We start from the raw sequence: 280,200 nt of genomic DNA, 5'->3' as shown, positions 1-280,200 counted from the left end.
TGTCATCTGTAATTGGATTGCATATCTTTCTCTAAGGTTTTAAGAACCTAAGAAGACATATTTGATAGAAGTCACCCCACTGTCAAATGAGAGAGATGGTTCACGAAGTGAGCACTGAGACCCATACAAGGCAATATGATTAACTGACTGTGCAGATCAGAGAATATCTACATCTGCAGTCAGCATGTGAAATTTGAAGAGCATAGAATAATTCTGTGCCCTGTCTATAAGTGGTTAAACAGCAGGGGAGACCTGTCTGGCTCAACTTGAAGGGCCCAGCATACACCATGAGGGGAACACCCTGTTGTAACCATGTTGTAAGAACCAAGGCACATCTCTTATGCCCTGAGGGCATTGTTGCACAGAGCATGAGCAAAAGAAAATGTAATTTGAAATGCACAGTTAGTATGTTGTCAACCCAAAATGTGGTGGAACGGAAGAATGACCCACAGCATGTCCCACAGTAAAAATACATTCCGAGGAATAAAATCTGCGTTTTTGGCAGGGTTCCCCTGGTAAAATTTGCATTGCAGGGGCTAAATATCATGTTATTTGGGGTCACTTCAACCCGCAGACATGAAAAACAACAAAGGCAACAGTGTAAAAGTAGCCCAATTCCACAGGAAAACTGCTGAATTTACACTGAAGGTACATGTCTTTGGAAATAGCCCGTCACCAGACATGCTCCTCACATGTCAAGGAGTCTTGTCAACCATCAATAGTCTTTTTGACCCATTATTGTTCTCAGCTCAAGTAACCATCCAAGGCAAATTTATTCTGCAAGAGTTAAGCTAGGGGCACACTAATTGGGACTCTCCACTTCCACAAAAAATGAAAGCGGTATGGGACACATGGCACAATTCTCTGCAGGAGCTAAGACATCTTCAAATACCTAGAACCTACTCAGAATGATCACCCTCAGAGGCTGCATGCAGAGAAGTGTACATGATTTCAGATGCTTCCACCAAAGCTGTTGCTGCCGTTGCTTACTTTAAGTAAAGCTCTCTTATGCCCAAGGAAACAATTGCACAAGCTTTGTTATGGGTAAAGTGAAACTTGCTCCACTTCCTGAACATACTATCCCAGGCTGGAACTGAGCACCACAGTCTTGGCAGTAAAATTGGTTGATCTCATCTCATTTGAGATTGACATTGACACTTTCTTTACTGACAGCAAGGTGGTATTGGCATATATACAAAATCAGATCAAATGCTTCTATGTTTATGTCAACAAGTTTTCAGGATAAGCAGATCTAGTTGGCCGAACAGTGGTATTATGTATGCACTGAACAAAAAGCAGCAGATATGGCCACAAGGTTCATTCCCACAGTTTGCCTTGCAAACAGCCCATGGCTTTTGGGCCCCACGTTCTGAAACTGGATCAGGATGAAAGGAACCCCTTGATCGTTCCTTGCAATCGCCATGTTGGATCCTTATTGGTAAGGCATTATTACCAACAATCCTAGAATCAAGAACGCTTGCTCAATAAAGGAGCTATCCATGCAGCCGGTCTTTAGATCATTGGGGGCAAGAGGCTTGTGAATATCATCATATTTCAATGTGTCCTTTGCCAAAAACTTTGTGTCCACCTCCAAATTCAGTAGATAGCTTAGGGTTCAGACCGGATATGTACAGGCCTAGATGTCTACTGATCCAAATAACCAGTTTCTCCTCATACCTTCTATTATCCTGACACAGAAATTGTGTACCCCTGTCACTCCTGCTATTGACTTTTGAACCAAGGATCTTTTCCAGTGTCAATGGTGAGAAGTCCAACATCTAGTTAACATATTCTTGGATACATGGAGGAAACAGTATCTGTTTTTACTACTGACATGTAGAAAGTGGCAATCTGACCAACCCAATGTGGGTTCAAGTAGCACTCAAAGATAGCCAAGCTAAAAGAAATGAACGGCCAATGGGAATTATTAAGCAGGTCTTTCCAAGCAAAGATGGAAAAGTTTGTGAGATGGAAATAAGGGTTCCTAGATAAGATGGCACCAAGCTCTTCCATAGACTAGTAACAAAGATTGTCATACTCCTTTCTCCTGAAACCAAGTTAAAGTAATGTGTCAACAAGCAGTTATTTAATGGCAGTGATTCTGTTACAGTAATTGTCAAAGTTAATAATAATTAAAAAGGAATTGTTTGGTTGGTCATTTGTCTACCCCTACTGGCTGTTCTGAGGATAATGCATTATAGTGCTGAAATCATTATGTGACTGATCAGGGGCCTCATTTATAAACCGTGCGTACGCTCAAAACGGGGCTGAAAACATGCGTACGCCAGTTCCTGCGAAAAAGGTGGGATTTATTAAGAAAAAATGTGCGCACCTACACGCAAAGTTTGACCCATGCATACGCACATTTTTAAGACAAAGCAATTTGGTGACACCGATGGTGAGCTGAGGGACTGACGGCAGATAAAGGAAAACCACTTTAAATCCTCATCACGAGTCATAATCATAAATACAGTGTATGTTCACAATAACAGTTTAAATAAATAAAAGAATGATTTAAACTCGCGTGAAAATCACAATTTAATTTGATACACATTTACATTAATATTACACTTTCACTAATGGCGATAAGCACTGAAATTACACGCAGTCATTACAAAGAAGTTAAACAAAAATTATATGAATTTAGATGTGCTACTTTCGATCACTTTTCCTGTGACACGCTGTTTAATGACAGCTAGGAGCACTGGGAGCACAAAAATTCCTCTTTAAACTAAACTGCAGATGTTATGACAAAATATTTTAGCGAGAATGATGATCAGTGATGCACACTTAACTTCGATATTATGGAAGACACTGCTGCATTCGGTGGTCGAACGGTCCGTTGTCCAGTTTGAATAGGTCCAATGATAATATCTTACTGTATAACCGCAGCTGCAGGAGGTGTTGATGTCATGTGAATGATCTTCAAACTATTACCACTGTATTTGAAGGATATAATTTGAGGAAAAGATTTGCACGTTTCCTTTTTCAGTGACGCACCGAGTCAGACAATTGTATATTTACACTGCAATAAATAAGTAGGCCTATCTGTTTCCACTAAAAATAGCCTATACACATCCTAAAAGATACGTTCACCTTATCAGCAAAACTGCATAAATTTGATTCAACTGTTTAAAACTATTAAAATACTATTTGGCCAGTGGAAATAAATGAATCAGCTCTTTATCTTTTATATTCTTAAACCTTTATCTTAAGTATTTTATACAATTTTGTTTTTATGGATATTTTGATATATTTATTTTAAAGCATAAAGAGGATATTGGATGATTTTTATCACTGTAGTTTATTGCACAAATGGCATTTATAGTCCGTATCTAATATTTTCCAATGTCTTGTACCTTTGACGGTGTTAACCATGGTGTCACGTGGATGGGAACATGTATGGAAATGATATGCAGATGAGGTTATGCATAGTAAAACTAGGCATCATAAGCTCAATATATGGTGATTTCGGGGAGAAGACAGGGTGGAGATGCACGTATGCACAATCTTCCGCTGACTGGGATTTATAAAGGGATTTGTGCGCAGGTTCTGGCGTACGCATGGTTTTATAAATCTGAAATCTTTTGCGCGTACGTACACTTTTAGGATGAAATCTACGCAAAGTTTTATAAATGAGGCCCCTGATGACCAAAAAGGAACTAAATTTGTTTTAACTACAATTTCAAGCTCAACCCTTTTACCCAAACTACTGCAAAAGGCAAGTTAGCAATAACTACAAACCATTATCTGGTCAAAAACTAGCTGAGTGACAGCTTCATTTAAGGTTTTTATTTCAATCCTGCAACCAATTTTGACATTTTATTTTCTAAATTTTGTCTATCTTGATGTTTAGTGCTAGAAAATATTAATGAAACATTTAAGTGTTAAAATTTTAACAGAGCTAAAAATTGCAAACCTCAGAAAATAGTAGGGTTTATTAGCTGCTGATGCAGCAATCATTATTGAATAGCTTAGTTAAGCATGAATCAATGCATATTAGTGTACCCGTATTGTAAAGTGATACCAAAATAATACCTTAATATATTTACCAAAATGTAATAACATTTTTTGAAGGTTAAGCAGCTCCATTCAATGACAATTTGTTAAAAAAACAACAATAATAATAATAATAATGTTTTAATGAAGGTACACTATGTAACTTTTTTGTTTTAAATTTACAAAATGTATATAATGAGCGAGTACAACATTAATCCATCTTCGAAACTGTGTTTTTGTCTTTTGTCTAAATCACTATGGTATGTACGTAACAAGTGTTTATGTTCTGACTATTTTAGACTGAGCGGGCCGCCAAACGCTGCGGAGTAGCCCAGTACCTGCATGACTTGTCATATGCATAAACAGAGAGAAGTAGCTCCTGCTCAATGTTCTTCCACAAGACATATGCAGTTTTGTTTATTAACAAAAATTACATAGTGTACCTTTAAAGGTTTCAAGCCCTGTTATGTGGAAAATGCCAGTTACTCTTAGCACAGGCAGAGAGAGTGTGACTAACAACATTACTCTGTAATAAAAGACCAATTCTGTTCTTTAGATCAAGCAGAAGCTGAAGGAATGGGGGCTAGAAAAGGAAACAAGAGTGGCATGGAGACTTCAGCCAAATGGAAATGTGTTTTCACGTGCTTGAAAAAAAAATACAAGTTATACAATTGTAAGTTGATTTATCAATTTATTGGGATTTGCAAGAAATTATGGACTTTCTTCTCTCTTTAATTTAAAACACTCTCCTCTAATGCACTTAGTTTGAGGGGGCAACAGAGGTGGTCCTGGCTCACTTTGACTCCAGCTGTGTTCTCAGAAGATTGACATTTTCAGCTTTAGTACACATTACAATTTTTATAATTCTGTGAATTCTGCAGTACACATAAAGCATATATTGGTGTATGATAATGATATATTATAAACTCTTTGAACAATCTTAAGATATGGCTTAATCCCTTTTATTTTAATTACTCAATTTAAGTTTAATTTCAGTACAGCTTTGATTTAATTGAACAGTAGGGGGTGTCATTCTGTTTCCTAATAAAAATCACTTTGATATGCTAGTAACAAAACACTTTTTAGTTTGAAAATTTACTGTACAGATATATTAATAAAAATTTTGTTTATTTTTTTCTTTATTATCTGTTCTAATAAAATGGCTAGTAATGTTGTTAAAGATAATTTTCTGTATGCATAAATAAATCAAATAAAAATGCATAAATCACTAAAGCATCTTTAATACCAAGTCCCTTATGCATACTACACACAAAGAAACACATATATAATAATGTATCACTAAATTAAAGGTGCCATAGAATTGAAAATTGAATTTACCTTGGCATAGTTGAATAACAAGAGTTCAGTACATGGAAATGACATACAGTAAGTCTCAAACTCCATTGTTTCCTCCTTCTTATGTAAATCTCATTTGTTTAAAAGACCTCCGAAGAACAGGCGAATCTCAACATAACATCATTAATATGTACGCCCCCAATATTTGCATATGCCAGCCCATGTTCAAGGCATTAGACAAGCCAGTATTAACGTCTGGAGCAGCACAGCTGATTCATCAGATGTTATGCAGGTAAGCAAGCAAGGACAATAGCGAAAAATGGCAGATGGTGCAATAATAACTGACATGATCCATGATATCATGATATTTTTAGTAATATTTGTAAATTGTCTTTCTAAAGAATTCTAAGTTTCGTTAGCATGTTGCTAATGTACTGTTAAATGTGGTTAAAGTTACCATCGTTTCTTACTGTATTCACGGAGACCAGAGCCGTCGTTATTTTCATTATTAAACACTTGCAGTCTGTATAATTCATAAACACAACTTCATTCTTTATAAATCTCTCCAACAGTGTGTAATGTTAGCTTTTTTAGCCCGTTAGCCATACATAGGCTACTATGAAACTCATTCAGAATCAAACGTAAACATCCAAATAAATACTATACTTACATATCGGGTACACTTTGGTATCCATTTTGAGGGTTATATTAGCTGTGTGAACTTTGTTTATGCAATGTATTATAGAGTCGCAAGCTTGGGGGCAGGGATTGCGAGCATTTAAAGGGGACGCGCGCTGAATCGGAGCATATTTAATGATGCCCCAAAATAGGCAGTTAAAAAAATGAATAAAAAAATCTATGTGGTATTTTGAGCTGAAACTTCACAGACACATTCAAGGGACACCTTAGACTTATATTACATCTTGTGAAAAAGCGTTCTATGGCAGCTAGTGCAAGTTTGGGTAAATTAAGTGCAAGCACTGCAAGTTGCTGTTGTGATGTCACAATTGTGTTGTATTGTGGTCTATGGAGCTGCCTGAAGTGTACATATGAGTAGACTCGCTTCCTCAATCAAAAACGAGGGGTTGAGGGTCTGTCCAAATAAATTTCCCTCGTCCACTTAAAATGAACGCACCTTAAAATGACAAGACATGGCAGAAGGCAGTGACAGCACTCGGGAGATTTTTCAGCCATCTAAGAGGACCAAATCTGAGGTCTGGTCATATTTTGGATATTACCCTGTCTGCAGATCTTGCAAAAAAGAAAGTCACTGCAAAAGGGGGAAACACATCAAATCTGCGGAGTCATCTTTGTGACCACCACCTGTTGTATAGCAAATCCAAGGTAAGTTAACTTTTACCTAAATACCAAAACTAAGTCAGGGAAATAATTGGACACAAAAGTTGCATTTGAAGGAAACAAGAGATACAATGATACAAGAGACATGGATGTGTGCTGTTGCGTTCCTATTGACAAAGGTCATTATAAGGAAAGAAATGCTGCAGAACAGAATCAAGTATTCTTTTAGTTTATTCACCTGTTACACCATGCCTGTCCCGGACTCCGATTCCCATGATCCTCCTTGTTTGCACACCTGAACTCACTTCCCTCATCAAAAGCTGGGAAAACGTCTCTCTCTCTCTCTCTCTCTCTACACCTACTTATATACAAATATATTGTTTTATTTTTGGATAAGTTCAAGTTCATGTTCATAAACACAGAAGGGTTGACTGGGAATTGTTTGTTCTACTTGGTAAGCGAGTTTATAGCAGTTGTTCAAGTTATCTCTAATCCTGTCTTTTTCATTAGTTAATGAAATGTTAGAGGCATCCGCAATATAATTAAAAGAAAGGCTGTGTTTTTGTTTTTGAAAGATAAAAGGGCTGATTTTTATGTATTACAAGAAACGCATAGTTCAAGGGATGATTATAATTTTTGGAAAAATCAATGGGATCAGGACATTTGGTTGTGTTATGGTACAAATAGATCAGCAGAGGTCGCTATTCTCAAAGGAAAGTTCAGGGGCAAAATTCTTCATAATGAAAGTAATAATAATGGAAGGTGGCTAATACTCATATTAGAGGACTCTCATAAACAATATATGGTACTAATTGCAAATCTACAACTTTGCTTTTACTTCATGAATTAGAAGAACGAATTTCAGACCTATCTACTAAATATGTGGATGCAAAAATTATACTTGGGGGTGATTTTAATGTAGTCCCAGATAATAACTTAGATAGATGGCCTCCCAAAGGAGTAAAAGATGATGTTAATAACAAGATTATCCCTGGGTTATGCAATAATTTAGGACTTGTTGATATCTGGTGAAAAATGAACCTCCCAAAACTCATGTATACATAAATAATAGTGATTTGTCTTTGCAGTCTCGTATAGATCTATGGTTAATATCAGAGGAGTTGACATCATTAATTGACAACGTTACTATTGATCCTACAGTTTTTACAGACCATAAATTTATTCAAATTTTCATTACCATTAATGACAGTAGAAAGAACATAATCAGAAGTGGATACTGGATTTTAAACAATTCTTTATTATTAAATTATGATTTAAACGGGAAGTCTTAAGAATAATTAATAAATACTATAAACAGAGTTTAATTACTAACCAATATGTACACATACAACTTGCCAGTACATTGAGCAGTGCACTTCAACTATATTTTAAAGATATTACGAAGGTAAATATAAAGTTGTATTAAAGTCCCACTTAAGTGGTTCAAAAAATCATTCAAAAGTTCAAGTAATTGCATTTAATATGAACTTAATCTGTGATTCATTTGAAACTAATTACAAATAGAATGCACTTAAGTGGCAAAAACATTACATTTAATTCACACTTAAGTGCATTGATAACTGATATTAAAATATATTTGAGATCACATTAATTGCTTGTCAGTACATTGAGCAGTGCACTTCAACTATATTTTAAAGATATTAGAAGAAATTACCAAGGTAAATATAAAGTTGTATTAAAATCCCACTTAAATGGTTCAAAAAAATCATTCAAAAGTTCAAGTAATTGCATTTAATATGAACTAAATCTGTGATACATTTGAAATTAATTCCAAATAGAATGCACTTAAGCGATGAAAACATTACATTTAATTCACACTTAAGTGTGTTCTTTTAAAGTATATTATTTGTGCAATAAGTACACTTTATAAAAGTACACTAAAGTGCACTTTTTTCACAAGGGCAGGCGACAAGGGACGGGCATTATTTTAAATTTGTGAATACATCTGAATTTACAGATTTTGGTAACTTTTAGGATAATGCAAGTAAACAATTTACTCAAAGTATACAACTAAAAAATGGATCACAGAGCGGTTTTGTATATTTTAATCTTACATATTGTCTCTAAAGCTGCAAAGTGATTTCCTCTTTGTATTTTGTTGTTCGTTAACATTCATGACACAGAAAGCAGCAATCCTGCTGTAACTTTAAGATCGAATGCGCGGATCCCCTATAATGATACACATCAATTTTTTTTTTTCACGTTACCTAAGCAATATGCACTGCGTGTACAAGGACATTTTGATATAAATCTACATGTATGCGTCCGTCCAAGCACAAGACGTGAAAGTGAACGCAATTCGGTGTTCACGTGTACGACGCGCACAACTGACAGGACCCAAACATGTGCAACTTTGGTTTAAGCTCTGCAATTCTAATGCTGTGACTATTGCGGATGCACATACATTGCAGGAGACATTTTCAAAGTGGGGGGGGGGGGGGGGGGTTGTTATGACAACGTACATATGCGTACTACGCACATATGTGTTGCACCCCTGAAAAGACAAGACTCCGTCTTCTCCTTTTTACAACTTTATTCTTCTCAGTTCAATGTTGGAGTTCGTATTTACACGCAAGGATTTCTTTATACATAGCCTATACATACAACAGTGCACGTTCGCTCTCTCTCTCTCTCTTGTTTTTCGAGGACTCCGGTGGATGACGTCACTCCTCTGCTCACCTCTGACGCATCGGCAGCAAAACCAGTCATCATAATTTAACACAATAGAACTAGAATGTAATTTTGACATAGTCCCCCTTTCAAAATTAAAATTCACATCCAATTAAAAAAATATATATATATATTATAACACATTCCTAGCGTGCAACACCCTCCCCCACTAAAAAAAAATGTTGTCAAACATTTCCTACTTAATTAGATTTAACAATGTCAACAATCTAATTTTCGATGAAGGGTGAGTTAACAAATAAGTTTTACTTTTCCACACTATACATTGTAGAGTAATTGGGCTCTATTATTTCTCCGCACTTTTTTATTTCTTTAGCATCAACATCACATAGCATCAACACACGACTAAGAGTCCATAGTCCATTGGTATTAAAGGGTGCATAATCCATAGAAGTGTTGGTGGGCCCCCCAAATCTTCACACAGGGACAAGGAAAATACCATTTACACCCGTTTCTTGTATGTCTACATATTTTTAGCTATGAGTTTAACCCCTTTTATATGGTAAGTGCATACGTAACCATTATTACACTACTGTTTTTTCCAATATACTCAAATAATAGCCCATTTCTGTACTTATTATTTTCTAATAATTGCACAGATAACTTATTTTGTAACTTCTGCCATGAACTATAATTTGTGAAATGTTAAACTAAATTAATTATGAATTATGAACTAAAACTTATGAATTTGTAACTCTGTGTTCCTTTTCTTTTAACCATTAGCAATGATAGAAAGGATACATAAATGATGAGCCAGCAGAGGGGTCACAGCTGGTTCCTGTAGACCACTTCACTCCGACAGGACAGATCGTTCACCTGGTGAAACGTTGGCTCACCTAAATGGTCATAGGTATAGACACGTCAGGGGCTTTCTAACTCTCTTGGGCCTGTTGTTTATTGTCCCAGCCTCACTCTGCTCATCTTCAGATTCAATGATCGGCGCTTCCATTTCTCTTTCAATGTTCTGTCCCTTCTCAATGTTCTCCTCTTCAAGGGGTTCTTCTGGTACCACCGTCTCCTTGGTCACATGTTCAGGTGTTTCCATTCTTGGGTGGAACTCCTCTGCTCCGACATTGAGGGGTAGATTGGCCCGTTTAGCCTTTGTCCACAGGGGGTACTCTTCTTCGCTGGAACTATCTGGATCTGACAGGTAAGTACCACGACTGTGTTTATTATTTGTTCTCGCTGTCCCGTTCTACTTTACTTTCATTGCTTTTTTTCTTCAGATTGGGTTCATGAACGGTGGGTTCTTCAACCAGGTAAGGACATGGCAGTAATAAGTTACGATGTAACACACGCCTTCTTCCTGCTCCTTGGAAGGGTTCTACCACATACACAGGGCTCTCATCGCCTTTTCGTTCTTTGACCACATGAATTACGTCCTCCCAGTAGCTACGCAGTTTACCCGGACCGCCTCTGGGTGTGAGGTTTCTCACCAGGACGTGGTCACCTGGCTCAAGAGTGGAACTCCATGCCTGTCGATTGTAATTTTTCTGCCCTCTCTTTGCACTTTTCTTTAGATTTTGCATGGCGATAGCATAAGCCTCTTGCATGACATCCCTCCACTTTTCTGCATAGTCTGTGGGTGACTGGCTCCGTTTATTTCCTTTCTTAGGGAACATCAGATCCACAGGTAGAGTTGGCTCACGACCAAAAAGAAGGAAGAATGGGGAAAATCCCGTAGCTTCATGCACAGTTGAGTTATATGCATGTACTACTTTATTCAAGTGTTCTTTCCATCTTGACTTCTGAGATTCCCCCAATGTACGCAACATACCCAACAGCGTTCTGTTAAAGCGCTTCTGCAGGATTGGCTTGTGGGTGATATGGGGAGGTGCGTGAATGGTGGATACCCACAGTAGTCTTCGAGCTTGTGGAAGAGGGTATTTTCAAACTCCTTCCCTTGATCGTGGTGGATCTTGGATGGGAAGCCAAAGCGCATGATAAAGTCATCAAAGAGCTTCCTGGCCGCCATTTTCCTGGACTTATTTTTCGTCGCATATGCTTGTGCATATTTTGTAAAGTGATCCACGACCACTAGTATGTACTCTTCCCCTCCCTGACACTTGTCCAAGTGTAAGTAGTCAATAGAGACCATTTCAAGTGGTGCAGAGGTCTCAATACTTTGGATTGGAGTGCGGGTTATCCTATTAGGTTTTTTCCTTTTCATGCAGTGACACACCTGAGTAACATAGTGTTCCATCTCGTCTCATTTTAGGCCAGAAAAAGCGTTCCCTGGCAAGAGCAACCATCCTTTCTGCACCTAAATGCCCCATTTCCTCATGTAAGTGCTTATGGACAAGAGGCTTTAAGGATTCAGGAACAACCAAACTGATTTCTTGTTGCTGGTCTCCCTTCTGAGGATGCCATCTTCATCGATCTGCAGACGACGGCCACTCCCTGAGAAGCCGTCTAACAGCTCCATCCTCTGCCACTTTGTCTCTATGTTTCAGGTACCCACACGTTTTTTTCAGGGTCAGGACTCTACTAATGGCTACATCTGCATTTTGAGCGATCCTGATGTCTTCTGGTACAAGAGGCTGAATAGTTTCTGAGATGTTATACTCCTCTGGTAGTGTGTCTACATTACAGGTGAGGGCAGAGATCCAATTTACTTCTCCCTTGTGATTTTTCTCCAGAGCCTTCCCAATACATGCAATAGCTTCCTGTTGGCATTCCTCAGTGCATTCTTGCATGATCTCATCAATGGGCTTTGACCTTCGTGACAAGAAATCCGCATCTCGGTTTGCTGTCCCAGGTCTGTATTTTAGGGTGAATCGATAATCCGCTAACTCTGACACCCAGCGGTGTCCGGTAGCATTAAGCTTCGCTGACTTAGTGACATATGTCAGAGGATTATTGTCACTATATACTGTAAAGTGAGGTGCGTGAAACAGATAATCTCGGAAGCGTTCCGTTACGGCCCACTTTAGCGCCAGGAATTCTAATTTCCCCGAAGTGTAGCTTATAGTTGCGCTCTGCTGCTGTCAATGTCCGCGACCCATAAGCTATCACCCTTAGAACACCTTTCTGACGCTGGTACAGAACTGCGCCAAGGCCCTCTTCCGATGCATCTACATGCAAGATGAATGGTTCCTCCAGGTCGGGGTATGCCATCACCGGGGGATTTGTCAACTGATCCACGATTTGGTTCACTATCTCCTGATGGATCACTGTCCACTGGATTGGGTGGGACGGCGGCAGCTGAACAGACTTTCTGCCAGCTCCCTTTTTCTTCCGGCTCTGTTTCAGTTCAGTCTTGGGCTTGGCCAAGAGTTCATAAAGGGGTCTAGCGACCCTAGAGAAGTCTGGTATATAAGCTCTGTAATAACTGAGGAAACCCATCAGCTTTCTCACTCCTCGTACAGTGGTTGGAGCCTCTTGTTTCAATTTTTGGACCACTTCCACCTCTTTGGGATTCATTTTGTATCCCTCTGCAGAGACTACCCGGCCAACATAGCAGACTTCACCCTTGAAGAAATCACATTTCTTTGGCCTTAGTTTTATTCCACACTGTTGTTGCCGTTGGAGAACTTGACGCACATCCTGAACATGCTGTTCAAAGCTGGGGCTAAACACCAGGACATCATCCAAATAAGGCACACAGATTTCATCTCGGAGATCTCCCAGGCATCCCTCCATGTAGCGTTGAAAAGACGCTGGGGCATTAGTCAGCCCAAACGGGATCCTCAACCATTCGTATAACCCCCAGGGTGTAATGAATGCAGGTGCAGGGTCTGCTCTTCTTGCTCATGAAGCCCTGGTGGTAAGCCTTCCCCTGGTCCAGCACCGTGAACCAAGAGTTACCTCCTAAGTTTTCCAGGATCTCCTGTATCCTCGGGATTGGATGACGGTCAGACAGCGTCTTCCCATTTAACAGTCTATAGTCTATACATAGACGAAGACCCCCATCTCTCTTCCTGACACATACAACAGGTGAGGAATACGAGGAACAGGACTTCTGGATCCACCCACGGTTGAGCAGATCCTGAATGTGTGTCTTAACTTCCTTGGTAGAGATGCCTAGGGGATTGCATTGTATGTTTTCTGTACAGGTACATTGTCTTTTAACTGTATGTCCATCTCCAACTCTTTAATGCATCCTGTATCCCACTCATCCTTTGCAAAGACATCACATTCCTCTCTGAGCATCTGCCGTACCTTTTCTTGTTGTTCATCTTGCAAATGGCTCAGATCCACAGGTGGATCCCAGGGCTCAGCTGGTGGATCAGGACCGGGCTGCTGCACTGGTAAGGTGACATTGTCATCCAATACCCCTGAGCTCTGCTCCTCAGTAGGCTTTGTCTGCAGCGGGTAGACAACATCCACGTTGTGCAACCAGCCAAGTATAGTGCGACTGCCTAGTGTGATATCATTTTCCTTTACATTTTCCACAGATATCTCAATTTTACCCTCATCATCTGCAGGTAGATAGACCAACTGTTCTCTGATCACTATCCCTGTTGGCCAGGGTGCTTCATAGCTTGGCTCTAACACTGCAGGTGATGCACTTAACACTCTCTTATTCGGCCAACTGCAATGCACCGGCCATCACTTTATTCTTGGGTATGGTCACTGGCCGTCTGCCTACTCTCACTGTATGGGGTTGAACTTTAGGCTTCTGTTTCTTTAAAACGGACAAAACAGCCCTTGCAGTTTTACGACCCCACCTCCATTGCTGAGCACAGCCTCTTCACCATGTCACCCGATCGTGTGCCGTCTCCAGATGGATCATTCATCAGCGCTAATTCTTCAACCACATTGAATCCGATTATAGGTCGATCAATGTTAGTGCTAGCAACCAGGATCGGAACCAGTACAGGTTTGTCACTCATTCCAGCTACTGTATCCTTACACAATGTGAATTCAATCTCCATCCACCCTTCATATGGAATATCTGTTCCATTCGCAGCTGAAAGTTCCAACACTCCTTCTTCAAGCGACTCCTTCACCGGTCGCACCTCAATGTCTGGCAGGTACTTTTTCTTCCAGTTCGTTCCCACTATTGATACCTGTGAACCTGTGTCCCACAGTATTGTAGTGTCGACTCCTCCCAGAGAGGCTCTAACTAGACACCTTTTCCCTACCAGCTTGGCCGTCTGTCGCTGCTTGCCAGTGAGTGGAGTATTTGTACTAAACAGATCCGCTTTTTCCATGTCTTCTGTGTGATGAAGTCGAATATCAATTTTGTTTGTACTGACGGAGGCATTTTTCTTTCGACAACCCGAAGCCCAATGTTCGGTGCTACCGCACTTATAACAGTGATCACACCTTCCCTCCGCCTTAGACAGCTGACACATCTGACAATGTTTACTATTTGGGGTCTTTGGCTGTGGTCTGTACTTCCTGTCTGGCTGTTCACTCATCCTCACTGGTTGAAGACTAGGTGTTTGCTGAAGACTTGCTATTTGAGTGGTGAGATTTTGAATGGCCTCGCATATGGCTTTATTGCCCTGATCAACCTTCTCCATCAGTGTGTCACGTTTGTTCTTACTGTCTGCTTTGTGCGCTTGGAGTTCTTTATCCACCTTCTCACTTTCCTCAGCAATCACAGCAACTCTGATCATTTTTTGCCTTTGATGTAGATGATAACTTATTCTTTCTTTCTGTCTCCAGGCTGTATGCCATCGTCACCTTCTCCAGAAGAACCTCATCCTTGACTCCTGGATCTTGTAAGTATTGCTTCACATCAGCTCGGATGGTGTCGTCATGGAGACCACTTAATACTGTTTGAAGAAACTGATTTTGAATTAGTTCTGCACTGTACTTCAATCCAGATTTAACTCGTTCTGAAGCGAGAACAATTTGTTGTCTCAGGTCCATAGCACGCACCACAAACTGTATGGGGGTTTCTTTTGGCTCCTGAACAGCACGCGTGAGGGAGTGGTACAACTCAGTAGCATCCTTTTCAATGTAATGAGTTCGTAGTATCTGTCTGAGCCCTTGTAATGTTAAATCAACCCTGCTTTCCAGATAACTCTTCAGTTTTGTTCCTGGGGCTATGGCTTGAATCACAGCTTCAACTACTTCTCCTTCATCATATCCTTTTTTCAACGCCCTCTGAATTTGTCTTTCCAAACTAGTGTACGCTAATTTATCCTTTTGATTTGGTTCTCCAATTTGTCCTATTATTTTAAGGTCTCTTCTGTACATTGGATGAACAAAGGCTACGCTCTGATTCGCAACAGATGCGGCTTCTATTGCGTTTGCAGCAGCAACATTCTCCTTTTTTCCATTTAAGTTACTGGGCGTCATACTAATTTCATCCACAGGGGGGCACTGTTGCTCTACTTGTTGAAGTGGGGCTTCATCATCGTCATTTTTCTCTTTTAGTTCGTAAATTTTTCCATTTAGTTGCAATAACACTGATAAACCCTCATCCTCTCGTGACGTGATGTCTTCTCCTTCCACATACTGAAGAATTCGCCTTCTCAGCTTACGTGGTAAGTCTTTTTCACTCCTCTCCACTTTTAAGCTTAGTGCTGCGCAAATATCGTTCAGCTCCGATGCGGACAGTGTTAGTAACTTTTCTTCTATCTCCGTCACGACATTTTCCCACTCAGATGACATCGATGATGTTATAGACATGGCAGAAAGTTTTTGTACCTTCACAGCTTGTGTAGCGCTGCAGTGTTGACCCAGTCGGTCTCCCTCGCTAGCCGCCAGCTCTCGCTGCGTCACTGCCCGTAACCGACGCCACACCCAGCCTCCTTGCGGTCCAAACTCCAAAACCGAGCAGAAACACCAAGTTTATGTTGCACCCCTGAAAAGACAAGACTCCGTCTTCTCCTTTTTACAACTTTATTCTTCTCAGTTCAATGTTGGAGTTCGTATTTACACGCAAGGATTTCTTTATACATAGCCTACACATACAACGTTCGCTCTCTCTCTCTCTCTCTTGTTTTTCGAGGACTCCGGTGGATGACGTCACTCCTCTGCTCACCTCTGACGCATCGGCAGCAAAACCAGTCAGCATAATTTAACACAATAGAACTAGAATGTAATTTTGACATAGTCCCCCTTTCAAAATTAAAATTCACATCCAATTAAAAAAAAATATATATATATTATAACACATTCCTAGCGTGCAACATATGCATGCGCCGAACGCGTCTTTCCCATGGTCTTTCGGCGCTCATGGGCAAAGGAGTTTCTCTGAAAGGCTCGCACGAGACTGAACGGAACGCGGGAAATGAAGTATACCCGGGCCTTAACGGTCCGTGTACGTTTTGATACTTTGTTTTCCCATTTGAAATGAAATACGCAGAAACGAGAAAACGGTCGTTTTCCGTTTTTTCGTTTGTTAAAAAAAACGGGAAAACGAGATTTTGACTCGATTTTCTTTTTTTTTTGGGTCACGGATAGAAAACGGAAACACGACTTCAAAACTCATTTTCCACATGTGGGCAGTCATTACACGCCCCTTTCAACCGATTGGTCAATCAAATCTGAGCCAGTGACGTCATCTTCAGTTCGTTCAACAAAATAATAGTCCTCTGCTGCTATATCAGTAGATGTCATAAATCGGCTTTCTTCTGTGCAACCTAACGCGTATTTCACAGAAATATGTTTGCACAGATAAAAAGTTTAAAAAACCTACAGTAAATTTAATTAAGTCTGTTTTTAAGCTGTCATTGTGTTTTTAGAATGTAAAATGTAAATGCCTCTACATCTGTTACCAAGCGCATGACATCCTTTGGGCTACTACCACCGATCAATAGGCTATACATAATGATAGACTATTCTCTATTATAGATCAGTGGCTACCGCACTCATTTTTTTGTCTTATTTTAATGTTTTGTTTACATTTTATACATTTAAATTCAATCATTTTTCAATCATTTAGCAGACGCATTCCTTGCAGTAGACTATGCAGTCATATTAGAAAATAGGCTATCCACTAGGTGGCAACACCTAATAACGTTATCACCATCGGGGGGCTTTTTAGTTTTCCTTAGCTTATAAATGGCCATACAGATTTTATCTCTTAAATTAAACACTTTTATGAACACAGTGAACATTATTATATGTCACAGTTTACTTGCTATCCTCACTTTTTCTGTCTTTCCTTCGCTTTTGAATGAATTAGCTATAAATGGCCCTGAACATTTTACTTTCAATTTCGATTTAACGGCTATTGGCGATTCTGCGTCAATTGCTTTAGTGGACACCAGCAAAACAAAAACTCTATTAAACATAGAACTTTTATTATCTTCGTAATTAACTAAAATTTAACGGAAAATTTACTGTATGCAGTTCTGTGGATGTTTTGAAAAACTTAAACTAAACGAAAAGTATTGTTGCCTTGTCAATATAATTTCTGTTTTTTCCCCCTGACTTTCAACTGACGCGATCATCGTTTCATTAACCAACAAGATTATATTAAATTATAATTAAACGAAATTTGATAAATGTCTGTGAATCATTAAACAAATCCCAGGGGTTTAGTTTTAGCCTACATGAACAAATAGCAGAATAAACAACAGAACATGAGGATTCATCATCATCACGCACCTGCAGCGCTTCTGTGAACGGAGAACAAAGGATTCAATTATATAAAAGAAATAAATAGCCTATGTCTATGCGCGAAATTTATTTCACTTAAGTAATTAACATATTACCAAAATGAAAGGGGAAAAAATGCGACAATATGAGTGTCGGTTCATGTTTGAGAAGTTCACAGAAAGGAAACCGAGACGGCAGAAAATTTCTTTGTTTATTTTACGAGCAATGTTTTGTTTTTATTGTGAGTGTACAAAAATAATAGGCCTATTTAACCCTTCACAGATTCGAATGGTGTTACATATATTTGACCATAAATGTCTGAGTATTTTAAGTTGTTTCCGCTTTTATAAGAAAATTCAAGTGAACGCGTCGGCGCCTCACGCACACACAACATCAGTTTTAGTAACTTGACATCACAGCCTGTTAACTGTCAAAATAACATACATTCAACCAAATATATAAAAAGTTATACTGCTCATTTTAAGTAGTCTGTGTACAATAAAAACGTTTAAATAATAAATATAGTTTAGCCTCCAAATCGTGAATATTGAAACATTTGGATTTGTGTCAAATTAGAGAGGTAGGCCTAGTTATAACGCCGGTTTCTGTTTCAGTTCAGCTTTAAATTAATTCGTTTTGGCTTAACATTTATATATTATTTTTGTCATAACTAAAATAGCTATGTAGCTGTAATTTTGATCTTTAATGTTTGATCTTTACATATTCCCTCAATCTTTTAACCAAAGGGTTATTAACATTAGCCTATATTCAGCAGGCAATGTTAGGCTATATAAAATAAATAAATAAATAAAGAGAGATGAGCTATTGTTCGTCTTTCAAAATTGCTTACACTACTTATTTATTGTGATTTATTCTATTTATTCAAAATAGAATAAAATAATAACTGTAGTATTTTTTTTTTTTTTAATCTGTGCTTTTCATCCGCTCCTCTGTGTGGGTAGTGCAGTTTCACTATGCATATTAAACTACAAACAGCATTACAACAGTCTGTGTGCTGATTAACATTTCTGAAATAAATATTTCTGTGAAATAGGCTATGCATTAGGTTGCACAGAAGAAAGCCGATTTATGACATCTACTGATATAGCGGCAGAGGACTGTTATTTTGTTGAACGAACTGAAGATGACGTCACTGGCTCAGATTTGATTGACCAATCGGCTGAAAGGGGCGTGTAATGACCGCCCACATGTGGAAAACGAGTTTTGAAGTCGTGTTTCCGTTTTCTATCCGTGACCCGAAAAAAACTAAAATCGAGTCAAAATCTCGTTTTCCCGTTTTCTCGTTTCTGCCTATTTCATTTCAAATTGGAAAACAAACTATCAAAACGTACACGGACCCTTAATCGCTCTATATTGTAATGGACTGGAGCTCACGTTCACATTGGGAACACGGGAGCACCGCGAAGCGACCGCAAAAGGCACTTTCACTTTCACGATCAAAGTGCATGCCACTGATAAGTGTTATGTCTGAAAATGTTCAGTATTGGGTCCTGTTGGACTCTGTTATGTTATACACTGCATGTGACAGGTTACGGTGCCTTTAAGGCTTACAGCAGTGGTTTACGGCAAAAGTCGGAAAACGCGAGAGGTTGATGGCAGTTGATAAATGTGATATGAACGAAGTTACACGGTGTGGTTATTGAGTCCTACACAAACACAACAATTGGCGAACGAGGATGTCTGAACTCGTCTTACCACCACCGCCTCCTTTTCTACCTGTTCCTGGTGATCCAGCTGTTCCATGGGATCGCTGGCTGACATCGTTTGAGGATTATTTGCTGGCTTTGGGACACTCGGACCTAGCGGAGGCGAGGAAGTGCGCGCTCCTGCGCCATTGTCTCGGGCAGGAGGGCCAGCGAATCTTCGCCACGCTCACCTTATCAGATGATAAGTACGTCACAGCCACGGCCGCTTTAAAGGCTCATTTCAGCTGCGGAAGAAGCCGGCGGATACATCGTTTTGAGTTTCGTCAGAGGACCCAAAAGCCGGGTGAGACCGTTGCCCACTATGTATCAGCATTGCGTGAGCTGGCTAGACTTTGTGATTTTGGGGTTTTGGAGGATGGACTTATTGTTGACCAGTTAATAGAGAAAACGTCATGTAACCAACTGAGAGAGAGACTTTTACTAGAGCCAGACTCCACAACACTGGCGGATACTTTAGTAATTGGAAAGCAGTTGGAAACGGCTCTAGCGGAGGCACGTAAGTTCGTTCGCGCTGTGCACAAGCCTGTGACGTCATCACCACCGTTAGTTCAGCACACAGCGACTGCAGAGGCAGCTGACAGGGTGAGTGACAGTTTGGATGTACAGAGAGTGGACAGGGGGCCCAGGGAGAGTGGGCTCAAGAGCTGTAGCAACTGTGGCTCTCCTAAACATGCAACCAGAGATCAGTCATGCCCTGCCCAGGGAAAACATTGTCGAAACTGCCATAAGTTGAACCATTTCGCACGCTGCTGTCACTCCTCTCCTGCTTGCCATGATACTGCAGCTGTCCCCATAAACACTGTACAGACCCCACAGCCTTCATTCAAGCTTTGCACATGTCGCGTGGGCACAGCTCTCATTCCACTCCTCGTGGACACAGGGGCTAAAGTGTCAATCCTGAACAAATGCACATATGACCGCTTTTTCAGTCACATGCCTCTGGAAGCAGCAGCTAAACCCCTGTTAGGCTACGGCCATTTTCCCATCTCCACTCTGGGTGTGGCCCGCCTCCCCGTCAGATATGATCAACAATGTGCGCCTGCCACTAAGTTCTGCATCACCCGGAAGGGAGCTAACATTATGGGCCTAGACTTGTTCCTTGCCCTGGGTTTTACTGTGAGTGATGCTAGGGGCCTGCATGTCCTGCAGGTCGCCACCTCCTGGCCTGACCGTTACCCACAACTATTCAACGGGCTGGGCCGTATGACTGGATTTGTACACCAGCCTACTGTTGACCTGTCGGTCCGCCCTATTATCCAGCCCCTTCGGCGTATTCCCCTGGCTCTCCGTGACGTGGTGGAGGCCGAGCTTCATCGCCTGGTGGAGGCGGACGTCATAGAGCCTGTTGACGCATCACCGTGGGTGTCTAACCTGGTAATAGCCAAGAAACTCACAGATGTAAACAAAGCCATCATCCCTGATAAGTACCCCGTACCTACGGCTGAGGAGCTCACTAGCCATTTCCACGGCTCCACTGTTTTTAGTAAGATGGACTTACGTAACAGCTACCTGCAGGTCCCTCTGGCACCGGCCAGCATGGACCTTACAGCGTTTGTCACGCACGTGGGGGTTTTCAGATTTAAACGCATGGCATTTGGACTTTCATCAGCCCTGAGCTGTTTTCAGAAGATAATGTCACTCATACTGGCCGGTATCCAGGGTGTCTCCATCTATCTGGATGATGTGGTGGTGCATGCGCCCTCCACCGCACTGCATGATGATCGCCTGGAGCAGGTTTTTCAGCGTTTCGAACAGAATGGCGTCACACTGAACTCTGAGAAATGCATGTTTGGGGTTGAGGAGGTCGAGTTCCTGGGCTTCAGACTCTCGAAGGAGGGCATCGCCCCAATTGTGTCCCATACTGAGGCGATTCTTTCCCTGCCAGACCCACAGACACCATCCCAGCTGTCGTCCTTCCTGGGGATGGCCGCCTACTACCTCAGATTCATGCCACACTACTCTGACTCAACGGCCCCCCTGCGCCGGCTGCTCAGGAAGGATGTTCCGTGGGACTGGACCCCAGCCTGCCACAAAGCCGTGCGCATCATCAAACAGCAGCTCACATCCCCACCCACACTGACCCATTTCAGCTTGACCGCACCCACCATGGTCACCTGCGACGCCTCCGGGGCGGCGCTAGGCGCTGTGCTCTCACAGACTCAGGAGGGGGTGGAACGCCCAGTAGCTTTCGCCTCACGGGCACTTACCCCTGCAGAGCAGAAGTATTCAGTAGGGGAGAGGGAGGCCCTGGCCTGCCTGTGGGCATGTGAACGCTGGCATGTTTACCTATACGGGAGGCCTTTCACCATCCACACAGACCACCAAGCGCTGACGGCACTGCTGGCGACTCAAGGCTCGGGGCACAGGCCCATGAGACTTCTGAGGTGGGCTGACAGGCTTAACCAGTACAACTTCAGCCTGGAGTTTGTGCCTGGGTGGGCCAACACGGTAGCTGACCTCCTGTCTAGAGCGGTGTCGGTGACGAAGGAGACGGGCGGGGTGACAGCAGACACAGAGAGCGACGAAGACTGGGTCCACATCCTGCACGGGCCCCTCAGTTCAGTAGTCACTCTGGTGGAGCTGCAGCAGGCCTCAGCTGCTGATGAGGCCCTCACGACGCTCCGTACCTATGTCCAGGACGGCTGGCCTGCCAAAGTGGATGACAGGCTGCTCCCCTATTACCGTTTCCGTAATGAGCTCTGCTGCTGGGGAGCGGTGTGCCTGGCCCGTGGCCACCGTGCAGTCGTTCCGGAGATTCTCAGGTCCAGAGTACTACACATGGCGCATGAGGGACACCTGGGGGTGGTCAAGGTGAAGCAGCGCTGCCGTGACACAGTGTGGTGGCCCAACATAGACCCTGATGTTGAGGAGATGGTACGTAACTGCACTTGCTGCCTCCTGAGCGGGTAAACTGGTCAGCCCACCACAGCCCCTCTCACCCCGACCCCTTGGCCCTCTTCACCCTGGGAGCATATTCAGGTTGACCTCTGTGGCGAACTTCATGGGGCACCTGCTCACGCTCGCTACCTGCTGGTTGTGCATGATCTTCATTCGAAGTGGCCAGAGGTTTTTCAGCTGAGCTCCATCTCTGCACACACCATCATCGACCGCCTAGACAACCTGTTTGGGCGGTGGGGCCTCCCCAGTGTCGTCACAACGGATAACGGGCCCCAATTTGCATCTGCGGAGTTCACAGAGTTTCTCACGATACGGTCCATCAAGCACATCAGGACGGCAGTGTATCACCCAGAGAGTAATGGGGGGGTGGAAAGACTGAATAAAACTCTCAAAAATGGAATCCGAGCCTGTCTGGAGGAAGGGAAAATCTTCAGCGACGCGCTCAACCAAACTCTCCTAACCATCCAGGCATCCAAGCACTCCACCACAGGAGTTTCACCTGCTTTGCTCATGATTGGGCGTGAACTAAAACAACCACTGGACTGTTTGAGAGCTGAGCTAGCTCCGGCACGTGGGAGCCCAGGGCTCCAGAAAGCAAGAGCTCAGGTGAAAAGTTCGCAGGCTCAGATGAAAGAGAGGTTGGATGCCACGCACAGGGTGAAAACCCCATCACTTTCTCCAGGGGTTTGGGTCAGGGTCAAACGCCTTCACCGCCAAAATAAGTTGCAGTCATACTGGTCAGAGCCCCTGCGGGTGACTAAGCAGTTGGGGCCGGCTACTTACAGACTGGAGAATGGGACTTGCTGGCACTCAAACCGCCTGCACAGAGTTGCAGCCCCCACCGCACCTGCATCACCTCTGTCCCCAGCAGCGGCTCTAAGTTGGCAGCCAGAGCCAAGAGATAATTGGGGGGGGGTAATCCACCAGCAGCGCCCGTTGCAGTTTCACGGCCAGCACGCCCTCAGAGACTGAGGGTCCCGCCCATCTGGCATGGGGACTATGTGACAGGGTGATAGTGACACTGGGGAAATGGGGGCTAAATGTTATGTTGCAGTTTCCAGGGGGGTGGGGGGAAAAATGTTATGTCTGAAAATGTTCAGTATTGGGTCCTGTTGGACTCTGTTATGTTATACACTGCATGTGACAGGTTACGGTGCCTTTAAGGCTTACAGCAGTGGTTTACGGCAAAGGTCGGAAAACGCGAGAGGTTGATGGCAGTTGATAAATGTGATATGAACGAAGTTACACGGTGTGGTTATTGAGTCCTACACAAACACAACAATAAGCATTGTAAATTAAGTATTACAGAATAAACATACCAATTAAATGCACAGATCTCCTCTCGTGCATCCTCCACTGGATGAGGCAATATCACTTTAGTTTCTATTTCATATATCTCTTTTATAGATGCCATCAATGCTTTTGCCTTTCAAGATGTAATTACCGAAATCAAAACAGTCCATAAACTATAAATCCTCACGAAAACTTCAGTCAAGCCAGCTCGCGCGTCAACTTGAGAGATCAGCCTCCTTACCTTAAAAAGTGTCAAATTTCTCGGTTTCTGAATGGATGGTTTGGCTTGATTGACAAACACTAACATTCGGGCATGATTTATATACCATCGACCTATCCTAAAACGTTAGCACGCTTTGATCGATGGTTTGGAGATCATGTTTCTCCGTTCGAGAGCGCATTTCCTGTTCACATCCGCGACAAAACAGCTGATTATTTACGAACGGAAGCTCACAGAAACGTGAAAATGGTCTCATTTGAAAGAAAATATCCTAAGCTAAAAGATGATATAGTGTGACTAATTGAAGCAGCCCTTATCAAAAGTGCGGGGGTCAACTTCTATCTTTTCAAAACTGCGGGGGTTCTGACCCCCCTGTCCCCCGTGCCAACGGCGCCCCTGCTAAAGTGATACATTGTGCTGCACTGCACATCAAACGTCAGAGTTGCTCTGTGCTTGCCTAGGTCATAAGCACGTCGCTCATGCTTATCGTGCCCCCATCTCCTGTGCAGGGCACTTTCGAACAAGCTTTATCTTTTCACTAAGGTATTGAACAACGATGCTTGCGTTATCCTCTTGCAAATTTTTGCTAGCTTTTGCAGGGTTCAATATCTAGCTAAGGTTACCTAGTTAAGCATTATCAAGTAAAGCATCAAAGCTGCGACAGTTGAGTGTATGAAGTGTCCAACATTCCACACTTCGTTTTTCCGTTAATTTAGTGCATCATCCGATTATTTAAAGTGTACTTTTTCTTTTTGGAATTTTCTGTGTGAACGCACTACTCGCACTATTTGTACTTAAAAACGTCATAGAATAGTGCATAAGTACGCGAATTGGGACACACCTTCTGTCTTATCTGTGTCTATGTATTTTGAGTATTCTTGTACTTATCTGTCATGCTATCTGGTTAATTTTCTTTTGGGGGTTCTCTTAGCAGGTTTTGACGGTTAGATGGAGTCCTGTTGGCTAAATTCTATCAAGCCATTAGCGGGAGAATTTCAGTTCTTGTGCTCTTTATGAGTCTTTACTTTAGAAACCATATACCTTCTATCTATTTACCAAAAATATCTGCCTTCAAATCACAATGCAGTGGTTTAGAATTCTCCTAACAGCAGATAGAGAGGACCGCTGTGTTCCAACTCATTTCTACTTAGGACATTCTTCTTGGACTGGCACTGCTACGAAAGCAGCTGAATGTGGTGTCGGCCTCCTCTGTCTAGATGAAGTGTAAATGTTCTTTCTCATCTTTTAAGTTCCAAGCAAGATCAGACTCCATAAATGACTCAAATGCTTCTTACTCAAATAATAATCAAGGTATGTTTCTTATCGCGAGCTACTGGTGGTGGTGATTTTTCTACAATATCTTCGGCTTTGGTCTTTACAAATGTTCCTTTACATCATTGGCTTATTGTGACCTGTCATCGTTTATTTATAATGAGCCTATCATGGCCCTTCACATATAACAGCCTATCGTGGCTTTTGCATAACATAGCATATCGTTTCCTTTGCCTAAATGGCTATCATGACTCTTGCATTACATGGCATATTGTTGCTGTCGGCAGGGATGAGTATTTTGTAATTTGTATTTGATAGGGTTGATGAAAATGGCTTTGCATTTTGTATCAAAATACTTTAGTGTTTTGTATTTTTGTAGTTTTAAAATACTGTAAAATACTTTGTAAGAAGTCTACATGATGACATAAAAGTGCGGCCTCTGATTGGTGCTTACACAGTATTATGCCCAGACTTGTTGTTCAGAACAGATGTTAAAGGGTTACTTCACCCAAAAATGAAAATTCTGTCATTTATTACTCACCCTCATGCCGTTCCACACCTGTAAAACCTTCGTTAATCTTCGAAACACAAATTAAGATATTTTAGTTGAAATCCGATGGCTCCGAATCTTCCTGAAGCAGCGTTTTGAAATTGGCCATCACTAAATAAGTCGTTATTTTGTTTTTTTTGGTGCTCCAAAAATATTCTCGTCGCTTTATAATATTAATATTGAACCACTGTACTCACATGAACCAATTTAAATTTATTTTTAGTACCTTTATGGATCTTGAGAGAGGAGGTGTCATTGCTCCCTATGGAGGCCTCATGGCCGATTTCAAAACGCTGCTTCAGGAAGATTCGGAGACATCGGATTTCAACTAAAATATCTTAATTTGTGTTCTGAAGATTAACGAAGGTCTTACTGGTGTGGAACAGCATGAGGGTAAGTAATAAATAACAGAATTTTCATTTTTGGGTGAACTAACCCTTTAAGTTTTGGTGTTCGTTTTGGTAGCCTAGGCTAAATAGCTTACGAATTTACATAATGTTCTTTAAAACTATTATACCGAGCAGCAGCCCCCTATATTTATGATTAACAATCAAATGATTAATTAGTTAGAAACTAGTTGCTATGCATACAGGTGCCAAAATCAGTTGTCTTCTTATGAATGAGTTGTTTGTCATTGAGTCAGTGTTGCTGATGCAAAGTAGGCCCTTCGTTACCAAACACCAAGTAACTAAATTAGGATACATTTATGAGTCATTCGCAAACATTATACTGTTAGTTACTTTGAAACTAACCTTCTTCTGGGAGATCACAGGGATATGTGAATATTTGATCTGTTAAAGCCACAATATGTACATTTTCGCTGCTAGAGGTCGCTTATTCAGTCGCTTATCCTTGATTTTGTGGAGTCATGGGATGTGTTGTCTTCACGTCTACAGCCGATGGAAAAGAATCAGGACGGGACTAAGACAGAAATAATGTTCATGGATGAGATTATTAACTTTACTGAGTGATGTTGGAGCTGAATGAGACCGCTGGAGCGAATGTTAATGAGAGACGAGCGCGACACATGCCTCAAAAGCAGCTGAACTTTTATTATGCCACAGTTGCCGCTTCCACTTTTTTTGGTCTAGCGTATGTGGGGTAACGCAGTGCTGTTTATCATATTAGATACATTTGAAAACAGTTGAATGTTGTTATAATGCTACTCTGTGGCTGCTACGAGACACTTGTTGCACACTGCAGTGTAGGCAGATCAATATTAGTCATTTTAAAACAAGGTGCTCGCAGTAAATCAAGAAAATGAGATTTAAACAAGAAGCTATATAACATAGTTTTCTGTCGATAAATGAATCCAAACAGTTCCTCATCTCTCTAATAAAACATATATGTTTTATTAGACAGATGATGAATATAATGCGTCTTTGATGTTTCCATGGTTTCTACAAAATAAAACTGGAAATCGAGGGTAATAATGTCATTGATAGGCGACACACGGACACGGTCTGTGTCCTGGTTAAAATTGCTTATTTCTCTGGATTTAAACATTCTTGGAAACATTTGGGATAATGTAAGTACACAAGTCAACAAAATATATTAAACTGTTCTAGTGGTTTTTGTATATTTTAATCCAAAAATCCTACATATTTATTGCATGACTCGGGCAGAGAAAAGCTGTTGCTATCAAACATTGTTTACTTAATCAACTGAGTCAGTGTAATGGTGAAGGGATCGATCAAATGGGCCCATTGATGGAAGGTTTGCAAAGAAATTTCACACTCCCTTGTAAAAGTATCTTTTAGTATTTTTAAAATACAAAAATACAGTAGTTTATTTTGATACATGGTGTGGCTACTGTATTTTGTAGTTTATTTTGATACACTTAAAATTACGGTATTTGGTATTTTATTTTAAAATACATTTTGATGTATTTTTGCCCAACCCTGGCCGTCGGGCATATCGTTGCCATCACATTAATGGCCTATCATAGCTCTTCATATAACTCTGCTTATTATGGCTTCAAAGGGCTTTAAACGATACCAGACGAGGAATAAGGGTCTTATCTAGCGAAACAATCGGTCATTTTCATGTAAAAAATGTAAATGTATATGCTTTATATAAACAAATGATATCCTTTCAAGTTCTTCTGCCAAAACAGCACTTTTGTATTCTTCAAAAAGCTTAGATTTTTTTAGAAAATGACCAATCATTTCGCTAGATAAGACCCTTATTCCTCGTCTGGTATCGTTTAAAGCCCTTTGAAGCTGCACTGAAACTGTCATTTTGACCTTTAACTGTTTGGAGGCCATTGAAGTCCACTATAAGGAGAATAATCCTGGAATGTTTTCATCAAAAACCTTTATTTCTTTTCGAGTGAAGAAAGAAAGACATGAACATCTTGGATGACATGGGGGTGAGTAAATTATCAGGAACATTTTATTTGAAAGTGAACTAATCCTTTAAATCTCCTGCGGTAAGTATAAGTATACTTCTTCCACGGCCTACGTGGCCTTCTATGCCTTATATGTCAGTCTACATTCTACGTGGCTTTCATGCTCGGCCTAACGTAGCAATGTTACGGCCTACGTGGCATTCTTCACATAATTTAAGCTATGGCATAACGATAAGCTATGGAATAACGATCCTTTCTGTTAATGATTTAACATTTATTTAAATGTCTGTGTATGCATTATCTCTTTCTTTTGGTTAATACTTTAGGAACGTCATCTAAAGAATCCTCCAACTGGTGCGTATTTTCTTTCCAATCTCAGTTCACCTTAAGGCAGGATCTGCAAACGTCTGCTACGATGATATTTGCATACAAACTGTTTAATAAATCTTATCCAAATGTTTCTTGGCCTTCCGAGTCTTTCTGGTAGAGCTGATGTGTACCATGCATGCATCATTTGCTTTTTCTCTCAATCTCTGATTCAAAATAGATGTAAATGTTCTTATATCACTTACACTTTGACCCTCAGAAATACAACAAAACTCTAAATACAACAAAACTCAACAAAAAATAGGAGACCCATGTTTTTCTACCTGTGTCATCTAAATGAAAAAGCATATTATAATATTTTCTTGGATATCGATGATTAGACATAGACACTAATTTTATCCAAAACATGATACATCTTTTCATATAAGTAATGGATAATACAAATCTACCCAGACCTCCCAAGACAGCTACATTGCTCACACTTGTGCTGATATTGAAGAGTTTTTAAAAAAAGATAACTGAACATTTTCAATACACTCTACTGGTTCAAAGCCCCATATCTCAGCTCCATAATATACTGTAATATGGGTGCTACCATGTGGTCGAACAAATTAAAGGCTTGGTTACATCTAATTTTATGCTTACGAACAAACCTTAGTAAAGAAAGCATTAGCTTCTTACCTTGGCTTGCTAAGTGTTGTCGGGCTTTCCACCATGACAGTTTGGGTGTAAGCCACATACGCAAATATTTGTAACAATTAACCACTTCAATCTGTTGACCAGCGAAATACCATTTTTCATCCTTATTTAAAGAGCCCCCTCTTCTAAATACCATAATTTTTGTTTTACTCAGATTCACTCTCATACTGTAAAGGCTACAAAATATTTCCAGCTGTTCAGCTTCTTTCTGTAACCCTCCAACTGTATCTAATACATTAGCCATATCATCAGCATATAACAAGGTCTGTACTTCTGTGATACTTTCAATCTGAATACCTTTACAATTTTCCTTTAACATTGTTATATATTCATTTAGGAAAAGATTAAACAAAAGTGGACTCACCATGCGGCCCTGTCGTACACCAATGCTACAGACAAAATAATTTGTTAAACCATCAGTTCCTTTCACACATGATTTTAGAATAAATAGTAAAATACAAGAGACTATGCTGGATACTATCAAAAGCTTTGGAAAAATCAATAAATATACAGTACATCCTTCCTTTTCGCTTCGTAATATATTTCTGAAGTGACTGTAAAATAAAAATATTATCCATTGTGGAATAACCTAACCTATAACCTGCTTGTTCTTCATAAAATATCTTGTTTGCCTCTACATAAGATACTAATCTCCTGTTCAAAATCTTACCAAGTACATCAAGCAAAGAAATTCCTCTATAATTTTTGACATTATTTCTATCACCACTCTTATATAATGGGCAAATCACAGCCTCATACCAAGCCTTGGGAAAGTCACCGGTGTCCAAATATTTTGTTATATAAAGAAAGCATAAAAGGGCATAGCATATGTGGTGCTGCTTTCAGCATCTCAATAATAATGCCATCTGGACCAGGGGCTTTCCATTGCTCAGTGACAATAGATTTGAGGATCTCATAATAGGTAATATTGCTATCTAGGACTAAAAACGGCAACTTCATGAGTGTTCACAAAATTTGTAACATAATTCTCAAAGTCAGCATCTACAAACCCGATTCCAAAAAAGTTGGGACACTGTACAAATTGTGAATAAAAAAGGAATGCAATAATTTACAAATCTCATAAACTTTTTGCTATTTTTGCTATTTTATTCACAATAAAATATAGATAACATATCAAAAGTTGAAAGTGAGACATTTTGAAATGTCATGCCAAATATTGGCTCATTTTGGATTTCATGAGAGCCACACATTCCAAAAAAGTTGGGACAGGTAGCAATAAGAGGCCAGAAAAGTTAAATGTACTTATAAGGAACAGCTGGAGGACCAATTTGCATCTTATTAGGTCAATTGGCAACATGATTGGGTATAAAAAGAGCCTCTCAGAGTGGCAGTGTCTCACAGAAGTCAAGATGGGCAGAGGATCACCAATTCCCCCAATGCTGCGGCGAAAAATAGTGGAGCAATATCAGAAAGGAGTTTCTCAGAGAAAAATTGCAAAGAGTTTGAAGTTATCATCATCTACAGTGCATAATGTCATCCAAAGATTCAGAGAATCTGGAACAATCTCTGTGCGTAAGGGTCAAGGCCGGAAAACCATACTGGATGCCTGTGATCTTCGGGCCCTTAGACGGCACTGCATCACATACAGGAATGCTACTGTAATGGAAATCACAACATGGGCTCAGGAATACTTCCAGAAAACATTGTCGGTGAACACAATCCACCGTGCCATTCGCCGTTGCCGGCTAAAACTTTATAGGTCAAAAAAGAAGCCATATCTAAACATGATCCAGAAGCGCAGCCGTTTTCTCTGGGCCAAGACTCATTTAAAATAGACTGTGGCAAAGTGGAAAACTATTCTGTGGTCAGACAAATCAAAATTTGAAGTTCTTTTTGGAAAACTGGGACGCCATGTCATCCGGACTAAAGAGGACAAGGACAACCCAAGTTTTTATCAGCGCTCAGTTCAGAAGCCTGCATCTCTGATGGTATGGGGTTGCATGAGTGCGTGTGGCATGGGCAGCTTACACATCTGGAAAGGCACCATCAATGCTGAAAGGTATATCCAAGTTCTAGAACAACATATGCTCCCATTCAGACGTTGTCTCTTTCAGGGAAGACCTTGCATTTTTTCAACATGACAATGCCAGACCACATGCTGCATCAATTACAACATCATGGCTGCGTAGAAGAAGGATCCGGGTACTGAAATGGCCAGCCTGCAGTCCATATCTTTCACCCATAGAAAACATTTGGTGCATCATAAAGAGGAAGATGCGACAAAGAAGACCTAAGACAGTTGAGCAACTAGATGCCTGTATTAGACAAGAATGGGACAACATTCCTATTCCTAAACTTGAGCAACTTGTCTCCTCAGTCCCCAGATGTTTGCAGACTGTTATAAAAAGAAGAGGGGATGCCACACAGTGGTAAACATGGCCTTGTCCTTGTATTCTGAATAAAATATTGAAATGTGAAACTTCCACATCATTGCATTCTGTTTTTATTCACAATTTGTACAGTGTCCCAACTTTTTTGGAATCGGGTTTGTATATTAAATTTGGAATCAGACAATAGTTTTGTAAAATATTGCAGCCACTTATGCATTATTATTAGATGGTATTCGACTTTCCATAACTTTTCATTTTCTTCCACAGCTGTTGTGTTTTAATGTTATTCTGTAACACATTACCTAAAATGTTTGTGTTATACTGCTTTTTCTTACTACTACATAACTTTTTACATTTTTGCTTCTCAAGCATATAACTATTGAACATTACCTGATTTTCTGAGTTGGTTTAAAGCACCATATTTTACAGCTTTTTGAAATGAATAATCTTCATCCCACCACCTTGGTTATTTACTTTTAGATGTAAATTTATTAATCAGAAATCTGCCTGCTTCATGTACGCAATCTGTCAAAATCATAGCTGTTACATTAGTTTTTTCTACCTTTGCAGTAAAAAAGTTACTAAAAAAAATTCCATTCAATAAATAAGATTTAAAAATTGCCTTTCACCATCAGTTCCCCATCTAAATCTTATTCAGGATCTAGCAAGACTGACTTTCTTAATTTTAATGCTTGATTCAACTCTATTTGCTCTCATAGTATATAATAACGGGAAGTGATTGGAAATATCTACCTGTAAGATCTCAAAATCTCTAACATATTCAAAGAGTTCACTGGATATAATAAAATAATCAATCACACTGCATCCAACTGCAGACACAAATGTAAAGTCACCATCAATATCTTTTCCAACTCTTCCATTTACAAAATGAATCTGTGACATGTCTAAACGACAGCGACCAAAACCTTATCTTTTGATTTTCTATACCGTTCAAAAAGATAATTTGTGTAATATCTACCACATGCTATATATTTAGAACCATCACACTCAATATAATACATTACCAGTTCTATCATTAAAATCTTCTGTAATAATTAACTGTGCATCTTCTCTTACTTGATCTAACACATTTAAAATTTCATTTTCTAAAGAATCAATACCATTTTTTTCTTCTTTATTTCTATACGCACTGGAACCCTCAGGAAAAACATATGTAAAAGCAAAAACAATGTTAACACCAAATAATCCACTCTCTTTGTCAGAGTATAAAAATATCCAATCAGTTGCTTGTTTACAAATTCTAGTAAAATATTTCACAATAGAATCATGTACATATACACAGATACCTCCAATATTAAGTCTACAGGTGCATCTCAATAAATTAGAATATCATGAGAAAGTTTTTTTTTCTTCTTCTTCTATAATTTAATTCAAAAAGTAAAACTTAAATGTATTCTAGATTTATTAGACATAAAGTAAAATATTTCCAGACTTTTTTGTTTTCATTTTGATTACTACAGCTTGCTGTAATGGCTCTTTTTAACCATTTGATAGAAACCAGACCAACAACTCCAGCATTTCAGTTCTCACGGAACTTGAGTGATGAGGCCTCATGTGGATCTGTGAACATGCAAAGAAGGTAAAATAGTGAATAAAATGTACAATGCTATTTATCTAGCAAAGTATTTGCATTGTCACAGACATTGTTATAATTCAGTATTGAACTGCCTGAAGTAAGATATGATGTTATTTCTGAATTAGATAATGAAAATGCACATGCACAGTTGCATTTTCTTATTTCTTTAGGCACTAAAGAAACACAGGTGGTCCTTTCTTTAGAGAAGTATTCTGACCTCCGGAAACCTCAGTTGTCCCTCAGGGAATGGCAAGAGTCCGACTCCTAAACTCATGATCAGGTGCTGTTTGCATTTCACTCATCTTGATGTGATATCTCAGGTACAGGGCATCTTAGTCAACATTCCCAAACATTCACTCTCGGTGTGGGTAGTGTATAGTGTTTCCATGCAAAAAGAGAAGGGACAGTTCTTTTAAAAATTTTCTTAGGCCCCCAGTCGTCAAAACAAATTCATCTCATTGGAAACTACACACTCTAGTGTGAACGAATGAAAGCTTATCTCGGTGTTGTACCGAGATCAATTAGCGCATTTAGGTATGCAGCAATGTAGTGATCAAGGATGCAAACAGGAAAGGGGGAAAAAAGGTGAGAACATTACGTGGGGTCAGGGGCCATGCTCCAAAGTTATTTCCTTTACATGCTCATTTGTAGTTATTTTAAGAGTTTTTTTTATTACTATTTACTTTTTATTACTTTAGATGTCCAAAACTAATTTTTCACGGAAAAAAAAAAAAAAAAAAAAAAAAAAACATATTGTTGCAACATTTTACCAAAATCTCAAAATCAAAATCGTTCCCACATCTCAGACCTTAAATACATAAAATATTACCCTTTATAGACATAGTTTTTTAAGTAAAGAGTAAAGAAAGCACTGTACACTACTTATTGAAACAACCAGGGGTCTCATTTATAAAAGTGTACGTACGCGCAAAAGCTAGATTTTAGATTTTTAGATTTTTAATCTAATCTAGGCCAAATAGTATTTTAATAGTTTTAAACAATTCAAATCAAATTTATACAGTTTTGCTGATAAGGTGAACACATCTTTTAGGAAGTTTATAGGCTATTTTTAGTGGAAACAGATAGGCCTACTTATTTATTGCAGTCGTCTGATCTCGGCGCATCACTGACAAAGTATTTTAAAAAGAAAACATGCAAATCTTACCGTTTTCCTCATATTATATCCTTCAAATGGTAATTGTTTGAAGATCCTTCACACGACATCAACACCTTATTATTGGACCTATTCAAACTGGACAACGGACCGTTCGACCAGCAGTGTCTTCCATAATATCGAAGTTAAGTGTGCATTGATCTCGCTAAAATATTTTGTCATACAATCTGCAGTTTAGTTTAAAGAGGAATTATTGTGCTCCCAGCGCTCCTCGCTGTCATTAAAGCAGCGTGTCACAGGAAAAGTGATCGAAAGTAGCACATCTACTATCTGAATTCATATCACTTTTGTTTAACTTCTGCGTAATGTAATTTCAGTGCTTATCGGCAATAGTGAAGTATTAATGTAAATGTTTATCAAATGAAAACGTGTTTCCACGCGAGTTTAAATAATTCTTTTATTTATTTAAACTGTTATTGTGAGCATGAACTGTATTTATGATTATGACTCAGAATGAGGATTTAAAGTGGTTTTCCTTCATCTGCCGTCAGTCCCTCAGCTCACCATCAGTGTCGCCAAACTGCTCTGTCTCCAAAATGTTCGTACGCACGGCTCAAAGTTTGCTTAAAGGTGCGCACATTCTCCCGTCAAGTTTATTTTTATAGATCACAACCTTTGCGTGGGAACTGGCGTGCGCACATTTCCAGCCCCGTTTTGTGCGTACGCACGCTTTATAAATGAGACCCCTGTTCTTTATTTACCCTTGTAAGTTTACAAGTACCCTTGTAAGACCCCCCAACCCTCTAAAAAACATTGGATCTATGCAAATCTCATAGGTGACTTATTTTGATCTCAAAAAGGTGAGTTGTCACTGAAAGGGGAGGAGTTTGCATCTATGAGTGATGATTTTCTCTCCTGTCGCCGATAGGCTAGTTTGTTCTTTTCTTTTTTTTTCTTTTTTTATTCTAAACATATTTACTTCCATGTTAAAAAATAAGGTGGATACACACCCTTTGCCTTTAAAGGATTTTGTCCTTTTGTTCTGGTACACTTGTGCACAATTTTCTAATTTATCTTTGCTTGTCAATTTCTCCAAGCATACTGGATATGTTGCCAAAGTTCTTGTGGATTTAATCTTTCTCTTTCTCTTCTTTTCAAGGACCATACCAACTGTTTGGAAATATAAAATTATATCTAACCACAAAAGCTAAAAAAGACTAAATTGTCCTGAATCACCATAAGAACAGATTCCAGAAGTTACCTGCAACAGCAGACAAAATGAATGATCTCTACACATATTCTTATACATTACCTTTCATGCAAAACCTATTTCTCAGATGCAAAATGTTTTTACAAACAGTGATTTTCATTTGGACGTTTTTTCTTTATTCAAATAGCTGTACATAGTGTGGAAATAACCCATTGCCCAGTAAGAACTCATTTTTATTATATACTGACATGATACATTTTGTATTCCAAAAAAAAAAAAAAAAAAAAAAAAAAAAGTTACAAGTTACATTTACAAGTTACAAGTCTTACAAGTTTCAAAAAATTATATGATATGATTATGATATGGTGAATTACTGTATGCCTTTGAACCCAATAGAGTCATACCTTCAAACAAATTATGTGCATAAGGTGTGTCTTTCTTATACTGACAAAGCTTAAACATGATTGGTCATTTCCTCTATGCTATCAAAAACAACCCAGCTCAGAAATATGATGCACCTTTAAACCTATATAGATAATAAACATATTTTATATGGGGAAGAAGTCTCTGTGCAAAATATAGCTACTGGGTTGAATTTTGATTTGCGATCAGGTAAATGCATGTTAAACAACAGCATGTGTATTATCGAAATCAGCATATTCTCATGTTTAATTTGACATAACGTTTATCCAAATGTTATCTCAAAATAGCACAGTTGAATACATGATCTTAAGAAGTACTAAAGAAGAATTTTTAGTATAGTAAGTACAAAATTAGTGCATGAAAATAGAGCACTTTAAGTACATTATGGAAGTGTACTAAGTGTACTGAAATAGTGTATTTTTTTGCTGCATTCATGTCACGGCATAATTTTCTAATTATCATAAGATGACAACACGTGACATTATATTCAGAGCTGTTCACGTCCACGGATTGAGAATTATGCGTTTCTATGGAACCACGATCAACGCCTACATTCACGCCATATCGTAATTACTGTAACTACGAGATTCTGGCTCGTAAAAAACATTCACATCCTTGTAGAACTCATAATTATAGTTTGTAAGCTGGGAGTTTTCTGAAAGCTCCCACGTTTACCACATGGTCTCTGTATCACCTGACCACTGTAGATTCATTTAGGCATTGATCATGGTGCCATAGGTCAAATGCATAATTCCCAGCCCGAGGATGTGAACGGCACCGAATATAATGTCACGTGTTGTCATCTGTAACGAAGCGGGACTCAGGCAGGGATCCAGTTGCAAGCTTTATTAAAAGTGAGCGTGGTCGTACAGGCAGGGTAAATCAGGAGCAAACAGGAACAGCAAGGGACAGGCAGAATCGTAGTCAGGAAACAGGCAATGGTCAGGCTAGGCAGATATCACTCACAAAACAGTATACAGGGCAAGGGTCAGGACAGGCAGCAACGGGTCGATAACAGGAAACAGACTGGCAGACAGGATAAACACTCAGAATTATGACATAAGGTACACAAGACTTCGCGGTGAGGTGGTGTGTGTGAAAGTCCTTTATAGTCCTGGTAATGAGCTGTAGCTGGGTGTGGTGATTAGTGTGGAGTGATTGTGGAGTGAGTGCAGGTGATAAGCAAGGGAGGATTATGGGAAATGGAGTCCGGAGTGAACAGGAACGTGACAGGAACAGACGGCGATCGTAATATCATCTCAAGATTACGGTAATTCTGCGGTGGCGTGAATGTAGCAAAAAATACACTTTATTTCAGTACACTTAGTACACTTCCATAATGTACTTAAAGTGCTCTATTTTTGTGCACTAATTTTGTACTTGAAGTACTAAAAAAGATTTTTGTATATTAAGATCATCTATGTGTACTCAACTGTGCTATTTTGAGACACCATGAACATGAACTAAAATGTGCTTTTTACATACTATCTCTGTATTAAAAAAAATGTATTTAGTTACCACTTGTAATCTACAGCAGTCAGGTGGTACAGCTGTCATGTGGTACAGGAGCTTCCAGAAAATTTCCAGCTTACAAACTGTAATTACGAGCTCTACGAGGACGTGAATGCAGCCAACGGTGGAGCCCGGAGAACTGGAGACCCTGGCGCAGCCAAGGAGATGGTGAGACCAGACAAAACCATAGGTTGAGGAGACCAGGGCAGAACCGCAGCGACCATCAGCTGTGGTAGAAGCAGAGTGCTGGTGGACTGAAGCGGAGCCGGTGCGACCAAGGCGGAGCTGGAGGGAAGGCAAAGCCCGACAGAGCAGAATGGGTGGAGGTATGAAGCGCAGCTGATATTCCAGAAGTTCGTGGCACAAGCAATGTCTAACCAAGGTGGAGCCGGAGAGATGAGGGAGCCCAGTGGAGCTGTGAGGACGACGGTCCCTGGTGGAGCCGAGGGAGCGAGGAGCCAAGGTGGAGGCGACTTGTAGACAGGCTGAGGTAGAGTTAAGGGCTTGGCAGCCTGAGGCAAAGCCAGGGAATCCGCATTACAAGGCAGAGTTGGTGACAGGAAGATTTAAGGCAGATCTGACTTGCAGGGTAGAGTCAACAGAGAAAACGAGGGACTGGAGGGGCCGGCTTGGGTAGAGGAGGTGGGAGAGGGTGGCTGGACAGGAGTTTCGTCATTGACATAGACCAGTGTTTCCCAACCCTGTTCCTAGAGGCACGCTAACAGTACACATTTTCCAAATCTTCCTAATCAAACACACCTGATTCAACTCAACAGTTAGTTAGTAGAAACTCCGAGACCAGAAATATATGGTTCAGATAAGGGAGACATTCAAAATGTGTACTGTTGGTGTGCCTCCAGGAACAGGGTTGGGAAACACCGACATAGACCTTGTGCTGGGCAATGAAACAGGCTTGGTGCTGGGTGGAACCAGCGATGGTGAAGACGATTCAGGGCTGGGAGGGACCAATGGAGATGGGAGACTCAGGGAACTGTCCATTTCTAAATCCTCATAAATGTTAAGAGAGGCCTGCTGCAGCTCATGCCTCAGCGGCAGAAGTGTGGGTAGGGTTGGCTCTGGCGTCCTGCAAGGTGCAAGGTGGGGCTGGATGATGGCGATGGTATCCTTTACAGCTTCGTCTACTGTAACTAAGGATCCATCCACCTACAGAGTGAAGTTGATGTACAGCAGGTATCTCCCTTTGGCATCAGGAAGCGGCTCTCATTGTCCAGCCTGCACCTGAAACCTTCCATAATGGTCAGGTCATCACACGTGGCGCGGTGACAGATGTTAACAAACTCCTCCACATAGTCCTCCAGATCTTGACCGTTTTAAAAAAAACTATAGTTCCCTCTGGACCATGAAATGTTCCTTCTGGAAATGGGAGCATTTAGCGGAAGTTCTACCCAGAAGACTCTAATGCACGTCATTGCTCATATTCTAACCAATCATTACACGTCACCTGAGTATATAAGTTCTGTTCCCACCCACTATTGTGTTCGCAGATACCATCGCCGGCGTTCAGTTCGCAGTTGACGTTCCTCACGACGCATGTACAGGCCTATAATTGTGATTATCTAAATATTCACACAGACAATGTTAGCGGTAGTCCGATGTACTACAATGTGAAAACGTTTATTTTAGATGGAATATAATGCTGCAGCGTCATTTAAGTTCACGTTAGTATCATTTTGAACGTTCATTGAAGCGGTCGCACTATGAGAGTGATCGTATTCACCGTCTCAAATTTCAGAAGTGTGCAGGTCCACCCGCGGATTCTATTTTCGAATTTCGTTTCAGCAATATCATCAAAGGGCCTAGCTATCATCAAAGCAATCTTCAACATTCTCTAGTCATCACTACAACACCCACTTCATCTCAGTGATAAGTATTTCCATCGTTTTATGCATTTTGATGTCGTTGGGTGTATAATCATACTCTTGCTCTTACATACATCAGCAGAGACTTGGGTAAAGTTGGTTTTATATTCGCACATTCGGACTTAATTAATTAATAAATTCCGACTTTCCAATAAATGTGCAATAAATTAATGTTTGCGAATTTTAAGCAGCGACGTGATATTGACAACCAACGATTGTCAAATTACAACATTTTTCACAGTCGATCAAAATAGGCAAGTATTGTTTTAATGGCATATTTACTTGTGAATGTCCACTGAATGTCCAATGTAGTGTGATTAACAAGGCTATTGAATACGGATGTCCGAATGTGCGAATATAAAACCAACTTTACCCAAGTTCAGCAGAGCCGTACAGTGCAGTAGCACGCATTTGTTTGAGACGGAACGGTGCTCGTTCGCATTGTTACATTCATAGCATGTCGTAATGATCCGCATGAAAGCGGAGTTGGACTCGTTGTCTAACAGCAGAAAGAACGACAAGCTTTGTAACTTGGGTATGCATGGCGCATAGTGTCGAGTGACTTCCCTTGTAACATTAGAGGCAGAAACATCATTATTTATGTCCTGCGTGTAAATAAGGCTATGTCATTTACATACTGTATATAAAAAATTACCTGTACGCGTTACTTTCTGCAGTTAAAGTCTCCGTCTATGTCCTGTGTGATCAGCTTCATGCACGTGCACCAGATTTTCTTTGTGCAAAAGGGACAGTCGATTTCATTCCATAGTTATTGCGTTATCTTTCTGCGACTAACGTCATATATCGTGATATGACAAATGAAGATTATTTGAATAACCCTTTTCGGAAAGTAGCCTAATTCTAAAACATTTAGGGTGATTTAAATGAAATAAAGGGTGTTTGACATATTTCAGGTAAGTATTCAGATCCAGGAAATGATTAATGTAAATAACACTGCATAGTCTTTACTGTATTAAATGAATTTAATTTACCTGTGTTAAAGGCACAATCTCGGGCGGAATCGCGGGCGCGATTGCAACGAGCAGGGCCGCATTAAGACTACAAGGGGCCCCTGGGCTTTACCTCTTGAGGGGGCCCCTGGGCTTTACCTCTTGAGGGGGCCCTTCATCCACCAGCACTATTACCTATATTCAGGGGTTAAATTGGGCTGAGGCCCGGCACATAGGCTTACGAGGGCTCGGCATATGCTTGTCCGGGACTGCGGGGCAAGTGGATTTTTTGAAGTGAAAGAGAATTTTACTTGCCTGACCAGATAAGTAGCTTGATTAAAATATCAATAACAACCAAAACGCGAGAATGATTAATCTAGCTTAAGTGGCGACTGATAGGATGTAGGTGGCGGTGATATTGCGCTGTTGAGGATCACGTAACCTCTTGAGGAGAATTCAAAACAAATGAGCTCTGCTCACACAAAGAAACTCAGTTATCATGTTGCAATAAAAATTCAATTAAATTCAAATTTAGCTTGCTATTTACGACATATGATAAAGTTAAGCATCACACGACCGAAAGTGCTGAATTCCTGAATATCACCTCGATTGAAATTGACACTAATTTCATACAACAGTTCAATAAAAAAGTAGTTAATATCAATCACTTACGTTTTAGATGCAATATGCCTGTTTTTGTTCTATTGTAGCAGCGAAAATAGTTCCAAACAAAGCAGAAGCAGTGCATCTCGCAGCTGCGCTCAGCGTTTTGAATGATTCAGCGTTTTGAACGAATCGGTTGAGTGAAGATTCAATCGCCCATTCGTAAACAACTGCTTCATTCTTGATTCAGAGTGAATCATTTGAATAAATGACTCAGTGGCTCACTCATTAAGACGGTCACTTGCCGCCATCTACTGGCGGCTTAATTTCATGTTTAAAAGTATAAATTTCCCACCAACATTTATTTGTATATTCAAAAATATTTAAAGAATCTCATAATATTATTGAACGCAGTTGTACTTTTTCAGTGTAAATTATTTAATTTGGTAACAGCCCTATAGTGTCTTACTATTTTAATTTATCAAATGTAAGAATATGAAATAAAAGATTTGAATAATAGTAATTTTTTTTTTTTTTTTCAGACAAGCTACTTTTTTACTCTGACAAGTAAATGACCAATTTAGTTGTCCAAAGGACAAGCACAAAACCAGGCTTAATGTCGAGCACTGTATTTTGTATTTATATTCTGTCCTTTAATGGTAGCATCACTCTTATATTTGATACTGACACAAAGGAGAAGGCACAGGCCTACAGAAATATTTTATTGTCATCAGATTTAGCTTTCACAATACCAGCATCTATAATGATTTTGATCAGCATTTTATTGTTCATAGCAGAGGGCTCTCTCAACTTGTTATATTTTACAGTTTGTCAAATGATACGATTTTGTAGTCTTTGCATACACATGCACCCCTCGAAAGCCTGAAACCACAGAGCCCCCCCACATAACAAATCCCAACTTAACCCCTGCCTACATTCACTCAATCTTCTTAATCACAAAGTGCACGTTATCAGCCTTTTATTTTGTATGAATAAATGCCATTACCAAAACATCCGAATCTATAGGTCTGTTATAAAATATAAATATCACTGCATTAACTACATATTGGCACATTGTCTGAACTATTTCTACAGGCTACTCATTTCGAAGGCTGCATCCTCCAGAGGTCACATTTGAAGGCTGTATACGTCATTGACACCAGCTCATTTAAGAAAAACAACCGTTGAAAGAAAGAAAAAAACAGCATTTTGCACCTCACGAGGAATAAGCATCAATTTTATTATGGTTAATTTTCTTAAATAAGACATCCTTAATGATGTATGCAGCCTTCAAATGTGAGCTCCGGAGGACGCAGCCTCTGAAATGAGACGCAGATTCGAACAGTAACAAAGGCGCCAGTTTTACCATTTCAATTCCAGCGTGAGTCCTTGTCTTTTGGAAGTGCATGCAAAGTGGATTTGCTTTTACACCCCAGAGATGTCATGTCAACATGTCAACAACACAAACCAAACTCTTCCAGTCTCAGCTTTCTGAAGTCTCAGTCTTCCAGTCTCAGCTTTTTGAAGTCTCAGTTTTCCAGTCTCAGCTTTTTGAAGGCGGGTCAAAATAGATGTTGTTCGCGAGCAACCGGCTGCCATTACGCAAATTTTTACATTGTTATGTAGGTTTGTAATAGAAAGTGAGACTGGAATTGCTGAAGACTCATTTTGGCAGTTCAGAATCAATTCATTCTTTAAGGCAAAAATTACTTTTTTATCCTGCACTTTGATCTTTAAAACACAAGACAAAAACACACGCAAGTTCGACCCAAATGTTTAATGTCATGATTGTTACCATTAGTAGCCTACCATTAGTATTTGCATTAGTTTATATCCAGCTGGTCGCTTTTATCGATTAGTTACGCAGCAAAGTTGCATAATTAAAACTAGTGTCATGAGAAAGCAAACTGTATTGTCATGCAGCAGACATATATAAACAAAACAGATTTCAGTTCTCTTTTATCATCACTGTAATACAATAAATCTTATTTAAATAATAATCAGTGTTCTAAAATGGAAGCAAATAATGTATTCATACATACAATGTGTGTCTAATGTCAATGTGGCCTTTGTGTAGATATTTAAAGATGGTCATCTTTATGCATGACTGTTTTATGGATTTATGTTTTCATGGATTTATATGAAATGGTAAGACTTTATAATAAGATTCAGATTACAGATGGTAAGGTTAATAAAAGTATTGTTCATTGTTAATTTCAACATTTTACCTCATTGAACGTTTTCAGAAACTGTATTTTTGTAGGCTATGATTTGTATTTTTATTGGACTACTAACGACAGGGTTCAGTGAGTGAAGGGTCGCACATCGGTCGATAAGCGTAGCGCCGCACCACGTCTTTAAAATTCGAACACATTGTCTTCTTTGGGGCTGTTCACACAGAACGCGCTTTTCTGCGCTACTTTTTCTTTGTTTTTCTATGTAAACATGCGCTAGAAGGACGTGCAGAACCGTTGCGCTCGCGTCTTGATGCATAACATGGCGTTCTAAAGCCATGAATCAGTTCAGCTAAGTTAAAAAAAAAGTTTTAAAAAGCGTCTCGAGACCTTGCGGTTTCCCCCATTCCACTGCCCGCGTCTCGCGTTTTTCAAAGCAAAAACGCGTTGTGTACGCACACAAGCAGCGCCACTGGGTCTGTCTGCGTTGTCCAGATACTGATACTTAGTTGCTTGCTGCTAGACGCGGCGCGTCGTAATGAACTTCACGCGCAGAACAGCACACGTATTCAAATCAAAGCGATGTTAAAGGGACAGTCATCACATTATAAAATGCGGTTATATTTTTTCCGGCATCACCGGGGCCCTCTCTCAGCCCGGGGCCCTGGGCTTAAGCCCAGGTAAGCCCGTGCATTAATGCGGCCCAGGCAACGAGAGACTGATTTCAGTGCCACACGCGAGTCAGCCTGCATTTCCAGGAATAGGAACGATTCAATTCATTCTACTGAAGTAGGCCTACTTGCAAGTGCTTAAATACTACTTATACAGGTAAGTTTATTTTATAAATTAAAACTGAGGTAACGCATCGCTGTTTAACTTGGTCTAACGTTAAACTATCACATTAAATTGCACTTGAGTGTTTAAGTTGTAGACTGCTATTCTATTAGTCTGTTGACCGTAAGCAAGATCAACAGCATGATATTCTAACATTCCATCGTGTTGAGCCATCTATGGTGTTGAGCTACATAACATTAATTCATCTCGTGTACTTTTGCTCACCTGTCTATTAATGTGCTTGAGCGGCTGTTGCATTTCGTAAACGCCATGCTGACGTTGATCCTCGCTCCAATTCTTATTCCAGTTTGCTTGTTCCATAGTGTTGGATGAAACCGCGTGCCACTAGACATCACGCAGCTGTCAATACCTGTTTCCACTGTTACTATCAAAGACTATAGACCAATTTGGTGTTTGCAAACAGCGATGACGTTTTTTTGTGGGCGGAGCCTAGCTGGTTGCAGAAAATGACAGTTGAGCAGTAGAAGTCTATGGAAGCCACGAAATAAAAGAATAAAAAAAAGTTAATTTCAAGTTTATATCTCACAATTCTGACTTTTATTTCTCGCAAATCTGAGTTTACATCTCACATTTCTTACAAAGAAAAACAGAATTGTGAGATATACTCGTTATTCTGTCTTTTCTGAATTGCAATTTATCCCGCAATTCTGACTTTTTCCCCCTCAGAATTGTGAAATAAACTCACAATTGCGAGTTATAAAGTCCGAACTGAGAGTAATAAACACGCAAATGCAAGAAAAAAAAGTCAGAATTGTGAAATAAAAATTATTATGTTTAAAAGTTATCTATGTAAAATATTATAAGTTTAAATTATTTTAATTATAATTATTTCATGCTGTAACTGCTATGTATGTATGTCCTCTGAACTACATATGTGAATATTATGTAGACTTACTGTTTACATCAAATTCCTGCTTTAATAGTAGACTAATCCTTGCAGGTGTCATCAGTCCAGTCTGTGAAACGTCTCTGTTTATCTTCAAAGGACGTTTTCAACGATGGTTTTCTTTAAAAATGAAGACTATATTTTTTGCATTCCGATTCCAACATCCAGAGGCACAACAAAAAATTTTTCTCTTATTCTGTGGATTTTGCACATTTTCCTTCAATTGCTACCGCTATTTTTCTGCAACCAGTATGCGCGCGCAGCTGCAAGTGACGTAATTGTGACGTCTGCTCCAAAGTGGTCTATAGCGACAGAGCGCATTTATGTTAATCTGAAAGCCACGCCCACCTGAGGGGGGAACAATCCAACCGTCTCCATTGAGTTTGTATTGCGTGAGGCTGCCTCCTTGTCTTTTCTGACTTATTACAAAAAACAGAACAATGTCTAAAAGCTGCTGTGTGACAAGGTGTACAGCTAACAAACTTAAAAAACCCAGAAATAAGTTTTTATAAGCTGTCCACCCCCAAAAACGAATGTTTAAGGACATAAAAGTGGATACAGGCAGTGAGACATGAGAGCAACGGGTCATATTACTATAAGAAATGCATTGGAGGGGAACGTAATCGGCGACAGGTGAAATAATTCTTTGACATGGTAAAAAATAATGAATGGTTTGTTTTTGTTGGTTTGTTTAGCATATGTTGTCGCCGATTACGACCCCCTCCAGTGTATTTCTTAAAGTAATTATGACCATTTGCGCTCTGTCTCACTGCCTGTATTATGTCCTTAAACATTCATTTTTTTGGGATCGACAGCTTATAAAAACTTATTTCTGGGTTTTTTAGCTTGTTAGCTGTGCACCTTGTCACACAGCAGCTTTTAGACATTGTTCTGTTTTTTGTAATAAGTCAGAAAAGACAAAGAGGCAGCCTCACGCAATACAAAGTCAATGGAGACGGTTGGATTGTTTTCCCCCCCGGTGGGCGTGGTCTTCAGATTATGACGCGTGTCGCTCTGTCTCTATAGAATAACACAGGTCGTGTCACTCGTTTTGTTTTGAATGGGAGAAAAGGTGCGTCCCAATTCGCATACTTGTGCACTATTCTATGATGTTTTTAAGTACAAATAGTGCAGTAGTGCGTTCACACTGAAAATTCTAAAAAGAAAAAGTGCACTTTAAATACCCGGATGATGCACTAAATTAATGGAAAAAACGAAGTGTGGAATGTTGGACACTTCGTGCACTCAACTGTCACAGCTTTAATTGCATAACGGAGGGGAAAGGAGGACTCCGTTGTTAAATGACAAAATAACCTTATACAATTCACGCACTACATGGATGAGTGCATAGTGCACAAGTACATAGTGTATGAGTGCATAGTGTATACCCTGATAGCACACGTACATCTCGGAGACGTCTATTTGATGTGCGTGTTTACGTCTGGAAGACGTATTATTTAGGGTGTTTGCTCATCTGGAATACGTCTATAGGACGTATCCTGTCAGATGTCAAATAGACGTTTAGAAGACGTCTTTAAGATGTTTATGATTTAGAATGTATGTAAAACTGACATCTTAAAGACGTCTATTAGATGTTTGTAAACAGCAGATGCTTTCCAGATGAAGTGATCTTTAACAGACGTCTTGCAGACGTACGTGTGCTATCTGGGTAGTGTGTCATTTGGGAGGCAACTAAAGTGTATTGCGCAATATGGCGGAATATGTCCCGCCTTCTAAATAAGGTCCAATCGCTGACTGCTAAAGTCATCACGCCACAGCAGCGCCTCTTAGAAGCACCGGTTTCTATAGAAACGGTCAAACGCGCGCCTCAGAAAGGAGGCACGAGACGCGCATTTAGGGCTGCGTTCCACTCCAGTTTTAGACACGCACTCGCGAACTTCCCTACACACTTCCCCTCGGGGGAATCCCTGCCTCCATTTTGAAGTGCGTTCCACTTCGTGAAGTGGACGAGGGAAGTTTACATGGACAGACCCTCGCTCCCTCGATTTTAACCGAGGGAGCGAGTCTACTTCTCATGTACACTTCAGGCAGCTCCATAACCCACAATGCAACACGATTATGACGTCACCGCATATCGCGTTTAATTTACCCTACCACAAACAATTCTATGATATATTAATTATTTTTTTTAAACATTTAAAACACACATATATACATATAGAATGCTGTATTAAACAAATTTGTAAGGGGAAAAAATAAATAATAAATCAGCTCCGTTGCGGATTCCAAGTGATCAAGGGCTTAGGACGTTCCAGTTCAGCCCATTGCAAAGGTTCCGCCAGAAGTGGGCACTCGTGCAACGTAAGCAATGACGTACATCCGAGTCAACGAGACCGAGGGAAGTTAGCGAGGGAAGGGCATTTAAAAACGAACTGGAACGCAGCCCAGGTCTGCGGCTGTCGACATATGGAAGCTGTAAGCTTTTAATTCTCGTTCTCACTTTTGAGATTCCCGCTACAAGCTCGCAAATACGTGACGGCTCGTGAAAGTAAACCGTTCGTTTTGCTTAATTTTAATAGCCTAAAGTGATAACCTGAAGAAAGCCTGCAGTATTTCTATTGGAATATGAAGAAAAAAAAAAAAAAATCTTAACATTGACAAATCATGTAACACTAAGGCTACTAATTTTCATAAATACACGCGGTGAAATAAAAAGGTATAAAATGATATGGAAATAATGTCTATAATAATTTGAAAGAAATCTTTTAATAGGTTATGACATTTGTTTTTGTGATGTTATGTTGTATTAATTGTGCATTAGCCACTTATAATATGCTGGGGCGGTCAGTAGAGCTACAAGTTTGCAGCATATCCCAATTCTTAAACAATGCGTTCTGTGTCCTTGTGTCCTTCCGAGTTCGTTCTTTCAAGGTCGCTGGCAAGACCGGACTCCACAAGAACGCAAGTCCGCAACTCTGCGTTCTTGGAATTGAGAAACGGCCCGAGAGGCGTTTCAAAGATGGCCACTGAGTGAAATGACTTAAAGGGACTTATTACTTCGAATTACAATAAGAATCCAGGGATAATGCAGAATTGCAGTTCTTACGCAATTGACGGGCATTATTTTAAATTTGTGACTTTCTCTGAATTTACAAATCTTGGTAACATTTAGGATATGTACGCACACAATTTACATAAAGTGTTCCATATATTATTTTTAAAAAAAATTATCAGAGCAAGTGGTTTTATCTTGCATATCATCTCTAAAGCTGCAAAGTTATTTCTCTGTACTTTGTTGGTTAACATGCATGATACAGACAGCAGCAAGCCTGCTGTAAGTTAAGACCGAATGCGTGGAACCCCTATAATGATACACATCAGTTTTCTTCTTCACGTTACCTAAGCCATATGCACTGTGTGTACAAGGACATTTGACATAAATCTGCATGTACGTGTCTATCCAGGCAAAAATAGATGCATAGTGAAAGCACTTCGTCTATAACGTGTGCGCACACAGAATAGCGCGTAAACTGACAGGACCTAAACATGTGCAACTATGCTATCCTTGCGTCATGACTTGTGGATGCGCACATCGCGACATATCTAAAGTTATATATTGTGCTGCCTACTACACATCGACATCAGAGTTACTGTGCTCCGTAGGCTACTCCGCACCCGCCTGGTCATAAGCATTTCACTTGTGCTCATTGTGCCCCTTGTGTGCAGGGCACTCCCGAATACCTCTTTTCTCTTTACTAAGGTATTGAACAACAATGCTCATGGTGTTATACTTATGCAAAGGTTTGCTAGCTTCAGCCAGGTTCGGCATTGTCAAATAAAGTGCTTCCCTTTTGCAAGGGCATCGCACAACAAGGTTTCTCAATCTTTATCTGCCCCATGCATTAAGTATTCTTGTACTTATGTCATGTCAAACTTAATTTCTTTGGGGGTTCTCTTTGCAGGTTCTGACAGTTAGACAAAGTTCTCTCTGCTTAGTTCTATCTAGCCGTGAGCGGGAGTCATGCCTAAGCATATTGAATGAGTCTTTCCTATAGAAAACATATACCTTTTCATTATTTACTTAAAATGACTCATGCTCATTCACTCATTGTAATCACATTACGTCGATTATTGGTTGCTAGTTACTAGCGGTGGTGTCATTGTTTTCTACTTTATCTTCAGCTTCGGTCTTCACAAATGTGTACCTTTTTATATCATTGGCTTATCGTGACATTTAATCAGTATTCATTATGGGCCTTTTGTAGCCTTTACTTATAACAGCCTAATCATGGTTTCGTGTAACATAGCACATTGTTGCTTTGCTTGGAATGGTCCCATGACTTTTGCGTTACATAGAATATATCGCAGTATCATACTAAATTGCCTATTATTGCTTTGACTCTTAGCATTATAGGTATAGTGTTGTTATCAGGCTTACTGTTGACATCTCATAAAATCGCCTATCATTGCCTTACATTGTATGGCCTCTCATTGCATTCACATTTGATGGCAATCATAACTTTTAGCTACATGGAATATTGTTGCTATAACATTAAAAGTTTAATATAATGGCTATCATGACAGGTCGTCGTCATCAGGCATATCGTTGCCATCGGCCATCGGGCATATTGTTGCCATCGGGCAAATCGTTGCCATCGGCCATCGGGCATATCGTTGCCATCGGGCAAATCGTTGCCATCGGCCATCGGGCATATCGTTGCCATCGGGCAAATTGTTTGCATCGGGCACATCGTTGCCATCGGCCATCGGGCATATTTGCCATTGGGCATATCGTTGCCATCACATCAAATGGCTTATTACCTCACATACCTCTTAGCTCTTCATATAATTAAAACCTGTCATGGCCACCAGGTAGTCTGTTTTACGTAACTTCAAGGTCTTCTCGAATTGGCCTATATTGACTTTTCAAGGTACAGGACCTTTGCGGTCTTTACATGTAAATCAGATTAACGTAGCCTCACTCCATATCCTTATCAGTCAATGTTATTCATTATGTATGCCATTTATTTGTCATAATTTAATACTAGTACGTTACTAATGCAAACTACTGGTGGTGGTGTTTTCATACGATTTAATATCACTCATTATGATTTCCCTATACTCACTCAGGGTCAAGCGAACGCTATCTCTATGGACCATGGTCCTCATATGCAGTCTTCTAGTATCGCAGACTAACTTGTCTTTTTGACCATAGCATCAAATCACTATTCACATCACTGGTATTCTTTTGTTAATCTAGGATTACCAAGGTTATGTTTATAACAAGCATTAGGTAAGGTTATAGCTTATCATAAAATCCTATATTTAAATCTTCTGTGGTAAGTATCCTATTGAGACAAACTACCTGTTACGGCATCAGTTTCTATTCCTACTATTTACATCTATATGGCTTGCTTTATTCGGCATATCAGGGTATCTCATTCATCCACTCTGTCTTCCCCTCACTATGGCCTGTCGTCGCATCATACATGATCTACATGGCATGTTTATACGCTGGCCTATCGGCCTACTTGGCTTTCATGCTCGACCTAATGTGGCAATGTTATGGGCTATGCGGCATTCTTGACATCCTTAAAGCTATGACATAATGATTCTTTCTGTTAATGATTAAACATTCATTGTCTGTGCATTCATTATCTCTTTCTCTTTGGTAATATTTAGGAACGTATTCAAAGAATCCTCCAACTGGTGCGTATTTCATTCACATTCCCAGTTCTTTTGGGGGTAGGCTCCGCCCCTGCCTTAATCTTCAGGCAGGATCTGCAAACGTCTGCTACCCTCCGGATTGTACTATGGACTTCAATTATTGATACCATTTTAATTCATTCAGACACAAATTACTGTTCCAGAAAAAAAAAAGCCATGGCTATACAGATGAATGAGCCCTCTGCATTCATGTGTAGCAAATTAGCCCAAAAGGAAATATGAATAATTAATCATAACTGGTTATAACCAGTATATACTGATTAGGGCAGGAGGGAGTGCGGGAGGGAGGGAGGGCAGAGGGTGGGAAGGGAGGGGTGGGGATATTATTACTGGCCCTTCTGGAGGCAGACCTTCAGTCAGACACTGGACTTGACTCTGGGGTGCCCTTGGGGACTGCTGAAATGCCTTCCAGGGCTTCAGGGGCACACATTGGAATAGACTTGGGAGTGCCCTCCTGGGCTGCACTTGCATGCTCAGGGACTGACTCGGGAGCGCTCTCCAGGACAGCCTTCTGTGAAGTGGGCTCTGGAACAGGCTCCTCTGAAGCTGTGTCAGTGAAGACTAGCTGCTCAGGGATGAATGAGAGCTGAATGAGAGCCTCTGAAATGGCCTCTGAAATGCCTCTGAAATGACTGGCTCCTCAGGGATGAATGACAGGCTGAATGAGAGCCTCTGAAATGGTCTCCATGGCCAAACCGTTGAGAGCAGGCTGCTCTGTAATGGCCTCCGTGGGCGTAAAATGACTAGCAGGAACAACTTCAATGGCCATGACATGATTGGCAGGAACAACATCAATGGACAAATTAAGACTGGGAGAAACAGTCTCTGTTGACAGGACACAGAGAGGCATGACTTCAGTTGACACATCAGGAAGGTCAGTCAGATCAGAATGAGCTGTAAATGTAGACACAGCCTCCGGGGCGACTGGGGCTGACTTGACAGCCTTGGGAATGACTACAGTTGACTCGACTGGCTCTGGGGGAACTGGAGCAGACTTGACAGACTCCTGTTATAGCCACGGTTATAGCGATCTCTGGAAGTCTCTGTTAGCTCCTGGAATGTCACATGGTATGCCTGTTGTTCATCACGAGTCATTTGTGGACTAAATGTGCACAGAGCACTGAAAGGGTTCATTATGCGGGTCATTATGCAGGTCATTATGCGGGTCTTTGTCTTCTCAGGTGTGAATCACAGCATTATTCATGAAGTCAGGGTATCCACGGGGCATTAAAAGCATTAAAAGTCATTAAATGGATTTTGCGAAAATTAAGGCCTTAAATGGCATTAAAAAGCATTAAGTTTTATTCCTACAGGCATTAAATATTTTAGATAGTTTTGAAGAAAAATAATACTACCAGTTATATTGAATATAGCCTTCATAATTAATAACTTTGATTTGTTGTCGCAAAATATGTACATTGGTATGATACACACATGGAACCAGTTTGGTAATTGCCTCCAGCCAGTGCAAAATTGGCATAATGCCGTTTTGGACAGCAGCGGGCTGGGAGACGGAAGGCTGCATCAGTGTTGCCAACTTAACGACTTTTCAGACCCCTTTTGTGACTTTTTTTCCAAGAAAGTGCATTGTGATGAATATACTTGTTAACCTGATCTAGCTTCCAAGACCCCCCGGTACTGCCGCACGAGTGCGAGATTTTGCTTGCTTTCACCTCTCTCTCTGCATCTGCTGTTCAGTGAGTGGCTGAGAGGAGCAGCGCATTCATTTGAGACTGTGCGCTCTGTCAGAGGACTAATAAAATAGATACTATTGCTTCTAAGTTGAGTGATCATTTTATGTGTATATATAGCCAAAATCACAGCAAATGTCTTTATCTTATGTGCACTGTGATTTTGTCAGACAATGTCTCGATTATAAATCAGGATTTTAGCGCTGGTTTAACATGTCAGGGCTTGAAAGTAACACTTGTCAAATAGTCCGGGTTAAGTGGATTTTTTGAAGGGGCAAGTGAAAGAGAATTTTACTTGCCCGGCTGGACAAGGACCTGATTAAAACGTCAATTAAAAAAAAAAAAAAGTGAGAATGACTGATTTTATTACATTTAGTGTAAATGTCGATCGATAGTGGATAATAATAGGCTGTATAATGTACTGACGATAACAAGGTTGCACTGTTGAGGCTCGTGCACCATCTTGAGGAGAAATGGAAACATGAGCGAAGCACACACAAAAATAAACTCAGTTAAACAAACTGCGGTAAAAATTCAAAATGTGGAGTTTTTATAACTTGATACAGTTAAGCAATATCACATGACCAAGAATGCTGTTTTCCTAAACAGGCTACCGTCACGATAAAAAACGTGACGCTGATTTCATACAACAATTCAGTTAACAAATATTAAGTCACTTAAATTTTAGAAGGAACATTGACTGTTTTTGTCCTATTTTAGCAGCGAAAATAGTTTCAAACAAAAATCACAGCATAGCATAGCAACACTCACCCTGCATCCCACTGTGCATACTATTCACCCTATCCGCCCTAAATAGTATTGAATATTAGTAATGCCACATACTATTTAGGATGGATAGAATGCACTTTGAGACACGTGCTGCGTCCCAATTCATCTACTTCTACTACGCCCTAAAAGTATGCACTCTTTCTGTGAACAAAAAGTACTTACTTTTGAGTGTGTAGCAAAAGAGTAGACAAGCTTTGGGACATACTATCACGTCATACAATTGTGTTTTTGCTCTCTGTCGCATCCTGTCACCGTAAACTGGCCTGTCAATCATCTTACATACTCCACATTTTATTTAGCTAATTTCCTATCATATCGGAGAGAAATGCAGTACCACGTTGATCTGTAGTCACGGGTCTTTCATGTAGAGAACTCTCCTCATATTAATGCATGTATTTAAAAGTTAATGGCCAATTGGATATTTATAAAAGTCCACATTGGTATTTGCAGATGAAATATAACACGGATAACATTAAATAAATATTTTCTATCAGGTTGAACTGATTATTAGTCACTCAAACCTCTCAGCGTCGGTCGCTTATATCCGCCATATTTTGTCGTTTTTTTTTTAACACTTTTTACTCATGTTTGTAGTTCTGAACTGAATCCTCGTCCAATGCACAATGGGTTGTGGGCAATATTAGCCTTTATAGTGTGCACAGGTCCACACTTCGAAAAACTACCGGAAATAGTAGACCATCTGGGAACTTTTGGCATACTCTTTTCAACATACTATGCTTTGGGACACACTTATTTTAATCTCACATACTATTTAGGATGGATAATATGGACATTTGGGATGCAGGGGCAGGTTCAGCCTTGTTTTAGTTACTGAATGATTCAGCATTTGGAACAAATCGGTTGAGTCATAGATTCAATGACCCATTCATAAACAACTGCCTCATTCTTGAACAAATCTATCACAAATATGCAGATTTAAATATGTCAAAGCTGCAATATTCTGAAAGGATATTGCTTTAGAAATTGTATGTTTATATGTGACCTGATCCAGCAAAATGAGTCACAGTGACCCAAATTTCAAAATTGAGATTTTGGTATCAACGGAAAGATGAGACAATAAGCTTTAAAATGATATCCTAGTCAAAGTCATACCTTGAATGGTTTTAAAGATATACCCATATTAATTATGGTCGTCTGCCCTCTTTTTCAAATTGAAAACCTGAGAAAATCGCTTTTAAAGTTTTTTGCCCGTTTTTTTTTTGTTGATATCTTTCAAAATCCATTGCATTTAAAGGGATAAACTATTTATTTTACAGCTTAATTTGACCAAAGACATTTATATATATATATAAATGCTATTAAACCAGGCTGAAGCTCAAATTATTTTAAAGTATTTATTTGAATTAACCCTTTAAGACCTGAAGGCTTTTTTAGAGTTCCTTTTTTTTTTTTTTTTTTTCCTGAGCGACACACACAAAAGTAAAGACTCTTAACTCTAAAACTCTAGCAAGGAGAGTCAAAAGGTAGGTATCATTTGATACAAAACATTTTAAATTTTAAGAAAATATAAATTACATTACATTTGGACATTTTCTTGCCGAGAAACAGCTGATAAAAGACAAAAAAATATATAATTTTTTAAAAATAATTTTTCTTTTTTTATTTGACATGGAATAACTCAGGAACACAATAAGATCGCTAAAAAAACTTTTTTGGTGATGCTCTCCTATATGTGAGCTGCATCTGGTTCAAATTTCGTGGTGATATTATAAAGAATAGTTTGAAAAATTGTTGTTCATTTTTTCCGCCGCCAGGTGGCGCCAACGGGCGGTAAACTCCGGTTTAGAGGTGCTTCTCAGCACTCGTTAGGAGTTTTTCAAAATGGTTAGATGCATTAAAAAGATGAGATTCTAAGCTTTAAAATGATATCTATTTTGTGTTATTCCACGTTGGAAAACGAACATGGATGGGTCCGGGATCATTGGATACACACTGCATCCAGGAGAGATGATAGACATGTTTTTAGCCAAGTATGTTAAATCATTTCGTGAGTAATATCTTGTGATCAACGCAATATATTATATTGATTTTGGATTCATTTTAATCTTGAGAATCTGCTTTAAATATTGATGTGCGATTTTTATGATCTGTGCATTTTTCATGAAGTTATGAGCACGTGAAATACATACTTGTATTCAGTTAGCTGCTGTGCTATTTTTGTTGTAAACGCATATTTCTCAGACTCATTAGAGGGTGAAAATAACGCAACAGAAGCATGTTGGAGGCTTGATATTAAAGTTTAAAGTCTTTGGTTTTGTATGCAAAAAGAATTTTTGTGCTACCTATATGGATTCAATTTTTATTGGCTTTTAAAGAGAGACACGCAAATGGGAGTTTTATTTTATAAGGCGCGCTAGTCTGACAGGAGGATGGCTGGACCGATCGCGTGCCTGTCAGTCGAAACCGGGCTTCCCATTGTTAAAAATCAGCGTTTAGGTCAGCTTTTTGATTGGTTCTATACAACGTGTAACACCATATTTGTAGAGCAGAGATAATGACGTTTCAGGGGATACTGGGAAATGCTCATAAGTGACGAGAGGAGTTGAGAAGTTCATTTCCAGCTAATTTAGTGAAACCATGTCAAATTTAATAGCCATTTAAATACCTTTACTCGATTATCTGGACTACGAAACTTTGGGAGATTATTTTTGAAAGTCTGTTCTTTGAAATTAGCTTAAAAAAATCGATTTTTTTCATTGTTTTTCCACATTATCGGCCCATATCTTAAAATAGAACGTTGCGACTTCCGACTCATTTCGCCAGATCGGGTCACATATTTACACCAAAATCCTTTTTTTTTTTTTTTTTTTTTCGGACAAGCAACTGTTTTACTCTTACAAGTGAATGACAAGGCTTAATGTCGAGCCCTGTATGTAGTCTGAATGGGCCACGTTTCAGTCATCATTTCATGTTGTCTACAAACAAAACCAGAAAAATATATAGATGAAACAATTTTATTTGGAATTTGGCTGTATTAAAATACATTATGTGAGCAAAAAGGGTAGCAGCAGAGAAGCAAACAAATCTAAAGTGCTGACACTTGGCAGAATGCAAATGCGACATGATGCATATTCTAATTGCCGTATGACATCATCTATCGACATTTACCGACATATATATATGGCATTAAAAAAAACAAAAAAACATTGGCATTAAAGAGGCATTAAAAAGCATTAAATTAGATTTGATGAAACCTGCAGAAATCCTGTGAAGATTTACACCTCCATGCATACTGTGTCTTGACAAAAAGTGTCTTACAAAATTTAAATCAATATATTGTTTTATATGAACGAGTAGGCAGGATAATTTTTACATTATTTTGAAGCAAAAATTCTAGTCTACAACCTGCAATACCCAGAAGTCTTGTGAACACATATTTTGTATTTATTTTGTGGCCTTATTTCAGTGACTTAAGTTTTTTTCAATAACCACTCATAAACGTTATTCCTTCAAAAATACAAACATGTACATACATGTGTCAGACACAGACAGACACAAAAGGGTAGTGGTGGGAACTGACTCTGTGACAACTTGTTGCTCAGATATTATGGTAGCCTAGTTTGTGGTGAATACTGTGTAATGACAACTTTCCATTAATATGTTTATGAACAACTGAAAAAAGCACAAATGTCAGGGCATGTCAAAACTTCTCCTGGGCCCCAAATCAGCCTCAGACTCCAGAGGGTTAAGATCAAGGTCATTATATAGGTTTTTAAATGACAAAACACTCAGATGCACATATTTGAGAATCAGAATATCAGATAGATGTATCGCTTTTCTCACCATGTCATCAACTGTCGTACAGTGTGGCCAGCTGGCCGTGGTGTGTTACGTGACAAGCATGACGTGACAACAGTCACCTTAACTCTAGGAGGTCAGCCAGAATGTCTTAAACTTTGTTATTTTAATTTTAATTCTAATTCAAAATTTATTTTTCCTCCCAACGTCTATTTTCAAATAAAGTCGTTGGGTGACAGTTGTCATCAGCTCGTGTAGTGTGTAAACTCCTGTTGCAGATCATTTACGAAGTGTCACGTAGTGTAAACGCCACAACGACTTTATAGCAAGTCACGTAGTCTGAACAGCACAGCGATCTGCCGACGTGACTGACTCGGGGACAATTAGAGTTGGCTTGACGGGCTCTGGGATGACAGGGACTGGCTTTGGGATAACTGAAGCTGTCTCTACAGACTACATACAGTATTGTATACAGTATTGTATTTCGCCAGATCTTATAGTGTAAACCGTTTTATGAGGGGGATGCCAGGTGTACAAAGAAAAAAAACAAACAAAAAAAACCGAATCCCAAAATTGAAAATCGAATACCAACCCACCAAACGAATATTCGAATAATCTAATATTCTGGTCCAGCCCTAATAGTTTCTGTGTTCTCTAACAGAACTTAAAACATTTAACAATCTTTTGTAACATATAACACATGCATATCTGTTCAGAAATGTATTGTAGGCTTTCATAACCCATTAAAGTGCATGTCAGGAGCTTGTATGGGTTTCGAAAGACTGATGGAGCAACAGCATTCTTACTAAGCATTGATTTACATTTCTGAATGAAGAGTAAACGTCCAAAAGTTCAAATGGAAATTAATCTCCATGCCTATTTTACATCTGAGAAAACAGCATTTGCATGAAACGAAATGTATAAAATGTGTGTAGGATTCATTTATTCTGTCTGTTGTTCAGGAGTTTTGTATTATATTATACTTACAAACTCATACTCTTGTTTATTTAACTGTCATAATTCTAGTTTTCTCTATAGTTTCAGGCTCCATACAATGGACAGGCTGTTTCATTTGCTATTTTTCTCAGGTGAGTACTCATTTTAAGAATGTTTTTGTGTGTGTGTACTTGTACAGCTATTTTTGGGAGGATCGGTTTGAGTTTTAAACAATCTGAGTGAGGACAAAGAGAGCAAAGTGAATACATTTTTGCCACTCCTCACTTTCTGAGACCCCTTTAAAGACCTGTGTGTGTAATAACTTTGGAAAAATAAATTAGAATCCCAGATTTAAGCCTTCACGCAATCCATTCTCAGAGGTCTATTGTTGCTAGTTTTTTGTTTTTTTTTTGCTCTGACATACTGTATGGAATAGTATCACGTAACCATTGTTTAGACAAATCTAAAAAGAGATGTCATATAGAAGATCTAAGAAGACTTTAATCAAACATAGAGAAATACAAAGCACACTACACATGAACAAACGTTAACACAGGACACAGAACAAAGAAAACAGAAGGCTTAAATACACTGAGATTTATCATCAACGATCAGGGAACAGCGGTCCGTTCTTCTTACCTTTCTTAATACATCTGAGATGATCTGACAGATGCAAGATCTTCTAATTGTGATAACTGAACTCTGGCTTATTTTGTTCTTCAAACGAATTTGTGGATTGGATTAAAATATCTGGATTCAGTTGTCTGAGATTACTACGCGTTCTTGTGTTACTCAGAAAGGGCAGATTTATCAATACTTGAAACTAAGATTAGCAATGCAGCAGCTGGCTGGTGTCAAGACGGCAATGTAGTGATATCATATAGCCAACATATCATATAACCCCAGGTGAAAAAAAGTACTATCTTTAAAGTACTAGTCTATAATCTCTATTTTTGCGCACTAATTTTGTACTTAATATAGTACTTCTGCTTCACCATAAAATATGAACTAAAATGTGTTTTTGTATTTAAAAAATATATTTAGTGACCACTTGTAGTACACTATGGATTCAAATGTACTAGAAGTGGTATCTAAATACATTTTTTAAATACAGAGATAGTATATTAAAGGGATAGTTCACCCAAAAATGAAAATGTGATGTTTATCTGCTTACCCCGAGGGCATCCAAGATGTAGGTGACTTTGTTTCTTCAGTAGAACACAAATGATGATTTTTAACTCCAACCGTTGCGGTCTGTCAGCCGTATAATGTGGGTCAATGAGAACTTCTTTTATAAGAGTAATAAAACTTGCATAGACAAATCCAAATTAAACCCTGCGGCTCGTGACGACATATTGATGTCCTAAGACACGAAACGATCGGTTTGTGTGAGAAACCGAACAGTATTTATATAATTTTTTACGTCTAAAACACCACTATGTCCAACTGCGTTCAGCATTCGCTTAGTGAGGTCTGATCGCGCTCTGACAATGGAAGTGATGTCTAGCACTCATTGAAGTATAAGCGCGAGAGATCACTTCCGTTGTCAGAGCGTGATCAGACCTCACTAAGGGAATGCTAAGACACAAACCGATTGTTTTGTGTTTTAGGACATCATTGTGTTGTCATGAGCCGCAGGGTTTAATTTGGATTTGTCTATGCAAGTTTTATTACTCTCATAAAAGAAGTTCTCATTGACCCACATTATACGGCTGACAGACGGCAACAGTTGGAGTTAAAAATCATCATTTGTGTTCTACTGAAGAAACAAAGTCACCTACATCTTGGATGCCCTGGGGGTAAGCAGATAAACATCAAATTTTAATTTCTGGATGAACTATCCCTTTAAAAACACATTTTAGTTCATATTTTATGGCGTCTCAAAATAGCAGTTGAGTACACTTAGATATTCTTAAGATTATCTAAGTACTAAAGAAGAATTTTTAGTATTAAGTACAAAATTAGTGCACAAAAATAGAGCACTTTACAGTTTTTCTCAATTGCTAAAACAATTTCTGAAACCATTAAACACAAAACCTCATCTTCAAGCACTATTTACAAAACCTCTGACTCCTCTTGCAAAATGAAACTTTTGCCTCAGAACAGTTTTACCTGTGTTCAAAATCAAGCACTGCTCTCAAATCATAAATAAAGTGATCAAAATGGTATACACCATCAAGCTGTCAGTAAACAATACACCAAAAAAACAGAAAAAATATTGTTCTCAGAGAGAAGTAAATATTTAATCTCAAAACAAATATAATATATAAGATTTCTCCGTCATTGTCTTTTGATGAACGAAAACATGTTCACAGTAGCTCAAAATTGTTCAGAAATTACTACTCTTCTTTGCTCTTTGCCATTTTTTGTTTTTCTTCCTCCTCCTCCTCCTCTTTCTTGCTCTCCTCCTCCTCCTTGTCGCCCACCTCACATAAGCACTCATCCTCTCACATTGTTTCTTCTATCCATTCTCAGACTTTCTCCTTCCCACCTTCAACAACCTGTTTGCTCTCTGAACTGGCTTATACTGGCTGTCATATCATTTGAAAAAGGTTACATCAATTTTGAGTGGTTGTGTTTAATCAATGACACGTGTTCTTTATTTGTATTTGATTGTTGCCACTTGTGTTTACCAGTATGGATGACGTGTGCATTACGTGCAGAACGTGTTTTGAGAATGAGAATGTGTTTAGAGTTTTGCTGAAAAGTCAAAGTCAGATCTGCAAATTGTGTTTTACCATGTGAAATGGTTTAAGATATTGAAAACAGACTGCACAATTAGCTAAATGAGGTCAGGCAACTGAGAACTTTGTTCAGCCAGTGGGTTTTAGTGTTTTAGCAATTGAGAAAAACTGTAAGTACATTATAGAAATTTACTTTTTTTCACCTGGGACAACTTGATGAATTTCTGGACCCTTATAAGAAAACAGCCAAGCAACCAAAACGACATAAAAAATATAATAGTTAAGTGAAATGTGCTTTCTTTTTTTTAACATGATTCCCAATAATTTAGGTTAGGCCTATATTCACAATTTCTAGAAGGCTATTTGTACAGGCTTTACATTTTTATTTAAACAATGTAATTTTCATTTAATTTTACCATTGAAGCAGATTTGTAAGGGGACAGCATTAATTAAGGTTTCTTAAGGGTCAAGATCAAGTTATCTGCATCTCCTGCACTCCCATAATATCTGTCGCGGTTCAAATTAATGCACGGCACAGATCATGTGTAAGACTCCAATAAAATTATTAGGTAATTATTCCCTCACAAATAAATCTGTCAACGAGTAAAACTGGCTTTGTCTATGGTAGACTACACAAAATTATAATTAATATTATTTGCAAATTTATTTTTAAATCATTATTCCCTGTTGAAAAAAAAACAGCATATGCTGGTTAGGTATGTTTTGAAGCACAGAAGCTGGTTTAAGCTGGTCAAGTGCTGGTCCTGAGCTGGAATTAGTTGCTTAGGACCAGCCCTTGACCAGCTTAAACCAGCTACAGACCAGCATAAACCAGCTCAAACCAGCTTCTGTGCTTCAAAACATACCTAACCAGCATATGCTGGTCTTTTCAACAGTCCCTGGTTCACATTAGTGTACACTTGTAAGAAAGTAGCAGTGGCTGGAACAGACTTTAAGCATTACCTCCACTTAAAAAGATGCAATCTAATGCTGTTTAACATGAAATAAGCCTAGTTTAAGCTTACAAACCTGTTGCTAAGTCCTGGATGAGTGTCAAAGAACCGAACGTTCCAAGATCATGCCAAATTGTCATCAATCAAATCCAGCTAACTGAGTTAGCGACGTACGGAGAATAGACCCCAGGTGTAAAACTAATCAGAAACCATTGTATAAACAAATGAGAACTCAAGAAGATAGAAACAGAACATGACAGTTACAATAAACAAGAGATAATGAAACTAAACAGAACATGACTAGTGAAAGTACAAAAAAAATGTAATATTCATATTTAACTGTTAATTGTAGCATTTAAAAGTAGTTTTTTTTAATAAACTGATCAAATTAAGAGGCAAAGGAAGATTTTTCCAAAATAGCCTACACTGCACATTTTTTTTAGAGGAACTTAATGCTGCGTAATGATGCAATGGGTATATGTCAGTGGTCCCACAGTTTGAAGCCCAAAAATATGTCCACATAAATTATTTCTAGGCCGATGTGGCCAGGAACTATACTCCATTCTGGCGTAATAATCAAGAAACTTTGCTGCCGTACCATGGGTGCAGCAGGCGCAATGATATTACGCACCGCCTGTGACCCCCTGTTTGCACAGGGAGCGTGTTTTGCAACCATGGAGACATTTGTGAGATACGCTGCGTAATATCATTGCGCAGCAAAGTTCCTTGATTATTACGCCGGAATGAGAGTATAGTTCCTAGCCATATCGGCCTAGAAAATCGCAACTTTTCATTTTCCGTCGGTCTTAGTACACGATATAACTACAGAAGAGTCAAGTCTTAAATAGGAAAAATATTGAAACTCTTTGGTCATTTTTGAGAGAGATGCTAATGGTCTAATCAGATTCAATGAACTATGCTAAGCTATGCTAAAATTGGTACCGCCAGACCTGGAGATTGGCTGAATGGATTCGAAAACGGTAAAACTCAACTGTTTAATTCTAGGGGAGTTGGAAAATGAGCCTATTTTCAAAAAAGTGGAGTGTTCCTTTAAAACCTAGATGTTTATAGGTTTGGCTGCTTCTTAACAAGAATTTTGTTTTATTATTATTATTTATTTATTTTTTTATGTTGTTCTAATCTGACCTGTTAGTTGTTCACTGGTGTATTGTTCCCATTGTGTTATTATTTAGTTTCCTACAAAAGCGAATGACTAGTTTACTCATGTAACCCTCTTTCCTTTTGTGCACCTTGCAGAAATTCTGACATGATTGCAGCAAGAGTGTACTTATAAGTATGTTGTGACACAGATCTTTATGGGTGCTGCTTTGCCACCATTAGGGCTTTAGACCATTGTAGTAAGGTTAGTTGATGAAGGAAGAATGAGGCGGGAAACAGCGAACATTAAATACACTTTAATAACAATCCTCAAATAAACAAAAAAACAACAAAACGAAAGTAAAATGCCGGCAGACCCTCACGGACATCTGCTGCCTACACAAACCTAATAATCCTCTCTCGTCCTTCACTGTCGTTGCTCCTCCTATGCTTCCAGAGCTCCTCCGTGAGAGATACGAGACCGGTGCCAAGCGCAGGTGACGCTGTGGCACGTCCTGATCTTGCTGAGTTAGATGCGTTCCTGGGTCAACATATTTTGTTGATCCTGGAACAACATTCCAGTCTGAAAATTTAGTCTTAACCCTATTCCTACCCCTAAACCTAACCCTACCCATAAGTTATCCCAAAAATCTGAGGGAAATGATAGATGAAAAACACTGATGTAGAAGCACCAATTCATGATGTTAAGCCTAAACTTGACATAATCTGTAAACTTGTCCATCAAATCTGATTGGTTGATTTGAATGTCGTTCCAGGATCAACAAAAATGTTGATCCAGGAACATGTTGAACTCAGCAAAATCAGGCTGTTTAGAAATCACACCACCGGCCTCGCACCATTCCCTCTGCTTGTCATAACCATGTTACTACAGATATATTCCCATTATGCTATTATGCAGCATTTTGTTCCCACTCAGGTAGAATCCAATCAATCCTGCTCCTGGAGGGCCACTGTCCTGCAGAGTTTAGCTCTAACTCAAATTAAATGAATCTGATATACTCCCTGGTTTAGTGTTCACATGTGTATTTCACTGTAACATTCAATACTTTCTTCTCAACAGGATTCTGTTCATTTATTGGGGGCATTTCACGTCAATATGTTCTAATCCAGGAACAGAAGACTTGGTACCAGGCACAAGCTTACTGCAGAGAGAATCACATTGACCTGGCCACTGTTCAAAATGATGACGACTGGGCAAATCTACGAGAGACAGTTAATAAAATGGCTAAGATGGCTTGGGTTGGACTGTACAATGACGTTTATAGCTGGCGGTGGTCTTATCAGGATGAGAACATTACATTTCAGAAATGGAGAGCTGGAGAACCAAACAACAACGATGGACATGAGGCATGTGGTTTGAAGGAGAGTAAAATATGGAATGATATGGACTGCAATGGAGTATTTCCATTTTTTTGCTTCAATGGTAAGAAATGAAAGAAGCAAATGCCAATAATGTGAATATTGTTCACAATGTTGACAATGCAGTTTCATACCATAAAAATCATTCTTAAACTTTGAATCTCTGAGTACCAACCAGTAGGGGTGGAAAGAGTACTGAAAAAAAAATACCCAATTAAAAGGACCATTACTTTCTAAAAAATGTAGTGTGAAGATGAAAAAGTTACTTTCAGTACACTCATCACCATTTAAATAATAATGTATGTTTTCCTCACCTAATTCACTGAAATAGGCTAAGATAGTGAGCTAACACAAACTACACTGTTATTCCACTCCACTGAATATGTGACAATTTAAACGTGAATGCACAGGGGGGAATCATCCCCTACCTTTTACACAACTTTATTTACTTACATTGTTATACTGATGATATAATTTGTAATGCCAGAAATTCATCCGACCATGCGATTGCCAGTTGGGAGAGGTTTATCGCCACTCGTTTCCCCGTGTATACTACACGATCACTGCACGACAAACGACACACGACAAAGCTGAAAATCGTCCCGACTCAAAAAAGAGTCGCACGAGTCAGAATTCGGCTCAAAATCGGACGAAAATCGCACAGTGTATGCCTGCCTTAAGGAAAATTTTGCAATAAATATGGAAACTTTACAGGGAAACTTTTTCAAATGAAAAAACAAACGAACAAACCAAAACAAATGCACATCTCTTTGTGGGGCCGCAGCAGTCTCTGCGAATAAGCTGCTCTATCAGCAGTGTCCACAACCGACTGGAACAAAAAAGTTGAACTTGAAAAATATTTTTGCGCAAGTGCACTTGCGCGAAAATAGAGAGAGACCTATATGCTGAAGTAAATAGCCTAAATGGGAGTGGGAATTCCCCTCATTATGAACATGGCCTTAACATGATTCCTCATATTAGAGGAAGAAGCTGAAATCTCAATTGAATTGATGCGTGAAAGATGTGCTTCCGCAGCAGCCATGATTAACAGCAGTTGGCACCATATAATGCTGTGGTTAAAGTTTTATATGCTCGATTTGAGTTTCAAGACCAATTACTCTTTCCCTATCTAATCACGTTGATGGATAAAAAATAAAATTAAAACAAGCATGTAACCAGGGCTTGACATTAAAGGGATAGTTCACCCAAAAATGAAAATGTGATGTTTATCTTGCTTACCCCCAGGGCATCCAAGATGTAGGTGACTTTGTTTCTTCAGTAGAACACAAATGATGATTTTTAATTCCAACCGTTGCAGTCTGTCAGTCGTATAATGCAAGTCAATGGGAACACAATCTATAAGAGTCAAAAAAACACAACAGACAAATCCAAATTAAACCCTGCGGCTCGTGACGACACATTGATGTCCTAAGACACGAAACGATCGGTTTGTGTGAGAAACTGAACAGTATTTATATCATTTTTTACCTCTAATACACCACTATGTCCAACTGCCTTGGGTGTGCGCATGGCATCCGATGCGTGAGGTGTGTACGCACTCTGGCGTAGTTTAAAGGATTAGTCCACTTTCAAATAAAATTTTCCTGATAATTTACTCACCCCCATGTCATCCGAGATGTTTATGTCTTTTTTTCTTCGGTCGAAAAGAAATTAAGGATTATTCTCCTTATAGTGGACTTCAATGGTCTCTCCAAACGATTGAAGGTCAAAATTACAGTGTCAGTGCAGCTTCAACAGGCTTTAAACAATACCATACAAGGAATAAGGGTCTTATCTAGTGAAATGACCGGTCATTTTCTAAAAAAATACAAATGTATATGCTTTTTAAATGATCGCCTTGCACATGCTTCCGCTTTCCGTATTCTTCAAAAAGCTTATGCTGTATGTCCTACGCCTTCCCTATTCTACTTACGGAAAAAACGGAACTGGTTCGTTCCATAAGTTGAATAGGGAAGGCTTAGGATTTTTAGAAGAATACAGAAAGCGGAAGCACGTGCAAGGCGATCATTTGTGTTTATAAAGCATATACAGTTGTATTTTTTTTAGAAAATGACCGATCGTTTTGCTAGATAAGACCCTTATTCCTCATCTGGTATTGTTTAAAGCCCTTTGAAGCTGCACTGAAACTGTAATTTTGACCTTCAACCATTTGGAGGCCATTGAAGTCCACTATTAGGAGAATAATCCTGGAATGTTTTCATCAAAAACCTTAATTTCTTTTCGACCTGAAGAAAGAAAGACATAAACATCTTGGATGACATGGGGTGAGTAAATTATCAGGAAAATTTTATTTGAAAGTGGACTAATCCTTTAAACTACGCCAGAGCATGTACACACCCCACGCATCGGATGCCGTGCGCCAGGCAGTTGGACATAGTGGTGTATTAGAGGTACAAAATGATATAAATACTCGGTTTCTCGCACAAACCAATCATTTCGTGTCTTAGGACATCAATCAGTCTGTCGTCAGGAGCCCCCGGGTTTAATTTGGATTTGTCTGTGCATGTTTTTTTGACTCTTATAGATGGAGTTCCCATTGACATGCATTATACGGCTAACAGACAGCAATGATTAGAGTTAAAAATCATCATTTGTTTTCTACTGAAGAAACAAAGTCACCTACATCTTGGATGCCCTGGGGGTAAGCAAATAAACATCAAATTTTCATTTTTGGGTGAACTATCCCTTTAACACCCAACAACCTGCCAAATATGGGTGAATTTCAGCTGTGGCATGTAACACAGTCACTCCTACTAGTCACTTTGGCGGGTTGAATTTTATATATAATATACTTTTTTTTTCTTTTCTTTTTTTAAAAAGGCATCTGAAATAATAAACTAAGTGTAATTTAGTGTTGTCAAAAATATAGATTTTTCAATACATATCAATACTGAAATATCTGAAACGCTTCCAATACTTATTTTCTGCAGAATAGATACACGATACCAGCTGTGTTCCCTTTCGTGGGAACTATCGACGCTACGTCGAATGACGTGATGGGTTCCCATCACGTCATTCGACGTAGCGTCTCGTTCCCTTACTCAGGGAACAGGGGTTACACTCGTAACCCGAGACGTTTTCTTGCTCTCTCATCTCTCTGACAGCGAGTTGACACACAAACCTGCCTCCCTTCACTAACTTGTTTCAATTGCTCCGGATGAATATTGTTGGTGTTAGAGGGCTTGAATTTCGTCGTGGGATTGTTCATATTGCGCATAATTTTACTAATTTCCACAGATTTTGTGCTCACACCAAATAAAACTGCCTCTCAGTACTAAATTGTGTTATTTGTCACTGCTTATTGCATGTAAACAGTCAAATACACACAAAATAATGTTCAAATGCCGGTCTTGGTGAGTATTCATGTAAACGCAATCAGTTATGTTTTAAGTGGACGTAAACAGTTGAGAAAGAAAACGCCTATGTAACAGTATAATGGACCCATATGTCAGCCTAATATACCTGCTGCCAAATTATAATAATATTAAAAATATCTATTTGGCAGTTTTCCCTCATGGTATCGATGTCAATTGTGGCCAGTGAAAATACTGAGTGGCTAATAACTTTGAAAAAACACTAGCCACAGAGTAAAAATGTAATGTCAAGCCCTGCATGTAACAACCACAAACAGAGGGAAAATAGTGGAGTAAAAGTCCAGATACAAAATGTACTCAAGTGAAAGTACACAATTTTTAAACTACTTGAAAAGTACAATTTCTGATAAAAACTACTTACAGTAACGTGTGTATTTGTAATTTATTACTTCACACCCCTGCCAGCCATTAGACTACAGACAGACAGGTGTGCTCGTTAATAAATGGCAATGGAAACTAATGACCGACAAACTAAAAGTCCATGAAAATTAAATTAACAAAACTGAACTGTGATAGCAAGTTGCTGAGCAGAACGGCCAAACTAATTTGCCTATTTAAAAAAATAAAAGTCTTACAAGGTAATAAGACATAAAAGAAAACAAGAATGACAGACCATTTAGGCCTTATTTTATCTTTGTTATTAAAATAGGAACAAAGATGAAAACATTAGGACAAATGCAATATAAGGGAAAAAAAAAGAAAAAAAATAGAAGTTTTAAAGAGAATCAAAATGGCAGACAGGAAGTCTGGCTGACTATGGCCAAATTGATATCTTCCCAGCATGACCCAAGGAATCGATTAAGACAAGTTTTATTAAAGTTAATCAAAAGCTATTGCCAATTTTTGAAATTTCATTATAACATTTTGTCTCAAACATTTTTGAGTACCTTCAGGTGTCAATGACACATACCGAGTTTTGTAATGACCCGTCGGTTGTCGTCATTATTTCACGTCAATGTAGAACGTCATTGTATCACGTCTATGTTGTGCCATGTATGTTGAACTCCTGCGTTTATTCATTAAAGTCCTTTCCTTGTGTCATCTGCGTGTGTTTCCCATAACCATGCACCGTGACAGAACAACCGACCACAACAACACCATCCTGGCTGAGGACCGCCTCTGGGGATCCATCTATTGCTATCCTCCAGCAAATCCCCAAGTCCTCAGTGCAGTGATGAGGATGGCCGCCATCCCAGAGCCTCGTCGCAAGATGGCCACCATCCCTGAGCCTCGTCGCAAGATGGCCGTCACACCTGAGCCCTCAGTCAAGATGGCCGCCACCACGCCTGAGCCCTCGGTCAAGATGGCTGCGGCCACGCCTGAGACCTCGGTCAAGATGGCTGCCGCCATGGCTCTGCATCTCTTCCTCACCCAGGATCCAGTCCGTGACCTCAGTCCAGTGATGGTTCCCATCCCTTACCCGAGTCCAGAGGCGACTCTCTCCTTCGTTCCGTGTCCAGAGAGGGCTCCAGTTCCCGTCCCGAGTCCAGAGAGGGCTCTAGTCCCCAAGTCAACCGCAGACTCCGCTCCAGTCCCTGAGTCAGTTCTAGACTCTGCTCCAGTCACTGAGTCCACTACAGACTCTGCTCCAGCCTGTGAGCCTGCTCCAGACCCCGCTCCAGCTCAGAGACGTGTAGCTCCTCCCAATAATTTTTTTTGGGCGGGCCATATACCTGTGGCCATAGGAGCCGAGGCCACAGAGGCTGCACCACCATGGCCCCCTGAGCTACCGGCGCCACTCTGGGAGCCTGAACTATCTGACCCGCCATGGCCCCCCGAACTGCCTGACCCGCCATGGCCCCGAACTGCCCGATCCGCCATGGCACTGCTCTGGAGGCTCCCTATCCCCTTAGCCACGCCCTTACCAGCCTCCAGAGCGAATGTGACAAAATGTGAATTCCACATTTTGTCAACATTTAAAATGACAGAGTAAGAAATTGAATAATCAAATATAAAAATAAAACTGCATAGTCTTCACTGTATGAATGAAATATACACTGGTTCTTATTAAAGCTACAAAAGTTATCCAGTCAAGAGCAGTGGGAGATTTTCTCTTTTTCTTTTGTTGCTGGATTCACATTAAAAACATAGATACAAGTACTTAAATTATGCCGTTGTCATTTTAAGTCCTAACGCACAAATCTATTACACTATTACATCTATTATTCTTTTTTCAGCAGTTTATGTTCACTTAAAACATAACTGACATAACCAGTGCCTGTCAGGCCCCTGTACACAGTCCCTTTTTTCCTCCTTGACGCCCCTGGTTGGAACTCTTAGAGATTTAAGGGATTTATTCACAAACAGATGATCATTACTTCTTACCAAACAGCACTGCTACAATCTAGCCACAGCACTGACAAATGTACTTTATAAAATTTACTCTGTGTAAAACAACAAGTAATTTAATCAACTCTTATTACAGAGAACAGAACAAACAGGTTTGTTTTCGTTAGCGATGCCAAAACCTGGCAGGAGGCTCAGAGCTACTGCAGACATTATTACACAGATATGGCCATCATTTCGAGTCAAAGTGAGGAAGACCAAATAACTGAGATGATGAAATCACATCCGAGTGCTTGGCTTGGTCTGTTTAGAGACAAGTGGAAATGGTCAGATGCAACAAATGTCTCCACTTCCTCCCTTACCTGGCTGACAGCACAACCTGACGTGGTTACGTTGGAAAATCCTTGTGGTGTTTCAGATCCTGATGGTATGATCCATTACCAGCTCTGCTCAAATGACCTTCCTTTCCTCTGCATGCAACGTAAGTCTGATCCTTAGCTACTGATTGTGTTTTTACTTAATTTCAGTGTTCCTAATACTCTTACTGGACTGCATAACACACACACTTGTATATGTGGTTTATGGGGACTCCCCATAGGCGGAATGGTTTTATACTGTACAAACTGTATATTCTATCCCCCTACACTACCACTACCCCTAAACCTACCCATCACAGAAAACTGTCTGCATTTTTTAATAAAAAAAAAAAAAAACACTGTTTAGTATGTTTTTTAAGCCATTTGGTTCATGTCATTATACACATTTGTATACAAGATAATAAACCATGTATACAAGAACACACACACACGCACAGTCAAACCAAAATTTATTCAGACACCTTGCACATTTTATTCATTAATACAGTTTATTCACTATAGTTTATAAAATGAATCTTAATTATGTCAGATAACACTTAAAGGGATGGTTCAGTGTTTTTGTCCTAGGCTTGATTGTGTTTTTGGGGCGCAGTTTAACATGTCTTAATGCTTCGTTTTTTTTTTAAAAAAGCTGTGTTTTTCATATATTTTACCTTTATTCTACACCTCTGTTTCCATTTTCTTTTGAACGGCTCGTTTGACTTCCTGCTTCTATGAAGTCACTCCCTCCGAAATACGCAATGTGCTCAGATTGGTTAGCTGGCCCAGTGTATCGTGATTCGCTGAAGAGTCCGGAAACGCCACGCACCTTACCATTCGTTGTTACTTTTGCTTCAGTGGAAATGTAAATAATGGCATCTATATTGCCGTATCAAATTGAGCCTGAATCAGACCCAGATGAAGAGGGTCAAGCAGAACCTCTGCAATTGTGGCTTTTAAAGGACGTTTATGAATGGTATTTCATTTTGTATTTGTGTCAAAGTGTTTAGATATGCTGTCACTGCTGTTTGTTAGCTTTCAATATACGGTTTTATCCTGATTAAAGCTTTACTGTAGCCGAATACATGACTGAGTAGTAGCATTTTTGTAAAGGTAGCGTTTAATTTATAGCATGAACAACTGTTTGTCTATGAACATAGACGTTTGTAGGTGTTTGTTGAAGTATGCAAGAATTTAGCTAACTGGCTAGCGAAGCAAAAACGCATTGGTCGTTGTTTAAGTCCTTGATGCAACCAAAAAATAGCAACAGAACTATACATTTAAAAGACATGTACAAATAATAAAATGTACTTTGGGGCCGATAAACAGCAGCTTCTGCTTTTAAAGTGGGAACTGCTCCATCTTTCAGTAATAGCCTTTGTGCAAATCCAGCATTGAACTCGTGTAGATTCTGGAAGCTGTCTTCAGCGGCACATCCAGTGTAGAAAATATCACTGATTATTATTATAATGGGTTATATTATCTTTTGATGTGTCGCTCGTGTCCGGTGTACACAACTCTTCCACTTTCATTATGCTGCGCGACATGGCCTCGCCCACTTTGTTGCGTGTTCCCAGGGGCTGTGTTTTGCAGGGTTCACCATCCTGGAAAGAAGCTTGTTGTAGTCCAAACTGGTTGTTTTTGTAGGCATTAAACTACGATAACTTTAAAAGAAAATATCTCCGTTTGCATTGAACTTTCAGCGCTGTAACTTTGCAGATACTATTTATGCTCAAACAGCAACATTACACACTAACTAAACTTAAAAAAGTGAAATCACAATGAACCACCCCGGTAAGCAAAACATGGTCAGGTCAAAGTGTCTGAATAATTTTTGGTTCCAAATTTTTATAAATTTTACTGGTAGTTCACTGAATGAAGAATTTTTGGGTATAATATGTCACAGTTTACTTTATTTTGCTATCCCCACTTACATAAATTAACTATGAGTCACATGACACCGGGAGAGAAAATGCCTAATTGGGCCCAATTAGGACATTTTCACTTAGGGGTGTACTCACTTTTGTGGCCAGCAGTTTAGATATTAATGGCTGTGTGTTGAGTTACTTTGAGGGGACAGCAAATTTACACGGTTATACAAGCTGTACACTCACTAATTTAATTTGTAGAAAAGTGTCATTTCTTCAGTGTTGTCACATGAAAAGTATATTTATAATATAATACAATTGTATAATAAAATAATTTTCTGATTTTATAATTAAATATTTACAAAAATGTGAGGGGTGTACTAACTTCTATATATATATAATTTTATTATTATATTTGTTATATCTTAACAGGTACAAAGAAACAGATTGTGAGAGTGAAGGTGAATGTGAAAAGTGGTCAGAATGTAAATGACCCTACAGTGATGAAGGTTATCTTACAGTGGGTAAGTATTAAACAATTTGTGCTGAAACAGATAATGGAGAATATGTAGTTTCTGTAATTTCACAAATATTGTACAATTTAGTGTGCCATGAAGCATTAGTGGCACACATCCTATGTTACTATCCAACATAAAATTAGCCAATCATAAAACACATTGAATACCTGTATCTTCTCCTTCAAATTATCAGCGAATGGTGAGTGTGGCCTGTCCTACGTCAGGGGTCTTCACCTCCTTTATACAACAATCCAAATATTGTCTTGGTTACATATGTAATCCTTTTTCCCTGAAGGTGGGAATGGAGACGTCACGGCGGATGACCGATGAATTGGGATCTTGCTAGAGAGACCAATCTACTTTGAGTGTAACTAAAACGAGCCAATGCACTTTGGCATGTGATTGCATTCAGCTACTCTGCATCACAGTGCAGCTATAAATTAGCAGTAGGTGCAAGCGCATATCAGGTTTTCACTGAGGAGAGGAGCCGAAGTTGGCACCCGGCACCCCACCAGCGGTACAGCAGCTGTGGCGACGGGACATGACGTGAGGTTTATATATGTAACCAAGACGTTCCCTCTCAGATGAATTGGGATCCCTACCAAAGCACCACAGGTGCTGCCACCTTCCAGTGCCCTGCGTATGACAGTTGGGCCCACTCGCGACAGGCGGGTGTGATTTCCACTCAATGAGTGCCACGCCCATCTCAGGACTCCGCTGTGAAACCAATGCTGAAGTAGTCTCATATGAAGCAAACCGTGCGGTGTTACTTCCGCTGCGGCTGCCATATGCCCCAGGAGCCTCTGAAAGAATTTCAGTGGGACCGCTGTCCTGCCTTTGAACGTGTTCAAGCAGTTCAGCACTGACCGGGCACATTCCTCTGAGAGGCATGCTGTCCGTTCGACCAAATCCAATTCCATACAGAGAAAAGAGATCCTCTGCACTGACAAGAGTTTGCTCTTTTCCCAGTTGACCTGAAGACCCAACTGGCTGAGGTGACTGAGCACAAAGTCTCTGTGTTCGAATAACTGATCTCGGGACTGTGCTAGTTTGAGCCAGCCGTCGCGATAGTTGAGGATGCGTGATGCGCAGTGTTGGGGAGTAGTTGACTACATGTAGCGGCGCTACTAGTTTAACTACATTTTTCAATAGCTTGTATGTAGTTCAGTTACTTTTAAAACAGTGTAGCTTTTCTAGTAGTTAACTACATTTTCCAGCAAGTATCAGTGTAGCGCGACCAAAAGCTACAAGCTACAATCCGTTTTGCATTCTGACGAGTTCGTCTTCAGCGTCTTCAGATCACGTACTAAAATTGTGCATTACCGCCATCTATTGTTATAGGCTATAACGCATCTTGCGGCTTTATCAGTTCATCGGCAGTTCATTGAGAAGAGATCGCCTGATGATTATGTAAAGGACAAAGCATCCGTCAACTGAACAGAAAACAAAATCGCGATATAGCTTAGTGCGCTTATCACACGGCAAAGGCTGATCTAATAAAAACGGTTGCTCGGGTATAAGAATGTTCACGCGAGAAGCACATGATTCGCGTCTCAAAGCTTTATAACTGCATGTGCTGTGAGTTTAACCTGCATTTTTCTGTGTATCCAATTTAAGTTCCACTTCGGTTTACGTGCAGGTCCGGTTCCAGAATCAAATCATTGAGGGTGCCTCTGAAATCAGTGAGGGTGCTATAGTAAAGTGCAGATGTAATGTGTAAACAACGGCTCCACCATAATAAGAATAGCAATGTATAGTGAGACATTTAAGATTAAGTAATTTTACAAATAATTGGAATAGAATTTCAAAAATATTGATACAAAAATTATAATATTTTTCTATTCTGCATTTACATTTCTTATTCTTATTCTTATTATTGCATATTTTTGTCCCGTGTTTATGGTGGTTATGGTAGCAATTTTGAGCATGAATCCTGCATTTATATGTAGAAATCACTTCTGAAACTGCAGAGTGCAATTGGTCGTCGGTCCTTTCATAGCGTGAAAAACAAAATTTATATTAAAATTCTGAATGTATTATATATAAAGCATGCAAAGAGAGTCAGTGTGAGATATAGGCTACATTTGAGTATTGTATCTTTTCATATAGTTTACAAAATAAAACAGTACGCTTTGAAATCATAATTGTAGTGCATTGCTTTGTTTTAAACCCCAAACATCTTGCTTAAACATTCTTCATGAACAGTTATCCAGTTATTTGTAATAAGCTATGTCATTTAAAAAAAAAAAAAAAAATCAAAGTAGTTTCAATGTAGCTATCTACTTTTTGATAGTAACTTGTAGTGTAGCTAACTACTTTTTCAAAAGGGCAGCTTGACAGTAGTTTAACTACTTTAATTTATGAGTAGCTTGTAGCTTGTCAAACTACAGTTTCAGAGTAGCTTCCCCAACACTGGTGATGCGTGAAATTCGTTTCTGAACAGTAGCTTGTATAAGGCTCTGTTCAAAACTCGCAGGTCCAAGATTGGTCATAATCCACCACTTTTCTTGGGCACAATGTAGGGGATGTAAAACTCCGCCTTAATATCGGCTGGAGGGACTGGGTCGATTGTGTTCTTCGCCAGTAGAACTGCAATCTCCGTTAGCAAGACAGGGGCATCGACAGTCTTCACTGAAGTGAACTGGACGCCTCTGAACTTGGGGGGACGGTGGGTGCACTGAGTTGCATAGCCGAGTCTGATGATCTGAAGGAGCCAGCGAGAGGGACTGGTGAGCACTAACCAGACTCTCGGAGACCGTGAAAGCAGGACCAAGGGAACTACAGACGTACCCGCAGTGGGGCAGTGAGGTGGAACACAGGGACCCGGCTCGGGGGGGCTCTCTTTCAGAGGTGGCCCGAATCGGGGTCTGAGTGTGCGGTGCAACGCTACCTGGTTCCACAGTTGGGCAGAGGGTGCGTATGTAGACTTGTTCATGCTCTCGAATCACCCACTGCTGCCCACTTGTGACAGAAGAGAAGAGTGGTGAGATTTTTCGCCTCCCACTGCTTTCTGTGCCCTCTTGAGACCCATAGATAGAGGAACTGCTCTTTGTCGAGAATCTGGGTGCAGCTGGCTGTGGGGCCAGTGGCAGAATAGTTTCAAAGAGGGGAGGGGGAGAGGGGAGAACAGCTCCAGCCATCTTTAGGCTGCCTGCCTAACGGCGGCTGTGATGGGTGCCGTCATCTTCCTGCGACGGACACAGTAGAGCAGGCTGTGCCAGAGGTTTTTTTTTCCGCAGGATGTCCGAATTTTGCCCAGCTCTCGCTGATCTCCTCGGTCTCCCAGAGTGTCGAGCAGACCTGTAGCTGTGCTTTTACACACAAGCAGCGGCTGGCCAACAGCAGAGGGGACTCAAGCTTTCCAGAGAAAGAAGAATCGACCGGCGTGCTGACGTAGTTATGTTCTCATACAAAAACATAAACCACCCATGAACACTATCTCAGCATGCTTATACCCAGGCATGTGAGACAGCGATCGTGGCTGTCAATGAGGACAGGAAACTACCGCATCCAGAAACACATGGGTTGAATATCATCTATGAAAAGACAAGCTCAGACCCATGCAAGCTCTTCAATGGAAAAATGCTCTCTTTTAGTGCTGAAGCCCAAAGGGGAACTGGCCAATGCAACACTGACAGAGATCCCAATTCATCTGTCATCTGACATTATGTTGAGAGTGACCAACTGAAAGGCAACGTTATCATTTTGATATAATATATTGATTTGATGTTAATTGATTGTAGTAAAAAGTAAAAATTATTATTAATTAATTTTAATTATACAGCTAGTTTGAGACCAAATGTTGTTTTATAGTAGTTATTAATAAACGTCTTGGTTACAAATGTCACCCTGGTTCCCTGAGTAGGGAACAAGGCGCTGGATAAGTGGCTGACACTATGGGACGCTATGGATACGTTCACAGTGTCAGTCCAAATTCGATTATTTGTAATTCGATTCGATTTATTCCCTTTTCCCGGAATATCTGCATTGGTTTCTATGGCAATGATGTTGTGCAGCTGCTGCGCTGGACTACAGCATTACAGCATTTAAAAACATGTCTGTTATATTGTTATTCTGCTCGCCCAGCACTTTACATCAGCACACACTTGTTTCTGCAGCGACTTTCAGCATGTTTCCTGTAACGTCTTACATTAACGTTTTATTTGGCATGAGAAAGTCACATAAACCACGCAAAGTCCAATCAGAGTGGTCAGACTGTAATGGACTTCCAGAAATGCGATTTGAATAGGATTTCAAACCACATGTGAATGTAGCTTGAAATTGATTTGTAAAAATGTGATTTTTGGCCGTTCATACTTGCTAAATCTGATCCAATTTCAATTGGATATGCACAAAAATCAGATTTTGAGTGACAGTCTGAACGTAGCCTATGACACTAACACCCTCCAGGTGTGAAGATTTTCTGAAGCCCATAGAGCAGTGGTCGGCAATAAGCGGCCCGCGGGTCAAAACCCACCAGCAATAATATCTGGCCCGCGCCCGCAGCCACATTGTTTTGATACCTTTGCAAAGCACTTGGACTATGTCAGAAATATAACAGGGAATCCGTTCACTGTCAGGAATGTGTTGTGTCGCGTGACTCGCGTCACACCGTGCCGCATCCAGTAGACAATATCACTGATTAAAATGGGTTCTATTATCTTTTGACGCGTCACATTGTGCCGCTCGCATCTGGTGTGGACACGGTGTTATATTATTTGAAAACAACGACAACTTTGTTGCAGATAAGACACACCAGCTTTGCATTCACAAAAGTAGTTAAGATGAATGCATAGTTGTCTTTCCATTCTTCTTTGTATGCCCTATTTTCGCTGTCAACTTTCCTCTTTAGACTCTTTGATAGCGCCATTTTCTCTCACCAGCTAGCTTAAATGTTAACATCACTCTGCACACGACGTAATAGCATACCTCCCGCACACAAACAATTTAAAAAGTGCAGTTTAGTATGTTTAGGATGCCAAGGAATAATGCTGTGTAACAGTAGGCTAAGTCAAATGATTATTACAATAAGTTAGGCTCCATTGTGTAACAAGCAAATTAAAATGAGACACATTTATTGTTCACAATATGGAAATAGGAAATAAAACATAGAGCATGACTTAAACATGCCATTAATGGGCTTATCCAAGTCCTCTTTTATTTTCAGAGTTATTTTTATCCATTCCGCATTTCCCACGCATGTGTGTTTTAGCAAGGCGATCTGTGTTGCAAGTTGGTGAATGAAGATACTTGCCAGGTCACTACTCCGCTTTATTAGTTTATCCAGTGTAATACCCGGACACCACTGCGCAAATGTGGCTAAAATGTAGTGGAACGGAAGAATGAACAGTCTAAAGCCCTATTCGGACGGGATTAGTTTTACATGGGGATGTGGAGTAAAGTAATTTTTACCTCAGGACGTCTGTAATATTAATTGGCCAATCCGCACGGGACAAGACATCTCAGTAAAACTAGCAGAAGTGGGAGGGGTAACTCGATTTACGCACCGCCATCACCTCCCTGTCGTCATGTGGGTATACGTTGCTTCCTGATACCATGTACGCAAACACATATAATCTAAATATATAAACTATATATATGTCACAGATCCCTTGTCTTCCTGAACTCAATTTCCCATGATCCTCCTGTTCTCCACACCTGCACTCACTTCCCTCGTCATCTCCCCATCATCACAGACCATCATCACCTGGACTTCCTCGTTAGCACTCCCTTTATATTGGACTCACTCCCTTCACTCCTTGTCTGTTCTTATTTGTTATTCAAAGTGTGTAATGGTGTTACTCTCCTTCTTTGGATTAAATTCTCTATTCTGTGGATATCCGTATACGTCTCATCTCTCCAGTACCATACACCGTAACAATATAACAGTTGGGTCCGGTCAAACGATTTATTAATTAAATTCTGATTGTATTATGATGGTAATATGCACATTAGTTTGCAGCGCCTCTCACAAACGTCTCCATGGTTACAAGGCACGCTCCCTGTGCAAGCAGGGGGTCACAGGCGGTGCGTAATATCATTGCGCCTGCTGCAGCCATGGTAGGGCAGCAAAGTTCCTTGATTATTACGCCGGAATGAGAGTATAGTTCCTAGTCATATCGGCCTCGAAAATCACAACTTTCCATTTTCCATCTGTCTTAGTACACAATTTAACTACAGAAGAGTCAAGTTTTAAACAGGAAAAATATCAAAACTCTTTGGTCATTTTTAAGCGAGATGCTAATGGTCTAATCAGATTCAATGAACTATGCTAAGCTATGCTAAAAGTGGTACCGCCAGACCCAGAGATCGGCTGAATGGATTCGAAAACGGTAAAACTCAACTGTTTAACTCTAGGGGAGTTGGAAAATGAGCCTATTTTCAAAAAAAGTGGAGTGTTCCTTTAAAGAATAGTGTCAATGCAGGCAGATCAAAGCACTGTTGAATAAATGTCAAGAATACTGTTGAATATCAAATGTCAAGTCAAATGTCAAGTGTTCCCAACTAAGCAAGCCAAAGGCAACAGCGGCAAGGAACTCAAACTCCAACAGGTGACATCAAGTGGCAAACAGGTGGCAAATAGGTGTTAAAATGGAGAGAAAAGGGAGGAAATGGAGGATTGCAACATTCAAAGTATTTATTTCAGTTCCATCCAGTTGAGGATCGTATTCATCACACCGGTATGGACGGTTTGTTGAGGAACTGTGTCGTGGCTGTCATGTCGATGAGGCCTTCACAATGGATGATCTAGTTGACTCAATCGCTGCTGATATTTCAGGGCTGCGTTGTGGTCGTGTCCAGTTAAGGATCGTCTTCATCATGCCGGTATGGACGGTTTGTTGAGGAACTGTGGCACTGGCTGTCGGGTGATGATGTCTTCACAATGGATGATCTAGTTGACTCGATCTCTGCTGATATTTCAGGGCTGTGTTGTGGTCGTGTCATGGTGCCGGTCTTTGGTCTCAGCTGGATACGGCCCGGATCTGGTTGACTACGGTAAACCTCGGGATAAACAGAAAGACTAATATTAACGTAGATGCCATTCTTCTTCTGATGTAACGAGTACATCTGGTGTTATAGTAAGTGTTCCCGGTTCCGGCTGACATAATTTATGCAGCCTAATAATCCTTTAACGGATTTAAAAATATAAATTGATAATGTGTTATGTGTATGCCAGGTTAAAGAGATGCGTTTTTAGTCTAGATTTAAACTGACAGAGTGTGTCTGCTTCCTGAACAATGCTAGGAAGATTGTTCCAAAGTTTAGGTGCCAAATAGGAGAAGGATCTACCGGCTGCGGTTGATATTGATATTCTAGGTATTATCAGCTGGCCTGAATTCTGAGATTGCAATAAACGTGAAGGACTATAATGCATTAAGAGCTCGCTTAGGTACTGGGGAGCTGAACCATTTAGTGCTTTGTAAGTAATTAGCAAGATTTTATCTATAAGATGTTTAACAGGAAGCCAATGCAGTGATGACAGAACTGGGCTAATATGGTCATACTTCCTAGTTCTAGTAAGAACTCTAGCTGCTGCATTTTGTACAAGCTGTAGTTTATTTATCAAGCTGGAGGAACAACCACCCAGTAGAGTGTTACAGTAATCTAGCCTTGAGGTCATGAACGCATGAACTAACTGTTCTGCATTTTTCATTGAGAGCATTGAAGATGACTGTTCTGTCCATTGAAGATGACTACTTTCTGGATATTATTGAAAAAAGGTTTAAGAAAATTGAAATCATCATAATATTTCACTGTGTCCCTTGCCAAAAACTTTGTGTCCACCTCCACATTCAGCAGATAGCTTAGTGTTAGGGTTCAGACTGGATATGTACAGGCCTAGGTGTCTACTGATCCAAATAACCAGTTTCTCCTCACACCTTCCATGACACAGAAATTGTGTACCCCTGTCACTCCTGCTATTGACTTTGGAACCAAGGATCTTTTCCAGTGTCAATGGTGACAAGTCTAACATCTAGTTAACATATTCTGGGATAGATGGAGGAAACAGTATCTGTTTTTACTACAGACATGTAGGAAGTGGCAATCTGACCAACCCAATGTGGGTTCAAGTAGCATTGTGCCCCTCAAAGATAGCCAAGCCAAAAGAAATAAATGACCAATGGGAATTATTAAGCAGGTCTTTCCAAGCAAAGATGGAAAAGTTTGCAAGGTGGAAATAAGGGTTCCTAGATAAGATGGCACCAAGCTCTTCCATAGACTAGTAACAAAGATTGTCATACTCCTTTCTCCTGAAACCAAGTTAAAGTAATGTGTCAACAAGCAGTTATTTAATGGCAGTGATCAGTCATGCCAGGTAGGGAGTGTTCAGTTACAGTAATTGTCAAAGTTAATAATAATTAAAAAGGAATTGTTTGGTTGGTCAAGCTCATCCCTTTTACCTAAACTACTGCAAGAGGCAGTTTGTAAAGTTAGCAATAACTACAAACCATTATTTAGTCATAAACTAGCTGAGTGACAGCTTCATTTAGGGTTTTTATTTCAATCCTGCAACCAGTTTTGACATTTTATTTTATAAATGTTGTCTATCTTGATGTTTAGTGCTAGAAAATAATAACACATTTCAGAGTTTTAAAGATTTAGACTGTATTTATAGGTTCATTTTAGTAACAGAGCTAAAAATTGCAAACCTCAGAAAATAGTAGGGTTTATTTGTTGCTGATGCAATCATTAATGCATATTAGTGTACTCTTATTGTAAAGTGATACCAAAATAACTCATGTAATAACTTGTGTAATATGAGGTTGAAACATTTTTTTGAAGGTTAAGCAACTCCATTAAATGACAATTTGTTAAAAAAAATTATAACAATAATAATAAAGTTTTATTAAAGGTACACTATGTAACCTATGTTCAAAATATAGAAAATGTATATAATGAGCGAGTACAACATTAATTCATCTTCGAAACTGTGTTTTTGTCTTTTGTCTGAATCACTATGGTATGTACGTAACAAGTGTTTATGTTCTGACTATTTTAGACAGAGCGGGCTGCCAAACGCTGCGGAGTAGCCCAGTACCTGCATGACTTGTCATATGCATAAACAGAGAGAAGTAGCTCCTGCTCAATGTTCTTCCACAAAACATGCAGTTTTGTTTATTAACCGCTAGAGCACCAAAAATTACATAGTGTACCTTTAAAGGTTTCAAGCCCTGTTATGTGGAAAATGCCATTTACTCTTAGCACAGGCAGAGAGAGTGTGACTACCAGCAGTACTCCATAATAAAATACCATTTCTGTTCTTTAGATCAAGCAGAAGCTGAAGGAATCGGGGCTAGAAAAGGAAACAAGAGTGGCATGGAGAGTTCAGCCAAATGGAAATGTGTTTTCAGATGCTTGAAAAAAGGGAAGTGATACAATTAAAAGTTATACAATTGTAAGTTGATTTATCAATTTATTGGGATTTGCAAGAAATTATGGACTTTCTGCTCTCTTTAATTTTAAACACATGATAAAACACTCTCCTCTAATGCACTTAGTTTGAGGGGGCAACAGAGGTGGTCCTGGCTCACTTTGACTCCAGCTGTGTTCTCAGAAGATTGACATTTTCAGCTTTAGTACACATTAAAATTTTTATAATTCTGTGAATTCTACAGTACACATAAAGCATATATTGGTGTATGATAATGATATATTATAAACTCTTTCAACAATCTTAAGATATGGCTTAATCCATAATAAAATTTAATTATTCACTTTAAGTTTAATTTCAGTACAGCTTTGATTTAATTGAACAGTAGGGGGTTTCATTCTGTTTCCTAATAAAAATCACTTTGATATGCTAGTAACAAAACACTTTTTAGTTTGAAAATTTACTGTACAGATATATTAATAAAAATTTTGTTTATTTTTTTCTTTATTATCTGTTCTAATAAAATGGCTAGTAATGTTGTTAAAGATCATTTTCTGTATGCATAAATAAATCAAATAAAAATGCATAAATCACTAAAGCATCTTTAATACCAAGTCCCTTATGCATACTACACACAAAGAAACACATATATAACAATGTACTTTAGGCCTCCTGACAAAAGTTAATTTATTTCTTTTTAATGAAGAGTGTAACTTTTTTGAAGTGCTGCAGAAGACCAAATCTTTAGAATCTTTTTGATTAAAAGTTCATCACAGTTCAAGCAAAGTATCCATTTCGCACATCTTGATTTTTGTCAAGTTAGATGCATTCCTGGGTCAACATATTTTGTTGATCCTGGAACAACATTCCTGTCTGAAAATTTATTCCTAACCATAATCCATACCCCAAAACCTAACCCTACCCATAATTTATCCCTGAAATTAAAGGGAAATGATAGGTGAAATAACACTGATGTAGAAGCACCGAACCCTGGTTGTAAGCCTAAACTTGATATAAACAGTAAACTTGTCCCTTAAAATCTGATTTGTTGTTTGGAATGTTATTTCAGAATCAACAAAGAATTGGTAAAATCATGTTCTGCACTGGTGGAACCCTTTCAATGGGTTTATATGGTACACCCTAACCCTTTGATCACTAAATTAAAGGTGCCATAGAATTGAAAATTGAATTTACCTTGGCATAGTTGAATAACAAGAGTTCAGTACATGGAAATGACATACAGTAAGTCTCAAACTCCATTGTTTCCTCCTTCTTATGTAAATCTCATTTGTTTAAAAGACCTCCGAAGAACAGGCGAATCTCAACATAACATCATTAATATGTACGCCCCCAATATTTGCATATGCCAGCCCATGTTCAAGGCATTAGACAAGCCAGTATTAACGTCTGGAGCAGCACAGCTGATTCATCAGATGTTATGCAGGTAAGCAAGCAAGGACAATAGCGAAAAATGGCAGATGGTGCAATAATAACTGACATGATCCATGATATCATGATATTTTTAGTAATATTTGTAAATTGTCTTTCTAAACGTTACGTTAGCATATTGCTAATGTACTGTTAAATGTGGTTAAAGTTACCATTGTTTCTTACTGTATTCACGGAGACCAGAGCCGTCGTTATTTTCATTATTAAACACTTGCAGTCTGTATAATTCATAAACACAACTTCATTCTTTATAAATCTCTCCAACAGTGTGTAATGTTAGCTTTTTTAGCCCGTTAGCCATACATAGGCTACTATGAAACTCATTCAGAATAAAACGTAAACATCCAAATAAATACTATACTTACATATCGGGTACACTTTGGTATCCATTTTGAGGGTTATATTAGCTGTGTGAACTTTGTTTATGCAATGTATTATAAAGTCGCAAGCTTGGGGGCAGGGATTGCGAGCATTTAAAGGGGACGCGCGCTGAATCGGAGCATATTTAATGATGCCCCAAAATAGGCAGTTAAAAAAATTAATTAAAAAAAATCTATGTGGTATTTTGAGCTAAAACTTCACAGACACATTCAAGGGACACCTTAGACTTATATTACATCTTGTGAAAAAGCGTTCTATGGCACCTAGTGCAAGTTTGGGTAAATTAAGTGCAAGCACTGCAAGTTGCTGTTGTGATGTCACAATTGTGTTGTATTGTGGTCTATGGAGCTGCCTGAAGTGTACATATGAGTAGACTCGCTTCCTCAATCAAAAGGGTCTGTCCAAATAAATTTCCCTCATCCACTTAAAATGAATGCACCTTAAAACGACAAGACATGGCAGAAGGCAGTGACAGCACTCGGGAGATTTTTCAGCCATCTAAGAGGACCAAATCTGAGGTCTGGTCATATTTTGGATATTACCCTGTCTGCAGATCTTGCAAAAAAGAAAGTCACTACAAAAGGGGGAAACACATCAAATCTGCGGAGTCATCTTTGTGACCACCACCTGTTGTATAGCAAATCCAAGGTAAGTTAACTTTTACCTCAATACCAAAACTAAGTTAGGGAAATAATTGGACACAAAAGTTGCATTTGAAGGAAACAAGAGATACAATGATACAAGAGACATGGATGTGTGCTGTTAAAATGCGTTCCTATTGACAAAGGTCATTATAAGGAAAGAAATGCTGCAGAATAGAATCAAGTATTCTTTTAGTTTATTCACCTGTTACACCACGCCTGTCCCGGACTCCGATTCCCATGATCCTCCTTGTTTGCACACCTGAACTCACTTCCTTCATCAAAAGCTGGGAAAACGGCTCTCTCTCTCTCTACACCTACTTATATACAAATATATTGTTTTATTTTTGGATAAGTTCAAGTTCATGTTCATAAACACAGAAGGGTTGACTGGGAATTGTTTGTTCTACTTGGTAAGTGAGTTTATAGCAGTTGTTCAAGTTATCTCTAATCCTGTATTTTTCATTAGTTAATGAAATGTTAGAGGCATCCGCAATATAAATAAAAGAAAGGCTGTGTTTTTGTTTTTGAAAGATAAAAGGGCTGATTTTTATGTATTACAAGAAACGCATAGTTCAAGGGATGATTATAATTTTTGGAAAAATCAATGGGATCAGGACATTTGGTTGTGTTATGGTACAAATAGATCAGCAGAGGTAGCTATTCTCAAAGGAAATTTCAGGGGCAAAATTCTTCATAATGAAAGTAATAATAATGGAAGGTGGCTAATACTCATATTAGAGGACTCTCATAAACAATATATGGTACTAATTGCAAATCTACAACTTTGCTTTTACTTCATGAATTAGAAGAACAAATTTCAGACCTATCTACTAAATATGTGGATGCAAAAATTATACTTGGGGGGTGATTTTAATGTAGTCCCAGATAATAACTTAGATAGATGGCCTCCCAAAGGAGTAAAAGATGATGTTAATAACAAGATTATCCCTGGGTTATGCAATAATTTAGGACTTGTTGATATCTGGTGAAAAATGAATTAATGTATGTATACATACATAATAGTGATTTGTCTTTGCAGTCTCGTATAGATCTATGGTTAATATCAGAGGAGTTGACATCATTAATTGACAACGTTACTATTGATCCTAGAGTTTATACGGACCATAAATCTATTCAAATTTTCATTACCATTAATGACAGTAGAAAAAACATAAGCAGAAGTGGATACTGGATTTTAAACAATTCTTTATTATTAAATGATGATTTAAACGGGAAGTCTTAAGAATAATTAATAAATACTATAAACAGAGTTTAATTACTAACCAATATGTACACATACAACTTGCCAGTACATTGAGCAGTGCACTTCAACTATATTTTAAAGATATTAGAAGCAATTACGAAGGTAAATATAAAGTTGTATTAAATCCCACTTAAATGGTTAAAAAAAATCATTCAAAAGTTCAAGTATTTGCATTTAATATGAACTAAATCTATGATACATTTGAAATTAATTACAAATAGAATGCACTTAAGCGATGAAAACATAACATTTAATTCACACTTAAGTGTGTTCTTTTAAAGTATATTATTTGTGCAATAAGTACACTTTATAAAAGTATACTAAAGTGCACTTTTTTCACAAGGGCAGGCGACAAGGGACGGGCATTATTTTAAATTTGTGAATTCATCTGAATTTACAGATCTTGGTAACTTTTACAATAATGCAAGTACACAATTTACCCAAAGTACACAACTAAAAATATATCACAGAGCAAGTGGTTTTGTATATTTTAATCTTACATATTCTCTCTAAAGCTGCAAAGTGATTTCATCCTTGTATTTTGTTGTTCGTTAACATTCATGACACAGAAAGCAGCAATCCTTCTGTCTTATCTGTGTCTATGTATTTTGAGTATTCTTGTACTTATCTGTCATGCTATCTGGTTAATTTTCTTTTGGGGGTTTTGACGGTTAGATGGAGTCCTGTTGGCTAAATTCTATCAAGCCATTAGCGGGAGAATTTCAGTTCTTGTGTTCTTTATGAGTCTTTGCTTTAGAAACCATATACCTTCTATCGATTTACCAAAAATATCTGCCTTCAAATCACAATGCAGTGGTTTAGAATTCTCCTAACAGCAGATGGAGAGGACCGCTGTGTTCCAACTCATTTCTACTTAGGACATTCTTCTTGGACTGGCACTGCTACGAAAGCAGCTGAATGTGGTGTCAGCCTCCTCTATCAAGATGAAGTGTACACGTTCATTCTCATCTTTTAAGTTCCAAGCAAGATCAGACTCCATAATAATACTCAAATAATAATCAAGGTATGTTTGTTATCGCGAGCTACTGGTGGTGGTGTCATCATTTTTCTACAATATCTTTGACTTTGGTCTTTACAAATGTCCCTTTTCATCATTGGCTTATTGTGACCTGTCATCGTTTATTTATAATGAGCCTATCATGGCCCTTCACATATAACAGCCTATCGTGGCTTCTGCATAACATAGCATATCGTTTTCTTTGCCTAAATGGCTATCATGACTCTTGCATTATATGGCATATCGTTGCCGTCGACAGGGATGGCCAGTATTTATGATACATTTCAAATACAAAATAGTATTTTGTAATTTGTATTTGATAGGGTTGATGAAAATGGCTTTGAATTTTGTATCAAAATACTTTAGTGTTTTGTATTTTTGTAGTTTTAAAATACTATAAAATACTTTGTAAGAAGTCTACATGATGACATAAAAGTGCGGCCTCTGATTGGTGCTTACACAGTATTATGCCCAGACTTGTTGTTCAGAACAGATGTTAAAGGGTTACTTCACCCAAAAATGAAAATTCTGTCATTTATTACTCACCCTCATGCCGTTCTACACCCGTAAAACCTTCGTTAATCTTCGAAACACAAATTAAGATATTTTAGTTGAAATCCGATGGCTCCGAATCTTCCTGAAGCAGCATTTTGAAATCGGCCATCACTAAATAAGTCGTTATTTTGTTTTTTTTGGTGCTCCAAAAATAATCTTGTCGCAGATATAATCAATTCAATGATATTGAACCACTGTACTCACATGAACCAATTTAAATTTATTTTTAGTACCTTTATGAATCTTGAGAGAGGAAGTGTCCATTGCTCCCTATGGAGGCCTCATGGCCGATTTCAAAACGCTGCTTCAGGAAGATTCGGAGCCATCAGATTTCAACTAAAATATCTTAATTTGTGTTCTGAAGATTAACGAAGGTCTTACTGGTGTGGAACAGCATGAGGGTAAGTAATAAATAACAGAATTTTCATTTTTGGGTGAACTAACCCTTTAAGTTTTGGTGTTCGTTTTGGTAGCCTAGGCTAAATAGCTTACGAATTTACATAATGTTCTTTAAAACTATTATACCAAGCAGCAGCCCCCTATATTTATGATTAACAATCAAATGATTAATTAGTTAGAAACTAGTTGCTATGCATACAGGTGCCAAAATCAGTTGTCTTCTTATGAATGACTTGTTTGTCATTGAGTCAGTGTTGCTGATGCAAAGGCCCTTCGTTACCAAACACAGAGTAACTAAATTAGGATACATTTATGAGTTATTCGCAAACATTATACTGTTAGTTACTTTAAAACTAACCTTCATCTGGGAGATCACAGGGATATGTGAATATTTGATCTGTTAAAGCCACAATATGTACATTTTCGCTGCTAGAGGTCGCTTATTCAGTCGCTTATCCTTGATTTTGTGGAGTCATGGGATGTGTTGTCTTCACGTCTACAGCCGATGGAAAAGAATCAGGACGGGACTAAGGCAGAAATCATGTTCATGGATGAGATTATCAATGTTACCGAGTGATGTTGGAGCTGAATGAGACCGCTGGAGCGAATGTTAATGAGAGATGAGCGCGACACATGCCTCAAAAGCAGCTGAACTTTTATTATGCCACAGTTGCCGCTTCCACTTTTTTTGGTCTAGCGTATGTGGGGTAACGCAGTGCTGTTTATCATATTAGATACATTTGAAAACAGTTGAAAGTTGTTATAATGCTACTCTGTGGCTGCTACGAGACACTTGTTGCACACTGCAGTGTAGGCAGATCAACATTAGTCATTTTAAAACAAGGTGCTCGCAGTAAATCAAGAAAATTAGATTTAAACAAGAAGCTATATAACATAGTTTTCTGTCGATAAATGAATCCAAACAGTTCCTCATCTCTCTAATAAAACATATATGTTTTATTAGACAGATGAGGAATATAATGCGTCTTTGATGTTTCCATTGGTTTCTACAAAATAAAACTGGAAATCGAGGGTAATAATGTCATTGATAGGCGACACACGGACACAGTCTGTGTCCTGGTTAAAATTGCTTATTTCTCTGGATTTAAACATTCTTGGAAACATTTGGGATAATGTAAGTACACAACTCAACAAAATATATAAAATTGTTCTAGTGGTTTTTGTATATTTTAATCCAAAAATCCTACATATTTATTGCATGACTCGGGCAGAGAAAAGCTGTTGCTATCAAACATTGTTTACTTAATCAACTGAGTCAGTGTAATGGTGAGGGGATCGATCAAATGGGCCCATTATCTTTTAGTATTTTTAAAATACAAAAATACAGTAGTTTATTTTGATACATGGTCTGGCTACTGTATTTTGTAGTTTATTTTGATACACTTAAAATTACGGTATATGATATTTTATTTTAAAATATATTTTGATGTATTTTTGCCCAACCCTGGCTGTCGGGCATATCGTTGCAATCACATGAATGGCCTATCATAGCTCTTCATATAGCTCTGCTTATTATGGCTTCAAAGGGCTTTAAACGATACCAGATTAAGGAATAAGGGTCTTATCTAGCGAAACAATCGGTCATTTTCGTGTAAAAAATGTAAATGTATATGCTTTATTTAAACAAATGATATCCTTTCAAGTTCTTCTGCCAAAACCGCACTTTTGTATTCTTCAAAAAGCTTAGATTTTTTTTAGAAAATGACCAATCATTTCGCTAGATAAGACCCTTATTCCTCGTCTGGTATTGTTTAAAGCCCTTTGAAGCTGCACTGAAACTGTCATTTTGACCTTCAACTGTTTGGAGGCCATTGAAGTCCACTATAAGGAGAATAATCCTGGAATGTTTTCATCAAAAACCTTTATTTCTTTTCGAGTGAAGAAAGAAAGACATGAACATCTTGGATGACATGGGGGTGAGTAAATTATCAGGAACATTTTATTTGAAAGTGAACTAATCCTTTAAATCTCCTGCGGTAAGTATAAGTATACTTCTTCCACGGCCTACGTGGCCTTCTATGCCTTATATGTCAGTCTACAGCCTACATGGCTTTCATGCTCGGCCTAACGTAGCAATGTTACGGCCTACGTGGCATTCTTCACATAATTTAAGCTATGGCATAACGATCCTTTCTGTGAATGATTTAACATTTATTTAAATGTCTATGTATGCATTATCTCTTTCTTTTGGTTAATACTTTAGTAATGTCATCTAAAGAATCCTCCAACTGGTGCGTATTTTCTTTCCAATCTCAGTTCATCTTAAGGCAGGATCTGCAAACGTCTGCTACGATGATATTTGCATACAAACTGTTTAATAAATCTTATCCAAATGTTTCTTGGCCTTCCGAGTCTTTCTGGTAGAACTGATGTGTACCATGCATGCATCATTTGCTTTTTCTCTCAATCTCTGATTCAAAATAGATGTAAATGTTCTTATATCACTTACACTTTGAGCCTCAGAAATACAACAAAACTCTAAATACAACAAAACTCAACAAAAAACAGGAGACCCATGTTTTTCTACCTGCGTCATCTAAATGAAAAAGCATATAATAACATTTTCTTGGATATCGATGATTAGACATAGACACTAATTTTATCCAAAACATGATACATCTTTTCATATAAGTAATGGATAATACAAATCTACCCAGACCTCCCAAGACAGCTACATTGCTCACACTTGTGCTGATATTGAAGAGTTTTTAAAAAAAAAGATAACTGAACATTTTCAGCTCCATAATATAATATGGGTGCTACCATGTGGTCGAACAAATTAAAGGCTTGGTTACATCTAATTTTATGCTTACGAACAAACCTTAGTAAAGAAAGCATTAGCTTCTTATCTTGGCTTGCTAAGTGTTCTTGGGCTTTCCACCATGACAGTTTGGGTGTAAGCCACATACGCAAATATTTGTAACAATTAACCACTTCAATCTGTTGACCAGCGAAATACCATTTTTCATCCTTATTTAAAGAGCCCCTCTTCTAAATATCATAATTTTTGTTTTACTCAGATTCACTCTCATACTGTAAAGGCTACAAAATATTTCCAGCTGTTCAGCTTCTTTCTGTAACCCTCCAACTGTATCTAATACATTAGCCATATCATCAGCATATAACAAGGTCTGTACTTCTGTGATACTTTCAATCTGAATACCTTTACAATTTTCCTTTAACATTGTTATATATTCATTTACGAAAAGATTAAATAAAAGTGGACTCACCATGCGGCCCTGTCGTACACCAATGCTACAGCCAAAATAATTTATTAAACCATCAGTTCCTTTTACACATGATTTTAGAATACATAGATTTCAGTACCCTAAAAACCTTTACACCAATACCATTCTTAATGAGAGTAAAATACAAGAGACTATGCTGGATACTATCAAAAGCTTTGGAAAAATCAATAAATATACAGTACATCCTTCCTTTTTCGCTTCGTAATATATTTCTGAAGTGACTGTAAAATAAAAATATTATCCATTGTGGAATAACCTAACCTATAACCTGCTTGTTCTTCATAAAATATCTTGTTTGCCTCTATGTAAGATACTAATCTCCTGTTCAAAATCTTACCAAGTACATCAAGCAAAGAAATTCCTCTATAATTTTTGACATTATTTCTACCACCACTCTTATATAATGGGCAAATCACAGCCTCACACCAAGCCTTGGGAAAGTCACCGGTGTCCAAATATTTTGTTATATAAAGAAAGCATAAAAGGGCATAACATATGTGGTGCTGCTTTCAGCATCTCAATAATAATGCCATCTGGACCAGGGGCTTTCTGTTGCTCAGTGACAATAGATTTGAGGATCTCATAATAGGTAATATTGTTATCCAGGACTAAAAACGGCAATTTCATGAGTGTTCACAAAATTTGTAACATAATTCTCAAAGTCAGCAACTACAAACCCGATTCCAAAAAACTTTGGGACACTGTACAAATTGTGAATAAAAAAGGAATGCAATAATTTACAAATCTCATAAACTTTTTGCTATTTTTGCTATTTTATTCTCAATAAAATATAGATAACATATCAAAAGTTGAAAGTGAGACATTTTGAAATGTCACGCCAAATATTGGCTCATTTTGGATTTCATGAGAGCCACACATTCCAAAAAAGTTGGGACAGGTAGCAATAAGAGGCCAGAAAAGTTAAATGTACTTATAAGGAACAGCTGAAGGACCAATTTGCAACTTATTAGGTCAACTGGCAACATGATTGGGTATAAAAAGAGCCTCTCAGAGTGGCAGTGTCTCTCAGAAGTCAAGATGGGCAGAGGATCACCAATTCCCCCAATGCTGCGGCGAAAAATAGTGGAGCAATATCAGAAAGGAGTTTCTCAGAGAAAAATTGCAAAAATTTTGAAGTTATCATCATCTACAGTGCATAATATCATCCAAAGATTCAGAGAATCTGGAACAATCTCTGTGCGTAAGGGTCAAGGCCGGAAAACCATACTGGATGCCCGTGATCTTCGGGCCCTTAGACTGCACTGCATCACATACAGGAATGCTACTGTAATGGAAATCACAACATGGGCTCAGGAATACTTCCAGAAAACATTGTCGGTGAACACAATCCTCCGTGCCATTCGCCGTTGCCGGCTAAAAATCTATAGGTCAAAAAAGAAGCCATATCTAAACATGATCCAGAAGTGCAGGCATTTTCTCTGGGCCAAGGCTCATTTAAAATAGACTGTGGCAAAGTGGAAAACTGTTCTGTGGTCAGACGAATCAAAATTTGAAGTTCTTTTTGGAAAACTGGGACGCCATGTCATCCGGACTAAAGAGGACAAGGACAACCCAAGTTGTTATCAGTGCTCAGTTCAGGAGCCTGCATCTCTGATGGTATGGGGTTGCATGAGTGCGTGTGGCATGGGCAGCTTACACATCTGGAAAGGCACCATCAATGCTGAAAGGTATATCCAAGTTCTAGAAAAACATATGCTCCCATCCAGACATTGTCTCTTTCAGGGAAGACCTTGCATTTTCCAACATGACAATGCCAGTCCAGATCTTTCACCCATAGAAAACATTTGGCGCATCATAAAGAGGAAGATGCGACAAAGAAGACCTAAAACAGTTGAGCAACTAGATGCCTGTATTAGACAAGAATGGGACAACATTCCTATTCCTAAACTTGAGCAACTTGTCTCCTCAGTACCCAGACGTTTGCAGACTGTTATAAAAAGAAGAGGGGATGCCACACAGTGGTAAACATGGCCTTGTCCTTGTATTCTGAATAAAATATTGAAATTTGAAACTTCCACATCATTGCATTCTGTTTTTATTCACAATTTGTACAGTGTCCCAACATTTTTGGAATCAGGTTAGCATATTAAATTTGGAATCAGACTATAGTTTTGTAAAATATTGCAGCCACTTATCATATGTATTATTATTAGACTGTATTAGACTTTCCATAACTTTTAATTTTCTTCCACAGCTGTTGTGTTTTAATGTTATTCTGTAACACATTACCTAAAATGTTTGTTATACTGCTTTTTCTTACTACTACATAACTTTTAAATTTTTGCTTCTCAAGCATATAACTATTGAACATTACCTGATTTTCTGAGTTGGTTTAAAGCACCATATTTTACAGCTTTTTGAAATGAATAATCTTCATCCCACCACCTTGGTTATTTACTTTTAGATGTAAATTTATTAATCAGAAATCTGCCTGCTTCATGTAAGCAATCTGTCAAAATCATAGCTGTTACATTAGTTTTTTCTTCCTTTGCAGTAAAAAGTTACTAAAAAAAAATCCATTCAATAAATAAGATTTAAAAATTGCCTTTCACCATCAGTTCCCCATCTAAATCTTATTCAGGATCTAGCAAGACTGACTTTCTTCATTTTAATGCTTGATTCAACTCTATTTGCTCTCATAGTATATAATAACGGGAAGTGATTGGAAATATCTACCTGTAAGATCTCAAAATCTCTAACATATTCAAAGAGTTCACTGGATACAATAAAATAATCAATCACACTGCATCCAACTGCAGACACAAATGTAAAGTCACCATCAATATCTTTTCCAACTCTTCCATTTACAAAATGAATCTGTGACACGTCTAAACGACAGCGACCAAAAGTGTTATTATCTTTTGATTTTCTATACCGTTCAAAAAGATCATTTGTGTAATATCTACCACATGCTATATATTTAGAACCATCACACTCAATATAATTCATTACCAGTTCTAGCATTAAAATCTTCTGTAATAATTAACTGTGCATCTTCTCCTACTTGATCCAACACATTAAAAATGTCATCTTCTAAAGAATCAATACCATTTTTCTCTTCTTATTTTTCTCTTCATATTCCTATATGAACTGGAACCCTCAGGAAAAACATATGTAAAAGCAAAAACAATTTTAACACCAAATAATCCACTCTCTTTGTCAGAGTATAAAAATATCCAATCAGTTGCTTGTTTACAAATTCTAGTAAAATATTTCACAATAGAATCATGTACATATACACAGATACCTCCAATATTAAGTCTACAGGTGCATCTCAATAAATTAGAATATCATGAGAAAGGTTTTTTTTCTTCTTCTTCTATAATTTAATTCAAAAAGTAAAACTTAAATGTATTCTAGATTTATTAGACATAAAGTAAAATATTTCCAGACTTTTTTGTTTTCATTTTGATTACTACAGCTTGCTGTAATGGCTCTTTTTAACCATTTGATAGAAACCAGACCAACAACTCCAGCATTTCAGTTCTCACGGAACTTGAGTGATGAGGCCTCATGTGGATCTGTGAACATGCAAAGAAGGTAAAATAGTGAATAAAATGTACAATGCTATTTATCTAGCAAAGTATTTGCATTGTCACAGACATTGTTATAATTCAGTATTGAACTGCCTGAAGTAAGATATGATGTTATTTCTGAATTAGATAATGAAAATGCACGTGCACAGTTGCATTTTCTTATTTCTTTAGGCGTTAAGGAAACACAGGTGGTCCTTTCTTTAGAGAAGTATTTTGACCTCCGGAAACCTCAGTTGTCCCTCAGGGAATGGCAAGAGTCCGACTCCTAAACTCATGATCAGGTGCTGTTTGCGTTTCACTCATCTTGATGTGATATCTCAGGTACAGGGCATCTTAGTCAACATTCCCAAACATTCACTCTCGGTGTGGGTAGTGTATAGTGTTTCCATGCAAAAAGAGAAGGGACAGTTCTTTTAAAAATTTTCTTAGACCCCCAGTCGTCAAAACAAATTCATCTCATTGGAAACTACACACTCTAGTGTGAACGAATGAAAGCTTATCTCGGTGTTGTTCCGAGATCAATTAGCGCATTTAGGTATGCAGCAATGTAGTGATCAGGGATGCAAACAGGAAAGGGGGAAAAAAGGTGAGAACATTACGTGGGGTCAGGGGCCATGCTCCAAAGTTATTTCCTTTACATGCTCATCTGTAGTTATTTTAAGGTTTTTTTTATTACTATTTACTTTTTATTACTTTAGATGTCCAAAACTGTCATTTTTCACACAAAAAAAAACATGTTGTTGCAACATTTTACCAAAATCTCAAAATCAAAATCGTTCCCACATCTCAGACCTTAAATACATAAAATATTACCCTTTATAGACATAGTTTTTAAAGTAAAGAGTAAAGAAAGCACTGTACACTACTTATTGAAACAACCAGTTCTTTATTTAGCCTTGTAAGTTTACAAGTACCCTTGTAAGACTCCCCAACCCTCTAAAAAACGTTAAGTTTTTGTCGTGAGTTGTCACTGAAAGGTGAGGGATTTGCATCTATGAGTGATGATTTTCTCTCCTGTCGCCGATAGGCTAGTTTGTTCTTTTTTTCTTTTTTTTTAAATTCTGAACATATTTACTTCCATGTTAAAAAAATAAGGTGGATACACACCCTTTGCCTTTAAAGGATTTTGTCCTTTTGTTCTGGTACACTTGTGCACAATTTTCTAATTTATCTTTGCTTGTCAATTTCTCCAAGCATACTGGATATGTTGCCAAAGTTCTTGTGGATTTAATCTTTCTCTTTCTCTTCTTTTCAAGGACCATACCAACTGTTTGGAAATATAAAATTATATCTAACCACAAACGCTAAAAAAGACTAAATTGTCCTGAATCACCATAAGAACAGATTCCAGAAGTTACCTACAACAACAGACAAAATGAATGATCTCTACACATATTCTTATACATTTCCTTTCATGCAAAACCTATTTCTCAGATGCAAAATGTTTTTACAAACAGTGATTTTCATTCAGACTTAGTTTTTTCTTTATTCAAATAGCTGTACATAGTGTGGAAATAACCCATTGCCCAGTAAGAACTCATTTTTATTATATACTGACATGATAAATTTTGTATTCCAAAAAAAAAAAGTAAAAAGTTACAAGTTACATTTACAAGTTACAAATCTTACAAGTTTCAAAAAATGTGAATAAATTATGATATGGTGAATTACTGTATGCCTTTGAACCCAATAGAGTCATACCTTCAAACAAATGATGTGCATAAGGTGTGTCTTTTCTTATACTGACAAAGCTTAAACATGATTGGTCATTTCCTCTATGCTATCAAAAACAACCCAGCTCAGAAATATGATGCACCTTTAAACCTATATAGATAATAAACATATTTTATATGGGGAAGAAGTTTCTGTGCAAAATATAGCTTCTGGGTTAAATTTTGATTTGCGATCAGGTAAATCCATGTTAAACAACAGCATGTGTATTATCTAAATCAGCATATTCTCATGTTTAATTTGACATAACGTTTATCCAAATGTTATCTCAAAATAGCACAGTTGAATACATGATCTTAAGAAGTACTAAAGAAGAATTTTTAGTATATTAAGTACAAAATTAGTGCACGAAAATAGAGCACTTTAAGTACATTATGTACTTAGTACATTAAGTGTACTAAGTGTACTGAAATAGTGTATTTTTTTGCTGCATTCATGTCACGGCATAATTTTCTAATTATCATAAGATGACAACACGTGACATTATATTCAGAGCTGTTCACGTCCACGGATTGAGAATTATGCATTTCTATGGAACCACGATCAACGTCTACGTTCACGCCATATCGTAATTACTGTAACTACGAGATTCTGGCTCATAAAAAACATTCACATCCTCGTAGAGCTCATAATTATAGTTTGTAAGCTGGGAGTTTTCTGAAAGCTCCCACGTTTACCACATGGTCTCTGTATCACCTGACCGCTGTAGATTCATTTAGGCATTGATCATGGTGCCATAGGTCAAATGCATAATTCCCAGCCCGAGGATGTGAACAGCACCGAATATAATGTCACGTTTTGTCATCTCAAGATTACGGTAATTCTGCGGTGGCGTGAATGCAGCAAAAAATACACTTTATTTCAGTACACTTAGTACACTTCCATAATGTACTTAAAGTGCTCTATTTTCGTGCACTAATTTTGTACTTAAGAAGTACTAAAAAAGATTTTTTGTATATTAAGATCATCTATGTGTACTCAACTGTGCTATTTTGAGACACCATGAACATGAACTAAAATGTGCTTTTTACATACTATCTCTGTATTAATATATTTTTTTTTTTTGTATTTCTGTATATCTGTATTTAGTTACCACTTGTAATCTACAGCAGTCAGGTGGTACAGCTCTCATTTGGTACAGCAGCCACGTGGTACACGTGGGAGCTTCCAGAAAATTTCCAGCTTACAAACTGTATTACGAGCTCTACGAGGACGTGAATGCAGCCAACGGTGGAGCCCAGAGAACTGGACACCCTGGCGCAGCCAAGGAGATGGTGAGACCAGACAAAACCATAGGTTCAGGAGACCAGGGCAGAACCGCAGAGACCATCAGCTGTGGTGGAAGCAGGGTGCTGGTGGACTGAAGCGGAGCCGGTGCAACCAAGGCGGAGCTGGAGGGAAGGCAAAGCCCGACAGAGCAGAATGGGTGGAGGTATGAAGCGCAGCTGATATTCCAGAAGTTCGTGGCACAAGCAATGTCTAACCAAGGTGGAGCTGGAGAGATGAGGGAGCCCAGTGGAGCTGTGAGGACGATGGTCCTTGGTGGAGCCGAGGGGGCGAGGAGCCATGGTGGAGATGACTTGTCGACAGGCTGAGGTAGAGTTAAGGGCTTGGCAGCCTGAGGCAAAGCCAGGGAATCCGCATTACACAGCAGAGCTGGTGACAGGAAGATTTAAGGCAGATCTGACTTGCAGGGTAGAGTCAACAGAGAAAACGAGGGACTGGAGGGAGCCAGCCGGCTTGGGTAGAGGAGGTGGGAGAGGGTGGCTGGACAGGAGTTTCGTCATTGACATAGACCAGTGTTTCCCAACCCTGTTCCTGGAGGCACTCTAACAGTACACATTTTCCAAATCTTCCTAATCAAACACACCTGATTCAACTCATCAGTTAGTTAGTAGAAACTCTGAGACCAGAAATATATGGTTCAGATAAGGGAAACATTCAAAATGTGTACTGTTGGTGTGCCTCCAGGAACAGGGTTGGGAAACACCGACATAGACCTTGTGCTGGGCAATGAAACCGGCTTGGTGCTGGGTGGAACCAGCGATGGTGAAGACGATTCGGGGTTGGGAGGGACCAATGGAGATGGGAGACTCAGGGAACTGTCCATTTCTAAATCCTCATAAATGTTAATAGAGGCCTGCTGCAGCTCACCCTCAGTGGCAGAAGTGTGGGTGGGGTTTTCCTCCAAACCCTCATACTCCACTACAATTCTCCCTCTCATGCATGAAGTTGCCGGTTCACACACCTAATCAGACATCTAGTGGGGCTCGGGCTCAGGGGCAACGGTGGGCTCAGTTCCTTGCTTAGGCTTGGGCTCTCCGTCTGGGGTGGGCTCTGACGTCCTTTCTGTGTGCAGCATGGTAGGTGGCAGGCTGGGCTTGGGATCTGGCATGGTGACGGGTGCAATGTGGGGCTGGATGATGGCGATGATATCCTTTACAGATTCGTCTACTGTAACTAAGGATCCATCCACCTACAGAGTAAAGTTGATATACAGCAGGTATCCCCCTTTGGCATCAGGAAGCGGCTCTCATTGTCCAGCCTGCACCTGAAACCTTCCATAATGGTCAGGTCATCACACGTGGCGCGGTGACAGATGTTAACAAACTCCTCCACATAGTCCTCCAGATCTTGACTGTTTTAAAAAATAAAAACTATAGTTCCCTCTGGTCCATGAAAAATTCCTTCGGTAACTATATTAATTGCCGCAATCTCCAAATTCTTTCTCATGGGTCTGGTGTTCTGTCATCGGTTGGTCCACAAAGGATGATGAAGAAGAAGATTGTAGTTCAAACAATATAGTGTTCTTTAATAAAACAAAACAATAGCCAACACCATACTAAAACAGCCAACACCATACCAAGAACTAAATAAACTGAAGGGCTTATATAACACAAGATAACGCCCTCAAATGCAAACAGGTGTGATCTAATTGATCATTTAATGAATAACCATGGTAACTAATGACAAATGGGTACATAGAACAAAGGATACAGGAAAACTAGGAGAAGCTAACTAAAAGTCCTTGATAAGGAAACTAAAACCATGACTGAACATGACAATTACATTACAGTCCTTCAATTATTGATACAATTTTAATCAATTCAGACACAAATTACTGTTCCAGAAAAAAAGCCATGACTATACTTTATTTGATCTGAAATGCTGCGTTAAATGATGAGCAGTAATAAAATTCAAATAAACACAAATCTTTTACAGTTATTTAAAGTCTTTTACAATAAACAATGGCCAAGCAAACTTTCAGTGCTAGGTTTAATGCCAAGTCAAAAGAGTTAAGTCATCTCATGGTTGTATCACTGGCACTGCACATCACCTCACCCAACTTTGCATGTTTCCACAGATACCTACTGTCACATACTGTTGCAAGGAAGGCAGACGAGGAAGATAAGTACAGTCCAAAACATAGTTTAATACAGGGGTATTCAACTAAAATTTAAAGAGGTCCAGTTAGAGAAAATTTCTTGAAGCAAAGGTCCGGAAGATCATAATGTCTAACTAGTTAGTGTGATATATATATATATTATAAGTAGCCTAGTAGTTGTATCAACATCTGCATGTAATCAATTCCTGACTGTCAAATCATATGAATTCAGTACATGTATGACTGTAGATATAATGTTCTCTCATTAGCTAAATAAAGTAGAGCTACATTTCAAAATAAGAGAAAATAAATAAAAAAATTGTGCATGTTCAAACTTAAGCATGTTCTGACTTAAGTAAAGTTGGCCACATATTCACAGATTCGAATTCCCCGGATCAATAACTTGTGAGCCAAATGCTGTTATTACACGCATAACAACTCTTTTCAGTAGTAATATAGTTATTTCAATAGTAATGTAGACAAGCAGCTACAACCTAATTTCCCTCAAAACACACTGCATTGTCACCAAATTTATTTCACACTCCACTGCTGGTTATACTATAACACTTATTTTAGAAAAATATATTTTTTTATTTATTTTTTTGTATTTTTTTATTATGAAAAATAATTAATAACTTCACCTTAATAAACTGTACTATTGACATTTTTCCAAAATATGTGCTGCTATATCAAGACATCAGTGATGTGTGAACTGAATTTGGTGACAGTACAGTGTGTTACAGTGAAGTTATTACATGAATTTTTCATAATGAAGTTCATAATTTCTTAATTTTGAAGTTAATAAATATTTTTTCATTATAAAAAAATCTAATTATTCAAAAATATATTTTTCCAAAATAAAGAGTTGTAGTATAACCAGCAGTGATGTGTGAGCTGAATTTGGTGACAATGCAGTGTGTAACATTGAAGTTATTGACTGTTTTTGTAGTAACACTTTTCAGGTTTTGCACTTTGCAGACAGTCCCTTCGGATCTGTCTCTCAGCCGTCCGCGCATAGAAACCTATGTATTTTGTTCACTGCGGAGGAAAGCTTGTTTTGAGGAAAATTAAGTTGTAGCTGCTTGTCTACGTTAAAAAAGAGGTGTTATTTGTGTAGTAACAGCATTTATCTCACAAAATTTGAATCTGTGAAAATGTGGCCAACTTTACTGTCTGTTTCTCTCCCTATCTCCGTCTCACTCGTATTTTTCTCAACTCTCTCCATCTCACTCGCCTGTTTCTCTCCTTTTCTCCGTCTCTGTCACTCATCTGTTTCCCCCCTTTGTTTTCTACATTTATCGATAACTTTCTTTTTTTCTATCGTCTTTTCATGTGTAACTTGCCTCTAACTCTCGCATCTGTCTGCACTGCAGAGTCAAAGATTACCGCCTGGGATGCGCAGACTTGATTGGCTGAGTGGTGTCACGTGGTCTGTGCATTTCATCATCCGCTAAACCACTACCGTAAAGACTACAAAAGCTGTACGGATAATATAGAAGTGCCCCATCAGGTTTTAAATCATAACCTTCTGTTTTGGCCATAGGTTCGGGTCTGTATGCGATGGCTTCTGCGTCCGGACCCGGACCGCGGCCCGCATGTTAGTGACCTATGGTTTAATATATAAAGATCCAACAGAACAGTGGAGCAGGCAGCAACACATACCATTGACGAGACCGAACAGTGACAGACTGTGAAGGGAGAACTTAAATAGTTCTTCAAACAAGATGGACGTGCACCTGAACAGAATAAACTAATAATGACGAGTGGGAAAACTGAACAAAGGAACACATGTAATAAATGAAAACAAACTGAAAGTCTAAGATAAAGAAACTAACAGAAGATAACTGTGACACATACCAAGTTGAATGTTATTATGCAATTATTGTTGAGATACTGTTGTTGCTAATGGACACAGTGTCTGAGAGGGTAAAAGTTGTAATATTTGTTTAAGTAATTAAGTATTAATTGTTTTGCCACTGTTAAACTGAATAGGCCACTTTCTGTTGCAGTTTCAGAGAATCTGTGCTTCAGATATGTTTTTACACCAGGTTTTCGTCTGAAAAGGTCTTCCAAGCATTCTAGAAGATGAATGAGCCCTCTGCATTCATGTGTAGCAAATTAGCCCAAAAGGAAATATGAATAACTAATCATATAACTAATCAAATAACTAATCAAGTATATATAATGATTATTACAACCTGTTATACATTTTTTTCCCTATTTATTTTAAAAATAATATGAAAAAAAGGCGGGATGGAAGGCGGGATGGAGGGCGGGAGGGAGGGTGGGATGGAGGGCAGGAGGGAGTGTGGGAGGGAGAGCGTGTGAGAGGGTGGGAAGGGAGGGGTGGGGATATTATTACTGGCCCTTCTGGAGGCAGACCTTCAGTCAGACACTGGACTTGACTCTGGGGTGCCCTTGGGGACTGCTGAAATGCCTTCCAGGGCTTCAGGGGCACACATTGGAATAGACTCAGGAGTGCCCTCCTGGGCTGCACTGGCGTGCTCGGGGACTGACTCAGGAGCGCCCTCCTGGGCTAAACTTGCATGCTCAGGGACTGAATCGGGAGCGCTCTCCAGGACAGCCTTCTGTGAAGTGGGCTCTGGAACAGGCTCCTCTGAAGCAGGCTCTGGGACAGACTCCTCTGAAGAGGGCTCTGGGACAGCCTCCTCTGAAGCTGTAGCAGTGAAGACTGGCTGCTCAGGGATGGCCTCCGTGGCCATAACGGGCTGAATGCGAGCCTCTGAAATGGTCTCCATGGCCAAACCGATGAGAGCAGGCTGTCCTGGAATGTCACATGGTATGCCTGTTCTTCATCACGAGTCATTTGTGGACTAAATGTGCACAGAGCACTGAAAGGGTTCATTATGCGGGTCATTGTCTTCTCAGGTGTGAATCACAGCATTATTCATGAAGTCAGGGTATCCGCGGGGCATTAAAAGCATTAAAAGTCATTAAATGGATTTTGCGAAAATTAAGGCCTTAAATGGCATTAAAAAGCATTAAATTTTATTCCTAAAGGCATTCAATATTTTAGATAGTTTTGAAGGAAAATAATACTACCAGTTATATTGAATATAGCCTTCATAATTAATAACTTTGATTTGTTGTCGCAAAATATGTACATTGGTATGATACACACATGGAACCAGTTTGGTAATTGCCTCCGGCTGGTGCAAAATTGGCATAATGCCGTTTTGGACAGCGGCGGGCTGGGAGACGGAAGGCTGCATCAGTGTTGCCAACTTAACGACTTTTCAGACCCCTTTTGTGACTTTTTTTCCAAGAAAGTGCATTGTGATGAATATACTTGTTAACCTGATCTAGCTTCCAAGACCCCCTGGTACTGCCGCACGAGTGCGAGATTTTGCTTGCTTTCACCTCTCTCTCTGCGTCTGCTGTTCAGTGAGTGGCTGAGAGGAGCAGCGCATTCATTTGAGGCTGTGCACTCTGTCAGAGGACTAATAAAATAGATACTATTGCTTCTAAGTTGAGTGATCATTTTATGTGTATATATAGCCAAAATCACAGCAAATGTCTTTATCTTATGTGCATTGTGATTTTGTCAGACAATGTCTCGATTATAAATCAGGATTTTAGTGCTGGTTTAACATGTCAGGGCTTGAAAGTAACACTTGTCAAATAGTCCGGGTTAAGTGGATTTTTTGAAGGGGCAAGTGAAAGAGAATTTTACTTGCCCGGCTGGACAAGGACCTGATTAAAACGTCAATTAAAAAAAAAAAAGTGAGAATGACTGATTTTATTACATTTAGTGTAAATGTCAATCGATAGTGGATAATAAAAGGCTGTATAATGTACTGACGATAACAAGGTTGCACTGTTGAGGCTCGTGCACCATCTCGAGGAGAAATGGAAACATGAGCGAAGCACACACAAAAATAAACTCAGTTAAACAAACTGCGGTAAAAATTCAAAATGTGGAGTTTTTATAACTTGATATAGTTAAGCAATATCACATGACCAAGAATGCTGTTTTCCTAAACAGGCTACCGTCACGATAAAAAACGTGACGCTGATTTCATACAACAATTCAGTTAACAAATATTAAGTAAAATTAAATTTTAGAAGGAACATTGACTGTTTTTGTCCTATTTTAGCAGCGAAAATAGTTTCAAACAAAAATCACAGCATAGCATAGCAACACTCACCCTGCATCCCACTGTGCATACTATTCACCCTATCCGCCCTAAATAGTATTGAATATTACTAATGTCACATACTATTTAGGATGGATAGAATGCACTTTGAGACACGTGCTGCGTCCCAATTCATCTACTTCTACTATGCCCTAAAAGTATGCACTCTTTCTGTGAACAAAAAGTACTTACTTTTGAGTGTGTAGCAAAAGAGTAGACAAGCTTTGGGACATACTATCACGTCATACAATTGTGTTTTTGCTCTCTGTCATATCCTGTCACCGTAAACTGGCCTGTCAATCATCTTACATACTCCACATTTTATTTAGCTAATTTCCTATCATATCGGAGAGAAATGCAGTACCACGTTGATCTGTAGTCACGGGTCTTTCATGTAGAGAACTCTCCTCATATTAATGCATGTATCAGGTTGAACTGATTATTAGTCACTCAAACCTCTCAGCGTCGGTCACTTATATCCGCCATATTTTTCATTTTTTTAACACTTTTTACTCATGTTTGTAGTTCTGAACTGAATCCTCGTCCAATGCACAATGGGTTGTGGGCAATATTAGCCTTTATAGTGTACACAGGTCCACACTTCGAAAAACTACCGGAAATAGTAGACCATCCGGGAACTTTTGGCATACTCTTTTCAACATACTATGCTTTGGGACACACTTATTTTAATCTCACATAGGATGGATAATATGGACATTTGGGACGCAGGGGCAGGTTTAGCCTTGTTTTAGTTAATGACCCTAGTGAAAAAAAAGTATACTAAGTATACTTGCAGCAAGACTAATTATTAGTATATTTCAAGTATGTTAATGATTAGTTCATTTAAAGTGTGCTATTTTGAAACAACTAATTTTGTACTAAGTATATTTAAGTTGAAATTAAGTAGTATTAAAATACAACTTTAAGTATATTTAGTATACTTATGTGTACTAAATTGGAACAACTTCAAGTATACTTAGTACACTTTAAGTATATGTCTGTGTAGGGACTAATTACATGCTTGATTAGTGATATTAAAGTGTACTTAATTTGTGTTATAAGTATACTTCATTTGTGTTAAAAGTATAATTTTTTTGTTATAACTTTGCATTATAAGTATACTTTATTTGTGTTATAAGTATACTTTTATTTGTGTTATAAGTATACTTTATTTCTGTTATGAGTACACTTTGTGTTATAAGTACACTTTATTTGTGATTTAAGTACATTACAAAACACAAGCAATATACACTGAATATATTATTTTACAGGTAATAGTATATACTGTATGCTCAGTACCTTTGGCTTATTCCAAATATTAAACATTACACACTTTGCAGTCAATAACTATACACTTTGTTATTACTTATACTTTGTATAATATAGTCAACATTTGAAGCGGATCAAAACCTTTAATCAAAGTTGTCCTAACTTTTTTGATCCACTTCAAATGTTGACTACTGTACTTTGAATTACATAATCTCACACAATACAGTTGTGCTACTATTTAAATACAGTTTAACACATTTTCCCAAAGTTGAATGCATTTGTTTTCAAGGCCACTAAATTAAATAAAATATAAGAACATAATGAAGAGACATATTAAATTGACAAATCCAATAGTTTTTATTTAAACTTAGATTCAGCAAAACTTACCATGTTTTTCATTAAAAAAAAAAAAATATTGGACCATGGTGACCCTCTATACACAAATACAAATTACACATTATATTCCATGTTCTGATGAGCTTCTCATTGTGTCTGATGGCACAATGATGACCGCAGAGACTCGTGAAGAACAGCATCTGTTGACAGAATATACCACAGATATAAGACCTGTTCAACTCTTTATTCACGTTTACAATAGTCTGTCTAAATCCTACATTGAACCAATACTATTTTTGAACAGTAAATGAGGATTAGCAGCAGGGAACTGTATCAGAATGGCATGTCGATATTGTTTTCGGTACATAGTCAAGCATGAAACACTTTATGAATTAATATCGTACAGCATACGGGCCGATTTGACCAATCATATGAATGTTTTGGTGCTGCATACAAACATGTGCCATAAACCACCACACACAGACTCAAAAAGGAGATATCAAGCCGAAATATCACTCTCCGTTTGTTAAAGAAAATAAAATAAAGTTTGTTAACTGGTAGACTACAACTCACCTCCCAATAGCAGCACTTTTCTCCGGTTCTTTCAGGATCGCGTAGGCCATTAGATTAGCCGGTTGTCGTCGCCATCACGGTCAGGCTGCGATGTCACTTGATTGAACTGGTCAGAATTCCCAAGACTGAGCGATGTATTGCGCTTTCAGTGTTTTATTAAATAAATTATACATTGCGACATTATACTTCACCTGAGTGACTGAGCGAGGAGATTCAGACGACGACCGTGACGTCAGCAGCTGTGATTGGCTGAAGGCAGTGAGCAACAAAATCTGATTGGTCACAGACCAAGTTGAAGAGACATTTGAATTCCTATAGACCACTTTGTAGCAGACGTCACAATGACGTCACTTGCAGCTGCGCGCGCATAGTGGTTGCAGAAAAATAGCGGTAGCAATTGGAGGAAAATGTGCAAAATCCACAGAATAAGAGAAAAATGTTTTGTTGTGCCTCTGGATGTTGGAATCAGAATGCAAAAAATATATAGTCTTCATTTTTAAAGAAAACCATCGTTGAAAACGTCCTTTGAAGCTAAACGGAGACGTTTCACAGACTGGACTGATGACACCTGCAAGGATTAGTCTACTATTAAAGCAGGAATTTGATGCACACAGTAAGTCTACATAATATTCACATATGCAGTTCAGAGGACATACATACATAGCAGTTACAGCATGAAATAATATTTAAACCTATAACATTTTACATAGATAACTTTTAAACATAGTCTATCAAATTTTTATTTCACAATTCTGACTTTTTTCCTGCATTTGTGTGTTTATTACTCCCAGTTCGGACGTTATAACTCGCAATTGTGAGTTTATTTCACAATTCTGAGGGGAAAAAAGTCAGAATTGCGGGATAAATTGCAATTCAGAAAAGACAGAATAACGAGTATATCTCACAATTTTGTTTTTCTTTGTAAGAAATGTGAGATATAAACTCAGATTTGTGAGAAATAAAAGTCAGAATTGTGAGATATAAACTCGAAATTAACTTTTTTTATTCTTTTATTTCGTGGCTTCCATAGACTGCCACTGCTCAACTGTCATTTTCTGCAACCAGGTAGGCTCCGCCCATAAAAAACGTCATCGCTGTTTGCAAACACTAAATTGGTCTATAAGTTTAACCACTCAACATATTTTTTCGCATTACTTGAGCTGCTGGTGTGTTGTTTAATATAGATTTGTGTGTACGATTGTAAAATGATTCTGCCAGTGTAAACTTAATTAAACATTTACACTTATTTGGAAATTCTATAGGCTACACTGCATATACTAAATGGGCTTGTAATGCATTCATACTGAAATAAATAGCACAAGTAATATAATGAATTCCAAGGATGAAGAAGTAAACTTAAAAAAATATACTCAAATTTAACATTAGATGCACTACAACTTCAGGATATTAAATAATGTATTTTTTAAATATACTTTCAGTGCATTGTTACAATGAACATTTTCAGCACACTGTTAAAATATACCTCAAATATATTTTTATAAAGTGCAAATAAATACACTTTTAAAAAATAAACTGAACTTACACTTCAAGTATATTTTTCTAAAATATATTTTTAGAAAATATACTAAAGTACAATTATTTTAAAGTGTGTTAAAAGTTGCATTGTGAAAATATGATACTAATATACTTTTTATATATTTAATGATAGTACATTTTTTGTTAGTATATTTGCAGTGTACTATAGAAAAAGCGAATATATTTAAAATACAATAAAGTATACTTTTTTTTCACTAGGGGAATGATTCAGCGTTTGGAACAAATCGGTTGAGTCAAAGATTCAATGACCCATTCATAAACAACTGCCTCATTCTTGAACAAATCTATCACAAATATGCAGATTTAAATATGTCAAAGCTGCAATTTTCTGAAAGGATATTGCTTTAGAAATTGTATGTTTATATTTACACCAAAATCCTTTTTTTTTTTTTCGGACAAGCAACTGTTTTACTCGTACAAGTGAATGACAAGGCTTAATGTCGAGCCCTGTATGTAGTCTGAATGGGCCACGTTTCAGTCATCATTTCATGTTGTCTACAAACAAAACCAGAAAAATATATAGATGAAACAATTTTATTTGGAATTTGGCTGTATTAAAATACATTATGTGAGCAAAAAGGGTAGCAGCAGAGAAGCAAACAAATCTAAAGTGCTGACACTTGGCAGAATGCAAATGCGACATGATGAATATTCTAATTGCCGTATGACATTATCTATCGACATTTACCGACATATATATATATATATATATATATATATATATATATATATATATGGCATTAAAAAATAAATACAAAATTGGCATTAAAGAGGCATTAAAAAGCATTAAATTAGATTTGATGAAACCTGCAGACATCCTGTGAAGATTTACACCTCCATGCATACTGTGTCTTGACAAAAAGTGTCTTACAAAATTTAAATCAATATATTGTTTTATATGAACGAGTAGGCAGGATCATTTTTACATTACTTTGAAGCAAAAATTCTAGTCTACAACCTGCAATACCCAGAAGTCTTGTGAACACATATTTTGTATTTATTTTGTGGCCTTATTTCAGTGACTTAAGTTTTTTGTTTTTTTCAATAACCACACATAAACGTTATTCCTTCAAAAATACAAACATGTACATACATGTGTCAGACACAGACAGACACAAAGGGTAGTGGTGGGAACTGACTCTGTGACAACATGTTGCTCAGATATTATGGTAGCCTAGTTTGAGGTGAATACTGTGTAATGACAACTTTCCATTAATATGTTTATGAATAACTGAAAAAAGCACAAATGTCAGGGCATGTCAAAACTTCTCCAGGGCCCCAAATCAGCCCCAGACTCCAGAGGGTTAAGATTAAGGCCATTATATAGGTTTTTAAATGACAAAACACTCAGATGCACATATTTGAGAATCGGAATATCAGATAGATGTATCGCTTTTCTCACCATGTCATCAACTGTCGTACAGTGTGGCCAGCTGGCCGTGGTGTGTTACGTGACAAGCATGGCGCGTCGTCATGGAAACAATAAAAGGAAACGTTCTTAAATAACAGTCGCCTTAGCTCTAGGAGGTCAGCCAGAATGTCTTAAACTTTGTTATTTTAATTTTAATTCAATTTAATTCAAAATTTATTCTAATTTCCTCCCAACATCTATTTTCAAATAAAGTCGTGGGGTGACAGTTGTGGTCAGCTCATGTAGTGTGTAAACTCCTGTTGCAGATCATTTACGTAGTGTCACGTAGTGTAAACACCACAACGACTTCATAGCAAGTCATGTAGTCTGAACAGCACAGCGATCTGCCGACATTTAAAGTCCTGTAGTGTAAACTTGGCTTAAGGCTGACTTCACTGAATCAGGGATGAATAGAGTTGGCTTGACGGTCTCTGGGATGACAGGAACCATCTCTGTAGACACTAGGGTGATGGAGACTGACGTGACTGACTCGGGGACAATTAGAGTTGGCTTGACGGGCTCTTGGATGACAGGGACTGGCTTTGGGATAACTGAAGCTGTCTCTACAGACTACATACAGTATTGTATTTCGCCAGATCTTATAGTGTAAACCGTTTTATGAGGGGGATGCCAGGTGTACAAACAAAAAAACAAACAAAAAAAAAACAAATCCCAAAATTGAAAATCGAATACCAACCCACCAAATGTACATTCGAATAATCTAATATTCTGGTCCAGCCCTAATAGTTTCTGTGTTCTCTAACAGAACTTAAAACATTTAACAATCTTTTGTAACATATAACACATGCATATATGTTCTCAGAAATTATTGAGTAGGCTTTCATAGTATTGTAGGCTTTCATAACCCATTAAAGTGCATGTCAGGAGCTTGTATTTAGTTGTGGGTTTCAAAAGACTGAAGAAGCAACAGCATTCTTACTAAGCATTGATTTACATATCTGAATGAAGAGTAAACGTCCAAAAGTTCAAATGGAAATTAATCTCCATGCCTATTTTACATCTGAGAAAACAGCATTTGCATGAAACGCAATGTATAAAATGTATGTAGGATTAATTTATTCTGTCTGTTGTTCAGGAGCTTTGTATTATATTATACTTACAAACTCATACTCTTGTTTAACTGTCATTATTCTGGTTCTTTCTACAGTTTCAGGCTCCATACAATGGACAGGCTGTTTCATTTGCTATTTTTCTCAGGTAAGTACTCATTTTTAAGAATGTTTTTGTGTGTGTGTCCTTGTACAGCTATTTTTGGGAGGATTGGTCTGAGTTTTAGACAATCTAAGTGAGGACAAAGAGAGCAAAGTGAATACATTTTTGCCACTCTTCACTTTCTGAGACCCCTTTAAAGACCTGTGTGTGTAATAACTTTGGAAAAATAAAATAGAATCCCAGATTTAAGCCTTCACGCAATCCATTCTCAGAGGTCTATGGTTGCTAGTTTTTTGGGGGGGGTTTTTGTTTTTTTTTTGCTCTGACATACTGTATGGAATAGTATCACATAACCATTGTTTAGACAAATCTAAAAAGAGATGTCATACAGAATACCCAAGATCTAAGAAGACTTTAATCAAACATAGAGAAATACAAAGCACACTACACATGAACAAACGTTAACACAGGACACAGAACAAAGAAAACAGAAGGCTTAAATACACTGAGATTTATCATCAACGATCAGGGAACAGCGGTCCGTTCTTCTTACCTTTCTTAATACATCTGAGATGATCTGACAGATGCAAGATCTTCTGATTGTGATAACTGAACTCTGGCTTATTTTGTTCTTCAAACGAATTTGTGGATTGGATTAAAATATCTGGATTCAATTGTCTAAGATTACTACGCATTCTTGTGTTACTCAGAAAGGGCAGATTTATCAATACTTGAAACTACGATTAGCAATGCAGCAGCTGGCTGGCATCAAGACGGCAATGTAGTGACATCATATAGCCAACATATCATATAACCCCAGGTGAAAAAAAAGTACATTTCTATAATGTACTTAAAGTGCTCTATTTTTGCGCACTCATTTTGTACTTAATATAGTACTTCTGCTTCACCATAAAATATGAACTAAAATGTGTTTTTAATATACTATCTCTGTATTTAAAAAAATAATGCTGAATGCTGAACGCAGTTGGACATAGTGGTGTTTTAGAGGTAAAAAATGATATAAATACTGTTCGTTTTTTCACACAAACCGATCGTTTCGTGTCTTAGGGCATCATTGTGTCGTCATGAGCCGCAGGGTTTAATTTGGATTTGTGTAAGCAAGTTTTATTTACTCTCATAAAAGAAGTTCCCATTGACCCACATTATACGGCTGACAGACCACAACGGTTGGAGTTAAAAATCATAATTTGTGTTCTACTGAAGAAACAAAGTCACCTACATCTTGGATACCCTGGGGGTAAGCAGATAAACATCAAATTTTCATTTTTGGGTGAACTATCCCTTTAAAAACACATTTTAGTTCATATTTTATGGTGTCTCAAAATAGCAGTTGAGTACACTTAGATGTTCTTAAGATTATCTTAAGAAGTACTAAAGAAGAATTTTTAGTATTAAGTACAAAATTAGTGCACAAAAATAGAGCACTTTACAGTTTTTCTCAATTGCTAAAACAATTTCTGAAACCTTGCTCCATTTTCTGAAACCATTAAACACAAAACCTCATCTTCAAGCACTATTTACAAAACCTCTGACTCCTCTTGCAAAATACAACTTTTGCCTCAAAACAGTTTTACCTGTGTTCAAAATCAAACACTGCTCTCAAATCATAAAAAAAGTGATCAAAATGATATACACCATCAAGCTGTCAGTAAACAATACACCAAAAAAACAGAAAAAACATTGTTCTCAGAGAGAAGTACATTTTTAATCTCAAAATAAATATAATATTTCTCCGTCATTGTCTTTTGATTAATGAAAACATGTTCACAGTAGCTCAAAATTGTTTAGAAATTACTACTCTTCTTTTCTCTTTGCCATTTTTTGTTTTTCTTCCTCCTCCTCCTCCTCCTCCTCTTTCTTGCTCTCCTCCTCCTCCTTGTCGCCCACCTCACATAAGCACTCATCCTCTCACATTGTTTCTTCTATCCATTCTCAGACTTTCTCCTTCCTACCTTCAACAATCTGTTTGCTCTCTGAACTGGCTTATACTGGTTGTCATATCATTTGAAAAAGGTTACATCAATTTTGAGTGGTTGTGTTTAATCAATGACACGTGTTCTTTATTTGTATTTGATTGTTGCCACTTGTGTTTACCAGTATGGATGACGTGTGCATTACGTGCAGAACGTGTTTTGAGAATGAGAATGTGTTTAGAGTTTTGCTGAAAAGTCAAAGTCAGATCTGCAAATTGTGTTTTACCATGTGAAATGGTTTAAGATATTGAAAACAGACTGCACAATTAGCTAAATGAGGTCAGGCAACTGAGAACTTTGTTCAGCCAGTGGGTTTTAGTGTTTTAGCAATTGAGAAAAACTGTAAGTACATTATAGAAATTTACTTTTTTTCACCTGGGACAACTTGATGAATTTCTGGACCCTTATAAGAAAACAGCCAAGCAACCAAAACGACATAAAAAATATAATAGATAATTTAAATTTGTACAGACTTTACATTTTTATTTAAACAATGTAAATTTCATTTAATTTTACCATTGAAGCAGATTTGTAAGGGGACAGCATTAATTAAGGTTTCTTAAGGATCAAGATCAAGTTATCTGCATCTCCTGCACTGCATCAAGCCACTCCCATAATATCTGTCGCAGTTCAAATTAATTCACGGCACAGATTAACTGTACATTTTGTGTAAGACTCCAATAAAATTATTAGGTAATTATTCCCTCACAAATAAATCTGTCAACGAGTAAAACTGGCTTTTTCTATGGTAGACTACACAAAAGTATAATTAATATTATTTGCAAATTTATTTTTAAATCATTTTTCCCTGTTGTTCCCTGTTATCAGTGCAGTAGTTCAGCTAGAATCTGGAGGTATATTTGCGTTCGTCATTTGTCTCTTTAAATTGGGATTCCTTTTTTGTCTGCATCTTTGGCTTGAGAAGGGTGTTTCCCAGGTTCTTTGATCTGCTGCAGGTCTTTTTGTGTCTGGATTGATGTAGTGGGAAGCCAATCACATTCTGATGTGATGGCGGATGAATGAATGCAATGATGAGTCTTCCTCGTGGCTGAGGTTTGAAGTTTTAAGGTGGGCAAAGACTATAGAGTCATTGATTAAACTCTGTGGCAAAACTTAACTTAGAGCACGAGACTCTCAATGGAAAAGAAAAGAAACTAAGTAAAAGAAAAAAGTAAGTAAGTTTCTTAACCCATTTTCATCTGATCTTGATCTGCCTTTGTCTTGATCTCTGTCTGATTCTCCTCTTTGAGGAGTTCTGACCAATTAGGTGTCATCTTTGTTTCAGAGGTAGCTTTTCTTCTCCAATTTTTTTCATCATAAATTACATGTTATCTGTGGTTTCTTGACTCAAATCGTGAATGCAATCTTTGAAAGATTAATCATGCAGCTTTGTGCATCTCTCTCTCTCTGCATTAATATCTGACATATATGAGGAGCGTGAGGGCTTTTCAGTGCATTCATTGCTATAATATTGATGAGGTGAGACGTCTCCTTAAAGGATATGGTTCCCGCACTTCGCCCACCCATCAAACCAGAACCACTTTCGGAACCGAAACTTCGAAATTTTGCAGTTTTTCCAGTACTTTTCAAAAAACACTACCGTTTCTGGATAAGAACTGTTTCCCAACATTACCTGTGACATCATCAAGCTACGCCTTTGTTATTGTTTTGAATAAGCGACCTCTAGTGGCAAAACTTACATGCTGTGCCTTTAAAGCTTTGAAAGTTTTAATTGATCATATACAGTGGTTGTAGCAAAGGATCTTTGATTTCAAAACAGTGGCTGTCATATTTGTTGATAGATGCAATTTCTGGAGCATATTGAGCACATGGTTTACTTTCACTTTTGGGTATTCAGGCCCACTTTACTAGCATGTTTGCTCTCTCTGTATACTTTTATTAGGTATTAAAACCTAGATGTTTATAGGTTTGGCTGCTTCTTAACAAGAATTTTTTTCTATTTTTTTTTATTTTTTTTGTTCTTATTTGACCTGTTAGTTATTCACTGGTGTATTGCTCCCATTGTGTTATTATTTCGTTTCCTACAAAAGAGAATGACTAGTTTACTCAGAGTTTAGCTCTAACTCAAATTAAATGAATCTGGTATACTCCCTGGTTTAGTGTTCACATGTGTATTTCACTGTAACATTCAATACTTTCTTCTCAACAGGATTCTGTTCATTTATTGGGGGCATTTCACGTCAATATGTTCTAATCCAGGAACAGAAGACTTGGTACCAGGCACAAGCTTACTGCAGAGAGAATCACATTGACCTGGCCACTGTTCAAAATAATGACGACTGGGCAAATTTACGAGACACGGTTTATAAAATGGCTAAGATGGCTTGGGTTGGACTGTACAATGACATTTATAGCTGGCGGTGGTCTTATCAGGATGAGAATATTACATTTCAGAAATGGAGAAGTGGAGAACCAAACAACTATGGTGGACGTGAGGCATGTGGTTTGATAGAAGATAGAGTATGGAATGATATGGACTGCAGGGGACCATTTCCATTTTTTTGCTTCAATGGTAAGAAATGAAAGAAGCAAATACCAATAATGTGAATATTGTTCACAATGTTGACAATGCAGTTTCATACCATAAAAATCAATCTTAATCTTTGAATCTCTGAGTACCAACCAGCAGGGGTGGAAAGAGTACTGAAAAAAAAAATACTCCAGTAAAAGGTCCATTACTTTCTAAAAAATGTAGTGTGAAGATGAAAAAGTTATTTTCAGTACACTCATCAACATTTAAATAATAATATATGTTTTCCTCACCTAATTCACTGAAATAGGCTAAGATAGTGAGCTAACACAAACTACACTGTTATTCCACTCCACTGAATATGTGACAATTTAAACGTAAATGCACAGGGGGCATCATCCCCTACCTTTTACACAACTTCATTTACTTACATTGTTATGCTGATGATATAATTTGTAAGGAAAATTTTGCAATAAATATGGAAACTTTCCAAGGAAAACTTTCCACTTGCTAAATGAAGGCAAACTCATCAAGAGTCAACGAGCTGCTGACTGCTCAGCCAGAACATGAGGGAGAGATGTAGCAGTGCAGATTGCTCCCATTTTGGCTACTGATTCCCATTTAGGCTATTTACTTCAGCATATAGAGAGACCTATATGCTGAAGTAAATAGCCTAAATGGGAGTGGGAATTACCCTCAATATGAACATGGCCTTAACATGATTCGTCATATTAGAGGAAGAAGCTGAAATCTCAATTGAATTGATGCTTGAAGGATTCCGCAGCAGCCACGATTAACAGCAGTTGGCACCATATACTGCTGTGGTTAAAGTTATCTATGGTCGATTTGAGTTTTAGGACCGATTACTCTTTCCCTATCCAATCACGTTTATGGATAAAAATAAAATTAAAACAAGCATGTAACCAGGGCTTGACATTAAAGGGATAGTTCACCCAAAAATGAAAATTTGATGTTTATCTGCTTACCCCCCAGGGCATCCAAGATGTAGGTGACTTTGTTTCTTCAGTAGAACACAAATTATGATTTTTAACTCCAACCGTTGCCGTCTGTCAGTCATATAATGCATGGCAATGGTAACACAATCTATAAGAGTCAAAAAAACATGCACAGACAAATCCAAATTAAACCCTGCGGCTCGTGATGATACATTGATGTCCTATGACATGAAACGATCGGTTTGTGCGAGAAAAAGAACAGTATTTATATCACTTTTTTTCTCTTATACACCACTATGTCCAACTGCCTTGAGCGCGCACGGCATCCTGTGTGTGAGGTGTGTATGCGCTCTGGCGTAGTTTAAAGGATTAGTCCACTTTCAAATAAATTTTTCCGGATGATTTACTCAACCCCATGTCATTCCAAGATGTTCATGTCTTTCATTCTTCGGACTCTCCAAACGGTTGAAGGTCAAAATTACAGTTTCAGTGCAGCTTCAACAGGCTTTAAACAATACCAAACAAGGTCGTTACGTAAGTTAAATAGGGAAGGCGTAGGACTTTTTGAAGAATATGGAAAGCGGAAGCACGTGCAAGGCGATCATTTGTGTTTATAAAGCATATACAGTTGTATTTTTTTTTAGAAAATGACCGATCGTTTTTGCTAGATAAGACCCTTATTCCTCATCTGGTATCGTTTAAAGCCCTTTGAAGCTGCAATGAAACTGTCATTTTGACCTTCAACTGTTTGGAGAGACCATTGAAGTCCACTATAAGGAGAATAATACTGGAATGTTTTCATCAAAAACCTTAATTTCTTTTCGACCGAAGAAAGAAAGACAAACATCTTGGATGACATGGGGTTAGTAAATTATCAGGAAATTTTTATTTGAAAGTGGAGTAATCCTTTAAACTACGCCAGAGCACGTACACACCTCACGCACCGGATGCCGTGCGGCAGGCAGTTGGACATAGTGGTGTATTAGAGGTTAAATCTGATATAAATATTGTTCGGTTTCTCGAACAAACCAATCGTTTCGTGTCTTAGGACATCAATGTGTCATCACGAGCCGCAGGGTTTAATTTGGATTTGTCTGTGCATGTTTTTTTGGACTCTTATAGATTGTATTCCCATTGACATGCATTATACGGCTGACAGACTGCAACGGTTGGAGTTAAAAATCATCATTTGTGTTCTACTGAAGAAACAAAGTCACCTACATCTTGGATGCCCTGGGGGTAAGCAGATAAACATCAAATTTTCATTTTTGGGTAACCTATCCCTTTAACACCCGACAACCTGCCAAATATGGGTGGATTTCAGCTGTGGCGTGTAACGCAGTCACTCCTACTAGTCACTTTGGCGGGTTGAAATTTAATATATATAATATACTTTTTTTTTTTTTTTTTTTTTTTTAAAGGCATCTGAAATAATAAACTAAGTGTAATGTAGTGTTGTCAAAAATATAGATTTTTGATACATCAATACTGAAATATCTGAAACGCTTCCAATACTTATTTTCTGCAGAACAGATACACGATACCAGCTGTGTTTTCTTGCTCTCTCATCTCTCCGACAGCAAATTGACACACAAACCCGCCTCCCCTCACTAACTTGCCTAACTTCCCCTCACTAACACAACCATTAGACTACAGACAGACAGGTGTGCTCGTTAATGAATGGCTATGGAAACTAATGACCAGCGGGAAACTAGAACAAAGGAAGCAGGTGAACAAAGGAAAATGTGAATTCCACATTTTGTTGGCATTTAAAATGGCAGAGTAAGAAATTGAATAATCAAATGTAAAAATAAAACTGCATAGTCTTCACTGTATGAATGAAATATACACTGGTTCTTATTAAAGCTACAAAAGTTATCCAGTCAAGAGCAGTGGGAGATTTTCTCTTTTTATTTTGTTGCTGGATTCACATTAAAAACATAGATACAAGTACTTATATTATGCTGTTGTCATTTTAAGCACAAATCTATTACACTATTACATCTATTATTCTTTTTTCAGCAGTTTATGTTCACTTAAAACATAACTGACATAACCAGTGCCTGTGAGGCCCCTGTACACAGTCCCCTTTTTCCTCCTTAGTGACGCCCTTGGTTGGAACTCTTAGAGATTTAAGGGGTTTATTCACAAACAGATGATCATTACTTCTTACCAAACAACACTGCTACAATCTAGCCACAGCACTGACAAATGTACTTTATAAAATTTACTCTGTGTAAAACAACAAGTAAATTAATCAATTCTTATTACAGAGAACAGAACAAACAGGTTTGTTTTCGTTAACGAATCCAAAACCTGGCAGGAGGCTCAGAGCTACTGCAGACATAATTATACAGATCTGGCCATCATTTCAAATCAAAGTGAGGAAGACCAAATAACTGAGATGATGACATCACATGGCTTGAGTGCTTGGCTTGGTCTGTTTAGAGACACGTGGAAATGGTCAGATGCAACAAATGTCTCCACTTCCTCCCTTACCTGGCTGACAGCACAACCTGACGTGGTTACGCTGAAAAGTCCTTGTGGTGTTTCAGATCCTGCTGGTATGATCCATTACCAGCTCTGCTCAAATGACCTTCCTTTCCTCTGCATGCAACGTAAGTCTGATCCTTAGCTACTGATTGTGTTTTTACGCAATTTCAGTGTTCCTAATACTCTTACTGGACTGCATAACACACACACTTGTATATGTGGTTTATGGGGACTCCCCATAGGCGGAATGGTTTTATACTGTACAAACTGTATATTCTATCCCCCTACACTACCACTACCCCTAAACCTACCCATCACAGAAAACTGTCTGCATTTTTTAATTAAAAAAAAAAACACTCTTTAGTATGTTTTTAAGCCATTTGGTTCATGTCATTATACACATTTGTATACAAGATAATAAACCATGTATACAAGAACACACACACACGCACAGTCAAAGAACAGTTTATTCACTATAGTTTAAAAAAATAGTAATAAAATATGACAAGATCTCAGAGTTAAACTGTGTAAGAAAAAAATAATCTTAATTATGTCAGATAACACTTAAAGGGATGGTTCAGTGTTTTTTTCATAGGCTTGATTGTGTTTTTGGGGCGCAGTTTAACGTCTTAAAGCTTTGTTTTTTTTAAAAAAAGCTGTATTTTTTTATATATTTTACCTTTATTCTACACCTCTGTTTCCATTTTCATTCGAATGGCTCGTTTGACTTCCTGCTTCTGTGAAGCCACTCCCTCCGAAATAAGCAATGTGCTCAGATTGGTTAGCTGGCCCAGTGTATCGTGATTCGCTGAAGTGTCCGGAAGCGCCACGCACCTTACCATTCGTTGTTACTTTTGCTTCAGTGGGAATGTAAATAATGGCGTCTATATTGCTGTATCAAATTGAGCCTGAATCAGACCCAGATGAAGAGGGTCAAGCAGAACCTCTGCAATTGTGGCTTGTAAAGGACGTTTATGAATGGTATTTCATTTTGTATTTGTGTCAAAGTGTTTAGATATGCTGTCACTGCTGTTTGTTAGCTTTCAATATACAGTTTTATCCTGATTAAAGCTTTACTGTAGCCGAATACATGACTGAGTAGTAGCATTTTTGTAAAGGTAGCATTTAATTTATAGCATGAACAACTGTTTGTCTATGAACATAGACGTTTGTAGGTGTTTGTTGGAGAAGTATGGAGTTGGAGTTAGCTACCTGGCTAGCGAAGCAAAAACGCCTTGGTCTTTAATTCCTTGATGCAACCAAAAAATAGCAACAGAACTATACATTTAAAGGACATGTACAAACAATAAAATGTACTTACAGTTTGGGGCCGATAAAAAGCAGCTTCTGCTTTTAAAGTGGGAACTGCTTCATCTTTCAGTAATAGCCTTTGTGCAAATCTAAAAAATCATGTAGATTCTGGAAGCTGTCTTCAGCGGCGCATCCAGTGGAGAAAATATCACTGATTATTATTATAATGGGTTATATTATCTTTTGATGTATCGCTCGCGTCCGGTGTACACAACTCTCCGCTTCCATTATGCTGCGCGATATGGCCTCGCCCACTTTGTTGTGTGTTCCCAGGGGCTGTGTTTTGCAGGGTTTATGATGTCACCAACCTGGGAAGAAGCTCATTGTAGTCCAAACTGGTCGTTTTTGTAGGCATTAAACTACGATAACTTTAAAAGACAATATTTCAGTTTGCATTGAACTTTCAGCGCTGTAACTTTGCAGATACTGTTTATGCTCAAACAGCAACATTACACACTAACTAAAGTTAAAAAAGTGAAATCACAATGAACCACCCCTTTAAGCAAAACATGGTCAGGTCAAAGTGTCTGAATAATTTTTGGTTCCAAATTTTTATACATTTTACTGGTAGTCCACTGAATGAAGAATTTTTGGGTATAATATGTCACAGTTTAATTTATTTTGCTATCCCCACTTACATAAATGAATTACATTGAGTCACATGACACCGGGGAGAGAAAATGGCTAATTGGGCCCAATTAAGATAGAATAATTGTGGGCATAGAATTAGGATAGAATAATTGTGGCCAGCGGTTTAGATATTAATGGCTATGTGTTGAGTTATTTTGAGGGGACAGCAAATTTACATGGTTATACAAGCTGTACACTCACTACTTTAAATTGTAGCAAAGTGTCATTTCTTCAGTGTTGTCACATGAAAAGTATATTTATAATATAATACAATTGTATAATAATTAAATATTTACGAAAATGTGAGGTGTGTACTCACTTCTATATATATCATTTTATTATTATATTTGTTGTATCTTAACAGGTACAAAGAAACTAAAGATTATAAGAGTGAAGGTGAGAAGTGGTCAGAATCTAAATGACCCTGAAAAGATGAAGACTATCTTACAGTGGGTAAGTATTAAACAATTTGTGCTGAAACAGATAATGGAGAATATGTAGTTTCTGTAATTTCACAAATATTGTACAATTTAGTGTGCCATGAAGCATTAGTGGCACACATTCTATGTTACTATCCAACATAAAATTAGCCAATCATGAAAAATAACTATCTTAAAACACATTGAATACCTGTATCTTCTCTTTTAAATTATCAGCGAATGGTGAGTGAATACCTGTATCTTCTCCTTTAAATTATCAGCGAATGGTGAGTGTGGCCTGTCCTACGTCAGGGGTCTCCACCTCCTTTATATAACAATCCAAAAATCAAAAATACATATGTAATCCTTTTTCCCTGAAGGAGGGAATGTAGACGTCACGGCGGATGACTGATGAATTGGGATCTTGCTAGAGAGACCAATCTACTTTGAGTGTAACTAAAACGAGCCAGTGCACTCTGGCATGTGATTATTGCATTCAGTTACTCTGCCTTGCAGCGCGGCTATAAATTAGCAGCAGGTGCAAGCACATATCAGGTTTTCACTGAGGAGCGGAGCCGAAGTTGGCACCTGGCACCCCACCAGCGGTACAGCAGCTGTGGCGACGGGACATGACGTGAGGTTTACATATGTAACCAAGACATTCCGTCTCAGATGAATTGGGATCCCTACCAAAGCACCACAGGTGCTGCCACCTTCCAGTGCCCTGCGTAAGACAGTTGGGCCCACTCATAGATTGGAGAGCTGATGCAGAGAAATGAACACTGCCCACTCAGTGAACTTGGATAACACTGGGAAAGCGTACCTTTTCCATTAGGAAAAGGAACGCTGTGGATGCCTCATCCTGCAGGAGGTCTAGTGGAGTATGCCGTATAGACAAATAATGCTTCATATGGAAGTCCGTATTTTCATACTTCATATGGAAGTCTCTGAGTGGATCTCACCTGGTTTGGGAGGATTCAACACGTGGCAGAGACAGCAGAGCAGACTCGGCCAAGGGAAAGACACGGACTTCTGTTTAGAAGGTTTACCGTGGAAAATTGCACATATGGACACCCAGCCTAGAACTGGTTCTCGTGGATACATCAGATGCAGGCCTGGTGCAAGACGCTCCGCCACATCTGGCTGCTGGAGGGTGATCGGAGGTCTCAACAAGGTCTGCCTTGCAGGGTCTCTGAAAAATTAAGTGCAAATATTAGCAAAGCCAGCCGACACTAAGCCAGGGCCTCTCCGTGCCTCTGACCGATTGAGGTGAGAACACAGGAGGAGACCGACTCGACACAAAGGTTATAAAATCTAGCAAACGTGTTAGGTGTCACCCAGCACACAGGTCTACAAATATCTTTCAGTGAGGCACCACGTGTCAGGTAATGACCATGCAAGCACTGCCCCCTGAGGAGGCAGACCCAGCCCTAGCTTTGCTCTGTCCCGTCCACGCATTACGAATGTATGTAGACCGCACACAAAGCTTTAGGAACTCAGACCAGCTCTTTGTCTGTTACGGAGGCCAGCAGAAGGGAAAGGCTGTCTGCAAGCATAGGATGTGCTAGTTTGAGCCAGTCATTGAGATAGTTGAGGATGTGAATGCCACATTCTCTCAGGGACAGCTCCAAGAGCAGGACTTTGTACTGATATGCCAGACCCTCGAACACAAAGCGTAAGAACTGCCTGTGACAAGGAAGAATCAAGACATGGAAGTACGTGTCCTTCAGGTCGACTGCTGCAAACCAATCTTGGGGTTGGTTGAATTCGAAAATTTGTTTCTGAACAGTAGCTTGTGTAAGGCTCAGTTCAAAACTCGCAGGTCCAAGATTGGTCATAACCCACCGCTTTTCTTAGGGCACAATGAAGTAGGGGCTGTAAAACTCTGCCTTCATATCGGCTGGAGGGACTGACTCCATTGTGTTCTTCGCCAGTAGAACTGCAACCTCCGTTCGCAAGACAGGAGCATCGACAGTCTTCACTGAAGTGAACTGGATGCCTCTGAACTTGAGAATCTGAGTGCAGCTGGCTGTGGGGCCAGTGGCAGAACAGTTTCAAAGATTCTCTGCCCGGCCCTCCTCCAGGGGAGAGCAGCTCCGGCCATCTTCAGGTTGCCCGCTTAACGGCGGCTGTGACGGGTGCTGTCATCTTCCTGCGACGGACACAGTAGAGCAGGCTGTGCCAGTTTTTTTTTCCGCAGGAGACAACACCCTTGCCAATGAGCAGACTGAGTGTCACCGAAAAGTCTAGGCCGCACATAAAGATCGAGCGTGGGTTGCCGTGACAACCATGCTGCAGCCCGGCAGCTCAACGGCACACAATACGCAGAGGAGCGAGATGTCCGTCCGAATTCTGCCCAGCTCTCGCTGATCTCCTCGGTCTCCCAGAGTGTCGAGCAGACCTGTGGCTGTGCTTTTACACACAAGCAGCAGCTGGCCAACAGCAGAGGGGACTCAAGCTTTCCAGAGAAAGAGGAGTCGACCCGTGTGCTGACGTAGTTATGTTCTCATACAAAACATAAACCACCCATGAACACCATCTCAGCATGCTTATACCCAGGCACGTGAGGACAGGATGAAGACAGGAAACGACTGCATCCAGAAACACATGGGTTGAATATCATCTTTAAAAAGACAAGCTCAGACCCGTGCAAGCTCTTCTAAAAAAGCTCTCTTTTAGTGCTGAAGCCCACAGGGGAACCGGCCAACGCAACACTGACAGAGACCCCAATTCATCTGTCATCTGACGTGATGTCGAGAGTGACCGACTCAAAGGCAACGTTATCATTTTGTTATAATATATTGATTTGATGTTCATTGATTTTAGTAAAAGTTATTATTAACTAATTTTAATTATACAGCTAGTTTGAGACCAAATGTTGTTTTATAGTTATTAATAAACGTCTTGGTTACAAATGTCACCCTGGTTCCCTGAGTAGGGAACAAGGCGCTGGATAAGTGGCTGACACTATGGGACGCTATGGCTACGTTCACAGTGTCAGTCCAAATTCGATTATTTGTATATCTGATTGGAATCTGATCTAAAATTATTGACATCCACATTGTGTATTGCAACTGTTTAGATCTAATTTATGTGTACATGCTGCTCTTTCTTTTTCTGGAATATCTGCATTGCTTTCTATGGCAATGATGTTAGGCATAAGACAAAAACAACCGCAGCATGGAGGGGTTTGCAATACGGATGTTGTCTTATATATAACATGACATTGTGCAGCTGCTGTGCTGGACTACAGCATTACAGCGTTTCAAAACGTGTTATAGTGTTATTCTGCTCGTCCAGCACTTTACAATAGCACACACTTGTTTCTGCAGCGACTTTCAGCATGTTTCCTATAACGTCTTACATTTACGTTTTACTTGGCATGAGAAAGTCACATAAACCACGCAAAATCCAATCAGAGCAGTCAGACTGTAATGGACTATCAGAAATGCGATTTGAATAGGATTTCAAACCACATGTGAATGTAGCTTGAAATTGATTTGTAAAAATGTGATTTTTGGCCATTCATACTTGGTAAATCTGATCCAGTTTCAATCGGATATGCACAAAAATCAGATTTTGAGTGACAGTCTGAACATAGCCTATGACACTAACACCCTCCAGGTGTGAAGATTGTCTGAAGCCCATAGAGCAGTGGTCAGCAATAGGTGGCCCGCGGGTCAAAACTGGCCCACCAACAATAATATCTGGCCCGCACCTGCAGCCAGATTGTTTTAAAAGCGGCTGGTTCTGAAATAGATTTTGTCTTGTGGTGCCATCTACTATTATCACTGTGTCTACACCAGACGGGACTTTTTTCGTGGCACGTTGCGCCGCAACAGCTAAAAGTTGTCTACACTGAACGCGACAATGTCTTTGTATGCCCTTATTTCGCTGTTAACTTTCATCTTTAGACTCTTTGATAGTGCCATTGTCTCTCACCAGCTAGTTTAAATGTTAACATCACTCTGCACACGACGTAATAGCATACCTCCCGCACACAAACAATTTAAAATTGCAGTTTAGTATGTGAGGATGCCAAGGAATAATTCTGAGTGTAACAGTAGGCTACGTCAAATAATTATTACAATAAGTTAGGCTCCATTGTGTAACAAGCAAATTAAAATGAGGCACATTTATTATTCACAATATGAAAAGAGGAAATAAAACAGTTTTTTACGAGCATGACCCAAACATGCCAATAGTGGGCTTATCCAAGTCCTCCTTTATTTTTTTTGTTATTTTTATCCATTCCTCATCTCCCACATATTTGTGTTTTAGCAAGGTGGTCTTTGTTGCAAGTTGGTGAATGAAGATGCTTGCCAGGTCACTACTCCGCTTTATTAATTTATCCAGTGTAAAACCCGGACACCGCCACACAAATGTGGCTTTTTTCTAATGACTGTCCTACTACAGGATTTAACACAGAGTAACAGTTGAATACCAGTTACAAAAGACACTTTAACAGTCTGTCACACTGACTATGTTCTGGCCCACCATCTAGTGGCAATTTTTTTTTGGCCTGATGCCAAACTTAATTGCCGACCCCTGCCATAGAGAATCATGCTGATTAAGTGGCTAATGGTGCAATCAAGCGATACTCTCCAAAGCACTGCATCAACAGGTGACTCACACCTTGCACCTTCGCACCACAGATTTTTGTATGAAGGATTCAAAGCAGTAACAGAGGAGTATGGCAGGGCTACACAACATCTTATCCCCTACCCAGAGAACCAGGTTTGCCAATGTATTTATTATTATTTATTTAGTGCTTTATACAAGTCAGATTGTTTCAAAGCAGCTTTACAGTGATAAATAGGAAAATAATGATTCAATGATGCAAACAGACTTCAGAATAATGCAGATCTCACGATTGGGCATAAACCCCTATCGTTTTTTGGTGTCATGAGTCTCCCAGCATCCGACCTTTTTGGGGCTCCGCTGTAATTGGATTGCATATCTTTCTCTAAGGTTTGAAGAACCAGTCAGCATGTGAAATTTGAAGAGCATAGATTAATTCTGTGCCCTGTCTGCTACAAGTGGTTAAACAGCAGGGGAGACCTGTCTGACTCAACTTGAGGGGCCCAGCATATACCATGATGGGGACACCCTGTTGTAACTATGACATAGTGGTTGTAAGAACCAAGACACATCTCTTATGCCCTGAGGGCACTGTTGCACAGAGCATGAGCAAAAGAAAATGTAATTTGAAATGCACAATTAGAATGTTGTCATCCCAAAATGTGGTGGAACAGAAGAATGAACAGTCTAATTTAATATGAGGGGTCTGACTTGCACACCCTGCTATAACCATAACGTTGTGGTTGTGTGAACCGAAACACAGCTTCTGTGCACTGAGGGCATCGTTCCCCATTTATGTTTGTTCTGTTACAGTAATTGTCAAAGTTAATAATAATTAAAGTGTCCCATAAATAAAAAGGCACTGTTACAACAGAGACACGGAGGCAGAGATAATAAAAATCCAGGTAAGTTTATTCACGTATAAGCAGAGCACAGGGTGATGGTAAGCAGATAATGGAATGATGAGAGATGAGGAGAATATGATACTGTCCTGATTCTGTCTTGCAGATGCAGATGATGGAAGGAGCTGGCGGAGACACTCACACACACAAGCAGGTAAGTACACACGGGGAACAGGAGACGAGGGAGCTGGAGGAGACGACTGGAGCAGGTAGATATGGCGTTGGGAGTCCTTAAGGTAAGCATACATAAGTCGTAGTGCAAACGAGACCGGACAGTGAGTGTGTGTGAGTGTGGTGGCTTTATACTGGTGCTGATTGCGGTGCTGATGAGTCACAGGTGGCGGTGATCAGTATGCTGGTGATTGAGTGCGTGGGTAAGGGAGTGAGGTGGAACCTGACGTGTCTGTGACAGTACCCCCCCCTCCCACGGCCCGCTCCTGAGGGCCGCGGACCCCGACGTCGTGGTGGTCTTCCTCTAGGGCGTGGGGCAGGTCTGTCTGGGTGATTGGCGTGGAAGGTCTGTAACAGGATAGGATCAAGGATATCATTCTTGGGAACCCACGAGCGTTCTTCGGGGCCATAGCCTTCCCAGTCGACGAGGTACTCTAGCTGACCACCACGGCGCCGGGAATCCAGGATTTCATGAACCACGTAAGCTGTGCCGTCCTCCAGGATGAGTGGAAGGGGGGGCTCGGCGGCTGCCACGTCAGGTTCTGTGGAGGGAACAACAGAAGGGTGGTGAGGTTTAAGCAGTGATACATGGAATGTAGGGTGGATCCTACTGTACTGTGCTGGGAGTTGAAGACGGTAGGTGACGGGGTTGATCTGCCGGATGATGGTGAACGGGCCAATGAAGCGGGGACTCAGCTTCTTGCAGGGCAGACGCATCCTGATGTCCCTGGTGGACAGCCAGACCTTCTGCCCCGGTTGGTATACTGGAGCTTCGGAGCGCCGAAGGTCGGCTGTCGTCTTGCGTCTGCGCAGGGCTCTCTGCAGTTGGTGATGAGCTGAGTCCCAAACCCTCTCGCTCTCCCGGAACCAGTAGTCGACTGCGGGGACGTTGGAAGGTTCCCCATCCCAGGGGAACAGTGGGGGTTGGTAGCCGAGTACGCACTGGAAGGGTGTCAGTCCAGTTGTGGCTTGGCGGAGGGAGTTCTGTGCGTACTCGGCCCAACCCAGGTACTGGTTCCAGGAGTTCTGGTGGCCGTGACAGAAGGTATGCAGGAAGCGGCCTATCTCCTGGATCTTGCCGTTCCGTCTGCCCGTTCGACTGAGGATGGTATCCAGATGACAGGCTGACGGTCACACCCAGGAGGGAGAAGAAGGCTTTCCAGACGTGGGAGACGAACTGGGGTCCTCTGTCGGAGACTATATCTTCAGGTATTCCATAATGACGAAAAACATGATTGAACATCAACTCAGCAGTTGCCATGGCGGTAGGTAGACCCTCCAGGGGTATCAGGCGGCAGGACTTTGAGAAGCGGTCTACCACCACCAGGATGCACGTGTGACCGTCAGACTCAGGGAGATCTGTGACGAAGTCCACTCCCAGGTGTGACCAGGGTCTCTCAGGAACGGGCAGAGGTAGGAGCTTGCCGGTGGGAAGATGGCGTGGGCTCTTGGAGATGGCGCACTCCCTGCAGCCCTGCACGTACCTTCTGACATCGTTGGCCATGTTGGGCCACCAGAAGCGTTGTTTGAGCAACGAGAGGGTCTCATTGACCCCGGGTGACCAGTGCCAAGTGAAGAGTGGGTATTGTGCAGAAGTGGAGTGCGACGTGCCCGTGTGACGTATTGCAAGCCTTGAGGGCAACCCGGCGGAGTGCGTGTGGAGGCATTGGAGGAGGGAATGGTTTCTTCGGACCACTGGATGGGGTTCACGAAGATGGACTCCGGCAGGATTGTTTCAGGATCCTCAGGCTTTTCCTCAGGGGAATGGAGGCGAGACAGAGCGTCAGCTTTGGTATTTTTTGAACCAGGGCGGTAGGAGATAGAGAAATTGAACCTTGAGAAAAACATGGCCCAGCGAGCTTGGCGAGGGTTGAGTCTTTTGGCAGCCTTCAGATATTCAAGGTTTTTATGATCAGTGAGAACTTGGAATGGATGAGTAGCTCCCTCCAACCAATGCCTCCACTCCTCGAGGGCAAGCTTGACGGCCAGGAGTTCGCGGTCACCGATGTCGTAATTGACCTCCGCCGGGTTGAGCTTGCGGGAGAAGAAGGCGCATGGATGGAGTCTACTTGGTGTCCCCTGCTGCTGTGAAAGGACCGCTCCCACTCCGGTGGTGGAGGCGTCCACTTCCACGACGAATGGGAGCTCTGGGTTAGGGTGGACGAGGAGGGGAGCGGTGGTGAAGGCTCTTTTAAGGGTCTCGAAGGCGTTGGTGGCTTGTTGGGACCAGGACAGAGACTTGGGCTGGTTACGGAGTAGGTTGGTTAATGGACTGACGATGGTGCTGTAATTCTTGATAAACCGGCGGTAGAAGTTGGAGAAACCTAGGAAGCGTTGGAGTTCTTTGATTGAAGATGGAGTGGGCCAGGACTGAATGGCGGAGACCTTCCCCTCGTCCATCCGGGTGCCACTGTGATCTATTACGTACCCCAGGAATTGGACAGAGGGCTGGTGAAAGGAGCACTTTTCAGCTTTGAGGAAGAGGTTGAATTGCCGTAAGCGTTGGAGGACCTCCGCAACGTGGTGGCGATGTTCGGCCAAGCTCCGGGAGTAGATGAGGATGTTGTCAATATACACCAGAACGAACTTGTGGAGAAACTCCCGGAGCACCTCGTGTATGAAATCCTGGAATACGGAGGGGGCGTTGACCAGGCCATACGGCATGACGAGATACTCGTAGTGTCCGGTGGGCGTGACAAAGGCGGTCTTCCACTCGTCCCCCTCGCGTATCCGGATGAGGTTGTACGCGCTGCGGAGGTCCAGCTTAGTGAACACAGTGGCACCACGGAGATGTTCCAGGGCCGCTGGGACGAGGGGAAGCGGGTAGCGGAATTTAACTGTGATTTTGTTGAGGGCACGGTAATCAATGCAGGGCCTCAAGCCTCCGTCCTTCTTCGCCACAAAAAAGAAGCTTGAAGCAGCAGGGGAAGTAGACGGGCGGATGTAACCTTGGTTGAGGGCCTCTTTGATGTATTCCTCCATGGCCTTCTCCTCCGGTATTGACAGGGGGTAAATGCGTCCCCTGGGCACTGGTTCACCCGGTAGCAGATCGATGGCACAGTCCCATGGCCGGTGTGGAGGAAGCTTGGAGGCGCGTTGCGGGCAGAAAACGTCACTGAAGGGGGCGTAGTCCGGGGGAACATCCACGGAGCGTTTCTCGACAGGGCTTTCGATAGAAGTGGCATTCATGGAGAGAGACTTGGAGAGTGGAGACTTTGGAACAGGAAGCGTTGGGAAGCAATCTGGAAAGCAGTGGTCGCCCCACTTCAGGACTTCGCCCGTGCGCCAAGAGATGGTAGGGTTGTGTTGTTCCAGCCACGGGCGCCCTAGAACCACGTCAGCGGTGGATTCCTCCAAAACCAGCAGATGTATCTTTTCAGAATGCAGAATGCCCACGCAGAGTTGAAGTGGTCCCGCACAATGACGGATGTTCTTACGGCTCAGGGGTTTGCCCGTGATGGAGTGGATCTGATAGTTAACCGGAGACGGGGAGATCTTGAGCTTGAGTTGTCGACAGAGGGCGCCTGAGATGAAATTTCCTGCTGACCCTGAGTCGAGGAGCGCCACCATTGGAACAGAGGTATTTGCAGCAGTAAGGATTACAATTGTCGTGAGTGGTTTCATTTTCTGAATGGAGGGGAAAATAGCACTCACCACGGGCCGAGGAGGACGGGTTGGGCATGTGGAGATAACATGCCCCGGAGATCCACAATACAAGCATAAGTTCAGGGTCAGCCTTCTTTGTCTTTCATTGGAGGTGAGACGTGAATGGTCGATTTGCATTGGCTCGGTGGCTGGTTCTGGGGAGCTGACGGGTTCAGACCGGCGGAGGAGGTTGGTGGCAGACGACTGGCCCTGGTGCTCGAGGAGACACGACTGCATACGAGAACCCACGCGGATGGCGAGTTGGATGAAGCGTTCAAGTCCCATTGAGTCCTCGTATGCAGCGAGATGCAGCCGCACGTTGGGTTCCAACCCTTGACGGAAAGAGGTGATGAGGGCTTGTTCATTCCATCCGCTGGTGGCGGCTAGCGTTCGGAACTGCAAGGCATAATCATTTACAGAGAGATTCCTTTGCTTTAGATTATAGAGTTTCTCACCAGTGGAAGAATCCTTCAGAGGTTTCCCGAAGACCTCACGGAAGTGAGAGACGAACGCCGAATATGATTGGACAACAGGGCCTTTCTGAGTCCACAGGGAGTCTGCCCATTGCAGGGCCTTACCTTGCAGTTGCGAAATGATGAACGCTATTTTTGCCGTGTCGGTAGTGTAGAGGTGCGGCTGCATCCTCCAGGACCAGTTCGCATTGAAGAAGGAATCCGCTGCATTCCTCCGCCGATCCTGAGTAGGGCGCCGGTTTGGCCATGGGACTGGCGGTGAATGCTGGCGAAGGAGCGGTGATGGAGGGTGCGGAAGCTGCAGCGGTGGATGGTGATGGTGAGGATGGCTGTGGTGTGAGTGCTCGGCGCAGTGCGTCCACGAGCTCTTGAAACGGGTCGTTGGTGCTCATGCTGTGAAGTTGTTATGGTCCGGTCTTCTGTTACAACAGAGACACGGAGGCAGAGATAATAACAATCCAGGTAAGTTTATTCACGTATAAGCAGAGCACAGGGTGATGGTAAGCAGATAATGGAATGATGAGAGATGAGGAGAATATGATACTGTCCTGATTCTGTCTTGCAGATGCAGATGATGGAAGGAGCTGGCGGAGACACTCACACACACAAGCAGGTAAGTACACACGGGGAACAGGAGACGAGGGAGCTGGAGGAGACGACTGGAGCAGGTAGATATGGCGTTGGGAGTCCTTAAGGTAAGCATACATAAGTCGTAGTGCAAACGAGACCGGACAGTGAGTGTGTGTGAGTGTGGTGGCTTTATACTGGTGCTGATTGCGGTGCTGATGAGTCACAGGTGGCGGTGATCAGTATGCTGGTGATTGAGTGCGTGGGTAAGGGAGTGAGGTGGAACCTGACGTGTCTGTGACAGGCACATCCTCTTCTGCAATTGCAGTGTCTTTCAAGAAAAGTCTTTTAAAGAGCGTAAAGCATTCGTGAAAGAAAATGGAATCTGCCTCAAATGTTGCATGTATTCATAGCACATTGCAAAAAACTGCAAAGCCTATGTTAAACGCAAAGTTTGTGGTAGTGAGAGGCATGACATTGCCCTTTCACCAAAAACCAGCACCCATGACTAAAGACACGAGGCCCAATTGCGACAATAGTTGCTTTTGGGAAACGCACCCCTGATTGAGTGTAATCAGATTCCAGATAACCGATCAGAGATTCCTTCACCTTCTGCTGCTCTCCACTATCCCCATATTAAATCAGTGGCTCATCTCATCTCGGAACTTGATCCAAATGGTCACATCTTCTTCTTGAATGGGATGTTCTCAGAGTGCATAAAGTGCGTAAACTAATCAATGGCCCACATGATTTACCATTCGTACAAAAAGAACCTGGGATGTGTTATTGTAGGCAATGTCTGTCTAGGAAATGTCTATAAGACAATTTCAGTTAGCACACTTTACACCAAGACTGTAGATAATGGATAGCCTTCACTCTTTAAATCATGCCCTAATGTCCTGCAGGTGAAGGACAGTGATCTCCATATTCCATGTTGCAGCAGAAAAATTGCAAATCAGACCATTTGGGTGGCACAGTGTCTGAACGTACAAAAGATGATGATAAAGTGGCTCTGTCCATTGAAGATGACTACTTTCTGGATATTATTGAAAAAGGGTTTAAGAAAATTGAAATCATCATCATATTTCACTGTGTTCTTTGCCAAAAACTTTGTGTCCACCTCCACATTCAGATAGCTAAGGGTTAGGGTTCAGACTGGATATGAGCAGGCCTAGGTGTCTACTGATCCAAATAACCAGTTTCTCCTCACACCTTCCGTTATCCTGACACAGAAATTGTGTACCCCTGTCACTCCTGCTATTTACTTTGGAACCAAGGATCTTTTCCAGTGTCAATGGTGACAAGTCCAACTAGTCCATCTAGTTAACATATTCTGGGATAGATGGAGGAAACCGTATCTGTTTTTACTACAGACATGTAGGAAGCGGCAATCTGACCAACCCAATGTCGGTTCAAGTAGCACACAAAGATAGCCAAGCCAAAAGAAATGAATGGCCAATGGGAATTATTAAGCAGGTCTTTATAAGCAAAGATGGAAAAGTTCGCAAGGTGGAAATAAGGGTTCCTAGACAAGATGGCACCAAGCTCTTCCATAGACTAGTAACAAAGATTGTCATACTCCTTTCTCCTGAAACCAAGTTAAAGTAATGTGTCAACAAGCAGTTATTTAATGGCAATGATCAGTCATGCCAGACAGAGTGTTCTGTTGCAGTAATTGTTAATAATAATTAAAAAGGAATTGTTTGGTTGGTCAAGCTCATCCCTTTTACCTAAACTACTGCAAGAGGCAGTTTTTAAAAAGTTAGCAATAACTACAAACCATTATTTAGCCATAAAGTAGCTGAGTGACAGCTTCATTTATGGGTTTTACTTCAATCCTGCAACCAGTTTTGACATTTTATTTTATAAATGTTGATGTTTAGTGCTAGAAAATAATAATAATAACACATTCCAGAGTTTTAAAGTTTTAGACTGTATTTATAGGTTGTTTTAGTAACAGAGTTAAAAATGGCAAACCTCAGAAAATAGTAGGGTTTATTAGTAGCTGATGCAATCATTATTGGATAGCTTAGTTAAGCATGAATCAATGCATATTAGTGTACCCGTATTGTAAAGTGATACCAAAATAACTCTTGTAATAACTTGTGTAATATGAGGTTGAAACATTTTTTTGAAGGTTAAGCAACTCCATTAAATGACAATTTGTTAAAAAAAAATTATAACAATAATTATGATGTTTTATTAAAGGTACACTATGTAACTTTTTTTGTTCAAAATATAGAAAATGTATACAATGAGCAATTACAACATTAATTTATCTTCAAAACTGTGTTTTGTCTTATCCTGAATCACTATGATATGTGCGTAATAAGTGTTTATGTTCTGACTATTTTAGACCGAGCAGGCTGCCAAACGCTGCGGAGTAGCCCAGTACCTGCTTGACTTGTCATATGCATAAACAAAGAGAAGTAGCTCCTGCTCAATGTTCTTCCGCGAGACATAAGCAGTTTTGTTTATTAACCGCTAGCGCGCCAAAAATTACATAGTGTACCTTTAAAGGTTTCAAGCCCTGTTATGTGGAAAATGCCATTTACTCTTAGCACAGGCAGAGAGAGTGTGACTACCAGCAGTACTCCATAATAAAATACCATTTCTGTTCTTTAGATCAAGCAGAAGCTGACGGAATGGGGGCTAGAAAAGGAAACAAGAATGGCATGGAGAGTTCAGCCAAATGGAAGTGTGTTTTCACGTGCTTGAAAACAAAATACGAGTTATACTATTTTAAGTTGATTTATCATATTATTGGGTTTTGCAAAAAATTATGGACTTTCTTCTCTCTTTAATTTTAAAGACATGATAAAACACTCTCCTCTTAATGCACTTAGTTTGAGGGGGCAACAAAGTGGTCCTGGCTCACTTTGACTCCAGCTGTGTTCTCAGAAAATTGACATTTTCAGCTTTAGTACATATTCAAATTTTTATAATTCTGTGAATTCTGCAGTACACATAAAATGTATATTGGTGCATGATTATGATATATTGTAAACTCTTTCAACAGTCTTAAAATATGGCTTAATCCCTTTTATTTTAATTAATCAATTTAAGTTTCATTTCAGACAGCTTTGATTTAATTGAATATTCTGTTTCCTAATAAAAATCACTTTGATATGCTAGTAACAAAACACTTTTTAGTTTGTAAGAAAAATTGTTTATTTTTTTCTTTATCTGTTCTAATAAAATGGCTAGTAATGTTGTTCAAGATAATTTTCTGTATGCATAAATAAATTAGATAAATAAAAATGCAAAAATCACTAAAGCATCTTTAATACCAAGACCCTTTGTAGATATGTTTTTTTTGTGTGTGTGTGTGGGGGGGGGGGGGGGGTTGTTAATATTAACACGCATTTTGATTGGTTACAACGATCTTTTTTAACTTTTTTGAAGTGCCGCAGAAGACCAAACCTTTAAAATCTTTTTGACTAAAAGTTCATCACACTTCAAGCACAGTATCGATTTCGCACATCTTGATTTTCGCCAAGTTAGATGCATTCCTGGGTCAACATAATTTGTTGATCCTGAAACAACATTCCTGTCTGAAAATTCATTCTTAACCATATCCCTACCCCTAAACCTAACCCTACCCATAAGTTATTCCTAAAATTAAAGGGAAATGATAGGTGAAATAACACTGATGTAGAAGCACCGAACCCTGGTTGTAAGCCTAAACTTGATATAAACAGTACACTTGTCCCTTAAAATCTGATTGGTTGTTTGGAATGTTGTTTCAGGATCAACAAAGAATTGGTAAAATCAGGTTCTGCACTGGTGGAACCCTTTCAATGGGTTTATATGGTACGCCCTAACCCTTTGATCACTAAATTAAGTGCAAGTTTGGGTAAATTAAAGGATTAGTTCACGTTCAAATAAAAATTTTCCTGATAATTTACTCACCCCCCATGTCATCCAAGATGTCCATGTCTTTCTTTCTTCAGTCGAAAAGAAATTAAGGTTTTTGATGAAAACATTCTAGAATTATTCTCCTTATAGTGGACTTCAATGGCCTCCAAATGGTTGAAGGTCAAAATTACAGTTTCAGTGCAGCTTCAAAGGGCTTTAAATGATACCAGACGAGGAATAAGGGTCTTATTTAGTGTCTATATTCCAAAGTATTCTTGAATTACAACCATTTAAGTTTGGATAGTGCATTTTCATGTCTAAAAAAAAATTGTGGGGGTGACAGTTAACAGGTTAAAACTGTGTTTGATTATCGCAATTTTGAAAACTCGCAGTAAATCATGTCCAGTCAGTGTCAGTTTTTTGTACGACAAGACATGGCGGAAGGCAGTGACAGCACTCGGGCGATTTTTCAGCCATCTAAGAGGATCAAATCTGAGGTTTGGTAATATTTTTAGATATTACCCTGTCTGTAGATCTTGCAAAAAAGAAAGTCACTGCAAAAGGGGGAAATGTTGACTGCAGTGTGACACAATAAATTGATTTTCCTGCAGGTGTAATTGGATATTGTAGGCATTGTGTTCTCAAAACTTTAACTTTGATAATATCATAACATTTATGTATACGTTTTTGTCTACCAGTGATGTTTCTAATAAACAGGTTATTGCATTTTGTATTTAGAAACTGTACATCATGCACTCTTAATAAGGTATATCTTATTAAGTGTGAATGATGTTCAGTTTCTAAATGGGTCAATGACATGACATGCCATTTTTTTGTACAAAGGCCTTAATAATAATAAAACAAAAAACAAAGATATGACATTCAAAGTATGTAAAGTAGTACAACTAGATCTCTTTTATTGAACCCAAAAGGTTTTAATTATATTTTGCTACATATAAATGTTTTTTAAAGATTTTGAAGTGTCAAAAGGTCATTCGGTTTAACTGTCCAAAGGCAAATACAGCCATTTCATTTGTGATTAAAATATGTTAAAATGTAATAAATATATATATATATTTTATTTTGGCATGATTTTATAACATCATATATCAACATAGTGCAAAATGTTATTAAAATTATATGTAAAAGTCTTTTTTTTTATGGAGAAAGAATGTCCAGAAAAATAAATTTCATTGATGTCATTCCGAGTAACCAATATAAAGGGACCATTTTGGATCAATTCATGCGGTCAATATCATGTAACAGGATGTGACATCATTCAGACACCTGCAAAAAACCACATGGTCATGAAGCAAAGTAACTAACTCCTTTTAATCTATTTCATGTTTTCTCTTGCTCATACACATGTCCTGAAACATCAGGTCATTCAGTACAACTGCTATAAAACATGGAAAATGTTGTAATATTTTAAAAACTTGTATTAAATATAAAATGTTTAATTGTCCTTTTTGCTTGTTAGCTAGGAAGCTAACTATCTAGCTAGCTATATATCAGCGTGTTAGCATTGTTTAAAAATAGATAAAGAAAAGTGTCATTCTGTAAAACTGAAATTACTTTTTTTGGGGACAAATTTTGTCCATCTTGTAAAAAATGACAAAAACAGTGTTAATTGATTATAAAAACCACATAATCTCATTGTTAACACTTAATAAAACTTCAAAATCAATTATATCTCCATTATGTTTTTTACACTAGTTGTAAGTTGTAAACTTATTCTAATGACCCAAATACAAAATGCAATAACCGGTTAATTAAAAGCACTTAAGTGTTCATATTTTTTGACAACTGAAGAAAACTGAATATGTGCTTGACTTTATCCTTGACAGGGAGTATCACAAATGCATGCTGTGGTATTGTGAATTGAGAACACTTCACACTTGAGTACATGTAGATATAAGCCAGAAGCTTTTGAGAAAAAAAAAGTGATATTAATAGCTTTGGGAATCTGCGAAAAAAAGGGGGTCAAATAATATTTAAATGAATAATTTCTCTGTGTTTTCACTATGTAAATTTCAATGATATAGTGTGCAAAACACTTTTATTTTGGTCTGACTATATGACGTCGTAAGGCTGTGCCGCACTTCGCTTCCGCGTTTGTGCTAACCGATATGATTCGGCTGAAGGAAGGTTTGTTTGTTTTCTGTTTAAAGTGTTTAAATGAATATAAACCATTCAGACAGTTTTACAGATAACGGTTAAATGGATTATTGTTGAATATAACACTGTAATGCTTTACCTAATAACAACAATGAACGTTATTACGTTATATAAGTTAAGTGCATCCACACCTGAGAAACAGAACATGTGGGTTTCATTTCGTTTGTCATATTGCGAAGCAGTACATCATAAACACAAATTCGCCACTTACAAGCAGTGATAAAGGTACTCGGCGTTCACCCTATGCGTTCACTGCGTTCATTGAACCAAATGATTCACAAAACGATTCACTGTTTTCGAAGTGTTCGAATCACCGCACACTGACGACAACTGCTGGTCAAAACTGTGTAAATGCAACGAGAAAACAAACGTGTAAGGAAAATGAAAATATTTTCATTAAAGTGGAATCTGTGAAATATAGCATAATATACAAACCTTTTAATACCAAATATAAATCATAACTAAATATTAAATATGAAGATAATTCATTAATTTGTGTTCTTTTATTAATTTGTATAAAATGTAGTGTTTTTTGGCTAATCAGGTCATTTAAAGGTGTAATATGTAAGAATTTAGCAGTAAAATATCCAAAAACCACTAGGCCAGTGTTATATATTTTGTTCACTTGAGTACTTACAATATCTCAAATGTTTCCAGCTATTTGGAAATCGTGAAAAAAATTGCAATTTTAAAGGATTAGTCCACTCTGAAATAAAATTTTCCTGATAATTTACTCACCCCCATGTCATCCAAGATGTTCATGTCTTTCTTTCTTCAGTCGAAAAGAAATTAAGGTTTTTGATGAAAACATTCCAGGATTATTCTCCTTATAGTGGACTTCAATGGCCTCCAAACGGTTGAAGGTCAAAATGACAGTTTCAGTGCAGCTTCAAAGGCTTTAAATGATAACAGACAAGGAATATGAGTGTTATCTAGTGAAACGATTGGTCATTTTCTAAAAAAAATACAACTGTATGCTTTAAAAACACAAATGATCGCCTTTGTATGTGCTTCCGCTTTCCGTATTCTTCAAAAAGCTTATGCCGTATGTCCTATGCCTTCCCTATTCTACTTACGGAAAAAAAGGAACTGGTGCTGCGTTCGTTCTGTAAGTTGAATAGGGAAGGCGTAGGACATACAGCGTAAGCTTTTTGAAGAATACGGAAAGCGGAAGCACGTACAAGTCCACTATAAGGAGAATAATCCTGGAATGTTTTCATCAAAAACCTTAATTTCTTTTCGACTGAAGAAAAAAGACATGAACATCTTGGATGACATGGGGGTGAGTAAATTATCAGGAAAATTTTATTTCAAAGTGGACTAATCCTTTAACCAAGGCTCCGGACGTGTGAGGAGTCGCCTGTCAATTGCGTCATACCCGCGTTACCCTCGGTTTCCGGTTTTATTTTGTAGAAACCATGGAAACGCCAAAGACGCTTTAATATATTACATGTTTTAATAGGCAAGGGAACAACTGTTTTGATATATTTATAGACAGAAAACTAATTATTGATATATAGCTCAACACGTTTAGTCTCATTGTTTAAATAATTTTCTTGATTTTTAGCGAGTACCATGCTTTACCATGCCTCAGAGAAAAACATTATTTTGTCAAGTAGCTAATAAAGCATAATCAGATGCAGCTTTATTTTTAGTAACAGTAATACAGCATTTTCTCCATCATACTATATGTTTTAAAATCAATTCCATGTTATTTATCAACACAAGCCATCCAGCATTTAATATGATATTCTAAAATCGATCTTACTGCAGTGCGTCTCAAACAAGTGTCTCACAGCAGCCGCCGAGCGAACGCACAGAGTAACGTTATAACATCATTTTCAACACACTCAAATGTATCTAATATGATAAACAGAGCTGAGTTACCTCATACTCATGACCGAAAAAAGCGTAAGCTGCGCCGGCGACTGTGTCATAATAAATGTTCAGCTGCTTGTGAGGCGTGTGTTGCGCAATCGCTCCAGCGGCCTCGTTCAGCTCCCACAACACTCGGTCCTGCTCTGCTTCATACTACAATAACGTTAATAATCGCATCCATGAACATGATTTCTTCCCGAGTCCTATCCCGATTATTTCCACCGGCTGTGATGTCCCAAGATTCCACGCTCAAACTTGGCATCATCAAGCTACATGTCTAGCGGACAGAAAATATTACATATTGCACCTTTAATGCCATTAACTATCCTTCTGAAGCAGCTGATTGAGACAAACATAGAGATTTAGTATGGATGTATTTTTCTTTCTATTAATTACTCTCATCTTAAACATGACATTGTCTAAACACACAGAAACACTCCTGGTGAAGCAACTGGGATCCATGTGACACACTGTTATAAAGATGGCGTTTATTAAAGAGGAGATTGAAGACATCAAGATTGAAGAAGCATTCAGTGTGAAACAAGAAGACACTGAGGAACAAATAGGTTGGTTTCATTCTCAAAGCTGAAGTCAGTCATTTGGTCCTTATTGAAATGTCCAGCTCTACAGAAATGAATGATATTTTTCAAGAATATCACATGTGTGTCCTAATTAAAGCAGTTTTATTTGACTAATGGTAATATGTGCCAATATAAGCCAGATGTGCCAATCACTGGAGCTTGGCAGAACAGACTACAGGAATGCAATAAGTAATCTCTGCACAAGTTTTACTTTTCATATTTTTTATTTTGTACTTTTATAACACAATATGCTTTTCAGCTTTGTAGATGATTGTAACTGAATAATACCTTTTGTTTTTATCATCCCTACAAAAAAATATGACCTATACAAGAGTGCATTCTGTTATAGATTGTTATAGATGCATACTGCTTAGCGCTTAATAAACTAAAGGAGGCTATAACTGTACCAAGCAGTGTTGACAGATTGGGTCAACTATTTCCTGCCCAAAAGCTCACCAAACCCGCCACAAAACACAACCAAAATTTTAAAGGATTAGTCCACTTTCAAATAAAGATTTCCTGTTAATTTACTCACCCTCATGTCATCCAAGATGCCCATGTCCTTCTTTCTTCAGTCGAAAAGAAATTAAGATTTTTGATGAAAACATTCCAGGATTATAAACACAAATGATCGCCTTGCAAGTGGTTCCGCCATTCCGCCTTCCATATTCTTTAAAAAGCTTACGCTGTATGTCCTACGCCTTCCCTATTCAACTTAAGGAACGAACACGGCAACAGTTCCGTTTTTTTCCGTAAGTAGAATAGGGAAGGAGTAGTAGTAGTCTTCACTAAGCTCTGTGTTTTCATACTGAGGACAATTGAGGGACTCAAACACAACTATTAAAAAAGGTTCAAACATTCACTGATGCTCCATAAGGAAACACGATGCATTAAGAGTCGGGGTGTGAAAACTTTTGAACAGGATGAAGATGTCACAATTTTTCTTATTTTGTTTAAATATCATTGTTTTTCATTTAGTACTGCCCTTCAGAACCAACAAAAGATACTTGCATGTTTCCCGGCAGAAAAATTAAGTACAATTTACCTTGATATTTGAATTCAAAAGTTTTCACCCCCCGACTCTTAATGAGAATCAATGGTTCACATGCTTATGAATGGGGTTATTTTAATAAATTCAGCTATTGTTTTGTCTTGTGAACTAAATGCAAACATCTTTTATGTAAAATATCTTACTCAGGACAGTACTAAACAAAAAATAACATGCATTTTTTATTATCCCTCTTATTTTATTAAAATAATTCTCATTTTCACAGATTCTGCAAGGGATTCACATACTTTTTCATGCCACTGTAGCAGGCATTTCACACACGTTAATGCACATGCCATGTCATCCAAAAATATGTCATTCATTGATACATACTGTACGATAATCCGAACTACAGTATGTTTTTCGTGAAGTAGCTATATATTGTAGAACATAATGCAGAAGTTTGAACAGCCCAATTGGGCAACACTGGTACCAAGTACCTCAGGGGGACTAAAAGCCGCTGTGTGGAACAAAGTGTAATTTGCAGTACTGTCTGTTCAAAATAAATGAAAAGACACCCAGCTTTGTGGATTTGTTGCTTTCTCCTGTTGTACCCAACTCGTTTCGATCCGTGACCCCAAAACCGTGACTTCAGTGTACCGTTACACCCTTACTAGTGGCCGAAAACATAAAACTGTTATTCTGCAAAACTGAACATAGTTGAGAGAACACTTGTGGCAAGCAGGGCGGAGGTCCTCTGTGGGACTCGAGACTGGTGTGTTATGCAGGTGTCGTTAGCACTCATTCCTTCAGTCTTGCTCAGTTCCATTGGCTCTTGGAACCACCCTACTTGTCATAATGCTATTTTCTCTTTCGGCAGCTTAGTGGATTTAGGATCTAGGAGAATTGTTTTCAGTCCTGGTGCTGGTGACCCTCCGCTCTGCACATTTTGGCTATGTTCAGACTGTCAGTCCAAATCCGATTTTTGTGCATATCCGATTTAGAAAGTGTGAATAGCAAAAAATCTCATGAAATGTGTTTCAAGCTACATCCATATGTGTTTGAAATCCTATTCAAATTGCATTTCTGGAAATCCGTTTCAGTCTGACTGCTCTGATCGGATTTCGTGTGGTTTATGTGACTTTCTTATGCCAAACGTAAAACCCCCTGTTTCTCTTGAAGCCAATACGGTAGTGACTTAAACTGCAATTCATCGACTGGCCGCTAGGGACAGGCTCCAAAAGAGAGCAGAATCTTATTGAGTCCCATGTTAAAATGCCCAACTTTACAGCAGAAAAAAAACATTTACAGCCTGGTACAAATTGTGGTTTTGGTCTATACAGCAAATTTGCCCTTCATGACAACTGAGAAGGGAGTGAATTTTGAAGCTGGTAGAGACGACAGCACGGAATAAACCCACACATACCAGCCCACGTTTCTGCAGCTACACACATTGTCATGTTGTAAATAAGACATCTGCACTGCAAATCCCCTCTATGTTGTGGTTGTTGTTTTTTGTGTATGCCAACCAACGCAACATCATTGCCATATAAACCAATGCAGATATTCCAGAAAACGAAAGAGCGGCATCAGAACAGTTGTGATATACAATGTGGATGTCATTAATTTTAGATCAGATTCCAATCGGATACACAAATAATTGGATTTGGACTGACGGTGTGAACGTAGCCTTTGTATGTCTCCTTTATAGCCGCATTTCCACCCAGGAACTAGGAACTTTGGGGTGGTACTCAGTGTGTTTCGACCACAGGAACCAGGGTCTAAATGAAGTCACGGGTAAAAATTTTCCCCTCTAAAAGTACCTTCTCGCGAGGTAGTACTTTTTCAAAGTTCTGAAACTTTCAGGGATGGGACTTGGATGCTGAACATGCTGATTGGTTGAGTTCACACAGCATTTTGATTGGGTGACTCCATGCAGCATTTTATTTCAACCATCGTTTTTTAAAGTCTGTTGCGGTCCGTTTAGTAAGAGTTGTTTGCTTTTCAAATCAACAATGGAGTTTAAAAAATACGACCGATGGACTGACGATGAGGTTCAAGGCTTTATTAAAGGGTTAATTCACCCAAAAATGAAAATTCTGTCATTAATTACTCACCCTCATGTCGTTCTACAACCGTAGGACCTTTGTTCATCTTCAGAACACAAATTAAGATATTTTTGATTAAATCCGAAGGCTCAGTGAGGCCTGCATAGACAGCAATGGTACTTCCTCTCTCAAGATCCATAAAGGTACTAAAAACATATTTAAAACAGTTCATGTGAGTTCAGTTGTTCTATCTTAATATTATAAAGCTACGAGAATACTTTTTGTGCGCCAAAAAAAAACAAAAAAAAACTTTTTAACAATATCTAGCGATGGCCGATTTCAAAACACTGCTTCAGAGAATCTTGAGTCGCATCAGTGATTCGGATCGCGTATCTACGGAGCCCTGGACATGAGATGCAGGAATAATAAATAATAAAATGTGCGCACGATTTACTATTTCGTTCCCTCGATTTATAAAACGTGCGCACGATTAAATTTTTTTTCTTGCATGTCATGTGCGGGGCATCAAACCGCCAAACTGCTGAAATCACGCGACTTTGGCGCTCCGATCCACTGATTTGATTCGTAAAGCTCAGAAACTTCAAGAAGCAGTGTTATGAAATCGGCCATCACTAGATACTGTTAAAAAGTCATTCTTTTGGGTTTTTTGGCGCTCAAAAAATATTGTCATCACTTTATAATATTATGGTAGAACAAATGTACCCACATGAACTGATTTAAATATGTTTTTAGTACCTTTATGGATCTTGAGAGAGGAAGTACCATTGTTGTCTATGCAGGCCTCGCTGAGCCATCAGATTTAATCAAAAATATATTAATTTGTGTTCCAAAGATGAACAAAGGTCTTAGGGGTGGAGAACAACATGAGGGTGAGTAATTAATGACATTATTTTAATTTTTGGGTGAACTAACCCTTTGCGGAGGACGAAATCCAGCTGGAACTGGAAAGTTGCATGCAGTCCTACGTCACCGGACTATCTTCACGGTACTTTAGACCGCTATGGAAACGCAGCTAGTAATAGGTCTGGGGGGAAAAAGTTCCTGGGACAAATTGTTCTGGGTAATTTCGGTGGAAACGTGGCTTATTTAACACACCTGAACAAGTGAGTGTGTTAGATAAGAGAGATATACACAATCCCAGAATCAGGATTGAAAGCACAATGTTGCTGTTTTTGATGCTTTAAATGTCTAAATGTTTTATGTCTTGCTTTGTGCCATTAAACCTGAACTTTTATTTATCTCTGTTCAACTTAGACCTGATAGCACTTAAAGAGGAGAGTCAAGAACTGAATGAAACAGAAGAGAAAGATCAGTATGAGGAATGTCATGATTTCACAACTGGAGACAAATCTTTTAATTGCTCACAGACTGAAAAGACTTCCTCACAAGCTACTAGAAGTTATTTCTCCTGCCAACAGTGTGGAAAGATTTTCGATCAACAAGGAAATCTTAAAGTCCACATGAGAATTCACACTGGAGAGAAGCCTTTTACCTGCAAACAGTGTGGAAAGAGTTTTGATCAACTAGGAAACTTTAATGTCCACATGAAAATTCACTCTGGAGAAAGCCCTTTCACTTGCCAACATTGTGGAAAAAGTTTCAACCGAAAAGGAAACCTTAAAATTCACACGAGAATTCACACTAGAGAGATCCCTTTCACTTGCCAACAGTGTGGAATAAGTTTCACTCTAAAAGGAAGCCTTAAAATTCACATGAGAATACACACTGGAGAGAAGCCTTACACCTGTCAAGACTGTGGGAAAAGTTTCATTCGAAATGGAAGCCTTAATAGCCACAGAAGAGTTCACACTGGAGAGAAGCCTTACACCTGCCCTCATTGTGGAAAGAGTTTTACACATAAACCAACCCTTAATGCTCACATGAGAACTCACACGGGAGAGAAGCCATTTGTATGTGCTCAGTGTGGAAAGAGTTTCAGATATAATTTAAATTTTAATCGACACATGAGGATTCATTTAAGAGAGAACTCTTTTATATGTCATCAGTGTGGAAAGAGTTTCAATGACATGAGATATCTTAAGAGGCATGTGATAACTCACACTGGAGAGAAGCCCTTTATGTGCCATCACTGTGGAAAGAGTTTCAAAAACAAAGCAAATCTTCAGGTTCACACAAGAGTTCACACTGGAGAGAAGCCTTACACCTGTCCTCAGTGTGGGAAGAGTTTCACACTTAAAGGAAACCTTAACATTCACATGAGGCTTCACTCTGGAGAGAAGCCTTTCACGTGTCTTGAGTGTGAAAAGAGTTTCACATATAATAAAGACCTGAAACGTCATCTGCAAACTCATTCTGGAAAGAACTTGTAGTGTTCCTCAGTGTTTCAAGAGGTTTACAAAATAGAGCAGTTTAAATAATCGCTTGCACATTCATTTGTGGAAGACTTGATCCATTAAAATTAGATTTTGATCAGTTAAATAAGATCAGATTTTATTAAAAAATCTTGACATCACACTTACAGATACACCTGAGAAGGTATGCAGATGTGAGATCCTATTTGTGTTCTATGTGTGCAAGAGCTTTAAATGGCTTGGCGGTTTAAAATGGCACCAGAAAATATGTATCTTTTTGAAAGTCATTTTGAATGTATAGAGGCATAAATCGTATATATATAATTCAGTTCAGTACATTGTAATCAATTATTATTTACATTATATAAAGTAACTTCCATCTTGCTGTAAAATGTGTCTGCTTTTACAGATTAAATTGAAATGATAAATATACAAACCATCACGTTACAAGACACGTCACTCGTATTGTTTTGAATGGGAGAAAGTGCAACACGCAATATGGTGGAATAAGTTCCACCAATTGCCGTTTGGTAAAGTCATAAATTTTGTTTCTAAATGATCCAGCCTGAAAAATATAGTTTTTTTTTTATCATGATTCAAGCATTTAGAAACAAAATTTATGAGACGTTGTTGTCAGATTTCACTAGTGATTTCAAATATGAAATTTAATCGAAAGCTTGGCAAACAGCTTTGGAGAATTTGATGTTTCCTCATTCAAAGAGATAGGAGCTGCACTTGCATGCCGAGGAGCGTTTCAAAGATGGCCGCTGAGTGAAATGACTTGTCTTCAAGGGACTTTGATACAACTCGAGGAGCATGCTTACCTGGATTTTACGTCATCAGCTTGAGACTAAAACTAGCAAAACTGTGAGGAAAAACAATAACATTTATATTTGTTTAGAGTAGGGGTTTTCGAAATGTGGGTTGCGCAAAGTTACAATTAGTTGCAGCTTAATTTCAGTGAATGACAGACACAAACAGTTTTGTCTAGGGCTGCGAGATATACCAGTATTAAAGAGAAATCGCAATATTGCTTGGTGCGATTTTCTAATCGTAAAGATGACGATTTAATTATATAAATATATGCACTGCGTGTTTCAAAGTGAAGCGTGCAACTTGTAATAAGTGTTTTCAGGGTTTCAGAGCGACAAAGTTAAAATGTAGTTGCAGTTACTTCTAGTCTAGAATGTTCAAAAGGGACCATCAAAATAAAGTGTAACCTTCATCTCTGTCGTTAACTCGGTGCTACTATCTTTCTGTGGTTGTAAGGGTGTTGTTTGCATTCCCTTGTGAGCACTTCATCCTTCAAATGTTTTTTGTTCAGTTTATTAATTCAAAATAGCAGCATCAAGCTTCAAACCATATGTTTGTCTACTGCTCTAATGCTACACACCAGGCACGTGCACAGGTAGGGCTCAACCTGTGCAGAGCACATGCCCTTTTTGTCCTTTCACTCCGAAGTGCCCTTTTTTGGAGGCGTTTTATTTTATTTATTTATTTTCTTCAATAAATCAATGCTATTGGTCGCCGTTTACGTCTGTCTGTCTGATTTACAAATATATTTAGCCTAATAAAAGTATTAAAACGAGCTTGTGACAAAATCTTTTTGGATCCGCTCAAACTGTCAGTCAAACCTCTTAACCCCGCCCCCTAAGTGCAGCGAACTGAAGTTCCACAGCAGAGCAGCTGAACGTCTTACAACGGTAAATAAATATATTGTTGTTTGAATAAGTAGGCTACAACGTTGTTTCTACGAAAGAAACACGAGTATGTCTATAAAGTTTCATATTTTATGCATTTTGAGGCCTGAGACCGGTGGCGGAGAGAGGGAGGGGGCTAACATTTGTTAGTCATAGCCAATAGCCTACAAATAGCCTTAAATTACCTGTGCATACAGTACAGTAGTATTACATCTTTTATAAATTGAGATTTTGGCCAAACGTATTTTACAACCGGAAAAACTGAGCGCTCATAACCTATTGATGATGACGTAGCCTAATGTGGTGATGTTTTTGCACATTGCACATTTGCGCACATTTGCTGGTCAAAAACCATGTCAAAAACCCAGCATAACTGCATTTGAGTTTGACACAAGCGACTGAGTGATCCTCGTCAGCTAGGTAAAATATATTTCTAAGAAATTTCTTCTTTGATTTATGATGGCTATCTGCTGATACACTTAATTCATTAACATTTAATCATATTATATGGTCACACAGTATGGTTAATGTTTACGATGTTAATATGTATTTGCTCGCTAGATATTTTTTTTTTTTATGTGGTATTGTATACTCCCCGCTCGTCTTCACACGTATAAACATGGTTTTACTACAGTAATGTAAACTAAAAACATATATATATATATATATATATATATATATATATATATATATATATAAGCTTTTGAGACTATTATTTTGTGTTATTTATTTGGTGGGGTGTGGGGGAGGGGGGTGCCCTTTTTCAGTTTCAGCACATGCCCCTCAAAAGGTCTGTGCACGGCCCTGCTACACACTATAAAGCATATACTTTTTCTCCACAAAAAGAGTACATACTTTTATGGTGTAGTAAAAGTAGGCAAATTTGGGTGCAGCATTAAAAAACCTAGGCAACTGAAGAAAAGGAAAAACCAAATGGAATGAAAAGAACATCAAAATAAGGGTACGTGTACACCCGGGGCATTTCCTCCAAGGAAGCAAGGGAGGCAGTGCCACCTCAAAAAAAACTGGATGAGAAAATAATCCATATTACAAAAACAAAACAACGCAAATATTACAAAATTTTACATTACAAAGTGTAAAAGTTACTAATTTTTCTAAAGAAACACTGTCCAATAGCAACACCCACAGGTGAAGTTACAGTGGGGAATCCGCGTTTCTCATGCCTCCCTTGATCAGATAGAGTTAAAGCAGAACCCCTAAAGCGTGTGGTGGGTTTGGTGGGGGGTAATTGAGAATGAACTGATTGGTTCGTGCGATAAATCCAGCCTCTTGTTTTCGTGTGCATTCTTGTCGAATCAGCCTGAATGAAGACAACAACAATGGCGTTAATGGGAAGACTAACTGAAAAAAAATAAACAACTCACCCCCTTCGATATCACCACACTATGTCACGTCAAAATCAAACTTGAAATGGCCTGAAAACATGATGACTGCGCAGGTTTTTGATGAGCAATTCGCTTGGGGAAATTAAAGGTTCCTCTTCGTGTCTGTGACCACTGATCAGTGTGTACAAGCTTGATGACTGCTGACAATAAATAGACTAGTAAAAAGAAAAGCTAAACATCACAAATAATATATATACAGTATCTCACAGAATTGAGTACACCCCTCACATTTTTGTAAATATTTTATTATATCTTTTCATGTGACAACACTGAAGAAATGATACTACAATGTAAAGTAGTGAGTGTACAGCTTGTATAATAGTGTAAATTTGCTGTCCCCTCAAAATAACTCAACACACACCCATTAATGTCTAAACCTCTGGCCACAAAAGTGAGTACACCCCTAAGTGAAAATGTCCAAATTGGGCCCAATTAGCCATTTTCTCTCCCCGGTGTCATGTGACTCATTAGTGTTTCAAGGTCTCAGGTGTGAATGGGGAGCAGGTGTGTTAAATTTGGTGTTATCGCTCTCACTCTCTCATACTGGTCACTGGAAGTTCAACATGGCACCTCATGGCAAAGAACTCTCTGATCTGAAAAAAGAATTGTTGCTCTACATAAAGATGGCATAGGGTATAAGAAGATCCAGAAACCCTGAAGACCAAGACCCTGAAACTGAGCTGCAGCACGGTGGCCAAGACCATACAGCGGTTTAACAGGACAGGTTCCACTCAGAACAGGCCTCACCATGGTCGACCAAAGAAGTTGAGTGCACGTGCTTAGCGTCATATCCAGAGGTTGTGTTTGTGAAATGGACGTATGAGTGCTGCCAGTGTTGCTGCCGAGGTTGAAATGGTGGGGGGTCAGCCTGTCAGTGCACAGACCATACGCCGCACACTGCATCAAATTGGTCTGCATGGCTGTCGTCCCAGAAGAAAGCCTCTTCTAAAGATGATGCACAAGAAAGCCTGCAAACAGTTTGCTGAAGACAAGCAGACTAAGGACATGGATTACTGGAACCATGTCCTGTGGTCTGATGAGACCAAGATAAACTTATTTGGTTCAACCAGGCAACCAGGTGAGGAGTACAAAGACAAGTGTGTCTTGCCTACAGTCAAGCATGGTGGTGGGAGTGTCATGGTCTGGGGCTGTATGAGTGCTGCCGGCACGGGTGAGCTACAGTTCATTGAGGGAACCATGAATGATCCCCTACCTTCGGAGAATTGGCCGCAGGGCATTATTCCAACATGATAATGACCCCAAACACAGCTCCAAGACGACCACCGCCTTGCTAAAGAAGCTGAGGGTAAAGGTGATGGACTGGCTAAGCATGTCTCCAGATCTACCCTATTGAGGATCTGTGGGGCATCCTCAATCAGAAGGTGGAGAAGCGCAAGGTCTCTAACATCCACCAGCTCCATGATGTCGTCATGGAGGAGTGAAAGAAGACTCCAGTGGAAACCTGTGAAGCTCTGGTGAACTCCATGCCCAAGAGGGTTAAGGCAGTGCTGGAAAATAATGGTGGCCACACAAAATATTGACACTTTGGGTCCAATTTGGACATTTTCACTTAGGGGTGTACTCACTTTTGTGGCCAGCGGTTTAGACATTAATGGCTGTGTGTTGAGTTATTTTGAGGGGACAGCAAATTTACACTGTTATACAAGCTGTACACTCACTACTTTACATTGTAGCAAAGTGTCATTTCTTCAGTGTTGTCACATGAAAAGATATAATAAAATATTTACAAAAATGTGAGGGGTGTACTCACTTCTGTGAGATACTGTATATATATTAAATTGTTACTGCCTTCAGTTAGCCTATTATTTTGGAGTAAATGTAAAAATGCGTAAAATTTAACGAAATTTATACTTGGTTTTAATAAATAGAACATTACATAGTGTAAAAATACAAATTCAAATTGTATTTGGTCTCTCTTTATATGTAATGTTTATTTAACCAGGACAATTGTAACAGGGACATAAATTACATTTGATATATAAAAAAATTGACGATAACGGATAAGAGTTTAACGACACCATTGTCAAAACAATCCTTTAGATGGCCTTTAGATGGCGATGAAACACTATAGAATTATCATGTAATGCGCATGTACATGCCGTCATAATTTTCACAGATTTGCGTTTTTGTTGTTGTTTACATAGAGACCGTTTTAAAAAAACTTGCAATTTGAAACCTGTTTTCAAAAGTTTGCGTTTTCAGGTCACAAAAACGCCGTTGTAATGTAAATTAATGGCCAAATCGCATAAAAAGTTTTCCGTTTTTAGTTGAAAACTAAAAACTTAAACAGCCCCTGAGAACAAACATACCTGATCCAGACATGACAACCGAGGGTTAATTTATTGGCAGTAATGACCATAAAGTCAGAATCATAGTTTCTGTACTTTGCTTTCTGATTAGGCAGTTTCACTTATTTACAAAAACACTTCTTCACATGACAGGTTTTAATAACAGAATAAGCATATTTGATGAACTTGCAGTGCCAAAAATGTAAACATGAGATATTATGGCTTTAGGTGAGGGTTTTACATTGTAATAGGACCGAACACACAATATAAATGCAAAGAACTATCTGTATAGCATAAACAAATATCTTCTAAAGGATTATCAGGACCAAGTTATGCATTTATAATATACATCCAATTATACAAGACTAATTAATTCTACCACAACCAAAGTTTCATATTAAAACAGATTATACTGCTACCCTCACTGTCTGAGGCATCTATATGTGCAGATTATAATACTGTTATTGTGGTTATGATAGATTGTTTAATATTGAGAGTATTCACATTAATCGTCATTAAGCATAAATAGGAAAAAGTCACTGACTGCCTAACATTAAGCCCACATAGTGGAAAATATATAGCGTAACAGTGCACACTGACGATAACCATAGTTTATAAAAGTATCAGGTAATAATAACAATAATTTTCATAATAATAAATACAATAGAAAACAAATGTCTTAGAAATATTCACTCTCGTACAACATAGTTAATTTCTAAAGCCATAAACAACTGCAGTATTAGCAGCAAAACCCTTGTGGTCCCGGGATACATGAACCCTAAAATACACTTTAAAATGTATGCATTTGGGGTGAAATATTAAAACATTATTAATATTTAATAAGACACTAAAATAACATTACCTTTAGATAAAAATAAAATCTCAAGAATTTTAGCTATATTATATACTTACGTAACTTCTCTCAAATGTATTTGCTTTTGTTTCTTTATATATTTATTCAATTATTTAATTTTTCTATCATTCTCTTCCCTAATAATAAGGACTTTTAAATTCAGTTTTAATCTACTTAATTCTGGTTCCATAAGGATCGGTGACAGAGTAGAAAAATTATGAATGCCATATTTGCTTGTTATTTAAAAGAACCCGCTCATATGAGTCATTTGTTTGCTGGTTTTGCTGTTGTGTGCATTACAGCGATGACAACGCAATATCAATTTTGAGGCTTCCAGTCTCTCATAACATTCAATTTAGACTTTAAACTCGCAGCTGTAGATTCAGCAGCAGCAACACAGGAAACAGTCAAAATATTTTAAAATCGTGTTCTGCATCAGCAGAAGAATATGCTCATAAACTGTTAACAAATAGGTACAAAAATGAAAAATGAATGTGTATTCTGATGAAACATGATCATTCTATCATACGCAGAATATTAATACCTCATTTATACTGCAGCATAAAGACAATTCAGTATATTTAAAATGCCCACGGTGTTTTGCAACCTATAATCAGGAAAAAATGAAGCAAAACTGATATAAAAGTCTTTATGCTGTGTGTACTGTGTTAAAAAAGCATTATTTAGTGGAACTGGACCTTGTACAATGACACTGATACACTTTAACACTAGTGGCAAAACCATTTGAGAGCCTTGAAAAGCTGACAGAGGCTATTGAAAAGTTATGACAAGTAATACGTTTGCCGACAACACCGGCTTCCAGACAACATCAGATGTGTGCAACCCTTGCCTTGACACACACGTAACAAAAATCCATCTTCTCAAACACTATCTGCCGCCTTCTCTCTTGATTCAGACACCTCATGGCAATAGCAGATATCTTGGTATGAAAACTGAAGCTCCTCTAGGTGTTAAAATTCATTGTCCAGGCTCCGCAGGAAGGCGGCTTTCATGGAGACTCAAGGCATGATGCACAAATTCATATTGTTCCTCAGTCTGGATCATACCACCCCTGTGGAAAAACACGCCACATGATTACAGGCAACAACATTGGCATAATTCATCAACATAAGCAATCACTTGATATTTATTGACTGCAAACTGTTCTGAAACAGCAAGCCTGTTGAATATGCAACAGCGCCACCTTCACAATAATCACATTAGGCTGTTTAGCGATTCCTGTGTTCCGTTCCCAAATTTAAGAACTATTAAAATGATAATTAAGATGTTTGTTTTACACCCTCTGGTCCTCTAAGGTCAAAAACGACCAAAAAAGTTTACGTTTTGAAATTTTACATTTATTTGCTTCATCGGAATGGGATGACACTTGGTGACTTTTGTTGCATTAGCTATGTGAACACACACACACACACACACAAAAAATGGACAGGATTTGGATATGTTAAAGGATTAGTCCACTTTTAAATAAAATATTCCTGATAATTTACTCACCCCCATGTCATCCAAGAAGTTCATGTCTTTCTTTCTTCAGTCGAAAAGAAATTAAGGTTTTTGATGAAAACATTCCAGGATTATTCTCCTTATAATGGATTTCAGTGGCCTCCTTACGGAATGAATGCGGCGCCAGTTTTTTTTTTTTTTTTCGTAAATAGAATAGGGACGGCGTAAGCGTTTTGAAGAATGCGGAAAGCACGTGCAAGGCGATATTTTGTGTTTATAAAGCATATACAGTTGTATTTTTTTTTCCGAAAATGGCCGATCGTTTCTCTAGATAAGACCCTTATTCCTCGTCTGGTATCGTTTGAAGCCCTTTGAAGCTGCACTGAAACTGTAATTTTGACCTTCAACTGTTTGGTGCCCATTGAAGTCCACTATAAGGAGAATAATCCTGGAATGTTTTCATCAAAAACCTTCATTTCTTTTCGACTGAAGAAAGAAAGACATGAACATCTTGGATGACATGGGGGTGAGTAAATTATCAGGAAAATTTTATTTAAAAGTGGACTAATCCTTTAAAGGGTCGAAAAAAAAATCATACTTGGTTCTTTCACAATCAAAAATGACCGACATAGGAAATTAATGGAAAATACAAAAAAATACAAAACTCAGAGAATCTTTTGGTGGTACAAACTACAAATCAGCAACTGTGCAGAAAAAAGTGCACAGGAATGAAGGGGTGACACTCTAAAATGTCAAGTGTGCAAAATAGACACACCCAACCCCCTACACACACATATATGAACTAGTGCAACTATAACACAGAGTGTTTTTGCAAATGTGTGAAATAAAAATCAATAATTCAGCCACAAAGCAGTTAAAAAAAAAAAAAAAAAACACCAAGAAAGAGGTTACACTCTAAAACACAGAGTACAGAACAGACACACCCACTCAAAGAAGACACACTCACAGACACACTATTATACACACAAATGAACCGGTGTGGCTGTAACAGTATAGTAAAATTGAGCCAAAAATTAAAGTAAGAGGTTGAAATTGCAAAAAGGTGCAATATGTAATATTTTTGCAGTAAAATATCCAAAAACCACTAGGCCAGTGTTATATATTTTGTTCACTTGAGTACTTACAATATCCCAAATGTTTCCAACTATTTGTAAATCGTGAGAAAATTGCAATTTTAACCAAGGCTCCGGGACGTGTGAGGAGTCACCTGTCAATTGCGTCATACCCGCGTTACCCTCAGTTTCCGGTTTTATTTTGTAGAAACCATGGAAACACCAAAGACGCTTTAATATTTACATGTTTTAATAGGCAAGGGAACAACTGTTTTGATATATTTATAGACAGAAAACAAATTGTTGTTATATAGCTCAACACATTTATTCTTATTGTTTAAATCTAATTTTCTTGTTTTTTTTGCAAGTACCATGCTTTACCATGCCTCAGAGAAAAACACTATTTTGTGAAGTAGCTAACATAGCATAATCAGATACAGCTTTATTTTTAGTAACAGTAATACATGATTTTCTCCATAATACAATACATTTTTTGCATGCCATTTATCAACACAAGCCATCCAGCATTTAATATATTCTAAAATTGATCTCTCTTACTGCAGTGTGTCTCAAACAAGTGTCTCAAAGAGTAACGTTATAACATAATTTTCAACAGATCATGATCAACAGTGCTGCGTTACCTCATACTCATGACTGGAAAAGCGGAAGCAGCGCCGGTGACTGTGTCATAATAAATGTTCAGCTACTCGTGAGGCGTGTGTTGCGCAATTGCTCCATCGGCCTCGTTCAGCTCCCACAACACTCGGTCCTGCTTTGCTTCATACTACAGTAACATTAATAATCGCATCCATGAACATGATTTCTTCCCGAGTCCTATCCCTATTCTTTTGCACCGCCCGTTGAGGTGGAGACCACATGTCCAAGATTCTACTCTCAAACTTGGCATCATCAAGCTACGGCTTTGTTTTGAATAGGCTTCTAGCGACTTCTTTTGTTACATTTTTATTAAATTTTGATGTTATATGTAACAAAATGTTCTACTCTGTGTTCAGGTTTGACTGTTGCAAAATTAATGTAAAAACTGACACTTTTTTTTTTTTTTTGAAATGTTGATTTGAAATCTAAACCTTGACAAAAGATAGTCTTTGAGAATGTCATAAATCCAAATTCACAACTTAATAAAAATAAGTATTTATGTATAAAAACCACTAGAGAATTCATAAGCCACTTTATATTGATCTATATAGGAATCTAGTGGTCACAACATGGCATTACAAAAGATTTTCTTTTTTTACTCCCACCAGATGGCACTAATCTACCTTTAAAAAATTGGATTTTAAATGCCTAGTCTCCATTTCAACATGGAATACTGCTTTCATTGAAAAATTCAAATTAAAAATATATTAGATTTTTTTATTATTATTTTCAATGGGGAAAAATAGCTAATAAAAATTGTATAAATATTCCATAATATCATAAAATACCCTTAAAATTTTAAATAATCAAAAAAATATTACCGAACAAAAATATATTACATAGGTTTTCCTGATAAACAAAAAAAAAAAAGTTACATTTCAAGGCTTCGGTCACTTTTGACCGTGAAGGAGCCAAGTGTGAACCCTAAACGAAGAGGACCAGAGGGTTAAGACTTTTTATGACCTTATAGTTCAGTCATAAAATTCTCTAGAGGGCACAGGCTGATTGGACCTTTACATGCAATCACATCATTACCACATGGCACAAGCTGATTAGCCTCAGCTGATCCTGCAGCCAATGAGATTGCTTGCTAAACATTTAAATAGTCTGGTTCAGTGTTTGCTGTAGCCTGTAGGCTAGTCCAGTCCTGCAACGCACTCTGAAACCCTCCACTTCCCCCAGCTCCACCTGCCTAGATCTACTACGGGATTTCTGTATGTTTATTCATGCAGCTGCAGCATATCTTACATGCTCACAGCAGTGTGTCTGTGTGTCTATTAGCAGTAGCAAATACATACTTGCTCTGAAGTAGCAGCAATAATCAACAGCAGCCAAATACATTAATAATGCCATATTCGATAACATGCTAAAACTATTCAGAAAGTTGTCATGATATTTCAATTGCAAAACAGTGAAACAGTTGTACCTGTCTGTCCTAAGTTGGCACACAATTCCCAGCACATCCACAACTCCCTCCAGCTCCAACTGACGACAACCAATTGTTGTAGCAATGAAACACCCCGTCCGACCAATTCCAGCACTACAAAAGTTCAATGGTGAGTTAAATGGTTTTCATGCGCTTTGCATTGTGACTTGATTAGGAGTAGTTTTTCACTATAATACATGAATGATACTTTATATACAGTGCTTCAACCGGTAGACACTTTTAAATGTTTTGCTGATAAGCTCCTGTACCTGCAGTGTACAATAACTGGCCCAGAGGATGTAAAGCCCCTTCTGTCCTGCTCAACATCATTAACTAACTGCAGCAGGGGTCCAACGCTTTCTGGGGTCTTGTGGTCTGGCCATGAGGTATACCAGTAGTGCTGCACTTTACGACTCTGGCCTCCATGCTGAGGGAACACAAATATAAATCCATTAGATTATCTGTCAAAAGTATTTCTTTTGGATTATTAATTTTTCTTATAACGCAAATACCTTTAGTATAAGGGAACGGATTATATAGTGGTCACATTCCTTCATATTATTAACGAAGACCTCCACCTTCCCATAGATCCCCCTCTTCTCAGGCCAGTAAAGAACACATTTCTGGAACAGTAAAACAAACTCTTTGCATGTGCATTTGTCTATTTTAATCAAATTAAGAGCATATTTTTATTTGAAATTACTTCATTTTTCTCTTTCAATTTTGTAATCATGACAATGACAGGGCAGTCCTCTTGCCAGGCCATTTGCCAGAAGTCATTCACCGTGTTGATCATTGGACCCTGAGTGGCAATAAAGGCCCTCTCATCTCCAAGATAGCCCTGGATAAAAAAAAAGTGCTGAACTTAAACAGATATAATGACATAATGGAGGTGAACTGTAAGTATGAAGCACCATCAGACTCTTCGATACTTGGATAAGTTTGAAATCAAACTACACTTTCTTGTTATTTAAAGGGTTAGTTCACCCAAAAATGAAAATTCTGTCATTTATTACTCACCCTCATGTCGTTCCACACCTGTAAGACCTTCGTTTATCTTTGAAACACAAATTAAGATATTTTTGATGAAATCCGAGAGGTATATGACTCTTCCATAGACAGTAATATAACGACACTTTCATGGTCCAGAAAGGTACTAAAGACATCGTGAAGACAGTGACTGCAGTGGTTCAACCTTAATTTTATGAAGTGACGAGAATACTTTTTTGTGTGCAATAACAAAACAAAAATAACGACTTTATTCAACAATATCTTCTCTTCTATGTCATTCTCATACGTTGTTTACATCCAACGCTTCCAGGTTCTACGTCAGAACGCTGACTTGTTATTGGCCGACTCCTGCGTCAGCATCACACGCATGCGTCGTGCTGCTCACGTGATCAGCTTTGGCCAATATTGAGCCTGCATTCAGACGTAAACACGGAAACCTTCACTGTGCTTACTACGGCAATTGCGTAAGGATAATGACAGGGAAGAGAAGAGATTGTTGAATAAAGTCGTTATTTTGTTTTTGTGCACAAAAAGTATTCTCTTCACTTCATAAAATTAAGATTGAACCACTGCAGTCACGTCGACCGTTTTAATGATGTCTTTAGTACCTTTCTGGACCTTGAAAGTGTTGATTATATTGCCCTTTATGGATGAGTCATATACCTCTCAGATTCATAAAAAATATCATAATTTGTGTTCCAAAGATGAACAAAGGTCTTACGGGTGTAGGAACGACATGAGGGTGAGTAATTAATGACAGAATTTTCATTTTTGAGTGAACTAACCCTTTAAGTAAAGTTACCTCATGAAGCACATTAAGAGGCATCATATCATAGGCTATTGAAGAAATTGTGAGAACTTACTCGTATGTAGTTGGCATTAATGTAACTGCTGAGCGGGTCGTTTGAGTTCTTAGTCTTCAGAATAACCCTGGAATGTGGATCTGAAATTAAATGTAAATTTTGTGAAAATTTCTAATTGATTCACCAGTATACTACAGTGTCCCATTAGTGCACAACAGAATGATATTTATAAAGCAAACATATATTATAATCAAAGGGGTAAATGGGCTTTTTAATAAAACTTGGCTGCCTTAACAATTTTGAAATCAGTGCTACCTGACTAGAGAAAAAGATGTTGTCTTCCCTTTTGCAAAACAGATAAGGAAACTTCAACATCCATAATGCACAGTGTTGGACAGTAATTGTAAAAGTATTTTTACTTCGCTATTGTACTTAAAGGTGCAATATGTAAGAATTTTGCAGTAAATTATCCAAAAACCACTAGGCCAGTGTTATATATTTTGTTCACTTACAATATCCCAAATGTTTCCAACTATTTGTAAATCGTGAGAAAATTGCAATTATAACCAAGGCTCCGGGACGTGTGAGGAGACGCCTGTCAATTGCGTCATACCCGCGTTACCCTCGGTTTTATTATTGTGGCATAATAAAAGTTCCGCTGCTCGCGGCGTGTGTTGCGCAATCGCTCCAGTGGCCTCGTTCAGCTCCCACAACACTCGGTCCTGCTCTGCTTCATACTACAGTAATGTTAATAATCACATCCATGAACATGATTTCTTCCCGAGTCCTATCTCAATCCTTTTCCACCAGCCGTTGAGATGAAGACCACATGTCCCAAAATTCCACGCTCAAACTTGTCGTCATCAAGCTAAGCCTTTGTTTTGAATAGGCCTCTAGCGACCTCTAGCGGACAGAAAATTTTACATATTGCACCTTCAAGTATCAGTACTTTATCAGAGTATTTTTTTGGGGGGGGAAACTTTAACTTCACCAAATTCCAAACATAATATTTTAACTCCATTTGCATTTACTAACAACATATCTTTCCTTGTTATTTGCTATTGTGAGACACAATAGCAATGTCCGATTCATTAACGACCTGATTCTTTCCAATGAACCTGATGAATTGGTTCACAAATTATACTGAACGATTAATTTGTGAATCAAACTGATCTGACTGCAGCTGTTCTCGAGTCAACAACTCACTGATTCAATGATCAGATCAAAATGAGCCAAGAACAGGGATATCATCAGTGCTTGCGCACAAGTGCGTGACTGACAGTGTGAAGAGTTACTAATGCTAAATTTGAGTATTGATTATTGTAAATTAAATCATATTTAGGTCATGACTGGGTTCAAAAGACGAAGATTGGGAATAGGACACAACCCCTGTCTTTTGCAGGTATTGACAAATACCCCTGCACCACCCCTTTCAATTGGATCAAAATATATCATTCTGATCGAACTTGGTTGTATCGTTCAGTGATTTTATGAGAAGGCTTTTCGGTCCGATTGAGTCACCAATCCAATTATTAACTGATTTTATTGCATGTAAATGTAGCCACAATACCAACATTTGAGTAGTCAATACCAATACCATGACTCAACTCAAAGTGAAATAACACAATGAAATGTTAAGTGGTACTTCAGATACTAACTTGGCAAAATGGTCTTGTATCTATTTTTTGATCCATGATTTGGGATATCCAGTTCTTTCTGATCCACAAAGTTCATGGGAATTTCCTGTGGATAAAAAAACTGAGCTGAGTACAATGGAAATGGTCAACACCATACATAAGCACATTACATTTATATAGGCCTTACTGTAGATTTCATTATTATTACATTCAGATATCACATAAAACATCCATTAAATACTACATGTGTGGCAGATATGATCAGTTTTGATTTCATTTTCATTGTATTAAATTCCTGTTTTGCCTGCCTTAGTTATCTAGTTAGTTTTATTCAGTTCGTTATCTTGTCTGTTTAAGCCCCTCATCTCATGTTGTTTGTGTATAGGACACGCTGTTACATTATACTTTCTTGGATTATTCCCTTTGCTTTGTTTTTTTAAAGTAAATGACCTTATTTGTATCTTCCTTGTCATCATCTTTTGTGGAGCAACCCGTAACAACATCAAGAAAATACACTTTAACTGAACCCTAACTGTGTGTAATTCCCATGACTTATAAAAGTCAAGTTGAACCACATTATTGCTAAAAGTATTAGTGGTGCACTGGAAAATCACTTACGACAAATTCTGTGTGCAGCCTCTGGGTGTTCAATGTGATTTCTCGAAGCTGTTGCCGTGAGAGGACCCGACTGGCTGACTGCAGGTATTCCTGAGTGGCACGCTCTCGTGGGGTCACGACCCCACAACTCAAAGGCTCCACCGAACCCAAAGAACTCATATCCAGCACCAGAGAGACATTAGATCCTCGTCTTGTGAGAGACAGAGACATAACAGCATTATTTGAGGGGGAAAAAAAGAAGAAGAAGAAAAAAAAACAGTCAGGAAAATGTGTTAAACCAAATCTTTTTTCACCTACTGGGAAAGGAAATCATACTCTAATGAGACACAAGCATTGCAGTTTCAGTTTAACAAAGTTAATTATACAGTTTAACCCTTTTACAAATATCACAGTACAAGTGGTACTCTGTACTGTTAGCAGTGTTAAAGGATTAGTTCACTTTCAAATTAAAATTTCCTGATAATTTACTCACCCCCATGTTATCCAAGATGTTCATGTCTTTCTTTCTTCAGTCAAAAAGAAATTAAGGTTTTTGATGAAAACATTCCAGGATTTTCTCCTTATAGTGGACTTCAATAGACTCCAAACAGTTGAAGGTCAAAATTACAGTTTCAGTGCAGCTTCAAAGGGCTCTACGCGATCACAGACAAGGAATAAGGGTCTTATTTAGAGAAACCATCACTCATTTTCTAAAAAAAATGTTAAATTATATACATTTTAACCATAAATGTTTTTAATCTTTATAAGTGATATATAATTGTTCATGAAGGCTGGAAATGAAAAATGCCTTATATTCAGGTGTGCAGAATTATTAGGCAAGTTTTCTTTTACAGGCAAAATGAGCCAAAAAAGAGATTTAACTCAGACTGAAAAGTCAAAAATTATTAAATACTCATGAGAAGGACGCAATACTAATTCAATACTAGAAATTGCAAAGTTAAAGCATGACCAATGGACAGCAAAACGCTCATTGGGTCAGCGGGGTCATACAAAAACAGGTGGAAAAGAAAAGACGCATGTTAACTGCAAAATAATTAAGAATTAAGGTGAAGAATTAAGTGTGAAACCATCAGGAACCCTTTAGTCCCAGCGCCACCATTTTCCAGAACTGCAACCTACCTGGAGTCTCCAGAAGTGCAAGGTCTCAGGATCTCAGAGACTTAGGTTAGCTAAAGAATCCTAAAAAATGACCTGCACTTGATAAGAATCACAAGCTGAAGTGTTATAAAATACATGAAGACTGGGTTTTAATAGGGCTTATAGACAGACAGCTTGAGAGTGACTCCTGATGACCAGCACCACATCCTCTTGTACCACTGTTTGAAGAATTTATCCAGAATCTGGCAGTAAGGTGTTTGAGTTCACTTTTAGTCCATCTCTTATCCTGAAATGTCTGTCTTGCAGAGATGGACTAAAAATGATCTTCCAAAACTTACTGCCAGATTCTGGAAGATAAATTCTTCAAACAGTGGTACAAGAGGATGTGGTGCTGGTCCTTCAGGAGTCACTCTCAAGCTGTCTGTTTATAAGGCCTATAAAAACCCAGTCTTCATGTATTTTATAACACTTCAGCTTGTGATTCTTATCAAGTGCGGGTCATTTTTTAGGATTCTTTAGCTAACCTAAGTCTCTGAGATCCTGAGACCTTGCACTTCTGGAGACTCCAGGTAGGTTGCAGTTCTGGAAAATGGTGGCGCTGGAGACTAAAGGGTTCCTGATGGTTTCACACTTAATTCTTCACCTTAATTCTTAATTATTTTGCAGTTAACGTGTCTTTTCTTTTCCACCTGTTTTTGTCTGACCCCGCTGACCCAATGAGCATTTTGCTGTCCCTTGGTCATGCTTTAACTTTGCAATTTCTAGTATTGCATTAGTATTGCGTCCTTCTCATGAGTATTTAATAATTTTTGACTTTTTAGTCTGAGTTAAATCTCTTTTTTGGCTCATTTTGCCTGTAAAAGAAAACTTGCCTAATAATTCTGCACACCTGAATATAAGGCATTTTTCATTTCCAGCCTTCATGAACAATTATATATCACTTATAAATGATTAAAAACAATATTAATAGTAGTTATTAAGATTGATGTGGATTGGAATTGGTAAAATGTGCTTGGGAAAAAAATATGATCAGAAAATCAACTTGCCTAATAATTCTGCACTCCCTGTACATTTTAACCATAAATGCTCATCTTGAACTAGCTCTCTTCTTCTTCTTCTCTATTACAATTCCAGCAGTGTAGACACTGCTAAGTGTATTACTGCCCTCCTCAGGTCAAAGTTTGAACTAAAATGTCATATACAATATGCTAGTGCAAGTTTATAACAATTAGTTCAAACTTTAACCTGAGGAGGGCAGTAATACACTTAGCAGTGTCTACACTGCTGGAATTGTAATAGAGAAGAAGAAGAAGAGAGCTAGTTCAAGATGAGCATTTATGGTATAAAATTATTTTTTTTTTTTTAGTAAATGAGTGATGGTTTCTCTAGATAAGACCCTTATTCCTCATCTGGTATCGTTTAAAAACCACTGAAGCTGCAATTAAACTGTAATTTTGACCTTCAACCATTTGGAGTCCACTGAAGACCACTGTAAGGAGAATAATCCTGGAATGTTTTCATCAAAAACCTTAATTTCTTTTCGACTGAAGAAAGAAAGACATGGACATCTTGAATGACATGGGGGTGAGTAAATTATCAGAAAATTTTAATTTGCGATTTCACTTTTTTTTAACAACTACCTTAAATGACCAAAACCATCTTTCAGAAAGTTTTATTTGAAGCAGAATTTATTTTTGAGTTTTCACTGAAGTCTCATTCGACTGCATTGAGAGGGCGGGGTTTATGACCTGTACTGCATCCAGCCACCAGGGGGCGATCAAAGAGCCCGCAGCTTCACTTTTCAGGATGTATGAGACACACCCGATGTAGAGTCTGCTATAGAGTGCCCCAGGGATGACGCATTTTTGTAGGTAAAACCCGGAAGCGAGTTAGCATTTTAGGACTTCCGGTTCCAACGCCGTAAAGTCTATAGGTTTTTTGAATGGGTTTTTGCTAAATCGCCTGAAATAAGGTCTGTGGTTAACAAAGCCTCTAAATACTTTCACATTTTGATCTATGACATAAAACACACCAGTTATAACCCACTTGTGATTTTTTTAAACTTTTACTGTGTCTTAAAATCGGCAGTTGCTAACAAGTTGCTAAAAGGGACTACTTCCTTTGGCGGGGACTTTAGACATCATCACTAAAAATGGGACATTTGGACAGCATTTCTCATGAAAAAGTGGAAAAGTATTCATAACAGTGCAGATCATAATCAGCGAGCATGTTTTTAAATAAAGTTGTTTTTTAAATACTGTTTGAGGAAGCTTGGTGGTGACGACGTTGATCCACGACCATGGTGTGCTGTAGTCCGTTTATAGCCTACTGTTAGCCTTTTATATCTGACGACTTTATTTAGGCTTCAAAATCTATAAATGTTGTGTTCCCTTGTAAAGATTATCTTGATAGACAAAACGTGTAAGTGTCATAACCCTTTGTTAAACACAGAGCTTATTTTCTGCAATTTTCCAAAAGTCTATGGGAAAAATGCATAGGCTTTCAACCGAGGGAACCCGTGCGCCACTAACTTCCGGGTTGGCCTACAAAAACACGTCATCCCTGGGGCACTTTATTGCTGTTGTTGGTGCTGTTTTGTGCTGTTAGGGATGATGACATCATCGTTTCAGAAAATATACGGATTGCCCTGTCCACACGAAAACGCAAACACAGCGTTTTCAAATTTATCCACTCTGGGACCCGGTTTCAAAAAATAGCGGTTTCACCTTTCGAAAACGCCGGATCCGTGTGAATGAAACGCCTATCCGATAAAAAATTTGTGCGTATTCACAGAATCGCATCTCCGTGTGGACGGGGCCTCAGGTTATGCTTGCCATGACATGGACAAAGTTCTCTACACCTAAGCACGGTGGAGATAAAGCCTAACATCCATTTTGGCATGCTCTTTATCAAATTTGTTCAAGAACAGTTTGACTAATCAATACTAATACTTTTGAGTATAACTGCTCACCATCCCTGAGCAAAAAAAACAAAAAAAAAACAGATTTGGGCCACTTTTGCCTGCAGTGTGAACGTATAGTCTTAGAAAAAGCCCAGGATCATGGGGCCCTGGGGCACATCACATGAATAATACCCATTGCTGCAGTAATAATTTTCTTTGTATGACATTTGTAATTAGACATTGTTGCCATTGAAATTTTATATTTCGTAAAACACTAATATAACTCTACAAAAGCAAAATGTCCACTGATCTTCAAAATATTTGTTAACATTTTGTTTTTTCCTCAACTTCCTTCTTGTAAATTTGTCAATTATATCACTAATCACTAGTTGCTTGACAAGCTCAGAAAGACGGAATTCCATTTTGCACATTTGCATCTGGTTACGTCACACACAAATCAATGGCATTTGCAAACAAAATCAAACTTGCCGCAATGTGCTGCAGTTACAAGAGCAGATTCTTCAAAATTCTCTTTTGTGTATATAGAAAGATAGCAGCATGTGGGTTTGAAACAACATGAGGGTGAGTGAACAATCACATTACTCCTTTTGACTGAATTATTCCTTTAAATCAAAGAGTTTTTCGTGCACAAAATAAGTCTTACCGCTCCTGAAGGCCACCAACAGGCTTCATCCTAAAGGGCGAATGTGTGGAGGACACACTGGGTTTGAGTTCAGCCACAGAGTGGCTGGGTGGGCAGTGCGGCTCTGACGTCGTCACGCTGGAAGTTTGATGGATGCTAATGTTACAGGATGGGGTGCTTGTGCTGCTGCTAGAATGGGTGGCACTGGGTTTGGATGTCTGGTTGGCCTGGACCATGCTGTTCTTGAGGGTCAGAGGAGGCTGAGCACCATGAACAGGGATGGGTGCCAGCTGCACGTCCCGGGTGGGTGGGGATGGCTCTTTAAGCTGCTGATCCAAGAATTCCTTCTCCTTTATTCGGTAAAGCACCTAAAGAAAAAAGAAGTTGTTAAGCAACAAATTCAGGTCACCCCAACACTAAAGAAAGTAAATGATTTTTTCATTCCCATTAAAGGATTAGTTCACTTCAGGATTAAAATTTCCTGATAATTTACTCATTTACTGTCATCCAATATGTTTGTCTTACTTTCTTAAGGTTTTTGAGAAAAACATTCCAGGATTTTTCTCCTTAAGGCAAGACCACACCAAGTCGACGCCAACGAACTAATGGCGACAAAAGCAGACTGCGGGGTTGGCTCACGTCGGCAGCGTCTGGGTCCAAAGTTGCCCTGATACACCAAACCGATGCTCGACAGCCGGCGGCCAAGTAGCACGTCCGTTCTGCGCCTGCGTAAGATGAAATGCCTTTCTGAACCAGTAGGTGGCAGTAGCTGAACAGCCAATCAGAATGATCAGATGGCCCGACTGACCGACAAGCTCCGAAAAAAAGCCGACGAAGACCAACTTCAGCCGACAGTGCGGAACACACTGAGAAAACTTAGTCGGCCAACGAACAAAAACTACCCAACGGCCGACCGTTGGCTTAGTGTGTTCCTGCCTATATAGTGGAATTCACTGGGGTACAACGGTTTCAAGGTTCAAATTGTAGTTTCAGTGCAGCTTCAAAGGGCTCTACTCGATCCCAGCCGAGGAATAAAGGTCTTGTCTAGTGAAACGATTGGCCATTTTCTAAAAAAAAAAAAAAATGTATATACTTTTTAAACACAAATGCTTGTATTGCACTAGCTCTGCGATGTGCCACGCATTACGTAATCATGTTGGAAAGGTCACGCATGACGTAGGTGGAAGTACTACCAGTGTCTACAAAGCGAACATGCAAAGACTAAGTCAAACGGCCTTTACAAAAAAAAGAAAAAACAATGATGTCGGACGATTTTGAAGTTGGAGGAGAAAATGAGATGAGGTTTTCGCCCTACTGTGGTACTTCTGCATACATCATACCTTTCCAATATTATTACATAATGTGTGGCGCAACGCAGAGCAGTGCAAGATGAGCATTTGTGGCGAAAAAGTTTATAAATTTTAATTTTCTTTTGCTAGATAAGACCCTTATTCCTGTCTGGGATTGTGTAGAGCCCTTTGAAGCTGCACTGAAACTACAATTTGGACCTTCAACTCGTTGTACCCCAGTGAAGTCCACTATATGGAGAAAAATCCTGGAATGTTTTCCTCAAAAACCTTAATTTCTTTTCAACTGAAAGACATAAACATCTTGGATGATATGGGGGTGAGTAAATTATAAGGAAATTATAATTCTGACGTGAACTAATCCTTTAATGATGATTACTGTAATAAGGTTTTTTTCAGCAAAAAAGCAGTACAACATATACTAACGTATATAATCCTTCACGTCCACTGCAATCTCCAAATTTCTGGTCAGTTGATAATAGCAAGAATTTCAAAATCAACTGTGGGCGGTAGATCTGTTTTCCTATTTAGCGCCCAAACTCTGAAACAGTCTTCCTAGCGTTGTTTGGTAGGCAGACACACTCTGTGTTTTTAATCTAGATTTAAACTGACAATCTCTTTAACCTGGCATACACATAATCACATTTCTATAATTCACATCCATTAAAGGATTGTTACTGCATAAATTAGGTCAACCGGAATCGGGAACATTTCTCATAACATCCGATGTACATGTTACCTCATAATAGGAATGGCCTATGCTAATATTAGTATGTCTCATTTTTATCCCAACGTTACCGTAGTCAGCCAGATCCAGCCCGTATCCAGATCAGAACCTGCACCTAGAGACCCTGAATGTCAGTGGAGACCACCAAACTAGGCGAGCTCTAGAGACAGATCCCATGTGAAGGCCTCGTCAACTAGACAGCCATTGTTACAGATCCTCAGCAAAGACAATGAGAACCAGACAAGACCTCTGCACAGACCTATGGCCAGCTTCAACTCCTCCTCCCTCCATATGCCAGCGTGATGTACCCCGATCTTCAAGCAGAATGACTGGATGAAATATTCTGAACAATACCAATCCACAATCTAATTTGTGATGCAGCCTGGAATCATAATCACACCATGTTCTTTCGTCTGGCCAGAGGAGGACTGGTCCCCTGACTGAACCTGGTTTCTCCCAAGGTTTTTTCTCCAACTTACACTCCCAGCAGGATACAGTGCAATATTTTTTCATAAAAATTCACTAAATACATTCACTAAAGTCAGAATTACGTGATATAAAGTCAGAATTGCGAGTAATAAAGTCAGAATTGTGAGAAAGTCAGAATTGCACGATATAAAGTCAGAATTGCACGATATAAAGTCAGAATTGCAAGATATAAAGTCAGAATTGCGAGTTATAAAGTCAGAATTGTGAGATATAAAGTCAGAATTGTGAGTTATAAAGTCAGAATTGCGCGATATAAAGTCAGAATTGTGAGAAAATCAGAATTGCATGATATAAAGTCAGAATTGCGCGATATAAAGTCAGAATTGCACGATATAAAGTCAGAATTGTGAGTTATAAAGTCAGAATTGTGTGATATAAAGTCAGAATTGCACGATATATGCACTTTATAAAGTCAGAATTGCGCATTATAAAGTCAGAATTGCGCGTTATAAAGTTAGAATTGCGAGTTATAAAGTCAGAATTGCACGATATAAAGTCAGAATTGCAAGATATAAAGTCAGAATTGCGAGTTATAAAGTCAGAATTGCGAGTTATAAAGTCAGAATTGTGAGATATAAAGTCAGAATTGTGAGTTATAAAGTCAGAATTGCGCGATATAAAGTCAGAATTGTGAGAAAATCAGAATTGCATGATATAAAGTCAGAATTGCGTGATATAAAGTCAGAATTGTGAGTTATAAAGTCAGAATTGCACGATATAAAGTCAGAATTGCGCATTATAAAGTCAGAATTGCGAGTTATAAAGTCATAATTGCGCGATATAAAGTCATAATTGCGTGATATAAAGTCAGAATTGCGCGTTATAAAGTCAGAATTGCGCGTTATAATGTCAGAATTGCGCGTTATAAAGTCAGAATTGTGAGAAAGTCAGAATCGCACGATATAAAGTCAGAATTGTGCGATATAAAGTCAGAATTGCAAGTTATAAAGTCAGAATTACATGATATGAAGTCAGAATTGCGCATTATAAAGTCAGAATTGCAAGTTATAAAGTTAGAATTGCACGATATAAAGTCAGAATTGCGAGTTATAAAGTCAGAATTGTGAGTTATAAAGTCAGAATTGTGAATGTGAATTCACGGAGAAAGAAGCATGGCGAACAAACTAACTTTTAATAAACACAAGGAACACAGCACTACACTGACAACATAATGTTATCTCAAGACAAAGAACAGAGGAAAAACTAAGGGCTTAAATACACACAAGGGGTGATCATTAACAGAACAGGGAACAGGTGTGTAATTCAATTAACATCCATAGAAACTAATGACTGGGAACACAGGCAAACAGGAAACAGAACAAAACACAATGAAACTAAACATATCCTTGACACATATAAATTAAGTTGAAAGATTTTTTCATAAAAATGCACTCAATATATTCATATATATATAAATTAAGTTATATATAAGTATAGAATAGAAGTTATATGTTCATAAAAAAGTAAATACATTTTAATATAATTTCGATTTCTCTTATTAATACGCTTTATCTTCGACCAGCTTTACATGAGTCTGTTTATTCAGTAACTTCCTTAAATCTACAGTTGAGTGTTTAAGATCTCACAGTACATTTCATCACAGAACTACACCATACTTCCTCATTTCTCACCACTAGCCTGAACCACGTTATTGTCGTTACTCTTACAATCATGTTTAACAATTCAGCTGTCCATGTTACAGCCATGTAAATCATTCATTATTTGAACAAAACTTGGTTACTTTGTTGAGGAAAAACAAGACGATAACTACAATAATACAACAATAATTCTTCTAACTCTGTTTAATGTTTACGGAAATGTGCAAAGGAAAACACTTACAACCGGGAGTTTTCTGATTTAAGTTTAAATTTACTAAATTTGGATTTAATAACTCTATTATCAGAATGAATCAATCAATGAATTGGTAACACTTTACACTTTATAAGGTTCATTAGTTAACTGCACTTCTACAGCATTTATTAATCTTTGTTAATGTTAAATTTAACATTTACTAATACATTATTAAAATCAAGAGTTACATTAGTTAATGTACTGTGAACTAACATGAACAAACTGAAGTAACATTAACATTAACAAATACTGTAACAAATGTATTGCTCATGTTTAGGTCATGTTAGTTAATGCATTAATGTTATCAAATGATCCTTATTGTAAAGTGTAACATCTATTTTAGCAATGCCTCTATATCAGTAATTACTCAAATTAAAGTTAGTATGTTGTTTCTAGCCATAAAATATATGTGCTCACATTTGTATACAAGTTTTCCACCAGAGGTCTCTATCTCCTCAACCTAATGAGCTGTGTGGTGTAATGGTTTCAGTGCTAACTTCAAACAAGTGAACTTTACCTTTGTACAAACAACACCTTTATTTCCGTTATTATTTTTTTCCGGACACTAACGCGGTTTGAATTCTCGAATGAAACTTGCAAATGCATCCGGCACCCCTACAGGGGCAAAAAGCAGATTTGCTTAAGAGCGTATCATGTTTGACCAATCAGAATCAAGCATGAATTATTAATGAACATTTATAAGGTGTTAATCAATATAATCAAAAAACAATGTGCACATGAACGTGACGTAAAAACTTGCATGTAAACACGTCATTAATTTCCTTTTTAATCACAATCTCCTATTACAGGAGAGAAAAAAATGAGTAAAAAAATATATATATATATATATATATTTTTTTTTTTTTTTTTTTTTTTTTTAAATAAAATTCAGTGTAAATAAATGATATATAATTGTTATATAAAAGTTTTTTATTTTAGTTTTATAGTTTAATTATTTTGAATTAGCTATATTTTTATTTTTCATGCTACATTAAGTTTCATTTTTGGTTTTATATTAGTAGTTTCAATTTTTTTATTTCCAGTTAATAATTGTAGTTCTTCAACTTAAACTTATTTCTTAAACTTATTTCAGCCAAGGTAACATTTCAAATTTTCTAAAGTTTTTCAACTAATACTTATATTATATTTTGTTTCAGCTTTATTTAGTTAACAGAAATGTTTTTAATAGTTTTATTTTTAGTTAATGATAATAACCCTGGTTACAATTGACCAAATTTTATATTATTACTTTTTCATACTGCTTTCTAAAAACTATTTGTAAATCATGAACACAATTTTATTATCTGATCATAGTTTTGTTTCTTTTCAGTTTTATACATCTAACAGAAGGCTAATGGTGGGTAGTATAAAAAAAGTAAATATTTTCCAGCTAATATTTTACTCTATTTATGATATTTTGATCTTTTACAATATATATATATATATATATATATATATATATATATATATATATATATATATAAAGTTGGAAGGGGTGCCCCTCGCAAAAGGATCATCATATTTGGTGGTCCCTGGCATCAAAGAGTTTGAAAACCCCTCCTGTCCTAGTATTTACAGAATCACAATGCTAATAATGCTTCAGCAGTCCCTGTCACAGCTTAACGTGGTAATTATTCCTTAAGCTCTTCAGTCCATCAGTGCGAGAGAGAGTGGGTGCTCTGAGGACGTGCTATGATGTCATCGCAAGACTTAAGACAGACTTAAAACGTTAAGAGCAAACATCAACCAATCAGAGGGCGGAGTCAGGTGTGACCAAGATGGCAGTGCTGATCCTTTTAAAGTGCTGAACCACTAGAGGAAACCATGCGACTTCCTCTGCCACAATACATCCGTTTTGCAATGACTCTTTCTGTATCATATCCTGTGTCTCTGCTTCTGTTCAGGTCTTTTTCACTATTACTCGCTATATATCAACACCCGAGGAGTGCCTTTACAGAATGATTTCAGTTTTAATGTTAATAACCGTTGGTGTTTACTTCATGAGGGTGTTTGCTGAGACAAGCATTAAACAGGAAGTATTTTAAGTGTCCCAAGTGAATAAATTCAATTTAAAATTCAAATTCAATATTCAAATTCAATATTTCATTCACAACTCAATATTCACACCCACAGGACAAGAAATCACAAATGAGGTCTCTTTAATATCTTATTCATTTCTCCAAGACAGCACTGAAATTGAATGGAGAGCAAATGGAGACTTTTACCTAGGTTTCCTGCTTCGCAGATGTTTCTCCTGAGAAAGACCCCAGCAATCTCCCACAATCTCACTTTTTAAGATCTTAATACAAACTTAAACATTTCTCATCAGAGTTGTCATTTCAAGTATTATTATCTTTCTGTACTACAACTACCTATTTATTTGAATATCTTTCTATTTCTATGAAGGAATTTCAGGAGAAAATTCTGAGACAAAGTTCCTATCTGAGAATTCAGGTTTCTTGAGATAATAAAGAGCATTTCATTAATCATCCCACAGCATCGTGTCCTATTCAAATCAACTGTATGGTAGAAGACTGAGAGATACGTACCATTAAACAGGAGAAGATGATGATGAATATTGTGAGGCAGATAACCAGCACATAGAAGCCGTCTTTACCCCAGATGCTGTTCTTCTCATGGTGGTCTTTGAAAACATTCTTCTGTTCAAAAGCATACACAAAAGAACATCAGTGTCCAGACCCAACGTCAAACCTATGTGCTACATCGGGCATGGCTTTTGAAAGCCCAAACATGCATTTATACTGTGGTTGAGTAAAAGTGATATAAGGATCAACAAGTGTCAGCGATCTTAAGGAAGACATTGACGTTGAGTTAGACAGAGGCTGACTCCACCCCTAAACCTGCCCACACACACACACACACTGGATGAATGTCCTGAAACACACATGCACCTGTACTTGGGTAGTTAACAGCAAGGTTCTATAAGGTAACATGCTATATTCAACGTAAAAATATTTTAAACTTTATCTTTCTTGTTGTTTTTTAATCATTAATAATGATCTCCTATTAATGGAGAGATTACATGAAATAAATACTTAAAAATGCACTTGTCACACTGCAAAAAAGCTAAAAACAGTACAATAATTATATAAATAATATTATATTATATTATTAAGACATTATGCATTAAAAAACATCAACATCATTTTTCATTTAATTTCGGGTTTAATACAATGTAAAACACTTCAAAAATCTAATTAAGTTATGGAGGTCAATATCATAAAAAAAGAAAAAAGATTGGGGCTCCTGGGTTATGAAGAGGAACGACGTTTTAAGGGTAAAGTCAGGTAGAATGGGCTACAGTAAAAAAAAAAAAAAAAAAAAAAAAAAAAATATATATATATATATATATATATATATATATATATATTGCTATTAACATTATATATTTCAAATCATTTTATTTAAAATATTGCTTTTATTTTTAATTACTGTTTGTATCTTCCATGATTCATTGCCCATTTAGTTTATTAAAAAATACTTACGACGCAATGCGGCACCAGCGCAAGTGTTTTTTTGCTAGTTTCAGCCCGACGCAGTTATCATTTTCACATCATGCGCCACATTGTTTAAATAACAAATGCATTTGCACCCATTTGTGCGCCCATGGATGTGCTGCTCAGAGAACGAGGTGTATTCAGGTGCATTGTTGCCGTGTTGCTATTTTGAGGCAACTGAAATAGACTGCGCCATTGACCAACTGAAACCTGGTCTAAAGTCAATGGCGCAATATTCGTTTTGTTATTTAAAGAGCGCGTTAGTAATATGCGCCTAGATGCGGGTGCACAACATGCGAGCAGATCTGTTTCCTCACTAGAGAAGTGTTCATTTTTTCTGCTTGCAAATTCCGCCATGTAAATAGCGAATCTGCCATGGCATGAACGCAACTGGCTTTTAAAGGGAATGGGAGATGAGACTTTGATTGGTTTATTGCATGTTACATCCAAACCACACCCATCACTTATTAAGAGAATAGGGACAACCCTTTCAGACCATGCGCTGGGCGCGCTGACCATTTTTTCCAACGTTAAAATACTAGCAAAAGTGGATTCAGACACACTGTGCGCTTTAAACCATGCACTTAGATCGATAAAATAGGGCCCTTAGTGTTTTGCCATGCTTCTTACAGCATTTATTTCAAAAATGTATTTTAAAAACATTTTTATAACATTAGAATTTTGTCAGAAGGTGTAATAACATCTTTAAAAAAAAAAAAAAAAAAGTATAATGATTTTACTATGTATTTTGATGTTACCATGGTATTACCATGATTTTTTTTTTACATGCACCAAGTAACAATAGAGCACCTTAGGTTTGTCAAAAAAAAGTAAATATGTAGGAGGCAAGACTGTTACTGTTATGCTGTGGTGCTGAGTGAAGTGCACGACAAAGGAGTACAGGGTACAGTACAGTCTTTAATATAATCCACAATGGAAAACTCAGGAGATAGCAGGAATAATTACTCAAACACATCAACAATAACAGACAAATTAGCTAGGGAAATTCACGGCTTATAGTATATACACAGGGAACATAATCAAAAGAGAAACAGAACAGTTGTTAACTAATGAAGAACAATGGAAACTAACTCGCAAATCAGGCAGGCAAAACGAGAACAAAACACAAAGAAAACAAAACCCAAAACAGGCTACACTGGAAGGTGTGTCCTTGTGCCGTAACAGTCCAGCTAAGGAAGGAGGGTGGGGCACAGTGTGTTCATAATATAATAAATTTATCATACAGTAACCTATTACAAGTTTTAATACATTTTGAGAAAATTATTACATTATGAACATTTTATTACATTAATAATGTAGTACTTATTACATTATGTGCAGTTATTACATTATGAGTTGCTACAGCAGCAATGATGGTGGGAGGAGCCAGGGAGGATTGACGCGGCGGAAACCCGACATCCAGGATGAAAGCCCACAGTGGAGTCAATGGAGGGAGGAGTCGAATTTTGGCTGTCGACACCAGGGGGATGACCAACAGAGACAAGGCTATTGGAGGTGGAGCCCTACGCACAGATGGAAAGCAGATGAGACCGGGTGACACAGATGGTCCTAGAGGCCAAGGTGGAGCCGCAGTGAAGAGCATCCAAGGTGGAACCAGGGTGCCTGAGGACTGAGGCGGAGGGAAGGCAGAGACAGATGGAGCCGAAGGGTGGAGAGATGGAGTGCTGCAGAAGGCTCGTAAGTCTGTGAAGCCTGAGCCAGCAGGCAGGGTGACATCTGACCAAGGGAGAGCCAGAGGGACGAGGGAGCCCGGTGAAGCCACGAGGCTGATGGTATCTGGTGAAGCAAAGGAGGAGCCAACATGTTGACAGACCGAGTTGGAGTGATGGATCAGCGGCTGGAGGTGGAGCCGGGGATCCACTTAGGGATCCATTTGCCTGGGCAAACCTGAAGACCTGAAGACCCAAGGCAAATCCTCTAATATAGAGCATTAGAGGAGAAGACAAGAGGCTAAAGAGAACCAGCAGAGGCGGAGCTAATGGACTGGCTAACTTTGGAAGAGGAGGCGGAAGAGGAGGCAGAACAGGAGGCGGAAGAGGGAGGCTGGGCGGGAACTCTGGAGACACAGGGGACATTGGGCTGGGCGCAATCAGGGGGGATGCAGGAGAACCAGCAGAAACACAGGAGAGTTTGGCCCAATCCCATTTCTACCCCTTACCCCTACCCCTTCATTTTGGGCGTTCACGTGAAGTGGTAGAGGTGTCTCAATTCTCTTTTGGCTGGAGTGGTAGGGTTAAGGGGAAGGGCCAGATAGCCCTTCAAACGAAGATTTTTCGGGACCACACTTCGAACAAAGGGGTATGAGAAATTTCCCTGAATACACCGACTAACATTACTGTGCTGCTAGAATGCATGTAGTGATCATGGTAATGATATTTCCACTCAGGATCGATCACTCATGTGTTACCTGGCTGCCAGTTTCTCCATAACTTGCTAAACGCGCTATTTGAATGATATGAACACAAATGAATAATACAGTTAAAAGAAATATCTGGTCATCTCGTATCATCTGTAAACTCTTGTGTTACCAAGGCGACAACTGACTTGTTTGTATTACATTGCAAAGAGCTCTGTTATAGCAGCACCACAGTAGAAAGCGAAACCATATTCATACCGGTCAGCTCGGATCGGCACGGAATGGAACGGTTAAACAAACAGCTAGGCCCGATGGAAAAGGAAACTCGAAGGCTCATACATTTTTTAACTGAAACCGAGCGCCGTTTTCTGAAGTCCAAAATACAGCACAAAACAACGTTGGGAGTGAGTAATCTGTTAAACGTGCTAGCGCCTGATTTCTGTTGAAACGCACACTTCATTGTTGTTCATACTGGTTAAGTGTTACAGGACACTAATAAAAGAAACTAGGTATGATGACGTATGTAATGGTGTAGTAGTGGTGTCCCAATTCTTAGGGGAATATTTTCACCCCTACACCTTGCCACTCTGTTTCAAGGGGAAGGGCAAAGGGGTAGGCGAAGGGGTATAAAATAGAAATGGGATTGGGTCTTTGTGCTAGATGGGAAGGTAATTCTCCTCTTCTAAGTCATAAAAATTGCAGAGGTCAGCTTCAGCTCACCCTCAGAGGGCAGGGTCTTCTTCCATTCCCTCATACTTCACTAGCTGTCCCACAATGACAGACAATGTTGCCGGCTAACACACCTGATCAGACTCACCGTGAGGGCTCGGGTTCCAGGGCGATGGCTGGCTCAGTCCTCTTGTGTGGCTCTGGCTTGTGCATCACGGCAGGTTTAATCTTTTCATCTGCAGTGGGCTCTGGTGTCGTATCTATGCTGTGGGGTGATGACTGGCTGAGCTCTGGGTTTGCAGTGGGACTGATAATGATCTCTGCTGGGCAGATGGTGTTTGCTTTTCTTTTGCTTCCGCGTTCAAACTTGCGAGGTAGAAAATACACAGGGAACAGTCCAGGAAGTTTGTAAAGCACGCCAGATGTCGAAATTTTCGGGTGTGGACCTCGAGGGACTGCTGCTTCTGGTCTATACAGAGCAGTTGGACTGCCAGTAAATCCATATTTTATTGGTCCATTATTCTGTTATGCTGTGGTGCTGAGTGAAGTGGGGAACAGAATGCAAAATGGGAACAGAACACAGAGAAAACGAAACCAAAAACAAGCTACATGTGACAATCACTGCCTTGGCTACAATTTTTTGTCACCTAATCATTTACACATCATTTATTACATCATTTACTACATGGCACAAACTGATTGGCCTCTGCTGATTCTGCAGCCAATGATATTGCTTGCTCACCATTTAAATAGTCTGGTTCATGCTATCAGATTTCCTCTGAAACCCTCCACCTCCGCCAGCTTCACCTGTCTAGATCTGCTACAGGATTTATGCATGCCTATTCATAAGGCTGCAGTTTATCTTACATGCTCACAGCAGCATGTCTGTATCTCTTAGCAGTAGCAAGACCATACTTGCTCTGCAGCAGCAGCATTTGTAGATTTAGTCCGCCAAGACAAAATACATTAATTTAACATGCATTAAAATATCCATTAACATGCTAAAACTATAGCAAGAGTTGTAATGACTTAACTGTACATTTTTTACTTTTACAGCTAATTATAACTTCATGCTAGAGCTGTTAGCCACAAACCTCAGTGGATGCCTCAGTGGTTCCAACCGGCCCAGAGCTGTGGTGAAGGGTGTTGATGTTGAGCAACTGGATCATTTCCTCATGGGCCATGGGTTCTGATACTCCAACAGATGACACATATAGCTCTATGTCATCATTTTCCTCCTAAAAACATAAAGAACGGTGAATGAAGGATATCCTTTATAAGACATTAATACACTTTTTATAAGACTTTATAATACAGAATAAATGTATCCTATTTATCCTGTTAATAACATGGTGATTTTAGATAATGGTCATACTTTCCAATATAATCTGCCTAGAATTGCAGCTAAACTCACAAGACTTCACAATAAGACTGCAAATCTACACAAGTCTACAGGAAATATGGGCCAGGAGTGATTGGGGATGGTTCCCTCTGGTGGTGGGAACAGAAGCTACAGCCTCAGATTTTTCTAATAGAGGAACACTGACATCAAAGATCAGAAGAAAACTTTAAAGACAAAATCTTTCATTGACTGTCTCCCCAAACCACAATGGGAACTGAGAGAGACAGAAGAACAGGGACATCCCTGTGTGATGCAATGATGGCTTAAACGTTTGCATTACTTTAAGGCCTCATGTCATAAGAAATCACATTTCCTTGATATTTTGAGAAAAGATCATTGTACAATGAAAGCAATGAAATACTGTAACTTTCAGAAGTCATAACTTCCTCCTCAGTTAAAAAGACTGTTTACTGAAACTAAGAACTTTTGCAGCTTTCTAATGTCAGAGAGAATGAAATAAATTATATGTCAATAAATAATCACTGTTTTAGGCATAAGTTGACACAATAGGGGAAATGATTAAAATATATGATGACTAATGATAAAAAGGGAAGTATGTTATAATATCTTAAAGATTAAATAAATAATATAAAAAAAATCATATATAATCATTTTACATATAATAATTGTAACAATAATGTTATAATATATGATAAAAATAAACCTGTCGTTCTACAAATTCAAAATATGTCTATTGATTATGTAAATATAACATAAAAAGCTTGTAAAATTCTGTTTGCAACCCATAATTACTTTTGATATATCACATATTTACAAGTGAAACATGAGAAACATTGTAGTGTGTGGCATGAATTTATTAATCAGAAATGATTTACTGAAATTTCATTTAAAATGTCTCTATCACCAGTGCTTGAAAAATAACAGGGATTTTTCTTCAGAATAAATAAAACCAGGAAATTTAAACTACAATGTGGTGAACTTAGCAACAAAGAGAGAGCAGGATCTAAATGTAGATTCTTTAATGTTGTAATTTTAACAAAAGTACACAAAACACATAGAGCAAACCAAATAAAACTGCCATCTAATGACAAGAACTGGTTAAAAACATAGAAAACTAGTGAAGGGGAGTCTACTCCAAAAGAGTCGATTCCTCGTCTCTGAATAGCAGGGGTCGACTCCAACACAGGAATCAACTGTCGCTGTTGACTCTATTGATCTGTCTGAAATCACTGACTTGTTCACTCATTCTCTAATCCCTATATAGTGCATGGCAGTTCAGTGCACTATATCAACAAAGGAGTGAACAAAATTAAGTGAGGAATTCGGACACTACAGAGGCCTAGAGCTGTCACCGGAATAACTCTGTGATCAGTAGTAAATGCTTCTCCATCTGAAAGCCAGAAGGCGCTTTCACGCAGAAACTCCAAATGTGCCCTGCCGCAGAAGTAGATAATGCTTCATTCCAGGAAATCCCTATGGGCATCGTACTATTGCTATAGCTGAATAAACAGAAGATTTAAACGCTTTGGTTAAACATGACTAATAAACACACAACTGCCTTAAAGGAACACTCGTCTTTTTTTGAAAATAGGCTCATTTTCCAACTCCCCTAGAGTTTAACAGTTGAGTTTTACCGTTTTCGAATCCATTCAGCCGATCTCCGGGTCTGGCGGTACCACTTTTAGCATAGCTTAGCATAGTTAATTGAATCTGATTAGACCGTTAGCATCTCGCTCAAAAATGACCAAAGAGTTTCAATATTTTTCCTATTTAAAACTTGACTCGCTCTCACGGTACTTTAATGTCGCCACTTCAAGTCCAACAAGCCTGAAGAGAACCAGTTACTACACTCCTGAATGAATCAGCCGTTTGAATGAATAGAATGAATGAACGGCTTAATCATTAAGACATTTACCGCCACCTACTGGCAGTTTATATAATAAATAATTTCATATTTCGGTAACACTTTAGTATAGGGAACACGTATAAACTATTAACTCCGACTTTTCCCTCTATAAATTCCTAATTTACTGCTTATTAATAGTTAGTTAGGTAGTTGTTAAGTTTAGGTATTGGGTCGGATTAAAAATGTAGAATAAGGTCCTGCAGAATAAGGCATTAATATGAAAATTCAGTCATCATTTGGAAATTCAGTCATCATTTGAAGAGTTTGGTTCCAAAACACGATAAACATTTTCAAAAAAAAAAAATTGAGTTTCCGCCAAAATCAGTATTGTATTTGGTCGGTATTGAAAAGTCATTTATTAATTTTGCGCAAAATGCGATATCCGTCGTGTTATTCTGTCATGTTTTCTCCCTTTCTTTCCAAAATGCGACAAACGCCAGTCACCTTTTTCTGCAGAACGCGATATATCCGCACAACCAATCACAGCGCACCGTTTCACACACTGTAAACATTGAAGGCTTTTTTAAAAAGCCGTTTTTAATACCAATGTACTCGGCAAATGTGTTTATTTTAACTGCGCGGTGGCGCCAGATACTCTTTAATCGGTAATGACAAATAATTTATAACATTAACAAGATGACCCGTTGAATTCATTTTGGGAGCGACGGCTGAATGTCATATATGTGAATCAACTTACTTTGTTGTGTATTTTCAATTTGAAAAATAACTTTTATATTGATGGATTAATTGCATTTTGAAAAAAAAGTGTCATGGATTTAATGCATTTTGGGGAAAAAACAATAAGTTTTTATAAATCAAATTGTAGAATTGAATTTTTAATGTTTTTATATCCAAAAGATGCAATGTGAAAGTTTGAAACAGAAAATAGTGGTTTTCATTTTGCCGCTTTCTTGGTAAAGAAAACACCTTTTTACTCAAATTATTAAGTTATTGCGTTTTGGAACCAAACTCTTCATTTACTCAACCTCATGGTCCAAAAGTTCATGTGTAATAAATTCTATGTTGAATCAAATAAAATTCCTTTGTGAAGCTACTTTTTGTAATGTCTATTATTCTTTTGAGAGTAATTTCTTAGCCAAATTGATGTGCGATTAATTAGATTAAAAATTGTAATCGCTTGACAGCCCTAGTACAAAGGCTGAGACACAGGTACAAACCATGAGGGACTAATGTGGACAAACTAAAAGTCCACATAACAAGCAGAAAAAAACAGGGCATAATGACATAAGCAGGGTTGATGTTGATTTCATGTTGACTTTAATTACCACCCACACTGAAGTAGTTCTCAAACCTGCATTAATTTTGACAGGCAAATTGCAATGACCTTTTGTGTACTAAGCACATCCCATATTAAGCTTCACCGGCATTAAAGCAAATAAATATATAAATGCGTGCCTCTCACAGGCAGTGCTGTGCACTGAAGTGGTGATATATGCGAGCTGTGATTGATTTTTTTGGACACCTCGTGGGAGTGGGGAAGCTTCCAGAGGTCTCGCATCAGGTGCATTAGTGTAATTGGCTCTGAGGGTGAAAGAGTTCATTTCACTCCACCATAAAACACATCCTACTCAATGTAATACTCACAAACACACATCATTCAACCTGGTATGTATAGACAGTTGCCAAATGTTCAGCACCAAACTCAACACCAAACCTATTTATCTTTATGAGAGGTGTTGCTAAGGCAAGTATATATATATATATATATATATATATATATATATATATATATATATATATATACAGTACAGTCCAAAAGTTTGGAACCACTGAGATTTTTAATGTTTTTAAAAGAAGTTTCGTATGCTCACCAAGGCTACATTTATTTAATTAAAAATACAGTAAAAAACAGTAATATTGTGAAATATTATTAAAATTTAAAATAACTGTTTTCTATGTGAATATATTTCACAAAGTAATTTATTCCTGTGATGGCAAAGCTGAATTTTCAGCATCATTACTCCAGTCTTCAGTGTCACATGATCCTTCAGAAATTATTCTAATATGCTAATCTGCTGCTCAAGAAACATTTAATGTGTACAATTGTACAAAATATTTGTGTATAATATTTTTTTTCAGGATTATTTGATGAATAGAAAGTTCAAAAGAACAGTGTTTATCTGAAATCTAATCTTTTGTAACATTATAAACGTCTTTACTGCCACTTTTGATTGATTTAATGCATCCTTGCTGAATAAAAGTATTCATTTCTTTCATTTCTTTTCAAAAAAATAAAAATAAAAATTCTTACTGACCCCAAACTTTTGAACGGTAGTGTATAATGCTACAGAAGCTTTGTATTTCAGATAAATACTGTTCTTTTGAACTTTCTATTCATCAAGGAATCCTGAAAAAAAAAGTACACAACTGTTTTCAACATTGAAAATAATCATAAATGTTTATTGAGCAGCAAATCAGCATATTAGAATGATTTCTGAAGGATCATGTGACACTGAAGACTGGAGTAACGATGCTGAAAATTCAGCTTTGCATCACAGGAATAAATTACTTTGTCAAATATATTTAAATAGTACACGGTTATTTTAAATTGTAATAATATTTCACAATATTGCTGTTTTTTACTGTATTTTTAATTAAATAAATGTAGCCTTGGTGAGCAGACGAAACTTCTTTTAAAAACATTAAAAATCTTAGTGGTTCCAAACTTTTGGACTGTACTGTATATATATATATATATAATGTGTGATCCTATAGTGAACAATTTACCCTTGCATATGTTTGATTTTGAATTCTTTCTTTTTTTTTTAACTCATAATATTTAATCAAAATGTCATAACTGGATCTTGCAGTGAATGTTTTCTCTGGTGATGTATGCAGGACTCCAATCATTTAGTCCATTTTAAACTGTCCCTGCAAGCTCACGTTCATCTGCCTCCACTTTAGAGCGCAGTGCCGACATCTCAAAATCCAATAAATAGCCGATGCATAAAACCAAGTTCCCACCCTACATTTTTTTCTTTTTCAATAATCCATTAAACTCAGATGTGCATTACAATACAGAAGAAAAATATGTCGCTACTTGTGTTTCATTCCAACTTTAAGTGATCCAACTTATGGTTTTCACATGGAGGAGAATAAAAGAAAAGAAAATGTCCCACAGACCTACACTGAAAGACTGGACTGTAGCCATTTCTAGAGAACAGAATATCACAGAGGCTTAAATGTGGACTCCTTTCATGCCAAACAGTAATAAACTACTTGGTCACCAATGTTGGGGAAAGTTACTTTTAGAAGTAATCCATTACCATATTGCGTTACTCCCTAAAAAAGTAACTAATTGCATTACTTAGTTACTTTTATGGAAAGTAATGGGTTAAGCTGTTACATTTTCTAATCTGGGCTGGGCTTGCTTTTGTTTTTTAATTAAAAAAAAGGTTCTACTTTTGGCTGTTGCATTACTTTTTGTGTTATGTTTTTCTAATATAATGAATACAGTGGTTCAAATTTAATATTATAAAGCAATGAGAATATTTTTGCGCCAAAAAAACAAAATAACGACTTATATAGTGTTGGCCGATTTCAAAACACTGCTTCAGGAAGCTTTGGAGCATTATGAATCAGCATGTCAAATCTGCGGTTCGAAGCGCCAAAGTCACATGATTTCAGCAGTTTGGGGGTTTGACACGCGATCCAAATCATGATTCGATACGCTGATTCATTACGCTCCGAAGCTTCCTGAAGCAGTGTTTTGAAATCGGCCAACACTATATAAGTCGTTATTTTGTTTTTTTTGGCACACCAAAAATATTCTTGTCGCTTTATAATATTAATATTGAACCACTGTACTCACATCAACTTATTTAAATATGTTTTTAGTACATTAATGGATCTTGAGAGAGGAAATGTCATTGCTGGCTATGCAGGACTCACTGAGTCATCGGATTTCAACAAAAATATCTTAATTTGTGTTCCAAAGATGAACGGTGTAAAGTCTTACGGGTGTAAAACGGCATGAGGGCGAGTAATAAATGACAGAATTTTCATTTTTGGGTGAACTAACCCTTTAAAGGGATAGTTCACCCAAAAATGAAAATTCTGTCATCATTTACTCACCCTCAAGTAGTTCCAAAATTGTATGAATTCCTTTGTTCTGCTGAACACAAAGGAAGATATTTGGAAGAATGTTTGTAACCAAACAGATCTCACCCCCATTTACTACCATAGTAGGAAAAAAAATACTATGGTAGTCAGTGGGGGGCAATTTCTGTTTGGTTACAAACATTCTTCCAAAATATCTTCCTTTGTGTTCAGCAGAACAAAGGAATTCAATGATGTAATTGATTTACAAAGAGTAAATGATGACAGAATTTTCATTTTTGGGTGAACTATCCCTTTAAAGGCCTTTTCACACCAAAAGTGAAATGAATAAGCCTCAGGCTGAAGTAAATGCAAATTTGTGCTGCCATTCTGGATTGCAGAAGTATAGGACACAGGAGAATAAAGTTCAACACACTTAGGCTATGTTTATACTTGGCATGTTTTTTGAAGCTGCCAGCTTCTGTTTTACATTATCATCCTATGGAGTAAACCGTGTTTTCACTTTTTTAAAACGCCACTGGCGCTGTCTTTTTCTGCAGCTCAGAGCATGTTTTCAAGTTGAAAAAAGTTCAAGTTTTCTGAAAAGAAAAAAAAAAGACCTATGACCTTTTTGACATCTGACCAATGGCAAGCGAGTAGCGAGACCTGTTGTTTCCATAACAACAAGAACTACAAGAAAAAATGAAGAAGGTGCCGGTAGATGGACTTATCGTACTAAGCCAAAACACTGCTTCATGAAGCTTCGCAGCGTTATGAATCTTTTGTGTCGAATCCGCCAGACTGCTGAAATCGCGTGACTTTGGCACTTCGAACCGCTGATTCGACACACTGATTCATAACGCCAGTGTTTTGAAATCGGCCATCACTAAATAAGTCGTTATTTTGTTTTTTTGGTGCACCAAAAATATTCTCGTCGCTTTATAATATTAATATTGAACCACTGTACTCACATGAACTGATTTAAATATGTTTTTAGTACATTAATGGATCTTGAGAGAGGAAGTGTCATTGCTCCCTATGCAGGCCTCACTGAGCCATAGGATTTCAACTAAAATATCTTAATTTGTGTTCCAAAGATTAACAAAGGTCTTACGGGTGTGGAACGACATGAGGGGGAGTAAATGACATTATTTTCATTTTTGGGTGAACTAACCTTTTAAAGGTGCAGTGTGTACATTTAAGGTTGCGAATTGCAATATAGAGAAGATACGGTGGCCAGCACAGGACAAATATGTTGTCCTCTGAGACAGCAGAGAGTAGCCAGTCAAGCAAACGCGCTCTGTAGAGCAGTTTGTCCATTGAGGGCTACTGTAGAAACATGCCAACGCAAAATGGCAACTTAACATGTAAGGGGACCCGCGGTGTATGTAGATAGAAATGGCTCATTCTAAGGTAATAAATACATAATAGTTCATTATGTAAGGTCTTTATACACCACTGAAAACATAGTTATGTATATTATATTGCATTTCTGTCAATAGATCCTCCTAAAATGTACACATTGCACCTTTAAAAAAAGTGAGATTAAATACATAAAGTATATTTGTGTAATTTAACATATTTAATTATTGCAGGTTTGCGTAATATTCTGAGTTTGCATTGTTTTATTCATTACCCATCATGTTTACACAGCGCACACAACGCCTCTGCACTTACTTCTGATTTCTCTCAACATGGGGACAGGAGAGCTGTCGGACAATAGATGGAAAAACAAAGTAACTTAGTAACAAGGGGACACCTCTCCTGACCCCATATTTGACAAAAGATATTTTGTTGTAAATTTAAAAGTAATGCGTTACTTTACTAATTTGAATACTTGCAAAACATAAAAAAATATTGATACCAAATGTTTTTTATTACTTATTTATAATGAAAACCTCAAATTTAACCATAAGAGGGGGGAAATAAACTGACTGTCATCCAAAAAGAGAGAAAGCTGATTAAGAGACATCACCAAACACACTACGTTTTTAAACATTTGTGGCAAAAAAATTCAATCATCTCATCTCACTCTTTTCAAATTAATTGTACACCCCATGCTTCTTATACATTTTTGCACTAAAATCTCAAAGTAACAAAAAAAATCTCAACGTGCGTAGGCGCTCACCATTGTGACCGTGTGGTGGGCAGTTACGGGCTTGTTCTTCACATGGTCGATGTTTTGCCTGAAGTTGTCTGACTGCCTCTGTGGAGCTCTTTGGAAATGGGATTCTAGAAAGACTGAAGGCATCAGTTTGGCCACCCGACCACGGGACTGGGTCTGAAGCAATTCCCCATGAAATCCCAAGCCCTTTCCCTGACTGAGGACACCCATGTGCTGGTACACGGGGCCAGTCATTCCATTAGCTATGCGTCGATGCGGTATCTGATAAACGTCATCGTCCTCAGAGATGCCCCCTGAAACAAGAGTTTCACATTATAGCTGTTACTATATAATGACTGGAACGTTGTATCAACTAATTTCAATCCAGGACCACAACTGTACATTTTATAATATATATATTTTTGCATATTAAACAAAACTTTTATTGGCTTGTTTTGTAAATGTGTACATGAAAACACAACTCAATAACTCAACTTTAAAGGGATTAGTTCACTTTCAGATAAAAATTTCCTGATAATTTACTCACCCCCATGTTATCCAAGATGTTCATTCTTTCTTCAGTCAAAAAGAAATTAAGGTTTTTGATGAAAACATTCCAGGATTTTTCTCCATATAGTGGACTTCACTGGAGCCCAAACGGTTGAAGGTCAAAATTACAGTTTACAGCGATCCCAACAAGAAATAAGGGTCTTGTCTAGAGAAAGCATCGCTCATTTTCTAAAAAAATTTAAAAAAATTAATTTTACAAAAAAATTTAAAGTTTTAACCATAAATGTTCATCTTGAACTAGCTCTCCTCTTCTTCTCTATTTGAATTCCGGCAGTGTAGACACTGCTAAGTGCATTACTGCCCTCTACAGGTCAAAGTTTGAACTAAATTGTCATATATAATATGCTAGTGCAAGTATATAACAATTAGTGCAAACTTTAACCTGTGGAGGGCAGTAATACACTTAGCAGTGTCTACACTGCTGGAATTCAAATAGAGAAGAAGATGAAGAAAGCTAGTTCAAGATGAGCATATTGTTAAAACGTATAGAAGTTTTTTTTTGTTTTGTTTTTTAGAAAATGAGCGATCGTTTCGCTAGATAAGACCCTTATTCCTTGTCTGGTATCGTTTAAAGCCTTTTGAAGCTGCAATGAAACTGTAATTTTGACCTTCAACCGTTTGGAGGCCACTGAAGACCACTGTAAGGAGAATAATCCTGGAATGTTTTCATCAAAAACCTTAATTTCTTTTCGACTGAAGAAAGAAAGACATGAACATCTTGGATGACATGGGGGTGAGGAAATTATCAGGAAATTTTCATTTAAAGGGGAACTAATCCTTTAATAACTCAACATTGTAATGAAATCTGACTTAGCCGAGTGTAAGAATGTAAAACATCTAGTAGTCATGCATAAAAGACACAAATATTGATGTCCAATACAAACATGAAACTTAGCCAAGAAAATGAGAAACCTGAGAACCCAGTTGAAATAAATGCCATTCATTCTTAAAAAATAAAGGTTCTATATTGGCAATATCCCTTATTTTTAAGTGTTGATGGACTGAAAGATGACAATAAATGTGGTTTTGACCATTTTATTAGGTCTAGCTTTGATAAGAGCTATATTCCTTTCAGATAATTCACTCCAAAATGTAAAATTTGCAATCATTAGCCTATGTCCTTCCAAACCAGCTTGACCTTTTTTTTTTTTTTTTTTTTTTTTTTTTTTTTAATGAATATCCTGGCCACTCTTTTCAGTAATAACAATGAAAGGGAACAGGTCTGTCAAGCTACAAAATGAAAAAAAAAAAAAAAAAAAAAAAAACACTAAAGAGGAAGATTTGAAGTAAATAACAACTTAAATTGAGTTCAGATTCAGAAAACATTTGAAATATCTATCTATCTATCTATCTATCTATCTATCTATCTATCTATCTATCTATCTATATTGTTGATAGTTACAGCTTTATGATGTAACTGAACAGTATGATAAAAGGCAGAAAACTCAAGTCAAGCCTAAATAAATAATTATTGCAAATTATCAAGTATGATTTTGTCTTAAGTGTTAAAAAGTTAAGTATAATATATTTAAGTCTGTTATGAGAAGCATAACCATAAGTGTAGCATATGCAACATCAATTGTAATACTGTATAAGCATATATGCACAGGCACAGACAACCTAATAACAGACATATACTGTAAAAAAAAAAAAAAATGAATAGTGATGAATATTTGCGTTTTCTGCTACTGTCTAAGATTCAGAAATGAATCTAAATGGGTGAAATATTACTATTTATTTTAACACTGACAAGAAATGCTGACTAGATAAACATTTCCCTGTCTAATACAGGTTCGCATATTTCGCATACTTTGTTCCATGGCATTAAATTGGTTTTATTTACACCTAGCCTTCAAATGCCCATGTTACTAAACACACACCGTATGTATTTGCCAAATAAACACCGAATTCACTCTTCCAGTAGCAAATGAGGAAATTATTATAGCAAGAACTAACACAAACATCGATATCAATATTGTTTTTAGCCTCACCTGTGACGTGAAACCCCATCAATAAAGAAATAATGACTACTGCCGCGTTGACGAACATGATTCTTCTCGTTTTATTAAAAATGCATTATGGCTTTATGAATGTCAGTCGAGGCTGCGGTGTCTCTATGGTTAAGACACTGAAACGATGGCTGTTTAATGCAATAATTCCGGATCTGCTGTGGATCACACACCCCGATGTGTCTCTCTAGCGCTGAGAGGATCCATTTAGCGAGTCGATTCGTTTGATTGCTTCATTTCATAGAACCGATTCATTTGTGTTACGTCTGGTCCAGATACCAAATCATAAATAGTCTTTTAAATAGTAATCTTTTAAACTAGGTGTGTATTTCAGTCAAATACATACAGCAGTAGTTAAATGAGAATAGATTTCAATACATTTCTATAGCTCGTGGTGCGACTGAGGAATTATGATTTTTTTTTTAGATTAATTAATCATTCATCATAATGTTTGCAGCTGTTCACCACATATTTCAGTTTTTTTATGTTTAGTGCTACGTTGTTTAGGATTCAAGGACTCACTTACCTCACAAACTAAGTTTTTGTCGTCCAATGATTCACAAACGCTCTGAGATTCGGTTCTAAAGAATCTTAAGAACCCGTTTAAAGGAATGATTAAATAGTGAATCACTAGTTCTCAGAAGAGAAAATGAGTAGGAGAAAAACATAAGCTGAAAAATTAATAAGCTTTATTTGCCAACATACAGTTTCTACTAATAAATAAATACATCTGCAGATTCTGCACACCTCAAAACAATGAAATATTATATCTAAATTACTAAATTAATAGCACATTAGGCCTATTAGTAGCAGTAGTAGTAGGCTATACTTTTTCATGCAGTAGATAATCAAAAATCAAATTTAAGTAAAATTTATTTCAGTCAACAGTCCTCCAGTCTGTTTGGTCTTTTATACTTTGCATACTTAGTATAGTATACTTAACTTAGTCTACTAAAACTGACTGGATTTGATCGTTGCAACCACCACCAAGAAGATCAGGCAAATTTCAGGCAAGGTTTTGTCAAGCCAACTTAGATGTTGTTTGCTCAGTCAAGTCAAAAAGACTTCTATCAGATGTTTAACCCTGGGGCACAGAAGAGAGAGAGAGAAAAAAAACTTAAAAGCGAGGTAGATATTAAAGCAATCTTGCATGAAATGTGGCCTTTGATTGTCAGCAGCATCACTTGGTTCTTTGTGCAAAAGCTTCTTTTATAGACTAGATTTGATCAAGAAGGAGCCGTCAGACAAAGTCACATGGCCCTCTTCATTCAGAACTCACTCTAGCATTCATAAAATGTGTTAAAATAACAACAAACCAGTGGTTTTTGCGTAGTGACTCCTTAAAGGGTTAGTTCACCCAAAAATGAAAATTCTGTCATTAATTACTCATCCTCATGTCGTTCCACACTCGTAAGACCTTTGTTAATCTTCAAAACACAAATTAAGATAATTTTGATGAAATCCAATGGCTCAGTGAGGCCTCCATTGACAGCAAGATAATTAACATGTTCAGATGCCCAGAAAGCTACTAAAGACATATTTAAAACAGTTCATGTGACTACAGTGGTTCAACTTTAATATTATAAAGTGACAATAATACTTTTTGTGTGCCAAAAAAACAAAATAGTGACTTTATTCCACAATTATCTAGTGATGGGCGATTTCAAAACACTGCTTCATGAAGCTTCAAAGCTTTACGAATCTTTTGTTTCAAATCAGTGGTTCGGAGTGCGTATCAAACTGCCAAAGTCACGTGAACCAATGAAATTTCGAAACACTTATGACGTAACAAAGCCTCGTTTACTGAAATCACATGACTTTGGCATTTGATACACGCTTCGATTCGAAATAAAAGATACGTAAAGCTTCATGCTTTGAAATCGCCCATCACTTGATATTGTTGAATAAAGTCTTTATTTTGTTTTGTTTTTTGGCGCACAAAAAGTATTCTCGTCGCTTCATAACATTAAGGTTGAACCACTGTAGTCACATGAACTGTTTCATATATGTCTTTAGTAGCTTTCTGGGCATCTGAAAGTGTTAATTATCTTGCTGGCAATAGAGGCCTCACTGAGCCATCGGATTTCATCAAAAATATCTTAATTTGTGTTCCAAAGATGAACGAAGGTCTTACGGGTGTGGAACGACATGAATAAATGACAAAAATTTCATTTTTGGGGGAACTAACCCTTTAATGAATGGGTGTTTTCTAATATTTTCCTCCTACAACGATGAAGCTCATCCTCAAGCACACTCCATCATAAACACCCTTACAAATCTTTTACTCATGAGCTCTTAAGAGGAAATCATGTAGGATGTTATTTTATTCTGTTCTTAAACAATTCAGATCTGCCAAGTCAGTCTGCTGCGTCGTCTTGTGGCAAACATGTAGCTCTCAGCTGTTGCCATGGCAATCTGATGTCTGACATTCACCATGCAGCAAAAAGCATCCCTGCCAAAATGCATCGACTAAAATAGATCTGTATTTTATGTGATTAGTTGGAGGGTAACTGCACTCCTGCAGCTGAATCCATCTCAGATCTGTCATTTCTAAGACCATAGGAAGCAGAACTAATAGAAAGACCATAAGCAGCTTATCTGTAAATATATTATTTAATCATTTTTTTTTAAAGTAATTTTAATTTTAATTAGATGTAATAAAAAAAGTAGGCTAATGACAAAAAAAAATGTAAAAAAGTTGTATTTTAGAAGGTTAGCCTATTAAAACTAATCTGTTTAAAGGGATAGTTCACCCAGAAATGAAAATTTGATGTTTATCTGCTTACCCCCAGCCCCAGGGCATGTAGGTGACTTTGTTTCTTCAGTAGAACACAAATGATGATTTTTAACTCCAACCGTTGCCGTCTGTCAGCCGTATAATGCGTGTCAATGGGAACTCTATCTATAAGAGTCAAAAAAACACGACAGACAAATCCAAATAAACCCTGCGGCTCGTGACGACACATTGATGTCCTAAGACATGAAACGATCGGTTTGTGCGAGAAACTGAACAGTATTTATATCATTTTTACCTCTAAAACACCACTATGTCCAACTGCCTTGCGTATCCGGTTAGTGAGGTCTGATCGCGCTTTGACAACCGAAGTGATGTCTCACACTCATTTAAGTTTAGGCGCGAGAGATCACTTCCATCATCAGAGCGTGTTTTTTGACCTCACTAACCAGATGCGCAAGTTAAAAAATGATATAATAAATACTGTTCGGTTTCTCGCACAAACCGATCGTTTCGTGTTTTAGGACATCAATGTGTCGTCACGAGCCGCAGGGTTTAATTTGGATTTGTAAACATCAAATTTTCATTTTTGGGTGAACTATCCCTTTAAAAAGTTTCCTCAGTAACACATTAAATATCTTTCATTTTGATTCATATTTTGATAAATTGCATGCTAAACAATAAAACACAATCAATGATAGTTTACTTATGACAGTAGATAAGAATACAAGCCGTTTATACCGCATATAAGCATTTCTCCTTTTTATCATTTTACATTAGCCTAGCTTTTATATTTTTACATATGTAATATGTCACTGGTGAATTATATGATATCTGCTGCTTTTAAAAGTCATATGACATTCTAGCAACTACTGTCAGTTCTGGCTATTCAAAAATAATCAGTTGATAGAATGGAAAGAGAACCGACACGAAATGGGAGGGCAGTAATAGCCCGGATGTTGTCTCTGATTGGTCAGGTAAGATGTTTTTAAGTAATAACGCGCATAAATTCATATCTCCTCTCTTTCCCTCGGCTTCACAGATAATATTTATGCTTAGTCCCAGACTAAGCTGTTTTAACTTGTACTGACAATATGTCAGTGCCATTGTTTTGTCTCAAGATGCACACCGGAAAAGGCACATTAAATTAAATTAATGTCCTAATTAAATTAGGACCCAATCCTGGCTTAATATAATCCCTGTATGTGATTACCAGGCCTTTATGTTTTAATTCAAGTTCATAATTTGTATTATTCGGCTCTTGCGTGATTCCTGTTATTTTTTGATGCGCTGATCAGGATTGACCAATCACAGGCGTTTTAGATTACCCATTTGCTTTTGAAAAAAACATTTAGATTATTTATTTTTGATAATTTAAATTTGTTTAATAAGTTTTAAATAACATTTAAAATTATTATACACAAATATCCGCAGTAAAAAAATAAAATATCCTTAGGTATAAATCAATGCGTGAATCGCCTGTCTGGGCCACCGCGCGCCCCCTGCAGGAAAAGCGAGTGCGTGTGTGTCATAGGAAACAGAGCAGAGGCCCTGTGATCACCTGACCACCACTCCGTCACGTCAGAGAGCGGAACGCCATTAGGCTGGTGGCAGAGCTTCATCAGGAGTGAATCAGTGTTTAATAGTGTTCAAGACTTCATGCGAAGCGTAGATTGGTGGCTGTTTGTTTGTGTTGCTGTCATCTGCGGATCTCTATGGCTGCTGTGATCGGCTAGGGGTTCGAATAAGGCTTTGTTTTCGCGTCTGGGAGAGAGTTTGGGCATGGCGGCGGCTGGAGGGAAGACGTACTCGTTCAAGGTGGTGTTGCTGGGGGAGGGTTGCGTCGGCAAAACATCGCTGGTGCTGCGATACTGCGAGAACAAATTCAACGACAAACACATCACCACCCTTCAGGTGAGAGAGCGAGTCCGCTGAACTACTGTGGTCTGATTCGAGCTTCTCGTTATTATGTGTATGAGGCAGGCTTCACTCGGTTATTTGGGTTTTACCTGTAAAATATAGACTATATTGCGTGTTTAATTGTTGTAATAAGCGATTTATTAGCTTATTAAGTTGGTTTGCTCTCAGTAAACGTCTTTTTTGTTTTCCCTATAGCAGTAGGTTATTGGGCCTATGTAGTGACAGATTATATAGCACGATAGTAGTATTATATATACAGTAATTCGAGTAAAAATTGCTTATGTACAGTGTATAGTAAATATTTAACATGAGCTGTCAAGAAGTGTGCCATGCTATAAGCCATTCATTTTTAATAAACACTATTTGACTAGTTCTTGTATTTATGTTTGCAATTTTTCATGTAACTACATGAATTATTGTTCTTTTAAAAAGTTAGTGGAAACATTCATATACATTTTATCTCAAATCAAGGTAGTTGTTTATCAACTGCCTGTATTAGGGTAAACTTTCTGTTCTTCCTACTTTCACTATTTCATAAAAACCAAAACATTTTCAGTTATGTCTACACATATGATGGAAATGAGAAGTGACTGAATGAAGATCAGAAAATGCTATTGCATTTATTTAATATTATTGTAGTTTAAAAGAACTGAATGTATTTTCAAATGTAATTTGAAAATAAACACCGTGATGCAAAGCTGATTTTTTTTTTTTTTTTTTTAGCAAAATTACTTCATTCTTCAGTGTCACATGATCCTTCAGAAATCATTCTGATATGATGATTTGGTGCTCGGGAAACTTTTCTTATTATTATTATCAATGTTAAAATCAGTTGCTTAAAGGGTTAGTTCACCCAAAAATGAAAATAATGTAATTTATTACTCAACCTCATGCCGTTCTACACCCGTAAGACCTTCATTCATCTTTGGAACAAGATTAAGATATTGTTGATGAAATCCGATGGCTCAGTGAGGTGTCTATTGAGAGCAAAGCAATTGAAACTCTCAAGATCCATAAATGTGCTAAAAACATATTTGAAACAGTTCATATGAGTCACAGTGGTTCTATCTTAGTATTATAAAGCGACAAAAATACTTACTGTGCGGCAAAAAACTAAATAACGACTTTTCAAAAATATCGATATGGGGCGATTTCAAAACACTGCTTCATGAAGCTTCTGAGCTTTATGAATCTTTTGTTTCGAATTAGTGATTCGGATCTATCAAACGGCTAAACTGCTGAAATCATGTGACTTTGGCGCTCTGATTCGATTCGTAAAGCTCCAAAGCAGTGTTTTGAAATCGGCCCATGTAGATATTTTTGAAAAGTCTTTTGGGTTTTTTTTTGCACAAAAAGTATTCGTGTCAATTTATAATATTAATATAGAACTGAACTGTTTCATATATGTCTTTAGTAGCTTTCTGGGCATCTGAAAGTGTTAATTATCTTGCTGTCAATAGAGGCCTCACTGAGCCATTGGATTTCATCAAAAATATCTTAATTTGTGTTCCGAAGATGAACAAAGGTCTTACAGGTGTAGAACGACATGAGGGTGACTATTTTTGGGTGAACTAACCCTTTAATATTTTTGTGGAAACCGTGATTTTTCCCAAAGGAATATGTGATGAATAGAAAGTAAATGAACAGCATTTTTTGAGATATATATATTTGTAACAATTAAAAAAAAAATTACTGTCACTTTTTGATTTAATGCTTCCTTGCTGAATAAAAAATTTTATGTAGTAGGCTATATATTTTGTCTATCCAAACAAACAATAAATCTTGCTGACCCCAAACTTTTGAGTGTAGTTTGGAACAATTTTTTATACATTAAGTAGTCAAAACCAGTCAATGCACACCAGTCTGAATTATTATTATTATTATACTTATAATATTATTATTATATACTATTATTATACATTTTAGAATATAAAATAGTCCCCAAAGCTATAATGAAATAACACAAATTATGTATTATTGATTATATATTTAAATTTTCAATATTGTCACCCTTTGCCCTAATAACAATTAACACGTTTGTGTTATCTGTTATCAAGGGTGTGCATATCTTATGTAACTATAAATCTATGTACAGGGTTAGTTCACCGAAAAATAAACTTTTTCCTCATTTTTAACCACCCATATGTTGTTCCAAACCTGCATAACTTTGTTTTTTTTTTTTTTTTCTGTGAAAAAAAAGTTTTTTTCTTTTCTTTCAATGGTAACTAAAACTGTATGGTTACCAAAATCTTTTAAAACTCAACTCAACATTTAATATAATAAAATTTGATCATTGTGGCTGAGTTGAATGAGGATGGACTCGTAATAGTTTATCCATGTTACTGTGTAACAGACTATAAAACATACAGGAAAGGCTGCTTTGGCCTTTATGTAACCCTGTGTGTGAAAACTGTTACATGTTGTCAATTATCTATTATCATGATTGTATGGCTTATGAATCATTCCTCTCTGGGGTTTCCAAGCTTTTTTTGTGTGTCAGCCGAACCCTTTAGACTTAAAATATTTTCTTGAAGTACCCCCTGAGAATTTAAGTTAATATTTCAGTAATTTAACAAAACATTTGCATATTCACGGTTCACTGATGTCGGTTAATGGTAAACCCATATGGGAAACAATGCTGTGCTTTCAAAAGCTTAAGAAATGAATTGTATCCATTGTATTGTAGCATATGGCAAAATTTCCAAAACAAAGGGGTACATGTCCATTATATTTGTAACTTCATATTGTACATGCTATTAATGCTAAAGATAATTCATTTATTAATGCTCTGCAAATGCAGAACGTACCAACACAGTACTGTATGTACCCAATTATCGAGAACCGAATCAGAGTAAATTTGTGAACTGGATTAAGTGCCTAATTGATAAGATCTGACTTTAAAGATTGATTCATTAATGATACTTCTGCTCAAGTTCTATTTGAAGTGTTCATGAGAGATCTGTCAGTCTTTATTATTGAATAATGACTTGGATTTGATCCTGATAATCATTCAAAGCTATCATATTACTTCAAAAGACATGAAATATAGTACAATATCATATCATAAGTTTGCCCTAGACTTTTGTCTGGGATATATTATTGTGTTTTTCTTTTTAATTATAATATGCACAATCAATGAAGCTTGCAAAATGAACAAAAACATTCTGCCTGATAATCTGAGACAGATACACTTTTAGGGTGTGTTCTAGGGCTGTAACGATATGAAACCGAAATCGCGATACGCAGGTCCACGAACCTGTATCGCGATGTGAGAAGGCAGAATCGCGACACACCCCTTCCAACTCCCAGAGTTATCCTTCCTGTCCAGATCCAATGCTACCACATTTTTAAATTACTATAAGTATTAGGGGTGTAACGATTTATCGTAGATGGTGTGTCTCAATCAGCTCTCTAGTTCAGTAAGTGTTTCGGGCACACATTGAATCTTGCAAGCAGGTTTAAACGTTTCTCATGTCAGTCTCTTGCATGGTCGCGTGAGAAAAGTCGTGGCTTTCTTTCACCGCAGTGCACAGGAACAGCTGTGCTCACAGAAAAGCAAAAGACGCTTGCGATGCTTTGCTTTAAGAAGTTCTGTGGGGCCGTTCACATATTGCGTCTTTTCCGCGTGCAAGTCAGTTATTATTTTCAAATGTAGCCGCGCGGCAAGCGCGCTCATAATGGGATCAACGCGGTCGCGACGCGCATGCAATTCTCAACTTCTCAGAATGCCGCAAGCGCACCGCAGGTCGTGTGACAAGAATCAACCGATCAGCTATGGCCTTTCCGTAACAAAACATCAAAAGCTCAGCCGAACAGCTGATCATAGCTGTACATGGTGGTTTTTATATATTATCTCCATCAATATATCTCGTAGTAAAACTAATGCAAGGGCTAGAAATCATTTATCCTTTGCAGAAACATCCTGATCCTCTTGGAGAGCTCAGTTCATGGTTGCATAGCAACGACCGACGCCACGGGAGCGCAAGCGCTTTGGAAAGAAGGAGAAGCGGTGCGGCCGCGCCTTCCACGCGTTTTTAGACGCGATATGTGAACGGCCCCTATTCATAATTCTAAGTTCATGTTAAATTTAACATTTTTTTTCAGTGACAGACAGCCCTATTCAGCTGTTAATTTGAATACAGAAGGTTTTTATTAAAATTTTATATTTATTTATTTTATTGAAATGTGATCTTGTATGTACAACAAGGAAAATTATTGAAATTTGTTCATGTTTTTTTAATAAATCTTGTTTGAATTTCAGTTTCATTTTGTTCAAAATATCGTGATACGTATCGTATCGTGAACTCCGTATCGAGATACGTATCGTATCGTGACCTGAGCGTATCGTTACACCCCTAGTGTGTTCACACTTGTAATTCGGTTCTTCTGGTTCTGGTTCGCTTACCGTTCAAAAACAAGGGAAAACAGGGATGCTTCGGCATTCTGTCCTTTTTAGGGTCGCATCTTGCAGCGTCATGTCCTGTTTTTGATTCGTTTAGATGTCGTTGGTCCGTGTTGTGTTCATATTTCAGTCAAACCGCATTTGGAAGTGGACTGAGACCCACCTTTTCAGAGGTCTCGTCGTCATATTTGGTGCACAACAGTGTTCAGATGGCTGCGTTCACACTTATTCAAATGAACCAAATTAACAGAGCAATTACACCAGAGTTTGTTTTAATCAAACCAAACCTGCCAAGTGTGAACACACCCTTAATCAGGTGTTTCTGGAATATAATAAGTGTCTGAACTACTATGTTTTAAAGTCTTCCCATTACTGTAGCAGTAAGTGGCACGTCATGTGAAATTTCTGAATTAATACCAATTTATGCATGTATGCCTTTGTTTGCAGGCATCGTTCCTTACAAAGAAGCTCAATATCACAGGAAAGAGAGTGAATCTGGCTATATGGGTGAGTCACGCACATTCCTAATCCTTACTATGATTTTAGCATTTGTGTAGCAGTTTATCTTGAAAAGATTAAGCGAAGTCTGTGTTTTGGAATGAAGGTACTACTGATCCATAGACTGTGAGAATGAACAGCTCGTACTCGATAGTTGGTGAGATGCAGTCTTAAGGCAGCATGAAATCTTGTGTCATTTGCAACCCATTTTACTTATCCAGTGAGAAAAAAAATATAGGACTAGACTTGATTTTTTTTTCCATAGATTATTTTGCTTCTGTTGTTAAAAGTGGGTGTTACCAGAATGGAGCCCAGTGATTGGAGGAGATGTCAGCTGTAAAGGAAAGATGTTTCACAAGTGTAGCATGTTTGTTGAAAACATTGTGTTCTGATAAAAGATGACTTTCTTTGCAGTAACACGCAGATGGATCATAACACCAGGAAAAATATAAAAAGTAAAAGGGGTCAGAATGACTTTGAATTGCTTCTTGAGTTCGTGAGCCAAACACAATAACGCTCAACTTGTTCAGAGTCAGATTTGCGCTTCCAAGTTTCTGACAAGAATTTTTCCAGTTAGTTGCACATAGAACTCAAGATGCTTTCACAAGCATTGCAAAAATTTGTTTTAATGCGTAATTCTGTCATGAAACTCTTCAGAGTAGCTGATTGGTTCTTCTAAGTCTGCAACCAAAGATGCGGTTTCTGTTCAAATTTAATGTGTTTACTTTTGTCACAGGATACGGCTGGTCAGGAGCGTTTTCATGCCCTTGGCCCCATCTACTACAGAGATTCCAACGGCGCAATATTGGTGTATGATGTCACAGATGAGGACTCGTTTCAGAAGGTGAATGTATTCATTAAAAGATCAGAATCTAATAATGAGTCCAAATGTATTAAATCAATTGTCAATTTTTTTTTTTTACCATTCTACAAGACATGGTATTACTAGTTGATATTATATTATTGGGTTCTAGTTTGTAGATTAATATGGTTAATGTGGTTTTTAATGATTTGTTCTTGTTGTAAACTTGCATTTTGTTTTCTTGATAGGTGAAGAATTGGGTAAAAGAATTAAGAAAAATGTTGGGGAATGAGATCTGTTTATGTATTGTAGGTGAGTAACATTGAAGTGATTTTGAAGGGAAATCTGCCAAATGGCTTTAAACATGTTACAAGGTTCCCCTAGACATGGTGGATTTTAAAATGGTGATTGCCTGGGAAATAGAAATGGATCAAATCTTAAGATCATGGGAATATCTTATTTTTCCAGTTGTGCTCAGAACAAAAATATATCATCAGCTATTTTTATGTTCTCTGTGAGTACAAACTCAAAAATGATTTACTTGAAATCCTTAACTGGAAAAGTCATGGGAATTTTTTGGTCTTAAAGGAACACTCCACTTTTTTTTTGAAAATAGGCTCATTTTCCAACTCCCCTAGAGTTAAACAGTTGAATTTTACCGTTTTCAAATCCATTCAGCTGATCTCCGGGTCTGGCGGTACCACTTTTAGCATAGCTTAGCATAGTTCATTGAATCTGATTAGACCGTTAGCATCTCGATCAAAAAAATAACCAAAGAGTTTCGATATTTTTCCTATGTTAAAACTTGACTCTTCTGTAGTTGCATTGTGTACTAAGACCGACCGAAAATGAAAAGTTGCAATTTTCTAGGCCGATATGGCTAGGAACTATACTCTCATTCCGGCGTAATAATCAAGGATCTTTGCTGCCATACCATGTGTGCAGCAGGCGCAATGATATTACACACAAATGTCTCCATGGTTGCAAGGCACGCTCCCTGTGCAAGCAGGGGGTCACGGGCACTGCGTAATATCATTGCGCCTGCTGCACACATGGTACAGGCAGCAAAGTTCCTTGATTTATTACGCTGGAATGAGAGTATAGTTCCTAGCCATATCGGCCTAGAAAATCGCAACTTTTCATTTTCTGTCTGTCTTAGTACACGATGTAACTACAGAAGAGTCAAGTTTTAAATAGGAAAAATATTGAAACTCTTTGGTCATTTTTGAGCGAGATGCTAACGGTCTAATCAGATTCAATGAACTATGCTAAGCTATGCTAAAAGTGGTACCGCCAGACCCGGAGATCGGCTGAATGGATTCGAAAACAGTAAAACTCAACTGTTTAACTCTAGGGGAGTTGGAAAATTAGCCTATTTTCAAAAAAAGTGGAGTGTTCCTTTTAAAGAGTGGGAATGATGATGGTAAATGTGTTATTATTGATAGCAGAAAGCAATACCTTTTATTAGAGTATTTAATAAAGATGCAATGGATGGGTATCTCTGAAACTCTCCATAATCACGACTTTATACAATCACGAAATTCTACAATTTTGATGTAATATTTGTTATTTGCTGTGAACATTTACTGTAATGCATTGATTTTTACTTGAACTATATATATATTTTTTTAGGCAATAAAATTGACTTGGAAAAAGAGCGACACGTTTCAGTGGAGGAAGCAGAGGGGTACGTACATCTTTCATGCCTGTAATGTGTTTTTACTGCAGTTAATGTGTGTTTATTGAATCAGGATGATTTTAGCATGCCTTGTGGATATTAGATCATGTGAAGGAAAACTCAGATGCGGGGGACAGAAGTCAGTCTGTCAACTTTGAAATGTCTTTTTACAGTTAGAAAAATGTTCTATAGCTTTTTATTGTTAAAATTTGGCTCTGAATATCAGCTATCAGCAGTGTTGGTTAATAAGTTATCGAATTTGGCTTGTAAAGGCTGAAAGTGACCTGAAACACATTCGTCATATAAAGCAAATGCCTAAAGATATATTTATATATTTTGGTTTTGTATATTTTATAAAGTAAACACACAGTTTTATATATTCATAATCTATATTAATATCTCTTAGAGTAAACATGGTATATTGCACTATTTGTGATGTTCACATGCACTAAAAGACTGGTCACATGATTAAGACGATCACATGAGAAGGTCATTCCACTGAAGATATACTGTATCTGAAAGGAATGGAGCTGTGTTACAAAATATATTTTATTCAGCTGAACAAAGTTTACCTTAGAAATGTGGGAATATATTATCTTAACCTGCTCTTATCTTGAACCTTCATTTCAAATATAATATTTTCAGTCAGTGTTTTGTCCTGTTTTCCAGTAAAAAGATCTAAACTTCCTTAAAACAAAATTTACATTTACTGATATCTGTCAGAATTAGGGACATTTTATTTAAGAAATCACTAAAAAAAAAAAAATGCTTACATCTAGGACTTCACGATGATGGTTAAACCGATAATCATGATTTTTTTACACATGGACTTCATTTAACCAACTATTATCTCTATTAGGGATGGTAACGATTAATTGACAATCAATTAAGTAAGGGATAATGTACATCTAGCCGGTTGTTATCTCAGAATTAACCCCGACAAGGTAAGCAGCTGATCTTGCATCAGCCTGAAGGGGTTTATTCTGAGATAACAACCGGCTGGATGTACATTATCCCGCTTATTACACGGCTACTTGCCACATAAGTAAATAATTAGACACAAAATATTGATCTGAGTCGAAATATTTATTAGCTCTTTAAACGCAAAGCTTCTGCGGAGAAAGCATTTGCTAGTTAAAACTGGACGGACATTTAGGGATACGGTACAGTCACACCACTTACTAAACGGCATTTCACCACATAGATAATTATGGGGATAAGAGATATTGATCTGAGATGAAACTATTATAAAATCATACCTGTTTGTTATCTTATAATCCAACAATGTACAAAACAATAGTCACAAATTGGCAGCAGCTGCATTTGTAGGAAACAAGAGCGCGAGTGAGTCCACGATACTGGATGATGTAATTAAATAACTGTACACAAAATATGGATTTGATTGAGTTTTAATATTTTCTTAGCTCACTAAATTTAAAACTTAAACAAAGAAAAAAACGTTCCTAGCAAGCATATAGCACTGCTGACTTGAGTTACTCGAATGAGCCTGTGTTATCTGTTTTCAGCGGTTGTTATTGGATGGTGCAATTGACCAATCAGAATCAAGTATTCACAGCAACGTGTAATAATTGTTGATAATTTTTAATCAATAAAACTTATTGATCATCGATTAAGCAAGGTCATACGCATACATGCTGCTCAAACGCGAAACACGTAAAGCAGACACAAGGGAAAATGAAGCGAGCGCACCGGAGTTATGTTTGGGACCATTTTATGTTAAAAGGCTAGTATAATTTGCATGATGTAATTTGTAATATTATGTTTATTTTGTATTTATCTGATTAATCTCATATAGGATGCATTTGGTTAAAGAATTAGTTCACTTTCAAATGAAAATTAGCTCAAGCTTTATTCACCTTCAAGCCATCTTAGGTGTATATGACTATCTTCTTTCTGATGAACACAATCTGAGATATATATCCTGACGCATCCGAGCTTTATGAAAGTGCTTCCATCCACATTCATCCATCATAAACGTACTCCACACAGCTCCAGAGGGTTAATAAAGGCCTTCTGAAGCAAAGCGATGCGTTTGTGTAAAAAAATCCATATTTAACAAGTTATGAAGTCAAATATCTAGCTTCCGCCAGACTGGCTTCCGTATTCAACTTACAAAGAAAGTGTAAACTGGCGTTGCGTCAGTTACACTTTTTTCGTAAGTTGAATAGGGAAGGCATAGGACATAGCATAAGCTTTTTAAACTGCAAGAGTTTTAGAGTTGAGAGATTATTTTGTTCATTTTTTTTTTTTTGTCCTTTTCCAGATATGCAGAGTCAGTGGGTGCAAAACACTATCACACATCAGCCAAATTAAACAAAGGCATTGAGGAGCTGTTTCTGGACCTGTGTAAACGTATGTTACTTTTAGATTCTGTGTATATGCTGTCTGTTTCCATAACAGGGCCTGAATTTTATTTCAGAAAGTGGGAGAGGGATATTTGAGGTGGAGGTGAATTAGAATTTTCACACCTAATGTTTAATCACTCAATGTATATGTGTTTTTACAATTGATGAACTTATATGCTGAATAATATTTATATTGTTAAGAAGATATTTTCCACATAATTGACATTGTTGCAGCACCTCGCTTCCCAGTCTGTCAGTAACACTTTAAGTTCTGATCTCTATGAAGCCCCTTCTTCTGAAAAGAAGATTAGTGTGTTGTGATTCCACACTTCAAGCGTGTTTCGGAAATATTGGAAATGTCAATATCCGTGAGTTTCAACACACTACTAACACAACTCAGCCAGGCCTGGACCTTCTTTCTTTGCTTATGCCTTGTGCCAGAATTATTTAAATGAGGAATATTGCAACATGTTTGTTTCTGGAAGAAAACTGGAGGACTTACAATCAAGGCATTTCAGGGATTACTGATAAAGAGAATAACTCCCTTTGGAGTTGAATTCCATGGACCTTTTTCATGCTCAAACTGCAATATTAAACACTAAAGAAAGTTGTAAAAAGAGGTTAGAGAGTTGGATTGTAACCTTAAGGACGTGGGTTCAAATCTCACTTCCGGCAGGAAATGTAGGTGGGGGGAGTGAATGAACAGCACTCTCTTCCACTCTCATTACCCACAACTGAGGTGCCCATGAGCAAGGCACCTAACCCCCAGTCACTCCCCAGGCACCGCAGCAAAAATGGCTGCCCACTGCTCCCGTTGTGTGTTTATTGTGTGTTTGCACTTGGATGGGACACCATACTTGGCCACATGTCACTTTCACTTTTCACTTTCACTTAACTAAAAATGAAACTAGAAAAATAAAGTGCAGTCAGATTAAATTTTGTGATGTTCACCAAACAGTGCTCAGCGGCATGACCCAAATTCTGTATCATGGTATTTTTTAAGATTCTGGTGGTTTTGTGGTATATGATGGGTTTTTTTTTTTTTTTTTCATGAATGGAACTTTTCATACATTTATAGTGGCTTATTTTAAGATTGTAATGTCAAATACAAATTTACTTTAATACATTGGAGGTAATCAAATCAGTTTATAAAACTAACAGTTTAGTAGTTAACCTTTTAAAATGTAATCAAATAAAGCAATAAGCCCTAAGAAGCTGTGGTTTACAGTGAAGCGGAGTGCCTAAAACCCCCTTAGCTGTTATAAAATCACTGTAAACCACGGTTTCATGGGGCTTATTGCTTTTATAAAACGGCTACCACACAATACAAATATATTAAAGCTAAAAAATATGTATCAATGCAACTTTCATGAAGTAAAATCATTAAAGGATTAGTTCACTTTTAAATAAACTTTTCCTGATAATTTCCTCACCCCCATGTCATCCAAGATGTCCATGTCTTTCTTTCTTCAGTCGAAAAGAAATTAAAAGTTTTTGATGAAAACATTCCAGGATTTTTTTCCTTATAGTAGACTTGAATGGGCACCAAACAGATGAAGGTCAAAATTAGTTTCACTGCAGCTTCAAATTGTTTAACACGATCCCAGATGAGAAATAAGGGTCTTATCTAGAGAAACCATCGCTCATTTTCTGAAAAAAATGGAAAATTATATATGTTTTAACCTTAAATGCTCATCTTAAACTAGCTCTCTTCTTCTCCTCTATTTGAATTCCAGCAGTGTAGACACTGCTAAGTGTATTACTGCCCTCCACAGGCCAAAATTTGAACTAATTGTTATATACTTGCACTAGCATATTGCATATAAAAATTAGTTCAAACTTTGACCTGTGGAGGGCAGTAATACACTTAGCAGTGTCTACACTGCTGGAATTCTAATAGAGAAGAAGAAGAAGAGAGCTAGTTCAAGATGAGCATTTAAGGTTAAAACTTATATAATTTTAATTTTTTTCAGAAAATGAGCAATGGTTTCTCTAGATAAGACCCTTATTTCTCATCTGGGATCGTGCTGAACAATTTGAAGCTGCAGTGAAAATAATTTTGACCTTCATCTGTTTGGTGCCCATTCAAGTCTACTATAAGGAGAAAAATCCTGGAATGTTTTCATCAAAAACTTTAATTTCTTTTCGACTGAAGAAAGAAAGACATGGACATCTTGGATGACATGGGGGTGAGGAAATTATCAGGAAAAAGTTTATTTAAAAGTGAACTAATCCTTTAAAAGCCTTCCTTCCGCTGGAAAAAAATAGTCCTCGTATGTTTTCCGGAATTTTACAATGGCTTCAAATGCGGCTCAGAAATCAGAATCGAGAGCTGGAACTATCCGTTTAATAATGAAAATCTAATAATTCCTTTTATTTTTGGAAAGTTAGCGGTTTAAATAAAAACATGTATAAACTTTCTTTCTGATCATAGTCGTGGCTTCTAAGTGCGGCTAGATTCTTACCTAGAAAGTGAACAATGTTGTTTGGTTCGCTGTGTTAATATTTTACACACTTAAGGTGTATGATTGTGCAACCAGGTGATTGTCTGTCAAATAAAAGATATCATCTTCTGTCTGTGCATGTCCGTGCTGCCTGTGCAATTTTGATATATCGATAGAGAACTCTAACGCTCAGCTCTTCATTAGACCACACAATATTTAGTGCTCTTCGTTTTTTGATTAGACTATATAGATAAAGGAACTATTGTGAAGCTTGATGTTCTTTTACACACAAGCAGCTCATGATCCAGTGTTTTCAGAGTCTCAAAGTGGCTTTGTTCAAATGAAATGCTGCTACACGAACTCCATCTCTGCTCTGAGCTGGATGCTTATAACATGCACCAAAAATCTAACCAAACTTTTAATGAGTAGCACTATAAACCGGCTGTCGTCAACAATAAGTAAGGGATAATCCACGGCTAGCCATGCATTAAAGGATTTTAATGCACGACGTAGAGGCAAAGAACCAAAAAGAACCCAACGAGAACTCTCGTTGCCTCTACGTAGTGCATTAAAATCCTTTAATGCATGGCTAGCCTTGGATTATCCCGCTTATACCTTGGTTATTTGCCAAGTTAAAAACAAGTTAAAGCTGTAACTGATGTTTACAGTGTAATTTTTTTAACAGACGGGTAAAAATGACGGTTATTTTCTTAAGTTACGGCTCGTTAGTTCTAGGACTCCGTCCGCTTTAAATAAAGTAGAGCCATCAGATTGCTTTTATTTTAACAAATTATCACATTTATTTAAATTCATTTTTAAAAGAAAGAGTCAGAGAACTGAAAGAGAAAGATCAGAGAGAGAGATGTGTGCGTGATACCTGCACTGTGTGCGTCTATTCTTTAAAGTCTACAGTCTGAAGTCCCCTCGTTACTTAAGCATATAACTTAGATAACATAGGCTAACTTAATGATTCTTTAATGAATTTAATAAAATTATTTATGAATGAAAGGCAACACTGACAGTGACAAGGCAATCTTTATTTTAACTAATCTTATCATTTATTTACATTATGTAGAGTGTGAAATGAAACCAGCGTCTCTTACCACCGTTTACTATAAATATAAAGACACATTACATTTATTGAAATACATTAAATTAAATTAAAAAACACGGTTTATACCTACTCTGAGACACATCAAACTTGTAACACTGTATTTGCGTCCAGCGGTAGACTGAACAGAAGCATAAAACTCCCGCAATGTCTCATTTAAAAGAGAAGCAGAGTAGGTCTCGACATCACAATTGTTCTGTCTTTGGCGCATAAAGTCACTGAAAGTGTTAACATGCCTCATCTTTGTCGTCTTCTAGGTCTAGCTCTTCCGGTGTTAAATCTTTGTGCCAGGTTTTGTCATTCAAGTCTTCTATTTCGACTTGTGCCTGGACCCATTTCTCAAAATTGCCATATTCACCATACAAATGAAACGAAATGCAAAAATCATCCATTTAGCCTACCTAAATAAACACTTTCATATATGTCTCTCACTCAGTTTGCAAGCGTAACTGTGTTACTATGGTTACCAATGTTTATAGTGGCGGATTAATTTCGATCTGTAATCAAACTGACTGGAACTACCTGTGCATTAAACGGTTTTACTGCACACCTTCCAGCCAATCAGAATCGAGTATTTAAACAGATCAAGGTATAATAATAATTATTGTTATTATTTTTACCATATATCAATTTTTGGCCAAAAACAGTGGCATTGTAAATGTAAAAAAAAATTGAAATGTTTAAATGTTTTTGTCTTTATTGTTAAAGGATTAGTTCACTTTCAAAAAAATGTTTCTTTGTCATCCAAGATGTTCATGTCTTTCTTTCTTCAGTCAAAAAGAAATTTAAGGTTTTTGATGAAAACATTCCAGGATTCTATACGCCTTCCCTATTCTACTTACGGAACGAACGTAGCTCCAGTTCTTTTTTTTTTTCCGTGAGTAGAATATAGAACGCGTAGGACATACAGTGTAAGCTTTTTGAAGAATACGGAAGTGCGGTTTTGGTGGAAACACGTGCAAGGCGATCATTTGTTTATATAAGCATATACAGTCCGTGTTTAATTTGTGACGTTTTCACCGGCATCTGTAGGCATGATGGAGACTGCTCAGGTGGAGGAGAGGTCAAGGGGGAACGGTGCCAGTCAGACAAGCACAGCCCGGAGAGGCGTACAGATCGTTGATGACGAGCCGCAGACTGCCATGCCCGCCGGAGGCTGTTGTACATCCGGATAAACACACTTACACCCTTTTACCATACCTGGGACTGATAACAGCCTCTCTCGCCCTCCTCTGTGTAAGAACTGCCACTTCCCACAGCTACACTTATTTGCGACTGCTCTACAGCTCTGTCGAGGCTTTGCTTTAACAGTTTATTCCTTATTGAAACGGTTGATTTATAACTCCACCCTTTTGCCGGCAGACTTTAGGGGAGAAAAGATGCCAGACTGACCTTCACTTAGGCAAATTATTACAAATAGGTACCAAACGATAACGCCCAATCTTAAGAAACACACATGCACTGATACATTTCCCTAACAATCTGATGTTAGCTCTTTTTTTTTTCTTTTGGCAAGGTGTTGTGCATGTAGAATCTTTAAAATCCTTGTTTTATTTTACGTCTAAGAAAAAAAAGAAATTCTTTATTATTTAATAACTTATTTACAATTTCATCAAACATCTACATGTCCAAAGACCTTTGTACTTCTTGTGTCATTCTTATACAGTCTCATCCTCCTGTCATTCATATTTTCTGTATCTTTCTTAAAAATGCAACATTAAAGTCCTTCTAGAACATTTAAACTCCTTGTAGATTTTGTCTTTTCTCTTCAGCTTGCCGATTTACCAAATTTTAAAAAAGGAAAAAAATGTTGTTTGCTTGCTAAATTCTTTATAGAGAAAAATATCCAATACTGTGTACTTGACATTTTCAAGCTATCAAATGCAGTCATAAAAGTGTATAAATATTCAATATTAATGTTGTATGAATGTAAAATGAATAATAATGGCTGTGGTAATTTTTTTTTTTTTTTTAATTTTGTGTTTTAACTGTTACTTTTACTATGTTAATTGTTTTTTTGTTTTTTTTTTTGTTTTAAAGACCTGAACATTTGGACAGTTTTTGGAAGTACTAATAGTTTCCACAACCACATCACCTGTAAAACTGAGGTGCAGCTGTGAGCCTACTGTGCCTTTAAATAAAAGTGTCTAGATTGACCCACCTATTGTCTCCTAGCATATATTATTAGTAAAAACATGTTTATTTAATTTCGAGGAGATCTGCAAATTATTTATATGCCGCAGTTTAGTTTTACAGTTGCATGAAACATTGGTTAAAGGTTTAGTTCACCCAAAAAAATGAAATTTCTGTCATTAAGTACTCACCCTCATGTCGTTCCAAACATACATGTCGTTCGAAACACAAATTAGGATATTTTTTGATGAAATCCGATAGGTTTTTTTTTAATCTCCTATAGAAAGCAACATAATTACGTCATTCAAGGTCCAGAAAGGTAAAGACAGTTAGTAAAGTCGTTATTTTTATTCTGTTTTTGCGCGCAAAAAGTATTCTCGTCGCTTCATAACATTAAGGTTGAACCACTATAGTCACGTTGACTATTTTAACAATGTCTTTAATACCTTTCTGGACCTCAAAAGGTGCAATAACGGTGCTGCCTGTATGGTTCAGATACCTTCGGATTTCATCAAAAATATCTTAATTTATGTCCCGAAGATAAACAATGGTCTTACAGGTTTGGGACGACATGAGTAAGAGTACTTAATGACAGAAATTTCATTTTTGGGTGAACTAACCCTTTGTAACTGTGGTTCTGTGACGGGTGGACAGCCACTAGAGGGCATAACTGAGTGGAATACCTTCATGTCCTTCTGATTGTCAAGAACCCTATATAGAAGCTTGTGACTTTAATGACGTGTCTGGCAATAAATGCCTGCCTACAAATCAACAATCAACTTTATTGAAAGTCTTCTCATGGACCTGAGTGACTGGAGACTCTGGCAGTCTTCAGCCAGTCAGAGAACCACAGTTATATGCGTAATCAATATTCTGTTTCCTTGGCTTCAGACCACCAGAGGGCATGACTGAGTTGAAGATAACAAACCTTTCACAAGGGTCTGCGATGTGGATCACCCATATATTTAGGCCATTCTGAACGTGCACAAAATTATCCCAACAAAAATTCAAGACATACATAAACAGCTTACATGTGGTTATTGAACTTTCATTAGAAAAATCTTGAATTCAATGAATGGTATCGGTTGATGACTTGTTTGGTTGCCCAGAACTGTTGTGGAGGTGTTTGGTGTGGAAGCCACATTAAGCTTATAGAACTGTGAAAACGTTGATGTGTGCGAAGCGCAGGGGTGAGCAACTCTTGCCGTTTTCCTACAGAGTTTACCTCCAACCCTGGAATCAAAAACGCCTGGAAAAATTTAACAAAAGTCTTTAGGATTACTGTAAAATTACAGGCAGCTGTGTTTGATTACAGTTGGAGCTTAACCCTGCGGTGCAGTGGATCTCTAGGGCTGGAGTTGCCCAACTGCAGTAGAGTGACATATTACTGTATCGAGCAGAGAGCTCATAATAAACTTGTTTTTTCCAGTGAGCAAGTCTGTTCTTTGAGAAGGGAGAACGCTTGTATCGTTCAGCAAAAAAAAATAAAAAGAAAGGAAAGGAAAGGAAAATGCCCCCAACGCATCCTGAGGCCTGCTGCTTGAAACGGCGGTAACAAGACTGGTGCGTTAACATACTTGCTCAATAACTTTAATAAACCTTTGAGTCCTCAGGACTCCACTGTAAACCACAACCTACTTGGCCAGCAAGAACAGCGGCTGGTTCGATATCTGAATGCGACTTAGAACTAACCAAATGATTGGAAATAGAGGAATTGTGTACAGGAGACCACACGCCAGTTGTGAGCCATCACATCCTGCCCTAGTGAACCTCGTTCCTTGCTCAGCTAGAACCATTTCAGACATTTTACTGACTGACTGTTCACAAATAGATTCACGTCTGCGGTCTCATATTCTAAATCAACTGACCTGACTCTGGATGGAGTTGCCAGCCACTCTCCCAACAGATGAATGTTACGCAACAACACGTTGACTGCACTGCCCAGAGGTATGTGCATTGTTCTTAGAGAAAGTAGGTGGACATCTGCCCAAAGGCTTAATTTGTGCACAGCCTGAAGGAGCTTCAAAGATCTTGTGCCAACCTGGTGGTTGATGTTGAAAATGACTGATTTAAAAAGTGTCTAATCTTGACAACACCTCTCTCAGTTCCAGGGAATTGAAATGCTGGGACTGGAGCTTTCTGGTAACAACTGCTGGAAGTGGTCCCATGGGAATGTCTTGTATGAGAAATTCCAAATAATGTGGCAATGACTCCCACACTTTTGTCGTTACCCTCAAATTTCTAGCAACTGTAAAACATTTTTCCATCTTAAAAATATTCTAAATTACGACATGCCCTTGATGACAAATGCAGAAAAGTTAGTTAATGCGTTCATGACCTCAAGGCTAGATTATTGTAATGCTTTACTGGGTGGTTGCCCTGTATGCTTAATAAACAAACTCCTGCTGGTCCAAAATGCAGCAGCTAGAGTTCTTACTAGAACCAGGAAGTATGACCATATTAGCCAGGTTCTGTCAACACATGGCATTAGTTTTCACTGTTATGCTGATGATACTCAGCTCTATATTTCTTCGAGCCCTGACGAAACTTACCAATTCACAAAATTAATGGAGTGCATAGCTGACATAAAAAATTGGATGACCAGTAATTTCTTACTACTAAATTCAGAAAAAACAGATTCTAATTTTTGGACCAAAAACTTCTTCACGTAATAACCTAGAATACTGTCTAACACTTGATGGCTGCTCTGTTAAGTCTTCGTCGTCAGTTAGGAACCTGGGTGTGCTGTTTGATAGCAATCTCATTTGAATGTCATGTTTCTAGCATCTGTAAAACCACATTTTTCCATCTTAAAAATATATCTAAACTACGACATATGCTCTCAGTGAAAAATGCAGAACAGTTAGTTCATGCATTTATGACCTCAAGGCTAGACTACTGTAACGCTCTACTGGGTGGTTGTTCTGCTCGCTTGATAAACAAACTACAGCTCATACAAAACGCAGCAGCTAAAGTTCTTACTAGAACCAGGAAGTACGACCATATTAGCCCAGTTCTGTCATCACTGCATTGGCTTCCTGTTAAACATCGTATAGATTTTTAAATCTTGCTACTTACCTATAAAACACTAAATGGTACCTGTACTCCCCAGTACCTGAGCGAGCTCTTAAAGGTGCCATCGAATTGAAAATTGAATTTACCTCGGCATAGTTGAATAACAAGAGTTCAGTACATGGAAATGACATACACTGAGTCTCAAACTCCATTGTTTCCTCCTTCTTATATAAATCTCATTTGTTTAAAAGACCTCAGAAGAACAGGCGAATCTCAACATAACACCGACTGTTACGTAACAGTCGGGGTGTACCCCCCCAATATTTGCATATGCCAGCCCATGATCGAGGCATTAGACAAGGGCAGCCAGTATTAACGTCTGGATCTGTGCACAGCTGAATCATCAGACTAGGTAAGCAAGCAAGAACAATAGCGAAAAATGGCAGATGGAGCAATAATAACTGACATGATCCATGATAACATGATATTTTTAGTGATATTTGTAAATTGTCTTTCTAAATGTTTCATTAGCATGTTGCTAATGTACTGTTAAATGTGGTTAAAGTTACCATCGTTTCTTACTGTATTCACAGAGACTGGAGCCGTCGTTATTTTCATTTTTAAACACTTTAACTGCAACTTCAGACACATTCAGGGGACACCTTAGACTTATTTTACATCTTGTAAAAATCGTTTGATGGCACCTTTAATGCATTATAGTCCTTCACGTCTATTGCGATCTCAGAATACTGGACAGTTGATAATACCTAGAATATGAAAATCAACTACAGGCGGTAGATCCTTTTCCTATTTAGCACCTAAACTCTGGAACAGTCGTCCTATCACTGTTCGGGAAGCAGACGCACTCTGTCAGTTTTAAAACACATCTGTTTAAACTTGCATACACATTAACCATTATCTACCTCTATAATTCAAATCATGTAAATTGTTAGGCTGCATAGATTAGGTCAGCCAGAACCTGGGAACACTTCTCATAGCACCTCATGTACTCGCTACATCATAAGAAGAATGGCGTCTACGCTAATATTGGTCTCTCTCCGTTTATCCCAAGGTTTGCTGCAGCCTGCCAGATCCAGGCCGTATCCAGATGAGATGAAGGACCTGCATCTAGATATGATGATAACGCAGCCCTGACATTTCAACTAAACTATCCCCTGTGAAGGCCCATTCCCTTTCCTTTCCCTATGTATAGATAAAATGTTATTAAAATTATTCCAGTTCGCATAGGTCCGCAGACACAACTAATTTTTTCTGTATTATGGGGACCAGTAAAGTAATTTGGAGTAATTTTGACCAAGCTTCTGCGCACGTACAGTACAGTCCAAAAGTTTGGAACCACTAAGATTGTTAATGTTTTTAAAAGAAGTTTCGTCTGCTCACCAAGGCTACATTTATTTAATTAAAAATACAGTAAAAAACAGTAATATTGTGAAATATTATTACAATTTAAAATAACCGTGTACTATTTAAATATATTTGACAAAGTAATTTATTCCTGTGATGCAAAGCTGAATTTTCAGCATCGTTACTCAGTCTTCAGTGTCACATGATCCTTCAGAAATCATTCTAATATGCTGATTTGCTGCTCAATAAACATTTATGATTATTTTCAATGTTGAAAACAGTTGTGTACTTTTTTTTTTCAGGATTCCTTGATGAATAGAAAGTTCAAAAGAACAGCATTTATCTGAAATACAAAGCTTCTGTAACATTATACACTACCGTTCAAAAGTTTGGGGTCAGTAAGAATTTTTATTTTTATTTTTTTGAAAAGAAATTAAAGAAATGAATACTTTTATTCAGCAAGGATGCATTAAATCAATCAAAAGTGGCAGTAAAGACATTTATAATGTTACAAAAGATTAGATTTCAGATAAACACTGTTCTTTTGAACTTTCTATTCATCAAATAATCCTGAAAAAAAATATTGTACACAAATATTTTGTACAATTGTACACATTAAATGTTTCTTGAGCAGCAGATCAGCATATTAGAATGATTTCTGAAGGATCATGTGACACTGAAGACTGGAGTAACGATGCTGAAAATTCAGCTTTGCCATCACAGGAATAAATTACTTTGTGAAATATATTTAAATAGAAAACAGTTATTTTAAATTGTAATAATATTTCACAATATTACTGTTTTTTACTGTATTTTTAATTAAATAAATGTAGCCTTGGTGAGCAGACGAAACTTCTTTTAAAAACATTAAAAATCTTAGTGGTTCCAAACTTTTGGACTGTACTGTACACACTCAAACACGCAATCCTATAGACTAAACACGTAAATGAACGGCAAGAATGCATGAAAGCTATTCGGTTTTCAGTAGGAAAGGTGTCATTTAAGCGGCCCCTAAAGTAATAATTAACAATTTTTACAACGGAAGTGATTCAATCAAAAACCAACTTTAGCTCGATAAGAATTTTTGTCACTGTGAAGCTGCTTTAAAACAATATGCATTGTGAAAAGCGCTATGAAAACGAAGATGACTTGACTGGATTGGCTCCCTTTAAAAACATCACAAACATTTTAAAATCTTGAACACCCTATATACTTTTTACATCATAAGAAGAATGGCAACTATGTTAATTTTAGTCCATCTCATTCTTATCCCGAGGTTACCATAGTCAGTCGGATCCAGTCCATATCCAAATCAGATGGTGGACCTGCACCTAGACACAAAACCAACGCAGTCCTGAATGTCAGCAGAGGCCTCGTCTACCAGACATTCCCCTGTGACGGCCTCGCCGACACGACACAGATCCTCAGCAGAGACCACAGAAACCAGACAGGTCCTCCGCACAGATCCTATTCCCAGCTTCAGCTCCATACCGCCGTGATGAATCCTAAATCATAACACGGCGTTCGTTCGTTGGCCACAGGAGAACTGCCTCCCCGATTGAGCCTGGTTTCTCCCAAGGTTTTTTTTCTCCATTCTGTCACCTGATGGAGTTTGGGTTCCTTGCTTGCTTAGTTGGCGACACTTAATATTCTATAATATACTTTATCTGACTGTACTGGTGCTGTTGTATGAGAACTGAACTGAACTGGATGATGACATCATATTTTGCAGAACTGCTTTATAGATTAAATTAACTAAACAAACTATATTTTTATTAGAGATTTCATATATATTTGCAGAATATGTGAACGGCCTCTGTGATTTACGCTGGACGTCTCCCTTTAGCTGAACTTGCCATGAACTTGCACCTGCATAATGATAATAAGCTCTCCTTCAACATGTGATAAATGTTCCAAAACAAACCATGTCACTATTCGGGAGTAGCTAGAAGATTTGATAAAAACTGTGGATGAGCTAATTAAAAAGAGTTGGAAAGTACCCAACTGTATGTTTTCGGGCGAACAGTCTGAAGATGAATAGAAGAGGCAAACAGACTCAGCTTTGTTGTCTCCATCAATAAAGTCTACGCTTTGACATCTGGAACTCTGACTCGAGTGATTTCTTGCGGAGATGAGAAGATCTTTTCCATGACTTTGACCATCATGTGTCTTCCTATCAGCCACCGTTGAAAGGTGGCTAACCTGATCACTGACATTGCTGTGGACAGCATAGTAATCTAGCTGTAACAACATGAGGTACCTGGTCACCTGGGTTCACCTTGTAAAATTGAGCTCTGATGTAACTGAAGCTGTCATTTAGCTGAATCCTCATAAACAGAATGCTTTGAACTAGGATAAGCTGACACTTGGTGTGGTTGATCATAAAACCCAGCTTTGCGATATGACTGAAAATATGTTGCAAATTGTCTGCTAATTATCCTGTGTTCTCTGCCAATCATCCAAGTATAAAAGTGCATAAATTCCCTCATATTGCCGGGAAGCAAGAGCAGCCTGAGCAACCTTTGTAATCAGCCTTGTAGCCAAAAACAGCTTGAAGAGTTCTGCTTTTGAAATGGAAACAAAGAAACTGTCAGTGATTGGAATGTGGTAATGCACATCTTTTAAAGGTGCCATAGAACGCTTTTTCACAAGATGTAATATAAGTCTAAGGTGTCCCCTGAATGTGTCTGTGAAGTTTCAGCTTAAAATACCCCATAGATTATTATTCAATTTTTGCCTATTTTGGGGCATCATTAAATATGTGCTGATTCAGCGCGTGTCCCCTTTAAATGCTCACGCTCCCCGTCCCCAAGCTCACGACTCTATAATACATTGCATAAACAAAGTTCACACAGCTAATATAACCCTCAAAATGGATCTTTACAAAGTGTTCATCATGCAGCATATCGGATCATGTGAGTATAGTATTTATTTGGATGTTTACATTTGATTCTGAATGAGTCTGATAGTGCTCTGTGGCTAAAGCTAACGTTACACACCATTGGAGAGATTTATAAAGAATGAAGTTGTGTTTATGAATTATACAGACTGCAAGTGTTTAAAAATGAAAATAACGACGGCTCCAGTCTCTGTGAATACAGTAAGAAACAATGTTAACTTTAACCACATTTAACAGTACATTAGCAACATGCTAACGAAACATTTAGAAAGACAATTTACAAATATCACTGAAAATATCATGATATCATGGATCATGTCAGTTATTATTGTTCCATCTGCCATTTTTCGCTGTTGTCCTTGCTTTCTTACCTGCATAAAGTCTGTGTGCAGCTCCAGACGTTAATACTGACGTGTCTAATGCCTTGAACATGGGCTGCAATATGCAAAAGTTGGGGGCGTACATATTAATGATCCCGACTGTTTCGCCTGTTTTTCAGGCAAAAATACAACCGTTTATGCTTTATAAACAAAATATCGCCTTGAACGTACTTTCCGTTTCCGCATTCTTCAAAACGCTTCACATTAACAACTTATTTTATTGTGAAACCATGAGAAACAGGTGAATAAAGACTGAGAGTCAACGTTCAGAAATGATTATTTGAAGAAATTTAAAGCATTCTGGCTCGTCTATTTGTTTCATGTTCTGTGTGTGGAGGGAGGGAGGAGAGGATGTGTTGTGTTCAGCTGTTTCTGAATGTGTTCCTTCATATTTGCTCACATTTTTGCTGTTTAGCTGTATTTTGCAGTGTATTCATTGTCAAACTCCAAAATTAGTTTAATTTGAATTAAATACTGTTATTTTATATTCTATTGACAAAATATTTTAGTTTGTCTTGTATACCTATAGGGGAGAGTGGGGTAAGATGAACCATTTTTTGCTTATGTGGTCCTCAAGATAAGGGAAAATGAGGCAGAAGTACAATGAAAGTATTTAAAGTAATTTCAGGATGTTTCCTATCATTTTAAATGATCAGAATGACAAAGGGTTCTGAAAATATGGTTTCTTATAAAAAAGTGTTCCTCTGGCTCAATTTACCCCAGGTTAGGGGTAAGTTCAGCCGAGTCAGTAGGTGGGTGTAAACTGACCATCTAACTGAATCTAAATCAAAACCATGTGAAATTTTAAAGATAATGTACCTATTTTAAAAACTAATTTAATAATCAAATTTCCTTTTACAAATATTCATATTTCTTTTTTTAAAGCTAACTTAAACAACATAAAACCAGCCAAATGAAGCTGATATTTCAGTTTCTTTAATTGTTTGCATTTCTGAAACAATATGTTGAACAAAGTTGTAACCTTCACATAAACAGACTAAACAGAGAGTTTGTTGAGTAAAATTAAATTAAAACTAAATAAGAATGAATAAATGTCACTGAAACTAATAAACATTTTAGTCAAAAGGTTCTTGACATGGTAGTTTTTCTGTAATGATGACCATGTTAGGCCATTAGAGACTACAGCTGGAAAGATATAAATGATTAAACATCATCTGGTTCGTATCAGAGAAGGATTTGTTGTAATTGTACACTGTTCCTATCAAATAAACTTAAAAATAAAGATAAACTAAACCAGTTGCGTAATATTACATTGAAATGACACCAGTTTATACTTCAGATTTAACTTAAATTCATTGCCTTATCATGGGGTAAGTTAAAACACTGGCTCAATTTACCCCACAGCATTTGGCCCACTTTGCCCCATAGCTGCCATTTTAGGAAAAGCTAGCTAGCTTACCAATTCAGGCTAATATTTAGCTAAATGACTTGCATGGTTTTATACGTTGCTAAATCACCAATATTCATCATAAATATTTTTAGACCTGGACAAATTTGCTTTGATGAAACAGCCATTACATCTGTTATGCTACAATTTTACTTTGACGAGCCAAAAACAGTTTTTAAAGTAAATAAGCGACTTCCACTCCTCCCATGTGCTTCTCCTTTTAAACAATTTGGCAGAAATGATGGGTGGTTCTAAAATATATGGTCACATGACAGTAAAATGGTATGGTTGCCAAGATACAGGGGGTGGGTCAACTTACCCACTGGCTCATCTTACCCCACTCTCTGAATTTAAATCCGAACCATCACGTTATATAGGAACTTTAAACAGACATTGAAATTAAAATAGGCTACACCTATATAGGCTATTTATTTAGACACTTATTTAGACTCTGTCATTCAAGGCAGAAGACATTTATATTACAATAAAATAATTAAAATATGAAAATGATTACATTTAATAAAGAATAAAAGAATTAAATTGTTACAAAACAAGAACAAATCAGAACTTTTTAGAATTCACATATTTATTCAGTTTAGAATACCATTTTCTACAAGACGTTCGCACTATACCTTTACTATGCGTTTTTTCCCTTCTTCCTGGGACATTTGTCCTCTCCCGGCTGCCGTGGGGACACGTCACAATGGAGGCCATGAGACGTCATAATTGTGGCCTCTGCTCGTCATCATCATATGCGTCTTTTACTGTCTATGGTAAAAACACAGCACTGTGTTACATTTATAAACGCAATTCACGACTGATAACGAACTAAAAAGCGAGCGGGATTCTCTCTGTTTTGCACATTGATCTTAGTATAGTGTCGATTCATTCAGATGTTTATGAAGATCTCAGCGCGGACTGCAGCACAGCAGTTACTGATGTGAATCTGAGATGTTTATTCTGATGGTCTTCCTGAAATAAAATGATGGATGGAAGTGAGAAGATTGAATCGGATGATGTGGTGATTATCGTGGAGAATGAGGCGGAGAGTAAGCGTGATGATCAAGATCAGGGCAGTGTGAGGATGATGATGATGGCTCTGATGGACGTGTGTCCCGTGTGTAAGCTCAGCTTCAGCAGCAGAGAACCGAAACTGCTGCCCTGCCTGCACTCCTTCTGTAAGAGATGTTTACCTGCTCACAACACACCTGCCAGCACAGCCAGCAACGTCAAACAGTGTAAGAGCTGCTTTCACTTTTACTCATTCACAGATGCTCTCTATACACACATGACCAATCGAAGTGGTTCATCTTAAGATGGCAGTAACAGAAGAAGTTCAAGCTAGAACAAAGAGAAATACGATTTATTTATTTCTAAAATGGGCTGTAGAAACACTAAGGTCATGGGTTCGATTCCCAGGGAAAATATGTGCCTTGAATGCTTTGTAAATATCTTCGAATAAGGTCGTCTGTAAAATCCATAACTGTGATTTAAATATACAAAAATGACTCAAATATATAGGGTAAAATTAACCACCTACACTTAATTTTTTCATTAAAGTTACATTAGAATGACAACATTTTTAAAATCTAGTCAGTTGAAAGTGTTTTGAGGTTAAAGGTGCAATATGTAAGATTTTTGCAGTAAAATATCCTAAAACCACTAGGCCAGTGTTATATATTTTGTTCACTTGAGTACTTACAATATCCCAAATGTTTCCAACTATTTGTAAATCGTGAGAAAATTGCAATTTTAACCAAGACGTGCGAGGAGTCGCCTGTCAATACCCGCGTTACCCTCAGTTTCCGGTTTTATTTTGTAGAAACCATGAAAACACCAAAGACGCTTTAATATATTACATGTTTTAATAGACAAGGGAACAACTGTTTATTGACAGAAAACTAATTATTGTTATATAGCTCAAGATGTTTAGTCTTATTGTTTAAATCAAATTTTCTTGATTTTTTTTTGCGAGTACCATGCTTTACCATGCCTCAGAGAAAAACACTATTTTGTCAAGTAGCTAACATAGCATAATCAGATACAGCTTTATTTTTAGTAACAGTAATACAGCATTTTCTCCATCATACAATATGTTTTAAAATTAATTGCATGCCATTTATCAACACAAGCCATCCAGCATTTAATATGATATTCTAAAATACTATCTTACTGCAGTGTCTCACAGCAGCTGCCAAGCGAACGAACGCACAGAGTAACGTTATAACATCATTTTCAACAGTCTCAAATGTATCTAATATGATAAACAGAGCTGTGTTACCTCATACTCATGACTGGAAAAGCGGAAGCTGCACCGGCGACTGTGGTGCAATAAAAGTTCCGCTGTATATCATATGCCTGGATATAAGCCATAGAATAAAATAAACCTCTCAGATGAATCTCTTTTACTAGTATTCTGCTTTGTCATCAGTTATTCAACTAAATTGTCAAAACACAATTTTAAATATAAGTGATTTAGTATTTTATATTTGGGTCATTGACGAATAAGGTTTTTAAAAGTGTAAAAAAAAAAATATATAAATAATGGAGATATAATTAATAAGCTTTATTAAGTGTTAACAATGAGATTATGTGGTTTTTATAATCAATTAACACTGCTTTTGTCATTTTTTACAAGATGGAGAAAATTTGTCACCAAAAAAGTCATTCGGTTTAACCAAAATTTCGGTTTTACCAAATGACACTTTTAGTTATACTGAATGACGATATTTTCAAACAATGGTAACAGGCTCATATCTGTCTAGTTAGCTAGCAAAAGGACAATTAAACATTTTATATTTAGTACAAGTTTTTAAAATATTACAACATTTTCCATGTTTTTTAGCGGTTGTACCGAATGACCTGATGTTTCAGGACATGCGTATGATCAAGTGAAAACGTGATTTTCTCAAATAGTTAAAAGAGAGTTAGTTACTTTGCTTCATGACCATGTGGTCCTTTGTTGGTGTCTACATGATGTAACATCCTGTCACATGATACTGACCGCATGACTTGATCCAAAATGGTCCCTTTATATTGGTTACTCCAAATGGCATCGATGAAATTCATTTTTCCGGACATTCTTTCTCATAACAAAGCAACGACTTCTACGCATAATTTTAATACCATTTTGCACTATATTGATATATGATGTTATAAAATCATGCCAGAATAAAAATATATACAATTATTACATTTTAAGATATTTTAATCACAAATTAAATGGCTGTATTGGCCTTTGGACGGTTAAACCGAATGACCTTTTGACACTTCAAAATCTTTAAAATACCTTTATATGTAGCAAAATATAATTAAAACCTTTTGGATTCAATAAAAGAGATCTAGTTGTACTACCTTACATACTTTGGATGTCATAACTTTGTTTTTTTATTATTATTATTAAGGCCTTTGAACAAAAAAATTACCCGTCACGTCATTGACCCATTTACACATAAAAAAAAAAAAAAAAAAAAAAAAATATATATATATATATATATATATATATATATATATATATATATATATATATATATATATATATATATATATATATATAAGAATTATATCAAAAGTCATTTATGTGCTATGACAACTAAATATGTTTATATTTATTTACTTTAAAAACACATTGATTGATGCGTCATCCTGCACATGCTAAGCTTCTATCTAGTAAGTATGTTAGAATTTAAAAGTAAATGCACATTGTTCTTAAAGGCAGTCTGTATGAAATTTGCATTAAAATATCCAAAAACCACCAGAACAGTGTTATATAATTTGTTCACATTTACATTTTCCCAAATGTTTCCAAAAAGGTTTAAATCTAAAGATATCCATAATTTTAACCAGTGAAACGGTCCGCATCATCGCGTCACCTTTCAGTGCCGTCATATATACCTGTTACCCTCAGTTTTCGGTTTTACTTCTGTAGAAATCATGGAGAAACAATGAATATTATGAGAAAATCTATGTTTTTTTAAATAGTTATTTTTTTAATCAATCTAAATAATCTATAATTAATCCTGATTAATCACATATAAAGTAACATAAACATATTGTCATATTAAATCTCCATATTAATGAGGAAACAACATAAGGCAGTTCCATTTTTTGATATTTTAATTTAATTTGTTTAATGGCACATTTTTACCAAGTAGCCTACTATGAATTAAGGCCAGTGATACAAATATTGATAATATAAATGTATTTTTTTTTTTTTTTTCAATTTGTTGTATTATTTAATAACATCTTCTCTTTTGTATTATGTGACATGTTGGTGAATATGTTTTCCTGCTTTTCTCTCTTGTTACATTAGTGAACATGATCCGCTGTCCAGTCTGTCAGCAGGAGTGTATGGATGTTGAGGTCTTGGATAACTTCTTTGTCAAGGATTCTGTGGAAGTGCCGAGCAGCACGATGGAAAAGAGCTGTCAGGTGCATGTCTACGTCTGACGATGTTTATACTACACCAGTGCCATAATGTTCCTTAAAGGGATGGTTCACCCAAAAATGAAAATTCTGTCATCATTTACTCACCCTCAAGTTGTTCCAAACCTGTATAAATTTCTTTGTTCTGCTGAACATAAAGGAAGATATTTCGAAGAATGTTTGTAACCATAGTAGGAAAAAAAATACTATGGTAGTCAATGGGGGGCGAGATCGGTTTAGTTAAAAACATTCTTCGAAATATCAAATTTTCATTTTTGGGTGAACTATCCCTTTAAAATCATGTTACTGATGCGCCATAATGGTTTTTAAACCATTCAAGGCTGGTTGTGAAGAAATGATTGATTGAAAGTCTTGATGTCTCAAATAAACTGTGTCTCTGATGAAATGCATTAGTTGACATCACATCTTTTGCTTTCAGCTCTGCATGAGTTGTGACGATAACACCGAGGCCACCGGTTTCTGCGTGGAGTGTGCAGAGTTTCTGTGCGTCACCTGCATCGATGCTCATCAGCGTGTGAAGTTCACCAGAGATCACACGGTCCGGCAAATAACGGAAATGTCCTCAGGTTTGACCCTAAACATTTGTAATTGATATCATTCTGTGACATTCAGACATTTTAAGTCACTGTAAAAAATGAACAATTTTAATGGTAAAAGTCTGTAAAAATGCTACGGTAAAAACCTGTTAGCTGGTTAACTTTAGGTTAGTTCACCCAAAAATTACATTTCTGTCATTAATTACCCTCATGTCGTTCCACACCCGTAATGGGGCGTTCACACCAGATGCGACTTGCACGAATAAATCACGCTATTCGCGCATAGTTGGACATTTGAACGTTTTGAGTTTACTCACTTCATTCGCGTCATGAGAGGGGCTTCTGCCAGGCTGCTGCAGTCTCGTTTCTGCACACTTCCTCTGAATAAACACATCAACTCTTCAGTGGGAAAGTAGTTGTAAAATATGGCAAATAAGCTCAATTTCCGGCTTTAGCTAGCTTGTAGTCTCAATATGTGTGTGTGTGTGTGTGTGTATATATATATATATATATATATATATATATATATATATATATATATATATATATATATATACAGTGGGTACGGAAAGTATTCAGACCCCCTTAAATTTCATTCTTTGTTATATTGCAGCCATTTGCTAAAATCATTTGTTCATTTTTTTCCTCCTTAATGTACACACAGCACCCCATTTTGACAGAAAAACACAGAATTGTTGACATTTTTGCAGATTTATTAAAAAAGAAAAACTGAAATATCACATGGTCCTAAGTATTCAGACCCTTTGCTGTGACATTTATATATTTAACTCAGGTGCTGTCCATTTCTTCTGATCATCCTTGAAATGGTTCTACACCTTCATTTGAGTCCAGCTGTGTTTGATTATACTGATTGGACTTGATTAGGAAAGCCACACACCTGTCTATAAAAGACCTTACAGCTCACAGTGCATGTCAGAGCAAATGAGAATCATGAGGTCAAAGGAACTGCCTGAAGAGCTCAGAGACAGAATTGTGGCAAGGCACAGATCTGGCCAAGGTTACAAAAAAATTTCTGCTGCACTTAAGGTTCCTAAGAGCACAGTGGCCTCTATAATCCTTAAATGGAAGACGTTTGGGACGACCAGAACCCTTCCTAGAGCTGGCCGTCCGGCCAACTTGAGCTATCGGGGGAGAAGAGCCTTGGTGAGAGAGGTAAAGAAGAACCCAAAGATCACTGTGGCTGAGCTCCAGAGATGCAGTTGGGAGATGGGAGAAAGTTGTAGAAAGTCAACCATCACTGCAGCCCTCCACCAGTCGGGGCTTTATGGCAGAGCGGCCCGACGGAAGCCTCTCCTCAGTGCAAGACACATGAAAGCCCGCATGGAGTTTGCTAAAAAACACCTGAAGGACTCCAAGATGGTGAGAAATAAGATTCTCTGGTCTGATGAGACCAGGCTGTCCACCAACGTTTACCATCCAACCTGACAGAACTGGAGAGGATCTGCAAGTTGGAATGGCAGAAGATTTCCAGGTGTGAAAAACTTGTTGCATCTTTCCCAAAAAGGCTCATGGCTGTATTAGATCAAAAGGGTGCTTCTACTAAATACTGAGCAAAGGGTCTGAATACTTAGGACCATGTGATATTTCATTTTTTCTTTTTTAATAAATCTGCAAAAATGTCAACAATTCTGTGTTTTTCTGTCAATATGGGAATATGGGGTGCTGTGTGTACATTAATGAGGGAAAAAAATGAACTTAAATGATTTTAGCAAATGGCTGCAATATAACAAAGAGTGAAAAATTTAAGGGGGTTTGAATACTTTCTGTACCCACTGTATATCAGAGGTCGCATTAACCGAAAATTTTTCGGAAAAATGTCATTTTGACAGATTACACTGAGGCTGATGTAACTTGTAATTCCCACCCCTGTCCAGTTGGTGGCAGGTGCACTCCAGTGTGTCCTTGCGCTCCAGAGCACTAGAGTTCAGTCTCCAGACTCAGAGTAAAATGAAAATGATGTGTTTGATTACACAGGCAAGCACCCAATTTAAGTCCATTTTATAATAATAAAGTTATAATACTTATACTTAAATAATTAAGTTTCTAATCCAGTTTGTTTTTATATTTTTCCTGCTGACTATCAAGTTTATGGTCAACGAATGCTTTTCTGTGTTACGTGACATTGTTTCCAACACTGATTGAACTGATTAAGATGTGATACAGATTTCAGTAAGCTACTGTATCTTGCAACATGTTTTCTGATGTTCATTTCATTCTGTAAAGTAGCAAAGAGGAAAGGATGATCGCGTTCACTCATGATCCGCGACAGTCTTTGTTCAACTTTCTTTTCATATTATAATAGCCTATAAATAAATGCCTGGGCCCATTTGCTTATCCTGTAAAATCGTGAATAATATATATATATATATATATATATATATATATATATATATATATATATATATATATATATATATATATATAGCTCAAATTGAGTAAAGAGCGTTTTTTACAACTTACCAGATTGTCCGACCTCCTCACTCACTTTCTTCCAAGCAAGATCCTTTTTATTCCTGTTTCTATAAAAGTATGAAGATGTATCGTACAGCGACAATGATTTTGTCCTCTATCGTTGTTTCGGATTTCTGCCTCCGCTCGCTACGTCGTAATCACATCACTACTAGAGCAAGCTTCTGATTGGTTAACGTGGCGCGAATATTCGCCAAAGTTCAGATTTTTCAACTCGCGCGAATCGTGCGTTACGCGCGTCAAACGCCCGAAACGCTCAATTCGCGTCATGTCATTTGTGCAAATCACGCCGCAGGATGTCTATTCACATCTTTGCATTGACTTAACATGTAAATCACTCGCACTTAACACTTCATTTGCGTCTGGTGTGAACGCGTCAAACTACGCGTGAATAGCTTCTGATTGGTTAACGCGGCGCGAAAATTCGCCAAAGTTCAGATTTTTCAACTTGGGCGATTCGTGTGAATCGCGCACTAAGCGCGTCAAACGCTCAATTTGCGCGAATCCGCAGGATGTCTATTCGCGTCACTCGCGTTTAACGCTTCATTCGCGTCTGGTGTGAACGCACCATAAGACCTTCGTTCATCTTCAGCACACAAATTAAGATATTTTTGATGAAATCCGAGAGGCTTTTATCTCCCATAGAAAACATTGAAATTACCACATTCAAGGTCCAGAAAAGTAGTAAAGACATCGTTAAAGTAGTCAGCGTGACTACAGTGGTTCATCCTTAATGTTACGAAGCGACGATAATACTTTTTGTACACAAAAACAAAACTAAAATAATTACTTTATTCAACAATTTCTTCTCTCCCCCTGTCAGTCTCCTACACTGTTTACATTGTATAGACAGTGCAGTGCTTCCAGGTTCTACGTCAGAACGCCGACTCATTATTGGCCGGCTCCTGCGTCAGCATCACATGCATGCGTCGTGCTGCTCACGTGAACAGCGTCGGCCAATACCGAGCTGGTATTCTGACCTACAACCTGGAAGCGCTGAACAGCATACGAGAATGACACAGAAGGGAAGATATTGTTGAAAAAGGTTATTTTTGTTTTGTATTTTGTGCACAAAAAGTATTCTCGTCGCTTCATAATATTAAGGTTGAACCACTGTAGTCACATGGACTATTTTAACGATGAATTTAGTACCTTTCTGGACCTTGACAGTGGTGGTTGAATTTCTGTCTATGGAGGAGTCGGAGAGCTCTCGGATTTCATCAAAAATATTTTAACTTGTGTTCTGAAGATGAATGAAGGTCTTACGAGTGTGGAACGACATGAGGGCGAGTAATAAATGACAGAATTTTCATTTTTGAGTGAACTAACCCTTTAAGTTACCTTATTGGATATCTTCTTAAACTGTAATAAATCTAACAAGGCATATTATATATTAATATCAGTTAATGAAATATGTTTTTATTTCCTCTAAACTCATTCTGTAAATCCTAAAATGTTGCTACTGTATTTTTCACTGTAAAGTTCTTTTTAAAGTTCAGTTTTGTTTATATACATGTATATACATGTGTGTGACTTGAGTGTCCAAACACTTTTTGGGGACACTCTACTGTTCATGGCCTTCTACAGAAACTACTGTAAATAAACTCTACACAAATGAACTTGTCTCCCTGTTCGTTCACAGAGGCGATGGGCGCTTCCACACAGAAGCCCGTCTTCTGCGACATCCACAGACAGGAGCCGTTGAAGCTGTTCTGTGAAACCTGCGATCGCCTCACCTGCAGAGACTGTCAGCTACTCAAACACAAGGACCATAAGTACGGCCCACATTCATGTCATGTGTTAGTGACTTTATAGCTGTAGTAAGAAATCATTGAAAGAATACCTAGTATTATATTAACATGCATAGTTTTTAAAGGCAGAGGTCTTCAACCCTGCTCCTGCACTGTCCTGAAAAGTTGTTTCCAACCTGATTCAGCACACGTGCCTGTGATTTTCAGTCGATTGAAGACCTCTGTTTAAAGGGATAGTTCACAAAAAACTAAAAATTTACTTGTTCCAAACCTGTATGACTTTCTTCTGTTGAACATAAATTTTGAGAAATGCAATTGTTTTTTTGTCCATACAATGGATATCACTGGTCATCAAAACTGTTTAGTTACTATGTTTCTTCAATCCTCCTTTGTGTCTCACAGAAGAAAGTCATACAGGTTTGAAATGAGGGTGAGTAAATGATGACAGAATTCTCGTTTTTGGGTGAACTCAAGTGTTGTGGCTGTACTTCTGAAACATTGTGCATTTTAATGTTTGTCTGTGTTCAGTGTCTTGCCGTATAGTTGTTCATTGCTTTAACATGAATGCAAATATCATTGCCATCATCAGTATCAGTTATGACTGAACACAGCAGCTAACACATGATTTTCCAATACAGTTACCAATTTCTAGAAGATGCGTATAAGAACCACAAGGAACATCTGGAAAATATGACCTGCCAACTTCAAGAAAAGAAGAAAGCTATAGAGGACGTGTCTAATACCATTAACAATGGGTATGTTTTATATGTTATATATGTGAGCTTTGGTTTGGCTAAAATGCATCTTTACGCACAACTGCCAGCCTGCATGGAGAGCTTCTTGAGACTCCAGAGGCACCAGCAGCTTCAAATACCTATTTGCTGCTCAACACTGGCTTTTTTATAGCTGCCCTTTTAATACAATTAATTTTTTTTGACAGGAACTTTAATTAATAAAATGTGCTCTAATTCACTCACAAATCTTATGATAATTTGATAATCTCCATTCAGTTTTCACACAACATTAGTTGTTTTCGTGCCTTTTGCACAACATTGCACTATTTCATGCTTTTCATCTTCAGAAAGATCTTTCTTCCTCCCCATGTTATATGAGAACTGTGACTTGCTTAACCCTCTGGAGTCTGAGGCTGATTTGGGACCTGGAGAAGTTTTGACATGCCCTGACATTTGTGCTTTTTTCAGTTGTTCATAAACATATTAATGGAAAAAGTGTCATGACACTGTATTCAGCACAAACTAGGCTACAATAATATGTGAGGAACATGTATGTACATGTTTGTGTTTTTGAAGGAATAACATTTATGCGTGGTTATTGAAAAAACAAAAAACTTAAGTGACTTATTTCACTGAAATAAGGCCAAAAAAAGTATATTAAATCTGTGTTTACAATACTTTAGGGTATTGGAGGTTGTAGACTAGAGTTTTTGCTTCAAAATTATGTAAAAATTATGCTGCCTACTCCTTCATATAAAACAATATATTGATTTAGTTTTTGTAAGACACTTTTTGCCAAGAAACACACTATGCGTGGAGGCGTGAATCACCACTGAATAATGGGCCATTCTCACCTGAGAAGACAAAAGAATTGCATAGTAATGAGCTGAAATGACTTGCATATTAATGAGGCATTTCAGTCAGGTAGGCTGTGAAAAAAACCTTCTGTGATGTCTCAAGGTCATCATGATATATGAAACAAACAGAAAAATATTATTACAATATAAAGTAATGGTTTTATATTATACTTTAAAATATAATGTATTTCTGTGATGCAAAGAGTCTGAATATAGGCTTTTAGTTTAAAAGCATGCACATTTGGAGAAATATTGGATTCTCATATGCTTATGTCAATTTTCTATACAGAGGAGTTATATTTATTTAATATTCATTGTCATTACTATGAGCGCTGGTGTTTTTAATTCATCCTTGAAGTCGGAGGGCGCTCATTTTTAGTCCACAAATTCATCTAAAAGAAGAAGAGGCTATTCCATGAATGGAGTTTCCAATTCATACTGCAGCCGGAGGGCGCTAAAGAAACAAAAACTCATCTAAAATTCATCTATAGAAGAAAAGAAAACAGGAACTAACTGCATTTCTTCTAGAGCTCGCTAACCATGACTTTTACATCCAGATAAACACTTTTCAAGACAATAAATACACGATTGAGACGATGAATGCATGTATTGCCTCTGAATTTGCGTCTGAATAGCGCTAGCTCCGTGGGCGTGGCCGCATTAGCAGATAATGAGCTGAATCACGGACTTCTGACATGGCTCTCTTTTCATACAGATTACATAAACACAGAAGGTTTGTTTTCGATTTGACTTGCATGATTTAAAACCTGACATCTTAACGTCTCTTTAGACACAAGTATAATTTTTCTGTGATTAGTATTCACTAAGTTACAGTTCATTTTCTGAGAACTATCAGATTGGACTTCGTTCAGAGGGAGAGGAGAAATCACGCATCATGTTAGTTTTCTTTATTTTACAAAAAGCACAACATTTTGTTTTTACTCTGAATGTATACAAATAAAAGAAGATATTCTATAGTTTCAATTGATATATTACTTATGTCTCTATGACAAAAAATGACGGAGTATTTTAAGTCTGTTTTGCTGCAATGTGAAAAAAAAAAACTGCAAAACGCGCCGGCGCGTTTTCAGACCTCAGAGAGTTAATAATGTGGAACAACCTCTAAGTAGGGTTTCCATAGACCTGGAAAATTATTTTGTCTAAGATTGAAAAAGACATAGATAAAGAAACAAACAAACATTTTCTTAGAAAAACTAAAATCTGAATGTTTATTCTACTGAAATCTTACTGATATGTCACTTGCATAATAATTTGGAATGTGGTGTATGTATTTTAAAAAAATATATAAATCTATCTTTAAACATTTAAAGCCAGGGTTCCCTACTCTCATGGGAAACCTAGTTTTATAGTAACTTTAAAATTATTTCCACAATGGAATACCCGAAAATGTCATAGAAGTTAATACAATTTGTATAGATCATGGACATTTCTATAGTGCAGGGTTTCCCAACAGGGGTTTGTTTGTGAGGGAACTGCAGTGGGTTCGTGAGTTTATGAAAAGCTAATAATAAAATCGATTGTAATATCAAAATAAACAAATGGGGCTGCACAATTTATCATAATAAAACTGAAACAGTGATGTATTTATCAAATCGGGATTATCAAATTAAAGAAGTATATATGTGCTGCGTGTTTCCGAGTGAAGAGTGGCAGTTTACATGCATTCAACTTTTAATACCATGTTTTCAGAATGACTAAGTTCAGAATAAATGTATCTCACAACCTCCATCTCACAAGCACTGTGAGTTTAATGTGCATTTGGGAACAGGGAACATTTTTGTGGACAGAGGTTTACAGCATTTCATCAGGATTCCTCCAAAATAAAACATTGAGGATTTGAGGTTTTAACATTTGCAAGTCAAGAATTTAAGACATAAATATTTGTAATGTAACTTGTAGCACTAGTTGGGACTTGAAAAGTGTGAACACCCTTAAAAGTAACTATTTCCATTAGCAGTGGAGTCTTTGTTCTTTGTGTCTAGATGTCTCGGCAGTGGCAAAATGAGACATTTTTATATGAAATGAAATGTCATATTGCAGTTCAAATCGAAATATATGACAAAATATAATTTTTTAAAGGGTTAGTTCAACCAAAAATTTAAATTCTGTCATTAATTACTCAACCTCATGTTGTTCCATCTTCGGAACACAAATTAAGATATTTTTTAAAAAAATCTGATGGCTCAGTTAATTTACACTTTCAATGCCCAGAAAGGTAATAAAGACATATTTAAAACAGTTCATGTGACTACAGTGGTTCAACCTTAATGTTATGAAGTGACGAGAATACTTTTTGTGCGCCAAAAAAAAACCAAAATAATGACTTTATTCAACAATATCTAGTGATGGACGATTTCAGAACACTGCTTCATGAGGCTTCGAAGCTTTACGAATCTTTTATTTCTAAACAGTGGTTCGGCTCGTGTATCAAACTGCCAAATTCATGTGATTTCAGTAAACGAAATAATGATAGTAGTTAATAGTCTCTTATTGGCCTGTTTAGCTGAGTCAATACGAGACTATTAACCACTATTATTCTTTTTAACTATAGGCCTACTAATGTCTAATTAAAACGTCCACAAATGTATTAAACTGATCAGAGATAAGGTAAAACCTATAGACTTGATTCACAAGTAGGTGACGTTGGAGATTTCAAAACACTTATGACGTAACAAAGCCTCGTTTACTGACATCGCGTGACTTTGGTAGTAGGGTTGGGAACTGAGAACCGGTTCTTATCCAGAACCGGTTGTGTTTTTTGAAAAGAACCAGAACCGTGCATATTTTCTTCGTTTCAGTTCCGAAAACAGTTCTGGTGTGATGGGTGGGTGAAGTGCAAGGAGCGTATCCTTTAATAAAGACGTCTCACCTCATGAATATTATAACAATGAATGCACTGAAAAGCCTTCACGCTACTTATATACGTCAATGCAGAGAGAGATGCACAAAGCTGCACAGTTAATCATTAAAAGATCGCAATCTCGATTTCATCACCCACATGATCTAATTCCTAAATGACAACGATTAGCCCGTGTATATTAAACCTTTGACAAAAATAAAATCGAGATGATCTAAAGAGAGTTGTCATGTTTAGATATAAGATATTTAGATATATAATAGAACTGGTTCTTCAAATGACAACTGATTGCAATGTTATGCCACTAGGTGGCGACAAATTGCTGTTGAAAATGTGTCTATCACTGAATCATTCTTTCAGAAACAAGTGAAGTCTTTATGAATCCAACTTACAAAAATATTCTGTTTCACCTGTCTGGATCTTTTGATAACATTACTTAATGTATAAACTAACATGAACTAACAATTAGCAGTACATTTGTTACTGTATTTGTTAATCTTTGTTTATGTTAGTTAATAAAAATACAGCCGTTCATAGTTTGTTCGTTACTTCAAAGTGCATTAACTAATGTTAACAAATACAACTCTTGATTTTAATAATGTATTAGTAAATATTGAAATTAACATTAATAAATGCTGTAGAAATACAGTTCATTATTTGTTCATGTTAATGTAGTTAACTTATGTTAACTAATGAACCTTATTGTAAAGTGTTAGCTAATTTGTTGAGATTAACAGTCTGTTAAACTCATTTTACAAGTATAATAAACACAAAAAGGACTGTTTGTGTTAAGTATGTGCATTTTGTAATTTTGTGGAACTGGAACCGGAAAATTTCTTATGATTCCCAACCCTATTTGGTAATTTGATATACACTCCAAACCACTGATTCGAAATAAAAGATTCGTAAAGCTTTGAAGCTTCATGAAGCAGTGTTTTGAAATCGCCAATCACTAGATTGTTGAATTTAATAAATTGTTTGAATAGATTGTTGTTGAATAAAGTCATTATTTAGTTTTTTTGGCACACAAAAAGTAGTCTCATCGTTTCATAACATTAAGGTTGAACCACTGTAGTCACATGAACTGTTTTAAATATGTCTTTAGTAGCTTTCTGGGCATCTGAAAGTGTTCATTATCTTGCGGTCAATGGCCTCACTGAGCCATCGGATTTCATCAAAAATATCTTAATTTGTGTTCTGAAGATGAACAAAGGTCTTACGGGTGTGGAACGGCATGAGAGAGAGTAATTAATGACAGAATTTTCATTTTTGGGTGAACTAACCCTTTAAACTATAAACCAACAAAATTAAACATTTAATAAAAAAATTTAAAAAATTTACGTGAGGGAACATGTGAACGTGAATGTGTCGTTAAATTGTTGAAATATTAACTGTACTATCTCAGGGGGTACTTCAAGTAAATATTTTAAGGGGTTCAGTTGACAAAAAAAGCTCTAGTTGTGCTCAGCTAGAGATATTTCACTAGAAATGTTTCTGTTTCAGTGGAATCAATATCAAAATGTCTGGAAATGACAAATGAAGGAGAAGTCATGAAAATGAATTTGTCAAAAAGTGGGAACCCTGTACACTGTTAAGATGTATAGTACGTGAAAACTGTTTTTATGGTCTATTTTGTTCCTGTTTTTGTCAGCCTTCAGCAAGTGGATGAAAATCGCAAGACTGTGGCTAATGAGATTAAAAAATCCATCTGCAATCTCATAATGGAGATCAACAGGAAGGGGAAGTTGTTAGTCAATCAACTTGAGGTACTGTCCAATATTTCATCATCATCAAGAGCAGTGCTTCCCAACTGGTGGGTTTCAGGTGTTGTTATGGGTTATGTAAATGCTAGTAATAAAACCAAATGACATAATTGACATGGCAATATTGATAGGATTTTTAACCTTAAATCACTTTGTAGAAGCTTGTCAAATTTAGAGGTGCCAACATCTTCACAAACCTTCACAAAGTAAAAGAAAATACAAAATAGACTACATTAAAGGTGCAATATGTAATATTTTTGCAGTAAAATATCCAAAAACCACTAGGCCAGTGTTATATATTTTGTTCACTTGAGTACTTACAATATCCCAAATGTTTGCAACTGTTTGTAAATCGTGAGAAAATTGCAATTTTAACCAAGGCTCCGGGACGTGTGAGGAGTCACCTGTCAATTGCGTCATACCCGCGTTACCCTCGGTTTCCGGTTTTATTTTATAGAAACCATGGAAACACCAAAGACGCTTTAATATTTAAACGTTTTAATAGACAATAGAACAACTGTTTTGATATATTTATAGACAGAAAACTAATTATTGTTATATAGCTCAACACGTTTAGTCTTATTGTTTAAATCAATTTTCTTGATTTTTTTGTGAGTACCATGCTTTACCATGCCTCAGAGAAAAACACTATTTTGTCAAGTAGCTAACATAGCATAATCAGATGCAGCTTTATTTTTAGTAACAGTAATACATAAATTTCTCCATCATACAATACGTTTTAAAATGAATTGCATGCCATTTATCAACACAAGCCATCCAGCATTTAATATGATATTCTAAAATCGGATCTATCTTACTGCAGTGTGTAACAAGTTTCTCACAGCAGCTGCCGAGCGAACGCACAGAGTAACGTTATAACATCATATCTAATATGATAAACAGAGCTGTGTTACCTCATATTCATGACTGGAAAAGCGGAAGCGGTGCCGGCGCGATTGCGCAATCGCTCCAGCGGCCTCGTTCAGCTCCCACAACACTCAGTCCTGCTCTGCTTCATACTACAGTAACGTTAATAATCACATCCATGAACATGATTTCTTCCCGAGTCCTATCCCTATTCTTTTGCACCATCCGTTGAGGTGGAGACCACATGTTCCATGATTCTGCTCTCAAACTTGGCATCATCAAGCTACACCTTTGTTTTGAATAGGCTTCTAGCGACCTCTAGCGGACAAAACTATTACATACTGCACCTTTAAATAAGCTTCCCTTGCAGCAAACCATATGCTATCAGCATGATATACAATTTTTTGGGTTGCCATTTGATGTCCAATGTCAATTCTGTGTGCTGCAGCTAAGCCAGTTGAGAAGCATCACTGTCACATTTGATTTGTGTAGACAAAAGCAGTGTTTCCATCCACCTAAAAAAAACGCTGAAGATGTGGATACGTTTTAAAAAAGCGCATAGAAAATGTATTTAATTGAGGTGGATACATTTTTTATATCTGATAAGAAGACATGCGCATAAACTATGATGGAAACACATTTACAAAAAACTCATATGACTTTGCCTCAATAGAGGATGTGATTGGATAAAGTCTGTCATCAAAATTATTTGGTATAATGACCTTCCTGAACTGATTCATGATTCATATACAAACATCAGACATCCGAATGCAAGATAACATGAAAGTGTTTATTGCGTTTTGTCTTTATGTCATTTATGATGGAGGAAATAAAGAAAAAAGAGAGAAGTTTCTTTCCAGATTGCAGCAACTTCCATTTTTATTACAGATATTTTGTTCTAATTTCCCAGGAAGTGACGATTTTGTTCTTTTAAACACATGGGATGGAAACACATTCGCATATGTTTTATGCGATATGCAAAGTTAAATTTGCTACTTTCAATATAACATAGCTAGTGTGATGTTACATAAGCATGTTCATTTAGGCAATTACAAAGGACCATGAAACCCTCCTGAAAAAGCAGCAACAGGATGTGATGTCACTCTCCACACATCTTGAACATGTGATCAACTTTACAAAGTGGGCCACAGCCAGTAACAGTGGAACTGCCCTCCTGTACTGTAAACGTTTGGTAAGTGTCTTTCTATTGTCAAGACGGCTATATAGATGTGAAACGTGTAAAAAAAAAAAAAAAAAAAATCTGTTTTTTTTTTACTATTATATTTAATGGCAAGTGATTATCTCAAATAATCATGATTAGCTCAAATTATGTTTGTAATAATCGTAACAGACCTGGTCATCCTTCTGTTTGGCTGATGGTCTCTCACATTCCGTTTCCCCTCTTAGATAACATGTCAAATCCAGTACCTCATGCGAGCAAAGTGCAACATCTCATACGTTCCCCAGAGCTTGGTTCGGTTCCAATGTCGATCTGCTTTTTGGGCCTCAAATGTGGATCTTGGTAAGACGCTTACAAAATCAGCTCACAGCCATTCATGGCAGCGGCTTGCGTGTGTGAAAGAGTGAAATTCTTGCAAATTTTCAGCTTCTCAAATGGATATGCTCATGTATTTTTTCCCAGGTTCTTTAGTCGTAGAGAAAACTCCGGTCCGTCATCCCAGCGGTCCACAGCCATTCCCTTTCCAGCAAATGAACCCAGGCCCCAGACCAGATGGTCTTCAGGCAGGGTTCCAAAGCTTACAGTCCCAGCAGCAGCAACAGCAGCAGCAGCAGCAGCAGCGGCAGAGCACACTGGCCCAGCTGCAGATGCAAGTGGAAAAACTCTCCCAGCACGCCAACCGCCACCAACAGCCCAATCAGTGGTCATGGTACCACGGTATGCGCTTACCAGGGCCGCCACCACATAGACCCCTACAGGGTGGATCGCCATCTCAGACGTTACCCAGCATGCCTCAGCACGGGCGCAGATATGGCGCACGAACCCCTCCACCTATTCTTCAGCCCTCTAGCCTGCCTCCACAGGTGACATGTGACTTAATATTACAAGAAGTTTACTGTAAATCATAGGACACATGGATTACTGGTCAAAAGTTTGGAATAATTCAATATTTTTGAAACAAGTCTCTTATGCCCACCAAACAGTAAAAACAATTATGTTGTGAAATAATATTGCAGCTTTGTGTTTTAATATATTTTAAATGTAATTTATTCCTGTGAATTTTCAGCATCATTACAGCAGTCTTCAGTGTCACATGATCCTTCAGAAAGTTTCCTACCTGTCATGATTTTACTGCTACTGTTATTTATTCAGCCTTCTTAAGTCTGCTTACTGTGTGAGGGATCCCCATCCTAAAATCTTTTATAAACACCCAATTTATACACTGAAAAATTAATATTATAAATCTAAAATTTGTTTCTATTGTTCTATGTTTTTATATTTGAAATCTAAAAGTTGTTTCTATTAAGTTCAAATCTAAATTTGCAATCAAATGTAATCTATTTAATAGATTTATAATTTTTATATTTTAATAACTTATTAATTTCAACCTTATGGAAGCTTGTTTTCACCACTGAATAAAAAATAAAAAAGGTAATTGACTTTTTATCTCACAATTCAGACTTTTTTCGAGCAATTGTGTGATTAAAAGCTCGTAATTGCGACTTATATGGACAGAATTGTGATACATAAACTCGCAATTACAAGAAAAAATTGCGAGATATAAATTTGCAACTGCACCAAAAAATCAGAATTGCAAATATAAATAAGCAATTATGAGAAAAAAAAGAAAATTGCGAGATACAAATTCACAATTACGCTAAAAAACCAAAATTGCAAGATATAAATTCGCAATTACGATAAAAAAGCTAAATTGTGAGATATAAATTCGCAATTATGATTTAAAAAAAGCTAAATTGCGAGATATAAATTTGCAATAGTGAGAAAATAGACAGAATTGTGATATAAACTTGCAATTATAAGAAAAAAGCTAAATTGCGAGATGTAAACTTGCATTTACAAGAAATTATAAACTCGTAATTACGAGAAAAAAGGCAGAATTGTGATATTTAAATTCGCATTTATGAGAAAAAAGGCAGAATTCTGAGACATAAATTTGCAATTGACCCTTCACAAAGACCCGCCCCCCTTAGTTACTGTTACTTTGTCCAACAAGCCGTGGTGCTGTCATGCAATACGCAGTGAAAAATACATTGCGGAGCAAAGAGGACACTGACAACACGTCGACAGTCAAGACAGAACAGGTTATTTATTATATTAAGCAAAGTCCCAGCTTTCAAATTGTGTAATTTTTTTTTAAGAAATTCAAACAATAAAAACCGTTTTGTGGCTCTTTAATGTGTCGTGACCATGGTCGTGACAGGTTGCTGTAGTGCCTCCACTCAAGAGGCTCGTAAACCGATCATCTCTTCCTACTAGTTCATTTATAGCATCAAATAAACATGAATGAACATGAGAAGGAATGTTGTTTCAAACGTGGAAAGATGTCAGTACACACCATTTTTCAAGTTTAAGTCCACCGAGGTTAATCTTCTAACTCCCTACTGCTTTGTCAGACAAAATGGCGGATTTGGCGTTCTGATTGGTTAGATCGCTTGTCAATCAAACTCCCGGCGAAGGGTCAATTGCACGAAAGTCATAATTGCAAGAATTATATTTGTAATTGCGAGAAAATAGTATTGCGAGATATAAACTCACATTTATGAGGAAAAAAGTCAGAATTGCAAGATATAAACTCGCAATTACGAGTTGGTTAATTAATTATGCTGATTTGGCGCTAAAGAAACAATTTCTTATTTTCTTCACTACCATTCAAAAGTTTGGTAGTAAGATTTTAAAAAAGTAATACTTTTATTCAGCAAAGATGCATTAAATTGATCAAAAATGACTGATGTGTAATGTTACATATTATTTCTATTTCAAATAAATGATGTTCATTGAACTTTCTATTCATCAAAGATTATTGAAAAAAAGAAAAGTATTATGGTTTCCAACCAGAAAATGTTTTAGAATTCTTATCATATATTGTATAATCTTATTTTTATTGTATTTATAAAACTCTTGTATTTTTGTAACTTTGTAACATTTTTGCCATGAAGATAGCCTCACATGCTGACACAAGCTTTACTAATACTATTATGGTTTCCATAAAAATAGCGTTTTCAACATTAATAATAATTGAGCATAAATCAGCATTAGAATGATTTCTGAAGGATCATGTGACACTAATGACTGGAGTAATGGTGCTGAAAATTCAGCGTTGCCAACACAGAAATGAAATGCATTTTAAAATATATTAAAATAGAAAATAGTTATTTTAAATTGTAGTAATATATCACAATAGTACTGTTTTTACTGATCAAATGAATGCAGCCTTGGTGAGAATAAGAGACTTCTTTCAAAACATTAAAAAAAATATTATTCTGAACATTTGAACAGTAATTGTACAAGTGCATCTCAATAAATTAGAATATCATGAAAAAGCTATTTTTTTTTTCTGTAATTTAATTCAAAAAGTAAAACTTAAATATATTCTAGATTTATTAGACATAAAGTAACATTTTTCCAGACTTTGTTTTCATTTTGATGGTTACAGCTTGATGCTCATCAAAATCAAAAAATCAGTATCTCGAATTATTAGAATATTTAATTTCAAGTTCTATTAAATGACCATTCTCAGGGTATAAATAGTGGGTTTAGGTCAGTAATCCCAACAGCAGTCATGGGGAAGTCTGCTGACTTGACAGTTGTCCAGAAGACGATCATCAAGACCCTCTACAATGAGGGTAAGCCACATAGGGTCACTGCTGAAAGAGCTAGCTGTTCGCAGCATGCTGTGCCAAAGCATATTCATGGAAAGTTGACTGGAAGAAAAAGTGTGGTAGGAAAAGGTGTACAAGTGAAAGGAATGACCACAGGCTTGAGAAGATTGTCAGGTGAAGCCGATTTAAGAACTTAGGAGAGCTTCAAAAGGAGTGGACTGAAGTTGGAGTCAGTGCATCAAGAGCCACCACACACAGACGTCTTCAAGAAATGGGCTACAACTGTCACATTCCACGTACCAAGCCACTTCAGATCCAAAGACAATGTCAGAAGCGTCTTACCTGGGCTAAGGAGAAAAAGAACTGGACTGTTGCTCAGTGGTCCAAAGTCCTCTTTTCAGATGAAAGTAAATTTTTTATTTCATTTGGAAATCATGGTCCCAGAGTCTGGAGGAAGAGTGGAGAGGCACAGAAACCATGTTGCTTGAAGTCCAGTGTGAAGTTTCCACAGTCAGTGATGATTTGGGCTGCCATGTCATCTGCTGGTGTTGGTCCACTGTGTTTTCTGAAGTCCACAGTCAACGCAGCCATCTTCTAGCAAATTTAAGAGCACTTCGTGCTTCCTTCTGCTGACAAGCTTTATGGAGATGCTGATTTCATTTTCCAGCAGGATTTGGCACCTGCCCACACTGCCAAAGGTACCAAAATCTGGTTCAATGACCATGGTGTTACTGTGCTTGATTGGCCGGAAAACTCGCCTGACCTGAACCCCATAGAGAATCTATGAGGTATTGTCAAGAGGAAGATGAGAGACACCAGACCCAACAATGCAGATGACCTGAAGGCCGCTATCAAAGCAACCTGGGCTTCCATTACACCTGAGCAGTGCCACAGGCTGATCGCCTCCATGCCACGCCGCATTGATGCAGTAATTCATGCAAAAGGAGGCCCAACCAAGTATTGAGTGCACTTTTCAGAAGCCTGACATTTCGGTTTAAAATATCCTTTTTTATTATTGATCTTATCAAGTATTCTAATTTGAGATAGTGAATTGGTGGGTTTTTGTTAAATGTGAGCCAAAATCATCACAATTAAAAACCAAAGACTTAAAGTACTTCAGTTTGTGTGCATTGAATTGATTTAATTCATTAGATCCACAATTTGAGTTGAATTACTGAAATAAATGAACTTTTCCACAACATTCTAAATTATTGAGATGCCCCTGTATATGTTAATATAATGTTCATTTATAAATGGAAAAACAGTTGTCTAACTCTGACCTTGTGGTTTTTCTGTCTTTAAGACTCTGAGGGGTCTCATCAACAATCCCAGCTTCCATCCTAAACCAATGGAGGTGCTGCCAAGAAGCCGCTATCCACACAGTGCTGCTCTTTCCAGTGGAGCTTCACTTCCCTCTCCACACACGCTCCATCAGGTGAGTGTGGCAGACTTTTTTTTCATTGTATTCCATGCATGTGTAATATTTAATTCACAAGCTTTAAAGGATTAGTTCACTTTTAAATGAAAATTAGCCAAAGGCAGTGAGTGAGGATCAACAAGTATGAGCTGAAGAAAGTGTCTCCATCCGCATCCATCCACCATAAGCATATTCCACACGGCTCTGGGGGTTAATAAAAGTCCTTCTGAAGCAAAGTGATGTGTTTGTGTAAAAAAAAAAAAATCCATATATAACAAGTTGTGAAGTAAAATATCTAGCTTCCACCAGACCGCCAAACAGACAAAACACAATTAATTCATTATTGAAATTATTTGTAAAAAGCTTATTCATCAGCCAAAATGTCCTGATAATGACAGCTGCGATCTTTGTCATATTTATGAAAAATAGATGTAAATTACCTAAAAAAAAAAAAAAAAAAAAAATACAAACATGTTTATTATTTGTCAACCACATATATACAGTAAAATTGGCTCCAACCAATTATATATATAATATGCAAAATTCTGTTTGTGCTTTTTAAGCAAAACATGCAGGCAACATCATACCTGAACAGGAGATGTGAACCCAGCACGCTTCTGTCAGCTCAAAGGCCCAGTTATCCACCCAGTCACCTCTCCACACCAACAGATCGAACTGGTATGCTTAATTGGCAAAAGCATATGTCTGGAATTGGTAACCACCTCATCTTGTCTTGTTAATATATAAAGGCTTACTGTCTAGTTCACTATACTCTTTGTTCTGTGTTATCAGTTGCTTTGTGTTCCAGTACTAACTGAGTATTGCCTTGATTTTATTGGACTTTTAGCACAAGGAAGACAGTTTTCTCAAATGTCCATCACCTCATCAGAACCAAAGACCAGGTAAATATTCTATTAATATTTTTCTGTTAATTGAAGGTCATTATGTTCTTGTTCTCTTCTGCAATTAATTTATTCTAAAATGCTTAACATATAAAATCTATTCAAACTTTGCTTGGTTTTGTTGTACTTGAAAGATTTAAAGGAACACTCCACTTTAAAAAAATAAAAATAAAATAGGCTCATTTTCCAACTCCCCTAGAGTTAAACAGTTAAGTCTTACCGTTTTCGAATCCATTCAGCCGATCTCCGGGTCTGGCAGTACCACTTTTAGCATAGCTTAGCATAGTTCATTGAATCTGATTAGACCGTTAGCATCTCACTCAAAAATGACCAAAGAGTTTCGATATATTGTTCCTATTTAAAACTTGACTCTTCTGTAGTTACATCGTGTACTAAGACCGACGAAAAATGAAAAGTTGTGATTTTCTAGGCCGATATGGCTAGGAACTATACTCTCATTCCGGCGTAATAATCAAGGAACTTTGCTGCCGTACCATGATATTACGCAGCGTCTCTCACAAATGTCTCCATGGTTGCAAGGCACGCTCCCTGTGCAAGCAGGGGGTCACAGCCGCTGCGTAATATCATTGCGCCTGCTGCACCCATGGTACGGCAACAAAGTTCCTTGATTATTACGCCAGAATGAGAGTATAGTTCCTAGCCATATCGGCCTAGAAAATCGCAACTTTTCATTTTTCGTCGGTCTTAGTACACGATGTAACTACAGAAGAGTCAAGTTTTATATAGGAACAATATATCGAAACTCTTTGGTCATTTTTTAGCGAGATGCTAACGGTCTAATCAGATTCAATGAACTATGCTAAGCTATGCTAAAAGTGGTACCGCCAGACCCGGAGATCGGCTGAATGGATTCGAAAACGATAAAACTCAACTGTTTAACTCTAGGGGAGTTGGAAAATGAGCCTATTTTCAAAAAAAGTGGCGTGTTCCTTTTAAGATTAAAATGTGAAAATTTCCCATCGGCTTGCTCTGATTCAAAATGCAGTCAATATGGATATCTTTGTAATATTTGCATATTGATTAATCTGTGTTTAAAAAAAAAAAAAAACTCTGCTACATTTCTGTTAGTAATAACAGAAATACATTATATCACAGTTTGTAAAAAGGGTCAATTTTTTAAATACCTTTACTACCTTGCTATTTCCTTCATGGCATGCACTTTGAAAAGTCATTTTGTTGTTTTTCTGTTTTTTAAGTTCTGTCTCCTGGAAGCGTGCAGAAGCCCCCCAAAGTGGCCCATCAAACCCCTCCACCAAAAGAAGGCGCAGGTCGTCTCCAGGGCCGGTCATCGTCATCAAAGATGAACCTGAGGATGATGATGAAGTTCATTTTGTAAGCTTTTACTCATTCTGCACCAGATCAGAGAAGGGATAGATCTGAAAGTCAGACTAAATATATGGTCACACTTAAGGGGTCCAATTCTCACTATTTAACTATTAATTACACTGCCTCAATAAACTCATAATTACTGCTTATTAATAGTTAGTAAGTTAGTTGTTAAGTTTTGGTTATGATTAAGGGATGTAGAATATGGTCATGCAGAATAAGGCATTAATATCTGCTTTATAAGTACTAATAAACAGCCAATATCCTGGTAATATTCAAGCTAATAAGCAATTAGTTGAGACCCTAAACTAAAGGTTTACCATATATATATAATATATTTTTATTTTGTGTGCTACTGTAGGTAAACACGAGTGCTAAAGCCAGTCTTCCAGACAGCACGGGGGTTCAGTCTCAAACGCCACAGCAGGGTGAGCAGCAATCAGAGAAGACACCAGAAGCAGATGAAGACCCCAATGAGGACTGGTGTGCTGTGTGCCAGAATGGAGGAGAACTGCTCTGCTGTGACAAATGTCCCAAAGTCTTCCATCTTAGCTGCCATATCCCTATTCTTACTGCATCTCCAAGGTAACCGATGTATCAAAAGCACCTAAAACAATGTTAAAGTAAAATTTCCGTCAAAGATTTTGATCATGATCACCCCATTGCAAAATTCTACTGTAGCCATTTTTCTAGTATATCATGAATCTGTAGATGGTGCAGGCTGATAGGCCCTTTACATGCAATCTGCTAACAATTACATAATTTACTACATGGCATAAGCTGATTGGCCTCTCAGGGCTCAATGCTAAGGGTTTTTTCTACTGACCCGGTCGGGCCAGTGGTTCAAATTTTTACTTGCCCTGCCAAAATTTTCACTTGCCCCAAGAAAATGGGCCTATAAAATAAGCCTAGTTATTGTTTTCGTTGTTTTTGATGCATGTAACCTTAATAAATAGGGTTATGACACCCTTATAACAAAAGTTACTAGATTAATTTGCTTAAATTTTAAATATTGTTAGACAAATAAACAGTAAGTAATAAAATAGTAACAAATAATCAAATTACTAGTAATAGCACAAATAAATACAACAGAGCAAACATATACATGTAATAAACAGTGCTTTTCAAGTTCAGTTTTCAAGTTCAAGTTTCAGAAATTGTAATCTAATGTATAACTATTTAACTATAGATTAAACATTATTTATTAAAGTTAATCTGTCAAGAGCAGTTACAGATGCATAAATAATGTTTTGAAATTTTGAAAATATAAAACGTTAAATACTGTTATTTGAAATTATTTAAAGAATTAAGACACTTTAACAGTGAAATTAAACCTGCCAGTAGGTGGCAGCGAATCACTATTAATGACTGAGTCATTGAGATTCAACCGATTCATTCAAACGGCTGATTCATTCAGGAAGTGTTGCTCAAGAGACGCAAAACAATACTGTGGACTTTGTTTGGAACTATTTTAGTAGGCGAAATAGAGTGAAACAAGCGATTTGGTGTCTAAAATGTAAGTCACTTGATATTAAGTTCTTGTTCATTAAACTGTACGCTGTATAAAATCAAGATCACATTTGTAATCATGCTGATATGTAGAAAAACGGCGCAATATCAGGCTGATATTGTAGAAAAACGGCGCTCTTTGTGTAATATTGGTTAACTTTATTAAATTACATAAATATAAAATATATACATTTTGCCCCTTATCCTGAATTCTGGGGCCTTCTAAAGGCATTATAGTAGACTAAATCACGCAGTGAAAGCGTACACTCTAAATATGCATGCGCACTAGTCTAACCTGCTAGACTACTTCACGTACTGTGTGCGTGCACTCAATGAGTGTGTTTTTGTTTGTTTTTTGTAAAGTGAGGGACATACTCAATAATTTCAGATCGTTAAATCAAAAATTACTATATCATAGACGATATATATCGCACACCCTACATCACTGGCCCAATCGGGCAAGTGACCGTGTTGTCTACTGTCCCGAGCGTCGTTCACACTGGCCCCGGGCAGTCGGGCAGTCCTTATTGTCAAGCCCTGCTCTGCTGATTCTGCAACCAATAAGCTGCTGCAGTGCGCTATCAAAATTCTTCTGAAACCCTCCACCTCCCCCAGCTCCACCTGTCGTGATATCTGTCATGGGATTTATGTATGCCAATTTATGCAGTATATATCTTACATGCTCACAGCAGTGTGTCTGTGTATCTGCAGTATCGTAGCAGATCTAGTCCGCCAAGGCCAAATACATTAACACTGTTTTGTCGTTTTAAAATGCTAAAACTATTCAGAGTGTTGCCATGATTTAAATATGCATGTTGTGTTTGTGTGTATCTTTAGTGGTGAGTGGTATTGTACATTCTGCCGTGACCTTACCTCACCTGAAATGGAGTATAACATCAATAGTAGCGGAGAAACAAACAGTGTGAAGCAGGATCCGGATTCTGAGGCTTTCACTCCTGTGGATAGAAGAGTATGAACTACTTTCAATTTAGTTCTGCTTCATTTTTTTAAAGGTTGTAAAATTGTTTTACGTTTTACTTTTATAATGGCTGCATTTATTTGTGTTCATGTAGAAATGTGAGCGACTGCTGCTTCGTCTTTACTGCAATGAGCTCAGCACAGATTTTCAGGACCCTGTTACGCCATCGGTAAGATCATCCATCTCACATAGCATTCTAGAAATATGAAGTAGATTGATTTACATTAAGGAAACTGCAAATAAATAAATAAATAAAATAAAAATGGTTTAAATACAGGCCTGGTCATATTTCACCCTAAATTCAAGAGGAAATATTTTGCACAAAAAAAAGAAGCATATTTTATACCACTAGTGTTTTTTGCTTAGTGACAATTTTCATAATAATTAGGCACATTTTACTGTCAGAAATCTCAGTTGCCTTCTGTAATACAAAAAATCTTAATTCTTATTGCTGTACAATATGTATTACATGTTTTTATACATTGTACTAGTATTTTTTGCCTTCATTTTATGCTGATTTCATTAAAAAATAATTATTAAATATGTAAATAAATATGTTTAGACAGCTATTGAGAATCATATTTTTTAAAATTGTCATAATAAATGACAAATAATCACAATACCAAAATAAAAAATGAATTTCAATCAAGTGGAATATAATTTCTTAGGTTTTTCTTCAGATTTTGGGGTGAAATGGCATGGACAGGGTTTGAATCGAAGCTTTAGTTTTTCCATTTTAATGATTAGGAATGTTTTCTGTTCTGACTCTGGTTCACTCTGGTTAAAATTTGCAGTCGATGCCAGAATACAGTGAAATAATAAAGACGCCGATGGACCTGTCTGTGATCAGAAGCAAACTGGAGAACGGCAGCTATAAGAGCACAGAGGACTTTGTTGCGGACGTCAGGTTGATTTTCAAAAACTGTGCAACTTTCCACAAGGTATGATGACTTGCAAGATGATAATATATTATCTTCAAGATATGTCCCCTAGAAACTTGATTTGTGCTTGGTGAAAACTGGGGTGTGTGACAATACACTTGGCTCACGAGACGAGACGATACACGATACATGATACACGATATTGACAAGTCAATATTTTTAAAGGTGCCATCGAACATTTTTTTACAAGATGTAATATAAGTCTAAGGTGTCCCCTGAATGTGTCTGTGAAGTTGCAGCTGAAAATACCCCATAGATTTTTTTAACTGCCTATTTTGAGGCATAAATAGAAATGCGCCGATTCATGCTGCGGCCCCTTTAAATCGCGCGCTCTCCGCCCCCTCCCGAGCTCTTGACTCTATCACTGCATAAACAAAGTTCACACAGCTAATATAAACCTCAAAATGGATCTTTACAAAGTGTTCATCATGCAGCATGTCTAATTGCGCAAGTATAGTATTTATTTGGATGTTTACATTTGATTCTGAATGAGTTTGATAGAGCTCCGTGGCTAACGGCTAATGCTACACTGTTGGAGAGATTTATAAAGAATGAAGTTGTGTTTATGAATTATACAGACTGCAAGTGTTTAAAAATGAAAATAGCGACGGCTCGCTTGTCTCCGTGAATACAGTAAGAAACGATGGTAACTTTAACCACATTTAACAGTACATTAGCAACATGCTAACGAAACATTTAGAAAGACAATTTACAAATATCACTAAAAATATCATGATATCATGGATCATGTCAGTTATTATCCCTCCATCTGCCATTTTTCACTGTTGTCCTTGCTTGCTTACCTAGTCTGATGATTCAGCTGTGCACATCCAGACTTTAATACTGGCTGCCCTTGTGTAATGACTCGATCATGGGCTGGCATATGCAAATATTGGGGGCGTACACCCTGACTGTTACGTAACAGTCGGTGTTATGTTGAGATTCGCCTGTTCTTCGGAGGTCTTTTAAACAAATTAGATTTATATAAGAAGGAGGAAACAATGGTGTTTGAGACTCACTGTATGTCTTTTCCATGTACTGAACTCTTGTTATTCAACTATGCTGAGGTAAATTCAATTTTCAATTCGATGGCACCTTTTAAGAAACACTATTTAAGAATGACAAAGTATGATTGAAAATTTGATTTTTTATTTAAAGTTTATTTTCAGTTCAGTAAGTTCCAAAGGTTAATTGACTGTGCGCGAAGACCCGCCCCCTTTATTTACTGTTGATATGTTCGACAAGCCATGCCGCTCTCACGCCACACATCATGTTCTCACGCAGTAAAAAATACATCGCGGAGCAAAGAGGACACTGACAACACATCGACAGATAAGACAGAGCAGTTACTTTTGATATGAAACAAAGTCTCAAATTTTGTAATTTTTAAAGAAATTTAAACAAATACCTTTTTGTGGCTCTTTAATGTGTCGTGACAGATCGCTGTAGTGCCTCAGTTCAAGCAGCTCATGCACAGATCACCTCTTCCGACTAGTTCATTTATAGCATCAAATAAACATGAATGAACATCAGAAGAAATTTTGTTTTTTTAAAAAAAGGCATAAATACACACCATTTTTCAAGTCCACAACGTTAATCTACTAAAGGCTCCGATATACTTCAAACGAAATCGAAGAATGAACTGATGTGACGTCATTTTGAACAAAATCAGGCCAAAACGAAGTTCGATTTGTGTTCTTTTTGGAAGTTCGAAACGGCTTGCCAAAGCGAACTTTCAGGAAAAGTTCGCTCCAGCTGCAAAGCACCTTCATACTACCATTGGTCCGTGACGATAACGTAATAGGAGGTGTGCGCCGAGGCTCCGCCTTCACTCGTGTCGAACGCGTCTCTGATTCATTTCGTGTGTTTGAGTTCGTCGAGGTAAGATCTCCGCGGGTGAAAACAATTGTTAAAATGAGGCACTGACACTGTTTTTCGTGTTTGATACTGTAAAGCTGCTTGATTTTAAGCAATCTATTGAATAAAGTGCTATATAAATAAACGTGACTGGAGTGCTAATTTGCAGAGCTCGTGCTAACATACCCATGTTGTTATGATTTTTTTCTTATGTCATGAGTTTTTCTTATGTTTTCTATTAAAAATCTGTTTTGTTGCTGAAAAATTGCTGTTTTCTCATTTTTGTTGTTTATTGTTACTGAAAAGAAAGTGTACAGCATATATTTACATATTCATCTAACCGTCGCTCTCAGCAGTGTGACGGCGTCAGATGTTCGTTTACAGTATATTGCTGGTCACGTATTTCGAACTTCGTTTTACCCCTAAACGAAGAACGAAAAAGAACTTTGTTTGAAGTATATTGGGGCCTTAACTCCCCTGACTGCTTTGTCGGACATAACTGCGGATTCGGCGTTATGATTGGTTAGATAGGCTGTCAATCAAACTGCCGACGAAGGGTCAATTGACTGCTACATAAGTGTTGAGTGTTGTGAGAGTTGAGGTGTTGTTACCCAAAATCCGCTTGAAGTTTGATGAAGGCTATGATCAAATAAGCGATCAAATAAATGTTTTAACATAGTTTACGTTTGTAAGATTTCAAAGATTTCAAATAATCAAAAGTGCCTCTAATTGAAAAACACACACACACACACACGTGACATCTAACGTTGTGTATTCATGCTGTTTGTAGGAAGATACTGAGATGGCCAGTGTGGGTGCTAATCTAGAGAGTTACTTTGAGGAACTGTTGAAGCTCTTGTATCCAGACCGGACATTTCCTGGCGTGAAGGAGGAGGGCATTGCTGCTTTGTGTCCCGACGAAGCAAGTCCCTTATCAAAGACGCCTCCACAAGACCCATCCCCAGCAGAGGAGACTGCGAGACCCTCTGGTGAAGATCTCCCTCAGGGGGAACCACGCACTAAAGACATTGAGGAGAAGCCAGAGAACTTGAGCTCACCTGCAGTATCCAGTCCTGTAAATGCTGAAACGGACAGTAAAGCGACTAAAGATCCAACTTCCTGAAAGAATCTTCCTTGTTATTCCTCTTAAGACTGGATGGTGACATGCACTTTTCTATAGCGTGAAATCTCTGGTTCAATTGCAATAATTATACTGTATATTTTACTTGTTTTAAGCATTTGAAGAAAAAAAAGCAATTCAACCACTAAAAAATGTAACATAATGCAGTGTGTAATATAGGCACAATAAATGTCTGAACAATGGCGTATGGAATTTTCATTTTGTTGATGTGCAATAATGAAAGTTGATAAATTACATTCAATTATTCTCTCAATTAAAATGTCATTTTTATTTAGCTATTGTTTATTTAATTGGTTACACTTTATTTTAAGGTGACATTGCAGTGTAATTGCACAAATTAAGTATTGAGTAATATTAACTACATGAACTTATATAGGGTTAAGGATAAGGTTAGTTACTTGTAATTATGCATAATTTACTGTTATTACTATGGTAAGTACATGTACCTTAAGATAAAGTGTTACCATTTGGTTTCTTAATTTAGTTATTTTTCTGTCATTCAAGAGTTTTACTTGTATACACAAAAATGCTATTTAATTTCATCAAGGGGAAGAAAATACTTCTTTTTAATCACCAAACCAAACAAGGTTATTGTCAATAATCACAAAATGCCTATTATTGTTTGTATCTTGGCTGATTAACTCAAAAGTTGTGCTATAATAAGGTACAAAGACAAAGAAACATTTGTTTAGTTCGCTGAATAAGTCACAGCTGAGTTAGTCGTGACTAATTCAAAATAAAGAATAGCCTCTTTTACCATTTTGCTTTTATTAAACTTTCCACACTACAAATTAGAGCAAATTTTACTTTAAAACCTTTTAGTTCTTCCAAGGTTGATGTTGCTAGGGATGTAGAGCATGTGATACACAGAGCCATGCTTAATCGAGAATAAAGCTATTGACCAATTAGCATCAAGGACTGGACTAATCATTTTATAAATGCAATGTGAACACAGTCCAAACGAGTACTGACACTTTTCACAAAACTAGTGTATTGCAAGTATTGTTATTGCAAGTCTATATTAAATGTGGGTAATATACAAAGAATTACATACCATTAAATATAAAGTGTCTATAATTTTTATTAAATAGTTAATTATGCCCTTCGATACCAATCTTTCATTTGAAAGGCACATCTGTAAAATTATTTCATCTTAAAAATGTCTAAACTATGACATTGTCACAAGTCTGTTCTGTTTAATGCACTAAAAACATATTTAAATCAGTTCATGTGAGTACAGTGGTTCAATATTAATATTATAAAGCCATGAGAATATTTTTGGTGCGCCAAAAAAACAAAATAACGACTTATATAGTGATGGCCGATTTCAAAACACTGCTTCATGAAGCTTCAGTTTCTATGCGAACTGAACTGAGCTGGACAATGACATCACTGTTTCCTCCAGAGCTGCTGTATAGATAAATTAACTAAATTAAGTGTTCAATTAATACGACAGGCCTACTAATCATGAATAACATAATAGGTATTTTTGTATGTAAATAACATATAGAAACAGTATTTATTGATCCTTATTAATTTCAAATACAGTAACAAAATGAAAACATGAAAATGACATGTTTTTACGACTGATTTCATTTGACGTACACAACACACGTGCGCTGTTTAGAATGGATTCGTGTTGAGGAAGTCATTTATTCACATAATGTTCTCTTAAAATGTAAGTGAGTGTAAATGTCAGCATTATCATACTGTATAACAGACTTTCAAAAAGTCTGATGTGACATTTTTAAAATTTAATTAGCAGTCATTTAAGCAATAAAGATGAGAAATATAATATATGGCCTTAATTTCCATAGTAACGTCTCAGTATAGCAGAGACAATACATATTTTAGACAGAACTCTATCAGGATATCTGTCATTACTGTGGATGTCCTTACACAAATCGTGAAGATTTTAGTCGTACAGTGCTTCTAAAACTGATCCTTGAGCCCCTTCCTGGTCAAAATCAAAGTTTATTTGTATAGCACCACTTATACAGCAACATCTGATCAATGTGCTTTACAACACATCATAAAACATTGAGACAATAACATTAAAAAGAAACACAAAGGTCATCCATAAAATTCTGGTGATATATTGCAACATTTAGTAAACATTGAAAGCCAGTGAAAAGAAGTGAGTTTTTAATAATGATTTAAAAACTGTTAAGGGAGGCATAGGGGGATGAGGTGCTAAAGATTATTCAAACACTTATAAACAAATAAAAGGATTTTAAAATCAACCCAGGAACCAGTGAAGTGATGCTAAAATTAGGGGTAATATGGTCAATTGCGAAGACCTTTTAATAATCTCGCTGCAGCATTTTGGACTGTCTGAAGTCGTGCCAAGGTTGTGGAGTTTATACCATTATGCATTGAGTTGCAGTAGTCAAAAAACATGCATGAATCACCCGTTCAAAGGCTTGAGGAAAGGCTTAACTTTGGTCAGCAGATGGAGATAAAAAAGGCAAGTTTACTGGCTTGGCGAGTTTCAAATCACTGTCTAGCAGTATTCTGAAATTGTTGATAAAGGAGTTGGTATGAGATGTAAGATGATGCAGCTGGGAATGATGCATCAGACTACTATCAGGATGACCAAAAATCTCAGATAATCTGAGTTTTATTTTCATTTAAGTTTAGAAGACATCCACATTTTACAGCCAGTTCAAGTCTTGCTGTCTCGACTAAGCTGATGAGTTCAATCTGTTGTGTTACATCCAAAATGTCTATTGGTGGAGAGAAGCACTGCACTGCATTGGGAAACTCGAAACAGGGTCTTTCTTTTTCCTACTCCGAACTGGTGCAGTGTATTTCTTTTTACTCTTGCTTTTATAAGGATTATGGAAGTGTTTTTTTTTTGTTGTTGGTTTTTTTTTTTTTTTCTGTCAAACATGAGACATGAAGAGCCATGAGTCATGATGACAGTCATATAAAACCACACACTTTTATTTAGCGATCTACATACCATAGACTTTTAAATAAATTCATTATAATGACTACAGAAAATCCTAAACCTTACCTCTAAAGCATTTTAGTTAATTGAAAGTCATGGAATTATACACCTACAACATAAGACAGTTCACTCCAGGTCTAGAGCCACCCCAGGCATTTTCTTGTTGTGTTCCATGTGGACTTTAAGGGTAAGTTTTCATGACAACGATGTACTAAAAATGGAAAAGTTTTTCTTTGCATTTTTCACGTACAAATGACAATGCTGTCAAAATGATTCCCGTCCACATGGATCTGCGAAAGCAATTAAAAACACTGTATTGTGCATGCCAGGCCAGTAGTTGGTGATGTCACTTTGTAAAGAAAAACTGTTATTGTCTGAACAATAATAATAAGCATGTGCATGACGTCACCTTTTTCAAAAATTCACATTTTTGTAGTTTACGATAACAGTTTTCAAAACTTTGTATTTTCAGGCCCCAAAAACACCATTGTCGTGTAAATGAATGGCCAATACACATGAAAAGTTTTCCGTTTTTAGTTGAAAATGGTGTTGTGTAAACGGCCCCTTAGTTTACAGTCTATATCTAGTTACTGTTTCTGGGTGTGTCTTGTCCATTAACCCTTACACTATATTGCCAAAAGTATCGGGACACCCCTCCAAATCATTGAATTCAGGTGTTCCAATCACTTCCATGGCCACAGGCGTATAAAATCAAGCACCTAAGCATGCAGACTGCTTCTACAAACATTTGTGAAAGAATGGGTCGCTCTCAGGAGCTCAGTGAAGCGTGGTACCGTGAGAGGTTGCCACCTGTGCAATAAGTCCATTCGTGAAATTTCCTCGCTGCTAAATATTCTACGGTCAACAGTTAGTGGTATCATAACAAAGTGGAAGCAATTGGGAACAACAGCAACTCAGCCACGAAGTGGTAGGCCACGAAAAATCACAGAGCGGGGTCAGTGCATGCTGGGGCGCACAGTCCGCAGAAGTCGCCAACTTTCTGCAGAGTCAATAGCTAAAGACCTCCAAACTCCTTGTGGCCTTCAGATTAGCTCAAGAACAGTGCATAGAGAGCTTCATGGAATGGGTTTCCATGGCAGAGCAGCTGCATTCAAGCCTTACATCACCAAGTGCAATTCAAAGTCGGATGCAGTGATGTAAAGCACGCCGCTACTGGACTCTAGAGCAGTGGAGACGTGTTCTCTGGAGTGACGAATCACACTTCTCTGTCTGGCAATCTGATGGACAAGTCTTGGTTTGGCGGTTGCCAGGAGAACGGTACTTGCCTGACTGCAGTGTGGCAAGTGTAAAGTTTGGTGGAGGGGGATTATGGTGTGGGGTTGTTTTTCAGGGGTTGGGCTTGGCCCCTTAGTTCCAGTGAAAGGAACTCTTAATGCTTCAGGATACCAAGACATTTTGGACAATTGAGTTTTGGACAAAGTTGGGAACAGTTTAGGGATGGCCCTTTCCTGTTCCAACATGACTGCACACCAGTACACAAAGCAAGGTCCATAAAGACATGGATGAGCGAGTTTGGTGTGGAGGAACTTGACTGGCCTGCACTGAGTCCTGACCTCAACCCGATAGAACCCCTTTGGGATGAATTAGAGTGGAGACTGTGAGCCAGACCTTCTTGCCAACATCACTGGTCAAAAATTCCCATAAACACACTCCTAAACCTTGTGGAAAGCCTTCCCAGAAGAGTTGAGACTGTTATAGCTGCAAAGAGTGGGCCAACTCCATATTAAACCCTACGGATTAAGAATGTGATGTCATTAAAGTTCATGTGCACGTAAAGGCAGGCATCCCAACACTTTTGGTAATACAGTGTATATAGCCCTTTGCTGAATTTGGAAATGTGTACTACAGAGATCGTTAACCCTGCTCCTTGGGACCCACTGACCTGCAGAGTTTAGCTCCAACCCTAATCAAACAGACCTGAACCAGGTGATCAAGATCTTAAGGATCACTTGAAAATCACAGGCAGGTGTGCTGAGAGAGGTTGGAAATAAATTTTGAAGGACAGTGGGTCCACAGGAGCAGGGTTGAAGACCTCTGGTGTACTAGGTTACTACTCTTACTACTGCCATAGAAAGATATGCTAAATATAGCATGAGTAGTATAGTATTCAGTTTCAAATTCAGCAATCGTGTTTCTCTTGTGCTTCCTGAGGTTCTGTTTTTCTGTGGATGTTAAGTTTGGTGTGCTCAATCTTGTTTTATGTTGTCTCCTGATTTCAGTGTTCCTTGTATTATCTGATTAATGAGCATTTGGATATTTTATTAATATGTGGCAAGTTCATTACATAAATAAAATAATTACACCCACTTTATGTAGGCACTAAATATGACCAAATTTGAGCACTGCAAAAAATATGACCAAATTTGCAGCATATTTCTCATGTAGATGAGTTCAACATATACATTACCTGTAAATAATAAAAAAAATGAATATGCAGAAAATGATCTTGAACAACATTACTACTCATTTTATTGGAAAAAAATGGATCTCTTTAAAACATTTCATTTGCATCTGTATCATATCTGTACAGTACATTTTAAGTGTTTCAATAAAAGAAATCAAAAGCTTTTTATAAAGAAGCAGCATGACATGCCCCACTGTTCATTGAAATCACAGCCATGCTAAAATAAAACAGTAATTCATCAATGAACTGGTATTAGGATATTGCTGAAAGTTTAAGATATTGCTAAAGTTAAAATATATCATACTAACACATTTTACATGTACTATTGAATATACATTTCACAACCAGCACAGAATTACATTTTTATGTACTAAAACAGTGTACTATAAATACTTCCGTGACTCAAAGTGAGCCTGGACTGTCATTGGCCTCCCTCAAAACTTGGTGCACTCAGGGGATGGTATGAAGTAAGATAATAGAATTAAATTAAATAGAGAAGAGAAAGGTCATGATTTTCTTGCAAACTTCTGACAATTTGATTAATCACCTCACAAAAGTGTAACTCATGGTTTGTTTTCAATCGTGTGAAAAACATTTCCATTTGGTTGAACTTTCCATGTCACAGTTGTGTCCTTTTCTATCCCCTGTTCCTTCAGCTTCTGCTTTATCTAAGGAATAGATGCAATCTTTTATTACCAAGTACTACTGATATGCACACTCTCTCTGCCTGTGTTAAGAGCAACTGGCACATTTCACATAATAAAGCCTGAAACATATTTCTTTTCAAACAATTGATTAATGAATGTTGCTAACGTGGTGGAAGAAATAAACATCATTTAAATACATTATGTGAAAACAATAATACTTAAGATTTAAGTAAAGATCAACCAATACATTTATAAGAGGAGATACAGACGTTTGATGTTTAAACCATCTCCTTTTTATGCTAGGTTAATTTTATGTTGGATAATAGTTTATCAAACACATCTAATAGTGTTCTCAACACACAAAAAAGGTATGTGATTTACTAATGCTCTTAAAAAAAAAAAAAAAGTCATGGGACATCAAAGTGTACTGTATTTGTGGAATGTACCAACTATAGTTAATCAATTTGATGTTTTAATACAAATGGTTTACTACTCACCAACTGTAAAATGGCCTCCATCACTTTAGGGTCATTTATATTCTGACTAGATTTCACCTTTATTCTCACAATCTGTTGTTTTGTACCTGTTTGAAAATTGCAAAAAGTATTTATTTTTGTCCACTGAAAATGTAATATCCAAGTTTGATGAGGTTTCACTTTTTTTTTTAAAACCAGACCAGTAACTGATTCTGAGCAGTTAAAAATGGACCAGTCCAATCAGAGACAATACTGCTTTTGCTATCAAGGAACACTAGCATAAAATATAAAATTAATTAAAGGTGCTCTAAGCGATCCTGGGTGGAGTATCTTCCTGTTGACGTTCAAAGTGTTAAACAAAACAGAGGCTAGCTAGACCCTCCCCTCCATGCTTCCTGAAACAGTCATGAACGCGCATTTAAAATCATTCTTGTTGGTTATTGGCTGGAGCATGTTTATTATGTTTCGTGGTCCAGGCTGCACCAGGTAGTTTTTGTTGCCGTTTTTGGAGCTTGTGGCGACTACAGAGGCGTTTTTTTACAGTGTGTTCAGGGGACAGGCAACTAGCGGTTAGTGAGAAGATGTTTGCTGTATGTGACAAAAAATGTTTTGGTCTAAAAACGCGTGACATCGCTTAGAGCACCTTTAATTAACCTGGCAGCCCCAATTATTGTATATTTTGCAGATGTAAATCTGATCTTTGATCTTTGATCTTTTTGATAAATGTAGCACTCGGCTCTTCTCATCACTGTTATGCAGTTCAGTGAGATCGAATATTAGAAACTTGAATACCTGAAAGTAATATATACAGTACAGTAATTTTTAAAGACAGTTTCAGTCAAAACGGGCATAAAGTGCTACTAATGTTCTTACTGTAATGTACAATGGGAAGTAAATTAGACATAAAACTTACGGCGGTCCATGCAGAGGAAAGGCAGGACATTTGAGCAGAGCTGATCACTGATCAAACCAGCAGGATCTGAAACACCACAAGGTCTTTGCAGCCCAGTCATGTCAGGCTGTCCTGTCATCCAGGTAATGAAGGAAGTGGAGACATTTGTTGCATCTGACCATTTCCACGTGTCTCTGAACAGACCAATCCAAACGTTTGCATATGGTGGCATAATCGCAGTCAGCTGGTTATTCTCAGTTTGATTCCGAATGATGACCAGATCTGTGTAATAATGTCTGCAGTAGCTCTGAGCCTCTTTCCAGGTTTTGGTATAACTGATGAAAACAATGTTTGTTCCATTCTCTATGACAAAAAATAAGTTAAATCACATTTATTTTTGGCTTAGGGTTAATGTCAATGCTGCAGTCAGACATGTTTGTAAGAAGTGGTGCATGAATACCTTACTACCTTATTATGAGAATTCCCATTGAACAAACCAAAATGAAAAGCATTCAAAACAAGGAATATAACTAAAGCACAGATCTGATATACCTGATTATACATCACATTATACATCTATATATGTATAAGGTTACACTACACTTTTAAAAACCTTATTTGTCAATGACCCATATATAATATATATATATATATATATATATATATTCTAATGTACAGCACTTTGGTCAACCTTGTGGTTGTTTTTATATGTGCTTTATAAATAACTAACTAACTAAATAACTTTATGCACAAAATGAGCTCATTTCAAATTTTATGGTCTCAAAATAGTTGGGACGGGAGCATGTACCATGGTGTTGCATCTCCTCTTCTTTTCAAAACAGTTTGAAGACTTCTGGGCATCAAGGTTATGAGTTTCTGGAGTTTTGGTGTTGGAATTTGGTCGGTAGTAGTTGGAATTTCCAGCTACTGAAGAGTTTGTAACGTATTTTTCATTTAATGATGTCCCAAATGTTCTTTATAGGTGAAAGATCTGGACTGTAAGCAGGCCAATTCAGCACCTGGACTCTTCTACGACGAAGCCATGCTGTTGTAATAGCTGCAGTATGTGGTTTTGCATTGTCCTGCTGAAATACACAAGACCTTCCCTGAAATAGACGTCATCTGGAGAGGAGCATATGTTGCTCTAAAACCTTTTTATATCTTTCAGCATTCATAGTGCCTTCCAAAACATGCAAGCTGCCCATACTGTATGCACTTATGCACCCCCATACCATCAGAAATGCTGGCTAACACGCTGGAAGGTCTCTCTCCTCTTTAGCCCGCAGGACATGGCATCCATGATTTCCAACAAAAATGTCAAATTTGGACTCTGACCGTAGAACACTTCTCCACTTTGAAACAGTCCATTTTAAATGAGCCTTGCCTCACAGGACACAATGGCGCTTCTAGGCTATGTTCACATATGGCTTCCTTTTTGCATGATAGAGCTTTAGTTGGCATCTGCAGATGGCACAGCCGATTGTGTTTACCGACAGTGGTTTCTGGAAGTATTCCTGGGCCCATTTAGTAATGTCATTGACACAATCATGCTGATGAGTGATGCAGTGTCTTCTGAGGGCCTGAAGACCACGGGCTTCCAAATAAGGTCTTCGGCCTTGTCCTTTACTCACAGATATTTCTCCAGTTTCTCTGAATCTTTTGATGATGTTATGTACTGTAGATGATGAGGTCTGCAAAGCCTTTGCAATTTGACGTTGAGGAACATTGTCTTCCACAATCTTTTTACTCACTCTTTCACAGATTGGAGAGTCTCTGCCCAGCTTTACATCTGAGTGACTCTGCCTCTCCAAGACATCCCTTTTATAGCTAATCATGTTACAGACTGATATCAATATACTGATATCAATTAATTTAATTAGTTGCTAGATGTTCTCCCAGCTGAATCTTTTCAAAATTTCTTGCTTTTTCAGCCATTTCTTGCCCCCCTGCCAACTTTTTTTTTAGACCTGTAGCAGGCATCAAATTTGAAATGAGCTCATTTAGTGGATAAAAGTGTAAAATTTCTGTTTAAACATTTGTTATGTTATCTCTGTTCTATTGTGAATATAATATTGGCTCATGTGATTTGAAAGTCTTTTAGTTTTACTAAAAGTAAGTAAAAATTTCCAAGTTTATTAATAAATTCCTTTAGCCATTTAAAGAAATACTCGCTAACCCAGAAATCACTTTAATCTCTGACACAACAGGAACACTGTCAATGCAAAAGCACAAAAAAGTGAGCCATCTATAGCCTTAATTTTGTGTGTGTGTGTCGTATAAAATAGGGAACTTTTCTTTCAATTTGTGCAAGGGACAACAGATCACATTTATCCTGGTCACTGATAAGTATAAATAAAAAGTTGTTTACTGCATCATCTACTCAGAAAATCCACATTGTGAACATGAGTTTCTATGATTTCTTACCATTGTAGCAAAAAAAAGGAAATAGGTCACTGCAACCCCAATCATTCCATGTGCTACCGTACATCATAACACATTCCTCATGTCCGTTATAGTTGTTTGGTTCTCCAGTGGTCCAACTCTGGAATGTAATTTTTTCATCCTGATAAGACCACCGCCAGCTATTAATGTCATTGTACAGTCCAATCCAGGCAATCTTAGTCATTTTATAAACTGCTTCTTGTAGATTTGCTGAGTCTTCATTACTCTGAATAGTGGCCAGGTCAGTGTGATTCTTTCTGCAGTAAGCCTGTGCTTCATCCCAAGTCTTCTGTTCCTGGATAAGAACATAGTCATGTAGTGTGCCCCTAGTATATGAACAGAATCCTGTTGAGAGGAACATGTTGTAGAATGTAACAGTGTGGAGAAATATGTGAGCCCTCAACCAGGTTATAGGACATTTTAAAGGAGGGGAAACCCTAAAATCTGCTAATGAATCTGGTTAATCAGGTTAATTATCCATGTAACAACCTTATTTTCAAACCTTTTAATGCCAAGGTCCTCACAATATGATAATCATTTGTTTACATTCATCCTTTTGGGGATGTTGGAACTGGAGTGTGGAACTTTGATGAAAGTTTTAAGTGATACATTTCCTATTTTCTCTTAATTCTCATATATAATGTACACACAAATATGTGTGTGTAATATGACGTTACATTCATATTCCCACACACAAACACTCAAAATAACAATAAAAAATACACACTTACCCAAAATCAAAAAAACCAAATGAAAGAGCCTGTCCATTGCATTGATCGATCTAAAGTATGTTCGGAAAGAGTAGACAGAATTAATATCAAACAGTTGCCTACTTTAAACCTTTCAACTATGTTTAGTGTTTCACTCTCTGCATGTTGACTTTTATTCCCTTATTTTTACGTATTAACTTTCATGCAAAGCCTCTCGGATGCAAAATGTTTTAGTTAGGAGACACTGATACTGATTTCCATTTGGCCTTTGTATACAATGGGATACTCTTCATTCAAATAGCTGTACATTGTATGAAAAGAATCAGTGCTAAGTAAGAGCACAAATATATATTCTAGACATCTGTTAAAGTGTGCATATTATTATTGGCTTTTCTCAGAACTAAATAAAAGGGTTTGTGGTAATCATTGCTAATTACTTTTAGGTTGCTTTTCTAAAAGTTTTACCAAAGGTACAGTACAATAAAAAAATACAAATGTGCAGTTGTGGCACTAATAAGTGCTATCAGTGCTATGCTAATGTTAAAGAAGGTGCAGAAGATGCAAAATGTTTTAGTTAGGAGACACTGATACTGATTTCCATTTGGCATTTGTATACAATGGGATACTCTTCATTCAAATAGCTGTACATTGTATGGAAAGAATCAGTGCTAAGTAAGAGCACAAATATATATTCTAGACATCTGTTAAAGTGTGCATATTATTATTGGCTTTTCTCAGAACTAAATAAAAGTGTTTGTGGTAAACATTGCTAATTACTTTTAGGTTGCTTTCTAAAAGTTTTACCAAAGGTACAGTACAATAAAAAAAAAATACAAATGTGCAATTGTGGCACTAATAAGTGCTATCAACAATAGCAAAATTACTGTACAATGCATAACTAAAGCAAAATTCAGTATATTTCTAAACATTTAACTTTCTTGATTTGTGTGTACATGTGTAATGTACGTTTGTAAGTTTTCTGTGTTTGTGTGGATGTGTGTTGTTTGTATGTCTGGGCTTGTTTCTATTTGTGTATATGTAAAAATGTAAGATTAAACTACTTTTATAATAAAATCTTTTTTTCCTACATTGTGTCTTTAGAAGGAGAGTAAAAGCTGAAATAAGATACTTTGTGAGCAACATTCAACGGTCCCCATGAAGAAAACAGCTTAATAAACATATTGATTGTATGATTGCTCGCTGTAATAAATGTATACCGCCAAAGTTGTGTTCAGTAAATCAAATGTTGTCAGTGTCATTTCTGTCAGGACCACTATCACTATCATTATGACTGACACTTTGCATACAGTTTGGATTGGTGGTATGGTTCCGTTCTGGGCAGGAATTCCCTGCACATCCATGCAGCCTAGCATGGATAAGAGTAGGGAGAGCAGCGATAACCCCCCAGTGGTATAAACAACAGAACCAACATAAATAGTCTGCAAATAGTCTGCATGATAGCACAGAACAGATTATATGCGCAAGTCGCAGCATACCAGAAAACTTATCGGACCCATTTAAATTCTGCACAGAATGCTATATTTTAAAGTGATATGGAGGAAATTTGGAGGCAAAGCGGTTAGATTAAGAGGAAACTGCGGCTTTACTGAGCTCAATGGCTCTGAACAAGCTGTGATATAAATGAGACACTATTGGCTAATTTAAAAAATGGGAAGAAGCTATTCGATATGTCCTGCCCTGTCTTCCACTTTCAGTGGAAATTACTACAACACATTGAAAAACACTTGGCTTTTCCTACCACAGCCAGGAATACAGAGGGATTACTCTGGGCTCGGGCCAAATACAAAGCTCAGAGCCCTCTCCTCAGACAGCCAAATACGCATACCATTTATTCAGTCTGACTTATTTGTAAGTGTGAACTCATGAAATGTAGATATCGGATACGGGTCACTTTTAAAAGAAGATGTAAACAGGTCGTCAAAAAAATGGATTTAATAAAAAAATCCAAATCTGGCATCAAGACCTGCAATGTAAATGCAGCCTGAGAGATGCTTTTGTGAAAAACAGAAAAAATTAAAATCTGCCTATAGTGGATCATCAGGTGGAAATCAAACATGTAATTTACTTTACATGTAATTAAATTGAACAGTAATAACAATATTGGTGACTAAAGCAAAAGTGTACATTTTCATAGTGTATTACAAAGGTAGTGTTAAATAATTTATTATTTATTGGGCTTCACTTGGGATTTTTCTATTGTGCACATCATGTACCTACCTAGACAAAACAAGAAGTAGTAGTCCTTGGACACACTGACACTCTCACATGTAACCAGAAGTTGAAGACATACACACATTTACGCACATACAATTCTTATTTGTTATTATATTTCTTGAAAAGCCATACATGGTAAGGTTTGATTCTCAAGTCGTATGATTGGATGCTCAAACCATCCTGGAGATTGTTGTTTGACCTATGTCTATAAATATGACCCTTCTTCCTGAATAAATCTGAGAATGCTTTGTACCACACTTGATCTGTGTCTGCTTGGTCATTCTCCCGAGATCTGGCGCTGCTGCTGCCACACATCACAGGGGTTGAGGCGCCTGTTTCTAAACTGATGACTGAGACTAAAAATATTCTACCTATTATTGACTACAAATATTCTACCTATTATTGAGATTTTGATCTAACAGTTTGGGGGCTTGTCTGGGATATTCCCATCAACACTTTGTTTTCCGTCAGAGCGGATCTAAATGGATATCCGTCAGAGTGGATCTGCACGGATCTGCCTCGCACGGAGGGATAACCAAAACATTTGCCAGGTAGCTGTGCGTTTAAACAGTACCCTTACCTCAGACAAATCTTCCTGGACTAAGGATAACACTACCACGGAGGGATACTGCCGACCAAACCACTGACAGCAATGATGAGGTACATGATTATTTGAAAACAATTGAAACTGAAACTGCTTGTAGGACCGATCTGTTAGATACGGCCCTGGAAGAGGGGGATAGTCTATATGTTAACAGTTCATGTACTAAATCATCAGATGGTGTATATTTATGTGGCTATGCAGTTGTTAGACTCCCTGATGAAGTGGTAGAAGCAGAATCATTACCATACACATCAGCACAGGCAGCGGAACTAGTGGCACTAACGAGAGCTTGTGAACTTTCAAAAGATAAAATTGTCACAATTTATACTGATTCTAAGTATGCATTCTGATTTGATAAGAGATTTAATTAATGTAGTGCAGCTGCCGAACAAAGTGGCCATAGTCAAGGTGAGGGAACATGCAGCAGGAGGGAGTAAGAGGTAATCAATTGACTGATACAGCTGCTAAAGAGGCTGATAAAAAACATGCAAAAAGGCAATTAATGCTTTGTATTGCATTGCAAATGTACACAAGACAACCAAATTGGTGTTAGATTCATGCTTTATCTGTGCAAAAACTAACATCCATCGACCTGTAAATAATTCAGACAGATTCACAAAGTGGCCAGAAGCTTTCCCATGTGCGAGGGAGAATGCAAAAATGGTGGTTCAAATTTTGTGCAAAGGAATTATAACCAGATTTTAAAATGATTATGGAACACCTTTTACATCCAAAGTAACTCAATTATTGGCTAAAACTTTAACTATTGATTGATTTAACAGAGCGATCAAAGATTGATTAACTAAAGCGTGTTTAGAAGTGTGATGCCCCAATAGTTGGTCCGTCACAATTGATGTATTTAATATATTCTCTATATGTGAAAATACATTGAAGGAATGGTGGTTCTACCAGACCAGTAGAGGGCGCTATGTGAGTGCAGTGTGTTGTTATGGGTCTGCTGCGTTGATCGTCATAACCCAGCAAGACCAGAACTGATCACACGCACATTTTTGTCCTGTCTTTCCCTGCGTTCCATTCGGAAGGGCTCATCCCTATGCCCTAATCCCTTCAAAGGGTTTACCCTCTGGAGTGAGAGCTTCGAAGGGATGAAGGGTGTAGGGGTCAAACAACCTTCCTGTTTAAAGGATCATGGGGGCCCGAAGTGTCCATCAGTTGTACCCTTCGAAATCCTTCATTCCGAAGGGCCCTTTGAAGTGGCCGTTTTGAGCACTTCGGTTTGGAACGACACTTCAATATGGCGGCTGTTAGGTTTTTGCTCCTAATTTGTGCCTCATCCCAGACCTCTTATTTGGCAATTGAATGAGCAATCACTCAGCGCTGAGGGAGAATATAGTCTCATTTTATTGATAAGAAAAGAGAGAATATATAGAAAGAGTACAAGGGGTGTAGTATAGTTTCAGCCAATGAGAAAGAGAATACATCATATAGCTGATGGTATAGGAATGTGATACATATGGAAAAACAAGTCTAAATATGGTCATCTACTGGTCAGGTACCCATGAGGTCCCTTAGCATCCCAAGGACCTTCTCCTAAGCAGGGACCATTCCCTGTTTCACATTCACTCCTAGTAGAGCCTTATATGGAAATGGTTCTGGTACATAGAAAACCATATGTTTAAAACATAGTATACAACTTTGACAGAGGAAAAAAAAAGGAGCCTCAGTCCACATACTTTCAATGCTGAGACCAACATAAAATCTATCAATTGCCCCTTTTGGCAATAAAATTGCCACACCCAAGTCTCAGCATTACTTTTCTCATATCCAAATATAATCACTTTCTTTACTTTCAAAATCATAACATTCTTCAGCAAACATTTCCTTCATTTTCCTTCAAAATTACTAACATTTAACAGGTCTATTCATCAAAGCATATTGAGAGGATACAAAGTTGTTCATGGCACGATTAATCAAAGCTCTAATAAATGGAATAATACAACAGATAATAAATGCCATAATTAATAGGATCACACCTATAGGAATCAAAGCAGATACAAGCATTTGTTGCCATCCTGTGAGCCATGCTAAGAACCCACTTTGATTATCAGTAACTTCTCGTTCTTGTAATTCTTGAGCAATTCTAGTCATATTTTTTAAACCCTCTGAAATTAAATGACCATCTGCATCATTCTCAGGGATATAAGTACAACAAGAGGTACCAACAATAACACAAACTCCTCCTCCTGCCGCGGTTAATTGATCTAAAACTAGCCTGTTTTGTCGATGTTGCTTTGGTACTGGATTATCTCTACTCAAACTACTAGTTGAACCGCGACTAGAGAGGGAGCGTTTCTTTTTCTGTTTTTGTTTTGTCATAACGTGAGGTTTGTGTGGTCTAATAACCATGGAATATTCTTCCAAAGTTACTAGAGCACATCTTCCACTCCAATCTTCTGGAAGAGTAGTGTAGACTCTATGTCCAAAACCAATCTTTTACAGCTCTAGTTCCCCGTGAAGCAGGAGCATATCTGTAGCAATTTTGACCTGGCACAAGTGCACAATATTTAGAACACACATCTTGAATAAAAGGATTAGCCCATCCATAAGCAATCATAGTAGATATAGGATGTGGTGTTCTTTTAGAACACTCAGTCATATTAGTTTTTGGATAATGCAAAATACAACTCATACAACAAGACATATTTTCTATCTCACAATGATGGTATGTTCGATTACATTTACTTTTAGGAATTACCCCCAGTCTCACTGTTCCAGTTTCTCTTTCCATACATAACAGTGAGTCTGGAATAGAGCCAATGGTTGTCACTTTAGCATGTACTTGCGTTGCAAGCATCATTATTCTACTTTTTCCACAACTCCATATTGCACTTTTATTTGGAGCCATCATTCCAGTAATGCTAACAAAAATAGGGCATTCTAATTCTTCTTCTGTCCTTGGTGATTTAACCTCTACATGTGGTCCAGAAGCATTATGTGGCATTTTGGTGCAAACATAACAGTCACCTGTTTTTCCTTCAGATTTGGCAGTGTAGTTGGCTAATCTCCACCACATGTTAGCTGCGAAGGCATGTGGTTCTTCTTCATAATGTACCCAAGTTTCATTACCAGTGCTAACAGCAGCTTGTATGTGAATAAACACATTTGTCAGCACAACCAGGTAAAATGTCAATTTAGCAATCATGGCTAGAGAGCTTCAATGATAATTATTGCTGGTTTTAGATCTCTAGCAATCTCTTTCTTCTTCTCCTCGTTGAACGTCTTGGTTCACCTTCCTTCGGATCTTTCCTTGGCTCACTGGCTTCCTTCTCCTCATTGACCAGAACGTTCCCCTGGGATGGAGCTGCTTTCAGTCGACTGGCATGGATCCACTGCGGCTGGAAGTCAGTCAGCACTCCTGTTCTCGTCACAGCAATCACCGTGGCGGGCCCCAGATATTTCGGCTCACCCAGTTTTGTGGGCTTCAGACACTTTATCAGCACCTGTTGTCCTGGAACGAAAGGATGAGTGGGTTTTTCTGCAGGAAGAGGGAGAGAGAGAGACACATCACCATTGATGCTATTCAAAGTTTTAATTAGGGAATCCACATAATCCGTGATGATCACCTCCGTGTCACCTGTGGAAAAATTGCCAGCGCGACCTCTGACCCATGGGGTCGGGAAAGGTCTACCCATAAGGATTTCAAACTGAGACATCTTTGTTGTTGCTGATGGTGACATTCTAATTTCTGTTAATACGGCAGGCAGCAGATCAACCCAATTTCTGCCTGTATCAAGACACGCTTTATTAAGACGATCTTTGATAACCCTATTCATGTTCTCAACTTGTCCACTAGATGGAGCATGAAATGGGATATGTAATCTCCAGGTAATATTAAGCTCCTTGGCTAACAACTGCGTGACTTTGGAAGTGAACGGTGTTCCATTATCACTATCGATAACCATTGGTATACCAAAACGCGGTATAATGTCCTTAGCCAGAACTTTAACTACCGTCTGTGCATTTTCTTTTCCACACGGAAAAGCTTCAGGCCATTTAGAAAATCTGTCAACAATCACAAGCAAATATTTATTATTTCCGCAAGGAGGCATATGCGTAAAATCAATTTGCAAGTGTTGGAATGGTAGCTCAGGATGTGGTAAAGCGTCATGTTTAGTTGCCTTGTGCTTGTTAGTTTGAGCACACACCAGACAAGCATCCAATATCAACAGAGTATTTCTTTGAATATTTGCTATGCAATAAGATCGATTCAACATTTGTATCACTTTCTTTTTTGACACATGTGATACACCATGATAATGTCTACATAGCATAACAATCGCAGATGCAGGTAATGCAAGTCTACCCTGTTTGTCTCTCAAGATTCCAACTTGATCTGGTTTTACTTCATTGTCTGACCAGTAAGTCAAATCAGCTTGCGTAGGGTTAGCTTGTAATATTTTAATGTCCAAATCATTAGTCAATAATGAATTCATCATAGGCACATCTGTGCCCCTTTCGCTTACATGTGGACTTAACATTACTTCTTTAGCAGCCCATTTCGCTACTTCATCTACAAATCTATTTCCTTTGGCTTCATCTGTTTCTCCTGACGTATGTCCTGCTACTTTAATAACAGCGAGTTTTGATGGTTGTTGTGCTGCATTAATGAGCTCCGCTACAATACTATGGTGAGCAATTGGCTTTCCATCTGAGGTTTTAAAATTTCTTTCTTCCCACAATTTAGCAAAATCATGTACTATGCTATACGCATATTTAGAGTCAGTATATATATTAACACACTGATCTTTTGCCAATTGACAAGCTCTCGTTAAAGCAATTAATTCTGCAACTTGCGCTGACTTATATGGCAAAGAGTATGCCTCAATTACACGATCAGGTAATTCAACAATAGCATACCCACACAAGTATACATTATCATTTGGCTTGAAACAGGATCCATCAATATACCAATTCTTCCCCTCCTCCAGGACAGATGTAGAAACATCTGGCCTGCAGGCAGTCGAAATCTGGATTCTGTCCAGGCACTCGTGGTCATCACTCTCAAATTCACCTTGCGTCAGCAACCTGTGCAAATGTACAGTAGGGCCATGAATAACAGAAGTTGGCTTCAAAATCAAATTAGCAGTAGCTAATAATATAGCCTCATAGCCAGAGCGGCGTTGAGCAGTCATATGTTGAGTAGAAATATTACTCATAATGACTCCTACCTGATGAGAGGTATGCACTATCAATTTATGTGATAACACAATTTTTTCAGCATCTTGCACCATGATCGCCGTGGCAGCCACTGCACGCAAACAAGCAGGAAGTCCCCTGGCTACTGAATCAAGAGTTTTAGACAAATAAGCTATGGGACGAAAAGTACCCCCATGTTCCTGGGCCAGGATTGCGGCGGCTGTACCCCCACTTTCATGCACGTATAAGTGAAAGTCTTGAGAGTAATTTGGGAGGCCGAGTGCAGGAGGTTTCATGAGGGAGGATTTCAAATGTCTGAATGCTTGATCCATCTCAGCTGTCCATGTAATGTCCTCTGTGTCCCCCAGAGTAGCAGTTCGTAGGATTTTATCATACATGGAACAGTTGGGCACCCATATTCGGCAATAATTAACCAGTCCCAGGAAGCTTTGCATCTGCTTCCGTGTCGATGGGTGCTTGAAAGTAGCAATAGCTTTCACTCTGTCAGCAGACAATTGCACTTTGCCCTGTGACAGTTTATGTCCAAGGTACTCGACCCTCCTCTGTACCCACTGTAGTTTCTCTCTTGATGCCTTGAAACCAGCCTCTGCCAAAATATTGCAGACAATTTTAGAGGCAGCAGCACACATGTCCTCAGTTGCACCAGTGATGAGGATGTCATCTGCGTATTGAAGCAGACAGGTGTTTGGAGGAAGTTTGGCATTTTTCAGCGTTGCGTGCACTACAGCAGAGAAAACAGCCGGAGAATCCCTGAACCCTTGTGGGAGTCTTGTCCACGTTAATTGTGAATTTTCCAAGGTAAAAGCAAACTATGGCTGTGTTTGGCGATCAACAGGAATGCTGAAGAAGGCACTGGAAATATCCAGAACTGTAAAAAATGAATGTTCAGAAGGAATAGAATTAATTATAGTTTGCACATCAGGTACAATAGGAGACAATGGTGTTACTAACTCATTAACTTTTTTCTCAAATCTTGAGTTAAACGCCAAGAACCATTTGCTTTCTTAATTGGATTAATTGGTGTATTATAAGGTGAATGAGTGTGCACCAGGATGCCTTGAGCCAGTAATTTATCAATAACAGGAAGAATACCCTCCACCTTTTCTTTTGAGAGGGGGTACTGTTTCTGATACACAGGCTTGTCTGTGATTAGCTTAGCAACATAGGGCTGGACATCAATGAATCCTGCGTCATCCTTATGGGCTGCCCACAACTTGGGGTTGACGCCCTCAATTTCCTGTTTGAGCTCAGTTGCAGAATCATCCTCAAGGAGAGCATTTCCTGTATCAACAGTGAGAGAAAAGGCTGCAGGAAAAATAAGTTGTAGAGAGTCAGCATTAAAATTAAGTTGAATACCTAATTTATGTAAGAGATCGCGTCCCAGAAGAGAAAATGGTGAACTCGGTATTATCGCAAAAGCATGCATTTTAAACAGTGATGGGATATCATTAGAAGTAACTGGAAATGTTGGTGTCATTTCACATCTCACAGGTACACCATTGATTCCCACAGAGTTTACATGTTTTCCTGTAATCGAGCCCTCATAGACAAGAGAGGATAACGATGACATCGACGCCCCCGTATCTATGAGAAAAACATAGGGTTTATGGTCAACATTTAATTCAATGAATGGCAAAACAGTTGACACATTCGGATAACTCAAAGAAATCAATGAAAAATTATCAGAAGAGGGCTCAGTCGAACTCAGTCATTGTTGCCAGGAAATGGGATACACTGGATTTTGTCTGTCAGTCTTTGCAGAAGGGAGCGCAAGTGGGGGCTTTTGCTTCAAGCCACCACCAGAGCCCTTCTTCTTCTGCTTTTCTGACCTCTGCCTCAAATCCCAAGCCTTTTTCCTACAGTCACGTTCCAGATGTCCTGGCTTGCCACAATAAAAACAGCGTCTCACATTTCCAAATTGTTGTGGACGAGGATTCACAGCAGCATTCACTTGAAGCATTGCAGGAGTTTTGCCCCTGGAGACATCAAAAGCTCCAGCAGAGGAAAGCTCACGCAAGCGTCGTCCCAATTCATCAACAGAAATGGTAGTAATATTCGGAGTTGTTATACGAATTAACTGCGCAGTGTCTTTGTTCATATTATTTAGGAACGTATTTAAGAACAATGGACAATTTTGTTCAATAGGAATCGCAGATTCCTCAACCCATGCATGTTTAAATCTGTTAAAGAATGCAACAGGGCTTTCACCAGTTCTCTGTTTGGTATTGGCTGCATGCGAGATGTCTTGTTTAGCAGAAGACACTTTTAACAAAAAAGCAGTCAATTGCTTGAAAAAATCTTTAAGTTTACCTGAGCTGGCCCAAATCCAATCATATTCCTCTTCTTCATCCTCTGAATCAGTAATTAGAAGCACTCGTGAAGGTTTAGACAAATCAAGGGGCTTTGAATCTCCAGCTTTCTGAGATACAACACGACGAACAGGCGGTGTATCGTAGATGGGGTTTAAGTAATAAACTTCTTCAATCATTTCCTCCTCTGTGATTTCCGCAGGCAGTGTTTTAGTCAAAATAAAACGATAATCTCGTCCCGTCAATTGACTGTAGGCAGTTAACCGTTGCAGTACTGCCACAAATTGATGTGGTGACTTAGCCGGATCAGGCAGATCTTTGCAAATAGCCACTGCCTCCGTAACACTCAGAGGAGTAATTTTGTAACCATCTGGAAGCTGTACAAACGGAAAAACTTCAGTTGTGGACGGCAACTGCGGATACAATCGATTGGTCAAGGGCTTTGGAATTTCAGCAGAAACAACACATTCATATGGGGGAAGGGACGTATCAGGTTTCAACTGAGACTGAGAGAGAGAGCTGTCTTGTTTTTTCAACTCTGGACCCTTATCCCAATAAGTTTTCATCTTCATCCAAACTTTATACGCATCTTTCATATAATCAATTGGCCATCCTGGGTCACCCCAAGAACCAAAGATCATATCTTTTGCAGCACGCATATCTTCATCTTTAAAAGAACCATCGCGGGGAAACGGATCTAATTGTATTTTCCCTTCTGACCATCCCGCGAGATTAGAGAGATAGGGTTCAGTAAAAAACGCTTTATTATTGCGATTCATGAAATCCCTCGGGGTTTCCCCCATCAACGGTCGACTAATCGTTTCACCCATTTAAAACAGCCAACAAAGATCTTTCCTTTGCTTAAAGAAAAGCCTTACAATTTCAGAAAATGGCCAAACAAAATACAAATTAAAGTCTGCAGCTTTATATTAACCTTTTAGTATTTTTGGCAAAAAGAAAAATTTTAAATTCAGTATTATTCATTCAACCGCCAACAAGGACCTGAGGATATCATCATGAAATGGACTAAGAGAGAGAGAAAAATTTTCAACTCAAACTCATCTATTCCCTTCCCACGTATATAATCCGTGAGGATAACACCAAAAAATTAAAGGGTGATCAATCCTCTTTCACTCTTCCCGCATTTATCAAAATACGAGGATATCCACTTTTAACAAATATGAAAAAAAGTGCGGCACAAAAATACAAGGATCAATTTCTCAACAGACAGTAAGATGCACTTAAGCATTTTATTTCTTACCTGTCTGGAGAAATCCCGGACGAGCCCCCCAAATTGTTAGGTTTTTGCTCCTAATTTGTGCCTCATCCCAGACCTCTTATTTGGCAATTGAATGAGCAATCACTCAGCGCTGAGGGAGAATATAGTCTCATTTTATTGATAAGAAAAGAGAGAATATATAGAAAGAGTACAAGGGGTGTAGTATAGTTTCAGCCAATGAGAAAGAGAATACATCATATAGCTGATGGTATAGGAATGTGATACATATGGAAAAACAAGTCTAAATATGGTCATCTACTGGTCAGGTACCCATGAGGTCCCTTAGCATCCCAAGGACCTTCTCCTAAGCAGGGACCATTCCCTGTTTCACATTCACTCCTAGTAGAGCCTTATATGGAAATGGTTCTGGTAAAATAGAAAACCATATGTTTAAAACATAGTATACAACTTTGACAGAGGAAAAAAAAAAGGAGCCTCAGTCCACATACTTTCAATGCTGAGACCAACATAAAATCTATCAGCGGCAATGATTGTTTTCACTCCGAAGTGCCCTTCGGAGGGCGATATATCCCGTTTGGAACGCACCGTACATTCCACCATTCCACAGGTTAGTCGATTGTTTTATATGTCAATCTGAATGGATGTTGAAAGAATACATGTTAGTGCATATTAAGCGTTGGAAATTGATTCCTTTTGATAAAGTTTTGCACGATTAATTATTAAATTAAATCGCGATGTTCACCCGTGATTGGATGCTATGTATGTCCTGCTGCAGTGTTGATTGAAGGTGAGTATGTTTAAATATATCTTTATATGAAGTAATTATAACGTATAATCCACTTTAAAATGCTTGTGAAAGGTCTTAAATGGGTAAAACCTACAGAAACTCAATGTTTGAATACATGTGTGATATTATTTAGTTGATTTGGATTGTGAGAAAGCACATAAAGTCATGTAACACTGAACAGCATTTTGAATATGCAAATGAGTTACACAGTGATTGGCTGATGGACAGATCTTCATGAAAACGCTGTGTGGAAATTGGAAGAAAGAGACTGAAAATCGTATGAAGATTTGCATAAAAAACGATTTTTTGTGACATAATGTATATTTTTGACATTTCTGTTTGTTCTAATGTGAATGTTTTGGGAAAATATATAGCCCAGCAATTTTTGTCCTGTCTTTATTCCACCATTCCACAGATTGCTGGGAACACTTAACTGTCAGCTGATACGGAGATCCTGTACCCGCTACAGTTCTTGGGGGCTCGTCCGGGATGGCGCCACCTGCTGGAGGAGTGGAGCTTAGCCACTTGACTGTTTTAACGGTGGTATTGGAGGTCAGTACGATGGCAAATGAGAGAAGAAACCTGGTGAGGGAAATTAGAAAAGCCCTCTGTGAACTGTCTGCTGATGAACTCTTCTTTATCGCTAAAAACATCGAACAAATCGACGAGAGTGAGGACTCACAAGTAGAACTGGGGGATGAAGAGGGATGTTTTGATCTTGTAAGTGGGTTTTTGTGTTGTAAGAACCTGTTGGGAAGAGAAGATGAGGGAATGGCTGTGTTACTTGATCTAAGAAACAAAATTACACAAATTACTCAGTCCCAACACACAACAGCACAAAAAGACAAAACACATGTCACAAGTGCAGCTCAAGCTCAGGTCCATTCTGATCGCACAACATCTGACACAAACACAAATACTAGTCACACCCACACATACACTGTAGACACTGAATACCAGCAGATGTTGAAAATGTACGAAGAGCTTGCCCGAAAGATTCAAGCTAAGAGTCCTTACGCTACACCCCCACAGCCCAGCTCTTTCCCACTCCCTCTTCAGACTTACCCTACTCCTCACAATACCGATGATCAGGTGTTCAGGAGAGAACTCCCATACCTCTCACAGAGAAAGTTCAAAGTCCATGGAGGTCAGATTGGTGACTCCACTTCCGAGATCAGCTTTAACAGCTTATGCCGACAAATTGAAGAGGGCCTACAAGAACATTTCAGCGAGAGTGAAATTATTAGAGGGGTCCTAAAAATAACCAAGCCTGGTAATTTCAAGGAGATGTTAATGGAAAAAGAAGATTTGACAGTACAAGAGTTAAAAGGACTGCTACAGTCTCATTTAGGTGATAAGAGTAGCACTGAGCTGTTTCAAAATTTGATGTGTGCACGCCAAGGAGAAAATGAAAATCCACAGCAATTTCTTTATCGTGTCATTGGCTTTAAACAAAAGATCCAGTTCGCTTCTAAACAAAGCACAGCTGATATAAGATATGATGCAAAGACCATCCAAGAAGTGTTTCTTCATACGGTTTGCCAGGGTCTTGGGCCCAAGTACAGTGAGATTCGTCGTGAGCTTTAAGCAACTTGTCGCTGCAGGAGATGTAACTGATGACATGCTTCTCAGACAGCTTGTAAAGGTTACAAGCAGTGTTGGGCACGTTACTTTAAAAAAGTAATTAGTTATAGTTACTAATTACTTCTCACAAATAGTAACGGCGTTAGTAACTGAGTTACATCATTTTAAAAGTAACTAATTACCAGGGAAAGTAACTATTGCGTTACTTTTTTTTTTTTAATATGGTTTTAAGAAATTAAATTAATATAAATGTGATTAGTCAACTAACGGCTTAAATTAATAACTACTAGTCGACTAGAAAAACTTATTTCACATATAGCCTAGGTATCCTGCATGTCACAAAGGGTATTCTGGCTTGAGCTCGCGTTCCGCTCGCATGCTCACAGACACATACACACAGAGCATCGTTTATTATTATCAGTTTAAAATTGTATTTGTGTATGGCTATCCGCAGCACACACCAGAGAAAAAACTTTGCAGGTCCTATGGCTGAGAGAGAGCCTACTCGGATGAAAACCGCTTCAGTGAGCTCAATTATAGTAACGCAGCATTTTTTTTTGCCAGTAACGGTAACGGCGTTATAACGGGAGAAAAAGTAATTCGTTTGATTACTCGTTACTGAAAAAAGTAACGGCGTTAGTAACGTTTATTTATAATGCCGTTATTCCCATCACTGGTGAGGAGGAGGAAAGACAACATCGGCTGCAGTCACTGCCACGACATAAAGTCACTCATGCACATAGTGCTCAGATCGAAGGGGCTTCAGAAATTAAGGCAGCTGCTGCTACTACTGAACAGACTGATAAAGAGATTTGCAAACTTATCACTCAAGTGGAAGCACTGACGAATGTTTTCAATTCACTGCAGCAGACCAAGATGACAGAACAGCAGTGTCAGTGCACAGCTAAAGCTCCTGAGAAGAGAAGAAGACCAGGTTGTCCCAACTGTGCTAAGCAAGGGAAAGGAGAGACCTGCAATCACTGTTTCTTGTGTGGTGAAGAGGGTGCCTGAACAGACAAAACAGGCCAGTGCCAGAGACCAGATCAAAGAGCACACCACAGACTGCAGTCCCCAATCCAGGGTCATACTGCTGTAACTATACAGTTAATGTTGGGTCATGGAATCACACAGGTAGTACAGCAAGGAAGCCATACACAAGGCAAACTCAGAACTCAGAAGAAAAGATTGTTCAGTTTGTTGGAAAGAAGTGTCTTCTGGAAGGGGAAATTGGAGGCCATAAAGTAAGCATGCTTCTTGACACTGGAGCACAGGTTAGTATCATTGATCAAAGCTTGAGGGAAAAGTACCTACCAACATGTGATGTTCGCCCCTTATCTGAAATAGTGGGACCCAGTGCTGGCCTGGAGGTGTTCGCCATCAATGGAGATGTAATTCCATTCAGTGGGTGGGTCGAAGAAACCGTTAGCTTACCTGGACATGATGGGACTCGCTACTCCATCCAAGTTCCCTTTCTGGTCAGTCAGCTGCAATTGGAGAGGCCTCTCTTGGGGTTTAATGTGATCTCTGAGCTAATTACAGGGCCAAAAGATAGTCCAGGCATTCGTTACCACCTTGCATTCCTTGATGAGTAGTACTGGAAGTACTCAAGATGATCTCGTGGAGGTGTCAGTTGGCTTCATCCACGCAGGCAAAGTATATGCAGACACCGCTCGGGTGAGAGTAGGACCCCAAAGTTTCACTATTCGGCCTGGTCAGGTAGCAAATGTGAAATGTAGGGTACCTCCTAACTTCAATATCACTGACCCCGCAGTCCTCTTTGAGCCGAGTGATGAGGCCTCACCTCTGGGTTACATCTTGACCTTGGGGAAGGATTGATTGAGATTCACAAAGCAGGGCAGTCATACATAAGAGTCCCAGTTGGAAATCACACTAAGCATGACGTGACCATCCCGAAAAGAGCTATACTTGGGGAAATAGCAACCATTGCTAAGATTAATTCAGACTGATCAAGCTGAACCAAGCAGCTCAGAGGAAGCTGCTTCATCTCAACCAGTGCAGCTGGATGACAGTGGCCTGCTGTGGCATCCTCCCGTAGATCTGAGTCACCTGAAATCCAGCCATCAAGCAGTCGTGAGACAACTACTTTATGAAGAGTCGGCTGTGTTTGCCCGTAATGAAAATGACATTGGGAACATCCCCAGTCTACAGATGACGTTGAGCTTGAAGGATGATATCCCTGTGCAAAAGGCCTACACATCGATACCCACTCTTGAAAGAAGTAAAGGAGTATGTTCAGGACTTGCTTGCCAAGGGCTGGATAGTAAAATCCAGATCACCTTACGCTGCACCGGTAGTGTGCGTCCGAAAAAAAGACGGTGCACTATGTTTGTGTATTGACTACCGACAGCTTAATAAGAAAACTGTGCCCGATCGCCATCCTCTGCCACGAATCCAGGACCTCATGAACACCTTGGGTGGATACCATTGGTTCTCCATACTCGATCAGGGTAAGGCCTACCACCAGGGGTTCATGGCTGAAGGGTCAAGGCACTTGACGGCATTTGTGACACCTTGGGGCCTATTTGAATGGGTAAGGATACCCTTTGCCCTGTCAAATGCCCCAGCCGCTTTTCAGCAGAGTATGGAAGAGATGTTAGATTCCATCCGCGATGAGTGTTGCCTGCCTTACCTGGATGATGTGCTGTGTTTTGCCAAATCCTTTGAAGAGCATGTGGAGAAATTGTGAGTTGTTTTCCGAGCTCTTTGGCAGCATGGCGTCAAGCTACGTCCAGCTAAGTGTGAGCTGTTTAAGCAAGAGGTCCGGTATCTGGATCGGCTTGTGTCTGCAGATGGTGTAAGAGTGGACCCAAAAGATCTGGAGGCTGTGAGGGTACTCCGTGACAAAACACCTCAAAATGTTGGGGAAGTCCGCCGTCTTGTAGGCTTCCTGAGCTATTATCGTAGCTACATTCAAGATTTTACTAGGTTGGCAAAACCCATTTATGAGCTGCTTCAGGCTAATGCATCAGAAACTCCATCACAAATAGGACGGAAGAAGCAAAGGAAGAGGGGTTCACAGCTGCCATCCCGATATCCGGTTGTGTGGGAAGACAAGCACCAGCAGAGCTTAGACACACTCATTGACATGCTTACAAACCCATCTGTGCTTGCGTACCCTGACTTTGACGCCCCATTTGTATTGCACACAGATGCGTCTGAGCAAGGATTAGGGGCAGTACTTTACCAGAGGCAAGAAGGAAAATTACGAGTTCTCGCATACGGATCGAGAACATTGTCGCCTACTGAGAAAAACTACAGACTCCATTCAGGCAAGCTGGAGTTTCTCGCACTGAAGTGGGCTGTGTGCGAGAAGTTCTGTGACTACCTCTACTATGCCCCGTATTTTACCATTTATACCGACAATAATCCGCTCACTTATGTGATGAGTTCTGCAAAGTTAAATGCAGCTGGTTATCGTTGGGTGCGGGAACTTGCAGATTTCAGATTTGAGATCAAATACTGTCCTGGCAAACGTAACAATGATGCAGACCTGTTGTCGCGTTGCCCTTTGGATATGGACCAGTACATCAGTGAGTGCACAGAGGGTCTGTCACAAAATGCCATCCAAGCAACCTGGGAGGGCAACATGATGTCCAAGCAAGGAGATGTAGCTTGGGTAGCAGCTCTAAATTTTATGGCACCAGACACAGTCACCATCCATAACCAGCTCTCACTGGCCATCAGTCCTGATGAAATAAGTAGAGCCCAACAGGAGGACCTGGTTATTGGACCAGTCATTAAACTGAAGGAAGCATGTAAAACAGTGATCCCTGACGTTCGGTGCACAGCAGCTAGTGACACAAAGAAGCTGTTAAGAGAATGGCATAGGTTGGTACTTGAAAACAACATCTTGTATAGGAGAACAACACAAAGACGACAACTGGTATTGCCCGCAAAGTATCGGCAGATGGTCCTTCAGCAGCTGCATAACCACATGAATCATGTCGGGGCAGAGAAGGTGTTACAGCTAGCTCGAGAGAGGTTCTATTGGCCTGGAATGAAGAGGAGTGTGGAAGAGTATGTGACCCGCCAATGTCCATGCATAACACAGAAACAGCCAGTAACGCATGTGCGTGCCCCAATGGGAGGAATCACATCAAGTGCACCCCTTGAGTTAGTGTGTATTGATTACTTGCACCTAGAGGCCAGTTGTGGGGGGTATGAATACATCCTCATGGTGATTGACCACTTCACCAGATTTGCCCAGGGCTATCCCACCAGGAACAAATCTGGGAAGACTGCAGCCGAGAAAATATTCAATGATTTCATACCTCGCTTCGGATTCCCTGCAAAGTTACATCATGATCAGGGGCGTGAGTTTGAAAATTCCCTTTTCCACACCCTACAGAAGCTCTCTGGGGTTGGTCACTCCAGGACTACACCATACCACCCCCAAAGTAATCCTGTAGAGAGACTAAACAGAACATTGCTTCAGATGCTGCGGACATTGACTGATAAGGACAAACAGAGCTGGAAGGAACATCTGCAAAAGGCAATCCATGCCTACAACTGTACAAAACATGAATCTACGGGGTACTCGCCGTTCTACCTTATGTATGGTCGTCATCCACGACTCCCCATTGATTTATTGTTTGGGCTGGTGCAGGAAGATGGATTCACCACCCCACATGGTGCTCTCGCTGAACGCTGGGCAGATCGGATGGCTGAAGCATATAGAATTGCAGCACAAAGCAGTAAGCAGATGAGTTTTCGCAATAAAGAGTACTATGACCGTAAAGCCAGTTGTGTCATCCTAAGGCCTGGAGATCGTGTCCTGGTAAGGAATTTGAGTCAGAGAGGTGGCCCAGGAAAGCTGCGTTCTTATTGGGAGCCTATCATTTATGTTGTGAAGGAGCAATTAGGTGACAACTTTGTATACAAAGTGCATCCTGAAAACAATGAATGCAAGATCAGAACACTACACCAAAACCTCCTTCTGCTTGTGAATGACTTACCAACACCAGAGAGCCTGGACCCAAAGAGACAGGAAGTGCAAAAAAAAGAAAGTGTTGAGGCAAGAGGACAGCAGAATAGAAAGGTCACACAAAAAGAAGAGGCAGGAGAAGATGGAGAGTCTAGCTCTGAAGAAGATGAAGGTTATTATTGGAGGAGGGCCAGCAATTTAAAATACCTAAGATCTGAAAGAAAAGATTCAGAAAGTGTACTGACTCAGGGAGAATTGAATTGACCCTGCATCGCTGAAAGAGATGATTCACCAATGATTTGCTCGTGAGGAACTTTGAGTCAATTACCAACAGCACCAGAGTACATACCCGCTGATTCTCACCTGCCAGCTGATGCCTACCTGCCTGTTGAAAATCCAGAGCTGGAACAAGGCATGGAGCCAGAATGTGAAGGACCACAAGAGGAGCAGGCTACTGAGGAGAAAGAGGGAGGACCACGGCAACAAGAACCCTATAGAGCAATCAGACGGTCACTCAGAGATAGAAAACCTGCCCAAAAATGACTTATCCATATGTTGGACAACCCACATTCCAAACATTGCCTACACTAAACACATTAGCAGCAAACTCAATTCAGTCACTACCCTTGGTACCCACAACTGCACACACATGGTTAGGCCATGCCAGTAATTCGTACCAAGTAATGCCAATCACGGTTATGGTTCCAACTTATTAAAGTTACATTAGGGCTGCACGATTAATTGCATGAGATTGTCATGCGTGTCTCATCAGTAAAGCCGGTTCTGTGATTAGCGGTAAATGTCCATCACCTGCTTTCAAATGGAGTGGCACTTAATATACAGAGCCATAGTTCGCGGACAAGCTACGCAATATCACGTTCATAATCGCAGATGAATCGCCTTCGATTATGAACGCGATATTGCGTAGCTTGTCCACGAACTGAAACAGTGAAGATTTGCATAAAAAACAATTTATTGTGACATAATGTATATTTTTGACATTTCTGTTTGTTCTAATGTGAATGTTTTGGGATAATATATAACCCAGCAAGACCGGAACTGATCACACACACATTTTTGTCCTGTCTTTATTCCACCATTCCACAGATTGCTGGGAACACTTAACTGTCAGTTGATACGGAGATCCTGTACCCGCTACAGTTGGATGACTGTATTGCCAGCTGTTTTAGCTGAAATACGAATGACACCATCCTCCACTACTAAAATGTCTCCTTTTGAAATTCTGATGGGTAGGCCGTTCCATTTTTTCTTTAGGTGAAATGGAGGATCCTGGACGACTATGTCACGGAGCTGGTTGAAAAACTGAATTCTATTAATGGTGATGTCTCACTAACTCTTCCTCTCCTCTCAGAGAAACCAACACACAAGTTTGTGCCCAACCAGCAGGTGCTGATAAGGAGTCTAAGACCAGTCAAGATCAGAGAGCTAAAATATCTGGGGCCGGCCACAGTGATTGCAGTGACGAGGACAGGAGTTCTGACTGATCTGCAGCCGCAGTGGATACACGCGAGTAGACTGAAGGCTGCCCCATGCCACGTCCGTTCAGATTAACTAGGAGAGTAAACATATGGGTGGAAAGGAGCTGAACATGCAGCGTTACGTCCATATGCAATCTGATTAGTTAATCTGGACCAACATAACAACGTCAAGAACCATGGAAGGAGAGCAGTTCAGTGACAGGCAGTGTTGGAGAAAACTTTGACTGCAGAATGGGACTTGTAACAATAACTTTGACCACATTAATTGCTCTGCCATGGCAGAGAACATGGACACCAAGGACTGTTTGATTTGTCATGCCATACACAGCGTCTGGTCCGTTGTCCCTCTAACTTACAATGCTGCGAAGACAATCAAATGAACAAAGTAAAAAAGATGTACATTAATTTGTTGTTTTCTGTTGTACTGCTGATTTTACTGCTTTCATGTTTGGCTCCATGCATATTACAATCCTTACAGGGAATGATTAAGACAAGTCTTGGAATACGTGATTATGATTATGTGTTTAGATTTTGCTATTATTTGTAAAAACAGATTGATCAATTTCCTTTAAAGTGAAGCACTAAATCATAAATGATTTAAAGTGACCATTGTTAAATAATTTATTATTTATTGGGCTTCACTTTTTGACTTTCTCTGTGTCTTGGTATTTTTCCATTGTGCACATCATTTACCTACCTAAACAAAACAAGAAGTAGTAGTCCTTGGACACACTGACACTCTCACACGTAATCAGAAGTTGAAGACACACACACACACATTATGTATGTCGATTTGCATACTTGCTAAATGAATATATGTAAATGTGATGTGTGCCACACTCTCTCTACTTTATGGCCTACAGAAGAGATTCACTGTAAAGGCCATACAATGGGGACCAATTTTAACTTCTAATAAAAATATATAATGTTGAAATAAAAATATATATCATAATTTTAATTTCAATTTTATCTTTGAAAATAGTAAGTAAGTGATTTAGACATATTTACGAGAATTACATGACAAAAAGCTTTGGCTAAATCCGGTCAAATATAAATAATAGAAAAAAGAAGCGTGATACACACTGAAAATAACAGCTGTAGTTCCCACACCTGAGCCCGTTCACAACATGGCCACCACATCAGAGTCCTCAGCCAAGATGGCCACCACTCCAGAGTCTCATCCCGTCATGGCCACCAAGCCGATGTCTTGAGACAAGATGGCCGCTATGCCAGTGTCTTCAGACAAGAGGGCCACTATACCTGAGTCTCCAGCCAGTATTAAAACCCAGTATTGGCGCAAACTAATCTGAAACTTACCTGGCTAGCTAGCTAATCCGGCTTCATGGTACAGGCCCCTGGATTGTTTGCCCTTTGGTTTTGACCACTGCCTGTCTTATGGATTATGATCTTGGATCTTTCCATTAAAGCTGCATTTGGATCCTCAACCATTCAGAAACAAAACTGATCACCCATAGCAATCGGTCAGTTTAATTATTTACATTAGACTAAAAGTACATTAGTTTAATTATTTACATTAGACTAAAAGTACATTATTTGCATTAAAAAAAGTACAAAAATAGTTACTGAATAATGGGGTGGGTGTAATGTTTGGTACAGTTTAAGCCATTTTTACACAGTCCCAAATATGTAATAATGATTAGTGAAACAAGAACCAGATCAGAGTAGGTGATCATTCTTCTGATTCACGTCTCGTACAGAACACCAGATTTTCTTGTTTAGAAGAAATTTTAAGAAAAGGGAAAAATAATTGTTATTTTAGAAAAGTGTTTTAACAGAGTTGTGTGTCAGAGCTGTGACACAGTGGTAGTGCACTAGCTCATGACACATTGGAGTTGCAGTTCTGCCGGAGGTTTGAGTCTGGTCTGCTTCATTTACTAGTTCCTCCTCTATGTTCACCCTCCTGTCAATTAAAAACAAAACTAAACAAACAAAAAAGATCATAAACAGAACTGTGCAATAATGCACAAAATAGAATACTATAGGGATGTTGTGATACCACTTTTTATAGAACAAGTATGATACTGATGTTTTCTTTTACTTGTCAATACCAATACTTTTCATTGCTGTTGTTATTTTTGGTTTTTAAATATTAGGTTGAGAAAACGAAACAATATGAATGACATTAGATGAATAGGCCATAGTCAAGTCACCTTTATTTATATAGCGCTTTTTACATTGCAGATTGTGTCAAAGCAGCTTTACAGTAATAAATGGTAAGTAATTTTGGCTGCACAGCAGC

At 38.1% G+C, this 280,200-nt stretch overlaps 7 protein-coding genes across 9 annotated transcripts; 5 read left to right on the top strand and 2 right to left on the bottom strand.

The window, feature by feature from the left end:
* The first annotated feature begins 54,807 nt into the window (after positions 1 to 54,807).
* Positions 54,808 to 82,011, top strand: LOC125246415 (macrophage mannose receptor 1-like). Its single transcript, XM_048157356.1, has 6 exons — positions 54,808 to 54,858; positions 57,665 to 57,714; positions 63,379 to 63,741; positions 69,498 to 69,839; positions 72,015 to 72,106; positions 81,369 to 82,011. Exons 1-6 carry the CDS (start codon positions 54,836 to 54,838, stop codon positions 81,459 to 81,461), a joined length of 963 nt encoding a protein of 320 aa, XP_048013313.1. The 5' UTR covers positions 54,808 to 54,835; the 3' UTR covers positions 81,462 to 82,011.
* A 27,518-nt stretch (positions 82,012 to 109,529) lies between these two features.
* LOC125245988 (macrophage mannose receptor 1-like) lies at positions 109,530 to 117,825 on the top strand. The gene is made up of 3 exons (XM_048156812.1): positions 109,530 to 109,646; positions 113,766 to 114,128; positions 117,316 to 117,825. Exons 1-3 carry the CDS (start codon positions 109,613 to 109,615, stop codon positions 117,675 to 117,677), a joined length of 759 nt encoding a protein of 252 aa, XP_048012769.1. The 5' UTR covers positions 109,530 to 109,612; the 3' UTR covers positions 117,678 to 117,825.
* Positions 117,826 to 136,107: 18,282 nt separating this feature from the next.
* LOC125245727 (gastrula zinc finger protein XlCGF52.1-like) lies at positions 136,108 to 144,540 on the top strand. Of its 2 annotated transcripts, none has more exons than XM_048156447.1 (3): positions 136,108 to 136,240; positions 138,580 to 138,714; positions 143,041 to 144,540. In XM_048156447.1, the coding sequence occupies exons 2-3, from the start codon at positions 138,630 to 138,632 to the stop codon at positions 144,114 to 144,116; spliced, it is 1,161 nt and encodes a 386-aa protein (XP_048012404.1). In that variant the 5' UTR covers positions 136,108 to 136,240; positions 138,580 to 138,629; the 3' UTR covers positions 144,117 to 144,540. The 2 variants fall into 2 exon arrangements, with proteins under 2 accessions (XP_048012404.1, XP_048012405.1); XM_048156448.1 differs by lacking the exon at positions 136,108 to 136,240 and adding an exon at positions 136,269 to 136,642.
* A 5,006-nt stretch (positions 144,541 to 149,546) lies between these two features.
* On the bottom strand, positions 149,547 to 186,851 carry ptprr (protein tyrosine phosphatase receptor type R). The gene is made up of 13 exons (XM_048156434.1): positions 186,627 to 186,851; positions 184,090 to 184,379; positions 175,728 to 175,871; positions 170,619 to 170,729; positions 163,717 to 164,063; positions 159,053 to 159,242; positions 158,456 to 158,540; positions 156,858 to 156,937; positions 155,687 to 155,824; positions 155,496 to 155,606; positions 155,253 to 155,410; positions 154,984 to 155,097; positions 149,547 to 151,438 (listed from the first exon to the last, which is right to left on the bottom strand). Exons 1-13 carry the CDS (start codon positions 186,682 to 186,684, stop codon positions 151,345 to 151,347), a joined length of 1,920 nt encoding a protein of 639 aa, XP_048012391.1. The 5' UTR covers positions 186,685 to 186,851; the 3' UTR covers positions 149,547 to 151,344.
* Positions 186,852 to 190,921: 4,070 nt separating this feature from the next.
* Positions 190,922 to 206,761, top strand: rab21 (RAB21, member RAS oncogene family). Its single transcript, XM_048156458.1, has 7 exons — positions 190,922 to 191,292; positions 196,148 to 196,207; positions 196,935 to 197,042; positions 197,249 to 197,312; positions 198,633 to 198,687; positions 200,963 to 201,051; positions 205,632 to 206,761. Exons 1-7 carry the CDS (start codon positions 191,161 to 191,163, stop codon positions 205,772 to 205,774), a joined length of 651 nt encoding a protein of 216 aa, XP_048012415.1. The 5' UTR covers positions 190,922 to 191,160; the 3' UTR covers positions 205,775 to 206,761.
* A 9,742-nt stretch (positions 206,762 to 216,503) lies between these two features.
* Positions 216,504 to 247,196, top strand: trim24 (tripartite motif containing 24). Of its 2 annotated transcripts, none has more exons than XM_048156429.1 (18): positions 216,504 to 217,037; positions 220,112 to 220,230; positions 220,664 to 220,811; positions 224,914 to 225,046; positions 225,661 to 225,777; positions 231,143 to 231,257; positions 233,167 to 233,313; positions 233,529 to 233,643; positions 233,764 to 234,164; positions 238,225 to 238,356; positions 238,902 to 239,052; positions 239,186 to 239,240; positions 240,458 to 240,593; positions 240,949 to 241,172; positions 242,934 to 243,066; positions 243,170 to 243,244; positions 243,870 to 244,016; positions 246,664 to 247,196. In XM_048156429.1, the coding sequence occupies exons 1-18, from the start codon at positions 216,782 to 216,784 to the stop codon at positions 246,994 to 246,996; spliced, it is 2,937 nt and encodes a 978-aa protein (XP_048012386.1). In that variant the 5' UTR covers positions 216,504 to 216,781; the 3' UTR covers positions 246,997 to 247,196. The 2 variants fall into 2 exon arrangements, with proteins under 2 accessions (XP_048012386.1, XP_048012387.1); XM_048156430.1 differs by having other exon boundaries at positions 216,505 to 217,037; positions 238,902 to 239,016.
* Positions 247,197 to 261,737: 14,541 nt separating this feature from the next.
* On the bottom strand, positions 261,738 to 268,715 carry LOC125245723. The gene is made up of 2 exons (XM_048156443.1): positions 265,328 to 268,715; positions 261,738 to 263,894 (listed from the first exon to the last, which is right to left on the bottom strand). The coding sequence occupies exon 1, from the start codon at positions 268,713 to 268,715 to the stop codon at positions 267,285 to 267,287; it is 1,431 nt and encodes a 476-aa protein (XP_048012400.1). The 3' UTR covers positions 261,738 to 263,894; positions 265,328 to 267,284.
* Between the last annotated feature and the right edge of the window lie 11,485 nt (positions 268,716 to 280,200).

This window comes from Megalobrama amblycephala, linkage group LG14 (assembly GCF_018812025.1).
Source record: "Megalobrama amblycephala isolate DHTTF-2021 linkage group LG14, ASM1881202v1, whole genome shotgun sequence".
NCBI lineage: Eukaryota > Metazoa > Chordata > Actinopteri > Cypriniformes > Xenocyprididae > Megalobrama > Megalobrama amblycephala.
This window is presented reverse-complemented; position numbering and strand designations above follow the sequence as displayed.

Excerpts from the sequence above, each read along its gene's own strand:
- LOC125246415 (XM_048157356.1), top strand. The coding sequence starts at position 54,836 with ATGATAGACATGTTTTTAGCCAA. Across the intron at positions 57,715-63,378 it reads TCATTTGCTATTTTTCTCAG|GATTCTGTTCATTTATTGGG; the intron begins GTGAGTACTCAT and ends TCTTCTCAACAG. Across the intron at positions 63,742-69,497 it reads TCCATTTTTTTGCTTCAATG|AGAACAGAACAAACAGGTTT; the intron begins GTAAGAAATGAA and ends CTCTTATTACAG.
- LOC125245988 (XM_048156812.1), top strand. The coding sequence starts at position 109,613 with ATGGACAGGCTGTTTCATTTGCTATTTTTCTCAG. Across the intron at positions 109,647-113,765 it reads TCATTTGCTATTTTTCTCAG|GATTCTGTTCATTTATTGGG; the intron begins GTAAGTACTCAT and ends TCTTCTCAACAG. Across the intron at positions 114,129-117,315 it reads TCCATTTTTTTGCTTCAATG|AGAACAGAACAAACAGGTTT; the intron begins GTAAGAAATGAA and ends TTCTTATTACAG.
- LOC125245727 (XM_048156447.1), top strand. The coding sequence starts at position 138,630 with ATGGCGTTTATTAAAGAGGAGATTGAAGACATCAAGATTGAAGAAGCA. Across the intron at positions 138,715-143,040 it reads AGACACTGAGGAACAAATAG|ACCTGATAGCACTTAAAGAG; the intron begins GTTGGTTTCATT and ends TGTTCAACTTAG.
- ptprr (XM_048156434.1), bottom strand. The coding sequence starts at position 186,684 with ATGTTCGTCAACGCGGCAGTAGTCATTATTTCTTTATTGATGGGGTTT. Across the intron at positions 155,607-155,686 it reads AATTGAAAGAGAAAAATGAA|AAATGTGTTCTTTACTGGCC; the intron begins GTAATTTCAAAT and ends TTACTGTTCCAG. Across the intron at positions 155,098-155,252 it reads CCAGTTATTGTACACTGCAG|TGCTGGAATTGGTCGGACGG; the intron begins GTACAGGAGCTT and ends GAACTTTTGTAG.
- rab21 (XM_048156458.1), top strand. The coding sequence starts at position 191,161 with ATGGCGGCGGCTGGAGGGAAGACGTACTCGTTCAAGGTGGTGTTGCTG. Across the intron at positions 196,208-196,934 it reads GAGTGAATCTGGCTATATGG|GATACGGCTGGTCAGGAGCG; the intron begins GTGAGTCACGCA and ends CTTTTGTCACAG. Across the intron at positions 197,313-198,632 it reads GATCTGTTTATGTATTGTAG|GCAATAAAATTGACTTGGAA; the intron begins GTGAGTAACATT and ends ATATTTTTTTAG.
- trim24 (XM_048156429.1), top strand. The coding sequence starts at position 216,782 with ATGATGGATGGAAGTGAGAAGATTGAATCGGATGATGTGGTGATTATC. Across the intron at positions 234,165-238,224 it reads CCTCTAGCCTGCCTCCACAG|ACTCTGAGGGGTCTCATCAA; the intron begins GTGACATGTGAC and ends TCTGTCTTTAAG. Across the intron at positions 244,017-246,663 it reads ACTGTGCAACTTTCCACAAG|GAAGATACTGAGATGGCCAG; the intron begins GTATGATGACTT and ends TGCTGTTTGTAG.
- LOC125245723 (XM_048156443.1), bottom strand. The coding sequence starts at position 268,715 with ATGGGTGAAACGATTAGTCGACCGTTGATGGGGGAAACCCCGAGGGAT.